General features: G+C 28.6%; 17 protein-coding genes across 20 annotated transcripts; 11 read left to right on the top strand and 6 right to left on the bottom strand.

The window, feature by feature from the left end:
* Positions 1-1,476: 1,476 nt before the first annotated feature.
* On the bottom strand, positions 1,477-6,683 carry LOC123304955 (GATA zinc finger domain-containing protein 8-like). Of its 2 annotated transcripts, none has more exons than XM_044886521.1 (4): positions 6,548-6,683; positions 4,679-5,050; positions 4,435-4,608; positions 1,477-1,995 (listed from the first exon to the last, which is right to left on the bottom strand). In XM_044886521.1, exons 1-4 carry the CDS (start codon positions 6,609-6,611, stop codon positions 1,508-1,510), a joined length of 1,098 nt encoding a protein of 365 aa, XP_044742456.1. In that variant the 5' UTR covers positions 6,612-6,683; the 3' UTR covers positions 1,477-1,507. The 2 variants fall into 2 exon arrangements, with proteins under 2 accessions (XP_044742456.1, XP_044742455.1); XM_044886520.1 differs by having other exon boundaries at positions 4,435-4,614.
* Positions 6,684-11,246: 4,563 nt separating this feature from the next.
* LOC123296982 (zinc finger protein 565-like) lies at positions 11,247-16,602 on the bottom strand. Its single transcript, XM_044878724.1, has 7 exons — positions 16,530-16,602; positions 16,278-16,404; positions 15,877-16,221; positions 15,609-15,815; positions 14,086-14,278; positions 13,244-13,411; positions 11,247-11,845 (listed from the first exon to the last, which is right to left on the bottom strand). Exons 1-7 carry the CDS (start codon positions 16,535-16,537, stop codon positions 11,547-11,549), a joined length of 1,347 nt encoding a protein of 448 aa, XP_044734659.1. The 5' UTR covers positions 16,538-16,602; the 3' UTR covers positions 11,247-11,546.
* Positions 16,603-17,811: 1,209 nt separating this feature from the next.
* Positions 17,812-18,785, top strand: LOC123291530 (gastrula zinc finger protein XlCGF71.1-like; the record flags this gene model as incomplete). The annotated part of the gene is made up of 1 exon (XM_044871848.1): positions 17,812-18,785. A coding segment is annotated over one exon (843 nt), but the record flags the coding sequence as incomplete, so codon positions are not given.
* Positions 18,786-20,626: 1,841 nt separating this feature from the next.
* Positions 20,627-21,969, top strand: LOC123291541 (gastrula zinc finger protein XlCGF52.1-like). The gene is made up of 3 exons (XM_044871860.1): positions 20,627-20,748; positions 20,962-21,208; positions 21,251-21,969. Exons 1-3 carry the CDS (start codon positions 20,627-20,629, stop codon positions 21,965-21,967), a joined length of 1,086 nt encoding a protein of 361 aa, XP_044727795.1. The 3' UTR covers positions 21,968-21,969.
* A 4,687-nt stretch (positions 21,970-26,656) lies between these two features.
* On the top strand, positions 26,657-27,981 carry LOC123291548 (oocyte zinc finger protein XlCOF6-like; the record flags this gene model as incomplete). The annotated part of the gene is made up of 2 exons (XM_044871872.1): positions 26,657-27,802; positions 27,973-27,981. Coding segments are annotated over 2 exons (1,155 nt in total), but the record flags the coding sequence as incomplete, so codon positions are not given.
* Positions 27,982-30,543: 2,562 nt separating this feature from the next.
* Positions 30,544-31,611, top strand: LOC123291559 (gastrula zinc finger protein XlCGF67.1-like). The gene is made up of 2 exons (XM_044871885.1): positions 30,544-30,666; positions 30,814-31,611. The coding sequence occupies exons 1-2, from the start codon at positions 30,544-30,546 to the stop codon at positions 31,420-31,422; spliced, it is 732 nt and encodes a 243-aa protein (XP_044727820.1). The 3' UTR covers positions 31,423-31,611.
* A 1,113-nt stretch (positions 31,612-32,724) lies between these two features.
* LOC123296990 lies at positions 32,725-35,573 on the top strand. Of its 2 annotated transcripts, none has more exons than XM_044878735.1 (3): positions 32,725-32,851; positions 34,150-34,399; positions 35,113-35,573. In XM_044878735.1, exons 1-3 carry the CDS (start codon positions 32,820-32,822, stop codon positions 35,431-35,433), a joined length of 603 nt encoding a protein of 200 aa, XP_044734670.1. In that variant the 5' UTR covers positions 32,725-32,819; the 3' UTR covers positions 35,434-35,573. The 2 variants fall into 2 exon arrangements, with proteins under 2 accessions (XP_044734670.1, XP_044734679.1); XM_044878744.1 differs by lacking the exon at positions 32,725-32,851 and adding an exon at positions 33,535-33,589.
* LOC123291562 lies at positions 35,434-36,692 on the top strand. The gene is made up of 2 exons (XM_044871899.1): positions 35,434-35,573; positions 36,388-36,692. The coding sequence occupies exons 1-2, from the start codon at positions 35,434-35,436 to the stop codon at positions 36,569-36,571; spliced, it is 324 nt and encodes a 107-aa protein (XP_044727834.1). The 3' UTR covers positions 36,572-36,692.
* A 2,340-nt stretch (positions 36,693-39,032) lies between these two features.
* Positions 39,033-40,452, bottom strand: LOC123305236 (zinc finger protein 501-like; the record flags this gene model as incomplete). Its single annotated transcript, XM_044886898.1, has 1 exon — positions 39,033-40,452. A coding segment is annotated over exon 1 (1,380 nt), but the record flags the coding sequence as incomplete, so codon positions are not given.
* A 31,198-nt stretch (positions 40,453-71,650) lies between these two features.
* LOC123305223 (sialin) lies at positions 71,651-94,874 on the top strand. Of its 2 annotated transcripts, XM_044886881.1 has the most exons (9): positions 71,651-71,754; positions 88,427-88,611; positions 88,685-88,927; positions 89,403-89,487; positions 91,086-91,306; positions 92,098-92,247; positions 92,315-92,603; positions 92,671-92,756; positions 93,451-94,874. In XM_044886881.1, the coding sequence occupies exons 1-9, from the start codon at positions 71,658-71,660 to the stop codon at positions 93,661-93,663; spliced, it is 1,569 nt and encodes a 522-aa protein (XP_044742816.1). In that variant the 5' UTR covers positions 71,651-71,657; the 3' UTR covers positions 93,664-94,874. The 2 variants fall into 2 exon arrangements, with proteins under 2 accessions (XP_044742816.1, XP_044742817.1); XM_044886882.1 differs by lacking the exon at positions 71,651-71,754 and having other exon boundaries at positions 88,570-88,611; positions 88,717-88,927.
* Positions 94,875-104,938: 10,064 nt separating this feature from the next.
* On the top strand, positions 104,939-108,895 carry LOC123305222 (leucine-rich repeat protein soc-2 homolog). Its single transcript, XM_044886880.1, has 2 exons — positions 104,939-105,282; positions 106,513-108,895. The coding sequence occupies exons 1-2, from the start codon at positions 105,097-105,099 to the stop codon at positions 108,067-108,069; spliced, it is 1,743 nt and encodes a 580-aa protein (XP_044742815.1). The 5' UTR covers positions 104,939-105,096; the 3' UTR covers positions 108,070-108,895.
* A 7,845-nt stretch (positions 108,896-116,740) lies between these two features.
* Positions 116,741-123,280, bottom strand: LOC123305224 (thioredoxin-2). The gene is made up of 3 exons (XM_044886883.1): positions 123,130-123,280; positions 122,348-122,494; positions 116,741-117,150 (listed from the first exon to the last, which is right to left on the bottom strand). Exons 1-3 carry the CDS (start codon positions 123,154-123,156, stop codon positions 116,998-117,000), a joined length of 327 nt encoding a protein of 108 aa, XP_044742818.1. The 5' UTR covers positions 123,157-123,280; the 3' UTR covers positions 116,741-116,997.
* A 3,517-nt stretch (positions 123,281-126,797) lies between these two features.
* LOC123291573 (transmembrane protein 53) lies at positions 126,798-131,971 on the top strand. The gene is made up of 5 exons (XM_044871911.1): positions 126,798-127,009; positions 129,819-130,026; positions 130,399-130,551; positions 130,615-130,743; positions 131,704-131,971. The coding sequence occupies exons 1-5, from the start codon at positions 126,798-126,800 to the stop codon at positions 131,893-131,895; spliced, it is 894 nt and encodes a 297-aa protein (XP_044727846.1). The 3' UTR covers positions 131,896-131,971.
* A 42,849-nt stretch (positions 131,972-174,820) lies between these two features.
* Positions 174,821-178,566, top strand: LOC123305331 (nuclear receptor subfamily 2 group E member 1). The gene is made up of 3 exons (XM_044887017.1): positions 174,821-174,895; positions 177,096-177,532; positions 177,841-178,566. The coding sequence occupies exons 1-3, from the start codon at positions 174,847-174,849 to the stop codon at positions 178,564-178,566; spliced, it is 1,212 nt and encodes a 403-aa protein (XP_044742952.1). The 5' UTR covers positions 174,821-174,846.
* A 36,631-nt stretch (positions 178,567-215,197) lies between these two features.
* Positions 215,198-217,384, bottom strand: LOC123291583. Its single transcript, XM_044871922.1, has 3 exons — positions 216,558-217,384; positions 215,658-216,379; positions 215,198-215,223 (listed from the first exon to the last, which is right to left on the bottom strand). The coding sequence occupies exons 1-3, from the start codon at positions 217,382-217,384 to the stop codon at positions 215,198-215,200; spliced, it is 1,575 nt and encodes a 524-aa protein (XP_044727857.1).
* A 4,185-nt stretch (positions 217,385-221,569) lies between these two features.
* On the top strand, positions 221,570-223,187 carry LOC123300095 (DNA-directed RNA polymerase II subunit RPB1-like). Its single transcript, XM_044882570.1, has 2 exons — positions 221,570-221,653; positions 222,381-223,187. The coding sequence occupies exons 1-2, from the start codon at positions 221,642-221,644 to the stop codon at positions 223,056-223,058; spliced, it is 690 nt and encodes a 229-aa protein (XP_044738505.1). The 5' UTR covers positions 221,570-221,641; the 3' UTR covers positions 223,059-223,187.
* A 15,717-nt stretch (positions 223,188-238,904) lies between these two features.
* Positions 238,905-243,213, bottom strand: LOC123305477. The gene is made up of 2 exons (XM_044887200.1): positions 243,087-243,213; positions 238,905-239,763 (listed from the first exon to the last, which is right to left on the bottom strand). The coding sequence occupies exons 1-2, from the start codon at positions 243,102-243,104 to the stop codon at positions 238,918-238,920; spliced, it is 864 nt and encodes a 287-aa protein (XP_044743135.1). The 5' UTR covers positions 243,105-243,213; the 3' UTR covers positions 238,905-238,917.
* Between the last annotated feature and the right edge of the window lie 7,816 nt (positions 243,214-251,029).

Below are 251,029 nucleotides of genomic sequence, written 5' to 3' on the forward strand. Positions count from 1 at the left end.
ACTGCTTTCATCAAGAGGTCAAAGCCATCCATTAATAAATTAATGGAAAATTTTAATCAATGAATTGTGTTGTGTTTATTAAACGAAAAAAAAGTTTGAAGCGCAGAATTTCGCTTTTAAATCTTTTAGTTAAACTAATATTTAGATTGGAATATAATAGCTGTGAAGTTTTTATTTGAGAGTAAAGAATATTTTGTCTACTGATTCTGTCATTCTCCAAGGAAATTTCAAACAAAACTTGGTTTTCTGCAACAAAGAATAAAAAATTGAATATGAATTTGTTGAAAAAAATATGCAAACAAAATCCATTTAAAAAAAAATGCAGTTAAGTCGATCTGTTTTAACTTGAGATACTACTGTATAAAAATTCAATGTATTTTCATTCTCCCTAAAAATGAGTGAATTCGATTACGATTTTCCATTCCGTTGTCATCGAAATATTTGAGTGGAAACTTTTTGAAAAATCAACATGTACACTCACTGTCAGAAAAAGTGCCACAGTAAAAACATTCTAAGCGTACGCATCATATGTTATGTTATAATAGTAACACTTAGAATGTATAGGATGATTCATTTTAATAGACCCACTCATTTTTCGTAAGAGATGCACTTTTTTAAAACCGTTTTATGGAGAAAAACGCCTAGATCGATTTAAATGGATCATTCTGTGTGATATGTACTGAAATAAGTTTGCCGATTCTATCCTACTTTATTACTTATCCTACTGAGGGCGTAGTATAAATTACAAATTGCTTGTATTGTACAATAATACCCTTCCATCTTTAACGATATTTTGTAAATATAAACTGCGACAGATGGACTTTAAAGTTTAAATTAAAATTTTTGAAACTTTATTTCGCGACTTACATAGTTTTTTAGCAAAGGTTTAGATCTTGCTTACCCCTTTCTGATAATACCATGTGTATATGTAATAAATATCAAGGTATACTAAGTTTAGTCCCAAGTTTGTAACGCTTAAAAATATTGATACTACCAACATAATTTTGGTATAGGTGTTAATAAAATCACCTAATTAGTCCATTTTCGATTTCTGTCTGTCTGCCCGTCTGTCATCACGATAACTCAGAAACGAAAAGAGATGTCAAGTTGAAATAGCGTGCTTAGGGCGTAAAAAGTGAGGTCGAGTTCGTAAATGAGCAACATAGGTCAGTTGGATCTTGTAAATAACTTTTGTTTGAAACATTTTTTCGTAAATATCAGTGTTTACCCGCGAGGGCGCAAATCAGGCTCAAATTGTATAGTATGTATTATATGGGAATATCAGTTGTGTATGTGTAATGTACATGGTATTTCAACAATTAACTCAGTCAATTGTTTGTTTTCACTTGTTCTAAGAGTTATCAGTAGGTATTAATAATAATTACTATAATGATTATAATGATCACAATAATTTTAATAATAAAAATATCTTTACAATAAAATATATTAATTAATTATTAAAATAATATATCTACAGTCAATTAATTTTAATTAGTAGGTATAATTACTAATTAAGTTTATCTAATTTGTCGTCAATGCCTTTGATTTTCTTTGGTTGATCTACAAACGACGTACGAAACGGTTGATCATGACTACGTCCAGTATGATCTCTGACACAATTACATATCAAACCTTCGCCAACAATTTGATGATTTTGAACCGGTACTGAACTTTCAGGATAATTAATATTCGTAAATAAATTACCAGGATAATGTTTTTCACTAGGTGGTTCTAACATACTACTAACATCATGAAAATGATGATTGGATGTGGGAGGTGACCGTGTTGGAATTACTGGATTGCTTATTGGATAAAACCATGAATTTGTGTTTAACACAATTGTTGGAAGTTTTGGATTGGTATTTTCATAGATTCGTTTATTAAAACCATTATAAAACCCTTTTGGATTTTGTGGGTTTGTATTAATATTACGTGATGTCCATACAGAATTTGGTGGTGGATTTTCTCCAAAATGACGGTTATTATATGTTGAATCTAAATATAAAAATTTGTATTCATAACTAGTTGATTCAATGTCATTCATAGTTGTGCTTGAAGGATTTGGTGTGATTAGTTCCATGTTAATAGGCTCTGGCGTAGTTGAATCTGGAATGTCTGTTGTGCAATTTGGTATTATGTGCTTAGTATTTTAAGACAAGAAGATGCGTTTAGACACATATGAAAAGTTTACGAAATGATTTCTTGATTTCTGAGAGTGTAAAGTTTATTGAATACCATGCAAAATAAAGCCACAATTTTATAATACCTAGCAATAATTTCTATAACATGCTTTCTAAACAATAGATCGTAAAGGTACCACTAAAGTATTAAACAGGAAGACATTGACAGAATCACGTTCTATAGGAAATAACCGAATGTATCAGCCAAACGAAAAATTAGAGTGCGGTTGAGAAGAGGTTATTCGTGGGATATTTTAAATTTAGAAAGCTTTGACTATATAAATAATTTAATACACCGACGGGAAGATAAAGTGAATTTATAAACACTCCTTTGTGGAAGAAAGTCAGTAGATCTAATTCAAACCCTTTTTTCTAAATTGACCACAGGCTTCAAGTTAGAACTCCTGATCGAGCTCTTCAATTTTGTCTAACATTTGTAAGGAGTATTATATATCGATAAAGTAGTCAGCAAATAAGACTACATGGAGAAATAAAATAAGTCTTTTCAATTTAGAATACATTTTTATTCACTAAAATAATCTTCATCGCCATGAAAACATGGAACGGAAAAATTTCTTGAGAGCATACGAAAATAATTCTGAAATAGTGCACAGCGATGAATCTGTTCTCCAAGTACAGGAGCTCAGCAATCCAAAGTTATTTAATTATTCAAGTGAGGCAATCGTAAGCAGTGTATATGTTACAGAAAAAGTTGATCTTCCAATAACTATGGCACGCCATTTTACTATTTAATATCCGAAAAAAAATGATCGTAATAATAATACATTATTATTATGTTATCATCATAATAATAATCATTTTCATTATGTACATAATTTTAATTCAATCATTTTTATTATGTACATAATTTTAATTCATATTAAATAGTAAAACGTCGTGTCATATATTTCCATTATGTACATAATTCTAATTCAATCATTTTTATTATGTACATAATTTTAATTCTCTATTTCCATTATGTACATAATTTTAATTCAATCATTTTTATTATGTACATAATTTTAATTCTCTATTTCCGTTATGTACATAATTTTAATTCAATCATTTTTTTTAAATCTAATTCAAATAAAATTAACTGATTTATTATTATGTATCATCATAATAATAATACATTATTATTATGATGATACATAATAATAACACATTTTTATTATGTTATCATCATAATTTTAATTCTCATCTCTCTTTTCTCATCTTATCTTATATCAATCTCTCTTTTACTAAGATTTATTTTACAAAATATAAAATATAAAATATAAAATTTCTGATTGAAAAAAAATAATTAATTAATTTTTTTCTCGATAAAAATTAGCCTATTAAATAGTAAAATGGCGTGCCATAAATAACAGTAGACTCTTTTAGGTAAAGTCAACTGTTTTTTTCAGTGCTGTTTTTTTCAGTGGAAGTTTATTAAAACCGAAAAATATTGAAATTTGATCAGCATGCATATGTACTAATCAGAGTTAACTATATAGCTAGGTAAACTGGTAAAATATATATACTCTCAATGTCTTGAGATAGTAAACTGACTTTTTGCAAGGAAACGGTTTACCAGCTAATAATAAACAAATAAGAAAGGCAAAACCTTTGATAATTTCATGTTAACATAATTTGGAGTAGAGGATTACCGTGAACAGAATATTATCGAAGTTTTTTTTTTATCTTTTGTCAGATATTCTGAGGATCGTTTAACGAACGTAAACTCGTAGATCAGTGAATGAACACAATCACAGGGAAGCACTATTAATTTTTCATCCACAAAAACTTGAAAATAATGCTAATTTTCGACTAAATTATCTTAACGTGAGACTCACGCTAGAGACACAATCATGTCCGTATATCTTTACCGTAAATGAATAATAAATAAGCTAATAGAAATATGGAAAAATCATTTTAAACTAAATTAATTTAGTTTAATCAACTTTTACTAAACCGGCAGGCATAGTTCACTCTTCCTAGGAAAAATGTATTTCTCATTTTCAATCAACTGTTACTGATGTTTTTAGTAAGAGTTTACCCTGCCTAGGAAGCGTCAACTCTTACTAACAATCGACTTTTTCTATAACATATACAAATTGAATGTATAGAACTGCCGATAATAATGATATAAATATTACTTTGATCATCAAACTTTTTTAAGCTTCAAAGCATAAAGCATGCAAACTATAAAAGCATATTGAACATTCAGAAAGACCAAAAATTAAAATCTAAAAAGTTTTTAAGTGTTACCTACCTGTATTAAATAAATTTCCTTGGATAGGAATAACAGGTACAAATCCAGAATTTCTTGAACCACTTCCTTTAACAATTGGTGTATTTGGAATATTTAATGGTATATTATGATTTGTATTTTGATTTAAACCGAAAGTTAGTCCTCCTTGGTTTTCTTGAAGAATTGGTACATCAGCTATTTCTTTAAAAACGTTGATCAAATTTGTAATAAAATCACACTATATGAGTTCGTGTTTAGTGCTTACCTGTAGAAGGCTTCAAATTTGAATTATTATTTCCATTTTTGTTATTGATTTTGGTTAATACTTTTACATTAACATCGGTCAAAACAACATCATCAGTGTCACCTTTTACTGAGACATTTTCACCATCCGGTTTACAAATTTCTCTTGTTGGATCACATTTAACTTCTATTTTATCTTTTTGATTATTTTCATTGAAAAAATCTTCGATCTCAAATCCACCCGGTTTGGAAATTTTTACACCACCATATTGTGGTTTGTGGGATAATGATATCGAAGCTTGGGTGCGCGATTGTTGTTGCTCATGTTTAACTTCAGAAACTGTTTCTGAATCATCATCGAAGTCCAATTTTGAAGAAATACCTACAGCACTTCCTGGCAAAAATCGAAAAATCAAATACATTTTTTGTTGTTATCTACTCTTAAATTTTGTTCTCTTATCGGAATTTTAAGAAATTCTAGTTGTTTACTAAAATAATTAGATCCCCGTTAGGTATATACTAACTGTTTTTACTGAGAAAGTTCTAATAATTTGAAAAAGGTTCTTTTTCACGGCAGCCACAAAATGTTCAATTTAGTGGCAGGTAATTGAATAAGAAGGAAAATAAATAATTTCCCAAACAAAATAGTTGGATTTAGCCAGTCATCCCGTTTTATCGGATGTTAGGAGATGTTAGACAAAATGATTTCTACACTTTGTCTGAATTTGTACAAAAAATCGTTATTGTTTAATTTTAAGCTTACCACTAAATTGAATATTGAATATCTTCCCGGTGCCTTGTTTATTATTAAGCAAGACGATGCACAGTGGAGCTTTTGACGCGAAAAATATAATTGCTTACCGTGCTATGTCGGACTATGACAGTTTTGCTACAATAACTTTAGCCTATATAGCCTCTAGCTCATTCCTTATGAAAAATATTCCATTCGCAGTTATCTTTTTCAAGGTGTGGTCAAAATGCATCTCTGATAAGTATATCAATTTCTATCACAATGTTAATATGCTATAATATTATAAACTACTATATTATATGCTATAATATTATAAAATACTTTTTAAAGACAAGCTTTTATTTATTGAAACGATATTTAAACTTTGAGAATGGGATTTTTCTTGTAAAAATTGCAAAGTTTTTAAGGTCGCCTTTAGCATAAATAGTTAAATATCTAAACACTATAAAGCCTTCAAACAAAAGTTGCTTAAAATGATTTACATACTGTGTAACTTTAATTGTAATAATTGGAAAATTCTTCACCGATTTCTCAGAAAACGGGAAAATATCCATAAAATTTTCATGAACATTTTCAATCTTTCAACAATTTTCCAATTCTAGATTTATTGGAAAATTATTTCCAATTAGGTTTTAACGTTGAGATATTTAGTAAGCTATTTATGCTAAAGAGAGATTTTTAGAAGATGCTGCGTGATTTTCTATAGGACTACCTACATATTTTTCCCAAACTTAACAATTTTTATAATCGCTATTTTTTTAAATCCTTTATTTTAAATACTTAATTATTACATTTTCTCAACAAGTGACTTTCTTTTTAATTATTTTTTATGGGGAATTCTCTAAGTTTACACAGCTTCTGTGGGAACGCATTTTTTAAATTTACTATTTTTGTGTTAAAAAAATAAAAAGTACAAAGTACTGTCTATTAAAATTATATTTATGCAGGTACTTATAATTTTTTTTCGTGGAAAAATTTTGTATAAGTTATGAAATAATAAAAATTGTTTTTTATCAACTGCACAAATTATCACTTAAAAACGATTTTCACTTGAAATGTATCAAAATATTTCGTTCACTAGCGTAATTTATAACAGTTATTATAAATTATTTTTATTGTTATAAGTATCAGTATATTTACCTGTAGGAATCACAACAATATTTACAAGTGTATAAACAAATAAAAATTGATAAATTACACGCATTATGAACTTAATGTAACATAAACAAGATAAAAACTATATATACAACAAATCAATTGAATAAATTTACTAAGATCTGCAGGATTATAAATAAAAATTAAGATTCAATCAAATCGAATTTATTTACCTTGGGTAGCAAACAATTTTTTGTATAGACCAGTCACTCGATTGTTTTAAATCAACTTTTACTTTTTAGAATTTTCTTATATTTCTTTTATTTATTTTTGCTGTATCTGAAATGATTTTTAATACAAAAATTCATTTACTTTTACAAAAAAAAAAAAAAAAAAAATTCACATTAAACACACATAACTTAGTTCAGAGGCTTAAGAAAATTCAAGCGAAGTCAAAGTGGAGTGTTTAAATGTTTTTTGTTAACTTAATTTTTCAAAAATCTATAAAAACATATCGCAAAATGAGCTTAATCCCTCGAAATAGATTAACGAAGACTTAAAAAAGGGGAAAAAAAGACGGGGGGAAGAGAAGTTTATGAAAAATTCAGTAACGAAGGGTCAAATAAAACATCTCTATTCATACATTTTGTCCACTGGACCCTTTTATCTTAAATCCACCACTGCACAAAATTCATTAGGATTTTTCTATATTTTCTAGAACTCACTTAAACAAAGTCAAAAGATTATACTTACATTATGTTCCAAATTAATGGGAACGCATAAATTTTCACGATTTAAAACTAACTGCTACTTATACACATACACATCCCTGTACAGTTTCTCTTTTATTTTCTTTAGTCTTTTAGTTTAGTTTACTATTTTCTATCCAACTACTTTTCCCAATGAATCCTTGGAGGAGATTTTAGAAACTTTGGAGGACATTTGAACTTCAGCATTAGGAACTTCGATACAGAATTTAAGCCTGATCCCTTCATTTAGCCCCCAAGGATGCATTTACAACAGAAAGCTTAACTCCAATGTCATTCCCACTTTCTTGACAACCTAACAAGAACTTGACCTGCCTGCGTTCTGAATTTTTCAATTTAATTATGCAGGACTATACAATCCACAGTATGATACATACCAACCAATTTCATAGAAAATTGAATATGTATACTTTATGGAAGGGTGTCCCATCTGATTCATAGAATTTAATTTTAAAATAAACCCTATAGTAATAATTATAAAATAATGACTTTTTTTTTAAATTTATAAATTAGAAGTGTGGAAGAAATCGAAATGATTTAGTTTTATCGAGGAGTATTCTAACTCTTTTGTTAAAATTATCGAAAATATTTTACCATAATTTCCTAACTGAAAATGTTATTGCTGAAACTGGCTTAGAAAACACCTTATAAAAGTTGCGAGCTGGTATAATTTGAATAGACATTCTACTTCATAAATCAATAAAAATTTTAATCTCTTGGTTATATTGCGCGGCTATATCATTAATTAAATACGCCAGTTTAAAAACAATTACCAAATTTTTGATCGGATACCCCTTAAATGTGTACGTATTCTTAAATGTGTACGAATTTTGTTTCCTGATAGAAAACCACCTAAAAAATGTTCTTTTAATGTAAGATTAATGATGGGATCGGGAAAACTTTTGTTCCTATGTCTATCTCATCTAATACTAGAATCCTATCTGCGCGCCATCCATCGAATTCTCAGGACGATTTGAAGCTGCCGTTATTGAAAACCAGAAGTTGTCCGGCCGCTTCTCTGGACAATTTCAACTTTAAAAAGAAGACTGCCTACTGCGTTATATAGTCTTCACTTCCCTTGTCCTCCCTCACTTTTGCTCCCGTTTGTTCTCAATTTCATCAGGTTTTAATTTTTGGTGCGGAACCCTAATTCTTTTAAAATAAAATACAGCTCATATTATTCGCTGGTATTTCTCGCAGCTTTATATTGGTGAAATAATGTTTAAAATCGGTCTAATAGTTTTTGAGTTTATTCATTACAAACCAAAAATCAAATCTTTCCTCTTTATAATATTAGAGTAGATAAGGCAGAAAATATTTATGGGTTACAATTTTATTTTATCCGCAGCGAATTTCAATGACACCCAGTACATATATTCATTATTATTATATTGTAAAAAAACACAATTCGTGTAAAGTAGGAATTAAATCACCTAAGAAGCGACAATAATTAGTTAAATTTTAAATAGTAATGATTAATATGACGTAACAAATCTAGGATATTTTAAGAGACACATTTCATACCAAGGTTAAAATAAATTACCTTTGCAAGACAAAATTGACCAATTTTAAATAATAGAATTAACTAATAATAACAAATTAGACGGATATGAGTTTACTAGGAAAGTTGTTTTCTTTGTTTCAAATACTTTTGAAGAATAATTTGAAATTCTGTTAGAAAAAAAGTTTCTTGTTTAAAATTTACAAAAAAAAAATTCGAATTGAACCTTTCTTTGAATTCGTTTAATTAATAATTATGATTAATGTAGAGTACAATTTTATTTGTATACAAATTGTAATTAAGTTTTTTTAATAAAATAGAATAGAACATTTTTTTAATACATTAAAAAAAAATCTTTGACGTACGGGGTGTTCCAAACCACCCGTCCAGGCTGATTATTCTGAATAGTTTTAAAAAAAAATTGAAACGAAAAAACACGTATCAAATATTTTTTGAAACTCTATCTAACCATACCAAAAACATCCTCCACCCTCAACCCCTGTTAGGGGTAGGGGGTGTAACTTGAAAAATCAAATGGAAACCCCTATTTTTTTCTGCAGATTTGGATTCTTCAGAAGAAAAGACAAACATTTTGTCTAAGAAATTTTTCCCGATTTTCGGTAGATCGAGCTACAATCGACAAAAATCGTTCTTTTAGATTTGGCATAAGAATTGCGCCGTTCAATTACAAAAATCAAAACGAAAAAGTAAAAAAAAATAAAAACACAAACACACAGAACCAAAACAAAAACAAAACAAAAGCAACACAAAAGTTAGAAATTCAACGAAAATAAAAGAGAAGCGAAAATGTCGAATTGCGGTAATTGAGGTAAACCACTAGACAATTGGGAGGATACTAAATAAAGCTCTTAGAAAGAATTAGATATGAATCATTTTAGATTTATTTTTTTTTCAGACTTTCCAAAATAAAAAAAAACATTTTTACAAAAATAATTTTTCTAAATCATAATAAAATATGAAAAACAAAACAGAATAGTCTTTTCTCCAAAAAAACAAAAACAAAATTGAAAATAACTATTCTCGACTCAAAAAACTTTTCTCGCCTTCACTTGAACTGCAATTCTAATGCCAAATCTAAAAGAACGATTTTTGTCGATTGTAGCGTAATCTACCGAAAATCGGGAAAAATTTCTTAGACAAAATGTTTGTCTTTTCTTCTGAAGAATTCAAATCTGCAGAAAAAAATAGGGGTTACCATTTGATTTTTTCAAGTTACACCCCCTACCCCTAACAGGGGTTGAGGGTGGAGGGGGTTTTTGGTATGGTTAGATAGAGTTTCAAAAAATATTTGATACGTGTTTTTTCGTTTCAATTTTTTGGAACCTGGACGGGTGGTTTGGAACACCCAGTATAGGACCCCCTACAAAGCGTAAGGAAATAGGTTCTTTAAATTCGAATTCTCTGAATTTGAGGTATGATGTCTGGACACTGTTTAGGTATAAATGAACGCAAAAATAAAAATTTGTAACGCAGGAGCTGCGTTACCTAATCGAATTCCCTCAGAGATAGAAAAAAGAACACATTTTTCTAAAAATCGAATATTGCATTTTCATTCCGAAAACTAAGTGTTCAGAGAAAAAAATCACAAGAGTATTTTTTACTATAAAAAAATAGAAAAATAATTTTATTTTGATAAAATTTAAAATTTTGTATTTTGCGGATCCCCCACCCCTTGTTTATGGGTCAATTTTTCTCATTAACAAACTTGCCGTTTCAAATACCAAAATCCTTCTTGATACCAAATTTTATTCAAATCAGACTTAAATTGCGACCACTAGAGACTTTACAGACACATAATAAACGTATAGATACATATGTAAATGTATGGTCATCTATGAGGTAGGATCGACGAACATTTGAAGAAATTTTTTCGAAATTCCACCATCAGTACAAAAGCAATAGCTCCATTTCCTTCGACAATTCGCTAATAAATTTATCAAACTTATTCAAAGGGCATTTCTTAAGGGAGGGGCTGTTTAAGAAATTGAAATAAGAATATTAAAAATTGTTAAAATGTCGATGTAAGTTAACATTACCTATTAAGAATTGTCTCTAATATATAAAATGAGCCCGTTTAAAAAAACGCGAAAACTGGAAACCAAAATGTGAGGTACATCTTTCCAATCAATTAGAGTATTCTAAGTAGATAGTGGCTTTAGAAGTTAATTGTCACTAATATTATAACTGTTCGTGTACCTTCTACCAACAAAATATTGTTTTAATAAAAACTTTTCGTTCATTTCTTCATTGGTTTAAAAAGTATAACAGCTCTTCTAGTGACGGAAAAAGCTACGGAGTCAATTTTTTTTTTGTGGGTTTTTTAGAAAGACAAAAAAATTTTTCACTGAGTAAGTTGTTATAAAACCTCAAAAATTAACTTCTTAATGATATTTATTCAAAGTTTCTTATTCTAGATATTATATAATGATTCCAAAATAAAAAAGCATGAAATTTATCAAAAAATAATTTTATTTTAAAATTTTGTATACAAAATAAATTTATGAACCGACGTTCATTTTCTGTGATAAATGCCGATGACAATGAATTTTATTTATTCTAAAATAAGCTAGCCATCATCTAAACTCATCGAAGTTTTTAAAGCCAATTATTGGCCTGCTCCACTTGATACTTTCATGTTCTCCATGCTTGAAATCTGTGAAGTGATTAACATCTCTTCTTTATCTTTTTTTGTTCGTATAGTTTGACGAAAAGCACAGAGAGAGCTTGAGATCATATACATTTTATAATGGAAGAATTACTGATTCTCAATATTTTCTAACTTTTCTTTTTCATTTTTAGTTTGTTTATGTAATTTCAGGTGTCTAGTTAAATGACTACGTTGTATATATTTCTTCTGGCAATATGTACATTCATGTGGTCGATCTCCAGTATGGATTAGTAGGTGATCGCGTAAATGCTCTTTTCGTATAAACGCTTTATTACATACAGTACATACATGATTTTTCTCTCCTCTATGACATTTGTAATGAACGCTTAAATGACTACGTGTAACAAATCGTTGAGAACAGATTGTACATTCGTGTGGCCGTTCGCCTAGAATAATAAATACGATTGTTATATGATTTACTCGAATAGGAATAGAATATGGATAGAGGAAATTAAAAAGTAAATATTGTTGGTGAATGGCAAACTAAGAACGCAGTTAAACTTGAAACAAACAAAAACTGCATGGAATGGAAACTTGGGGAAAGTTATGCAGTGACGATTCCAGAGTACGTATTTAAAGGGAGGGGGGCTTCATAAATGGTGGCAATTTCTAACAGATCTCTCAAAACTACTCTCCTAATCGTCAAATAGAAATCCGTGTTTCATAACTTACGGAAAATTAAAAAACTCATATAAACGTACTGTTATTATTGATAAATTATCTACGTAACATGCCAAATAAGATTTCGAGCATCCGCAGAAAAAAGTTCGATACCTTTGCGAGGTACCACAATTTGTGACCAAGAAACCGCTTATTCTTACATTTCCCTTTGTTTCTAGTGCGTTTTTTAATACATTTCAGAGGTTTTTTAATTTTGAATACATTTTCTACAAAATAATACCATGCCTGTAACGATAAGTAAATTCATTTTTTGAAATTATATTGATTACTAGAAAATAATAATAACTAATCAAGTGAAGTTTTGTAAAATAAGTGCAAATAATTAACGTATAGAAATTTTGATCACGCATTTCTAAAGAACCAAACCTTTATTGGCTTTATTTTCTTAGATGGTTTAAAGACTATACAAAATTTGAAGAAAATGATATAGCATCGGCCCCCCAATTCAATAAACTGCATATTCATAGGTATTATTGTTTGTGATAAGGATTTTTGAAAATTAGAACGTTAACTATAAGCAAACTATACACTTTGTTATACTGGGATGGTTTTATTTTGTGGAAAATTTATTCAAAATTGACAGACCTCTGACGTGTTTATATCAAAGAAGAGTCTAGAAAGGACTTACACAGAAAATGTGTATGAATTACTAGCCTCTTTTCCATACTTTATTTCCTATAGTCTGTCAAAATTAGTAACTTGACTCCTTGAGAGAAGTTTTTCTAAACTACAACAATATCCGCTAGTTGTAACGGACAAATTAAATATTTCCCTAGCCTTAACATCCAAAGGAGTGAGGTTGGTTTCACTTTTATATAAAACAGACGTTTATTTATGAAGAGGCTTCTAAGCTACAGGAAATGTTCCAGCAGTATTTTCAGCAAGCATTCTAACGAAGTTTGTAAATTAGACTAGGTTGAAATTGATGGAAAGTAAGCTTTAAATTAATACAAACTAATCTTTTACTCAATTGCGAAATTCTACAACAAAAATATAAATCTGTGAGCAATAATTTGTTCTTATGTAAAGCAATCCTGTATTTTTACTGAAAATATTTCGTCATTAATTTGCAAAATAATATAATATTTACCTAAATAACTTACCACTATGAAATCTCATATGTATATTTAAATTTCCAGAATGAATAAATCCCTTTTTACAAATTTCACATTTAAATGGAGTTTCACCAGTATGTGTACGCATATGATATTTTAATGTTATACTCTGTGTAAATGATTTTCCACAAACATTACATGTATGCGGCCTTTCACCTATAAAACGCAATTCTTTTTATTATAAATAACTGAATCGTACACACAGGCGAAATATCTGCCAAAACTTAAACAACACATAAACCTCCGTCAGTGAAAAATAATCTGAGAGATCCTTAGTAACCACTAAGTTAATTAATCTATCAGTATATTTTAGTTGACTTTGAAGTTTGTGAATCCTTTATAAAATATTACAACTCTAATTAATTTACAATTAAATTTCATTAAACACCCTAATATTTTGGTCAATATGGATACTAATTATTTTGTGCTCTCGCTTCTAAAACCATAAACATAAGTTAAAACTTCTCGGGAGTCCGAGTTTCGGAATAATAAATAGTATCGACTTTTATTAGCAGCATAAACAGCGTTTAAATTAGCCAAAAACTTTGATAATAGCCTTTTTTGACAATGGTCGCTATTTTTCCTATTCCTTTTTTTTTTTCTCAATATTTTTTGTTGGAAAATGATTCATATTTACGTGATCACTCTCTTTTTCCTCAGCATACATTCGCTTTTTAAGTAACAAAGGACGGCAAAGTCAAACTGAAAAAACATTATCCTTGTTGACCGCGGATCTTTTTAATGAATTACCAGTGAATTTAAAGTTTGAATTAGTTTTTATCAATATTTCGCCTATGCTTTTCTCATATTGTATTCTAATTTTAAAGTACCTGTATGTGTTCGTAAATGTGTCATTAAAGTACCATGTTGTATAAAATCTTTTGAACAAATTGTACATTTAAAAGGTCTTTCTCCTGTATGTGTACGCTTATGTATTGTAACATGTTCAACACGTGCAAAACATTTCCCACAAACGTCACAAGGAAATGGTTTTTCACCAGTATGTTTACGCATATGTAGAATCTGCAAAATTACTTCAATTAATAATATAAAAAGATGAAACACCAACTTCTGATCAATTCAAATTTACTATACATATTTTTTGTAGGCTGGGTTAAATTTTCTAAAGGTATCTCTGTGTCACAAAAAATAGTACTATATGTAATCCGTGCATTTTTTGTGACACGGAGGTACATTTATCTCATTTAATCCATTTTTTTGAAAATTTCTACTGAAATAAAGCAGAATTTATATTAAATTAGACGCCAATTAGAGCCTGGCCAAATTGGAAACTCATAACAAAGAATTTTCATTAATTCGAAAGCCTCAAATATATCGAAATAATTCTCATTTATTGAAATGATTATTACATTTATCTATACCACGGATCTAGTAATTATAGTAGGGATGTAGTGTAAAGTCGTACTTTAGACGAGGGTGGTGTATCACTCAGGGGGAAGCAATGTGCCAACTTTTGATTGGCTGCGGCTCTCATTTGCGGGAAATTCAAATAGAACGATAATATTTCGTGTGTTTTAGATTTTAATATTTCTACATCCATGGTTTTAAATTGCCTCAAGCAATATGCCTGCTTTTGGCTGCGGCTGTTCGCACTCTCAATTGCGGGAAAATTTAAATGGGTAGTGAATTCTGCGTGTGTTGTAGATTGGTCCGAGCAAAAAAATTTCATATTTTAAAAATTCTATAATACGTTGAAATTTAGTATTGAAAATTAATCGACGTATTTTACAGACATCCGTAAGCCTTCTTTTGAATTTCATTAGTTAACTTATAATAGTTGTAACACTAGGATTGAAGAATGAATATTCACTAAATTGAATAGAACATTGTTGCGTTTAGGTTACTTATATCGTTGAAAAAATTGTTTTAAAACAAGCATAAATACTTCACGTATTTATTTTTCTTTACAAATTTTAATTTTTTTTTTTGAATATAAGATTATTTATTTATGTTGTCCACAAACGTCAACCATATGTAAAACATGTTTCCATGCTTACAAACGAATCAAAAACACTTAAAGAAAGCTTTAAGCATACTTTTAGCATGCGCCTAGTTAAGAGCCAATAGAAAGTTGGTACAATGATATACTGCCTCTTCCCTGATATCCTGCCTGAGTGAGACTCACCCCACTCGGTTATACTCCATCCCTTTTAAAATATTCCTATATCCATGATCTATACCGTCATGTGTTGTTTAGAATTTAAAAAAAAAAAACATATTTTTGAGATATTCACACTAAATATTTTCGTCCTGTAAATATGTACTAAATGCGTATAGAAAATTTGAAGTCAGAGTGAATCCATTTTAAAAACTTCAAATAAAAGAAACTGACCAAATTAGTTCGACAACTCAATCTTTTACCACAAGTATCACATTGTTTGTTTTTTAATTGTTTCTTGGCTTCAATAGTTGTATTACCCAACGATTCATTTTCTACTCTTCTAACACGTACTTTCTTTCGTAATTTAGTTTTTCTTAAAATTCTTTTCGATAATTTACGTTCTAACAAAGATTGTTTTTCAAGCGTAGCAAATGTATCCTAAAAATTTATTTAAATGCATAAAGCGCTACAATCTTATAAGTTTTTATAAAACAATTACAATATCATTTTCCATATCCGAACATCTTGGGGAAAATTCTGGAGCTTCATTCTTAATGTCATTCTTAATGTATTTTTCATCAGTCTCGTTAAAATTTTTAACATTATCAGTCGTTCTAAGTTCAAATATACTCTCATTACTGGAATGTTTAGGTGAAAAGTCGATCTTAAAGCAATCCTCTTCAAAGTTTACAAGTTTCTTGTGTTCTTCATTCAATTCGCTTTTCAATTTTTCTTGAAGTTTTAAATCTGTGTCTTTGGCAAGTTGACGAAATTTATAGAATTTATTCACTTCATAAACACATTTTTGGCAAATTTTTTGTGGGAAACTGTCGTTTTCGGCAACCTAAATGTTTTAAATCTTTAATTTTTATTTACATAATTTACTAAAATTTATCTTACATGAATTGATGTGCACTCCATTACCATATCCGATAACGTCATAATTTTTTTCTTATTATATCCAAAGAGTGATCGTAAATCTTTAGAATTTAAACAAATTCGACAGCAATTTTCCACATTTATTTGGCTATACATTTTGGACAATAGTTAATTTTTTTAAATTAAATTTTTTTTTTTAAATTTTTAGGTTAATAATTATTATTTATGAAATTTTATACACAGACATCTTGAATTTAAAAATTAGATCCCTACCGTACCATCAACCGACAATCATGTCCTTTCTTTGACCTCTTATCACAGTGAAAGATAATGGATGTGTTGCGAAATATATATTTTGAACTAACTAGATACGACAAATTATAAACATTATCAAATTATTATTAAATCCGGACAAATAATTATTAATAATTCCAGACAGTTTCGGTAGTGTCAAATTAAAGGATAATCATCACCGACTGACATCTTCAAAAAGGTTCGTTTCCATAATACTACTAACACTTGCTTAAAACTAAAAACACTAAAAGCCACTGTGCGTGCACTTGTGAAAAGTGAACTAGTGGCTTTTTAAAAGTTGGTTTTATGCTTGTCGGTAGTACACATTTAAAATAGTGTAGCGCCACTTATTCATAAATTGATTGTGATCCATTCTGGTTTCCGTAATTATGATTAGGTGACATTTATTTTGTAATTTATCCAAGTATTTTGTAAGCTATCTGCTTTAAGTATTCTATTAGCAAAATTGCAGCATAATCTAAATCTCTAAAATATTCATAGAAGTTCATACATATTCATAGGACAAGGTTACTATATTAATACGGCATACCATAATTTACTACAATTTGGCGTCGGATAAATACGTCATTGCCACTGGCCAGTATAGTATACTGATATATATTTCGAAATATGTATATATCCATTATTGAAAAACAGGATGTCCCAGTTAAGTACATACAGAAATAATATTTAACATTACTTATTGTTAGATATTATTCCTCACTAACAGTGTGTGTGTGATTTGGTGAACTTACCCTAGAATGTTGACAAGTGTGGTAATATATACTTCAGTTACAAGTTACACAATATACAAGTAATACATATGACTTTTATAGTAACTGTTCAAGAGTGATGTTTCATTTTGTTAATTTTATAATATATGTATTTTTCTAATTTATGTTTAATGTTTGATTGAATAAATAATTACAACAAATCGATTTACATCAAAACTTATTTAAATTAAAATTAAAAAAACCAATTATAGGAAACAAACAGTTAGTTCTCTAAGCATTTTTTCTCTAGCTTAATATTTAAGTATGGAAAGATTTACGTTCCAAGTTCTAAAGTACAAAATTACTACAATTAAATTGTTCATGGAATTCCTACCAAAAATTTGCCATGAACTACTATATTGATGCCATCTATTGATGCATAAGTTAGCGAAGTAGGTATGTATGAGTATCCTCTTACATGTAGAGTTTTAAATGAAAAGTTATCTTCGAAAAAATATAAAACAATAAAATTTGAACATGAATTAAATACAGAAATTATTATAAAAGATGAATTATTTGATGGAAATGTTTTAGAACATGAATCAATTCAAAATGAAATCAAGAATATTTCATGTGACTTTTGTGATAAAAAGTTTGCTAATCAAAGCAGTTTAATTGTCCATAAACGAACTCATACTGGAGAAAAACCTTTTTCCTGTGAAATTTGTGGTAAATCATTTACTCTTCGAGCTAATTTAGAAAGACATAATCGGGCTCATACTGGAGAAAAACCTTTTTTCTGTGAAATTTGTAACAAATCATTTACTCAACAAAACGGTTTAGACTATCACATACGGACACATACTGGGGAAAAACCTTTTTCCTGTGAAATTTGTAATAAATCTTTTACTCTTCGAGGTAATTTAGAAATACATAAACGAACTCATACTGGGGAAAAACCTTTTTCCTGTGAAATTTGTGATAAATCATTTACTCTTCGATTTGATTTAGAAAGACATAAACGGGCTCATACTGGAGAAAAACCGTTTTCCTGTGTAATTTGTGGTAAATCATTTACTCTTCGAGCTAATTTAGAAAGACATAATCGGGCTCATACTGGAGAAAAACCTTTTTCATGGGAAATTTGTAATAAATCATTTACTAATCAAAACGGTTTAGACTATCACAAACGGACACATACTGGAGAAAAACCTTTTTCCTGTGAAATTTGTGATAAATCCTTTAATCTTCGATCTAATTTAGTTCAACATAAACGGACACATACTGGGGAAAAACCTTTTTCCTGTGAAATTTGTAATAAATCTTTTACTCTTCGAGGTAATTTAGAAAGACATAATCGGACTCATACTGGGGAAAAACCTTTTTCCTGAGAATTTTGTGACAAATCATTTAATCATAAAAGCGGCTTAGACTATCACAAACGGACACATACTGGAGAAAAACCTTTTTCCTGTGTAATTTGTGACAAATCATTCCCTCATCAAAGGGGTTTAGACTATCACAAACGGACTCATACTGGAGAAAAACCTTTTTCCTGTGAAATTTGTGATAAATCATTTAATCTTCGATCTAATTTAGTTCGACATAAACGGACTCATACCAGAAAAATTTAATTTCAAACATTTATTTTTGTTTTTTTCAAATTGCTTCACTTTAAAATGAAAATGTTGGGATATGGTGTAGAAATTTGAATTAAAACAAATTAATTAAGTTCCCTTAAAAATGAATTATCTAATTTTAATTTAAGTCAACATAAGAGATCAACGCTTACAAAGTTTCCTCAAAAGAATTTATTTATAATCTAATATTAAGGATTATGACACATTCGTAAAAAAAACGGTTTAAGTGATAAGCGGCATTATTTTTACAATTTTAATCCTGTATATTTTAAAACTGTTAGAAATAATAAACTCAACCCTCATTCGCTCACTTGCTCGCTCTTCTCAGTGTGCGCAGTGTATTTGTGTGCACTGTTGTGTAAACTTTGGAAAGCACCCTTATACAATAAGTGTGTGTGGAATGACAACCTAAGATGGAGGATAAAGAGTGTTGTTAGTTTCTTAGCATAGAATATATAACCTTACAGATTGTTGTTGGTTTCTTAGTCATAAGATGACTTATTTTCTTATACAATTTATTATTAATTAATCAAATGTTCTTTTCAACTTGAGAAAACAAAGTTATGTTATAATTTATGTAATTACATGTGTTCATTAAATACAATATTAAATAAAAAACTTGCGTCTTTATTTCACTAAAATTCAAATTACCATATTAAAAACTTTAAGCCTGCGCTTGCTAATGGATAAATATAATTCATGATTGTACAAGATATAAAGGTCTTTTCATGATGACATGACGCTTGAAGCTGAGTTTTAGAGTCAAATTAGGTCACGCGGGAAGTTTAGGCCGCGCTGTCATCTGGATGAAAGAAAAAACTTCAGCAACTTCAAGTCGTAAAAAGCTAAATAATATTTGGCTTTTTACGATTTGACACTGCTAAAGAATTTATTTTTTTCATCCAGATGACAGAACGATTTAAACTAACTTTTTATCATAGAAAAGTATATCCTATTTTTATTATCAGGATTAATTTTGAGAGTATTTAATAAATAAATTTAAATTATATATTTTTTAATGTTTTAATAAAACGAGAATAAAGATTTAATTTAAAAAAATAAAAAATGTATTTTCATTTGATTGCCATTTCCAAAGTATTTTTTTTGAACAATTGATAATAATATTCACCACCTATTGGGATCTGACATATGGGCGGGGCTAAAAAAACATGGCTGACATAAAGTGACAAATTTTAAAAATAACATAGCAATACATACTCTTTGTGCAATTTTTCAAGAAGAGAATGATTAATATTAATGAAAGATTTTTTGCTCGGACCAACCTACAACACACGCAGAATTCGCAGCCAATCAAAAGCAACCATGGATATAGAAATATTAAAATCTAAAACACACGAAATATTATCGTTCTATTTCAATTTCCCGCAAATGAGAGCCGCAGCCAATCAAAAGTAGGCACATTGCTTCCCCCTGAGTGATACACCTCCCTCGTCTAAAGTAGGACTTTATACTACATCCCTACTATAATTACTAGATCCGTGATATGAATCGAGCTATTTAGTATTATATGTCTATGATTCAAATGTTATCTTGAACATTGATAGACTGTCATAATTTGAGTGCATCGAATAATAAAATGGAAAATAATTTATTCAATGATATAAATAATCGTCTTTTAATCGATGAAGAAAACATTCAATTAAAAAAAGAATTGCATACTGAACTTATTATTAAAAACGAAATATTTGATGAAAGTGATTCAATGGAACATGATTCAATTAAAGAAGAATATGATTCAATGGAGGACCATGAAGCAATTAAGAAGAGGGAAATATTAGAAGAAAATGTTACAACAAAACACGAACGGATTGATTTAAATGAAAAGTTATCTTCGGAAAAATATAAAACAATAAAACTTGAACATGAATTAAATACAGAAATTATTATAAAAGATGAATTATTTGATGGAAATGTTTTAGAACATGAATCAATTCAAAATGAAATCAAGAATATTTCATGTGACGTTTGTGATAAAAAGTTTACTAATCAAAGCAGTTTAATTGTACATAAACGGACTCATACTGGAGAAAAATCTTTTTCCTGTGAAATTTGTGATAAATCCTTTAATCTTCGATCTAATTTAGTTCAACATAAACGGACTCATACTGGAGAAAAACCTTTTTTCTGTAAACTTTGTGATAAATCATTTGCTCGGAAAAACGGTTTAGACTATCACATACGGACACATACTGGAGAAAAACCTTTTTCCTGTGAAATTTGTGATAAATCATTTATTCTTCGATTTGATTTAGAAAGACATAAACGGACTCATACTGGAGAAAAACCTTTTTTCTGTGAACTTTGTGATAAATCATTTACTCGGAAAAACGGTTTAGACTATCACATACGGACACATACTGGAGAAAAACCTGTTTCCTGTGAAATTTGTGATAAATCATTTACTCTTCGATTTGTTTTAGAAAGACATAAACGGACTCATACTGGAGAAAAACCTTTTTCCTGTGAAATTTGTGATAAATCCTTTAATCTTCGATCTAATTTAGTTCAACATAAACGGACTCATACTGGAGAGAAACCTTTTTTCTGTGAACTTTGTGATAAATCATTTGCTCGGAAAAACGGTTTAGACTATCACATTCGGACACATACTGGACAAAAACCTTTTTCCTGTGAAATTTGTGATAAATCTTTTAATCTTCGATCTAATTTAGTTCAACATAAACGGACACATACTGGAGAAAAACCTTTTTCCTGTGAAATTTGTGATAAATCCTTTAATCTTCGAACTAATTTAGTTCAACATAAACGGACACATACTGGGGAAAAACCTTTTTCCTGTGAATTTTGTGACAAATCATTTAATCATAAAAGCGGCTTAGACTATCACAAACGGACACATACTGGAGAAAAACCTTTTTCCTGTGTAATTTGTGACAAATCATTCCCTCATCAAAGGGGTTTAGACTATCACAAACGGACTCATACTGGAGAAAAACCTTTTTCCTGTGAAATTTGTGATAAATCATTTAATCTTCGATCTAATTTAGTTCGACATAAACGGACTCATACCAGAAAAATTTAATTTCAAACATTTATTTTTGTTTTTTTCAAATTGCTTCACTTTAAAATGAAAATGTTGGGATATGGTGTAGAAATTTGAATTAAAACAAATTAATTAAGTTCCCTTAAAAATGAATTATCTAATTTTAATTTAAGTCAACATAAGAGATCAACGCTTACAAAGTTTCCTCAAAAGAATTTATTTATAATCTAATATTAAGGATTATGACACATTCGTAAAAAAAACGGTTTAAGTGATAAGCGGCATTATTTTTACAATTTTAATCCTGTAGCGCGATTCACAAACATTCGTGATAATTACCACAAAAATGATACTTATCATTTTTTGACGTTTGCACTAACGCCTTAGTGATTCACAAACACTCTATGTTAGTGAAAAAGACGTTAAATTTCTTATCGACTTTATTCACAGACTTCTATATGTATTAAAAAATTATTAAATAAAAGTTAGTTACTTTTTGTTACAAACCAACAAAAATTACTATAACTAAATTCACATGTAAATAAACTATTATGTCAAATACATACCTAATATAAAAATAATTTAATGGCAATTTTTTGAATATACTATTTTTATTTTTAATAATCATTTAATTTCGTGTTTTTGTGCGTGTGTGTGTTTTCTTTTATTAGTTTTAGTTAAGTTTTGAAATTAATTAGAAAAAAGAACATAATTTTCACCTACTCAACGAGGATGAAATAATTTAGAAAAGAATGTTGAATTAATATATATTGAAATGTACATATTTTTATTAATAAAGTTTTGAAATAAAATGAGGAATTTTTTTAATTTAGTTGTAACCTAAATACCGGTATTGTCATCGTCCTTTCAAAAACCTAATTTTACGAATCGATTATTTATATCTATCAATTAAAGTAAGAATATTTTGAAAATGAAATTTAATTTATAAACCACGAGTTAAACTTAAGACATCCGAAAACTTTTAACATTTAGGGCAATTTGAGTTTTTAGCTCGATGTATCTGTAAGTATTATATAATCATCAAAACAGAGGTAATCTAATTGGTTGTGGGTTGATTTAAAAAAAAAAAAAAACAATAATTGGAAAAATATGAATATTTATTATATTAAAAAATATTTTAAATATAATGCATCCTACATCTCTCCCATAATCAAACGATTTTGAACTGACACTGCCACATCATGAGGGTTGTTATACTATACCATCATCTTCGTCATTATCAATTAAAATGTACTCTGACTCTTATTATGGAAATCGAGGAGGTCCGCTGCAGCTTCTGTGTAAGCCATTGCTATAAAGATCAAAAAATTTATATCAAAGAAACTTTAAATATCAAAACTTTTTTAAATAAAACAATTAGTCTGCAAATATCATCTGCAAAAACCATCTTGCAAATATCAGTAACATTTTTTATAAACAATGCTTGAAATAACTTTAAGAAATTTTTTTGTTAATTTTGAGATAACAATATACATTGTTACTGAAATAACAATATCATTTTAAGAATACGAATAGAATATAACGAAAGAAAATTACTTACCTAAAATCTAACTATCAAATAAGAACACCACACAGCACAGAAATAAAATATAAATAAATAAAATCAATTAGTATGATTATGACATTTATTTTGTAATCAAATTTGACATTTGTTTAATTAAAATCTTGTCATTGCCCAAGCGACAGAGACGTTACATACTTACCACGAGAATAAAATTTGTTGTTAAGTTAACGCCTAGAGACGATAAGTATCACACCGCCACCGTCGGTAAAAAATGTTTGTGAATTGCATTTGACGATAAGTACCGCTTTTTGTGATAATTACCACGAAAACGATAGATATGAATGTTTGTGAATCGCCCTACTGTATATTTTAAAACTGTTAGAAATAATAAACTCAACCCTCATTCGCTCACTTGCTCGCTCTTCTCAGTGTGCGCAGTGTATTCGTGTGCACTGTTGTGTAAACTTTGGAAAGCACCCTTATACAATAAGTGTGTGTGGAATGACAACCTAAGATGGAGGATAAAGAGTGTTGTTAGTTTCTTAGTCATGAGATGACAGATTATTTTCTGATACAATTTATTATTAATTAATCAAATGTTCTGTTCAATTTGAGAATACAAAGTTATGTTATAATTTATGTAATTACATGTGTTCATTAAATACAATATTAAATACAAAACTTGCGTCTTTATTTCACTAAAATTATAATTACCATATTAAAAACTTTAAGCCTGCGCCTGCTCATGAATAAATATAATTCATGATTGTACAAGAAATAAAGCAGTGTTCCCAACTCTCAAAATTTTTTCTCCCTAGAGCTCCAACCAAAAACCCCTAAAATCCCTACCATTACGGCGAAATTCCCCTAAAAAAAACATTATTGTAAAATACCTTTTTGGAACTTTATTGAAGAACAAATACGGCTGCAATTCTATGGTAAACGATTATAAATGTTGAGTTTAATGTTTTAAATTTAATATTTTTTATCGTTATTTATTATAAACAGGACCAGGAGGTTAAAAATAACGTATTTTCTGTTTGAATTCAAAGTTAAACATTTAAGTGGTCATTCAACTAACTGCGAACATCCTAGCCCTTTCTATAAATTACAAAAATATAATAGAATAACTTTACCTTTCAAGTCTGAATCTGTTTCCCAAGCTTTAGAGTATTTTTGTATATATTTTTTCTTATCTGTAGTTTTAGACATTTTAATAAACAATAATGAATGACATTCCGCATAGATATGTTAATGTTCGTGGTAAACACCGGTAAACGCCATAATGACATTTGTGTTTTAATCAACTATTATATTCAACTCTTAGTAACAAGTCTACTACTAGATGTCACTAAGCCGCTATATCAAAAATAAATGTGATTAGCTAGATATAGTTAGTCCCGGGCTTATAACATCTCATCTTTATTTGTTTGATTTTTTAATCTAAAAAAGTGACTATTCGAAGTCGAAAAAAAAAATCCCTAAAAATACCCCTAAAAATATAACACCCCTAAAAAACCCCCTTCGACTTTTTTGACCCCTAAATTTAGGGGGATACCCCCTAAGTTGGTAACCCTGATATAAAGGTATCTTTTCATTATGACGCTTGAAAATGAGTTTTAGCGTCAAATTGGGTCACGCGGTCAGTTTAGGCCATGCTGCCATCTGGAAGAAAAAAAAAACTTTAGCAGCGTAAAGTCGTAAAAAGCTATTCGTTGTGTGCGTAGTCATGGTAGGGATAATAAAATCGATGCCAGCGCTTTAAGTGAAAAATTTTGGAGATAAAGTGGGCTGTTATGACTAATTTGCAATTATTTACATGTTAATGATATAGAAACTGTCAAATTAAAATGATTGAAAAACACTAATTAATTAAACTTAATGCATTAAAAATTGTGAAAATAAGAAATCAAATTGTACAAATATTATTTTTCAAATGTTAATTATCGTAATTATTTATTTAAATTTGTGAAACAAGAATATTAAATTTTAAATGTAAGTTTTCAATGCAATCCACACAATTATATATGCATCCATTAATTCTATAATTAAAGTAGTGTATCGTTGTCATGGAAACGAAATTCACGCTCGGAGCGAATATAATGTTTGGCTTTTTACGATTTGACGCTGCTAAAGAATTTATTTTTTTCATCCAGATGACAGAACGATTTAAACTAACTTTTTATCATAGAAAAGTATATCCTATTTTTAATATCAGGATTAATTTTGAGAGTATTTAATAAATAAATTTAAATTATATATTTTTTAATGTTTTAATAAAACGAGAATAAAGATTTAATTTTAAAAAAAATAATGTATTTTCATTTTATTGCCATTTCCAAAGTATTTTTTTTTGAACAATTGATAATAATATTCACCACCTATTGGGATCTGACATATGGGCGGGGCAAAAAAACATGGCTGACATAAAGTGACAAATTTTAAAAATAACATAGCAATACATACTCTTTGTGCAATTTTTCAAGAAGAGAATGATTAATATTAATGAAAGATTTTTTGCTCGGACCAATCTACAACACACGCAGAATTCGCTACCCATTTAAATTTGCCCGCAATTGAGAGTGCGAATAGCACTCCAATCAACAGCAGGCATATTGCTTGAGGCAATCTAAAACCATGGATATAGAAATATTAAAATCTAAAACACACGAAATATTATCGTTCTATTTCAATTTCCCGTAAATGAGAGCCGCAGCCAATCAAAAGTAGGCACATTGCTTTCCCCCCTGAGTGATAGACCTCCCTCGTCTAAAGTAGGACTTTATACTACATCCTTACTATAATTACTAGATCCGTGCCGTGATATGAATCGAGCTATTTAGTATTATATGTCTATGATTCAAATGTTATCTTGAACATTGATAGACTGTCATAATTTGAGTGCATCGAATAATAAAATGGAAAATAATTTATTTAATGATATAAATAATCGTCTTTTAATCGATGAAGAAAACATTCAATTAAAAAAAGAATTGCATACTGAATTTATTATTAAAAATGAAATATTTGATGAAAGTGATTCAATGGAACATGATTCAATTAAAGAAGAATATGATTCAATGGAGGACCATGAAGCAATTAAGAAGAGGGAAATATTAGAAGAAAATGTTACAACAAAACACGAACGGATTGATTTAAATGAAAAGTTATCTTCGGAAAAATATAAAACAATAAAACTTGAACATGAATTAAATACAGAAATTATTATAAAAGATGAATTATTTGATGGAAATGTTTTAGAACATGAATCAATTCAAAATGAAATCAAGAATATTTCATGTGACGTTTGTGATAAAAAGTTTACTAATCAAAGCAGTTTAATTGTACATAAACGGACTCATACTGGAGAAAAATCTTTTTCCTGTGAAATTTGTGATAAATCCTTTAATCTTCGATCTAATTTAGTTCAACATAAACGGACTCATACTGGAGAAAAACCTTTTTTCTGTGAACTTTGTGATAAAAAATTTACTAATCAAAGCAGTTTAATTGTCCATAAACGAACTCATACTGGAGAAAATCTTTTTCCCTGTGAAATTTGTGATAAATCATTTAATCTTCGATCGAATTTAGTTCGACATAAACGAACTCATACTGGAGAAAAACCATTTTCCTGTGAAGTTTGTAATAAATCATTTACTCAGCGATCTATATTAGAAACACATAAACGGACACATACTGGAGAAAAACCATTTTCCTGTGAAATTTGTGATAAATCATTTACTCTTCGATCGAATTTCGAAATACATAAACGGACTCATACTGGAGAAAAACCTTTTTCCTGTGACATTTGTAACAAATCATTTACTCAAAAAAACGGTTTAGACTATCACAAACGGACACATACTGGAGAAAAACCTTTTTTCTGTGAAATTTGTAACAAATCATTTAGACAAAAAAACGGTTTAGACTATCACATACGGACACATACTGGAGAAAAACCTTTTTCCTGTGAAATTTGTGATAAATCCTTTAATCTTCGATCTAATTTAGTTGAACATAAACGGACACATACTGGGGAAAAACCTTTTTCCTGTGAAATTTGTAATAAATCTTTTACTCTTCGAGGTAATTTAGAAACACATCATCGGACTCATACTGGGGAAAAACCTTTTTCCTGTGAAATTTGTGACAAATCATTTAATCATAAAAGCGGCTTAGACTATCACAAACGGACACATACTGGAGAAAAACCTTTTTCCTGTGTAATTTGTGACAAGTCATTCCCTCATCAAAGCGGTTTAGACTATCACAAATGGACTCATACTAGAGAAAAACCTTTTTCCTGTGAAATTTGTGATAAATCATTTAATTTTCGATCTAATTTAGTTCGACATAAACGGACTCATACCAGAAAAATTTAATTTCAAACATTTATTTTTGTTTTTTTCAAATTGCTTCACTTGAAAATGAAAATGTTGGGATATGGTGTAGAAATTTGAATTAAAACAAATTAATTAAGTTCCCTTAAAAATGAATTATCTAATTTTAATTTAAGTCAACATAAGAGATCAACGCTTACAAAGTTTCCTCAAAAGAATTAATTTATAATCTAATATTAAGGATTATGACACATTCGTAAAAAAAACGGTTTAAGTGATAAGCGGCATTATTTTTACAATTTTAATCCTGTATATTTGAAAATTGTTAGAAATAATAAACTCAACCCTCATTCGCTCACTTGCTCGCTCTTCTCAGTGTGCGCAGTGTATTTGTGTGCACTGTTGTGTAAACTTTGGAAAGCACCCTTATACAATAAGTGTGTGTGGAATGACAACCTAAGATGGAGGATAAAGAGTGTTGTTAGTTTCTTAGTCATGAGATGACAGATTATTTTCTAATACAATTTATTATTAATTAATCAAATGTTCTGTTCAACTTGAGAATACAAAGTTATGTTATAATTTATGTAATTACATGTGTTCATTAAATACAATATTAAATAAAGAACTTGCGTCTTTATTTCACTAAAATTCTAATTACCATATTAAAAACTTTAAGCCTGCGCCTGCTCATGAATAAATATAATTCATGATTGTACAAGATATAAAGCAGTGTTCCCAACTCTCAAAATTTTTTCTCCCTAGAGCTCCAACCAAAAACCCCTAAAATCCCTACAATTACGGCGAAATTCCCCTAAAAAAAACATTATTGTAAAATACCTTTTTGGAACTTTATTGAAGAACAAATACGGCTGCAATTCTATGGTAAACGATTATAAATGTTGAGTTTAATGTTTTAAATTTAATATTTTTTATCGTTATTTATTATAAACAGGACCAGGAGGTTAAAAATAACGTATTTTCTGTTTGAATTCAAAGTTAAACATTTAAGTGGTCATTCAACTAACTGCGAACATCCTAGTCCTTTCTATAAATTACAAAAATATAATAGAATAACTTTACCTTTCAAGTCTGAATCTGTTTCCCAAGCTTTAGAGTATTTTTGTTTATATTTTTTCTTATCTGTAGTTTTAGACATTTTAATAAACAATAATGAATGACATTCCGCATAGATATGTTAATGTTCGTGGTAAACACCGGTAAACGCCATAATGACATTTGTGTTTTATTTAACTCGCACTCGCTATATCAAAAATAAATGTGATTAGCTAGATATAGTTAGTCCCGGGCTTATAACATCTCATCTTTATTTGTTTGATTTTTTAATCTATAAAAGTGAATATTCGAAGTTGAAAAAAAAAATCCCTAAAAATACCCCTAAAAATATAACACCCCTAAAAAAACCCCCTTCGACTTTAAAACCCCCTAAGTTGGTAGCCCTGATAAAAAGATATCTTTTCATGATGACGCTTGAAAATGAGTTTTAGCGTCAAATTAGGTCATGCGGTCAGTTTAGGCCGTGCTGCCATCTGGGTGAAAAAGAAGCAGCGTCAAGTCGTAAAAAGCTAAATAATGTTTGGGTTTTTACGATTTGACGCTGCTAAAGAATTTATTTTTTTCATCCAGATGACAGAACGACCTAAACTAACTTTTTATCATAGAAAAGTATATCCTATTTTTGTTATCAGGATTAATTTTGAGAGTATTTAATAAATAAATTTAAATTATATATTTTTTAATGTTTTAATAAAACGAGAATAAAGATTTAATTTAAAAAAAAATAATGTATTTTCATTTGATTGCCATTTCCAAAGTATTTTTTTTGAACAATTGATAATAATATTCACCACCTATTGGGATCTGACATATGGGCGGAGCTAAAAAAACATGGCTGACATAAAGTGACAAATTTTAAAATTAACATAGCAATACATATTCTTTGTGCAATTTTTCAAGAAGATAATGATTAATATTAATGAAAGATTTTTTGCTCGGACCAATCTACAACACACGCAGAATTCGCTACCCATTTAAATTTGCCCGCAATTGAGAGTGCGAATAGCCGCAGCCAATCAACAGCAGGCACATTGCTTGAGGCAATCTAAAACCATGGATATAGAAATATTAAAATCTAAAACACACGAAATATTATCGTTCTATTTGAATTTCCCGCAAATGAGACCCGCAGCCAATCAAAAGTAGGCACATTGCTTCCCCCCTGAGTGATACACCTCCCTCGTCTAAAGTAGAACTTTATACTACATCCCTACTATAATTACTAGATCCGTGATATGAATCGAGCTATTTAGTATTATATGTCTATGATTCAAATGTTATCTTGAACATTGATAGACTGTCATAATTTGAGTGCATCGAATAAAAAAATGGAAAATAATTTATTCAATGATATAAATAATCGTCTTTTAATCGATGAAGAAAACATTCAATTAAAAAAAGAATTCCATACTGAACTTATTATTAAAAACGAAATATTTGATGAAAGTGATTCAATGGAACATGATTCAATTAAAGAAGAATATGATTCAATGGAGGACCATGAAGCAATTAAGAAGAGGGAAATATTAGAAGAAAATGTTACAACAAAACATGAACGGATTGATTTAAATGAAAAGTTTTCTTTGGAAAAATATAAAACAATAAAACTTGAACATGAATTAAATACAGAAATTATTATAAAAGATGAATTATTTGATGGAAATGATTCAATGGAACATGAATCAATTCAAGACGAATATGATTCAATGGAGGACCATGAAGCAATTAAGAAGAGGGAAATATTAGAAGAAAATGTTACAACAAAACATGAACGGATTGATTTAAATCAAGAGGTTTCATTGGAAAAATATAAAACAATAAAACTTGAACATGAATTAAATACAGAAATTATTATAAAAGATGAATTGTTTGATGGAAATGTTTTAGAACATGAATCAATTCAAAATGAAATCAAGAATATTTCATGTGACTTTTTAAAGTTTACTAAGCAAAGCAGTTTAATTGTCCATAAAAGAACTCATACTGGAAAAAAAGCTTTTTCTTGTGAACTTTGTGATAAATCATTTGCTCGGAAAAACGGTTTAGACTACCATAAACGGACTCATACTGGAGAAAATCTTTTTCCCTGTGAAATTTGTGATATATCATTTACGCTACGATCGAATTTAGTTCGACATAAACGAACTCATACTGGAGAAAAACCATTTTTCTGTGAAATTTGTGATAAATCATTTACTCAGCGATCTATATTAGAAACACATAAACGGACTCATACTGGAGAAAAACCATTTTCATGTGAAATTTGTAATAAATCATTTACTCTTCGATCGAATTTCGAAATACATAAACGGACTCATACTGGAGAAAAACCTTTTTCGTGTGCAATTTGTGATAAATCATTTACTCGGCGATCTATATTAGAAACACATAAACGGACTCATACTGGAGAAAAACCATTTTCATGTGAAATTTGTAATAAATCATTTACTCATCAAAACGGTTTAGACTATCATAAACGGGCACATACTGGAGAAAAACTTTTTTCTGTGAACTTTGTGATAAATCATTTGCTCGGAAAAACGGTTTAGACCACCATAAACGGACTCATACTGGAGAAAATCTTTTTCCCTGTGAAATTTGTGATAAATCATTTACTCGGCGATCTATATTAGAAATACATAAACGGACTCATACTGGTGAAAAACCATTTTCCTGTGAAATTTGTGATAAATCATTTACTCAGCGATCTATATTAGAAACACATAAACGGACTCATACTGGACAAAAACCATTTTCCTGTGAAGTTTGTGAAAAAAAATTTACTCAGAATAGCATTTTAATTCACCATAAACGAACTCATACCAGATAAATTTAGTAAAGAAAAGTGAACTATTAAAAAAAAAAAAAAATGGTGGGAATTATGTATTATTTGAATTATTTCTATTCAGTTTATCATTTTTTGTCTTGTAATAAATAAAATGACGTTTTTTTTTAAATAAAATAATAATTTATTGCAATATTTGAAACAAAATAGCATTTTCATTTTATTATTAACACATTTAAAATTATTATTTACTAGTTTGGTGTAAGTTAATAATAATTACAAATAAACACGACCTAAAGGTAATCAACACGATTTACAAGAATTAAACACTAAAATAAACTCAGTACATACCTTGGTAGAACTAGACAAGGTATGCTCTTTTGTAGGTAGGAGTAGGATGGGGACATTCTCTCACTCTCTTGCACGGTACCCAGCAGGCAGCGCCATATTGCTTATTTATTTATAGTGTAGGCGCTGAGTATGTTTTGTATACAATTACAGGTCCTACCGAACAAGGAGTGTTTTGTATCAACGTATTTTGATCCACTAAATCTGAATTTTCTTTTGAAAAGTGATATTCTATCTCTTACTTTTTAAAATCTAAATTGACTAGTAAAGACCCGTCAAGAGTTTGACCCATCAAACACTTCTACTTTTTTGCTGTTTAAACTATTTTTTGATTGGTTACACGCACTGGTCAATATATTTCGGAACGATTCACCAGTATGGCGCCGGTTTATGACGTCATCAGCACTGGCCAGTGCACTGGTGAATATTAGGGAGTACACCCAATATTTCATCGTTTCAAGGACATTTAAAAATTGAGGCAATAATTACATTTTTTTTTTTATTTTTTATCGTTTTATAGGCCTAATATTGTTTCATAATTTTATAATGTTTTTTAGGTCACTAAATAACTAATTTTTAAAATTTTTAAGTTTTAAAAAAATAGTTTGAATAAAATTTTAAGTATTTATTTACAAAAAGTAGATAACTTTAATAACGATGAAAGTGATTTACATGTTAATCCTAATTAATTTTAGTCTGATTTGTTGGTTTACTTGTGTGAATAGTGCAGACTTGCAGCGCTTAGAATTGAAGACTTTCAGTCAATATATTGATACTCTCAATGAAACACTTCAATATGGTGATCTGCAAGAAATGACGAAGCATCTAAAATACTTTGTGTTCAGGTGATTTTTTAACGAATTTGAGATAAATAGAAGTCAGTATTTTTAGCCTGATCTGAAAAGTTTTTTAATGTTAATATGAGATTGGACCCCGCACAAATTAAATGTAAATTGGGTCCCGGTCGATTTGGTTGAAATTGTGAAATGTTATAGATATCGATATTCTGATCAAAAGTTGTCATTGACTCAAAGTAGATCCTATGGACAGTTTCAGAGATATACGGGGAGAAAGTGTGTGATATTGGCTGTGTGCTTGAGTTACCGTTTCTGAGTCTCTGGTGTTAGTTAATGCCTTGAAATTATTTTGGGGTCAAGTTAAGGTCGTATCTATGTCAATCTAAAAAAGGCTTGTTATGCCAGTGAAAGTCTTGTCAAAAACCCAGAGTACTCGTACCAGAAACTCAGAAACGGTAACTCAAGCCTATAGCCAATATCACACACTTACTTTCCCCGTATATCTCAGAAATTATCCATAGGATCACTTTTGGCCAATAGCAACTTCTGATCAGAATGTCGAGAACTATAACATATCACAATTTCAGCCAAATCAAGCGAGACCCTAAAAGTTACAGACAGTTTTCAAAGTTCTTTTCAAAAGAGAAACGAAAACACACGACAAAAAAATGGTCGTAAAACATCGCTGTGACGTAATAATGTTAATTGAATAGTAATATGGTAATTAGAATTTTAGTGAAATAAAGATGCAAGTTCTTTATTTAATATTGTATTTAATGAACACATGTAATTACATAAATTATAACATAACTTTGTATTCTCAAATTGAACAGAACATTTGATTAATTAATAATAAATTGTATAAGAAAATAATATGTCATCTCATGACTAAGAAACTAACAACACTCTTTATCCTCCATCTTAGGTTATCATTCCATACACACTTATTGTATAAGGGTGCTTTCCAAAGTTTACACAACAGTGCACATAAATACACTGCACACACTGAGCAGAGCGAGCGAGTGAGCGAATTTATTATTTCTAACAAATAGTATACACTGTATACAATTATTAATTAACATTATGACGTTACACGACCTTTACGAATATTTTTTGTCGTGCGTTTTCGTTTCTCTTTCGAAAAGTTCTTTTAAAATTTCCTGTAACTTTAAAATTATTATGAAAAAATAAAAAATAAGAAACAGTTTTGTTATAAAACTTATAAATGATCTTTTTTTTTTATGTCGCTTTGTGTGTCGTCCTTTGAAAGCTGCAAATAAATTATATTCCCCAAAATTTTGTATGAAATTTAGCATGTCTAATTTAAATTATTTATTTGTTTTAAGGACGCCCGATGATGTTGTGATCATAAATGCAACAACGCCAGAAGAAATATTAAAAATCGATTTTTTTGATTATTCAAAAAAAACAATAATTTGTGTTGGAGGTATTCTATCATGGAATACAAGCACTATCGTAGATTATTATAAAATGATGGCTACAATCTATTTAAATTCAAAAAATTATAATTATATTATTTTATTTCATGATTATTATTGCTCGGTTCAGCCGCTAGCACCAACTTGCCCCCATTTAGTATGTATCTACTTATTTTTTTTTTTTCTAAAAGAGAAATTCCCATTAAAATTAAGGTCCAATGTTAAATTTGACAAAATTGCTATCAGAAAACAAAAATGCCTTGCTATAGAAGAAACGTAGCTCTTTTTGTTTACGGCTATTACAAAATTAAATGGAAAAGTTCTTGATCTTAAAAAAACCTATCGATTGACTTCTGGTAAGTCCGATTTGGATGCATGGGGGCCGAGAAAACTTGATAAAATGATAGAGCAGTTTTTCGGAGCTTAATTTCTTCATCTGTCTAGACTTCTTCGTTCATGATATTTTAGCAGCAAGTAAAATTTTTTAATTTTTGATGATGTATTGGTTAACTTAGCCATTGATTAGCCGTAAACAAAAAACGCTCTGTTTCTTGGCTTGTTTCCTTCTATAACAACGTATTTTTTGTTTTCTGATAGCAATTTGGGTAAAAAATTGAAAATCCGTGAAAATTTTTTCAGGTTTTAGCGATTATAACTCTAAAGGATTCGTTTTTGATGGTACCTAAATATTGTAGATTAAATTTGCTACAATATAAGACCATAACTATCTCTGTAGACCCAATAGTTTCCGAGATAAAGTCTTTCAAAGTTTATCATTTTTTCGAACTTCGCTATTTTTTGCATGATCCTTTTTGTTCAATCTAGGAAAAACTTGAGAAATTCTACAATTATTAATTATATTATTCGCAGATTGGTAAAGTGTTTGGACCTGGAATCGATAAACTTGTTTCGCTGGGTTTACCGGCGGAAAATTTAGAATTTGCGGGCCAATCAGCCGGAGCCCATATAGTTGCGTCCGTAATTGAAAATATGGTAACACCTGTAAAACTATTAATTGGATTCGATCCAGGAACTGGACTTACAGATTTTCGACGTGGTCTTGCTCAATTCACTATAGCTCTACGAAGTGATTCCACTAACAGTGGAAATATTAATTGGAATGCCGATTTAGAGTTGATAGTAAATGGTGGAATACGCTATCAACCGGGATGTGAAGAACTTGAGTCTTAAATGAGTTGCAGTCATTTATTCGTTGGGCCTGTTTGGAAGAGTATATTTAAAAATCAAGGTCAAGGATTATTTTATGGCGTTCGATGTAATGAAATTGAATGCGATTATAGTGATATTAAGGAGATTACTCCAGATTTAAGGTATTCTGAAAAATAATTCTTAATATCAACCGATATGAGGTGGTCTCAACCTCATCGCGAAATCAAATATGGCGAATGGGGCCACGAATGTGATACAACTATCGTACGGGGTTGAGTGGTGAAGTTGACACAACCACATGATTTTTTTGTATGAAACTAATATAATGTCTAACAAATTTCAAATATTGTTGTTTTGAAATGCAACATAGTTTTAAACAATCTTTTTTTGATTGGTTCTACCACTTATAAATATTATAACAAAATAGTGATGTGATTGGCACAATCACATGAGCAGATTTATTAGGTTTATTTAAAATAAAATTAGATTTCTTCGAGCCGCACTTGAAAAAGCGACCTATGGATGGATTATTATTGATTATAGTGTCTAAAGTCCATTTATTTCGACAATCTTCATGTAGTTGAGCCAATCACATATAGACTAAATATGACAGATATGTGTTCGTAGTAAACAAATAATATATTTAAAGCAAACGTTAAGATTTGTTCTTTTAATTCGTTTATTCGCTTCTTTACACGATTATATATTCCATCTAAGTACAATTTTATTTTCCCTCAAAATAAAATGCATGACTTTCAACTAAAATCAATCTCTTCTATAGAAGTAATGATTTTGTTTATTTAACTTCAATGATTTTGTATCAATGAAATCCTATTTTAAATTCAATCCTATTCTATTGTAAATATAAATATTTAGCTGTAGCTGTTAGCGACCAACTTCGGCTTGGGGTTATTATTAACTCGTCAATCATCTTAGTATAAATTATTCATTAATAATCTGGAATTTATCTTTCAGAGAAAAAGGAACGTATTATTTCAAAAGATCAGATTCATATCCATTTGGTTTAGGATTAGATGGAATCAAGAATATAACACCTACGAAAAATAGCACTTTCAATTTTGACTGGGAATTCGCTTCAATATTTATGAAGCATACTCAAGAATCTTGGCTTTCGCAACTCATATTTCACTTTGATTAATCGACTCAAGCATTCTTACACGATAAAGAGTGAATTTTTGATATACTTGGAATTTTGGCTACATATGGAAAAACTTTTTAATTAACGAAAATAAGTTAATCTTTATAAAAATCTCTGTTAAACCCCCTTCCCCTAAAATTTTCAGAATTGAATTAAACAGTCCAACTTCATATTTAAAAAAAATCAAGCTTTTTATTTAAAATTTCCTTGGTGCTCGTACATCATTCTTAAAAGCCTATAATTTTAAAAATTTGTTCCCGTCGCTTTTCCTCTGAATATTAGTAAGTACATAACATGTTGAAATAAAAAAAAGAGTGTGTGTACTTATGTACACGCGTTAGAAGTTATACTTCTTTCATTCAAAATTAATTATTCATATGAATACTATATTTCACAACCATCGACTTGAACTGGCTCAGGGATATAAGTACTATGTAGTGTATAGTATGAACACTCAGTACTGTAACTATATTCAGTGTTGAAAATATATTTTTTTATTATTTCAATTCTGTGGCTAACTTCATCATGTCGTTCGTGCGCGCGCAGCTCACAAATTCACTCTCATACAAACGCGCCAAAAGAAGTATAACTTCAAAAAAAAAAACTAAAAATAATAATTTTTAGTCAAAAATCCAAATATTTTTGGTATAAAACTCCCCGTTTTACTGTAACGCCATCTGTTGAATAATTGTGGGAACAAAAAATTTGAAAATCCTTTGGGATGGGAATTCTGTAAAATTCGTTCTTAGCGGACGTCTATGTCACGAAAGAGGTAAGCATGAAAAATTTGAAGTTAATCGGGCAAATAGTTTCGGAGATTTCGTGATGAGTCAATCAGTGGTAAATCGCGATAATAATCGATAATTTTCCATACTTACCTCTTTCGTACAACTTATAAATAATTTATAGCAGCTCGATCCGTGAGGAATTCCGCTCCCGTAGTTAAAAATAACAAACAATAAATATGGTAGAAAAGTGGACAAAAAAGTCAAAAGTTTTTAAATTAATATTAGGAGAACATGTATTTAAAATTTTAAAATAGTAATTACATATATGTCTGGCGTATTAGGAGAGCATCTATAACAACTAACATGTTTGCCTAATAAACTTATTATTTAAATTTATGGATATTTTTTCGTTCAAATTATTTGTCTGTTTTTTCCTAAGCAGTACATTTTAAGATTGTGAGTATATTTTCACCAATCCTAAACCAAATAAGCTTGAAAATAAAGGGAAAATCATGAAATTTGATAAAGGAATAAGAAAGAAAAGGGTAGGACAGACGGAAAGAAGAGAAGGATAGGTAAAAGACAATTAAAAATCAGAAAAAATCAATTCAATTTATTTAAATACTATTGTTTGTAAATAGTATGACGTTAAACTGAGCACATTCTCATCACCTTCGATTTGATTTTTCGACATTTAATCACATGACTTGCTTTCAAAAGTCTTTCATATTCAGTAAAATTACGATTACTCGGTTTTGTTTACCCCCAACAACAAATTTCATTAATATTAATCATTCTCTTCTTGAAAAATTGCATAAAGAATATGTATTGCTACGTTATTATTAAAATTTGTCACTTTATGTCAGCCATGTTTTTTTAGCCCCGCCCATATGTCAGATCCCAATAATTGTACCATGATATAAACAGTATCAGTAGTACCAACTTGACATTCGTATTAATTTCATATTACAGTGTGTGCAAGATTTTTTTATCATAAAACTTCAACTTCAAGAAAATCAAATAAATATAAATCAATTTTATTATCGCGCAATATTTATTCACTTTTTTCATAATATTCAACGGTTTTTATGACAATAAATGTTAGTATGACAATTATTATTAAAATTTGATTCGATGGAATTTCTATTCTTAAACCTCCATACATTTGGACCATTAAATACTTCGCCTCGCCCCAGCTTCCTCAAGTGTGCTTCCTCACGTTACTCCTTTAAATAAATTTTATACGTATTTTTATTTTACAATTTAGATTTATCTTCGTTATGAGTTCGTTTATGTTTGATTAAATTATTTTTCCGCGAAAATGTTTTATCACATATTTCACATTAAAATGGTTTTTCCCTGGTATGAATTCGTTTATGGGTAATTAAATTACTGTTCACCGTAAATGTTTTATCACATATTTCACATGAAAAAGGTTTTTGCCCAGTATGAATTCGTTCATGCCGAATTAAGTCGATTTTATTAATAAATGATTTATCACACATTTCACATGAATAAGATTTTTCACCTGTATGAGTTCGTTTATGTTTTATTAAATTACTTTTTTGAGCAAATATTTTATCACACATTTCACATGAATAAGGTTTTTCCCCGGTATGAATTCGTTTATGAAGAATTAAAACATTTTTATAAGTAAATGATTTCTCACACACTTCACATGAAAAACGTTTTTCACCTTTATGAATCCGTTTATGTTTTATTAAATTACTTTTTTGAGTAAATGTTTTATCACACATGTCACATGAAAAAGGTTTTTCACCAGTATGACTTCGTTCATGCCGAATTAAAGCTTGTTTTCTTTTAAATGATTTATCACACAATTCACATGAAAAAGGTTTTTCACTTGTATGAATTCGTTTATGGGCAGTTAAATTACTGTTCACCGTAAATGTTTTATCACATATTTCACATGAATAAGGTCTTTCTCCAGTATGAATTCGTTCATGATGAATTAAAAGGTTTTTATAATTAAATGATTTATCACACACTTCACATGAAAATGGTTGTTCCCTGGTATGAATTCGTTTATGTTGAACTAAGTTGTTTTTATAAGTAAATGATTTCTCACACACATTACATGAAAAACGTTTTTCACCACCTGTATGACTTTGTTTATGGGTAGTTAAATTACTGTTATGCGTAAATGTTTTATCACATATTTCACATGAATAAGGTTTTTCCCCAGTATGAATTCGTTCATGTCGAATTAAATCGATTTTTCTATTAAATGATTTATCACACAATTCACATGGAAAAGGTTTTTCACCTGTATGAGTTCGTTCATGTTGAATTAATAAAGAATTCCGCGCAAATGTTTTATCACACATTTCACATGAAAAAGGTTTTTCACCTGTATGAATTCGTTTATGGGAAGTTAAAGTACTGTTATGCGTAAATGTTTTATCACACATTTCACATGAATAAGGTTTTTCGCCTGTATGAATTCGTTCATGTACAATTAAATCGCTTTTTCTTTTAAATGATTTATCACACACTTCACACGAAAAACATTTTTCGCTGGTATGAATTCGTTTATGGGTAGTTAAATTACTGTTCACCGTAAATGTTTTATCACATATTTCACATGAATAAGGTTTTTCCCCGGTATGAATTCGTTCATGCCGAATTAAACTGTTTTTTCTATTAAATGATTTATCACACACTTCACATGAAAAACGTTTTTTATCAGTATGAGTTCGTTTATGGCTAGTTAAATGGTGTTTTTTATTAAAAGTTTTATCACACACTTCACATGTCAAAGATGTTTCTTCATTTTCAATATTATGAAATTCTAAATCATTTTCATTAAATATTTCATCTTTAATAATTAATTCAGTATTTAATTGTTGTTCAAGTTTAATTCGTTCATTCTCCATTTTAATATCAGTTTCTGCAAGTATTCCCTCTTCTTTAATTCCTTCATGTCCACCTTTGAATGGTTCTTTAAAATCTATTGAATCACTTTCACTCACATCAAATATTTCATTTTTAATAATCACTTCTGTATTTAATTCGTTTAATTTGTTTCTATTTATTTGTTCTTCACTGACAAATAAATCAGTATTAACGTTTTGAAATGTATTACTCGCCATTTTTAGAAGATTCTTAGATGTAACTGACTGATATAATAAAATGCAGTTCCGTATACTTAGCAGATAAAATTGTTATTTTTCACTCAAACTATTTCCATTCATTTGGGAATCGTTTGGGAATATAATTTTAGAATTTGGGAATTATTAGTTTTCCTGTAATTAATGATTCTTTTTTCAGCGTATAGTTAGCAGGTAGAAAATTAAATCCAATTAATATTATGTTATTTGAAAGGAAATCATTTGGGAATTACGATAAAAGCGGTTTCAGAGTTTGGGAATGTATAATTAATTAATAAGAGTAAGACCTATTTTTTAGTTTATTTATAGGTTATGTTATTTAACCGTACACCAAAGAGCATAGGATAGAGGAGAAGCAGCCCATATGATGAGCTAATGTAAAATCGTAGTATACGAGTTTCAGCGCCTCTACCGAGTCAGGCTTTCAAACTTAATAGTTAATAGTCACCCCCGCAAAGTAGTTAAACTTAATAGCCATACCCGCAAAGGCCTACAAACTTAATAGTTGATCGCCTCAGACTCCAGATGTCACTTATAATTATACTTCTGCTTCTTGTCTATCCTATTAGTCCAAGAGCCCGCTTCGGCCAGACGCACATCATTTCATAAAACCCTAAAGTTTATCTGCGCACGTCACCAACACAGGTAAGAACGATGAGCGACTATGTAGTTTAGGTAGTGGTTACCTTGGCAGGTAACAGGTAACAAAGGTGTAAAAAACAGCACCTCAATTACATTAAGACATAAAGCTCTATTTTTTTACATTTTCTTCAGAATAATATTTAAAATGACGTCATCCATTGCCAGACACTTAGTATAGTTTCAACCCCCTGCCAGACACCCCCAAACTCTAAAAAATTGTGATTACACTTACATTATAGTATAAAAGCTGAATTTTATATATGTTTCTTGGGGGGCTATGAAAAGAAGTTACCTCAGTAGCCGGACAGTTTTCAAGGTTTTTTCCATCTTGCCAGAGGCCTTGAGAGTCCGCCGTCGGTGTAGCAGCACCTCAAGTACATTAAGATATAAAGCTCTATTTTTTTACATTTTCTTCAGAATAATATTTAAAATGACGTCATCCATTGCCGGACACTTAGTATAGTTTCAACCCCCTGCCGGACACCCCCAAACTCTAAAAAATTGTGATTACACTTACATTATAGTATAAAAGCTGAATTTTATATATGTTTCTTGGGGGGCTATGAAAAGAAGTTACCCCAGTAGCCGGACAGTTTTCAAGGTTTTTTCCATCTTGCCAGAGGCCTTGAGAGTCCGCCGTCGGTGCGAGCGCGAGGCAATATATATTCAGGCGGGTTTAAGTGAGATGGTGAGTTTAATAAAAAAACAAATCTAAACAAGTGAAAACAAACAATTGACTGAGTTAAGTGTTGAAATACCATGTATAGTCAGTGTTGATTTCTTTATCACATTACACATACAAACATGTGACACATACATAACTGATAATCAAGTATAGTACATATTATAAAATTTTCGCCTAATTGGCGCCCTCACGGATAAACAGTGATGTTTACGAAAAAATGTTTCAAACAAAAGTTGTTTAATTTTTAATAAGGAACATTTTTTACTTTTAAACTTTTGTTCTATCTCTAACGGTTTACAAGACCCAATTGACCTATGATGCTCATTTACGAACTTGACCTCACTTTTTACGTCCTGAGTACCCTGTAAAAATTTCAACTCGATATCTTTTTTCGTTTTTGAGTTATCGTGTCCACAGACGGACGGACGGACGGACGGACAACCGGAAATGGACTAATAAGGTGATTTTATGAATACCTATGACAAAATTTTTTTCCTAACATCATTATTTTTAAGCGTTACAAACTTGGGACTAAACTTAATATACTATGTATATTTCATACATGGTATAAAAAGTAATCCATAAATTTTTCGAGTTTTGTTAAAATTTTTGAGAAATTCAAGTTTTGACTGTGTGAGGTAATAATATTGCTTATCGTATGAAATCCAATGAACAAATATTTTTATTATATTCATAGCCATATTATAGACAGTAAAAAAATTCTTATAATTATTACAGAGTTAAAAAAAATATTATTGTCAATATTTTCATAATCATCGTCACTACTACTCCGGTCCTTGATTGATGTCAATATCACCTTCTTCGTCAGTTTCTGTAAAAATTTAATCGAGTTAATACAATTATGAATAATAATAAAATCATGTACATAATATGATATAGTAATTACATACCTAATATAATTTCTAACGAATCACTGACATAATTTGGTAGCTGATCCCCTTCAAACCATTTGAAATGGTATTGGTTATTTTCTTGTACCCAACCATTATTTTCTGGCTTATATATGGTTGGACTCTTTAGGTGAGCATTGTTCCAAATACAACATATATGATTTGCTCGTAAAAATTGTTGTAACAGTTCGCTTTTACATGGTGGTAGATTGCTGGCGTCGAAATTCCGCAATTTTTTTCGATCAAAAGCTTCGTCCACATCAGAGACCGTATATGAATCAATGAACATTTGAAGGCGCGCAGCATCAACATCAATTATGCTACCGACATTGTATATGTTGCATATGAATTTCTGGACAATATTAAAAACGTTTCGTTGTCTCACCATCTCACTCAAACCCGCCTGAATATATATTGCCTCGCGCTCGCACCGACGGCGGACTCTCAAGGCCTCTAGCAAGATGTAAAAAACCTTGAAAACTGTCCGGCTACTGGGGTAACTTCTTTTCATAGCCCCCCAAGAAACATATATAAAATTCAGCTTTTATACTATAATGTAAGTGTAATCACAATTTTTTAGAGTTTGGGGGTGTCTGGCAGGGGGTTGAAACTATACTAAGTGTCTGGCAATGGATGACGTCATTTTAAATATTATTCTGAAGAAAATGTAAAAAAATAGAGCTTTATGTCTTAATGTAATTGAGGTGCTGTTTTTTACACCTTTGTTACCTGTTACCTGCCAAGGTAACCACTACCTAAACTACATAGTCGCTCATCGTTCTTACCTGTGTTGGTGACGTGCGCAGATAAACTTTAGGGTTTTATGAAATGATGTGCGTCTGGCCGAAGCGGGCTCTTGCTCTATATAGTCTTTGCCGTACACCTGAACCATTAATTGTTATATGGCAGTATGGCGCCAATATTTAAATACTACTGAATAATTTATTTTTTAATTTATGTAAATTTTAAGTTTTATTTTGCATAAAAACTGTTCTTATTCAATTGGGAATCGTTTGGGAAGATTTAGAAATATAATTTTATTAATTAGGACTGATAAGTTTTCATTTAATTAATTAGTTTTTCAAAGCGCCAAAAATTAAATTTTCACCATTTTTAAGTTATTTGATAATAATTTACCCGGAGACTAATCTAATTTATTAGGGAATTACATTTAACATGGTTTCATTATTTGAGACAGTATAATTAATTAATTATTTACATTTATTTTTTAGTTGATTTTTTATGGTTATATGAATGGCGGCAATATTCAAATGTTACTTCATGCATTGTACTTACTTTAAATTATCTTTGTTATCTTTATTAGGAGATCATTTGTAAAAACTAACATGTTTGCCTAATAATGTTTCGAGTATTATATGTCTTCTAGAGTATTAGGAGAGTATTATTATTTAAATTTATTTAAATTTAATAAGCGGTACATTTTTAAACTGTGAGTATATTTTTCGTCAACCCTAGACATAATAAGCTTGAAAATGAGGTGTAAATCATGGAATTTGATAAAGGAATACGAAAGATAAGGGTAGGATAGAAAAAAACTTGCTAGAGTTATAATAAATTAGATTAAACAAATAAGTATTATTTCCGTCAAAATAATTAAGTACATCAAATTTATTGGTTACCTTACATTGTAGACGAATCCACGTAAAACAATTGTGGCTTTATTCTTTGGCTGTATCAAGGAGATTATAGAGAATTGGACTATCAAGTACTTTTATTGGATATATTGTAAAATAATTCTTAACATTTTTGGGCGATTCTACATTTTATAAAAATTTAAGTACATCATTTTGAATTGTACAAAGCGGTAGGGGATGATAACATTTGTTTAGAAATGGATTCAAAAACTAGAAACTACAAGCTTTCAAATAAGATATATCGGAGATTCAGGTTCAATCATTTTTCGCAAAGAGGTATTTGAAATTTGGGTAAAGTTTGGAGTATTTAAAATTATCCTTTAATTGTTTTGTTGAGTATATGATCGATCAATTAATTATTTTTACTGCATACAATGTTGTGCAATCATTAGCAATAATCATATATAAATCATTAATCATACTTAAATGTGTAATGAAAGTTGAAGAACTCGTAATTAAATAAACTTTTATTAACATTTATTATAAATTATTGTTTCTGCTTTTTAATTTAAGGGAGTACTTAAGTTCTCAATTGCCTATCCTTAATCCTTAAGTAGGACAAATATTTCTTTTCTCGAGAGTGATTATTGACTGCTATGGTAAGAGATAATCTAGAAACTTGCATCTCTCTAGAATGTGAAATTTATGTCCAAACATAAATTCATTAGAGTTTAGCCAAGTGGTTATCCTTCATAAAATATGACCATATACCTAAACTTACCGTTTAATTTCAATCTTTAAAAACTGTCTTATGGACGGATAGCTTCAGTAGGTAATAAATATTAGATCACCAAAATGATAATTTTGTAAACGAAATAATCCATGGATATATCGAGTGGAAGGAAGGGCACCCACTCTTCCCAAACAAAAATTACCATTGATTTGGATAGTTAAGTATGTGACTATGTTAAATTATTCTGTTTTGCCCATGAAAAAAATCTATAAGCTCTGTAATCCTTTTTTAATTCAAAAGCTGAATACATTGCCCCCCTTAACATTATGTAGGTATGCTATATATTTATATTATTTTTATTATTAAATTAATTATTAACAAGTCTTATTCTATTATTATGTTTATTTATTTATTTATGGGATTATTTAACTAGTTATACTTGTAAATTAAGCCATTTTATGAATTTTAATTGATCAAAATAAACTTAAATGGATACAAAATATGGTAAAATTATTCAAAAAGTCAATGTGATATCTTTTAAATCGAACGCAAGTTATATGATTTATCTATCTATCAAGTCATATTTATTTATCTTTGCAAATAAATACATTACCAGAAACAATAAAAGGAACGCTTTCGAATAGCAAATTTGGTATGAAGAATTTTGGTTTGAATTTTCCAAAATAAAAAATATTTTTGTATTTTTTGATCAGTTTTTAGCATATAAGTACTCTTGTGGTTTTTTCTCTAGACGCTTAGTTTTTAAGAAAAATGTTTATTTTTTTTTGTTTCTGCAGGAATTCACTTAGCTAACGCAGCTTCTGGACCACGAATTGTTTTCTTTTAAATTTAGATTTAGAAAAAAAAAAATTTTTTAATTGGTTTTGGAGAAAGCTCGTGGCAAAATTCAAAAAAGTGATACTTATTCATTCTATTATCAAGCTTTTTACATTCGTCAAATTAGATGGTTCACTCAAAAAGAGAATTTTGGCATAAAAAGGAATATTGTCATGAATATGCCACAAACCGTAACATGTATCTACAAAAATTTGATAAAAGACTAAAAAATTAAAATAGAAATATATACATTTCAAGTTAGGTACAACAAGCTTTTATTGTACTGATAAGATAAAATAAATTTTTTCCCTGAATCACCTTTATGAACGCTAAATAAAAGCTTGAATAACGTTTAGGTAGTATATGGCTAGTCAAGAATAGCATACGTAGATATAGTTCTACAAAATTTAAGGAATTTTCGGCGTCTGAGCTAAAATATCATGAAAAATGTGTTACAAACTAATTTATTTGTATAACATACTCAGTTTTATTTTCACATTAAACCCTGAAAATAATTTTGAATTAATATCTATCGTTTATGTTCACATTTTAGAGACGTAGATAAAGTTTTGTACGATGTACGTGTGAGAACGCATTATTAACGTACTTCTACGATTGTCCAAATTTCGCAGGCATACGTTAATAATGCTGTTAACCCAACAGTATCGTAAAAATGCTTGCTATTTTAAAGCGTTCCTTTACTTGTTTCTGGGAGTGTATTATTACATAAATTAAATATTAGTTGTACTGTTTAAATATTTAATTTATAAATCATGTGATTTTAATTGAAATTATGTGAAATAATTTTATAAATTATATTAACTCCATAGTGGACGCAAAATATACCAAAAACTTTTGTTGCGAATATTATGCAGAAATTTTGAATATTAAACATGTATCTGAAATTATATTGAAGAAGTGTTTGCATTCAATTTCTGATAATAGTAAGATGTAAAAAAAACTTTAAACTACTAAACTACCTTCAAAAACAAGTGAAAACAAACAATTGACTGAGTTAATTGTTGAAATACCATGTATAGTCAGTGTTGATTTCTTTATCACATTACATATACCAACATGTGACACATACATAACTGATAATCAAGTATAGTACATATTATAAAATTTCCGCCCTAATTGTCGCACTAACGGGTAAACAGTGATGTTTACGAAAAAATGTTTCAAAGTAAAGTTGTTTAATTTTTGATAAGGAACATTTTTTACATTTAAACTTTTGTTCTATCTCTAACGGTTTACGAGATGGGTCCTACGGACCCAAGACCCAATTGACCTATGCTGCTCATTTACGAACTTGACCTCACTTTTTACGTCCTGAGTACGCTGTAAAAATTTCAGCTCGATATCTTTTTTCGTTTTTGAGTTATCGTGTCCACAGACGGATACACAAACAAATAATACAATCTTATAAGTGACGTATATGTTTGAAATAAACAATGTTGTTGCTATGCAAATAATTGATACTATGTGTTATATATATATATATATATAACATATCAATTATGTTCTGAACTAATTTGCGCTGTCACGGGTAAACAATAATCTTTACAAAAAAATGTTTCAAACAAAAGTTGTTTATTTTTTTGTAAGGAACATTTTTTACATTTAAACTTTTATTCTATCTCTAACGGTTTACAAGATGGGTACTACGGACCCATGACCCAATTGACCCATGTTGCTCATTTACGAACTTGACCTCACTTTTTACGTCCTAAGCACGCTGTAAAAATTTCAGCTTGATATCTCTTTTCGTTTTTGAGTAATCGTGACCACAGACGGACGGACGGACGGACGGACGGACAACCGGAAATGGATTAATTAGGTGATTTTATGAACACCTATACCAATTTTTTTTTTGTAGCATCAATATTTTTAGGCGTTACAAACTTGGGACTAAACTTATAATACTATGTATATTTCATATATACATGGTATAAAAAGTAGACAAGTTTTGTTAAAATACTTACTGGCTACTGTTTCGAAAATTTACTTAACTCCCGAGTAATATATAAAACAAAGACAAAATTGGTACAATCGAATATGTAACAGAAAACAGAATACATGAAAATGAAATAAACCGCTCACTTTTTGATAGATTTGGAATGTGTTTCTTTGCGCCAATATTTGTTTCTGTTCAGTGGTGGATTTACACTAGGGGCGGTCGGGGCTAGTGCTCAGGGCGGCAAATTTTCTAGGGCGGCAAAATTTGGAATGTGAGAAAATATTTTCTATACAATATATAATTAACTAATTCTTTTAAATAAACATTTTATTTTTCAAGAAATATAATTTATGCATTATGTATCAAATAAAAATTTTGTATATTATAATATAGGAAATTTAACTATTAAAATAGTTTAATTAATTTATTTCCATAAAGGTTTGCAAAAATAAAATTTGATATTTTTATTTTCTGTAATTGATAAATTAATATAGTTTTTTTAAAGAATTAAAAATATTTTCAAATTATGTATGTCTTTTTGATAACAGAAACTTTAATTGATCAATGAATTTTCCTAAAATTGGAGAGTTATCAAATCATACTAATTAATTTTAATTTAAAAGAACAGTAATAATAATATGTAATACATAATATATTTTCTGCAATTAATTAGTTATTCTTATTTAAAAAAAATAAGATATCAAAACTATTAAAATAAAATTTCAGTCATAGGGCGGCATTTTCTAAAGTGGCCGAAATTTAAATCCGGCCCTGTTTCTGTTTGTTAATAAATAATAAATATTAAATTATTAATTTATGAAATGGTCCAAAAAACAGTTAAAAATTAATAAATAGGTAACTTTTATTACGTAAATGTTATACATGTATAAGATTGTGTTTTTCATGGCTGAGTGATGGTCAAATAATCGAAAACTCTTATGCATGTATAGCATATACGTAATACAAGTTGCCTAGTTATTAACTATTTAAGTCAACTTTATATGAAGTCAACTTTAAACTTGACTTCAAGCAGTTTATAATAATAGATAATAATAGATACATTAATATGCAAGACATTTTTCATGAGTTTGGTTTGTGATAGAGTTATTAAATCTTATTAAATTTCAAATTTTATTTATTTAATATCTAATATCAATAGACTAAATTTTTTAAGACGGCTAAGGCGTCCGACATAATGAATACAACAATAAATACTTGAAATTAATCACAAAACTTTTATTAACAATTTTTTACACTTATACACAGAAATAAATCAGTTCAGAATCAGATAATAAGAAAACATACAAAACTTTTAAATGGCTGGATCTTGGATACTTCATTTCTTATTGAAATTAAGCAAGGATGAAGTCTATATGCCATCACGCCAGATATTAATTATTCTAATAATTAAAAAAATATATATATACATTCAAATCATTTTAAGTCTGTAGTTTTGATACGATTTAGTTTTATAATTAAATAAAGAGTTTAATTTAATTTTGCCAGGCAGAAATTCCGTTGGTTTATTGGTGCGCATTCCACGTTAAATAACTCAACCGATCTCAGCTGCGAGACGTAGGTACTTCATCCCTATCCTGCGTTTAATTAGGAAAGAATTTCAGTTTCAGGAATTTTAATAAAGAAGGAATTTAATTTTTAATTCTCTTTATTGTCACAATAATGAATTAACGTATTTTCATCATGATATTTGCAGTTTCTATGCCAAAACTATGATAAAACCCAGTTTTCGACATAATTTAACGAATCTTTTTCACAGACTAAGAATAGAGTTTTCTATTATATTCCCAAGTCTCAGAAATTATTCGGTTCAATTGGTTGGTAGCAGCCTGTTACGTGAAAAAACCGCCCTCGAATTTGTATGTAGCTAGTTGGTAGTAATTATATCGTATGAGATATATGCCAAGGTATACTAATGTTAGTCCCAAGTTTGTAATGCTTAGAAATATTGATGATGCGATCAAAGTTTTGAATAGGTGTTCATAAAATGACCTAATTAGTCTGTCCGTCCGCATGTCCATCTATCAGCACGATAACGTAAATGAGAAACATAGGTCAATTGGGTCTTGGCTTTGTAGAACCCATTTTGAAAGTCGTAAAATTTGATGTTTATTTTCTCTAAAATCATAAAAGATAGGGAGTTGAAAACTTGTAGGTGTAGCTCAAATAGCGGTCTTGTGAAAGAATTTTGGGAAAAAATTCTAGAAATTACTCTTAAAAATTTTCGAAAACAAAACAAATGGCGGCCAAAAGGGCGCCATAATTGTGTTGGTATTTTAAACTTTTCTAATTTATTAAACTCAATGGTTTGTTTTCGTTTGTTTTTCATTAATTTAAAAAAAAAGTTACTCTGCTTATGAAAGAGCGTTACAAAATTAGTCATTCATGCATGTCAGCTGGGGATCTGCTAAAATATAATAATTATGGATTATCTAAAAAAAATTGTAGATAATCTATAAAAATTTAATATCATCACAATTTTTAATTAACATGGATTAAAAATAATGTTTATAATAAAATACATTGTAAGCGGTAAAGCGATGACTCAATTTTAGAAAAACAATACATATTGTTTTGTTTGATTTTTCACACATTTGACACAATTTATGTAATTAGTCTAATTATTTGTGTTATGGATGGGCGCGTATCAATAGATTCGCGTGTTGATAAACAGATTAATGGGTATTAGAAAAAAATCCATGGCCGTTTTATCTTCATAAACATATTTGTTTAATTTTTAAGCATTTTCAGTTCTTTTAGATCTAGTTTATCTTGTTTGTACAAGAAAATCGTTTTAGCTACTTCATTTGGTTATAAACAAACACAAAATTAAAAAATAAAAAGGATGCGGGGAAATTTACCCAAAGTCCACTTTGGGTAAATTTTACACCTGAAACCATTTAGATATTTTTGAAATAACTGTTTCTACTGAATGCAAATATTGCAACACTCAAGACTAAAAAGTTATCAATTATTATTACAAATTACACACATAATAATAGGTACAGTTTGATTTTCTAACTTAACATATCCTCGAAGCTCGAAAAATATGTTTATCGATAAAAATGATTGGAAATTCGACCTTGGCTTTCACGTTCAATGAAAATTCTCTGGTTTAAAATTGCTAAGAGAAAAAATAGACTTAAAAAGTTTTTCGTTTTGGCAATCGCTTACTGTATACAGAAATTGAATGCAAGTCTTTACCCAAAATTATTCTTTCGAATATTTTCAGCGGAATTTAGTATTTTCACTGCAAAGATACAACTTGAAGACTATTTTACACATACTCAGAGATAAAGCATTTATGAATCTATTAAATTCTAAATATGTAGACTGAATGCACACTTCTTTCAACGAATATTCGACCCTTCGACGAAAGATCGTGGTCGAATATTCGATTTTCGGCTATAAGGCTATTTCACTTTATCCGTTTCATCACTAGGAGATTCCTCAAAACGTTTACATTCATAAAGTTTGTGAGTTTAATAATTATTCGGGATAAAAACAATAACTTTCGCTAATGGATTTAAAAATTGTTATATTAAGATATTTGCACAAGAGTATTAAAAAATCGCATATAAATCAGTTACATAATCTGACATTTTTCTCAAAATAATTTTTTATTATTCATATGCAAATTTGGTTAAATTAATGTTTAACCTTGAATTAAAGATTTTTATGATTCAAGAGGTCAAATCTAATTATTATTAATGGATTACGAAGAACTACACTTTAATCAAACGAAATCAAAAAAAAAAAATTGTTTTTGATTTGGCAGCTATATGCAAACATTTTTAAGACTGACAAATAAAATTAGGCTTTACAATGTTGATAGATTTTACAAGGTAAAGGCAATTTGGGCCTGTCCAGGATCTTTTGATACCTTGAATTGAAATACCTATCTAAAATCATTATAATATTTGAATAGCTTTATTCCTTTGCGTAGTAAGTATTTTAATAGCTCGCCAAAAAATGATACGCTGTGCCGAGTATCCTTGGAAGTCGTTCTTTACCTTATATAATACAAAATGTCGCTATCCTAAACATTTTCTCATAAAATACCTTAAAGCATTATTTATAAATTATATTAACTTACGATAGGTTCAAAAAACTATAAAGAGAAAGGACACCAAAGAGCGCAGAAAATATTGATTAATTTCCTAATCTTTTTTTCTTCATATACCATTTACCTTCATTTTTGTAAGAAAGTCAAAATTTGGAAATTTAGATTTCAAAAGATGTACAATTCGAAAATGCATGATACTTTTGCCTATCTGCCTACGTCGTACGTCGCACAATGAAATTATCGCTATGAATTATCGTTTTTTCATCCAGTTTTTTTCCCGAATCTGTACCTAAAAGATAAAGAAAAACTTGACTTGCAAATTTATTGAAAGCTTGGAGTTGTTGATTGATTGATTCAAATTTCGCACCATTTCTATTGAAGGGCTAAAAACCAACACCAAAAATGGTATATTTTTGATAACATTCCGAAATATTTCATGTTTCAATATTTTGAAGACTGACAAAGCTTTTTCTGAAACGAATAAAAGCAAAATTCGGTTTATTAGTTGTATTTTTCAACCGAACCCAACTCAATTCAATTCGGTAATATTAAGTGGGCTAAGCTATCTATTAAGAGCGCTAAACATTATTTTACTAAAACTTTAATTTTTAATTTTTCGTGAACAGGTCCATTGACAACAAAAACACAATTATATAATTTGAGATCGTGAATAATGAATTGACGGGCGCTTTAGGCTGTGCTGTAATGAATAAGTACAAAATATTATAATTAAATAAATAGACAAGAATATGGAATAGGTACAATTAATTTTTTTCAATTAAGGTAGTACGATGGCATGTGATGAGAATAGATGATTTCGTAGCGTTGAATTCCGTGTAAAATTTATTTATTTCAACTCAAATTAGTTAGAATGACTTCAAAATACAGTAGAATCTCGATAACTTAAACCTCGGTAACATAAAAACCTCTGTTACTTCAAAAAATACTATGTTCCCTTCCCACCAGAGCCCAAAACCTCTACAACTTAAAATACGCAACCTCTATAACTTAAATAAATAATCTCTGTATAGGCCCTCAGTAACTACATAGAAACAGGTATATACCTCTATATTAACTAGGGTACATAGAAACATGTACATACCTCTATATTAACCTTTACCTAACATACCTAGACACTTGATAACTTAAAACCTCTATAACTTAAAATATTTTGTGTTTCCCTTGGACTTTAACTTATCGAGATTCTACTGTATTAATTAATGATGTGCTAGTCTGTTTATTAAACGATCAGCCTTTTTTATTGACTCATTGTAGGAAAATTTGACTCATTGTTCGCGAAGTTCGCGAACTAAAAGCTGGTGTGAAAGTATTAATAGATGAATTGAATGACATAATCGACATTTTAGAGCGTTTTGCAGTATAAAAACAGTCAGTACGTCCGTCGCTGTGGATTACTTTGACTAAATTCTAAACAATTATCAATAATCAATCAAGCAAAATGTACCATCTCTAAATCTGTCAAATAAAATCACATGAGTAAGATAAGAGCAACAATACTGTTTGCTCTTTTTGGTAATTTTAGTAAGATGTCCACTAAAAATTTTTCTCTTATAATTCATATTATGTATCCTTCAGGTTCATACTGGACCTCCTCTGGCCTACTGGCTGGCGACGCCACTGGTATTATTTAGTGTCTTTTATAATATTTTTAATTTTGTCCGAGATGGTTAGATTAACTTGATATGAATCGACATTTCTATTAGAGAAATTATTAAATTTTATTCTATACTAGAAATCAATCCTTTAACGGTTACAGTGATTGAACTGCTTTAATAGAATAATTGTATAAATTTTTATAGTTTTTTATTCAAGGTTTTTTTTTTTTAAATTTTTTATTTATTTATCGGTTTTAATTACTGATTATATAACAAAAGTTGTTTGCAATTAGACAACAAAAAATTAAACAAGTATTAGTACACTCGCACTGAGACTCACACTCTCTATCATGTACCAAAAATATGATTCATCTACCTTAATTAATTAATATTTCCCGGCTTTTATTATGAGATTGAGATTTGATGGTTATTTGGATCATTCCGAAAGAACAAACAATATAGATGAATTATAGAGTTTAGAAAATAGTTGGGTTAAAAATAAGAATATATTTTACACAAATTCTTGTGAGTCTACATATAAAATTTTTTTTGCAGTTGTCTTTTAATTACTTTAATGTTAAAAATAACTTCATTTTTAGAGCATAGCACATTTGTACAAATCTTTGTATTCACCTAAAAATATCGGCTGTAATACACGATTCTAGGAAAGATTATTAAAATATAATTGACTAGTTGAAATCCGTTGAAAAATGAACGGTATACACTCAGACCTTTTCTTTTCTTTTTTTTGCAGAACTCTGAATATCTTTCTGCACTTTTGTAAAGCACTAAATGTATCCCTTTTTCTGTTATATATGCACTTTTGTAAAGCACTAAATGTATCCCTTTCGCTGCCAGCAACTCCCCCCTCCTTAAAATTTTCACAATTGATTTAGACTTTGTCCAACTTCATATAAAAAAATTCAAGCCTTTTATCCAAAATTGCCCAGGCGCTCGCACATCCTTAATAATTATGCTCCATATGCTGTCTAAAAGGCACTCGTAGGCAACATTCATTTTTATGTCTTTTGGAGCGTTGATTACGAATTTTTGTGTCCCCATATGTGTCTTCTGAATAGCGTTTTATGAAGTAAAGTTTAACTGATTATTTAAATTAGTACGATGGGTAAGAAATTATAATAATAATTTACATATCATGCACGAGTAAAAACGCATGCATATAAAAAAGAACAGTCGACTTCACTCATTGACATTGAAAATTACATTTTTAACAAAAGCTGCTAGTACACGGAGAAAATTTACTAGAAACAAATATTCTTTGTAACTTCTAATTAATTGGCATAATTAACTGAATCATACAAAAACCTAACTTATTTAAAGTTTAACAAATTTTATACAAAATTTTAATAGATAGATATTGTTCTGTGCAAACATCTTTTGTGCGAAAAATATCGTATATACAGTACAATATTAATAATCGGGACTCAATAAAAATCAGGGGTGTTTCAATTCCTAGATTTGTTCCAATTACTGGGGCTGTATGGAAAAATTCATTATAAATAAAATAAAGCATTGCAAAATCAGCATTGAAATGTATTAGAGATTAGACTGCTGATTTATTGTTGGAGGTTTTGAAAACAAAATAGCATCACAATAAAACATGTTTAATGCTGTATGTAAAGTCTCGTTTAAATATATATAGACTACAAGCTCATGCTAAAATTTTTCGGGTGAAATGACAAATCAGGAGCCATGTTGAAAAAGATGCTCCTATATGTAAAAGTAAGTTTAAGCACCATGGCGTCAGTTTTGCGCTGTACAGGTGAGTACAGGTGAGAATATGAATATCAAACCAGGATGAGACACCAAGAGGTGTGATATTCCTATTCTCACCTGTACCGCCCAAAACTTACGCGAAAAAAACCAAAAATTTATTTTTTCAACTTTGGGATAATTTTTGTATTTTATCTTTAAGTCTTACTGTAATTTGTTGGTAATGTTTTACATATTTATTTCCAACATTGTAAAAAATGTTTGTTATGTGTTATATGAATAAATTTAGCTACTAACGATGGTTGCGTTGCAATTGAAATATCGATATTAAGTGAAATGTAAGCCTGTTGTATGTTTTTTAACTATATTTTTTTAAATAGAATTTCTTCATATACAATTTTATTTCAAGTATCGAGGTAGTATTTATTTCTATATATTTTTCAATAGTAAATATTCGGATAAGAAATTCTCCGTGTAGAATAATTGATATAGATATTTTTTTCCCCACAGAATCATACATGAAATGTAAATAAAAATGATAAAATATGTATTTTAATGCAATATTGTAAAATATATTAAATTCGATTAAAATCCAACGATGATTGTTAATTTAGTTTACATTTAACATTGTCATGTGTCATGGATTCATGATGTCATGATTCAGAAGGTGTTTTTTCATAGTGATGATGATGAAGTAACCTTTACCAAAAACAACCAATCAACCCTCTACACACCACTCACATATGAAGTTAACATACACAACCTACAAACATTTCATTAACGCATGCTCTTCAAAAAATGATATGTATAAAATACCCCTTATTCAGTATTCACACATATCACAACACTAATACAAACAATCCTACACACGGTTTGTATGATTGTTTCCCTATTTACAATCGAACATTTTATAATAACACATTGGCTTCAAAGTTATGCAAGACTTAGTTAAACGAGTGCTAAATTATGACAGGGAAGAGTAGGGATTTAAAACGCCCCGGGACAAATCAAATTTGGTGGCTCCATGAAAATTCATATGTAGAGGATTTTTGAGACGAAAAATCGATCTAGTTAGGTTTAATTGTTAGAAAATTTCGTTTTATCCGTGTTTTCAGGAAAAAATGAAACACACTGCAAAATACGACTCTTCCTGAAATCTATTGATGTTTATCGTAGTTAACGAAATAAAGTACATTGGCGGGACCCTCAAATTGGTATTTGTGTGGAGACATTTTAAACGGTTTTTTATATTATTGATGAAATTTGTGTCTTTTTAATTCAAAAAATACCGAGCAAAGCTCGGTCATTCACGTGCTTTACATCTTATACTAACATGTAAAAACTATAATACCACTCTCCGATGTTTTTAACTCTGTTCTCGGTGAGAATAGTAGTTCACACTCGAGGTTATGTTATTGTTATAAATATTTAGTACCTGGATGACACAGCGCTGCTCGGCATTTTATTAGTTAAAAAGACACAAATTTTATCACTAAAATAAGAATCATTTAAAATGTCTCCACACAAATACCAATTTTAATGTCCCGGTAATGTACTTTATTACATTAACTACGATATACGTATATATCCCAACAGCTATTATCAACCAAAACTGAAAAAACCACACGGACTTCACACTATACAATGCATACGAAGCGAACCGCGTACAGTGTATATACTCGCCAATAGATATCAAAAGATTCGAAGACCCAATCGAAGAAACTAGAAAAGGGCCAATAGATGTCGAAGAGTCATACTTTACAGATGATTTTCCAAGTATTTCCTAAAAACACAGATAAAACGACGTTTTCTAAAAATTAGCTAGATCAATTTTTTGAAATCTGAAACTCAGATTGTTGATATATGCAAGAATTACTTTAAAATATATAAGATTTAACAAACTTTACTTCCTTTTATATGTGCTTAGATTTAGATACATATTTGACGTATATAAATTGAGAGGAAGTTTGAAGTAATTGATATAGCAAACGCTAGGGGCGCTAAATTTAAAATTAAACTACGGTATCGACAGCAAGTAATTTTGTGCGCCAAAATTTGCTGAAAAGACTGCCAAAGCATCATGGGAAAATTGGGCCCCTTCAGGGGATAAGGGGAAAATAAACTTAAACTATTAATATTATGATAACTGCAGTATAATATGTATTTATAGAAATATTTACGCTAATTAACTTTATGGACTGGGATAACATCAGTACTGAGTAGGGTCGGTGGGAGATAAAGTGTATTTTTTTCTCTTGTATTACGAGCACTAAATGAACTACTTTTTAAAAAACCATCAAATTTCATAAATTTTCTGACTCTTTTCTAAGGGTCATCTGATTGTTGTTTCTGCGGCCTTTTATATTCCGTTCAAAATCAAACTCATCCAATGATGAGGGTCAATAAATATTATTTTGTCTGGAATATTTTGCTATCATTTAATTAAAGCAATGATATAATCAAGAGAAAATAAGGACTACATCCAATGAAAAATGCACCCATATTGAATAAGTAATTTCATCATTTTCACGAAGGCATATGTCCGGTTAAAATTAGGCGATAGGCACAGTGAAGTAAAAAGTATTTTTAAGTTAATTATTAATTATTAAAAATTATTATTAAATTGTAATTAACATATTTAAAAGAAACCTTATTTTATAAGTTTACGTAAATATTTAGTTATTTTTACCTATATAAATTACATAAACTTTGATAGTTCACACTTATCATCAATAATTTAATATTTCTGTATTTATACTTTTAGCAAATTTGATTTATACAGGGTTCTTGACACTGGCCAAATTTAAAGGTTTCAAATACCCACGGTTTTACTGCGAACGTTTCAACAATTGAATCCGTTGGGAAACCATCGATCTTATCGATAGCAAGTTGATTCTTCTGACTGTTTATTTATAAGCTGACCATTGCATATTGAGAAAGAGAGAACACTGTCGAAACCCAGACCTCCAGTTTCAGCCAACGGACTTATCTGATAGCAGAAAATAATCTAGAGGAGAGTGCCGATGTATACATACCCTCAAGAAAGGACTGGGAAAAAAACTCGATGTAGTAAGTAATCGATAAACAGAAGCCTTAAATATACAACGATGCCTATGTAACTTCAACAGGAACTGATGTAGTTATATGCTCAGACGTACTTAACATTCAAAAATCTTTTAGACTTGAGGGTGGTTACAGTATACTAGGCGAATATTTGGACTAATCAGGAATGTCACAATCTACTCAAATATTCAGACTGCAATTAAATAAATGCGATTTGAAGTATTGGTGATAAGATCAAAGATAGTGATGAGTTTTCGAGATTTGCCATCCTGGACACTCGGCAGGAAAATCTGTTTTCGTTGGGTTTCCGACCAGAGAGAAGTGGTGGGAAGTAGACAAGTTTGCAAGGCTTTAAGCTAAAAAGGACCACATAGGATTTTCGACTCACCGCAGTCACCGATAAAATCGCTTAATGATAATACCGATGAAATTACAATGCAAAAACAAGGATGTATGTTCGAAACTTGTGACTCAAAAACGAGAACAGTAGAACAAACTACTGAACCATAAGAAGAACCTTGCATGAATAACTACTGGAGTGGTGTGCCTAATAACTATTGGAGTAATGTAACTACTCGAGTTACCACGGGAAAATTTGCCGTCGTACCTTAAGAAAAGGGGGAACACAAATGACCATCTCTGGGCGGAATGCGTCGAGGAAGAAGAAACCCCAGATATCTGCTGTGTCCATGCTCAGCACTGGAAAACGGCTTTCTAAAATATTAGGGCAAGGTTTTCTAAATGATCTAGAGAAAGCGTAGGAAATATACATTGAGAAAATAATGAGCGTTGGTAAGGATTTGGATTGTTTCAAAGCAAAGGCTTAAGAGAGGTTACCTAATTTCTCAGCCTTTCGAGTAAGTGTCGATACTGCCGATCAAACTCTCCAACCTAACCTAAGTTGCTTATTACTACATCGGTACCTGCATTAGAATGGTACTGATGTAGATAATGTAGATAAGCGATGTAAGTTTTTCTTAACACAGATTCATTCAATAAAAAACAATTAATAAAATTATAATATTGAATAGATAAAGAAAAAATTAAAATTAAATACCGATAAAAAAAATTAATTACTCATACTTAAAATGTAACCAATTAAAAAAATTATCATCTGCTTTATAAACGTGATTTCTGCAGAAATATTTGAATTCTTATTGTTTTTCCTGTATATAATGACTTAGTATTTTTCCAAAGACAATGTAAAAATTGGCCCAGGTCGGTACTGTTTTATAGAATTGATAAAGTAGGCGTTGCTTCAAATTTTTATTAATACACAAATAATGTTAAATTAAGGTAGTACCTACACGAAAGTGATATTCCAAGAATTTCTCAAAACTCAGAATATAAAATATTTAATTCATAATACACTTGCTGTTAAAATTAGAAGATGATTTACCATGCCATACATGAGATATTAGCAATTAAAAGTGACGCAATTTGTACGTGTACATGGGAGAAGTGTATAAAAATACACAAATTTACAAATATTATATTTATTTACCAATGAATGACGTCCACCATCTCTATGAAAAACTAATATAATGTAGAATACTATATTTAGAAAATATATAAATAAAAATAAAAATTATTTACCATATAGTTTCGATAAAAAACTTAAATAAATAACTCGTTTTAGCGATGATTTTTGTGGAAAAGATATGAAGACTAATGTTAAAGGCATATGTCATAGTGTGTGTGCTTATATGTATACTAGAATCAGTAGTGAGGAACTACAGTCTTGTGAAAATAATATATGGTATATGTATAATAGTCATAGCACAGTTAATGCACTGAATGATAGTATTAGTCCAAAACTTTTTGACTGGACGGTCGCGGAGGAACTACCTTAAGACATTAATTGATTTATTTATTTGAAACACTAATATTAAAAGCTAGAAGGCTATACATAAATTTTATGTAATAAAACTACAAAATATTAAACTTCTTTAAAACAGGGTGGTTCCAAATTAGAATCCAGGTAGCTTAGCAGTTTTAATTAAAAGGGCGATTGTATCATATTTTAATCGTTTTATTTAAATAAGGCACCAGACAATATTGATGCCAACGCGCTAATAAAATTCATATTTGTATAAACGTACAATATTTGTTTCCGGAAAGCATTCGTGAGTATAAAATACCTTTTGTGGTATAAAATACCGTTTAGCATCTCGAATTTAAACCAATATGTTTTAAGCAATTTTTTGACCAGCACAAATTGTTATATTTTTGTGCTAATTTATACGTGAACCTACTCAGAAAATTTTAAAGATGAGATAAAAACACGTAATTTTCAGGAATATGTTACCATAATAAACAATTTTATACCAAAAAAATGAAAAGAGAATCAAATTTGAAAAAAAAAAATGGTTCGGTTGAGGACCACTACCTTGAAAGAAACTTATCAAATTTCTATTCTTGATAAAACAAGTTTCCAAAAACCACACTGACCTAACATAAACAATCAAACAATTTTAATGATTTTGTCATTGAATAAATTTATTGTACTTTGAGGCAAATTTTATCATACAATTAACCGACTTTAAAAAAAGGAAGGTACTGTTTTTATGTCTCTCACTGACAAATCTATAGACCTATAGAACTTGTATGTATGATTTTTAAGTACAAAATTTTTTGGACAGTAAAAAGTAATCTTCTTAATAAAAGAAGTAGTGTAGTGGGACACACGGCTGGAACTATGTTCTTTGCGCTAAAAAATATGTATTATTGAATAATTAAAAGAATTTTTTTGCATCCGCGCTTGAATCTCCCATAAAAAATAATAATTCGAAGTGCGTATCAATGATACGGGGCCCCCGAGCTACAGAGGCCCCTTACATATGCAAGCAAAAATTAGTAAATGTTATCCACAATGTCACTTAAAGGGCCATTAATTAATTACGTAAGCATAGAAAAACTGAAATCGTCTTCAGCTATACATGTTTCAATAAATCAATTTACCGAAAAAAGGCAAGAAAAGTGTATATTTAATTTGAATTGTTTGGCTAGGTCAATTTCTAGGAGGAAGTGATAACTTTTAATCAATCAATAAATATTTATTTTAATTTAATGCAAGCAATTTTGTTTCTTTTGTGAGAAATCTTCACCCTTCATTTGGGCCCCCCAAATAATTTTGATACGGTGCCCCTCCAAGGCGAGCTACGCCACTGGTGATTTCCTAAACAAATTTACATACTATACATATTAAAATAATTTACATTTTACTTCCATGAGTACAATGAATGCAATTAATTAAATTAGTATTAATTAATTCATAATTCAATCACATATCTATCAATACAAAGAAAAACTATACATAAATTGCGTAGAAAAAAAAATATAATACATAATTTGTACTCAATTGGTGGTATTTTCCAATGGAAATATAAAAGAATACTTCTGTTTGTATATTTGTGTATTTTTCTTGTATGTCTTTTGTCTCATGTTTAATATCCTCTCGTTGTTTTAAAAGTGAAAAACAAAAAAAGTTGAAATAAATTGTATTAAATTTAATCAAAAATTAAGCTTTTCAAAATAATAAAATCAGATTATTTTATTAATTTCAACTGTAATTATAAAATTAAAAAATAATAATGGAGAGCTTATGAATCGAGTGAAAGAAAAATATAAAATATTCTGTAGAATTTGAAAATGCGAAAAATTTCTATTTGATGTACACAATTCTAGCAAATTTCACAGGTTTTCTCCAAAAATTAAAAAGGTTATTTTGATGTTCAAAGTTAGTTTCCAAACTTAAAACTTAGATAACAAAAAATAAAAAATTCCACTTGAAATTCCAAAAAAAATAATTTCTATTTGGAAAAAATTAATTTCTTAAAAATAATTTTCTCTGTCTACAAATTTTAAACCGAATTTTTATAAATAAATTGTTTGGTCAAAAAAAAAGTCTAAAAAACTATATCAAAATGCATTTACCATTGATTTCGTTGAAATGCATATACATATAAATGGTTTGTTGATTTTTCAACGGATTTTCTGTGTCGTACCATACTAATGTTGCACAATTAAATAAATTATCAATATTAATATTTAAACTTATAATTTTATTGCGGCTAAAAAAATGCCATTGATGTAATATTAATTAAGAACCTTGTTAGGTAGTCAGCAAATAATCAGAATTTGGAAACGTGATAAAGCAAAAATGCGGAAATCTTTTATTATTTTGCTACGAAAATTTTTTATAAAAAGATACCATTAAAAGAAAGCTATGAGGCCAGAACGGATTTTCTGCAAGTCATACAAGTTATACAAGCGAAAATAAATGCGATATTTTTTGCTATTTTGTAAAATTTCGAACGGATTTGAGTTTAGCTAATTTGATTTTGTTCTTTTTTTTTAGCTCCACAACTCTCTATTTTTTGTTTTTTATCAAAATCCTTTTTCCGTTTTTAATATTGAAAAACATCTGTTTATCGCAACTGTTCGATTTTTTACAAATTTCTTCACTCCGATACCTTTCCCAATTGGTATTTTAAAAACTACTATTTTTCTCCTAACTATCCCTTTGGAAAACGGAACGGGATTTTTATACTATGTATATATGAAATATTCTAAGGTATATTAAGTTTAGTCCCAAGTTTGTAACGGTTAAAAATATTGATGCTATGAACAAAATTTTGGTATAGGTGTTCATAAAATCACCTAATTAGTTCATTTCTGGTTGTCTGCCTATCTGTCGTCTGTCTGTCATGACGATTACTCAAAAACGAAAAGGAATATCAAGTTGAAAATTTTATAGCTTGCTGAGGACGTAAAAAGTGACGCCGAGTTGGTAAATGAGCAACATAGGTCAATTGGGTCTTGGGACCATAGGATCCATTGTGAACCGTTAGAGATAGAACTAAAGTTTAAATGTAAAAAATGTTTCTTATAAAAAATTAAACAACTTTTGTTTGAAACATTTTTTGGTAAACATCACTGTTTACCCGTGAGAGCGTATATTATACGCAAATTTTATTATTATATGGGTATATCAGTTATATGTGTATGACAAATTGACAAATATGTATGTGTAATGTGACAGAGTAATCAACACTATCTATACATGATATTTCAACAATTAACTCAGTCAATTGTTTGTTTTCACTTGTTTTTTTAAATCTGAGATATTTTCTTACGTATTTACTGCACTAACTCCATTTGTATATAGAAAATGTCATTGTTATATAGAAAATATCATTATTTAGGTGATATTGCATTTTTTTTTTTTTTTTTTTTTAATATAATCTATTATAACAATTCTGAGAAGACGAAGTGGAATTCGAAAACGAGCAAGTTTTTTGCTATCAGCAATTTTGCATATGCCATTATTCTATAAGCGTTATGCTTGGTAAGTGTAAGTTCTATAATGTCACAGGTTGATGCAAGTTTCGAAACGAAATATAAATATAAACAAGAGAAAAAAAGCTATTGACTTACTTAATTGATGAAATTCCATGTATAGACAGTGTTAATTACACTGTCCCATTACACATACATACATGTCACACATAAATAACTGATTTTCCCATATAATACATACTATACAATTTGCGCCTTCACGGGTAAACAGTGATGTTTACAAAGAAATGTTTCATATAAAAGTTTATTTTTTTATAAGAAACATTTTTACATTTAAACTTTTGACATGTTTACAAGATGGGTCAAATCCCATCGGATCCCATAGGATTTACACAAATCCTAATTGACCTATGTTGCTCATTTATGAACTTGATCTCACTTTTTGAGTTATCGTGTTAACAGACGTACAGATGGACAGACAAACATACAGACAGACAATCGAGAATGGACTAATTAGGTGATTTTATGAACACCACAATTTTGTTCGTAGCATCAACAGGCCTTTTATTGTGTAAAATTACCGAAAAAGGCTAAAAAACTTTCAAATAGCTATAAAAAATCCGAAATTTTTTTCTGGGCAAAGATAAACTTTTGTACTTTTTTTAAATATTTTTTACGTGTATTTTATGAAAATTTCTTTGTATGAAATATCTGATTTACCTAAAATTTTCTTCTTACTAGATAAATATATTTTAATTTTTTTTGTATTTCACAACTATAACAAATAAATATATTTGAAAACTAAATTAATGAATTTTTCCTTTAATTTATTATTGAAAGTACATTTTCAGGAGGTTTAAAACCCTTAATTGCAAATATAGCTCGCTGTGCTCTTCATCAATTTGAAACCATTTTCTCACTTCGCATCAAACTGAGATTTGGTACTAAAGGAAAAGATCTAAGTAATGATGACAAATGACTTTTTCAAATTATTTACTTTATTAATGATCTGTGAAACATGATAACAAATTAACATTAGAGAATGAATTTTACTGTTCACATTAATGGGACAATTGATTCAAAATAATGCAGTAATTTTCAATGGTTTTATTATGTAATAAGACGTAGGTATTAGTGATGTACCGAATCAGCAAAAATAAAGATGCGTGGAAACGAGTCATCAGAGACTTCGGAGTCAAGATCCGTGAATTCGAATACGGTTAGTTATAACTGCAAATTTCGTTTAATGCGTTCTTAACCTAAGTCAGACAGAAATAAAATAAAAAATTGAGATTTTTTTAAATATCTATCAATGGTTAAACAAGAACATTATTCCATAATAAAAAATGATCCAAATTGAGTTTCCTAAATTTAATTTTTTTAAATACTCTAAAAATGTTATATTATTTTAGTAGTACCTAATCGAATATTAAGTATACTTCATTTAATATGAAAAATGATGCGAGCCAAATGACCGTCTCTTCACCTTCGGCAGCAGTTTATTCGTTCGAAATAATTTTGTAAGACTTTCCACAAGTTTTGGGGGTTATTTCGGCTATAACTTAGTGGATTTTAGCATTTAGGAACTCCAACGTTGGATAGGTTTGTTGATATAGACGCGACTCTTCAAAAAACCCCACAAAAAGAATTCCAATGGAGTATTTTTGGTTTAACTAATGCTACGATGATACACACGCTTTACCCTATCTCTAATGCTTATAATTTCCTCGTCTTGAACTTTTGCACACTGAATTGTTCGCTTACTAACCCGATTAAATTGGCCATAATCTTCCCGTAAAGGTCTATACACAGTTCTTGCATAATTGTGTAAGCATATAATTTTTTTTCTTTAGAACAAATAAACATAGAAGACTTAAGATCACTCTTTATAATGAATTTCTCTCAAATTTACATTTTTTAAGTTAAATCATAATTGGAACATTAAACTGTGGATAGAATTAAGCATCCCACAAAATTTTTAATTTTAATAAGATCATGTGATGAAGTAACAAAACAAAATTATATGCAGTTATAATACAGACACTAAGTCATTTTTCGCAGTGTATTTATGAACATAAATTTGAAGTCTATTTACTTTCGAAGGTACAATTGATTTTATAATTCGCTGACTTTCATTTTTTCTTCTTCACAATATGCCGCCTGGCTGTGTAAAAAAATCAAACAGAACTGCATTGACTATAAATGAAAAAAGACGAACTATGTTAAGTGAGGTCATTGAATAGGTTTTTGAAAATCCTAACTAAAAAGTGTAAAATAAAAAAATAAATCATAAAAGTCAAGACATCCGACTGCTTTAAATTTTAACTGAAAGGAAAAAAACAAATCCTGTAGATTACATAGCCACTACAGTCGGGACCCATTTTTGGGAAGATTTGTCCCGGTTAACTACTGAACTTGTTTTTTTCTTTTTAGTTTAAATTTAACGCAATCGGGTTTTTTAATGTTTTAAATTTATTTTTTTATACAATTAGTACATCCGACATTAATTGTATACATGCAGATCCTTTCTTTATCAATATTTTATGTTATTGATTACATAAAATAATAAATTCATACTAAACAATTTTTTTTGAGTGAATATGAACATTGCTAAAAGTACAAAGGTCGGGTATTAATTATTATTTTTACATATTTAATATTTATTTTTATTATCGTTATAAAAATACACCATGTAAATGTTGCGATTATATAATTATAAAAGATATTATGATTAGTCACTTTTATAAACAGCTATTGGCTTAGTCTGATATTAATTATTGGGGGAGTAAATAAAAATAGAGTAGCAACTACAGATTTACCAAAGAAACATTTAAGTTAATATTAATACCTTGATTTGCATTTCTGTGACTATTCTGTAATATGAAAAAAAATTTTTTAGTTTTTTATTAAAATTTTTTTTATTGTAAAACATTGGAAAAACTACATTTTATGTTAGTCCGTTTTCAGCATAAACGAAGGAAATTGAATTAATCTCCAATTTTTAAATTTAAAATGTGGAAAAAATCCAGGGACATCGAGTGAATTGAGATATTTCGATGAAAAATTCACTAATCCGCTCTGGCCTATAATCGAGTCGTGTACGTCAATTCATGGACTATTTTTCGAGTTTTACAGCCACATACATACGGAAGCTAAATTTTTATATATAAAGATATATTTTATAATAAAAAATCTAGTTTTAAATATTAACCTTACCTCTGTATATAAGTGTCCATTATGTATGATCTCTTGTCTCTTGATATATTATAAATGTTTTGAAAGTAAGGATGTTTGTTTGTTTGTTTGTTACGCTTTCGCGCAAAAACTAACGAATGGATTTGAATGAAACTGTGCAACAATGTAGCTCATACATCAGAATAACACGTGAGCTATATAATTTATAAAGATATATTTAAAAAAAATTAAATTAATTTATTCTGACATTTTACTGCTATGATCATCATTTTAAACTATAAATTAAAGATTACTGTAAAAATTTATAATAGTAAATGTCAAACAAATCATGACCTTCTTTTCTGATACACTCAATGAATTATGACTATTTTACACTTACAAAACGAAAATTGTGCAAATATTTTAGTTGTGTAAAACAATTCCTTTATGTGTTATGGAAGGGTGATAAGTGAGAGCAAGAGAGGTGGTGACTTTAAAGCGGTGGTTTTTACTTTGAAGCCCAGTGAAGCGGGCGGGTATCAAGCTAGTGCATTTTCGTAAAGTTTAACGTGATATGTTTATGCAACAATTTTTCACTTAAAAAATGCATACAGTTTCACATTAAAGTACAGCGTCTCTAAAGTGCAGAACTAACCGCATTGAATATTTAAAAGCCATCATTTTATGTCAATTTATTTAACATTACGTAAAATCCTATTATATGGCCTTCGTGTTCTGTACTATTAATCTAAAAAATGAAGCCGGATAAAGGCCAGATGGTCGCAATTTTAAAGTACAATATAATTTTTTATGGAACCCGGTACAAAATGTGTGTATGAGTGTGTAAAACAGAATCATTGATTAGAAAGTTTGCTCTCCTACACGCGAGAAAATCATGAAATTTGTGAAAACAACCGTCCGTAGAACCCATCTTGTAAGCCGTTAGAGATAAAACCAAAGTTTAAATGTAAAAAATGTTGCTTATAATAAAATAAACAACTTTAATTTGAAACATTTTTTCGTTAACTTACCCGTGTTTATCCGTTAGGGCGCAAATCAGAACAAAACTTTGATGTCCATTTTCTCCAAAACTATAAAAGATAGGGAGTTGAAAACTTGCAGACAGCTTCATCTAGTCTTGTGAAAAATTTTCGAAAAATCAAGAAAATACCTTTGAAAATTTTTGAAAACAAAATAAAATGGCTGCCGAAAGGTGGTATAATTCATAATTGTGTTGGTTTTTTAAACTTTCCTCATTTATTAAAAATGTATGCACTTTCTATACAGGATATTTCAACAATTTATCAATTGTTTGTTTTCACTTGTTATAATTTAAAAGTAAAGAATTAAAATAACTAACATTTTATCTAGGATATTTTAACTTTAATATGGTAAATATTGTACAACCCTACACTGCAATTACCCAAGGAACATAAATAAAAATTTTTGAATTGTTGCAAATAATTTTTTGAATTGAATTGTGACACTAGACAGATTGTTGTGAAGCATATCATCAAAATTGTCGCCCTATTAGCTCAGTTGGTTAAGGCGTAACCAATTCCGTCCTCGGTATGCTTAGGGTAGCGGGTTCCATTCCTGCCGTAGCAACAAAATTAATTTAATTAATAGCTGTGATGGGCTGATGTAGTGCATGGTATATGCAGCATCTAAAATTGAGGAGCTGATAAATGAAATAACAGCGGAAAGGTAGTAAAACACATATATGGTATCACAATGGCCTCTATAGCCTAAGTGTGTCCTTCGTGGGGAGCCAATATAATTTAATCTAACCTTACCTATCATCAAAATTGCTCAGAATTACTTAATAATAGTTTTAAGTCGATACTACAATTGGAAGTGGTTAAAAGATGTGTGAGAGCTTTACGTTTGTTTACAAAGTAAATTGTTTAGTCAGTGCATAATATTTGCTGACTAGTGACTTGTTGTTTTGTTGAATGCAATTTAAATTATAAATTCTATTAAAAGCACTTTTCTTATTCGCTAAGTAATTAAATAAAAACTAATCACGTTTAAAAACTATCGGAATAACCACTTACTTAATGAGTTAGGCTAATCGAACCCACTGCTAAGGTCATAAGGCCAGCATAAGTTTTTGGAAATTTATTTGTTAGTTGACGACTTATGTATACATGATCCTTAGGTTAGTACGATAGGTTCGAGCGACTTCGCTTTAGAAAATATGTGCTTATTAGCTTATTAAATAATAAGCTTTTGAAGTTCGTCAACATATGAGTTGTTCTCAAAAACACAAGACCTTGCTCTCCATTTATATAAGAACTCTGCATGCCAAGTTTCATAACGTTTGTATAGGTAGTAATTTTTTAATTTATCGATACGCTAAAATTACTAACAATATTTTTATTTAGGTTATTTTAACTTGTATATACTAAAATATTGTATACTCAATGTCACAAAAAATGCTCGTTTTAAAACATTCTAAGTGTTACTATTATAACATAACATATGATGAGTACGCTTAGAATGGTTTTAACTGTGGCACTTTTTCTGACAGTGAGTGTACAATCCCACTCGACAAATTATCGACGCCTGTGAGGCATTTAAAACATTTTCAAAGCTCAGAACTCAAGAGCCATAACTTCATTAAAAACTGCTGAAGTTCCCCTATTTCAGAATTTTACTAAGCAATTTTTTAATAATTTCTTCCAAATATGAGGTAAGTTTTATTCTTCATTAGAATGAGTCGCCTAGGGCCGTAACGAGAGTACATAGCGCTGATGGCAAGTATTTAGGTTGCGCCTTATATATATAGGGATCATCTCTAACAATTTTGATGAAAATTTGTAAACTGATAGTATTCAACATAAGGTAAGGCAAAATGGGAGAGAGATGCCATAATCGTGTCATTTTACCTTAAAGAGTCTGTAAATTTAATTGATAAACTTTTTTAATTTATTCAAATGATAGAGCATCAAATTAAAGTATTAATTTCTCTCTACGTTTCCGAGCAAAACAAGGAACTCATTACTCGCCTAAATGATACTAGGGTATTTTGCAAAAGGAACTGATTAACCTCCAAAATCGAAATATTTTTGATAATAAATAAAGTAAATAATACAGAGTAATACAAACAAAATTGGATTAAAATTGTAATTATTATTAATATATTCGCAGTTCATTAAAGGTATTAAAAAGTACTATATTGGAAATTTTGATAAAAAAAGTATGTAATCCTACTAAATTTGGGTCATAATTTCCAAATTTGTGATCAAAATTAACCTAGCTCCAATAGGTTTCAAGAATGTGCAGTCCTGGTCCCGGAATTAAGCACATACGTGATAGCTAGCGAAAAATTGACACCACAGCTGAAAAGGATAACCCAAAAATAATGGGTTTCAAAAAAAATTCTAAAGATTGGATCAAATTTGCCTGTGTTATCAAAAAAATCGAATTTTTTAACTTTATGACGTCATCAAAATCAAAAAAATTTAATTTTCTCTATCACATCCAAATTTTATCCAATTTTGATAAACCAAGTATGTAATCCTACTAAATTTGTGTATTAAAAAAAAAGGATTTGTAAATATTTAATGTAATGAAAAACATGATGTTTTTCTGTTGGGATATTTTGGTTTTGGAATAATAATTGTGGTGGGATATTTTTCCTTTTGTCAAGGCATATTTTAGTCTTTAGATACATTGGTTAAGGATAGTTTTGCATTATATATTTTTGGTTTTCTCTGATTTTAGTCGTCACCGATAATATTAGTATAAATTATTGATTTAAAATACTGTGATTCGTATTGAAAGATCCTGTCTGCAATCAATTATTTAAAGTCACTGAAAATCAATCATTCTTCAGAGAGGGTATCCTTGTGTAAATACATGTAATGATATAAAACATAAATAAATAAAAATTGAAGTAATAATAATAAATTTGTTAAATTTATTAATTTATTGTAAACATTATATTTTGTATACATAACATATATGTTACCGTTGAAACTGGATACATTATAATAAAGTCTTAAAGCTTAGTATTATACTTCAATAAAACATCCATAATCCACTAGTACCTATCCTATGTGAACAGTTCAGTTGCAAGAATATGCTGTATATTTGTATATATGTGAGTCAAATACTGTAACAGTGTTAGTTAGCTGGCGAGCGCATGGTTTTTCGTTTTGATAGAAATTTTGCTTCCATGTGAAATGATATACAATAATGCATTTAATATTAGTTAAAATTTTCATAAAACAAAGCTATTAACCACAGCTTTTATTATTTTATATTAATGTTTATAACATTTTAGTTTTTATGTTTGTGTAAAAATAATATGAGTGCTAACAAATAAAATTGTTTATTTTATAACAAATAATTTATTTAAACCAACAATATAACATACAAAAAATAGCCAATTATTTTTATTTAAACTAAGATGGTGACGTAAAAAAAATTTTTGTTACCTTTTTATTTTAATAAAACCATACAAAAGCAAAACCTTCTTAAATTTTGTGTTAAATTTATTCCATTTCGTAAATTGTTTTTCGTAAAAAAATTTTAAAAATTTTTTTGCTGATTGTTTTAATTTAAAACATAAAGCTTAAAATTTCATCAGAATTAATTTCTATCAATAATAATATATTCGTCAAACATTAAATTATTCGACCAGCTGTTTTATCTTATAATCGATACTTTATTTAACAAGGCATTTAAAAAATTTATATGTTTATTTTAAAAAATATTTTTATTAAAAATTTATTAATATGTACCTTAATATACACAAAATTAACGCAGTTATGTTAATATAAAGAGTTTATTAGAAAAAAATAAGTATAAAAAATTGTTTTTTAATTTATAAAAAAGAATTATTTTAATTATATTTAATAATAATAATAAAAAATTGTTGAAAAATGATGGAGGAAAATAGTGTTTATGGTAATCCATTAGTATATAAAGTTGCTGATTCTGAAAAAAGCGTGGCGATTTGTTTGAGGGAGAGGTTATGTGGTAAGTTTTTTTTTGAGTGACTTATTAAATCAAATAATGTTTATTTATAAAACTAACTTGATGATGTTAATGAATTAAAAATATTTTTAGTAATTATAAAAAATTTACTTACATAATAACTACGATTTTATATTTAGTTATTAAAATGATTTTGACATTTAGTAAAAGTGTACCTAGTACAATACGGCTTAGTATTGGTTTATCGTGCTTATAGATCTGTTAGACTGTGTCATAGTGGCGTAGTCATTTGCAAAACTATTATATTTTTTTATATTGCCAGAACAAAGGCGTATTTTAAAATATTCTAAGAGGGGATTCGAGCTTTAAAATATGATAATTAATAGTGACGATTTTCTTATTAATAAAATTAAGCATTTTACTCTAAAGTCTAATCGTTTGGTTTCCATTTAAGTTTGGGTACTAAAAATGGTTTCCATTTAAGTTTGGGTACTCTTTATATTTATTTAATATATTCTAAAAATTTTTTTTTTATTATTAGCAAAAAATTACAAAATTGTATGTGTCAATTTTAAAATATACGTAAAATTTTATTGTATTATTTGGACTTACCAATTTTTATTTTAGGGCTAAATTAAGAATAAAGATGAAGCAAATGACTTTGTGATTAATTAAGCAAAAAACTTTTCTTTTTTCTCATGTTACGATGTTAAGACAAAATTAACCTAATTCCTTCAAAGAGCTATTTGTTAAATCTAATTTTAACGTATCTTAACTAAACTGTCTTTCAAAAAAATTCAGAAAAGTCACGGTTATCTGCATAAAGGAGAATATATTAGAATGTAACCCAAATAGGTCTACGTAGTTCATGAACTGTCCCTTTTAAGTTTTCTTTACTATTGTGTCATTAGTTGACAAAATCATTAAAGAAAGCTAAGAAACTTGAAATGGGTGTAAATTATAACTTATATTTTTAGATATTTTTCTTAGAAGTACGCACAATGATTTGGCTAGAAATTAAAATTTGTATAAATATTTAAAAATAGTGTTTAAGATTAAGTATTTAAAAAATTAGAATGCTAACCAATTACACTGTCAATAAAATCGGTTATTTAATAGAAACTATATTTTGCTTGTTATCATTGTAGTGTTAATTTGAAATTTCTTATGTTACAGAAGTAAGATTTTTTAATAATATTTTTGTGTATTTTGCAACATTGGTTTAATTTGTAATTTATACATTTTACATAATCTTACATTTTATTTTCCCACTAATCAGTATTTTTTCTTTGCTCATCATTTACCGTGAAGGTCAATGTTGTGAAGTATTAAAAGTGTTTATTATTTATTAGCTTTTTTGTAAAATTTAATTACATTTTTCAGTTTTAAACTTTGACCACTTATAATTTTACGCCCCAAAAATAGAAGAAAAAAAAATTTCATGAAATAGTTTTGCAAATAGCTTCGCCAGTATACCCGGTTCTAATAATGATGCACAAATGTGCTCGCCAAGTCAATAACATGTGGAAATTTCTCTATTACTGGTATACAAACTTTGTGTTTAGCATATATTTAATTTGAAATTGATTCCTGTTTCTGACAAAATAAATTTTGGTTTCGTAAAATTATGTTTTGGAGCAATTTTTAAAATTGCTATGTATTTGTATTATTGGAAACATTATATAATTTAAATTATGGTTTTAAACAATAATTATAATGTCTTGAATGATAAAAATGACACGCGTGTTTGTGGTTTTTTCCTACCACCTTGAGAAAATAAAGTAAATATATCTTCTACATTCTCTTAATTAATAACGCACAGTCATTTGATTTTTCAAATTCAAAACTTCAGAAAACCAAATTTTATCAATTTGTTGTTCATTAAAAATTCAGAGCATAATTCCTCTTCGCATATCGCCCCTCTTCGCACCATCGCATTTTTATAAATTGTGGAGTCATTTTTTATGAAGGAAAATTTACATTTGGCAATCCTGGAGTAAAATTATATTTATTTTTTTTTTTTTTTCACTTTGTTCTGACGGTTGGCTAAAAAAAACTTATGTGGACAAATTTCTCAAAAAAATGACATCTGTATTTTGTGAAAGTTCGCATTTGGAAATGATGATATCAAATTTGAATCTCCTCAAAATTTAAATTTAAAAAGTATACAAACCAATATTTTGGATGGACTGGTCATGACTTTCAATTATAGAGTGGACAAACGAAAATTTTGAGTGGGCAAAAATGGACAAACGAATCCAATCAGCATTTTGTGAAAATAGCATTATCAAATGCGAATTTTCATAAAATGCTGATTGGATTCGTTTGTCCAGCTTTTGTTTGTTTAATAAGAAAAACTTTCTGCCAAACAAAAATTTATAGAAATCATAATACAAACCTGACAATATAGGTTCGTATACTTGGAAACACGAACGGAATGAACAGAGACGACTATAGTTAGAGTATTGGCAATTGAAGAGAGATATCTATATTATCAAATTTATAAGCAGCACTTGCACACAATATATTATATATCTGCAGCTGCGTGGTATTGTAAAGCTTAAAATAACTCATGTTTTAACTACAAAGCATGTAATTGGTTTACATGTATGTACCGTACAATAAACCAAAACTTTTTTACAATACTGTAAGGAAAAAAACATCTTAAGGAATCTTCGCTACTATTATCACTTAGTGATATGCATTCAATGGAAAGCTTGACTATGTACAGTAAACTCCATCAGTATGAACGGGATGCATTGTATCTGAATGAAAGGAGGTTAATAGCAATTTTCAGATTTTATACTTTTAATAAGTGGGAAAACAAAAAAATAAATGGCGAAAGGATACGTGTGGTGTGTAGAGCCATTAAGTCAGTTGAGTATTTGCTAGAGAAGTATACGGGCAGCCCTGCCGAGTATCTTAAGTTATTTTATCCAGGCCAACCTTGAGAACTTCAAAGTGTGTTTTCGAGCCTAATAGTACAATTTAATTGATTCGAATTTATATTTTTGCTAAATATTCGCTCCGAGCGTGAATTTCGTTTCCATGACAACGATACACTACTTTAATTATAGAATTAATGGATGCATATATAATTGTGTGGATTGCATTGAAAACTTACATTTAAAATTTAATATTATTGTTTCACAAATTTAAATAAATAATTACGATAATTAACATTTGAAAAATAATATTTGTACAATTTGATTTCTTATTTTCACAATTTTTAATGCATTAAGTTTAATTAATTAGTGTTTTTCAATCATTTTAATTTGACAGTTTCTATATCATTAACATGTAAATAATTGCAAATTAGTCATAACAGCCCACTTTATCTCCAAAATTTTTCACTTAAAGCGCTGGCATCGATTTTATTATCCCTACCATGACTACGCACACAACGAATAAGTTATTTTAAAGCAGAATTAAAAGATCGAACCACTTAATTTTTATTTTTTATTAAAAGATCGAACCACTTAAACTAAGTATGTGCTTTTAAAACGTACTTTGTTTTTTTTCAAGGTTGGCCTCGGTAAAATAACTCAAGTATAGATGTGTTAATGAACCTAAACGTTAAATCTGCTAGCGATATATAACATAAAGAAAACAAATGTTGTTGAAAACATATGCTCTTGTCATTACGAAATATTCGATTTTTCGGACAATTATTTCCATTGTTGCTTTCTATTTTTGTTTTATTATTATTATTTTTTTTTTGTTATATTTGTTTGTTTGATTTTTTTTTCGAATTAATTTTTTTTTTGTTTCATCTTATTTTGTACACAAGTACGTCTAAATTATTGTTTTTATATCATGTATATCATATAGCACAGCGTGCGTGTCCGTAGAATAGTTAGATCGAAAATCGAAAATTTAATGTAATGTATATATATATATATATATATATATACATTACATTAACGTTTGTTTGATTAACGTTTCTCACAAAAAATTCCTAGGCCACCGGGATTTTTATTATTATTTTATCAGTCATAGTTATCTGAAAAAATGATGAATCATATAGGTTATCTTTTTCAATTGGATATTTCTATATCAAAAACTGTTTATACATGGTATTTAAACAATTGATGTAGTCGATTGTTTGATTTCTCTTGTTGATCTTGTAATATTTCAAATAAATAATAATTTCGCAAGTATTTCATTGAGTCATTGCTATGACTAACATTGAAATGGCAACAGCTACTGCGGCTAGAACAATTAGCTTGTTTATTGCATTAAAAAATGTAATTTTTTTCATAATCTGAATGTGGAGATGCAGCTCGCCTGCACTCGCCTGGATAAATAGAGTTGCCTTTGACTCGGGAACAAAAGGCTAGACATTCCAAGTATCACCTTCACATTCTCGTTCTTTGTGCTACTTCCCGAGAGTGTGGAGAAGACTTTAGTCTCTATATATGGAAGTTACGTCGCGTTCACACTTTTTTTTTTGCTTTACTTTAACTTGTTTTTATTGTAATCATTTTTTTTTTTTTTCAAGGTTGTGTTAATAGTGTGACCTTGATTGCTTTGTCATAACAAGTTTGAAATACAAAAAAAAAAATATGTTTCATCGCATTGCATAATTCTTGAAGGCTCCCCCATACCTTAATAACGTATCATTTTAAAATGTAAATATTACGATTACGCAACTAATCGGTCGAGAGTGCGAGAATTTATGAGAGCATTATTCTTTCGAAAATCCATAGACTAAAAGCTAAGCGTCATTTTTATTTAAAAATCCGTCTGCCAGTAAGTAAATGAACAGTTAGTTACCCACTTACCAACTAGTTTTAAGAAAGATAATTTAGCACCCTGTTTTGCTATGTGCGTTCATTGGGAAACAGTATGAAAATTTGAAATGAATAGAAAAGGGAAAAAAAATTTAAATTCTGAAAATTTAGATAATAATTATTAATGTGTAAAAGTTTGAAGTATAGTTATCGATATTATTTTTTATAAATATCGACTTATATTTTCCATTTAGTTTCATTTATAACCTTGCTTTTTGTCACTTTTTATACCCTGTATATATGTAAAATATATCAAGGTATATTAAGTTTAATCCCAAGTTTGTAACGCTTAAATATATTGATGCTACGAATAAAATTTTTGCATAGGTGTTCATAGAATCACCTAATTAGTCCATTTCCAGTTGTCTGTCTGTCTGGAAGCACGATAACTCAAAAATAGATGTCAAGCTGAAATTTTTATAGCGTGCTTAGGTTACTCAGGACTCAGGAATTAGGTTAGAACATTATATAATGTTCTAACCTAATTTGCGTCCTTTGTATGTATTATATGGGAATATCAGTTAGTAACACCACAGTCGTGTTAATATACATGACTGTCGCTATCTAAGAGTACTTTAGAGTACAGTGGTAAAGAAAGACTATCTTTCTTTACCACTGTCTATACATGGTATTTCAACAATAACCTCAGGTAATTGTTTGTTTTCATCTTTATTTTAACATAAGGGATTTTTCGAAAGATGCTATGCTTTTGAAAGCAATATAGTTTTGAAATTAGAGGAAATCAAAAGTTTTTTTGAGATAAATACAATAATTTACTAACAGGAAGTCATTTTGAGATAAATACAATAATTTACTAATAGTCAAAAGAAAGCCCTCCGGGATGTACAAACTCATAACCGTGTAGAGCCTTTATATGTATTTATTTGTTCTTTGTTTGAAAAATAAATGTTCAACAGACGATAGGGAGTTGTCATGTAAACAATCGGAAACTACCTTTAAACATAGTTTCATAATATTGAACGAATGTGAAAGAGAAAACAATTATTATATTTATAACGGAAATCAACCTTTTGAGATTTCAAAATAATTATAAATAGGTTGAAGATATCTTATCGTTTTACTATATGTATAAATAACAATCATTATTCGGGATTCTTCAAATTGTGCTCATGGAATCTTACATTTCAACAATTTAGATATATTAAAAGACTTTAAGGCTGACGCTTGACGATGAATTTGTGCGTCAAAGTTACGTGGTTAGTTTAGGCTGTACTGCCATAAAGCTAAACATAAAATATAATTTAGCTTCTTATTATTTGGATTGATTTTTACAGTATTGGCAAAATAAATTTATATTCAACTCTCGATTAGATAACAAAGGAATGAATTTAAAATTTCTTTGGTGTATATTTTCTTTTACACCACTATACAGAATGTTCGATTTACATCTAGGCATATAAATATCACGAGTATGATAGAGTACATGCGTTAAGCAATGCATCTAAGTAAGAGGTATTATAGGTGTTATATGAAATTGCAAAAGTAACTTGCATCGTGGCTTATCTGTTCTAGTTCATCTATTCAACTAAGAAACTCCCACTCTCCAAGGGTCTTACAACTATCTCAACGCATATCGAAGATTCAACACATGTATATAATAGCTCTCACTTAGATGCATTGCTTAACGCATGTATTCTGTTATACTCGTGATATTTATATGCCTAGATGTAAATCGAACATTCTGTATAACCATTTCATTGTATAACAGAGCACATACAATAGGCTTTTATGCTAAATTTGAAAAATTGGATTAGACGTTACATTAGTAACTGATTTACGCCAAGATAGCATTATTTAAAAAGAAATACTATTTACCTTATATATTTTCCATTTTCAAAAACCAATTCAAAGTTACTTCTAAAATAGTGTAGAGTGTGATGGCGTCTGGAATGGCATCAAACCGTGACATACAAGCATTTTTGTATATGCAAGTTTACAACTATTTGCAAATTTACATGTTTTTGTATTTGTAAGCTTAAATAGCCTTTCATAGTACCTTCAAAGTACATCTGATGTATAAACTTTAAAGAATTTATTATTTAAAAATAATAATAATCCTTATATTTTATAAAAATTAATTTTGTGTCTTTTTATCTACAAATTATGATTAATCATTTAAAAATTTTATCTAACCGATTTAATCTTAGTGAACAAAAGCCTATTCTTTTGTTGTTTAACTTTTTTGTTTTTATTTGCGCTTAACGAATTATTTTTTGGCACTGATAAACTCAAAATTGATAATCATATTCACCAGTTATTTTGGATATATGTAGTTGTTTATTTATTTATCCTTACCATGTGTTTTAATGAAAATGAGGTTGGGAAATTACTTTTAGTGTGTACATCTCGAGAGATCGACATTCGATATTAATAAACTTTTTTGTCACTTGTTTTTACAATTGGACACTGGCATTGAACATTTGTTGGACCTAGGTCGGACTCTAATTTGACGCTCAAAGCCAGCGCCGCGTCATCGTGAGGTTACATGTTTATAGTCAACTTCTTCTTCGAAAATTATCGAGGTATATACGATAATAGTTCTTCGAAAATTTTCGAGGTATATAGGAAATTCTAAATTTTTAATAAACGCAAATTTTCACAGATTTTTTGGATTATTTCAAACAGGAAGGTCATTTTCTTGTAAAATTTTCCTAAAACATTTAATTTTTGCAGAAAAATTCGCAAGGTTAAAAATTTTGGATTTTTGCGTAGATATTTCAACCGAACATAGCACACTGTGCTTTAACAACGTTCACTGCATAGGATTACTTCGCCCCTTTCACGTTGCGCATACAAAAGAATTTTTTTTTAAATATAGGCTATTGTAATTTAATAATTTTAATAATTCATTGTCACAAATTTTAACCTTCAAAACTTAATCTATAATAACAATAATAATAATGTGTGTGTAATAATATAGACTGTATTACTAATTATACCTGTGAACTTGGCACACCATACTTAAAATATAGAATTTTCTTTATTCCTTTCCCTAGAAACGTTTCCTCTCCCCCAATAATATACGATTTTTTTTTTTTTAAATCATGCAATATTGCACAAAACATTAGCATCTCAATAATGTATTAAAATTACCATAAACTGAATAATGGTAGAAAATTTTCTGATTTTTTGGAAACGTTGCGTTCGTCGCTCGAGATGGAAATTTGGATTCATCATATAGCCAACCAACATAATAAATAACTACCAGATTTAATGAGGTACACTCCGTTTCTGACAACAAGGTTACTTATTGTATTAAACATGCCAGTCAGCAACATAGTTGAAAGAGAGATAAGTTGTATTTGTTCCTGTCATATTTAAACAGGATAACCTAAGAATAGTTTACAAATATAACCACGATAATTGAACATATTTGCTTCGTTTTCAATATTGTGTTTATAAGATAACATACTTTTTTAACATAAATATTGATATTAAAAATACTAGAATGAATAGAGTTAGACAAGGTTACTCAAGGGTTGCTTAATTATCCAAGCTAAGTAATTCAACTAATTAATTTATTTCATTCATTTTATTAATAATTCATTTTAAGTTGACTAAATACATATTTATATATAAACTAGCTCAATATCCGCCTGCTTTACTGGGCTTAAAAGTAAAAATCATCTCGTAAAAATGCTTAAAAGTAATTTTTTTAAATGTTTTTTCATGTAATTTTACAATTGAAAACGGTTTTTCCAAAGTATAAATTCAAGCGCCAGTGATGTCAACACATCGTTTTTTAGCAACGCTACGGCATGGAAAAATGATAAAATAACATACAGAATGATAAATGGTTTGTTTCTAAACTTGCTTTCAATATATTATAATGTAATTTTCCATAGAAACAAGTTGAAAAATGTGAATTTAGCGTGATTCCAATTGGCTCACTGCCTCAACGGGTGTAAATACGTCACTACGTTTCTTTTTTTATTCAAAAATATAACTTTTTTTATTAATAATTAATAAAAAAACGGAATTATTAATTTTTAAAAAAAGTTACTTAAGTATACTTTAGATGAATTATTCTTAAGTTCTCTATTGTCTAATTATTTCCAATAAAAATTGCTAATTTTTTTTTTATACGGAACAAATTTTTCCTGCATCTTTGAAAGGTGCTTTTTGAAACCCTGTTTATATCTATAGATGCTATTTTATTTACTTTGCAGTAATAGCCGAACTAATTCGAGCAAACGAAGCACCAAAGATAAAACTTCAAAATTTGCTTTTCTGTATTGATATAATCATTCATGTTTTGTTATTAATAATAACTTATTATTTATTTATTCATAAATGATAATATTATTTGATGTTAAATAAATAATGAGAATACTTCAATATAATTATGTAAAAGTAAATGTCAAAGTTAAAAAGTTAGAATAGTTTATTGTAGGTAATATAAAAACTACACGTTTATATGTTAAAAAAAAAAGCTAATCAATAAATACTTCGAATTATATTTCTATATGTTATAGCTTTTGTTTATACAATTTGTTTTTTCGAGAAAAAAATATCGATTATGATAAGAAAAAATCTGAGATAAGCTAAATGGATTCGATACATTTCGATTGTAAAACTAGTGAAAGTAAAAAGTAACTAAATTTATTGTTTAAATACCTTGTATTTGTTTGGGTATCAGTGTTTGAACTATTTATAATTTATACAATTGTTAAATTACACAAAGAAAATAATATATGAGTCTTTATATATACTTACAAGGTGGTGCAAAAGCCACGGACACATTTAAAACTGAAATAACTTTCTACAATTGATTATAATTTAATTTTTTGACATCAGATGCTTAAAGTGTAAATCATCACTCTTTCTTTACATTTACACTTTAGTTTAGACCGTAACGTCTACGGTTTAGTTTAGACCGTAATAAATAAACGGATATTGCTTTTCATGACATAAATTATCGTAATAAAAATTACCATCTGACTAAAACTTGATGTCGTTAGCTAAGCAAGCTTAATGATAACGACGAGTGTCGTTAAATAGAAATAAAATCTTATTTTATATTAAGTTCTAAAATTTCTTCATTTTGGTATTTTCATATTTGGAATTCAAGAGGGCTACGAGGGTTTGTGCCCCTAAGAGAAATTGCGTTTAATAGTGCGATTCCCGGATAAAAGCTACGAAAATTTCTGATTTAAAATCATTTTAGATTATTTCCATGCTTTTTTAGCAATTCGTAAATTATAATTGCGTGACTTTTTGCCGTTGCTAATTTTATATTAAGTTCGATCTACAATATGTCGTATGTCGCAGATATTGTCAATTGATAAAAGTATCGTTCTACCCAGTTCATTTTTTACGTTAATGATTATAATGGAATTTTCTTATCATTGACTCTTAATACCGTCTTTATAATACAATCACTCTGTCTACATTTACGATATGGCGCCTTTACGGCAATAACATATATATAATGATAATTCGAATAGAAAACCATATGATTCGAAGGAATGTTTTGACGTCATCCTATTATTTAAAAAAAATCGTGAACGACAGAGCTCTTTTATTAAAGTCATATTTCCCCCTCATTTAATGTTTCTCCATATGAGATGCTTTTAACTCAAAATTCTTGTCTTTTGCTAAAACTAAGAAGTTTCTGCACATAATACTGCTGAGCAACATGATTTTGTTGTATAAAAAACGGGGAATGTCGCTCAGAGTTGCCACCCCCAAAACGCACATACGTGGCACTAACTCATCTTATATAACAATTTGTAACCCTTTAGCTTAGTTCGGAGAGGTTATGAAGGTGTAAAACCGCAAAATAATCATAATTTGATAGTCAAAAAAGGTAGGGGAGCTGGGAAGTTGATACTCCAAAAGGCACATTCTTGGCACTAACGAAAGTTATAAGCCAGTTTTCTACCTTCTAGCATCCTTGACACTTACCAAACGCCAGCCTACATACCAAAATTAATTTTTTTAACTCATTTTGGAAAAGCCTGTGCAAATGTCCATAACCAAAAAAAAAAAATCGAAAAAAGCGGTTTTTTCCCTGGGAGTTCTCTCCGTGTTCCTACGTACCAAATTTCAAGAGGCTACATTTGAAGATTCCTAAATGTAGTGATAATATTTGTGACAAGCCTAGTAGGTATCGTGGGTGGTTGTGAGGGGCGTTTCTAAAAAAGTTTTATTAAGGTTGACATTTAAGGTAGCTGTGCGAACAACAAAAATAGAACGTGGTTTCTACGGGATCGATATAAATGAAAATGTATAGTTTTGGGTTCTGTAGAAGTATATTTGGAGATCCATATTGTAAATTGATTTTGTGTGTTGTGGAATGATTAATGTACCTCTGCAATACATATTAAAGTATATCAAATTTTTCAGAAGAATTTACCTAGTGATATTTATATTGTATCGAACCTACAGAGCGAAACATTACTATATCTTGGGCATCTCCAAAACCACAAAAATTGTGTTCTTGGAGCAATGAAACGGATTTATAACATCCCCACCCTCTCACATTGGCCTTCGATACAGTGCATAAGTCTATATTTTCTGGGGAAACGTTACTAAAAATTTTATATATAAGACTGCATAAGTATGTCACATTATACCTTGTTCATCGAAAGGTTTTCTGCTTATCATTCTTCGAAGTATGAAGGTTAGCTGAGAGCAATGGAATGTCTTTCTTAGAGCTAAGCGTCTTACAACAGTAAGATTAAAAATATAATAGTAAAATAAAATACTTTAAACAGTGATTGTTTACAAGCAGTATTTTTAAGAATTTCTACTTAAAAAATATTTGGTACTTAACAAAATTCAAAAATTTTCTGAAGTGAAGGGCTCCTGCCCAAAGTTAGTGATGGGCTGGGTCTTGGTCTTTTTGTCAAAATGTGCAGAACATCAAGTGTTGGTCTAATTCTAAGCAGTACAAATTTTATGATTAAATGAAACTGCTAAATCATCATCTATCTAACATATATTACCATACTTTTGGAATTATCAAATAATGTATTTATCAATTCATTTGGTGCAGGTCCGAATTTAACGCCGCGCACTGAAATATTAACTTGTTTATATTTTGTGTATTCCGAAATATACATCAGAATAATAGCCAGTGTTAATAACGTCATGAATCCAACGTCATCCTGCCATATTGACGTAAAGGATAATTTAGCCGAGCGTGTATACACTAAAGTTTGTGGAATTTTTTTTTTTATATTATTAAAAATTTATAATAATGATATCTCAACAAATGAAACAATTTAACAATTAGGTTTGATAGAAAAAGAAATAACAATGGAGTCATTACCACTGGCCAGTAAACTGATGTATATTTCGGTATACACCCTTTATAATTCATTAAAATATTAAAATGAGTTTTCACACAATGATTTCATCATAAATGTAACAATATTGTCTATATGTTAAAATAAGTAATATGATTTACTACTACTTATAGACAATATTTTTATACCATGTATATATGAAATATACATAGTATATTAAGTTTAGTCCCAAATTTGTAACGCTTAAAAATAATGATGCTAGGAAAAAAATTTTGTCATAGGTGTTCATAAAAGCACCTAATTAGTCCATTTCCGGTTGTCCGTCTGTGGACACGATAACTCAAAAACGAAAAAAGATATCGAGCTGAAATTTTTACAGCGTACTCAGGACGTAAAAAGTGAGGTCAAGTTCGTAAATGAGCATCATAGGTCAATTGGGTCTTGGGTCCGTAAGACCCATCTTGTAAACCGTTAGAGATAAAACAAAAGTTTAAATGTAAAAAATGTTTCTTATCAAAAATTAAACAACTTTTGTTTGAAACATTTTTTCGTAAACATCACTGTTTACCCGTGAGGGAGCCAATTAGGCGGAAATTTTATAATATGTACTATAATTGATTATCAGTTATGTATGTGTCACATGTTTGTATGTGTAATGTGATAAAGAAATCAACACTAACTATGCATGGTATTTCAACAATTAACTCAGTCAATTGTTTGTTTTCACTTGTTACATTAAAGATGAAGTAAAATTGTGATAAAACTCATCTAGTTGATTAACCTCCAAAATCGAAATTTTGTTTGATATAAATTGAGTAGGTAAATAATACAGAGTAACACAAACCTAATTGGATTAACATTATAATTATTATTAATATATTCGCTGTTCATTAAAAGGTATCAAAGAGTACCATATTGGCAATTTAGATAAACCAAGTATGTAGTTCTACTGTATTTAGGTCATACTTTGTGATTAAAAGTTAACTTAACTCTAATAGGTCAATAATTTGGAGTCCTGGTCCCAGAATTAAGCATATAAAAGATAGCTAGTGATCACAGCTGAAAATCTGACAAGAATGAGCCAAAATTACTGGGTTTAAAAAAACTTCCAATAAGATCGGATCAAATTTCCCTGTTATAAAAAACATCGAATTTATTAACTTCATAACGTCATCAGAAAATCACATCCAAATTTTATCCAATTTTGATAAACTAAGTATGCAATCCTACTAAACTTGGGTCATACTTTTCAAATTTGTGATTAAAATTAGCCTAACTCTAATAGATTTTATGAATATGAGAGAGACAAAATTAGAGAGTTTCAAAAAAAATTCTAATAAGATCGGATCAAATTTGTCTGTGTTATCAAAAAAATCGTATTTTTTAACTTTATGACGTCATCAAAATCCAAAAAATTTAATTTTGCTCTATTACATCAAAATTTTATCCAATTTTGATAAACCAAGTATGTAATCCTACTAAATTTGGGTCATTGTTTTCAAATTTGCGATCAAAATTAACCTAGCTCTAATAGGTTTCAAGAATGTGCAGTCCTGGTTCCGGAATTGAGCACATACGTGATACCTAGATAAAAATTGACATAACAGCTGAAAAGAATGACCCAAATTTAGACTGTTTCAAAAAAAATTCCAATAAGATCGGATCAAATTTCCCTGTTATCAAAAAAAGTTGAATTTTTTTACTTTATGACGTCATCAGAATCCAAAAAGGCTTCTAATAGGTTTCAAAAACGTGGAGTCGTAGTCCCGAAATTAAGCACATAAGTGATCGCTAGCGAAAAATTGATATCACAGCTGAAAAGAATGACCCAAAATTAGTGAGTTTAAAAAAAATTCCAATTATATCAGATCAAATTTGCCTGTGTTATCAAAAAAATCGAATTTTTTAACTTTATGACTTTATGTAAATTAATGAGCGCCTTTTATATAATTCTTTACTAACTTTTTGTTTTACGTATAAAACATACTTTTTGTTTTGCCCCTCTTTTCCTTATGCGCCGGTGGTGGGTGCCTCCTTTCCCAAGCACTAGTTACGGTCCTAAGTGGGTTGACTACTAAATCAGAAAAATGTTTTTTTTAAACTAATATTACAATTAATTCTTGAAGAATAGCTTTTCGGGTTAATTGCATCAGAAAAATATTTATTTATTGGATTAACGATTTAATGTTCTGTATTTAGTATAAAAATGAGAACATAACAATAAATGTATGGGTGCATGACATTTCAATCATAGTTTTTGTTAATTTATCGCATAAATTTATTAAAATTGAAAAATTAAATTTTGTGGACAAGCTGATTAAAGTTTAAGAATAATACATATGAAGTTTTCATTTTTAAAATTTTAATTACCTCTCTAAACTTACTTCGAACTACGATTATACTATTTCTAAAACACGTGGTATTATTATTAAAACCTTGGTACCAGTTCTTAGTATTAAATATTATCATTTACATAATTCACATAATTATTAAGTAGTTATCCAGTATTGAAAGTTGCAATACATATAAGTATTCATTAAATTGAGTGACGGTGACTATTTAATTTGTAACTTATGTAACTTAAAACTTTATATACATTAAACCAGGCATCTTTTTTGTAACTTATGTCCGAAAGTTTGCTTAAATATTTCAGCTTTTCCATAATATAAAGAACGAAAGAGAAACATTTCACTGAATATTTCCTTTGAATTAAAACAAAATGTTGTTAGATCAAATCGCCTTACTTTAAGCTGCGTTATTCGTTGGTTGTTGAAGTGAGCTTACGCCATAGGTGGCACTTTTAACTTCACACTACAAAATTTAATTTTGATTTATTAATAAATACAGACAATCTTCCGTCCCCTTCTGTTATGGCTATAATAGCTCGTTTTGTAGTTTTTCAATTAAATATAAACAGGCAGTCGTAGGGACTGTCGATAGAAGTGAAAACGGAACTATTAAATTAAGACTAATTGAAATTATATGCAATTTTTTATGTTTTATTTATTAGTTACAATATCTGGATGACCGAACTTTGCTCGGTTATTCGCCAATAGATGTCAGCAAGAGTCATATTTTTCACTTTAGACTACTCAAACGCCTCCTTTTTGTTATGTTATAATTTGCATTGTATTTCATTAACTACGTTATACACCAATACATGTCTGATGAATTTTTCATGAAAAGACGGATAAAAGGACATTTCTGATAAATGAAACCTAGCTAGATCGACTTATCGCCCCAAAAAACCCCTACATACTCATTTTCATGAAAATCGTTGGAGCCATTTCCAAGATCGTTGATATATATATATATATATATATATATATATATATATATATATATATATATATATATATATATATATATATATACAAGAATTGCTCGTTTAAATATATAAGATATGATCCAGTACACACAAGTTGAACTTTCCACGTGGTCAATTTAACCTTACTTATGTAGATAACCACACTCTGATACTTAATGTACAACGCGTCACATTTACAATTACAGATGTAGTGATGTACTGCTACTATAACGTGTTGGTGACGTGAACTCACAAAATTATACCTGTCCAAAAAGCGTCCAACGCGCACATAATACAGTCAGAAATAGTCGATGTATTAGTGTATACGTGTACACAGGCTACTGCGCGTGCGCTAGTCTGGCTCCCCATAGCTATAGATATACTATTATCATTAGGGTGTCGGTGACGCCAACCGATGATTTTACCCTCTACCAAAACGCTCAACGCGCCTAAAGAAGTTTTCACTTCAAAAATACCTTCAACAAAGGTTGCAGATTTTGACAGGACATCATGTTCTGACATCAGATTAGATCTACTGCTCCAGGTTGCAATAATAGCCTATTTAGATCCTAAAAAATAAGAGATATAATAACACTTTAAATTAGCCTTTTTCCTGGGAAGATTAAAAATAAATCCTCTAGATGGCAGGATATATTTGTAGCCCCCCAAGTGTTGCCATCTAGCGGATCTTTTTTTAATCTTCAGAGAAAAAAGGCCTGGAATTATTAATTATTGTATTTCCGAATTTTATAATAACATGGTAATGTTTATAATTTGTCTTATGTAGTTAGTTAAAAATTTTTATCAGTATTATTTAAAAAAAATGCTTTAATTAGCTTTTTTCCTGGGAAGATTAAAAAAAGATCCGCTAGATAAAAATTAGGGGGGGTACAAATATATCCTGCCATCTAGAGGATCTTTTTTTAATCTTCCCTGAAAAAGGCTTATTAGAATGTTGATCCTCATAAAAAAACAAACATTTTTTCGCAAATCGTTAGCTTCGGAGGGTCAACTTTCTAATTTAAAGTGTTCTTCTTTCTCTTACCTTTTAGAATCTAAATGGACCATTAAGGCAACCCGGAGAACTACTCTACTTAATTACAAAACGAGCTCTGTTAAACCCGTAAACATTTGCATGTGGATTATTTGACATTGTAGATAAGCACTTAGAAACAATTTTAAGAAATTGAAATCCTAAGGAGGTGAAAAAAGTTATCTATTTGTTATTTTAGAAAAAAATTAGGATTCCGCACCGAAAACTTAATAACCATGAACAGACATTTGACCCTAAATAATCTTCTAAAAAAAAACCAACTCTAAAATTAAAAAATTTGTTTCAGGTAACATTCCAGCCCGTGTAGTATTATACTTTTTATCATGGTCTGGATTTTTAGTATCGTTTATGTTACGTACGGATATAAATTTGGCTATAGTGGCTATGGTTAAATTTCGTCCACCTACTGACAATGATACAAGTCCTGACACTTGTATTGATCCAGACTTAATCATCACAAATAATGGTTCTGTAAGTAACAAAGTTTTCATTAATTTATCTTTGAATATTTTCAAACATTTTTTGAAAATTTTCACAATATTAGCTACCAACTGATGGTGAATTTGATTGGTCTAGTAGTATACAATCTTCAATACTTGGATCATTTTATTGGGCGTATATAATATCACAAGTGATTGGTGGATTAGCTACTCAAAAATTGGGAACTAAACGTGTTTTTGGATATGCTCAATTATGTACAGCGTTTGGAAGTTTGTTAATGCCATTAGCAGCGGATACACATTATGGTGCCGTAATTGCTTTACGATTTCTACAAGGATTTGCTTCTGTAAGTATATAATAAAGAATAATATATATTTTATCTGGAAACTCTAAAAATTAGTCGAGGAAATAATGCATTTTACCCAGGAATCAACTCCTCGACAGTAGATTCTTATGGAAACCGGTGGAAAATGTTTTTCTGAGTGTACTCATTAAAATAAAATTCATGCGAACTTGCGCTTTTTTCGATTTACGCAAATAAAGTGAGATAGAAGTACTCTACTTCCGGACACCACATTCTCATTTAACATTTAAAAAAAATATTGAATGTTATATTTTGGACGATTCTATGAATTTTTGGGTCATTGACATTTTTTACCTAACCTCACAATTTCGATAAATAAGCATTTGACAAAAAAGCGAATTTTCATCGAAAAATATACATGAATTATTTATTATTACTTCAAAATTGCTATCGCAATGTATACTCCAAATAAAATTTCTTGAAAAATCATATTTCATTAACTTTGTTGTTTCTAAAGGGTTTAACTTGGCCAGCAATGTATGCTGTCGTAGGACATTGGATACCAACAGCAGAACGAAGCCGCTTCATGTCATCATTCCAAGGTAATAATTTTCACTTATTACACGTAATTCTAATTGAAATTGGTTCAAAATTTGGAAGCTTTGCATACATGTCACACTATAACAGTTTATTGCAATCACGCTACTATCATTACAAGATACTCATTTTATACTTCGGGGAGGGGGAGGGTTGTTCACTACATATTCGTTACACTCTTTTCGACCCAAGCGTTTTTTACATACACGTAAACCATATTTACACGGGTAAACTGACATCGTGTTAATTAGTCTTAAACTTCCACACACACACACAAAAGCTTTTCATAAAAATTTTTGGTATAAGGTCTCCCGTGTGGGGTCCCTGGTAGTTTCTCGAGGACTCAAAAAAGTGAAGTCCGCCTCTGCTTAAGTGTGCACCAAAATCAGCCTGCGGTCCACAAACTTTGGAAATGCGGCACTGGACTAGTATAAAGTTTCGATTTCCATATATAAATATTTAATGTACATAAATATTTATTTAAAATTTATTATTGAATAAATTGTTTGTATGTACTTTTCAATAAATGTTTTAATAATAATAAATACTTTATATTAAAACTTCGAACGTAATTATACACACGACAAATACAGGATGTCCCAAAATATAATGCCTAAACTAATTATTTTATATTAAATGAAAAATAGTTTTCGAAACTGAACTATACTACTCGAAACAAAATACGGCCCATCTGAATTTGATTGATTTTTTCATTCGCCTGTACCTGAATTTTAAAATAACCCATTTAATACAACTTAAACCAAAATTACTAGAAACATTTGCACGATTAAAAAAAAAAAACAATAAAATTTAGGTGGTCCTCATTTTGTTTTGAGTCACAAAAGTAACGCGACGACCCAAGAGCTTCAGAGAATAATTTTAAAAAAAATCTATTTAGTACCTATTAGTGTCCGACCGAAGCTTCGGCTTCGGCTTCGGTCACCTTCGGCCAAAAAAACCACCTTCAGTCAAACATTCGACTTCGGCCGAAGCTTTGGCCGAAGGTTCTTAGCAAACGTTGGAATTGAACGAATTGTTCTAAATGTTATTATTTTGAAATAAATTTCAAGGTAATGTTTTTAATCATCTTTAGATTGACTTCTAGATCAACTTCTCAAGATCATAACCTCTAAATCAAGTTCTAGAGATCAACTTTAATATTAAAGTTTTAAAATCATGTTTTTAAACGTTCGGCTTAAGCCGAAGGTTGTGGCGATAGCCGATTAATCGGCTTCGGTCAAAAATCGACCTTCGGTCGGACACTAGTACCTATGCATATAAGTGTGATTTTGAAATTACCATTGAAGGCCCTATGAAGATCACTTTCAAATGGCAACTCCCATATTTTGCTGTAAATTTGTGTAAAAGATAGGGAAACATATTTTATTCGAAACATTTTTTTCGAATACCAAATTTTATCTATAAAGTAACGGAACAAATAAAGGTCCAAACCGAAAAAGATCTTAAGTTGTTTAAAAAAAAATAATTCTTCGTTGGAAAGATCTTGGACCGCCCCGTTACTTTTGATACACAGGATATATTGAATTGAATTTAAAATATTAACTGAAATTTAATCCGAGATAAAAAATTTATTTTTTCACAGGATTTAGCATTGGTATTGGCTTAACATACCCATTATGTGGATTTTTGATTGCACACTTTGGATGGCGATCAGTATTTTATACCACAGGCAGTATAGGAATAGCATGGTGTTTTATTTGGTACATGTTAGCTTTTGATAGCCCTGAAACTCATCCAAGAATTTCAACAAGTGAACGACAATATATTGCTGATAATACAGTTCAAACTTTAGCATCTAGCCGAGTAATTGTTTATTATTTTTATTGAATTTTTATGGTAGCCACCACTACTAGGAAAAGCATGAAAATTTCTGTGAATGTTTATGTGCTTTTAAATTATTCTGAAAATTATTTCAGGGTATTTTCGTAATATGTATAAATATATTAAAGAAATCTTTGGCCACAGTGTAGAGAGCACGGTCACATTGTCGTCTTTTGCAAATTAGTACATTTACAAGTAAAATTATCTCACATTACTTCATTGCTCGTTTTCTCACATTAAATAAAAGTTGAGAGAACTCTTTCGTATAGAAGTAGAAAATAATTACATCTTAACTGTAGAAATGAAAGAATATGCCCCCTCTCTGTATCGAGACAGTTTAATATTTGAATGGCCTATGTGATGCGTCTGCTTCTGGAAATATCGAAATTGTTAACTAACATTCACAAAAAGAAGTGGTACATCCATCAATTATATAAACTAAGTTGTCAGAGAAATTTTTCAGCAAAGTCGTGGCCACCATGTATCAAATGATTTGAAAGTCCCCAAGACTGATTGTTATATCCAAAAAAATTTTAGTTAGTATCAACATTTTAACCCTAAGCTCTTGAAATAGTGAAGATATCTTAACTAGAATTGCTCTTTGCTTGCGCATCTACTGAATACATTGAATTGCTTTTCCATCCAACAGATTTGTCTGGGGTCTATTACTTGATACTAACTAAAAATTGTATGGCTCAATATCGGAGTCAATATCGGAACTTTCGAACTACCTTTCGTTCGTCATCTAATTCTAAATAAAGCTACTTTTTTAGAAACAAAAAGTACCTTGGAAAAAAATACTTACATCAATGCCTGCTTGGTCAATTGGTATTACAACATTTGGTCGAATATGGGTCCATTATACATTTATTATACCCGGTCCAAGTTACATGAAAAGTATCCTTGGATTTCATATACAGGAGGTAATTCGATACCTATAATTTAAATTGTTAATAAAAAAATTATAAAATTTCTCCTTTTTCATTTCAGAATGGAATACTATCAGGTGCTCCATTTATCTTATCCTATCTATCAAGCGTAGTATTTTGTTACATGGCTGATCAATTAGTGAATCGTAAATGGATGTCATTAAAGAATGTACGGAAATTATTTACAGCGCTCGCACAAGTAGTACCTGGAATCCTATGTGTCCTAATTGGTTATTTAGGTTGTGACGTAATCCCTGTTTTAATTGTATGGTTTATTGCTGTTACAATGATTACAGCCGCCTATGCAGGAGCAATGGCAAATATTGTAGATATCTCACCAAATTTTGCTGGTTAGTATTTTCAAATGTTGTTCGGAATCTAATATGTAAATTTTTTCTAATTTTGGACTTTTTACAGGACCAGTACTTGCATTCGCACAAACTATACATATGAGCGCTAGTTTTTTGTCACCTATTGCTGCAGGATATTGGACTAGCGATGGGGTATGCTTCTTAAAAATTATTTATTTTCAAATATAGTTGACAATTAAATGGTTTTTTTCGAAAAAATATCCTTTTCTAAATAAAATAAATTTTGAAATAATCAATAACAAATCAATAAAAACGAAAACTTTAATGCGAGTAGAGGATTTTCGCGAATAACTAATAAAAGAAGAAGTCGGCAATAGTGACAATCAAAGGACATTATATGCGAGTATACCAAGTGGGGAAAGGAAAGCTAACCTAAATTCAATACAAATGCATTCCTTCCTAAAGTTAACCAATCTAGCTGAATGCTATGAGCTTATGTTGTTCATCAGGCTGGAAAGCATTGTAAATCATTCAAGTTGCGGTATTATTGCCCATTAACTCACTCATTTTACAGATATAAAAAATATCTGCTTCAGGAAAGCTTTTGGCATTTTTTCAAGAAAGATATTCACTCGGTAATAAATGTAGTCACTAAACTCTTTATTGGTAGTGCTTTACTTCCTTTCACAACCAAGTCTAAAGCAAAAAGAGGGATTGAAGATATTTCTTTCATCTCTCACTCAACATTTACGTTTATGAGTTTATTCAGCTAAAACAATCTAGAACTTGAGATTTTAAGTAAATCGATTATAACTGTGTAGGCTCTTCAACTAAAAGACTGTAGGAGAAGACTAATTCAACAATTTAAATATTTTCATGTTTTTAGCACACATTGACAGCATGGCGAGGTATTTTCATAACTGCAGGCGTGGTAGCAGTAGCAACGTATCTCGTATACCAAATATTTGGTTCTGCTGAAGTACAACCATGGAATAATCCAGATGCATCAAGTGCAAATGATGCAGAAACAGCAAGTATGATGGATACCAATGATGAAAATAAACTCAAAGACGAAGAGAAAAACAATCCTACGGCATAAGTTATTTTGGAAAATAAAAAGTGCCATCAATTATTGTTTTTTCTTTTTTAATTTACATAAATTTTTATTATGTATTATTAATTAGTGATGAATATTTTTTCTTGGGCACAAAATATTTGCACTCAAAAAGATATAATACCTCTCGTGTTGTTTTAAGCGTTATAAAAATCACATGACATATTTTCATGACTTTTTTATGCTAATAGTTATTTCATTTTTTTTCTAATGAAACTTCATTTTCATTCACATTTTTATAAATATAGATTTTAGTATGCGATTCAGAAAGAAATAAGAGTTAATAATGGAGATGAAAGATTCCGTCGATATGAGTAGAGATATAATGTACTTATCTATATAAATATCATAAAAGTGTTTTTGCTGTTTTAAAAACAAAATATTCCATCCGCGTTGAAAATCTATTGGTATTTAACATTAAAAGTTGGTATTTTCTTTAATAAATTACAATATCAAACTTAAAAATATGTTTCCAAACTGAATTTACTGTATCCAGGTTTGGGATGTAGTGAAACAAGGGTCGAGCGGGTCGAGCTAAAAACGGAGTAAAAATGAAAACAAATATGACGGTAAATGGTAAAGAGATTTCTCTACAATTAAATACGCAACTGACATACTTTATATGCTTGTATCATACCGAAGAGTCGCGGTCGGTATATTACTTTCGTCTCTATCTTAACTCTTTGGAATAATGTAATCTTAAGAACATTTTGATCTGTTTATTTAGTTATTTAAGTATATTGTTAGACATATTTTATTTATTTCTTTTTAAAATTTTTTTCATTGTGTTGTGGAAAATAAATGAATGTTTTGACAGCGGATTCATGCTCTAAAGTTTGCGATTTCTTAGTTCTTCGTACTGATCACGAAGTGCTTAGTGATTTCTATTTCAGAAGTTACTTTTTTTATTCAAGAAAGATATATCAACGCAAATTATCATACGCAAAGTACACGCGTGGTTGTACGAACCTTTTCCCGAAGTAAATACAAAATTGCTCCTTTGAATATGGCTTTGTATGATTTATATTCTGGCGATACAACGATTAAGATAACAATTGCATTTGAGATTTGTCAAATGGACTAATGATTAAGTTGAAAATTTTCTTTTCCCATGCATGTATCATTTGGTTTTAATGCTGATGATAAAGCAACAATTATAAATGAAATCATATTGGCATAAGTACTACAGTAGAGCAAACCATTAGTATAGAAAACAAAATATTCAAATTTATAAATTTTCAGTATTATTAGTATTTTACATGTCCAGATTCTTGTTAATTTTGAGGTAAAAGTTCAAAAGCGATTGTTAAATTATACGTTGAATTTTGAATTTTCAAAGATTGTATTGATATAATTTTTAATTTTTTATAATTAGCATAAGAAATGTTGGAATATGGATTTATTTTTATAGTTTTTTGAAGAAAAAAAAATGTTATAGATATTTTTCATTTGTAAATTGTTAAAAAATTAATATTGTAAAAGAGTTTCTATTATCTAACTTCTAATTATTCAATAAGTTTTGAAAAGACTTTAGTATCTACTGGTGTTTGTAGGCTTAAAATAATTAAAAAAATTAATTTAAAAAAAACAAGTCTATTTCAATGTTGAATTTAGAAATTAAATAAATTCAGAAATTTATTAAAGAAATAATGTCTTTATAATTATTTTTGAAAGGTGTAACAATTGTTTAGCTTCAAATAATGATTTCTGCTGAATGCAGAATAAACTACTTTAAATCAGAAAATAATGACTTTTTATGTCTCATTTGACAAAATGTTTCTGAATATTCGTTAAGTTATTATTTGATTTTATTATGTTAAAAAAAAGGAGATTGTTACACTTTTTATAGCATATAATCATTTTCAAATCCTTCGAATTTCTAAATATTTAATTACCTTTTAGTACTAATGCCAGTTGATAAAATATTTTTGAATAATTTTTCAGCGTGATTTCTTGATGTATTTTAATCGTTTTCTGTTTCTAGAAATTTGTATAGAAGTTTTATTAAAACTTCTAGTAACTACCCACATTGTTTAATATGGTGTAAGAGATGGCAATGTCACTAAGAGGTGATTTTAAGACGGCTGGATTTTGGATATTTCTTTTCTTACTGGAATTAGATAAGGTGAAAACACGTCTGGTATTTACTAATACGAATTCTCGAAAAAAGCTGCAAAAATTGCTGATTTTAAAATCTTTTAAATTCAATTTTTTTTAAATCATTTTTATAACCCTCTAGCAATATAAATTATAATTGTCAGACAGCTATGCCACACCAGACCTTATTCCAATAATTTAAAAAAAAGTTTTTGTTGGGTTGTGTTTCTAGATTATCTTCATCCCATTTTAACTAACGCAAACTCTATCAGCGACGCGTATTTTATTCCCAACTAAGTTCAATAAGGAATGGAATATTCGCAATTCAGGCATCTAAAATAAACTCTCGAAAAGGACGTCAGCTCTCGTAGCCATACTCTCTTTGGTATAATTATATTTTCCAAAATTAAAAAAATATTTTATTATTATTCTCAGGTAAAAGATTCGATAGTTTTCAAATTAATAATTGTTTTATATTTAATATAATAATATATTTTTTCAAATATGTATAAAAAGTATTTAACTTTAAAAAATGCATTAATTATATTTAAATACAAGGAAACACCTCCATTGCTCCTCGATGTTAGCAGGAAATACTTTATTGTGAATTTTGACGAACGTTATGTTAAATGCCACTCCAAAAAATAATAAATAAATATCATTATTTAAAACTAATTTCGTTTTCGTTAGAACAGGGTGTATTGGTAACAAACTAAATGTTACTTAAATTCGATATGAAAAAGTTGATATATATTTAATAAAAAAAGTATCACACAAAATATATTTGCTGCTAATCTTGTTAAAGGAGACAATTTCTAGATATAAAAAATTCCATGACTTTAACTGGTTTATTCAGGAATGACCATTGAAAAATGCGATAACATGCCACACGGAGAATCATTTTTTACAAATCGCACATCACTCTGTACACTAAAAACCCATTCACGCTGTATACTGTTGTCCCAAATAAACCTTCTGGAGCACATAATATTACATTTTAATAGTATCATATATTTTTTACATTTTATTTAATATAATGGATTTTGGATTTTTGGAATGAGCCAGTTAGTTATATCGATAAATATACACAGAGTGCGATATAATGAATTACCCAATTTCGAACAGGCACGAATAAGCAATAAGATAGCGTAGAGTCGCGAAGGTAACGATTGTGAACTTGTTCTTGTTCAAGTTTATTTTCAAATCTCCGTCGAGAATTATTCTATCACGAAAACAACATGGCTAGTTGTAACTCAAGCGATTTCTGTTTCAATACAGAATTTATTCGATATTTACTGGATCGATCCTGGCCGATCTAAAACTCTTCGTATACCAGGACAGTCGTCGCCTTCTTTTCCTTTTGATACGTAGTTATGTTTTCGAAACGGGAGAATTTATTAGAAAGCCCCCTGTATTTGTGTTCCAATATTTTGATATATTATTGTATTATTTAGAAAAAAATATTAATTATTGTGAAGCAGAAATAGTTTAACATTCATGTAACGGTTTATAAACCTTAAGTATACACACCCTTTTTAACCAAGTGCCTTTAGTGCCATGACTGTCATTCGTCATGAAAATATATAAAACTGTGTAGATTCTTCATATGAAAACAATTTTCGTAATAGCTACAGTTTAGAATTTTTGAGAAATCAATCCTCAAATGTACTTTAATTTATTAACATAAAGTGGAATCGAGGACCACGTATTCAGCAGAATTGAGATAAATATTTGGGATAGGCGGTATAAGTTTTGTCTACAAAGACTATTTTACATAATGACGGATGTATAATGATTGAATTTCAAAAAAAGTCAGGGTTTTCTCTAACGTGGCTGGCTTCATGAACGAATTATTTTGAATAATCGCATTCTAAAAAGATTTTCAGAATCGTACATTCCAATAAAATATATATTCAAATAAATATGTTTGTATAGAGCTTAGAAATAATATTAAAATTAATATACTAATTTGTTTCAAATTCATAAATTCTATATGCCTTACAAATTATCACATACATGATGCTTAATTAACATCTAACATCGAAACTACCATATATCTATACAAATTTAGGTTTCAAAAATGATTGCAAGCCTCGATTTAAATGTTATTGAAGAAATAAATAAATATACTTACACTATCCCTCTCGTTCATAAATACAACAGCAAGTTATACCAAGTAAACCTTTTAAATTGTTTGTCTTGGTCAGAATCGATTAGTTGTTCACCTTTGAAAAACATCAGTTTGGACTACGCAGCCTGAGCACCTCTGTGGATATTGAATGAAACGGAAAACAGTACCGAAGCCATGATATCTTCTCACAGTCATCCTATGAAAAGATATCGAACAATGTGCTTATGGAGATGTTCATAAAAGTACGAATCGAGGCTTACAAAGCGATGGGGGTCGTGCAGAAAATCTTCGATATTGAAAATTAACATTTTGCTCATAAACGTGTCCAATTTCTGACGAACAATATATCTAACATAAATATTAAACATTATATCAGAAAATTACTAATCACACAAATTACTACTAGATATAAAATAATACCGAATATTTTATATAATTTTTTTACACGACCTCTTTGCTTTCAAATTGTTATTTAGCATCATGTTTGAATTATAAATACTAAATTCTATTTTAAAAGCTTCACAATTTGATTAAATGTATATATTTAGATTAATTAGACATCAAAAAAAATATTTAATCACTTTGATTTCTTATTTTATTAAAAATTGAATATAAAGTTTTGCTTACATTAAAACAAATAGCTAAAGTTTTAGATTTGAAATATTGCTTCAAAATAATTCGACAATATTTTGGATGAAAAGGAAATCGTTATAGTTTTTAAAACTTCCAAGTCCAAGGGGTACCTAATTTTAAAGCTGGAATAATCTACAAAATTTCAATCTTAACTTGTTATTGTTATTTCTGTGAAAGCCCCTTTTATTATCATTAACGTTTTTATTTTCCGAGTTTAGTTCATAACTAATTTATAGAAACATTGGGTGGTACGTTTTATGTCGTTTCTTGATTTCCTAGATAACTGGATCCTTAACCTTTAAATTAATATATTAATTTAATTTTCATAAAAGCAACAAACCATTTCATTCCAAATACAAAAGAAGTAATATAACACGAAAGCTTATAGCAAAGAAACATGTCCCGTATACGTTACACTTTTAATTCAAAGTAGTTAATCCAAAATTTATTACAGTAAACTTTTAAACATTTACCATTTTGCACAAACTACATTAATCCACAAACATAAACTTTTCAAAGTGTAAGCAAATCTTTAAAACTTTATATACACACAAAAACTATCTAAAGATATTGAACATTATATTAGAACTTAACCCAACATAATAACAGAGGTGAATCCCAAGAATCGATTGCTTTTAGGAGTTGTGACTCGTGACTGATTTTTAAAATTCAACAATTATTTTAGCAATAGAGTTGTAAATTAATATAGCGAATCTTGTAACCCTCTGTCATCATGTTCGATTTTGAAATATTTTCTATATAGGTCTTCATATATATTTTAACGTTACTGTGATAATGAATAAATGCACGTCCCTAGAAACATCCTAAAAAAACAGAATCCTGAGCCAAAATGCCATGTAAAAACAATTATATATAATCTGTATAAAAATAAACATATTTATAAATATGGTCCAAAATGGACAGATTTATCTGTAATTATAGAAATCATTCATACTCCAAGAAAATTAACAATTTGTTACTATTGTATTTTCTTTAAGTTCTGAAACGAGCACATTCTCAACGTAAAGTTGTACATTTTTAAGTTTTAAAATGAATTTTCGAGACCCGTACTCTCTCAGGATCTGGCAAAGTGTATAAAACCCTCTACAAGATTTTTAAGGCATTATTCCAGCTTTGTATACTTTTATAAAAATTCTCTACAAAATTCTCAACTATGAATATTTTTTAACAATATTTAACATATTACCGTAAAAAAAATTGCCTATTTTTAAAAATTTTTGGTAAAAGTTTCTCGGTATACACAAAATTTAGAGGTCTGGTTGAGGGGTTTACTGGAATTTAGTGGTTAAAATAATATTTGAACTACACTGCTCGTTTCAGAATTTAGAGTACCTACTCAAATGTCTAATTTGTTTGGAGTATCATTAATAAAATATTTATGTCAAGTTCTTCAGTAGTTTAAAAATAGTATCAAATTTTTTTCTAAATTCGTTAAAAATAATTATTCTAATTATACCCGATTTCTTTAAAATGAGTTAAAACAACTTCAACCCTGGCTATAGTTTTTGTTAATTGTTTTCTTTATAGTCCAATCTTGAGCTTTTACTTCTAACTAAATAAATTTTACTCTAAATACGAACATAAGCTGAAATTTGTGGAAGTTTGATAAGTAGAATGCAATAAAAAAAGTTTACATCTAAATTTTAGTTGTTACAAATTTCATTATATATCGCCGTTGTATCAAGGCATATCGCGCCTTAAATTGTCGAAAAATAACCAAAATGAGTTGTCGAATGTTCATATAAATTGAATTGAAAAATAAAAAAACATAAAATAAAATTACTTTGGGGAATATTTTACGAATCTGTCACATTTATTTTCTATGAGAAATCGGGTAAGAAATAATTCCTCTAAATTCCACATCATATTCGGTTTGGTCATACTTTTAAATTGAATATATTTTTCAAATATTAAAAATGCCTATTTTTGAAAAATTGTATATATACAAAATGAATTGACTATAATTAAATTAATAATTAATTATAATTAAAAAAATTAAAAATTCCCTGATAATTATCGATTATTCTTGATGAATTATGAAAATTAATAAAAAACAGGCAAGTTACTTATTTAAAACAAAAAGATTTATTATTACTAATTAATTGAATGTTAATTAAAGTTACGATTAAATTATTAAGTAAGTAGGGTCTGTTAAAGCGTTGCTCAGTAGAATGGAAAGCAAATTAATCAAGAAAAATGGTTATAGATTAGAAGATGCTGACCGTAATTACCTCAAAGTTTTTATTTTTGGGATAATTCTCCTTGAATAAATTAATGTTTATTAATTAAAAAGTCTTGTTATCAAAATTATTAGATTAGTTCGAATTTATGCAAATTCATATTCCATTCTTTATTTAGTTGATAAATCAAAATTTATTTTAAAAAAAGTATAAATTGTCAACCCAAAAACATTATTAATGTACCTATGATAATTATTACCTTTAAAATTTTGTGTGAAGATTGGTAAAAAACAGAAATTTCTCGCATTTTGCTTCGACAATAAAAATGATAACGAAATATGGGTTTGATGTATCCTCTAAGTCAAAATAAACGCAAAACTTAAACCATTCTAATTGTTATTATTATAACATTACATGCTATTCTGATTCATGTATAATGTTATAGTTATATAAAACTTAGAATGATTTAACACACGTGCATTTTTTGTGAAACAGAGGCTTATGTTTCGTTAAATTAAATTTGATCCGTATTAACAAAGGGCTTTATCCTCTTAAATCTTCTCAATAACGAATTGACTATAACTTATAACAAATTTAAACCGTCTCTGTCTACAAAAAACGTTAAATTTTGAGCAAATTTTGAATCTACAAATTAATAACTAAAGAATTTGTATCTCTATTTAAGGAGTTTTTCTGGACAGAAAGAGTCTACAGTTTTTAGAGCTTCAATTATAATGTTCTAGATTTTTATAGAAGTTGGAATTAACAATTTAAAAAAATAAGAAAATTATCAAACTTGTTATAGAGATTTAAGAGATATTTCACAATTTTAATGTTGATTGGTTAGGAACTACTCCAATTGATCAAATTAAAAATAGCGGAATAGTTATGTCTTAAACAAGGCGTATGCTAGAATTTTCTAAAAATTTATAAATTATTTTGAATAAAATTTCAAATATTATTTCTGTTCTGAAAAGACTTTTAAACGTTTCAGGCTTAGTTCTATTTTGCTGATTCATAAAACGAAAATTAACACATTATGAGACACAGAGGGTGCATTCTTAAGTGTAGTGAGAAAATCGTAAATCACTAAAGCAACTCGGAATAAATATCATGAATTTTAACCTCTTAAAATAACTCCAGATAAAAGTTATCGGAGATTTATTCTTAAATTATAATATGAGATTTTGTTAATCAGCAAAGTCATTCAGAATATGAATGATAAGAAATGCGTGTGAGAAAAGTGTTATTATGTACTTATAATTTGTATATTTAATAATTATGAAGAATGTCAAGTTACCATTTATGTTTTGTATTCTAACTTTATGATTAATTCTTTGAAATTGGTGAAAGCACAAACAACAACAAAAATAAGGTAATAAAAAGATGATTAAGTGAAATGCTTTTGATAATGTTTTATTTAAGAATACATAAATCCTATCCTATTCTTATCTTATACAGTGCCCGCATTTACAACTGTTGTGGCTCGTGGACGAATTTTTGGTGAAGGCCGAGTTAAGCAGCTTCACACTACCGCCTTTGTATATTTATCCGAGGTCCAACACGGATCCTTTCGACCTAAATTACACCAAAAATTTTTCTTCTTTGTTACACTTTTATTCCATTTTGTTATTCGCCGTCGCAACCAAATTAATTTAATTAATAGTTGTGATGGGCTGGTGTAGTGCATGGTATACGCATGAAGGAGTTGCACTCAGCCTCTGAAATTGAAGAGCTGATAAATGAAATTATCAGCGGAAAGCTGGTAAATGGGCTCTATAGGCTAATTTAAGTGTGTCCTTCGTGGACAGCCAATATAACCTAACTTAGCTATCTACTATTGGACTGCATTAATGATTCAAAAGCAGGCCCTGGTGGAAAAAATATTTGAAGAAAGAATAAGAAATTCTGAAAAAGTCTTAGGAACTTTGAATTTCTCAACGTTTTCGGACTAGTCTAATTCAGAGTTATTCAGAGTTCTTAATACTTTTTTAAAGTTTCTAAGACTTTTTCAGAGTTTCCTAAGACATATTATTTTTTCAAATATTTTTTCCACCAGGGGAGCCGTATTAACCATAACGAAACTGCCTAGGGGCCCCGCAGAAAGTCCTGAAATATGAAACAAGGAAATTCTTTTAGAAAATAAATAAAAAAAAGTTATGTAAACAATTAGGTATGATTTCAGTGTTCTTAATTTTGTTAAAGGACGTTTTAGAATTGCGAAAGAAATAATTTAGATTTGCACAAATCGGAAGTAGAACTGCATAATTTGTGTAGTACTTCATGTTAAAAACAAGTATCAATTATCTATAAGTATTAAATTGAGGTAAAACTTGTTTGGAGATTTTAAATATATAATTAAATAAATGAAAATCGACAAAAAACATTTTTCTAAATTTCAAAATTATATCTCGAAAATCGACCTCACACGGGAAATTCATATCAGAGTAATAGCAGTGTATATTTGAAAATTGAGGTCAATGTTAGATTTAATTCCAGAAAAAAGAGTACGTTATTTTGGGACTTTCAAAAGAATATTTTTTAATAAATAATAACTTTTTTTGGAGTGCTCCTATTATAACGATGTCAAAATAAAATATAAATTTGGTATCTGAATTTTTTCGGTATTATAATGATTTAAATTTTACACATTTTTCCCAATTATTTATAAATATACAAAATAAATATGTAGTTTTGAACGCAGTATCAAACGCGCACAGCATAGTACTATAATTTTATAAATAAAATTATTGTTGTACATGTTTTAAACCTGGTTACACAATGTGTAATTGGTGGGGTGGCAATCCAACCTAGTTTACCATATACTAGGTTTACGTTTATCGTATTCGTTGCATATAATACTGCCTTCATAAGTTTAAAAGCTCTTTCCCCAAAAAGCAATTTTACAGTAAATGAGAAATGCAAACTTCTTCATCAGCCTAAAATTTTTATTTTTCGAATGCTTTTGATGTGTAAAAGTTGTTTTGTCCAAAACTTTGAATCTTTTGAAGAAAAAATTGATTTAAAACTGGAATCAGATCTAATTTCAACATTGCTCATCACTGTATCAAATTTTTAGCTTATTCTAGTATCATAAAAGGGTGCATTTTTTTAGACATGTTTGAAAATTATAAAAAAAACCTTTGGAAAATGGTTGGATTAGGGCCTTATAAATTATCATGGCAGTCTAATACTATTTATTTAAAAATATAGACAATATTATTACACAAAAGATTATTATTGTGTGTAGCGGATTCGATACCCGCCGTCGCAACCAAATTAATTTAATTAATAGTTGTGATGGGCTGGTGTAGTGCATAAAGAGGTGCCACTCAGTCTCTGAAATTGAGGAGCTGATAAATGAAATTATCAGCGGAAAGGTTGTAAAACCATAGCCTAATTGTGTCCTTCGTGGACAGCCAATATAACCTAACCTAACTTTAAAAATTTGGTATTCAATTCAGTTATGCATGCAATGTTTATTTTCTCAAGAACAATTTACAGTTAAATTGAAGTGACTGCAACGATAAGAATAAATCTTTCGTTACTCTTCGTTCAAACGTTTTTTAACAAATTTTCATTTTCGATATTTTCGACACAATGGTAGTTTTCACCAAAAAAATGCAATAATTGTGTCTATATGCAACTTGAATCCAATATTACAGCTAATGGACTAATCCTATTCTAGCTGCCCAAAATCCTTAAGAATCCAAAAGTTAAAATAATATTTTCTTTTGATATTGATACATTATCCCCATTATTCGATTGGTCCTAATAAATTATGTCTCGTGTAATAGTCTAGTCTGACATTTGTGAGCAGAATCCACACTATACAAGTTTATTGTACGTAAAATTTTGAAGGGTGCGGTGCACTTGCGCATAAAGCCAAATAAAATCTATCAAAAGATGCAATGGCATATGACACTGACTTAATATAATGTGTAATAAATATAATTAAAATTCAAATGTTTTAATAAAACTATTTAATACTTTTTAAAGATTAAACCAGAGAATATTATTTAATTTATAATAAAATAATTTAATTAAATATGTGTTAATTAAACATGTGAAACTTGTTCAAAAAAATTTTTCTAAAATATATTTATATACATAGATGTGTTAAAATATTTAAATATTTATGATTTTAATAAACAATAAATTTTTCTAAAATAAACATTTTCTAAAATTATAAATCACATCATATTAAATAAAAGATAATTCAATATGATATATATAAATTTGTTGATTTAAGAATTCAGCAAGGGGGTAACAGGTGATATTTGATATTGGAGACAGGTGTTTTAATTCAAACTCTTGAACAAAAAAATGCTATCTTAAGATTGTTATTACACCGGTATGAGTCAGATGCCATCAGGAGGTAGTGGGATTCAATGTTACGGCGCCAGTATGCCAGAGGCTGCCGAAAATATCGCGCCCTTAACATTTCGTGGGGATAAATCTGAACGGGAATCATCCATTAAGGAGAAAAAGTTATCGACTGGTTCTCTGGGTGGAAGTAGTGATGGTGTTCGCCCTAAAATGGTAAATATTATGTTTACAAAATTATTTTTACCTCTTTAACCATACATAGGTCCAAGGATAATTATCCTACCTTCGTAATGATTGTTCTTACAGCAGCGCTCACTGTTTTATTTTCTATGGGATGATTTTTTGAACGCGTGAATTCGATGATGTTTTTTATTATTATAAAGACTCATATTTCCAGAGTTTTATGAGATTATTCACATCATAGAATAGAATTATTCGTATCAATTATATATTCTATGATTTCCTATGAAGCCAAACTTTCAGCAAATCTTTACGTTTTCTGATTTTTTATGCCAAATATAAATTTTTTTTTGATATTAGGCTTTGTGTGAACATGTGTATGGTACTATGGTAATCGATTGGAAACTCCATTTAGGAATTTTTGTAACACATTTGTATTTTTATTCTCATTTGAATTTTTAAAAGATAATGAATATTTCGATTCAAACCTTTAGTTACAGTGGTATATTAGCCGCATTTTATAAAAACATATTTCTTTGACTGCAATTCGTAACTACATATAATCGAATCTCTATTGGATGTTAATCAGCGCTTTTGTTCAAAACTTTGTTCAAAGTTTGAAAATAAAATCACATTGCAGTTTGAAAATGAAATAGTTCAAATTTTTTTTCTCTTTTCGTATACCTAATCTATCATATTCATATATTTGAATCGACCAATATTGCAAAAAAATGTTAATTTCGAAGTTATATTATATCGGCTATCTATTTGAATGATAATGTCTCTTGTCGCCAATCACCGTTTTTCAATCTCTTTAAGACGTTTTTGTATGGTTGGAATATTTTTGCTGTAAATAAAATTAACCGAATTCCGTACTGGATATGCCGATATTTTAATGTACGGTTAGTTTTAGACCAAACGCAAATCTCTAGTTGATCTATGAATCTTCGCCACTATTTAAAGGTTTTTCGAAATTTAGCTGATTTATTCCTCATTGAAAATCATTAAAACTCGAGGTAATAAATGATTTAACGGAAAGCAGTTAACTGCGATCTAACAAATGTATTGTGCATTTCCATTTTATATCCACCGAGCAAAGAATCAAGTTTTTTCTAATGTTTCCTTTATGAAAAGAATTATCAGATATCTCCCGAAGCTGATTTATTTTATTAAATAATTATTCTGATTATGAGTACTTTGCATTTGAAATTTTTTTTTAAATTTTAAAATATATTTAATCAATATATATTTTATGATTTTCAGGTAACAGTGAAACACCCGGAATCCAATAAACCGAAACCAACAGTGAAAAAGAACAAACCAATACAAGCTGATTTAGATGTAAGCAAAGAATTTATACGGTGTCGTGACGAAGGAATCACACGTTTAGATTTGAGTAAATCAAACATAACAAATTTACCAGCATCATTACGAGACTTAACCCACTTATCCGAATTGTATTTATATGGTAATAAATTATCATCATTACCACCAGAAATTGGATGTTTAACAAATTTAAAAACTTTAGCATTAAGTGAAAATTCGTTAACATGTTTACCGGATTCATTAGTGAATTTAAAACAAATTCGAGTACTCGATTTACGGCATAATAAATTAAACGACATACCAAACGTTGTTTATCGTTTAACATCGTTAACAACACTCTTTTTACGTTTTAATCGAATACGTATCGTTGGTGATGATATAAAAAATTTAACGAATTTAATAATGTTAAGTTTACGAGAGAATAAAATACGAGAACTACCCGCTGGTATTGGTAAATTAGTAAATTTAATTACATTTGATGTATCCCATAATCATTTAGAGCATTTGCCTGAAGAAATTGGTAATTGCGTGAATTTATCCACGTTAGATTTACCCCATAATGAGTTACTTGATATTCCGGATACAATTGGAAATTTAACATCGTTAACGCGACTTGGATTACGCTACAATCGTTTAACTGCTATCCCTGTTACACTTTGTAATTGTAAACATATGGATGAATTTAATGTGGAAGGAAATGCAATATCACAACTTCCTGAAGGATTATTAGCAAGTCTTGTGGAATTGACAACAATTACACTATCCAGAAATAATTTTTCGTCTTATCCATCTGGAGGACCCGCTCAGTTTACGAATGTACATACTATTAATTTAGAACATAATCAGATTGATAAAATCCCGTATGGAATATTTTCACGTGCGAAAAAATTAACCAAATTAAATATGAAAGAGAATTTATTAACTGCACTTCCCTTGGACATTGGAACTTGGACAAATATGGTTGAATTGAATTTGGGAACGAATCAACTATTAAAAGTTCCCGAAGATATTCAATGTTTACAAAGTTTAGAAGTATTAATTTTATCAAATAATTTACTCAAAAAAATACCTGCAAGTATTGGAAATTTACGTAAATTACGTGTTCTGGATTTGGAAGAGAATAAATTGGAATCGTTGCCAAATGAAATTGGATTTTTACGTGATTTACAACGTTTAATTGTGCAATCGAATCAGTTAACAGCGTTGCCACGTGCAATTGGTCATCTAACAAATTTGATTTATTTAAGTATCGGTGAAAATAATTTAACATATTTACCAGAGGAAATTGGTACGCTAGAGAATTTAGAATCATTATATATCAATGATAATCCATCATTATGCAATTTACCATTTGAGCTTGCGCTATGTGGTAATTTACAAATAATGAGTATTGAAAATTGTCCATTATCACAAATACCACCGGAAATAGTTAGTGGCGGGCCATCATTAGTTATACAGTATTTAAAAATGCAAGGACCTTATAGAGCAATGTGATATACAGTTGGAGCTTAATTTCCTTTTATATCATTTCACACAATGTTACTACTACCAATCACAGATATCTTTACTGATACAGTCAGTTTGCTAACATACGATTGCATTCGATTTTAGTCAGTTTAAGTAGTAATAGCTGACTGATGATATGCACTCTTTTATTAGCGATCTAGGTTTTGTAAAGAAATCTGTACTAAAAAGTAAATTCATCAATTAATTATTGAGTTTGTTCCATTTGCAATACTAAAAATTACTGAATGTGTAGGTTATATTAATTTAGCCTGAGCGGTTTATCCTCTCACAATTCGAAGTGATTAAATGATATCAATCAGAAACATATCGAATTAGATTAGACAACCTAATGAAACGTGATGGAAAAAATGGTAATATTGTCAACTGCAAACTTTTTAGGCCATTAGACAGAACTTTAACAACGTCAAAGTATGTCGTTCAAGGTCAAAGCTAAGTGAATATCTGAATCTTTCTAAATGATAAACAGAAAAATAAGTTTATTTTTGGTTAAAACTTTGATGTGAGCCAAATATTATGGCAAAAAATAACGTTAAACAGGTTCACATCATTAGTAAGATTTTATTTTAATTATTTTTATACCAGGTGCCCGTTTTAAATAATCCAGGTAAACAAATTTTTTAACGAAGGGCTTTTGGACAAAATGATACAAGTTAAAGTTACTCTACTCGGAAATTAATAATATCAAAGAGGCCTTAAATTTGACCTTAACTTCTAAGATCGTTCAAAAATCATCTGAAGTTTATAACCGATAAGAGATAGAGTAAACTTTAACTTAGAAAAGAACAAACTATTTTTATTGGAAACTTTTTCTACAACCTTATAATTTAATCAAAAATCGAAAGAAAAATTTACCGATGCTAGTTTTTTCTATACAATTTCCAACTAAAAATAATCAACTGAATAATCATTCAAATAATCAATAACAAAAATTTTCCAATGAAATTAGATGAGTTTTATGCCGTAAGAATAATTTTTAAGTTTTCCTCTATTTCTTATCAGTTCAGAGTTTGAGTTTGATTTTTAAACGACTTTACATTTCAAGGTCAAATTTACGATTTCTGTGAGATTCTCAAAGTACCCCTTCACTGAAAAAATTTTCAGCTGTATTGTTTAAAATAGGTATACTAACGCGAGTAAAGGATTTACAAATGGAGCAAATTTATTAGTATAAGCCAAAATATTTATACATAATTTTAACTAAACAGAATAACTATTACAAATGTCCCGAATTTCGTAAATATAAGGATTGATAAACTTATTACAGAATAATATTGATGAAATTAATACTTTAAGGCTAATTTCATGCTGTGGTGCCGATCTCAATACAGTGAATGTTGTAAGGGATAAGAAGTTGAGACAATCTTTTACGTATCAAGATTGACGCTTAAGTGTGAATCGAGCTAAATCGATATTAATTTTATCTAAATATATTGCTATATAAAAATTCGCTGATGGTTGTTTCAGAGGATGTTTTGAGTTTTTATTTATTTTTTATTTCGATTATTTAAAAATAAAAATATTGGAATAAAATATATAATGCAAGTTAATAACATTTTTTTTACTATCGCTAGTTTATGTTAGTTTTTCTAAACGTAACAACTTTTAAGAACAAGAATCCCGTTTTTAAATTTGTTTTATCTTTGATTCTATTAATTGGTTATTTCATTGCAGTAGGCTTTTATGCTAGAAAATAAAACTATTCAACTGAAAGGATCCTAAAATAAATGGAAAAGGATTTCAGTTAAATTGGGTTTGAATTTCACTTCCACTGAAGGAACTTCTGAATATGAGAAATAATTTTTTATTCGCCATTTTCAATAAAGATGATAATTTAATTATTATTTTCGCCTCATATTTAATGGGACAGTTTAAGCTATGAATTTTTAAATTCCTTATATTACAAATTAATTTCTTTATAAACCGAGATAATAAGGTATTTAGGTGCATGTAGCGAAGCGTTGGTCTTTATTCATGTGGAAATAAATAGGCGCGCACCAATTTATTAATTTTATGTGTGGTCAGTACTTAAAATTCATAATCTTGAAACAAATTTTTTTCCATTGATTGTGTAGAAATTTTGTGTGAAATATGGAAAAATTAGCTCCAGTAACAATTTTGATAACTCAGACATATTTGAGAAGCTCTTTTAATGCTTTGCGCTAATATTTAAAATTATTATTTTTTGTTTGTTTTAAAAACGATAACACTTTTAGAAAAAACAAAATGAATCACTTGATTTATTGTTATGTTTAGAAATTATTATAAATTGTTATATTCGTTTGATTTTCGACATCGTAGCCAAGTGGTAAATAGTTTTTTGTTTTTATTGTTAAAACCTTAGATGTGGTGAGAGTAAAAATTTCTTGATCTCTAGTGGAATTGAATTATATTTAATCAGGATCAAACGAACGTAACTTGACTAACAGTGTACATAATATTATTTTAAGTTTAAATTCCGAAAACACGTATTTTGGGCAATCAAATGATCTTGGTACGTTTAAAAATCACTATGAAAAGGTCCAGTCCACCTAAAACCATAACAGTTTTTGTTTTGTACTCTAAATTGACTGGTAGACGAAACATTTAGATCTCTGTCAGAAATTTGTAATGAGACGAAATTTCAGTAAGAACCATTCGTACTTACCCGGGATGATATGGTACTAACTATCGTTCTTTTATCATGGTCCGGCGGAAAACAGAAAAAAAAAATTTATTTACTAAAGTTTTAACCTTCGTTAAGTTTTTTAACGCCATACCCATGAAGCTTATAAGAAGGAGAACGATCGCTATAGAAAATATTGTCCCCGAAATATGGATAAAATAAGTGAGGCGCTGCGACCGCTAAGTAGTATCAATAAAAGCGCTAATTTGAAATGATATATCAATTTGTACATTATGCTAACAACAACAGCTAACTTCACAGATACTACTTCTTGATGACAGCGCGGCTGGTGGCTTAAAAATGAACTATAAATTCTACAAATTTTCAGGGACAGGTGCGCTAATGCTTTAGTACATAGCGATCTTTCTCCTTCTTTATAACCTTCATGGCCATACCTCACTGATGTTAAGCTTTCGATGAATAATTTCAATAGGCTATTGATAAAAAAATGTAAACTGACTGTACGCAGTCATGGTGTCTTCTAAGGTCTAATCTATACACATTAACCATTGTAAACACATACACACACATATATATCAAAAAAATATTTAATATACGAAGTGACACGAAAAAACAAAACTTTACGAAAATAGTAAAGATATACTTAAAAGCAGTGATAATATTTCATTTGACCTTGATAGACAAAGTATGATAGCTCACACATAGTTTACATTTTTTGTAATACTATTATTTATCCGCCGTAAAATACTCATGACTATTCCCAGTGATATTATCGTAAAATCTGCAGAAGTTATACGGTATACAGAACGTAAGAATCAGATGATAAGAAACCCCATTAAAGTGTAATATTTTTAATTTTCAACAAGCACAGGATATGCGCTAATTTGCCATATTTGTACAAAAGTTAATAAACGGCGTACTTTTTGAGAAAAAAACAAAAACTGAAATGTAAAATAATTGCCATGGTGTTACCACCATTTTTATTTCACTTAAGAAAACTTTGTATAAAAGCTTTTCTTAAGCGTCTCTAATTTAGAGTTTAAACCAGAGTATTTGAAAAGAACGGGATTTATTTCGAAACTGGTACCTCAAATATTTATATAGTGTGTCCCCGGATAGAGGTAACTATACTTGTAAATTTTCTTATTTTGCATTATAAAAAAAAAAGTCATTCTTTATAAGAAGTTTTGCTTATTCTGAAAAGTATGTAGGTATATTTAAAACTTCTTAACAATGTACAGAGTAGCCAAAAATTTGGAATCACTATTTTTATTTTTGGTAAACTACCCTTCTTTTTTATAAGTTGACGAAATGTTACTAAGAAAAGTTACTCGCAATTAAAAATTATGACTCTATACAAAATATCAAGAAGATCCGTGTACTTTAATTATAGCATCATTTTTTATTTGAACAAAAGCTTTAATTATAAAAAAACGTAAGAAAGGAAATAATAATAAATCAATTAACATGTACTATCCGAGAGTGTAATTTTTTGTGGACTAGTTTAGAAAATTAAAAAGAAAATTTATTTTCTCGGATGAACATTCAATAAGAATGAAATTGCTCAAGTTGGAAAGATCTTCTTGATATTTTGTATAGAGTCATAATTGTTAATTTCGAGTAACTTTTTTTAGTAAAATTTTGTCAACTTTTAAAAACGAAGGGTAGTTAACCAAAAAAAAAAAAAATAGTGATACCAAATTTTTGGCTACCCTATACATTATTTAGAAGTTTTAAATATTCCTACATACTTTTCATAATAAGCAAAACTTCTTATAAAGAATGACTTTTTTTCTTAAAATGCAAAATAAGAAAATTTACAAGTATAGTTACCTCTATCCGGGGACACACTGTATATTACTATTTATTAGTGACTTTAAACGTATCAAAAATTTTAAGAGCTTTTTTTGCTCAATGAAAGTTTTCGTTGCTTGAGTCTGACATAATAAATGTAAACACTAATTGTTTAAAAAAATCTTATTATTTCGATGTAAATTGTATTTTAATAGTGTAGTATAGATTTAAACAAAAAAATAATTGCAATAGAAAAATAAGTTATGAGAAATCTTATCAAATACAATTAGAAAATATTTTTTTGGTTTAAAAACCGTTGTAAGATTATTGGCATAACAGTCAAAATTATTTTTATATTTCTTTTAATCACGGATATGCTTTAATGCTCGATCGATATTGGAAAAAGATTTCATGATATTTGGGTTGAGAAGGTAAATTAAAAATATAAAGAAAGTTTGAGGGTTTATTCATTGAAGCTTATTACGAAGATTATTATTGTAAAGAGTTAGGAAGGTGAATTACTATTTGATAGCGTAATATTCACGAAAAATACCATTGAAACATATATAGCCTTATTGAAATTTGAAAAAACGATACCAAAATATATTGACATTTATAAATTTGGCGGACAATAGAGCTTTTCATACGATTCGATTTTGTTTTGTGATTAAAATAAATAGGTTTCGAATGACTGAATCGTAACATAAAATTATAAGGTCATCATGGATATCATCTAATAATTGGTATTGAAGAAATTCAAATTTCGAGAAAATAAGATCGAAGCAAACTGATTTGCCTAACTTTTTCAATATCATGAAAAGAGGCGTTATTCATTCGGTCTTTGCAAATTCTTATTTTTTAAGGCTTGTATATTTACTACAAAAATGTAAATATTCAGAAAATACAGTATTATGTAGACATCCATGGAATGCCATACAACTTTGTGGAACGAATGACTACAATCTTTAAATTTCTTCATATTCAATATTTCTAAGCGTTTCAAACTTAAGACTGTCCAGCTTACAGTCATTTAAGTTATATAAATTTGACCAAAATTTTTATCCAAAATATAAAATATTTTTATTTTAAACATCAGTACAATGAACTTCACATTGTCCCTACTCTTTTTTAAACCTTTGGAATTTCACGGCTATTATCATAATTAATTCACAATAAACAAATAAGCAAGTCATATCCGACAAACTTTCTAGTTTATTTTAGTATCAAAAAATGTTTCCTTCCTTCTGTGCAATCGAGTAAAAAGAAAATATCAAAAGGTAAGCCCTCATTAATTTCATCTAAAGTTTGATTTATTCTATCTTAGAATTTTTTTTAAATATATGAATCCATTTCGATCGACGGCTATTGGAGTAAAGAATGAACGAATTATAAATGTAAATCATTTTGATGAATTTCTTGTATTTAATCAAAATTTAATCAGCTCCGATGTTTATATTGAACATAGCCAACATAGACAGAAAATTTGCTTTTAAAGGCGGTAGCCTTTCATCATTAGAAATTTTGTCACTGAAAAGCATGCTTTCTGAAAGTTTTTTACCTGCGCCAAATTTCAGTATTCAAATAATTTAGCCCATTTTATTAACTAAGTTGGTTTTTCTTTCTTATTTCATCCTAAATTTACACTGTTTCAAAGATTTTAGAATATTTTTATTTAATAATAATTCTAAAGTGCACCAGACATCGGAAAATTGGTTCAATAAGTTCGGAGTCTAATATAAAATTGATGTAATATGCATAATACTAACGCATGCATAGTTTTAGGGCGGTACAGTGCGACAAGGATGTCGACTTCATCATTTGGCAATGTAGGATTATTATGATCATTTCAATCGAGCACAATGTAATATGAATTTTTTTTTTTTTTTTGAAAATATTTTGTCTAAAAAATTTAATTATAAAATATCAAATTACATAAATTATCAATTATAATCTAATATTTTTTAATCGGTTACTTGTAGTTTTTTTTTTAAATATATCCAATTATTACATCGCGCATCACTTTCTAAAGTTATTGTTGATCTAGATATTATATAAACATCTGTGATTGAAGGCGTAAACATTACGATTATGAAATATTTCAGGCGTATCGGGGACATGTGATCTGAGTGCCCAAAAAATTGATATTTTTTACCCCAAAATAATCTAAATTCTCCGCAGATTATTTTGATGTAAAAAAACTGTTTTTAACTATTTGAGTAGATACTTAAATCACTTGGCCACACCACACTAAATTCATTGAAATTCATCATTTTGTTTTAATGTGAAAAGTTAAATTTCAATTGTTTAATGTTTAGTAAATTTTATAAATTGTGTTAACTAAAGTTTAAAAAATTATGTTGCATCACTTACAAAAAAATAAGTGTCATATTATATTTTATAAAAAAAAAAACATTCTTATATGTAGAAAAAAAATTGTTCGTTTCAATAAAATTGTGAATTTGGTATTCGTTGTATGATTTTAGCTTGGCAGTAAGTTTTGGATTTTCAGATTTCAAGAGAAATAAACATTTTGACTATTCCTCCATTTTTAGCTAGTTAATAGGCATAAAAGTTTTTAAGTCACGCGGTGCCCGCATAAAATTTGTGTACATAACGTTGTATTTTTTTTCGTATCTGTAATCGCTGCCGAGAAAATCGTGATTAAAAAAAATACAATTTCACTTTTTGCATTATTTGAAATTTTGAGTGTTCGGACGAGTTAAATCTTAAAAAATTAATTTCTAAAAAAAGTATACAAACTACAGTGAAAAAAAAAGGGTTTGAAGGGGGATATTATATACTTTAATTTTGATATGATATTTTGGGGATATAATATACTTTTAATTTTATATTTTTAAATAATTAATTAATAAAACTTATTTTTTGTATACTCTTTAATCACGATTTTCTCGAAAACGCTAACTGATACGAAAAAAAAAAAATTCTAAGAGATTTTTTTTCAGCAAAATTGATTGAATTTTCTTTTCTCCCCTTGTAAAATTTTGATTTATATTACGGGTTTTAAGATACCTACGCACAAAAATATAGATTTTTGAGGTAAGGATTTTTATGTTTTTATAAAGTACTAATTTTTTCTAAAATACTATGAAAAAAAATTCTTTTCCAATTATTATCTGGTCTCTCTACTGCAATCAACTGTTTGAGCGGTGACTTTGAAGCTCTTTGGTTTTATTATTCAAAGATCTCATAACTGTTATAAATCTGAATTTACTTTAAATTGAAACCACGACGATGATATCGTTAAATAAGTGCATTCGTAACAACAATATCTAGGAACCTGACGGTTTGTTTATTAATAAGAGTTAATAATATTATTCGAAAATTGTGCCATTTCTAGAGGAGTGATGACTTTTAAAAATTAGTTACAAATTTTAGCAATAATAATATATATACCAGCCAAATTTTAAATTTCAGTTGCTTTTTTTACATTTAAAAAATTTTGCTCATGTCTACAGCTCCTTCAAAATAAGCTAGAGGGTTGAAAACAGTATGTAGATTAGGTTAGTGTCAAGCCTTTTGGAGGTGTCTCCTTCCCAGCTCCCTTCTTTTCCAACACCTATCCAAATTGAGCTGGAATGTTAAAAATCTGTATGTAAGTTAGTGCCAAGGATTTATCTTCTAATGGTGCCAACTTCTTTTGTCGAAAAATCATTAATTTTGGCACCTCCAAAGTTCCCCAAGTTAACCTAAGGGTTGAAAATTTATCTAAGATTAAAGAGAATTGAAAAAAATACACTCGAACCCGGATTTCTTGGATTCATGTCAAGCGCCCTAACAATTAGGATATTCGAGTGTATATCTAGAACTCGAATAGCACTTGGAAAGTATTGACTTTCCGAAACATGTTTCAATGACACGTTTTGCGTAGAATTGATCCTTCTAATGATTCCTGTTGTCAGGGGGCTCACATTCCCTGGACAAGACCCTTTTTTCACAAAGTTAACGTTTTTTCACCAAGTTTTCAAGAAGAACAGAAAGTTTTTTTTAACTTCTTTATGTAGGCTTTTAACAATGTAACCAAACAGTTTTTATAAAGATTCGTTGACTGCCCTAGATTCCGAGGTATAAATCTTACGGCTCTCCACTACGGATATTTTTGAAAAAATCTCACTCAGTTTTAAAGCATAATGCAATAAGGAGTAGATAAGAAACACTATTAGGTTTGTGTAATTTTATTTAAATTAAAAGATACAAACTGTAAATAAATTATTCTGTGTTGTATTATTTCGCCATTGTTTGTGGAATACAATTGAAGATAAAATATTGCAAAAAAGCGTAAAATATTTTTTAAATAATTACATGATTCCTTCATTTATCATTTCATTATAAAGAAAAGTTAAAAATAAAAAATCTTTTTTGTTTTTGTTGTTTTTTTTTTTTTTTTCAATTTGTTGTGTTTTTGTAAATAGAGGTTTAGCCATAATTTTTAAGTACTTGATTGTTAATTAACTACATTATTATGAAATATGTTTGTTTATTGTTAATTTCAATTTATCATAGTTTGCACCACTGAATGAATCCACTTGGGTCTTGTTTTTAATAAAAACAAATGTAGGCATAGAGGATATATTGTACGTTGCTGCTAAATCTTCGCATTCATCGACATCGACCTGTAACAGAAAAAAAAATTTTTATTAAAAGTTTGTAAGACATGTTTTAAGTGAGTACGCAAGGGATAGACTTTGTGCACGATCACAGTTCATTATGAAGTATTATTTTACGAAAGAGCGCGGCGATGTCTATAAAAGGGCATTTTGACACATATGACAGAGTGCGGAAAGTCACCCGACTGCCAATTTTATTGTTCGGTATAGTAAACCGTATCAAGAGGGAGAGTTTTTAAAGGAAGCATGGTTAGTATGCACGCCCTCACTTTTTAATGATTTCTATAATAAAGATAAGATAATTTAGCGAATCAAAGATACTCCTCTATCAAAAAACACAATAAAGGAAATAATATTAAAACGCTCTAATGTCTTCTCGAAACCAATGGCATTACTAAATCTACACGTTTAGCTGTTCGATACTGCGCAGGAAACGCCATTAACGAAGAATTATTAGCGATAACATCGATGCTAACAATTTCAAAGACCACAGATATTTGTATGGCTTTAAAAAATTCGCTTGCTGAAAAAGAAATTGATTTGAAAAAACTATATTTCCCAATCATCACGAAGTCAAAATTATTCGACGGTACGTCTATTACCTCAATAAACATTTCTTTAGAAAAAAATGGCACGTCGATACATAAAGGTTCGCCAAGTTTACTCAAATCGGTAATCATTTTTGAGTTGTTTAGGACAATATTATTAACCTATTATAGCTCACTCTCTTAGTCATACCATAGACCGACCACTGCTGGTTTTTTAAGATTTAAGTCTGCTTATGACTGGCATATTAACTGCTACAGTTTTCGAAGTTCACATAACTTCACGGGCGATTATCGGAGTTATCACGATAAACATTGCGACTTTTGCATCTTGACTATCCCTGTTTTAAAAGATAAATAACGTATAATGAAGCAAAATGAGGAAAAACAGACAAAAATAGTTATGTATGATAGACATATTGTTTAGCTGAAAATTCCCATTCAACAATCTTCGTTACATTTGTTAAATTTATTCTTTAAAGGAAAAATTATAAATTAATAATTAGATATTATCTTTTATGTAACCATTTGTAATTTTTCACCGACTTGAATTCAAATTGTAAAAAAACTAAACAAATTTTTATTACTTTTTATAAAATAGGGTAGTAATGTAGTATTAGAGTTAATATAGCAGCAGCAACATTACTAACACGATAGTGTTAAAAATGCGCAATGACAATAATTGATTCATATAACAATACACACATTATAGTCAAGGCTTACTAGGAAATAAAACTTATTAAAAATCGAATCATTCGTCCTTGATTGACCTACATCATTAATATTAAATTACTAGAAATAACTCATGTGAAAGTTAGATCTATTACACCACAATAAATAATAAAACATAGAAGTTTCAGCCTTGTACTTCCTAAGAATATTTGAATTCATCTTTATTAAGAATATTTCTTAACTAATAATTATGGAATTTTATTACCGACACAGTAGCTATCGGAATGGTGTAATATAAACTTTCCTAAATTTTTGCAAAACGAATATATTTTGTGACCAGTTAGAACGCCTGGAAAATTAGAAGAATGTTGTTAAGGTTATGTATAACAACTTTTTTCTCTGCGAAAATTTCCATAGCAAGAAAACAGGATGTCCGTCATACGACACCTTAAAAATTGCAATTGGGATTATGAATTTTTTTCACTTCAGGTGAAGAATTCTCCCTGTGTGTAAAGAAAAGTGAAATTGATTTTAAAAATCTTTAGAGGAACACAAAATGTGTACATTTAAAACTCCTAATTAAACAAAGAGGAAGATTCTTTAAAAGTGACGTCCTTGTTGAATATCGCCATAGAGATTACATATAAAAAAGCTGTTTTGCAAGAAAGAAACGGCCAACAATCTTTGAATGTTTATAACTACTTCGTTTTTCAATCAATTTATATTACAAATTTTGTTATGGTATCTAATCTACTTTTACCATTTTTATGCGTAATGTGACAAATTCTACGGATCTATATATCTTCTTATTTTATGATTGCTCTCAATATCTAGCAATTCTATACTTGCCGCCCTATTAAAACTTTTTTTTCCTGAAAGAATAGCCTTGATAAAAATTTTCGTGTAGGATAAAGTTTAAAGACACGACCTTGTAATTAGCCTCTCAAATTTCTAGCCGTCCTGAAATGGGTATCAAATATTAATTCAAGGTGGAAAATCAAGGGCGACAATGGCCATGAGATCTGAGATATTCTTTACTTTTTACCCTAGACGTGTAATATACTATTAAAAATTGAATTGAAAGGTTACTCAGATAAAATATATCTTTCTAAATGTTAAACTTTACACAAAAATGATCAGCCGCTAAATTGTAACAAAATTTGTTTTCTACAACTGATATTATTGTTACCTTGTAAATTGAAAAACAAATCAAATTGATTTTGATTAATATTAAGCGAGATAATATTAATAACATTACATTTCAATTCGATTGCTTTTGAAAATTTAGAAATGAAGTATGTAGATATAAAGTATTTTATTTTAACGATCATATTATAAAATACTGAATGATAATAATCGTAAGAGTACTGTATGATAATAATCGTAATAGTTGTAAGGTCAAGTAAGTGGCGGACGAACGGAGGAGGACCCCCTACATATGCACAGTCAACATGTCACCATGAACGGATGTAATCAATATATTTAAAAAAATATATTTCGTTATTTTTCTTTCATATAGAAATTTTAAAAACATAATTATATACTCTTATTTTATTTCTTTGATTATCCTTAATATAAAGAGGTCAAATATTATTATGTCAATTTTTCACCAAAGCATTGGTGGAATTGGTTATTTCCACATTCATAATGAACGATTTTAATTGACGAGGAAAATTATATTGTAATCATATCGAAAAATTCAAATTGAAATAAATTTCAAAACAATTCTTACATCTTCAAAAACTTTTGAAGGTCGAGGAGTATAATTTATAGTCTTACATCAAACGGATTAAAAAAGTTTATTACAAACATAAAAAGAATATTTTTGAGAAAATATTCTTTTTGAATATGAGACAAACAAACCCATGAATATGAGACAAACAAACGAACATTAAGTACCGTCCTTAAAGCAAATTTTGTCCTGAAAATTTGAGCTTTAAAGTATTTTAGACCAAAATTTTAAAATTAAAAAAATCTTCAAATAAACAGTACTTAATAGATATCAAGATACTCGAAATAAAACTGTACATGGAATTTTAATTAAAAAACATACAACAGACTTACATATCGCTAAATATCGATATTTCGATGGCAACGCTACCATTGTCAGTAGCTAAGTTTATGTACTTTCAATTTCTGTGTCACTTTCATCAGCTAAAGCTTACGATTTGAAAGTGACAACTAACAGTAAAAAATTATTAATGTGCCAATCAACAGTAAATAATTTAAAGCGAATTCAAGATAGCACTCTAGCACTTTAATCATTTCTATTGTTGCTAACTTTTTGTCTTCTTTACGTACCCAATAACTTTCAACATATAAAAGAAAATCGAAAAATTCGTTTTCCAAAATGTTAAAACCTCAATTTTCTGTGTTACCTAATAACTTTTTATCAATCCTCTACTAGGCCAGCAATAAGAATCATAAATCGCTTCACTATAAGCCCGCGGTTTATATTGTTAATGGCAGAATCCTTATATTTGTAAAATCACGTTCACTTAATTCTTAATTCTGGGATTTAAAAAATCGATCTTGTTAAATAAAATTAGTAGTAAATTATTAATAAAAATGAATCCAATACTTTATTGCAAATCATTATACAAATTTGCTTAGTAAGTTATTCATCAACTAACCTTGATTTTATGACTAATTATTCTTAACTAAACAAATTTTTCAGATGTTTTCTCAGACACAGTTGAAATGATACAGGTAAAAAAAAAAAATTGAGTGAAAAATAACTCGTCTATGGTTTTTATGCCCCAAAACGTTTTATTAACATGTGAACATTTTGATGACTATTTTTTATAGAACCGAAATCCTAGCAAAGCATACAATTTGGCTCAAGAGCCCAATCGCTATAAATAACTGAAAAAATTCAAAATTTTGTATTTCTAAAATTCTCCGACATAGTCTTTCTATGTGTAATACAACTTTTAAAATTATTAATTATTATTAGAGCCTTGTAGAATATTTAAACTTGGTACTTGAATCAACTTCCCAAGTGTGTAAATAATTCTGTAAACTCTAGGCTTACAAAATTTATTTTCTAAAACTTTAACAAAGGATCACAATTTATTTCAAATATTACCCAATAAATTTTATTTTTTATGTTTTTCCTTCTCCGATCTACTACGGAAGATTTAGCACTAAATGAAGATCAGTTAGATAATAAAACATGTTTACACATTCGTTTTAGTCGTAAAGTTTGACGCTTCCGTGTGTCTAGCCTTTGTTATTTGAAATTTTACATTGGTTCCAATCTAATTGATAACACTTCTTTAAATGGATTTTTCCAAAAATTAGGTTGTATTTTCTCGAATAGGGATACAGAACATGTTACTTTCTATTAAATGGGCACATTTCTTTCAGTCGATTAAACAGTAAATGTAAACGCATGCTAGTTGCAGTACTCCTGATCTCACGAAGTGATCAGGATATTATCAGGTGATAATAATTCAACTTTAAAAAAGGCGCGGTCAAATCGACGTGCCATTTTTCATGTACTTCTATCCTTGATTAATGTTAACTAACCTTAAATTTTTACGATCATGAAAAATACATTGATAATCATTTTTCTGTATTGTTCTAGAATACATGAGATAGATAATGCGATAGTGTAGCTATTGGCTAAAATAAGTGTAATTTTTTTTGTTATAAAGTTACATAAAAATTGGGTTTCCCTGTTGACCTATTTACAGATAAGAGGAAAATATATTTTAATTAATGAAAATTTCAAATATTTTCAGTAATAAAATTTTCAATATTCACAAATTTAATAAAATACATATTGAATAAATAATCCTAATATCATTTTTAAGTGGAATAATGATACTTAAATTCTTATGAAAAATGATTATTACGAATGACGCCATCGTCTATAATTAGAATTATGCAAGCGTTTATGTATTAATTAGTTGCTTAGATTATCTTGGTATGACAACTGTTAACCACAATAAATAAGAGATTATTTTCAAAATTAAACTTACTTTAATAATAACAATTTTTTCAGCTAATTCAGCACTTAATTCTTCTAATTTTGGTGCAATTAATTTGCATGGACCACACCATGTTGCGAAAAAGTCCACCACCACTAACTTTTCGCCGGCTTCTTCTAGTTTGGAGTTGAATTCAGACTATTAAAAAGAAAATACATTAATAATAATAAATACATTTCAAAATAAAAATAATACCATTTTTTAAGAAAAAATTATTATTTTTAGTAAACCCAAAACATAACATAAATGAAGCCTATTAAAAAAATTAACAATAACATGTTGCATACTCAATTTTATGATTCTTACTTATTGAAATGATAAAATAAAGTATACAAGAACCCATGATGAAAATTTCAAATTAAAAAATCAAAAAATAAACGTCAATTGAAAAGATTATTTGTAAAATTAGGTTCCGTTGCTACCGAAAAAATTTCTGTTTTTGAAATATAAGTGTACTGTGAAATTTAAAAGTACTTTCGCAGAACAGTAGAATAGATTCTTGTGTAATTCTTCTTCCTCAGGTGGTTTCGGCGCAGGAATTGGAAGAATCTCTCGGCTAGGTTTTCGGGGTGAAACTACTTTAGGTGACTTTTTACAACAACACAACAAAAACATGGTTAAATAATTTTAATTATTTTATAAATTCATGCGGTTTTACTTGAGCCATGTTCAAGGTTATTCATACAAAAATTTTAAAAACCCTAGTTACTTTTCAAAAGAAAAAAACTAACTACGTAAAATTTTTTACTTTATTTCTATGGTTTCAAACTCACTTGATCTTTCACGTGGATTGTGGCCATTTTAATTAAACTTTAATTAAAAACGGTTTTATTTTTAACGATCACAAAACGGTTTCAACTGCTGTAATGGAATGCACAGTTAAAATGAGGCCCAATAATAAAATGCATTTAAATATAAAAGATTTTATTTCTTTATTTAGTAGCGCTTTTAAATAATGTGATAGACAAGAATAAAGATATACCCCCTTAATCTATTAAAGTTGTACACTTGCGCAATTGTTGGATAAGTTTATGAAGAATTCCACTTACGTTTTCAAATTCCCAATGAACTTGACTATAGTCAAAACGATGATGAATATATATATTTTTGTTTTTATTCATCATTTAAAAAAAGTTTATAAGAAAAGACACGTCATTTTTTTCAATTCAAATGAAATCATATTTAATAAAGCGCCCTTTTTATTTAGGATTGAATAATTTATTAAATAATTGGCTTTTATAATATTTATTAATAATAATGTGACCATCAATATTTGTTTGCTCTATAAATATGAGTACTTAATTTACTCTAATACTATTTATTTAAAAACAACACCAAAATTATTTCTTTTATTTTTTAATTATTTCTACAAATATGTAAACTACATATAAATAAATTATAACTATTATCTATATAATAGCACACATTTATATTTAATTAGTTTTGGATTATTTTAATGAATAATAATAAATTAATTATTTGTAAAAACATCATGATTACACTTGCAGACCACAAAATTAGATCATAAACAGTTTTTGATACTTTTGTAAGTTTATGATTTCTTAAATTGATAATGAAATGTATAAGCAAATTATGATTTAATTTCATAATTATATAATTGGTAAGACGTCAAGTGGTGAGATTTTTATCGAATGAATTGTCGGTTTGATAAAATCTGCACCTAAAGTAGGTATGCAATTTGTAAACTATGTCGTTAGTTATTTATATTATATGAAGCAAGAAGAGTTCTTATGTATAAAATAAAGAGGGATTGTATATGTGTATACATGAACTCAGTCGGTCAGACTTATCACTTGAAGTTGTATATATGCAATACCAGTCACACACAGTAACACATAACCATAACATACCTTAACACACAGTACACATTCCCTCTTTGTTTCATACATAAGAACGTCCATAAAAACTCTTCTTACTTCATATATTTTATATTTTTTCGTGCGTATTTATGTAGTATGTTTGAACGAATTTCTCTTCCTATCAATTTGATGAATTTTAATGAAACATTTTTAACCTCGGCCAAAATAATAGATTTACTTTTGAGAGATAAATTACTACAGTGGTATTCAGCCTAAGCTCGTCAACACGTCAACTGATGAATCAGGATCATTACTTATCGGTATTATATACAAAAGAGCATTTTGGGACCTCTTCTATGCATGCGATACTTCTATACGAAAATCTTCAAAGTAATTCAATTTTGTTTATTCGGATAGCAATGAAAAGCAGTGAAAAAACATAAGACATAAACGGAACACTTAGCCAAATTAGCCAATCAGAAATAAGTAACGAAAGATAGTTTAGGTTAGGTTAGAGTGACTCTCCTGTGGTGAGACACGCTTAGAACAAAAGATCCGTTGTGATTACAAAAAAGGGTTGGCCCATCCCTAGCCACTACTCTATGAAGTATTTGGACTGTTTAAGAATAGCAGATGGCTCATGTGAGTTCATCTCCTCATGGCAAGAGTTGGACAGTGACACAGAAGAAGAGACATAGTTTCTTCCTCCTTAGTTATGAGCAAAATTAGTCTTGGTCTCGGTCTTGCAAATTTTTCAAGACCAAGACCAAGGCCAATATAGTTATCACTTCGGACTTTCGAAAGTCTTGTGCTACCTTTGAGCTCAGGAAGATCAAGCAAGTAAGTAACGAATATAAGTAAAAAAATTGTTCGCTTTTTTAAGCCTGTAAGTATATTAAAATATTTGGAAGATTTATCTTATAGTCAACCAGTCTTATACCTTATACATATAGTATATCTTACAGTCAATACCATAGTGCATAGCAATGTCTAATTGATACGACAACAATTTCATGCAATGATGAAATTTAACAACAAGAACAAGGATTTTGTCGACACTTAATCGAATCACAATTTTTCTTTGATCAGTCTTATTTCTATAACGTCCTATAACGTCTAAGTAATTATTTTTCAAAAGGGTTGGTTATAGGCACGGAAACTTGTAGTTGAAAAAGAAAGTGTTAATACTGTAGCGGCCACTAGCGGGCTTGATTATCAGATTGGAAATTGAGAACAAGAGCTCCGTGTCAAAATTTTAGGAATTATAAGGTTTAGGAATATTTAGGAGGAAATATTTAGGAATTATAAGGCTTAGGAATTGCATTATTTTTTTCTAATGTCAATGTATGCCAATCTTTGATACTAAGCGCAATTGATTAGCTAGTTTCAAAAATATTTTAACGAGAAAAGTGCATAATGCATCTATAGATCAGAGCTTAGTAATACTAAGGTTGGATATATTATGTCGATAAAATTACAGATTCTGACACGGACAAGATATTGGTCAGTTTTACCGAAAAATCTATTAGATTTATATTAATTTTTAATCATTTTATCCCTCTATTGCTCCACATAAACAAGTGCCATTATCTATTCCTCTACAGTAGTAGAGTCCAGGCAGTAAACAAAAAAATGTGGTATTATTATAAATAATATATTTACAATTTAAGGGAAATTATTTCCTTTATAAAATTAATTATACCTATATAAATATTTATCATGAACAAATATTGATTTAAACTTTTATTTTATATTACTTAAATAATATTTTATAAAAATGAATTTTTAATTCGAACACGGCTGAATTATGTAGATTATTTGTGGGAGTTGTATATTAGTTTTTCTAATAAAAAGTTTAATGAATCCTATTCAAACATTTTCTTTATCTAGATTACCATTTTTGAGAAAATGACTGCATATTGAAAAAATTAACTTCCGTGTTTAAAATATAAATAAACTTCGTTATTCATATTTTTGTCCCAAAACCCGTGAAATTATTTTCTTAAGATTAGCCCAGGCGTTTCCTTAGTATTTTGACCCATCGAGTTTTTATTTTAAACAGGTATTTTGTGTTTAAAACCCCAATAACACTTGTCTATTTCCTTGTGCCTCAATTTCCCCTTTATTAAAAAAATCAAATATGTTCTACGGAACGAAGGTTAAACTATTTTATTATTATTGGAATTTTTCTCTATTTTCACATATCCTGGCGCCCAATGGACGGTAAATTTGGCGTCTTTATGATGCGATAGCTATATATATGTCTGTACTAGTAAGGATTCATATTGTTTAAATTTATTGATTGCCTTAAATACATTTCCGAAAAAAAACACAAGATCGAATTGCTGTAACATTATTTAGGTCATTTAATTTTGAAACTCTATTAAAATATTCTAAGGGAAGAAGAATTGTATTGTGTCAAGGGCTGGTTTTTTACATAATAAAATCGATTTCCCTACAACAGCTACACCATATCGTTGTGAAAACAGTTCTCTTCATTTTCCATGCGTAACTCATTGTATGTATGTATGTATGCATGTATACGATACCGTATTGTGACTTTTACATTATCAAATTCTATATATTTTTTTTTTTAGGATAAATTAAATTAATTAATTAAAATGGCGTTTTGTTCACCATCATTAACTGATGGTGATTTAGAATTTTATATGAGATTACCGAATCCAAATTATAATTATAATCAACAATTAACTGATAGTGATTATGTATTTGTTGTAAATGAAACAAATTTACCGGTTGTATTGTTATTAGGATGGGCTGGTTGTCAAGATAAATATTTAGCGAAATATTCTGCAATATATGAAGATAAAGGGTAAGTGAATTTCTTGTTGATAAAAATTTGAGTCAAACCAAAGTTTCGGGTTACGTCACTTATACCTAAGAAACTATAGTTATATAGTAGAGCTGAAAAGGCGCAGGGGCAAAAATCAATTTGGGGGTCCATCCAAAAATCACTCGTTATAATAATATTGTGGAAATGCGAAGAAAAATAATAGTACTTTGTCTATAAAAAATTTCTTCATATTTTATACATAACTTGTAGAAACAGTCATAATACTCATGATATACTCGCGATATTTTACAAGCGCAGGTGAAATATAGCGGGTGGTATCTATTCTGATTTTCGGCAAATAAAAAAAATAAGTTCCTAGTTGAAGAACATATTGTAGAATAAAATAAATTAGGAAATAGTTTTTAAATTTTACCCATTGAATTTAAAACTCTTCGAAGTTGCTAACACTCTTCTCGAAATTGAATGGGATCGAATTTTAGAAATATTTATTTAACAAACTTTACTTATATCCTTATATGGGTAACAACTTAATTATGTGCTTAGATTTACTATAGCTGATCATTTGAGGTTTGGCTATAGTAGTTGTGTACATACACATACTGCGGTCAGTCAAGCGAACGATAAAACAGGGGTTAGATATATGCTATCGAAACCGAAAAAGTTTTATGTGCTACTAAAATGAATTTACTAAAGCTAAATATTGTTAAACAGTTTGTATATTGCATATAGAAAACAGTTATGACAGTCATGTAGTTAAATGTTAGAACAGGGCTGGTCAGTCAGCCCTTATTTATGAACAATAAATACATCAGATTCATTTATGATTTCCGTGGTATTTAAATGAATTTATTAAAGCTGAAAAATTGTTATACAGCTTGTATATTGTATATAGAAAACAGTTATGACAGTTATAAATTCATTTAAATGCTACGGAAATCATAAACGAATCTTATTATTTATTGTTCACAAATAAGGGCTGACTGACCACCCCTTTTCTAACATTTATCTGACTGACTGTCATAACCATAAGGTTATAAAGAAGGAGAACGATCGCAATAGAAAATATTGTCCCCAATATTTTGAAAAAATGAGTGAGGCGCTGGGATCGCTAAGTTGTATCATTAAATGCGGGCTGTTGTGCGCTAATATACTACTTACCGACGACAGCGCGGCTGGTGGCTGAAAATGAACTATAAATTCTACAAATTTTCAGGGACAGGTGCGCTAATGCTTTAGTACATAGCGATCGTTCTCCTTCTTTATAACCTTCATGGTCATAACTGTTATCTATATGCAATAGAGCTTTTCATTTTAAAATCACGATTCACTTTTGTTTCATACTAAATGATTTATAACCAATGTGATAAAATGAATAACAAATATCTTCTATCTTAGTCTTACTTATTGCTGTCAGTACGAAAAAAATAAACGCTGCACTTGCGCTTATGACATGATGAAAAGGCCTATAAACAAGCTGTATAACCATTTTCAGCTTTAGTAAATTCATTTTAGTACCACTTAAAACTTAACCGTTTCTTAACGTCACTAACCGTTAAGGTCCGTAACCGTCATTTAAAACTTAACCCTGCTCTATCGTTCGCTTCATGAAGGTTATAAGAAGGAGAACGATCGCTATAGAAAATATTGTCCCCGAAATATGGATAAAATAAGTGAGGCGCTGCGGCCGCTAAGTAGTATCAATAAAAGCGGGCTGTTGTGCGCTAATTTGAAATGATATATCAATTTGTACATTATGCAACTAACTTCATCTACTTGTACTCATAAACAGCTAACTTCGCAGATACTACTTCTTGATGACAGCGCGGCTGGTGGCTGAAAAATGAACTATAAATTCTACAAATTTTCAGGGACAGACGCGCTAATGCTTTAACACGTAGCGATCGTTCTCCTTCTTTATAGCCTTCCTTCATGGTTCGCTTGACTTATCACAGTATGTGTGTGTACACAACTACTATAACCAATCCTCAAACTATCAGCTTTAGTAAATTCACAATTCACAATCAAATTCTCTTTATACATGAATAATAATTAACATTTTAAAGATAATAAAACTAAATTCAGTTGTGGTTTGGTTTATAAAAAAATTATGATTTTTTTTTGTAAAACTTTCTATTATCATTTATTCGTGTAATTGTAGTGAATAATATATGTGATATGCTTTATTTTACCAGATAAAAAGTATACATTTCAATTTTTTTTAAACAAATATTTATTTTGAGGATTTGAAAGATGTAAACAAATTATTTATAAAGTAAATTATTTTATTTAAATAATATTTTTGATAAACTAATCACGTTTTACATGACTGTTAGGGCCTCGAAACCTTATCGGAAATTTACGCGGACATTAACGTCAGTAGGTACATTGTCAAATTTGTAAACCTACATTTATCAGTGCTGACTGTAATGTTGGGTGCATATACAGTGCAACCCGTGCGCAGGAATCATCCAGGAGAGAAGAAAACATCTTTTTTTTTCAACAGCGATTTTATTTTGCTGAACTTAGCCATTATTTTATTGTCACGACCATATCAATCAAATACAAATAGTTAAAAGCTCACTTTATTTTCTAAGCTACCAGCCCCACATTTTCAATTGAAGGGTTAAAAAAACCGAAAAAACTTGTTCTAATTATATCATCAGTTTAATCTATTGTTATATTTATACATATAGGCAACTTTATATACATAGAAGAAATGCGTAATATATAGGTTTAAAATAATTATGTTTTTTGGATATCATATTTTTTATATTTAACTGCAAATTTTCTATATACAATAATTTAAAATAAACTGTCTTGGTTGCAGATTGATAACAATACGTTATACGGCACCAATAAATTGTTTATTTTGGAAACGACATGAAATGAAAAATCTTGGTGAAAAACTGGTGAAATTATTATTGGAATTAAATTTTGAAAATCATCCAATAATTGTACATTTATTTTCAAATGGCGGTGCATTTTTGTATCAACATTTATCAATGGCTTTAAAGAAAACTGAAAAACCAGTTCAGGTAAATTAAAGAAAATGTCATAGACATTTAGGCTGGATTTGCATATTTATCTTTTTCTTGTTCGGCTTTATAACTAATATTCCTTTGCATGAGGGATATTTTAAGTTTTTTTGTTTAATCGAACTAGCAATAAAATAATTCAAAGGGTAAGATTGTTTGCCATTTTTTCAACGATAAACGATATAAGAAAATGAAAATAAAAAAAATAAAAAATTTCGGGGTCAAAATTTGTTGACCCGAAGTAAAGTCCATACTGACCTCTATCTTCTAAAAGTTTTTACTAGCTTGTGACTTTCTATAGACATCTGTGAACGAAACAACTAAATATTATTATTATTTGTAATATGTATTATACATTTATGCAATTTACAGATCACAGGTGTCATATTTGATTCCGCTCCTGGTGAGCGGCGAGTTCGAACTATGTTTAAAGCAATATCAGCTATTATTGGTGGAAATATTTTTTATAATATATCAATGTCTTTAATAATGACTATATTTATTTGTACTATATGGCTTTTTGAGGTAAGTGTATTTGAAACGCTATAAATTCTCTAATGTCCTCTAATTTTATTTTCATTGTTTCAGACAGTAACAATTAAATTTAACAGTGGAAAAACTTTACCATCAGATCCAATAGGAAATTTGAAAGATGAAACCTTTTTATGGCCTCAACATTTTATATATTCGAAAGCTGATGAATTAATACCATATACGGTATGTATTTTGCAGGCGCAAATTTTATGTAAGAGTAAATAATTCCATAGAATAATATAACCTGACGGAGTAAATTATCTGAAATGAATATAGATCAATTTTTGCGTATTATAAAATTCTTTTGGTCTATTAGTACAGATATTTCACAAATGCAGATTAATTAATACAGTTATTTCAGCAAACATGGACAAAATTTGATTAAACATGGGTATAATAAAATAAAAAATGTCCTTGTCTGAGCCTCCAAACTGAAACTTTGATTGAAAATATCTTCAAAAATATTCAAGCTTCAAAAAAGTTAAATGGGAGTTCTTCGAAGTTCTTAGACCCCTCCCTCCCTTCATGTAGCCTAACGTAGCTTTTCCTGCAACTCCTCTTTGATGGAACGTGTTTTTTATTACAATATTTTCTTTGCCCTGTTCAGTTGAGGATTAGTCATGTAGCCAAAGTAGCAAAAGTTATGTAGGTCCCTCGCAAAAGCGTTTCTAATGGAGGCCCCCGGTAGATTTACGAAGACTAAATAAAATAAAGGAGAAAAAGTGGACAAAGTGAAGAAAAGTGTAATCAGCCTACAACAACCGTAATTTTGTAAACCCTGTGAAATGAAATGCGGCTTTTTTTAAACGATAGTTTTTATTATAATTGACAGGAACATCATAATAACTATTGCCTTTTAAATTAAATCTCTGTCGATAACGGTATCGAAGGTCATCGTTAGATAGTAACAGATCATTATCTTATTCAAATAATTTTTATTTATATGCCTCGGACGGAATGTATAATTTAAAACAGATTTTTAATTTTTCTCCAATAAATACATTTGTTTGTAATTTATAGGCAACTTCATATACACTAAAGTAATAATCGTAGTATGTATAATACAACTTGGAAAGATTTTCAGGAATTTTTTTATTGTCACTTTTACTTATTCGTAGAATAATTATAATTTTTATTTTCTAGGATATTGAAAAATTTGCTGAAGAACGAAAAAAACGTGGTGTAGATGTGACGGAGCTATGTTTCGAAGACAGTCCACATGTAAAACATTTTAGTTGGTACAAAGAAGAATATACAAATAGTGTTATATCATTCTTGAAGAAATGTCTTTCATTAAAAAGTAATTTTTATAAAACCGCTGATACTAAGAAATAATCAAATCATTCATTTAAAAGCCCTAGTTAGCAAATTAATAATGTTTGTTTATTAATTTGATAACTCACAGATGTTTATACCTAACTGCTAAAGTGCTGACTTGATCGAGCATGATTTTGAATTTTGGTTCATTCGAAACTAATGATAGTAAATAATTTCTATTTGTACAACTTTATTATACTGTTAACCGAATCAAAGATGAAATAAGTGTTAAAATATTATTTCGAAGAATTATGAGAACTTAGGATATATTTTTTCAATAAAACTAATACCTACCTAAGTTTCGTGTAAACATCTATGGGATAACATAAAATAGTCATTATATTAGTTAAACTGAATTCAAAAGACAAAATTCTATCAAAGTATTCTTTTAATCTTAAAAAATTTTTGAGAAACAACAAAAATTCAATAAAGTGGTCTCTTCATAATTTTATATAGGTATACAATTTGTCAGTGGCAGTTTCTATGACTAAACTTTACATAAGGAGGTCTGGCCTGGAATTATTAATTATTGTATGTCCGGATTTAATGATAATATGATAATGTTTATAATTTGTCTGATGTAGTTAGTTAAAAATTTTTATTAGTATTATTTAAAAAAAATAATGCTTTAATTAGCCTTTTTACTCAGAAGATGAAAAAAGATCCGCTAGATGGCAACACTAGGGGATATAAATATATCCTGCCATCTAGAGGATCTTTTTTTTAATATTCAGAGGAAAAAGGCTAATACTCTAGGCTACTGTATCTAACATATTTTACACCTATCGGGCTTATGACAGACCAGTTGATTTTTAAATGTTTCAAATAACAGTTAAATTAGAATGGCACAATTTTATGCCTGTTTTACTAACTCACTCGTTAATAAATAATTTTATAGTTTTAAATTTTGCATTAACATGGCACAGGGTATAATCAGTTGGTGCAGTTCTTATAAACTTAATTTGGCTGTGGTTTATCTTCTGACTGCCAGAAGTGGATGAAAGGAAAATTGGGTACACGCATTGAAGTATTTATTGACTTGTCATTTAAATTTTATAATGAAAATTATTCCAAAAATCATAATATTATAGAAGATGAGGCAAAATAATCACTGATTTGAATTTGTCTCCACATAGCAGGGACTCGAAAGAGCGTTTGGATGGAATCCCATTCAAAAAAAAAAACGACGGGTTGCACTCTGGGAGTGCCGGCAGAAGTGAAAACTTGAATATTAACGTTGTGCATTTTTGATATTTTGGAATGGCCAGGGAATAATTTTGCACGAATTGCTTTAATTATCAGTATAAAAGTACTATCATTTATGTGGTAGAATACAATATTTATTTATTGCGCTATCGTACACAAACATGACAATTTCATGAACGAAAATTTTTTACCCATTACAAAAAAGTGCATAACGCCGCTAAAGAAGCCTTCACTTAAAAAAAAACCAAAACAAAAAAAAATTATTTTTAATAAAAAGGCAACCGCACACAGTGTTCCCAAGCGGTCACCCATCCAAGTACTGACTGTACCCAATGTTGCTTAACTTCAGTGATCGGACGAGAGCCGGTGTACTGACTTTGACATAGTCGTACTCTTTTTCGATCAGGCCACGTGTCCTGGCGCGAGTTTAACATTTTTTACCCATTACAAAAAAAGTGTACAACGCCGCTAAAGAAGTTTTCACTTCAAAAAACTCTTAAAATTTTGTTTCCCGTGGGTAATCAGAGACGTCATATGTTGGACTTGAGCGGGACGCCTGTTTGTCGTAAAGGCATGTTTTCAAATAATCTCTATCTTTGTTTTGGGCCAGAAATTGATTATAACTAGGTTTAGCATTTTCAGAGGAAGTGGCAATTTGGTTTCACGACGAGTTGTTAAGAAGGCGTTGCCTTTAAGATCACTCGAAGTCGTTGAAGTGGTGATATTGGCCTTTTAAGGGATCCTTAGATCCCGGTAAGAAAATATGACGCGACTTTTAACTTTTTTGACCGCAGCGTAGTTAAATTAATACTTTTTAAAGTCAATTCTTTTAATTCAGAATATCATGCGTTTACTCAATTTCGAAGAGGTTTGTCGTGATGAATTGTTAGTATAAATACTGAAGTACACTGAGCGACAAAGAAAGTGACTTAATAAATATAAACTATTTTTTAAGATTTCCTTCCTAATAAAATTTATACATTCTAAAATATTTTTTTAAATTGTTAATTTAATTATAAAAAATGCTTGTTATAACAATTTTTGTAAAATTTAATTTTTAATTATTAATTAATTAAATTAATTAAATAAAATAATAATAAATTTATTATTAAGGAGAAACTTGCATGAAACTTTCAATAGAGAAGTATGACTGATCATAGCTAATATATTTTTGCAAGAATACATGACGTACTTTTGGTCAAAGTAAAAAAATCAGGAATTTTTGGGAGTTCGGGGACTTTAATAGAAAAATGTGATGGCAAAATACAGCCTGCTATTTTGAATACTCAAAAAGAGATAGATCCTATTGTGGGTTGTGGAAATTTTGTCTATTCCAGAGCCTAAAAATGAGTTATGTTCGTAATTGTGGCTCAATGGCTCAAGTCAAAATACAGGGACAAATTTTTATGAGAACGTTATTTTTTATGCGGAAAAATGTCATTACGACTGCATAAAATTTCGTTTTGCTCAATACATAGGAACTATCTTTATTTTGAGTAACCAAAAGGCAGATTATAAAAAATTTAATCATCTAACTCATGTAATTGGATACGTGTGTGGAGTTATAAATATTTTTTCAAGGTGGTTTAACTTTTGGTTCGGTCAACAGCTTTATCATACAGATACCAGACCTGTTTGTTTGAAAATGGTGGCATTGATTTAGCTCTTGACCAACTCCATTTTTCATAAAGCTAATAGAAAAGTACTTTTGAATTATTGGATTTATTTGGAACGAACTTAATACAATAATATTTTATAATGACTTTAGAATATTAATGCAAGTTTTTCTGGGCCTAATAGAATCCATTTACTTTGATTGATTGATTTTTTTGCCATTGCACAAAAATATTTTCATTTTGCTATTGTTGTAGTGAAAGGATATTAATTTAAATTTGCATTGCAATATTTTGAAAACATTTTATTCTCGTTTTAGTGCAATTAAGCGCACAATAAACTAATCTCAATTTTTAATTTGCCACATAAGCAAACGTAGTTAACTATCGAAATAACTAATGATCATAAGTTGTTACTTTGCTGATGGAAATTCTTGGTCTCAGGCTATTATTAGGTTGTAATTTGTTTCCATATGTTTATGAACGAGATTTTGTAATCCCAACTTTGTTGTTGCTTGAGCAAGGAGTTAAATCAGCAATGTACCAATATCTTTTGATAAATTCTTAACATATTCAATAAAAATTTGTAATAAGTTAAAAAGGAATTATAATTTATCAACCTTTTCTACAAGATTATTCGCGACTTCAAACTTCTGACCTGACATTTTCTGATTGAATTATATGAACTCACGAGTGAGGCGATTACCCAAGAACATATAATTGGGTTTTCCAGCTATGCTAAGAGAATCTCGATCTAGCGTTTTTAATAAAAACCATTTCTATGGTTTTTTGTTTGTGTATTTTATACCATAGAGATCTTGAAATGGGAATTTTTCAATAGTCAAGAATGGGTATTTTTCTTTGTATTTTTCTATAGGTTGTAGATTTTTGGAGTCGTGGGTGCATCCCTTTTTTTTAGTTGTGAAAAAGTCTATAATATCAATTGATTTAAAATAGTAAAGATAGTAAGTAAATTTTAGGATCATAGATAGCCGAAATTTTCTGTCTATACGTATCCACTATTCGATAGTTAAATTTTGGAAATTAATGATCTGAACCTATCTTAAAATTAAATTATAGTGATTTTGGAGTTGATCTTAGCCGAACTCCGAATTAAAATCAATTTCACTTTTCTACAACTAAACAAATTGGCAGCAAGTATATACAGGTAGCTGGGACATTATAGTTTGCATAATTTACTGTGTACAGTCTCAGCTATTTGCATTTACAGAGCCAATGTTTGTGTATAGGGTGTCCCGAAACCATCGCATTAAATGAGCAGGTTGATAAGGAGGATGGAATTTTAAGAAGAATAATCTTTTGCAGCTTTGTATCCGAAGTATCAAGAACGATAGAGCTTCGTTAATTATCGTTTGTAAGTTTATTAATTTCTCGATTAATTAAATACACACTAGAAATTTTGCGAGACTTCCTTTTGGCAGGTCTACCAAACTTTCTCTCTACGACTTTTTTTCGGAAGTACTGAAATTACTTGTTTAAGCAGTTATTTTGGATAAAATACCCATAAATATATTCACAAAAATATCCCTTTTCTTTTAAAATTTCAACACTCTGTACCAAGAAGGCGCGTTTTCGGCTAAAAGTGCCATTAAAAAACGTTTTCTACCATTTGATGAAGTCCTGCTGTTATAACTTGGACCATCCTGTACATAAACTGCTCTTCTAAGCTCATAGTTTTGGGACACCTCATTATCATGCAATTTAAATTCTTAAAGAGTGTGAACTATTAATTTAAATAAGTTAAAAATTTTAATTTGGAATAATGAATAATGGTATTTAGAGGTATTGTTGAAAAATAATAATTTTTGTTTCATTTTTTGTAAATTATAATTAATTATATTCTTGATTAATTGTTTAACTTGTTAAGTTTTATTTTTGATAAAACATTTTTTAAACCTTTAAATACAAATATTTTAAAAGAAATATTCTATATAGTCTAGAAGTTGAATGTCATTTTTAATGAATTATATTTACCGTCTATTGGTTGGTAAACGGGCAGTTGGTGTTAAGACTTTTGATTACTCCTTAATAGGTAGAAAACTCAGCCATTTTCGAGATATTGGGCATTGGGCTACTGGAAAAGGTTTTTTTTTTTGATTAGAATCAATATTTGAAATGAGGGTGTTGAAATCTGTTACCAGATCAGGATAAATTTTCATATGAATCACTTACAGCAGCCCTTTTTTCAATTGATTTTATTGATAAAAAAGTTGGCAGGCTAACAGATTTAATGAAAATTTAATAAAATCTGGTAAAACTGGCAGAAAATTTTCTTTAACTTCTACAAGCACCCCAGAAACAAAGGCTTCGCCAAGAAATTTCCCCACTTACCAATCAGCGGGTAGAATTTCTGGAATAAAATGACGTTCATCTTCTAGAGTATTATTTTTGATTTATGATATTATTGTGTACATATTATGTGTATTAATAAATGCTACTTGTTAACTAGTAGTTAGAATAAAAATTAATTATTTTCATTGATTTATTTACTAAATTTATTTTAGTACAAACCTGATGTACCTGCATACCTTCTAGTGTTTTCCGAAACAACGTAACAAATAAGGGGATACCGTAATTTTTGGCTACTTGGCTACAAAGCCCCGTATCAAGTAGTCCCACATTACGAATTTCTTAAAATTTTGATAAATAAAAAAAAAAAATCAATTAACCTAGTACTCATTGACAACTTAATTTAAGTAAAAAAAAGTAAAATAAAAAAATTTATTGCGTCAATTTTAAATAAAAATTGAGAAGAAAAGTGTACACAACAACTGTCGTTTACTGGATTACTTCGAAGAAAATTCCGTAACATGTTGCTCGGGGCACTTTAAAAGTTTCTGCAATCTTTTTACGGCATATCTTTACAAAATTCAAATTCAAGATCATTTTTATTTTTTCGAGAAACTACCATTCTAGTGCTAGTACTTTTTATTGCATTCTTTTTCCGTTGCTTTCGAAAAAAGAGGATACCTACTTAATAATTTGATGCATTTTAAGAGAGAAACCAAATTTATATCATTTATGTATTGGTTATTGAGTATACTTTTTTAAATATTATATATTGGCGGGGAGCATAGTAAGTGGAGTAGGCAGCTAAATCGATCGTAGCGCTGTTATCTTATAAAATTTGAATCGATCATGCGTTTTATTTAAAATATGACTAACTTTCAATTGTTCAAATATAAATAGTAAGTACCAGTAAATGTTAAATTGAAATTATTGAAAAATAACAACCAATTAAACTTGTTGGATTAGAAATTGTGAAAATAAGAGACGCAATTGCATAAATACCTATTATTTTTTAAATTTAAATTAACATAATTACCGTTTTAGTTTTTACATTTATTAGAAAATAATAAATAATTTTCAATGTAATTTATATATACAAACCATAAACTTATATGTCCATTCATGCAATTATATTAATAAAGTAGTTTATGTTTACGATAGAAATAGCATGAAATAAAACTCATGCACGGTGCCAATAGTATAAAGTTGCTAAATTTTCTATCTAGGGCGCCAGCTCTTTTCTGTACGCAACGATGCTTATTTTCAAAAATACAGTCAAAGTTATAAACAAATTCTAATAAAACCATAGAAATTTCTACAATAATATTTATTAAAATATCATTTTATAAATAAAAAAAAATTTTATTTCTAAAGATCTCGACCAAAATGTGGCCAATTATTCCAGCTGGGATTTTAATTTATATATTTATACTTCTTTCAGTTCATGAAATGTATTATCAATCAAATTTTATTCCTATTAACAGAACTTATTACGGAAATCTGTCGACTCCTGGACCATCGAAACGTGTTGTATTTATTGTATTTGATCAATTAGATGCTGATATAATAGCTAATGAACGGCAAGGATTTGGAATTGCCAAGTTTTTAAGGTAAATTCTCAGACATTTACAGAATATCAAAAAATTATATAAAAAGTTTCTTCCAGAAATATTGCTAAAAATAAGAGTAATTTTATATCAGTTAATATTGCACATAATCAAATGGAAAGGTTGTTAAATATTCCTGCATTATTTAGTGGTGTTCAAGAAAATCCATTTTATTTAGTCTTGAACCGAAATAATCGAAAATTTGATACAATTATAGCAGAATCAAATTTTTCGGAAAGTATTGCACCACGATCAACATTAAGATCTTTTAAGAGAGGTAATAAAATATTTTAATAAAAATATTCATAGTTATACGATATCCCACTTGTCGATTGTATATCGGGATTTATTTTAATACTAGCGTCGCAGGGGTGAAACGAAACTTGGATGATTTTTAAGAAAAAGTGCTTAAACTGAACTATTACCCGAAATTTTAATTAGGATGTAATATACATATAATCCTTCTGGGAAAAATTATGTACATGATGGTGAAAATCGTCCAAAATCCGTTGTGTTGTTTAAAATGAGTTAGCGGATAAACAGGCAGACGCTAAGAGTGACTTCTTTGTATACATAGTATAGTAAGATTAAAATAGTCGGAAGAAGTGAAATGTTACAACCGAAGCTTGTTCGTGAATTTTTAAGCGGATTCTCTCTGTACATTGAGTACTTTCATACACAGCTAATTCACCTAAAAGAAAAAAGAACAACAGTTGCTAAATTAGTAGGGACAACGTGAGCTTTAAAAAATCACGGGGGGAGTTTTTGGTAACACCTAATGCTTCAAAGTTTCACTTCATAAAAATGGCATAAACAAGAGTATTTTATGTCTAATTTAAAAAAATTAAGATGAAAATTGAGGAAAGGCAAATGGATGACTTTGGCATTGCTTCTGCTACAGCATTATCTTTGTTCTGTGTGCTGAAATTGACAAATTCCGTGTAAATTTTTTTCCCGTAGGAGCATTTTTATCTTTTTCAAGTCCGTTTTTAGTATAGGTAATTGATTAAACCTTACTTATTGTCAGATGAGTAAGTTCTAACACCTACTTTTATTTCGAATTGTGAATAGTAAAAAAAGCTTGTTTTACACTAATTTTATTTTGACAGATAGAAGACATTTAGGTCTTGAAGCGGATCCGCCAGACTATTTTAATCATATAAATAAAGATATGTCTATGGAATACAATCATTATGTACTAAATGCATTTCGGACAGTTAACAATCGAAATTACCAGAATGTTAGCAAAGATCAATCGGGAATATTACAATTTATGGAATTTAAAGTGTCCAAAACTATGAAGAGGATTGGCGACGAATCATATAACGCTAGGTACGGAGACAATTGTGTACCCTTATGTTTCTCGTTCCTTTTTTTATTAGCATCATGCAAAAGACCATTTTTCTCTAAATTGTTGGAAAATTTGGTGGAATGTAGTTGTTATCATTACATTATATCTAGACTCCGAAAAATGAGGCAATATGATGTAAATGCGAATTTAATTTTGCAAATCCTACTTATAAACACGTTATCTGTTATCCAAATTAACGAGTCATTCTACTTAAAATGTTTATTTGCTAGTTTAAAACATTTATAACAAAATATCTGTACAATTTGAATTAAATCGATAAAAAATAGTTAAGTTTTTTAGCGGTCTCATGTAAAAAGCAGCATAAAAATATGAATTCTAAAAAAATAAATGAAGTTGACCTTCGTTTCACCTTGAAAATGGTATTCAAGGTCATTTATTGAATATCCATGTCCATGTAATGCATGTCTACGCCACTGTATCTCTGTAGCTCAGCTGTATCAATACTTTTGGAAAACTTTGAATATAAAATTTGCAATACATGAAAATTCACACATGTCTGAACAGTAATTTTTAAAAGTTACACAAATTACATTTTTTCTTTTCTAGCGAATATATAATTTTTTTTCTAGTGATTATGAAGGATTTGTTTTACATTTGGATCATATTTTAGCTCATATAAACGATTATGTTGAAATGTATCATGGTAAAGATAATTTTACAACATTTATTCTAACTAGCTATCACACATTTAAATATCGAAAACCTGAAATAATATATACAGCGCCATTATTAATTTGGGGTGCTGGTGTACACACAGTTACAAATTTCAGCGATCAACAAATAAGACAAATTGATATTCCCGTTTTAATATCAAGATTAATGGATATGCCAATACCCAAACAATCGACAGTAAGTTCTCCAAGCAAACTGGTAATTTTTCAGAATACTCGCTTCTCCCTGAATTTTTTGAAATTATCTTATTGAATCGAAAGATTTTGACCAAAACTGATGACGCAAATTATTTTAAGGATTGAAAAAATAACGTTGAGTTTTTCAGGTGTTGAGTTAACTTACTTTGTACCGCTTAGAAATATTGATGCTACTAACAAAATTTTGATATAGATATTGATAAAATCCACAAATTTCCGTTTTCGTTTCTACGTTAGCACGAATTGAAAGATATCAAGTTGAAATTTTTAAAGCATCTTATGATTTTAGAGGTTCTAAAAACCTTTAATCTTATAATTATAAAGGTTTCAGAAACAAACAAAAGAAATTCTAGAAAATTATGAAGATTTATTTTAGAACAAAAGCCTTTCGGCTGCCATAAAAATGATTGCGTCTTTGACTTTTATAATTTATTAAAATTTTATGCATACACTGATATTTAACGCTGTCTATGCATGGTATTTCAACAACTAACTCATTCAACTATACTACCTCCAATTACTTTAATTTAAATAAATATATATTATCTCTGTGATAAAATTCCAAGGCAATGCATATTTTCCTATAATACCACCGCCAATTATAGCTGAAGTCCAAAAACTCGCCATTTGCCCAAAATTCTCTCTGCTCAAAATTTGATCTATTTATCAAATTAGCTATCAATCAGACGTAAGAAAGACTGTTGTGTATTCAAAGTGGTAATATGGCATTTTGAGTTCTTTGAATATATGAATCAGTAAAAAAACCTTGTTGCTTTTGTTTTACATATTTAATTCCCGTCAGAACACATAATTTTATTTGTAGGGTATTTTACCATTGGAATTAATAAATCACAATATGTCATATTTAGCTGAAAGTATTTTCTTAAATGTGAAACAATTGTATGAATTATTTAAGACTAGACAAAATGTAAAACTAAATTATTTTCGATACATACCATATGAAAAGTTAACAAACACGACTATTAAAAGAACATTTCATGAAATTCAATCGTATATCAAGAGTAACAATTATAACGGAACGGTAATTTTTCATTATTTTATTATTTAATTCACAAATATTTTAAAGATTATTTATTTTCAGAAAATTCATAAAATATATTTTTAAAAAAATACAAAATAAGTTTTTTTCTTAAGTGGCAAACTTACAGCACTTAGTAATTAAAAGGCTAAGATAATTTGCAACTTTTTCTCTATATCGGTTGTAAAACATACACACTTAATTTTCATTTTAAATGTCTTGATTTTAAATGTCTTTTCATTTTAAATGTCTTGAAATGTCTTTGTAATCTGTATCTTTTTCAGATATCCAAATCAATAGAATTGATAAATGAAATTCTTGATGGACTTAAATATGTGACAAGTTATTACGATTTCAAATATTTTTTAGTCTGTATAATAATTTTAAGTTTATGGAGTTTAATTTTATTAATAACAATTTTAAAAAATGAATTTCGATCAATTGAAATTATTGAAGACAGTTTTAATGCACCTCAATTTCAAAGATATTTTAAATTAATGATCACGATATTGGGATTAACTATTTGTATTACAATCACATTTTTGCATACAATTGCAGGTGGGTTAAAATATATTAATAATTGAGAAAAATAACGAACAAGTTGAAAAGATAAAAGCTATTAGGTAATCTGTCAGTCTTGGATTACCTACTGACTGTCTCACAGTGGAGTATTTATACCAAATTTCCGGTCAAAATGTAATGAAAGGATTTTTATGCTTAAAATTGATTCATAGACTATTTAGATCAGGCATGGACAAATGTGACTCAGAGAAGTCCCTCAGACTTCTTTAACTAAATAACGAGTAAGACAGCGACAACCTAACCAGTGTCAGCCAAAAATACGAGTAAGACAGAGAGACAACATTTTTTTTTCTACCTATCTCATTACTATTAGAGAAACTGAGATAGGTAGAAGAGTCGTATACCCATCTCGCTTCTTCTTGTATGAGCAATGCGACTTGGTTAAAGAGACACGCAATAATGTTTATGGCACACAATAAAGTTATAACAATGGTGACTCTGACTTAAAATAACTCGCCCATGCCTGATTTAGATGCAAAAGTACCTTTTCAATAATAATAAAACAAATTTTTTAGTCATATTCGTCTTCAGACCCAATTATTTCATTTTCATAATTTTTTTAATTTTGCTTCTCAGCCACTTTTTTTCTCATTTATGCTTGCTTTTGTTTGCACGTAAGGTGATTTTGGAATTATAAGTTACAAAGTTTCACTGGAAACCTTCTTGTTCCTTTTTGGCACAAATTCGCGCAAGATTTTTTTCCATAAACAAATTAAAGAATACTTAAACTTTGCTTGGTTAGAAAAAAATTTTCCGCTACTGTATACTTTAACTCAAAACTTTTTAATATTCGATTATCTAAATAAAGCTTAACAATCTATAATATAAAGTCTTTATATTTATAAAGTGGATGATTAGGTAAGAGAACAAATTTTTTTTATTCAATTATGAACTAGTTTTCAAAGTTCAACAGGCTTCCCATACCCTCCACCATAAATTATCCAAGAAATTTACATGTTAATTTTAAGTTTGTTTTTTATTTTAGTTTCAAGTATGCCATGGTATTATTTTTTATTTTTTCTATTGCCTGAAATTTTATGTATCTATTTTTTATACGAGTGCCATATATTATTCAATGTAGCAACGCGAATGAGTGGATTTACTATTACACATATTTTAAAAGTAGAAGCAATAACGGTTATCTATTCACTTTATGTAACGTTACTGGTAAGTACTCAAAAATTTCCTTTTAATTTAAGGAAAATTTTGCTAAGTGTACTCATTGTAAAATTATGGTAGTAATATGTGGTAGTAATATATGCATGAAAAGTGAAAAAAAGTTATATCTTATTTTAGATCGAAGGAGCACAAGACGGTGAAAAAAATGTGTTTTCTGATTATCTAAAAAATTTGTAATGCATATTACAAATAGTGACATAATTAATAGTTTATATAAATTGATTTATGAATTTTGTTCCGAAAATTTCAAATGAAAGTTCGAATCAAATAACTTCGTCTTATTTACCAGAAATCGTCGTTGCCAGATATTTATTAAAAATTACAATATAAATATACCAGCTTTTCTCTCCTATCTTTTATGTATACAAAGCAGTGACTAAAACTTGTAATATGTATATATTTCTTTTTAGATTCTCTCAATGAACATGCGCGCACTATTATCTTTAGCCATAATACTCTTCGGTATTTGGATCTCATTTTCAACCAGGAATCCAGTTGTACCTATGAAAATATATTACAGTTGGATACTAAGTAGTATATTTCTATCGTTTTTTCCTATGCTGAATCCTATTTCTAAGGAAATTGAACATTCTGAAGCAAATGTATACAAGTAAGATCTTAATTTATGATTTGGAAATACTAACTTTAAGATCTAGTTTTAAAAATACCTCATTAGATGTCCTATCTTTTGGGCATCCAAATGAATCTTCTTCAAAATGAAGATTTATGACATTTGACATGTGTCGCAAGATGATTTTTAAGGAGTTTTACAAAAAAATATTTAAAAATGCCCCATAAGAACGCTTTCTAACTACTGAAAACATACCTGATCTGTTATAATTGAGTGAAAACTGTTATATTTTCCAAAAATTCAATTTATTTTCATTATATTTTATCGTTTCGTTCGTTTTGGATTGTTAAAATGGTTTCTTATAGGACATTACGGTATTCACTTAAGTACGTAAATCTTCGAGTCTTACGTGGCAGTTTATTATTTTTTCCATAAAGTTAAATTATAAGTTTTTCTAGGATTGTTGGAATTTTATTATGGGTAATTGCATATATCACGAATTTTTTTGAATATTTTTTGGGCGAACAATTTAAGTGTGGCTTAAATAAATCTAAATTAATTGGAGGACAAAAATTTTATGAAAATATGTTATATAAACTGCAATTTGGATATTTAATATTTGCTTCAATTGTATCGTGGATTAATCTAGCATTAATTAATGCTCAACATCGATCTGTTATGATAGCCTTAGCTTGGTATTCAGCTGGTAAATTGTTTTATTTTTCCATTCAATAAAGTGTAAATTAATGATCCATTTTCTTGAAATTTGTAAAAACTGTTATTAGGTAAACACTAGTGGTACAAGTGGGTACAAAGAGTTGTTAATGTCCATAACCAATAGGGTCAGCTAAATAAGTATTTAGGTCAAAATTCATAGATTTTATTTAAAATGTCAAGTTAAGACACAGTTTTGTAATAAATTGACACAGTTTTGACCTCAGCTAAGACACAGTTTTGTAATAACTTGAAATTGATTAATAAATGTTTATGAATTCAACTTGTACCTCCTGAAAGTGCTGAAATTCTCTTGGGAAAAAGGCTATTTGATAATAATTTTGGCATATATAACATCGGCTATTCGTTGTGTGCGTAGTCATGGTAGGGATAATAAAAACGATGCCAGCGCTTCCAGTGAAAATTTTGGCGATAAAGGCGGCTGTTACGACTAATTTGTAATTCTTTACATGTTAATGTTATAGAAAATGTCAAATTAAAATTATTGAAAAACACTTATTAATTAAACTTAATGCATAAAAAAATTGTGAAAATAAGAAATCAAATAACACACAAATGTTATTTTTCAAATCATAATTATTTATTTAAATTTGTGAGACAATAATATTATGTTTTCAATGTAAGTTATAAATGCAATCCATACAATTATATATGCATCCATACAATTCTATAATTAAAGTAGTGTATCGTTACCATGGAAACGCCTCCAATAAAACTCACGCACGATGCGAATAGGTATTACTATTATGGAACTTATACTATCAATTACATTATATTTTGTTTTCATTTAAGCTATTAGCCTTATAATGATATTGTTATCACCGATAAATATTAATTCAAGAGTAGTTTTTATTGCTACCGCTTTAGCCGTTCCATACTTAATGTTTACGGTTTCATATGAAGGAATCTTTTATTTTGTTTTTGTCTCAAATATTTTAATATGGTTGCAAATTGAAGAGCTTGATGAAAAATATGAAAATATAGAAAATTCAGCATTTGATTTAGGATCCCATCGAGATGCTCTAACATTAGAACTAATTGAAGCATTATGGCGATTACCCGTAAGTTTGATTTCAAGAAGCTCCAGTATCAAGCTGAAATAAATTTTATTCTGGTTTTTATAACGATAATTTAGACAATAAAAAGCTCTGAAAAAAAAACATTGAGAAGTGATGTATTTTTTTCCTTAATAAATCAAATAAAAATTATAATTCATTACACTTCTATTACACAGGATAAATAAAAAAAAAAAAAATAATATTTCAACTTGATAATTATTAATTTTATTAAATAAATCTGTCCACTGATGAATTTATGATTTTCTAGGAATATTTTGTCATGAGTACCACACCATTGAATCAAAATGTCAATGAATGCATTCGTCGCAGAGATGTTCGAAGAGCAGTATCATTTGTATCCTTTACTTTTTAAATATCTAAAAAGAATTTATCCCAAATAAAAAGAAACTTATGGGTAAATAATAGTTTGTGTATTATTTATCTAATCGCTACCGTAATGTAGTGATTAGGTATATCAACTAGAGAAATACATGAACCAAAATTTTGAGGATCCCTTTATTAAGTATTTTTAAAATTATCGCAATTGAAGCACAATAAATTTCACAAGTCAATGTGTTGAGGTGTCGATTGCAAACGCACAAATTTTTTACGTTTCTTCCCTGAAGAAACCAATTTTTACTCGAATGAGGTGAAATTTTCTACGTTTCCGCGTTTATACACGTGAAAATATTTTTTCCCATTTTTAGAACTGCCACAGAAGAGCTGCATCGAAAAATTATTTTTCTCCCCTCCGGGCGGAAAGTGATAGATTTCGTCCCGCTCTGCTAAATGAAGTCGCCGCTTTCCGCCTACGTTGGGTAGAAAATAGTACACACACCACGGGAGCAAGTAAAAAATGTCTCAGATCTCATGTTTGCCATCCTCGACTTTTCCCCGGGTGACTACGAACATGAGATCTGAGACATTCTTTACTTTTGCTCCCTAGATGTGTAATTTACTATTCCCATTTTCAAAACAGAGGCAGTATAGTTGATATGCAAGTGACAGAAGGATTGAAATAAGGTTCTAATTTTCTAAGGAAACTTAGCAATGCTATGCGTTTTAGAGGCATTTTGGAAGTAGCCAGCCTGTCGAAATATGGATGTGAATATCATGAGGCTCATTAAAAAATTGGCATAAGGTCTGAATGACCAAGTCAAATTAAGGGTCAGAAAATGGGAATCGAATTTTTCAGTATGTATCCACACAGCTGACTTAAAAATTGCTCCCGCTGAAATACCTTTCAGCTCTCACCGAGGCAAGAAAATGAGGGACTCTCATATCTCTATCTTAAGGATGTAGTAGTTTAAGCCATATAGATACTGTAGTTTTTGCTATATTCAGCTTTCCTTATCTAAAAAATATCAGGTTCATTATATTTTCGTTGGTTTTCTTAGTCTCACTTCTATCGACACTATGCGTAATTACAATCGAACATGGCTTCGTATATTTATAATATTTACAGAAAACACAAAACATTGGTCACCGATCATAGTGTGTTTATTAATTTTTAAATATTTAATACCAATATTATTTGTTTTTGTCATAATTCGAACAATTATATTTCAATCAAATACATCCGTATATCGAATATTTGCAATATTTTTAATAGTTGTCAATTCATTAATCTTAAAATTGATGTTTGATGTAATGACAGAAGATGACAAATTACAATACACTATTGCTGAGGCTACGGTATTTACAATTTTATTTCATATTGTTTGTAGTTCTGTTATTATTGTACCAATTTTGTATTTAATTGTATTTATGTTTACAAGTTTTCAGTTGAAATGAAATTATTTTATAATAAAAAATAATATATACTTATTTTTTAACGTAGTTTGTGTTTTTATGAAAAATTTTACTCGTATTTAATTAAGGGCAGTCGCCCTATTAGCTCAGTTGGTTAAAGCGTAACCAATTCCGTCCGCAGTATCACCACCGTCGCAACAAAATTAATTTGTGATAGGCTGGTGTAGTGCATGGTATATGCATGAAGGAGGTGCACTCAGCCTCTGAAATTGAGGAGCCGATAAATGAAATTATCAGCGGAAAGGTAGTAAAACACATATATGGTATCACAATGGGCTCTATAGTGTGTCTTTCGTGGACAGCCGATATAACCTAGCTTTACCTAAATTAAGGGCATATTATGATGAGTTCATTATCATTTCTCACATAAGAAGATAAGTAATAAACGGTTGCGTTTGTCTTCAAGGCAAATCAATATGACTTCGTTCATTTTACTCTTGAATGACTCGAATTACTCTTAAATGAATCTTGTGAATGTGCTCGATTGATCTTAGCAGGACATCTCAGATCCACAACGTAAAAACATTGTCAATGTTCAAACGACCATACCTTCCCTATAGCGTGATTGGATATTAGGACTGTGCAGTGTATGAGACAGTACAGAACTTCTCGTACCAACCAAAGCATACTTTAAGGAATATTTTTCGTATTTGTTATTAAACATCCAATTTGAACTTAGCCGCAGTGAATATATGGGGTGTGTATTGAAGATATTTCAATTACTAGAAATAAAAATTTTAGAAACTCTCGATACAAAATCAACAACTTTTGCCGTCACAGATCATATTCTTCCAAAAGCAAATGTTATAAACTCATTGAGTCATATTAAATAGGGTTCCTATCAGATCCCAGTTTATTGAATAAAAGTTAATATTTTCAAGTAACAGCGGAGGAAGTCAGGCCTGGAGTACCCCAAGGCAGGTCCGTAACTAGAGCGTGATGATAACACAGCCAAATTTGATCCAATTTTATTTGAATTTTTTTTGAAACCCACTAATTTTGGGTCATTTTTATCAGTTGTGACGTCTGTTTTTCGCTAGCTATCAGTTATGTGCTTAATTCCGGGACCCGGACCTCACATTCTTGAAACCAATTAGAGCTAGGTTAATTTTGATGACAAATTTGAAAAGTATGACTCAAATTTTGTAGGATTACTTGGTTTATCAAAATTGGATAAAATTTTTTGGATTCTGATGACGTCATAAAGTTAAAAAATTCAATTTTTTTGATAACACAGGCAAGCTTGATCTGATCTAATTGAATTTTTTTTTGAAACCCACTAATTTTGGGTCATTCTTTTAAGCTGTGATGCCAATTTTTCGCTTGCTATCACTTATGTGCTTAATTCACCAGGACTCCACATTCTTGAATCCTATTAGAGCTAGGTCTTTAATATTTAAATAAGGCGTCCACTAACTGTTTAGTTTAATATATTGGCAAATAAAAGCCAAAACCTTCAGAAAAATCTGACCATGTTAGACGCGATAAGCAATGTTATTCAGCTCGTAGATAACTTTGCTTCAAACTTCATACACGATGATCTCCCTTTCAATACATACATTTTTGTATTTTATAGGTTCTATTGAAATTTTATAAGATATTTTCAAAAAAAAAAAAATAAAAATAAAATTTCTTTAAGTCAGTTAAAAATGATTAAGTCATATAGTATCTAATATCCTATTCAAATTACCGGATAAGGCTGTATGAAATACTTCTTGACAACATAAAAAGAATATATTTTTAATAATAATAATATGTGAACATCTTTTATTGTCCAACATATGTGTAATTTGATAAAAATCAAGTAGGTGTGATTTTTCATTGAAAATTTCATCTTTGTATGTTTTGGGTTTGGGGACTGACATTATTATTTCAAGTACTCTATAGCATATTACTATTATTGATTTGAAAACTAAACAAAAAAAAACTTTTTATTGTTCTTTTTTACAATAAACTTCTATAAAATATCAAATTTTGTTCTTTTTTAATCTGAATAATGATTTTGAGAAATATCGATGCAGGTAGTACGAATGAAAACAGAGTTAATAATGAAGTATACGAAATTTTGTAAAAAAAAAAATATGAATGGACTTATGTGTAAATGGTAGTAAAACACCCATGCAATTATAATTTTTTAGCAAAAATATGGAATCGTTTTATTAGAAATTATATTATACGCAAAATAAACAAAAAGAGCAAATTTTTGGAACTTATAATTTGAAGTTGTATACAATCATTTTTAAAGAATTATGATTCGAAGTTATCTTTCTTAATAATTACAATTATTAAAAAAATGCGTGTGTTTTCAGCTTTATTTTAGAAATAAGGATTATTTTATCAAAAAAAATCTCAGGTTAAGACACATCTAAAGTGACTAGATAGTTGACCTGATAAAATGCAATTCCTTTGGCATTACCATGTAATCTTAAGGCGATCCAGTGCTCAAGAGTGTCAAAGAATGGCCCCACGAGCTACAACAAATTAATTTGCTAAATTCGGGTTACCAACTCAAAATTTCAGAAAATCTGGAGATCCTTACAATCCGGAGATATTAACTACAATATATAGATATTTTAAGAAAAGCTTATTTTTTTCTAGTTATGTACAATAATAAAACAAAATAATCATCAAATTAATTAATTTATTTTAGAAGTATAATTCTGAAATTCAGAGATGAATGAATAACCAAACAAAATTATGCCCAAAAACATTATCCCATCCCAAACCTTATCATTGTCATGTGTATAGTAAATTCAAATTCCTCTTGTCATCCTTTTAACAACAGTAAACTGTTTTCTGTTTAGATTCTAAACAGGTTGACACTCTGTATTTAAACTATTTTTAACATTTCAGAACATACCTTTCTTGTTAAAAGGCAAAAATAGTAAACCAAAGTTTAAGTCTTCCCAGCACTGATTTAGAGTCCAGGTCCCAACAACATACTATAGGTTCGGTATTAAACACATGTATTTGTCACAAACGGGATTTGAACCAGTAAATACAGCTTGATCAAATCATGTGTGGAGCCGAGGAAGTCAAGCTGCAATCTATTTGCCTTTATCAAGGCTTAGGCAAAGGTTATCAAACCCCGTCTTGATTTATAAGCCTTGCAGCTCAATTTTGATTCTATCGTTAATTTTGAAATTTCCTACTTGGGCGTAGTACTGGATGGTTGTGAAAAAAAATCAGTGAAAACGTACTAACACAAAGTTTTTGCAATGAGATTTCTAAGAGATTTTGAGTAAGTTGGTAAAATTGATTTAAAATTAAAATTTTTTCAAAGAAATCTTAAAGAAAATATTCTGTTTATTCCTCCAAGGAATATATTACAACAAAAGCTGCGAAGACCAACTACCAATTGCGTACAAATAAATAGAAGCTATTTTCAAACTTGCTCCTGATGAGGTGAAGTTCTTTTAATAAAATAAAAAAAACTTCTTATATTTCTTCGACTTGATGATTTTATAATCTATTTATATTTATATATTTGTGCTATTGTTATTTCATGAACAAAACAATTAATATAAAGAAAAATGCTTTAAAAAAAAACAAGTACTGAAAATATGAGAAGCACAGGTAGCAAGCAAACCAAGCTAACATAATACAGTCATCACTTTTATTAATAAGTATAATCAAATAAAAACATCTTAATATCATACTTGGGTTAAATATAATTGTTTTGAAAAAACCACACAAAACAATATTATTACAAAAGAAAAGAAAAATAAAAAATTTGAAGTATACTTTACGCGTACATCATGCTAGATGAAATGCCTAGGCTTTTGAAATAAAAATATAAAATAAAACATATAAAATTGTTTAAAAAAAAAACAAGGAATAAATAAATATTCAGAATATAGTATCACCACAGGAGATTTGTAATTCTAAAGTTACAAAAACCAGCATAATATAATATGTTAGTTTCTTTTCATCATCGAAAAATGGGGGCTTAATTTTTTTGAAATAATAAGTGTTCCAAAAATTGAATCGCAATCAAATTAAGACTCTTTAAACAAGACTAATGAAGGACTTTTCTTTTGTTATAATCTGAGTAGTCCTAGAATATTTTTCGTAAAATACCATTTTGCAATTATGACAAGGCAAAAATAAAGTTGAGTCAATTTTTGCTGCAAAAAATATTCACTATTAATTAATTATTACTGTTAGTATGAATGTAATTGAATCTAGTTTTTCTCGAATTGAATCAATGATCACTGTAGAAGTTTGATTTGTGTAGTTAAAGTTAACCGCTTTTGTTGATTTTTTATTTTTTTTTATTTTTTTTAAAACTAAAAACGCACGCTTAATGACAAAAAAGGTTTAAATAATTTTAATAACAGTGAAAATTTTGTTATTATAATGCATGGAGAGGTCGAAATTTGTTCAATAGTCTATTTACATGAATGAATTATCAAGAAAAAATCGTCCCACGCTTTACAATATTGAATTTATATATTAAAATTAAGACTATTTTGTACTTTTTCGCTCACGTTAATAAAGCGTGTTTTTTCAAAACTGTTTTATAAAAAAACTTGTATTGTGCTGCAAAATCCTTATAATTTTCTTAAATTCGTTAAATTTATTTGTTTTCTCAGCTAAACGATTGAAAATCAAAGAATTCTCGAATTTGGCAAGTTTGCAAACATGTTTTTACTTACTACTTTGCCAACGACTTTCTTTTTTAATATCCGGTAGTCTATTTAGATTACACCCTAATACTTCCCAATTAGATGAGCCCATTTCATATTTAGTTCAGTTTTTCTAAAATGGTTATCTAAAAAGTTTTGCAGATGCGAAGCGTAATAGATTTTGGATTTTAAGTTGAGATTGAATTTAAAAAAGACAGGATTTACTGAGAATTTTGGCCTGAAATAACGAGATCTTGTAAAAGTCAATCCTTGAAACATTTTAAAACTCAATCCTTTAAAATCCTTGGATTCATTCGCTTATATTAGAGATGTTATTAAAGTTCATTTTTAAGGTCATTTAGGCGATACTTTCTTATTTTAGAGCGTATTCGAAAAATTTTTATCAGCGTATTCGAATGTTTGAGATCTGTACATAAAAAAGTCAATGATTGTTTACAGTTTTGCTGAATGTATTCGTTGTTCGAAAAAAGTTGTATGGCTTGTTAAGAAGTTAGCCCTCGTTAGCCCTGGTCAATTTGATATTTCGTATTCTGGTTTTTAACGTAAAAAATTCAGTGAAACCAAAATAAAATTATCATCGAAGCGACTTTGATTTGCTTGGGATTTATTTAGTTGTATACTTTTGTAACACTTGGTAGTAATTGTGTAAATATAGAGTGTTTATCCAAAGAATTAATCGCAATTCAATCTTTTTCTTCATTACTTTGATGCAGTAAATACATACGTGTATGTTTCCAAGTAAAGATGAACACTTGACAGACGATTCTTTATCAACAAAGATGTAGCAAGAAGCAAACAACCAGCAGCGGAGAAGGGCGACGATGTTGAAAGAACAAAAAGCTTCCCACGTTTTCAATAGATTTTAATTCTAAAGTTTTGATTTATTTTTCTTATTATATTGTGAAGGAGTGTAATTGAATGCGTGGGGAACGAATAAAGGATGCAATTTCACTTGTAGCTTGTTAACCTTCGCTAACTTATAAATTATCAGCTAATTTACAAAAGTGTTTTTTTGTTAATGCAACTTTGTACGATTCCTTTTTTAAGAATTAAAAAGCCTTAAATGTACCCTATTTTTTTTCTTTTATGGTATTTGTATTGTTTTTAAAGGAGTCTTGATTGTAAAAGTTTTATGTCACCAAATCTACATTTTTGGAAATTAAGAAAAAGTTAAAACTGTTATACAATTTTGCTTTTAAGCTTCTAAATAACTAACGAGAGCATCCGAAATAGCAGGAAACCATTATAAAACCTTATTTGAAAATATTTTTGAAAAATTTCTGATCCAAACTGTAAAGATAAATAATGTATAGACAAAATGTGTTTTAGAATCGACATATCACCTGTAGTTAGAGGTACGAATTAATATCACCTTCACCCATCTGCTTACAGAAAGAAAGCTGTTTTTCTAAAGGACAATATCACTCCCTCACTTACCGATACAAATTCTAAGGCATTTCTTGACGTACCATTGGGTAAGTAGAATACCTCTATAAGTGAGACAAATTTGCAGGCCCCCTGATGTCCAACTTAACCAGGTTTCACTGTATACATTTTACACAAAAGCTAAGCATAATACAGCTCTTGTAAGAATGATTATATGAGTTTTAGAGTCCCAACTATAGTTTAACCGGCAGGACTCGGTCTACCCTTCAAATTCTTCTTCTTTTTAAATTTCTTGAAAAGTGTAAATATAATGTTTTTTAATAAATTTTTCTCAAATACGGCTGTATTAAACAATTTTTTCATAGCATCTCATTATAGAAACCTATAAGCGTCTTTTTATTATATTTTGGTAATATGTATAACGGTTCAGTTTTGCGTCTATGTAGCTAAGAGGATTAGCATTCAAAAACCTCGTTTTTATTTCCAGCAGGAAAATTTTTTTTTATGTCTTACCATATTTCTACTTTTTATTTACGTTCTTAGGTAGATATCTTCCTTTTTATAACAAAAATATTTCAGCCCTATTTAACATATTAGCGCAATAATTGTCCAACGTTAAGTTTAACCGTCATTTTGGTTGATTTCTCACTGATCGTGAGATAATTTTGACAATATATAATTGTTAAATATGACAAAATCAGGGTCTTAGCCAAATCAGGATATACAAGTGGGAAAAAAGGCACAAAATGATAATTAACGTTTATGAAAGATAAAAACTTGAATACTCATAAAATGTAATTCGATTCTCAAGTACCTTCTTAAAGAATAAACTGACGAGTAAGAATAGTTTTGTATTTGATATAAGAAAAGACGCCATTTCCTGTAGGCGTTAAATAGATATTGTGTATTTTATAAAAATATATTTGATGTTTCGAATGAAGTGAATCATAATAATAATAAAATATCAAAAGCAACCAGCAATGGATGGCTTTAATAAAAGGGCAACCGTTATAGCTATAGTATATACGTATTCTGTTTATGTGATTTTATTCAAAAGGTACTGCTCCGCCCTTACTAGTGTCGTTTTTATACAACTTGTTGCTTTGATTTATTGAAGTTTACTTTATTTAGGTACCATTTCTTTTACAAAAAAAATTATCACCCATAGTCCATAGTTCTTGTACATTTTGTAATATTTTCAGTTTGAAGATAATGGCGATTAATTTTGGAAAATATTTGTGCATTAAAATTTCTATATTTTGCTATAACTCTAGGTAGATACTTGAAAAGCTTTTCTTAGTTTTTTAACTGTATTTAAAATTTTAAACAAAAACCACGTTCATTTTGTGCGTGTACTTGCCCAAAAGTAATTCGCAATTCAAATTTAAAAATCTACAGAGCGCTCATTTACAGACAATATTGATTTACAGAAAATTTGTCTTTCTTCTAGCAAGTTGATGAGAAATTTTAGTTTTATATCAACTGTTTAGTTAGTGTCTATAGACAAGCCTTTTCCACTAGATACTTTGGGAAATTGCCAAGGGGAAGTGCCATTCTTTCCAGCCGTCTTTCCATTCTATGCTTTAAGTAGTATATGTACGATTCAATGATAAAATAATTGATTTTCAATTTTCGAAGTTTCTACCCCCAAACTTATGAAGCATTAATGCTATGTATCTTTTATTGGTTTTATATTATAATTTAGTCAGGTTTAATCGAACAGTGAAGGAAATTCGATTTACGAATTTTTAAAATGCATAAAATGGTCGAAATGCGGCAATGATATTGATTAATTATATGTAATTAGCACACTAATTAAATCAACAACATTATTAAGGGTCAACTAAATGCTAATATTTTGTATTTCGTGACAGAAATATGAGTTTTCTTGGGAATATCTATTTGTCTATACACTCTGACACAATGTTTTACAAAAACGAAGCCCCGTGTACCTCATGTATTAGGGCCGTAAAATGGTTAAAGACGGCCCTGTTTATTGATAAAATCGAAAACATATTTTATTATTTATCATTAATGTAACGAAAAAATGCTGGAACTGGAGGGCTGCGAAAGTTAACAATAAATGTAAACATAATACCTATCATTCTGTAGAATAAATACGGAGAAAATAAAAAGTGTATAGAAATATTTAAAATATTTAAAAATATGATTTATTTAATCTACAAAAAATTTGTACTCATATTTTTTTCAATACGTAAAAGCAAAATGTCACAATATTTAATAAAATTATTAACGAAAATATTTACAATATTTTTTAATTTTTATTCACAATATTAATTATTATTATCGAAACAAATTTTAAATATCGTATTTATTGTATGTATATTTAGTACACGTGAATCTAATTAACTTGATCACATTGAAATAATTTTTTTGAAAAAAAAATCAATTGTAGATTATCAACTACGTTAATTTTGAAAATATCTGGGCTAATTTTTTTCTTGAATATTAGTTTTCTGTAAAAATACGATTTTTTGTTAGATACTAAGCGATTATTATAAAATTTTAATAAGAAAGAAAAATGTTTTCGAAATAGAATTTAGAAGAACAAAGCGATGTAGAGTATAAAATCCTGAGAAGAAAGTTTCTCTTTTGCAGTTTTTGGATGCAGTTTACCTTTAAAGAGGAAGGAGTTCGTTTATTATTTATTTAGTAATTTTTGAGAATTTGTCAGTTAGTATTATGTTAGGCTAGCATGCTCACAAACTAACATTTATTCCATTTGGCTTGCACAAACTAATTTACAGAAAAAAAATTTGGGGTTAGTAACATATGTGCATACAGAAAATTTTTATGAGGCTGGAATATTTGCTCGAGCGTGTAAACGAGAACGGTTTCAACTTTTCAACTTAGTGGATTAGAAATTAACTGTATTTTTGTCTGTCAAGTGGATTTTCTTACATTTGCATCGTAGGAAACTCACGGGAACCTAACGTGTTGCAAACAGTCAGGTACGCAAACTTAGGCTTCTTGATCATAACTTGAAAAGTTGAATACTTACAACTAAATTACCATACTAGGTTGTTTAGGAAGTCTCGGGAAGAAGGACACTACTTGGTGCTTGAAGACATGGGTACAAGGACTTATCATGCAGGTAATCTAGTAGCTATAGTCTTAAAACTTGAGTGAGCCCTTGAGAAGCATTCTCACCACTTCCAAGATGTAAACAAGAAGTATTTGGCCATCCCCATTTTTTAAACATCTGTCCTGCATCTATCAAGTTAAAAAATTTATAAGCAGGCTATTTTGTTTACTCAGTCATTTACCGAATTATGTTAATCAAAACCTACCTTTCTACAGAAAAATTGCCTAAAACTACTTGAGCATGTAAACACTGAAAAAAGTTGTGTTCACAAATCGAATTGGGCAAAAAGCATAGGTGAGTAAACTTAGCATTCAGCATTAAAGTTATTTACGACAATTTATTTTCTTAAAACTTTTTCTATTGGCTTAGTGATATTACACAAAATGATCTAAGTTCAGGAGGGAAAATCCGGAATCCTGGATTTTAATTAGTTTGGTTGTTCTATGGTACCTATAGTAGAATATCCCAAAAGTTTCAAAGGATAAGAGGTGAACCGCTGACATAGTGGCTTTTAAGAAAAAGCTTTCACTCGTTTTTTGATTATATCTTCACAATCACTAATTCAACGATATTTTACTCAAATAAGAAATTAAAGTAGACAACCAAAATGCTCATGTCCATTTTCCTTGTAGGAATCACATTTTCAAAGCTACAGGCTTGAGAAATTTCATATTTATGTGAAACTTAGCTTTATTGCAGTTTTATCTAGAATCGACTGAGAAGTTGAATGTTATATTTTAATAATTGAAAATCATTTTTTAACTCCTCTTTAATTTTGGAAGATCTTAAGGTAGTACTTCGTTTTAATACCAATTATGAGCACTACAGGATATTGAGTTTTCACTGTGCTTAATTTACCAAAAAGCATACTTAATTACCATTAAAAGTGAGTAATTTCATTATATTTTTGTTTTATTTTTGCTTAGTTTTTCGTATCTATAAATCAACAAATCAGTGGTGTTGGCGAAAACTTGAGGTTTCTTCTCATCAGAAATTATTATAGATATGTTCACCTTTAACAAATTGTAGTGTACTACGGTATATGTATGTGTGCATACCTAGATTGCTATTATGAGCGTAAGTATCTTTTAAAAAAATTCCATGAGGCGGACAAAATTGAGAAGTTAAATTAAAAAATAATCTTAGGGATGATTCCTGAAATAATATTTTCAATAAACAATTCATAACAAATTATTATTTTTTGCTGTTGTTGTAATAACTCCTACAGGCATATTTCAATATTTTCATTAAAATATGTATGCTGTATATTTATTTATTAATATCATCTTTTTATGAATTCCATCCATATTGATATGTTGTTGTACATGTGAAGTATGAGGGTGTAATTTACAACCCCCCCTTGTCACCAACAAATATAATATATAATATAATAACCGTATGTATATTTATTATTAGCAAGTAAGCAATGTTGTCCAGAATATACTTACCCCTTAATCGAATGAGTTGTATATAATGTAGAACATACATTATTGTTTTGTTATTATGATTAGATCAAAATTTCCCACAGACATCTGTGCGTAGTATGTTCAATTAAATAATTAATATTACATGAAAAACTGACTGTTACTTCTGTTAACATTAAATATTAGCCAAAAAATTGTTCATGTTTTTTCAATTACTTATGAAAAACAAGTGAAAACAAACAAATAAATGAGTTATTTATTGAAATAACCTGTATAGAAAGTGATAAACTTTTGAAAATAATAAAATTAAGAAACAATCAACTTCTCAATTGATTTATGTTGCTCATTTAAAATAATTCAATAAAAATTTCAGCTTGATATCTTTCGTTTTTGTGTTATCTATCGTTTTTGAGTTATCACGTTTACAGACGGACGGACAACCGTAAAATGACTAATTAGGTGGCTTAATGAACACCTATATCAAAATTTTGTTCGTATCATTAATATTTCTAAGCGTTACAAACTTTCGACTAAAGTTGATATGCATTGATACACACTTCATATATACAGAATATAACCAGCCGTGGTGAAAATGGCCTTTGGGTGCAAAGTTTTCATTTAATCATGATAAAAGTTATAGACTTGAAAACACTAATAGAAAATTTTAAATCATTTGCTACTGTATGCCGATCCATTACTATGTTGAAGTATGGAATTGTTGATAAAAAACAGCGCAGGTCGTCGTTCCTGACGATTAAAAGAATTTGTTCGATGTTTTATTTTATTTACTACGTCCTTATCTTTTACCTTCTATAATTTATGATATATAGATCGGTATATTTGACATTTCCGAAACTAGTGAAAAACTACAAGCAGATTTCTATTTTATTAATGCAGATTTCTATGATAATTAATCTTGCATGCAATAACACATTATTTCCATTTAGATATGTTTCACTCTAATAAAGGTTTTAAAATAATGAATCATGAAAGCCAAGTATTCGTACCGTGCGTGAGTTTTTTTGGAGGCGTTTCCATGGTAACGATACACTACTTTAACTATAGAATTGTATAGATGCATATATAATTGTATGGATTGCATTTATCACTTACATTGAAAATTTAATATAATTGTCTCACAAATTTAAATAAATAATTATGATAATTAACATTTCAAAAACAATATTTGTGCAATTTGATTTCTTATTTTCACAATATTTCATGCATTAAGTTTAATTAATTAGTGTTTTACAATCATTTTAATTTGACATTTTCCATAACATTAACATTTAAAGAATTGCAAATTAGTCATAACAGCCTCCTTTAATGCCAAAATTTTTCACTGGAAGCACTAGCATCGATTTTATTGTCCCTACCATGACTACGCACAATAGCTAGACAAACATAGTAACTTTATCATTTTTTGGGTGAACTTTATCGGCGCTAGACTCCAAAAACGTATATCGCTAATTATTTTAGCATTTTATTATTTTCATCATAGATTTCAATTGTAGCTATACTTTATATACTAACATCTGTTTACAAGTTTCATGTGAAAGCATCATTTATAACACAAAATCCAATCTTCTATTTTTTCCCGCAAATCTGTTAAAATTTCGGTTTGATTTGTTTATTTGATTATTTTCGTTATAATTTTTTTTTTGTGACCCCCTCCGGAAAAAAATTCTGGAACCGCGCCTGAGTTAAATAAAGCGTGCTCAAAAACCGTGAATTGATTATGTTCTTATTATTTCATGATATTTATCATCGCTTGTTTCTTTATATTAATATTATTTTGATTTTAGAAAATATTCCATATTTCAATAAAAGCTTTTTTTTTAGCTTTTAAAGTATTATTTTTTATAAGTTACATAGGTAGGTTAACTGTTTTTATCTTGACTTCAAAAAATTTTTAATAAAAGTAAAAATTTCAGTCAAATAAATAAAATAGACCATTAAAGACTGGATTCTGAGAGACCAGGTGCTTTGATTCTTAACATTTTGTGCATGAATAAACATATGTCAATCAAAACATTCAACAAATTTGTACTAATATAGTATTAATACGAACAAATTTGTTTATTATCCCTTACAAATTTTATATTATTGTGTGTCTATCTGTGTGGACTTAAAAACTATAAATACTCCATTCAAGAATAATCCTTATATGTGTGCCCTTTTATATATACAATAAATGAAAAATATTCTGTTTAAAGTCGTTGCCTTTGTGCCTTTTGCGACTAAATATTGTACAAGGAATCATCCAGTTATTATAATAAGTAATTGCATGCATATAGCAAGGTATGGTACCTATATGAAGATATTTCTACGATAAATGATTTTCTACGCCCTTTTTTTGTGTTGATTTTATAAATATTATGTGTGCATTGTTGTCTTATCTGTTTATTTTTCCACTTGGGTAATTCATTCATAATTTTTCACCTCTATATACAATACATAACGTTTGCTTTCATTATATGTATACAGTCAAACTTGGGTAAGTGAGAACTGGATAAGTGAGAGTAATAGCCAGGACCCGTCATTTTAAGCTCCCAAAACCTCTATTAGCGAGAAACAGAAACCTCTGTGAGAGAGAGTCGTTTTTCCCTCATGGGCCTCCGTAAGTAAGCCTGCTACTTATCTATACCTCTATAAGCGACAGTCGAGCTTTATTTATTTATATTATTTAGGAGGAACATAATTTTATCATATTACATATTTACTACTCTATAAGCGAGAATGAGATTGTGCTCCCCTGAACTCTCGCTTATCCAGGTTTGACTGTATATTATAAAAACGAAAAACGATAAGACGATTTCATTAAAATAATTGTGATACCTATACTATCTAACGGTTTAAGCTTTTTCGATTCCAAAACGAAAGAGTTCCCAAAAAACTGAAATTTGTTTGTGCCAACTAATGAGTATTTAATACGCCTTCTGTATAGATTTCAAGTCAATTTCTGTACGATTTACAATCTATTAAATGCTTTTAAAAGTGTTACCATTATTTACATAAAAAACTTTTATCAATATTCCTCAGGTTTTAAGCATTCAAATTATACCAAAATTAAGAACTGTGCATAAAAATGAAAAACCCAAGTCAGTGTTTTTGATTTCTCCGAAACCGTACAGAGAATCGATATGAATTTTTCATAAAAGACGTATACAAGGATGATTTATTGATAAATAAAATTTCAAATTCTTTGGATCTTTTTCATTTTTTTGGTGTCGAAATAAGAAATTTCAATTTTCCAAATTCCACTTTTCGTTCCAAACAGTGCAGCTGTCAATATACTTTTGCGTACAGCTCCAAAACATAGTTTCTTGGCATAAAATAAAATTTCAATCAATATGATCAATTATTTCTAGGTGGAAACGAGTATCGAACGAAACGAAACGAGTAAAAAGAGCCTCCAAACATACACAAAATAAATTATACATAGTAATTGACGATCGAATCAATCGTCATATCATTTCCTTATATTTTAATCTTGGCGAGTCGAATAAAATATCTCCTGGTCCAATACGATCAATCTCATTTTTCAAAATTTGAAATTTTTGAAGTTTCGGATGACAGACAGTGGCAGTTTGAAATTTTTGAAGTGTCGGACTAAAGTCTAGTACCTATGTTGCAGAGTTTATTATATTTCTATTAAAATAAGAAAAAATATCTATTGTCACCTGAGGATAAGGGTTGATCAATTACAAATTTTCCGCGTCCATAACTTAGCTACTTAAAAAAGCAGCTCTCTTAATCACTTTTATTGTTTTTAGACTACCTTGAGATTATTATTTGACTTCTAATAAGAATTTTTGAGATTGAATGCAGAGTTAAACTTCAAGCTTGCGGTTTAATATATGGATATTGTGTGGCGTTCATATAAAAATTTTTTTCTTTCAAATTTTTTTCATACCTTGACATTCTTAAAGTATTCTGTCCTTGTCTAATGTGAACCAATTTTGTATATTATTTGCTACATATAAAGAGATTTATTTATGTATTCAGCTTAAGTACCGAATAATTATGATAGTTATTTCCAAAACAATATTTGACATTAAATTATACCTTATTTGAAACGGGACTTATTATTATTACCTTCAGAAAAATTGCACGAAAGCTAAATTTTTGTTTTTAGCTTTAATTTAATGGTTTGGTAAAAAGTTCTGCATATGGGTAAAACTGTTGAGAATTCTGCTTTTTGGAGGCAACAAATTTATATTAAAATGATCACCATACGTTTGAAATGGTATTAATCATATACAGTCAAAACCGGCTATATCGACATCGGTTGTTGGATATCGCCAATACTACACATGTACTACACACTTATAAAACATCATTATAATACTATTTAGACTCAAATAAACTTTATTTTGAGCCTTATTAACTTTATTTTGGATATTATTATTGATAATAGCGATTAATTGTCATTGGAAATAGTTAGCAATAACGACCAATTTTAGTACATATGCACATATTTATCATATCTACAAAAGTTGGTATATTATAGTATAATGTATACATATCGCTTAAGGAAGTTCGACCAAGAAAATTTTAAATAAAAAGCTTGTTGATTTTTTCTCTTTATCAATTCTGAAAATTTTAGGGGGGCAGGGTGTTTGCCCGATTATTTAAATAAATAAATGACTTCAAAAGTAGGCATATTTAACATTAGTTTTATGGTAAAACGATAGACGGATGATATGTTTTCATAGCTTTCTCCAAAACTAGTCGGTGGAAATTAAAAAAAACTAATTAAATTAAAGTTAAAACCTTAATAAATTATTGAAAAAAAAAAAAAAAAAAAAAAATCGGTTGTGCCCGACTAATTAAGGATGTATTATAAACACGGTAGTTGGGATACAAATTTAAAAAAATAAATTTTTTCCATTTTGATGGTAAATTATGCTATAACTTGACAATATTAGACGAAAAGTAGTAATAAAATTTTTCAATATCTAGAGTAATTTTCAAAATATCGAAAATTGAAAATTTTGTGAAATTATTGAGCTAAATATCGAAAAATTTTATTCTTATTTTTTAGTTTTTTTAATTAAAATAATTCCATAATTTTGGAAATAACAGTTAGTCATGTATAATATAATTGAAATCCATTAATATTTATCAATTATTATTTATATATTTAAAAAAAAAAGTAAATATTATTAAAATATTCATGATTCCCACGATTATTTAAAATTTTAATACTTTACTTGCAGCATCTGTATGATAAATAATGATGACCCTACCCTACACTACATTGTGTAAATTTTTATCCTGGATAAAATAAAAAAAATACATTTATTAGAAATGTAATGATACACGATGAATCATTGGGAATTTAAAACAATAAAAAGTAAGGAAGGTGTATCTATCACATGGCCATATGGTGATTTTTTTTTTTATTAGGAAGAGTGTTATGGAATGCCCAGTAAAACAAATTATATTACATATTTTATCACTAATCATCTGTTAAATAAAAAATATAACTATTCCCTTAAATATATATATCACGAAACAATTAAAATTACGATATATTTTTATCACATATGTCACTAAAAATGAGATTGTTGATGATGGGTAAAAATGTATTAGATAGGGAATCCGTGAGAATTTTTTATCCCTAATTAAACTTATTGGTTTCACCCATTATACATTTATTTATTTGAAACAACAGATTGTCTAAAATCAATCACAACTTAATTTCGATTAAACGTAATTACGAAAAAAGTTTTTCTTTATATGAATTTTTAGCACTTGCGCTTGAATGTTTATACAACGTTACCATTTTGTTGGTTGATGCAAATTCTGGTAACATTATTTTGGGGCTGGAGTAGGTTTGCTTAACGTACAAAATTTTCCGAAAGGTCGCCATAATTGTATTGGTTTTTTAAACTCTTCTAATTTATTAAAAATAATGTAAACACTGGCATTTAACACTTTCTATACAACAACTCAACAATTAACTCAATTGTTTGTTATCACTTGTTATACCATGCACATATGTTATATGCAAGGTATACTAAGTTTAGTCCCAAGTTTGTAACGCCTAAAAATATTGATGCTACACACAAAATTTTGGTATAGGTGTTCGTTCATAAAATCACCTAATTAGTCCATTTACGGTTGTCTGTCCGTCTGTCTATCAACACGATAAGTCAAAAACGAAAAGAGGTATCAAGCTAAAGTTTTATAGCGTGCTCAGAACGTAAAAAGTGAGGTCGAATTCGAAAATGAGCACCATGGGTTGTAAACCGCTAGCGACAGAACAAAAGTTTTAATGTAAAAAATGTTCCTTATAAAAAAATAAACAACTTTTATTTGAAACATTTTTCGTAAACAACTGTTTACCCGTGAGGGCGTAAATTGTATAGTATGAACCTATTATATGGGATTATCAGTTATGTATGTGTGACATGACTCAATCAATAGTGTGTTTTCACTTGTTTATTATTTAAATTCGAATTAAAAAGATGTAAAAATTGAAATTAAAATTTACTTCAATATAATATCATCGAACTATTATTTGTCTTCACCATTAGTATTTACAGATTTATCTACGTTTGAATTTTTTACAAAAAAATTTCTTTTTTCAACTTTGAACTTAAATCTTAGTAAATATTTAACTCAAAGAAAAATTTTCAGAAATTGTCATAAATAATGTTGTAAATGGAGTAGGTATTCTACAATATAATAAATATATTGCATATAATAATAATTTCAATCACTTATCAATAATACTGAACATAGATAGATAAATTTTCTTGCTTCATTTTTAAAATGCCTTCTTGGAAAAGTCTAACTTTGTTAATTATTAAAAGTTTAATTTTTTATTTCAAATCAAAGATTTATAGATAACTTGGGAAAATTTTAAAAAATTTACATAAATTTTATTTTTTGTACCATTCAAAATTTTTTTAAATAAGTACTTTACAGTTAATAATTATATATGCTTGCATGTATCTATAAAAGGAAATGTCTACGTGACCAGCGCCGGCACCAATTATTTTCAAGTAATATTACCGACCACTGGCTACACTAATTTTCCTTTTAACTAGATTAGTATTATACAATTCACATATTATTTATTGGACAACTACATACATTTTTTTGGTCATTGGTCATAGGGTTGCCAACCTTCCAGATTTGATCGGGAGGCTCCAGAAATCGTGACATCGTGTAGTTATTCCAGACTCCTAATATCGACATAAACGCTCCCGAGTTTAGTAAGAAAAAAGATAATTTGTTTCATGTTCTGAGCAACTTTTATAATTTTTTTTATTATTTTTATAAGAAGAATTTAAATTAAAAATATCCTATATAATTATGATTCGGTGATATAATTATATTAATTTTGCAATCTTCCGGGTTTTTGGATTATCTTCAAGCTTTCCGGGATCTTGAGGAGGGAGTCTAAATGTCTTGAAAAGCCTAGTGTTGAAATAAACACTGCTTTTGAAGCATTTTGAATTTTTTTTTTCGTTTATCTCTCATCCTTAGTTAGGGAAAAGATTTTTCTTAAACATTTCTAGTGTTCTTTCTAATTCTATATGACTATAAAATTTGTCTCTTACTCTAACTTTTCAATTACTGTTTAGGTACATTACGTACATACAAAATAATGGTTATATTTTTCCATAAAATAAACAGATAAATAAATATAGGTTAGAAAGTTAATATTACAAGCTTTTATTTAGTTTCACCTGTCCCGTTGTGTTCCTGTAATCAAATATTGCAAGTCAAATTTGATCCAATTTCCAGTTTCCGATTGAGGAAATGTTCCGATTTTCCCATCGCTTCCACCATATTTGATATATATGTATTTTTTTTGTCTTAAAAATTTTAATAAAAAATACTTTTTAAGGGACAAGCTTTTACTATACAAAAAAGTAGAAATTAAATCTCGTCATACCCGACTATTTACAAAGGGTTGAGGCGCTTTATATCAAGAATGAATCGAAAATAATTAAGCATGTGTAGTAAATGAGGCGTTCAAATTCATTTTTGATATTTTAAATTAAGCGCCTCAAGCTTTTAAAAATTTTTTTATTAAACTTTTTTAATTACCAGCGCCTTCACACAAGCACAGCATTTTGAAAGAATAAAAACTGCTACCATTACCACTAGTAAAGGATGGAATTGACGGCGCTGATATTTTTACTTAAAAATTAGTAATACTTGAAAATAATTGTTTTCGACTCTGGTTGCGTAGACATTTCCATCAGTAAAAGTATTTTTTTTTTTAAATACTGCATATTTTAATAAATTGGAGTACATAATATTTTTAAGGGGTGATGCGTGATATGGTAACCTAAAAATATTGAAGCAGATGACACTAAAAATCAACCCCTGTGTGTGTGATATTATTATCTTACCCTCTATGACAATACAATGTAATGACAGGATAAGGTTTTGATTTTATGAGATATTTAAAGTATTGTATATGTGAGGATTTTTAGGTATTCATTCTATTCGTTCCATTATTATGCGTTAGAAATAAATTTTTATATTATGGTTAATTGCATATATGAAACAAAATGGCTGTTTGTGCAATATAGTCATTCAATTTAATAGAACTAAGTATATATATTTCTTTCGACTTTTAAACTAGATTAAAAGGGTAGAAAATTAACAAATAAAAGCTGTAATGTTTTATAAGAATTTATAAGAAATATGGTAATTATCTGCTCCTAAATATAGAATAGTAATTATAGGCCACTCAAAATAACTGAAAAAAGGGATTTTATTTTAACTTATTCAAAGGCAAAAAAAAAAAACTAGCCAACGCGGTCTCAGAAGTGCTGGGATTGCGATAATTAACGCTGTATATACATACAAATTTTGACCAATATCTCGGAAACCATCAATTTTATGAACAAAAATTTCCAAGAAAAATGGTCGAAAATTTTTCTTTCTAGAAAAATGTACAGTCAAAAATTGTGATATTATCACCCATTTTCCCGAAAATCGAGAAAAAACGCCCAAACATATATGCTAATTAACAATATCTTGTAGAAATGTAAAATGTAGAAATGCTTATTTTCCTAGAAAAAACTTCTGACAAATTTTTTGAATACTGGCGTGTTTTGCGACAGTTGGGTAATAATAATAATCAAATATGGGTCGTTCTGGATAAGGTTGATCTGAGAAGTTGAGTTGAGAGAATACGGAGTTTAACAGATTTTTAGTGGCACGTGAATAGCCATATTACAATATGGGTGAAACAGCAAGATATCATTTTTTTTTCAAAATTACTTTGTACTTTTATATATTTTTTCCTAGCGCTTCCACCAAATTCTACTTTCATGTACACTTTTATTTAAAACAAGTATTTGGGCTGTTGATAAAGATAATTTGATGGTAAAGTAATAAAGGAAATTAAGGTTATGAACGTCTGTCGGATCAATAGAAATCGTATTTGAAATGTGGTATTTTTTAGTTTCTCATTTTTCGACAGCTTTTTGTTTTGTTTACCTACGTACATGTTAAAATGAAGTCATTGAAAACACATAGTGTTTCACGAGGCGAGGCGATTGGTATCACCTCGCGCCTCGCAGAAAATTCACTACCCTAGCTTCGCCTTGACCTCGGCCGAGATAGAATGTTGGCTAGCCGAGCCTCGAAAATTTTTACCATCTTTCACTTTGAAAATTTAAAAATTTTTACCATTTTAATTTTCATGAATGTTATGGTGTAATATGGAAAAAAAAATTATTAGAAAATAAATGGTTTAAAAACACAGAATATAAGTTACTTATTCTATAAATTTTGACTCCTGGAATGAAAATAGTAAATTTAAAAAAAAACTGCCTAACAAATTAAAAGTATTAAGCATAGTCGTGTATACGATGGTCGCATCTAGAATAAAACTCTTCTTTCTGTCTCATACTAAAATCATATTAAGTATATCTTGTTAAATATAAAATTATAAAAACAAAAAATAATTAAAAAATTTCTGGAGTATTTATAAATATTAATATCAGTCATAATTTATTTAGTATTTTCCATATAATTTTTAATAAATAAATATTTATCCTAAAATATTAAATAAAATTCAAGGCGAGGGTAGTCACCTCGGCCGAGGTGAGGTTTTTGAGACAATTTGCCTCACCTCGCGTCGGTTAGTAATCAGGCAAAAAAAATAGGAACCTCGAAGCCTCGGTGAAACACTAAAATCACAATACAACCAAACATTGTTTGTTAGTACTTTTTCGAAATATGTATTAAAAAACTTATGTACCTTTGGGGTAACCAACCACCATTTTTCAAGTTTATTTTGTAAGTTTATATTAAAATAAAAATATAAATGATACGAACAATTTCATTCATCATTTAAAAAAATGCACGTTTAATTTATGATTTAATTTATATTTCATAATTGTCATCATCTATCAATAGTTATATTAATAATTATTATTACTTCTGTTAAAAATAATAAAAATACAATTTATGATTTTAAAATATATAAAATTGTTAAATTTCAACAAGGGTAACATTTAGACAAGAATAGAAAATAATTCTGTTCTAACCAGGTATAATAATGTTCCTTCTTTCTTTAAATTTCTGATTACAAAAATAATTATTATATTTACAATATTTTCAAAAGGTATTATAATAATTTTTAACTTAAAAATAAACCACAAGTCTTCACCTGAAGAAAAAGGTTTGTATACTGTCACTTGAAGATCAATAAAAACAAATTAAGGTGAACTTAGTTAGAAGGTACACACAGTATGAAATATGTTTTATGATCTAAATAATTTTAATGTAATAATTTTATGATCTAAATTCTAAATAATAGTCAAATTTTTTAATTTTTGCACGAGCCCTTTTTATACAGGAAAAACATCATATAAAATTATAAAATACTAAAAATTTTGATATAGGTAGGTAAAGGTTATTTAAGAATTGATTCATAAATTTTTTGGAGACACCGGCTTTTATCAAAGTATTATTATTGTAAAAATTTTGGAATTTCCCAAAAAAATTTTTTTCATTTATTTTATATTCAAATTTCATTGAAGAAATTTTATTTTTGAAAAGTAAAAGCAATAAAACTTTTATTATTCATTTTTGTAAATATTCATTCATAAAAATCACAAACTTTTTGAATTAAATTTTGATTTGTATATATCAATGTCATTAAGTCCTTCTCCATTTTACCGACATTATCAATGGTTTTTAAAAGACGATATTTTTAAGCCATTGCATTTTAATTTTAAAGCTTTTTAAAAATTTTTTTCGCCATGGGTACCTATAAGTGATAAAAGTATATATACAATTTAGTCTAAAGATGACTAAGATGGGGAATATATTGTGACTTTCTCAAATATTACAAGAATCTGATACCCCAAGAAACGTGTAAGTTCACATGTTTTAGAATTTCATAAAAACACAAACAAATTTCCGCAGCTTTTCTTTGTGTTTAAAAACAAAAATTCGTTTATAATGTATACTTTTATTATTCCAACTAATCGACGGAGGCTCATTGTCAAATTTGACAAAATTGTTATCAGAAAATAAAAAAAAAAACGTTTTTTATTTACGGCTAATCAATGGCTAAATTAACCGAAAAAATTCGCAAAAATCTAAAAATTTAATAGGAAAGTTATAGACCAAACAAAAACTATCGATTGATGTCTGGTAAGTTTTGGATGCGTAGGTGCCGAGAAAACCTTAAAAAATAACTGAAAATAGTCGTCTTTCATTTGTTTATAACTTGTTTTTTTTTTTTTTTTTTTTTTTTTTTAAATTCACAATTCTTTATTTTTTTTAACAAAAAAATTTTGAAATTTTTCAAAATATCGCTTTTTTTGAAATGAAAAAAAAACACACATTTCGTAAAAACTTTCCTCTTGGTCGAGGGACTATGGTAAATGGTTTATGGGAGCTTAATCGGAGTTCTTCGTCTTGACTTCTTCGATCATGATATTTTAGTAGCAAAGGAAATTTTTTAATTTTTGATGCTGAGATCGGGCTTAAAAAAAGTAAAAAGTAAAACACGTAGGACTCTGAAACTTGCACACATAACTAATAAATACATACGTACTTTACATTAAAAAAAGTTTGTAATTGTTGCCTTTCATGAAACAACGGTTATGATTCCGTTAAATTGAATGTTTTTGCATCCCAAAAAATGTATTTTTTCTAGGCCCGATTTCGGCATCAAAAATAAAAAAAATTAAGCCCCAAAAAATCGCTGTACCATAATCTTTCGATCAAGAGGAAAATTTTAAGAAAAGTGTTACTATTTTCGAAAAAATATACTTTGATATAACGAAAAATTTTGAAGACACTGAAGATTCTCGGCATCTACGCATCCAAATCGAATTTATCAGGCGTTAATCGATTTAAAAAAAAAATAATCTGCTGACCTGTATTCAAAGAGTTGTTGAATTCTCTCGGTTTTACTGTATATTTTTAATTCATTTGTTTAATTTATAGACAAATGGCTTTTTTCATGAAACTTTATACAGGAGCATCTTTTAACCTTCAGTTCAAAATCTGTTTCAAAATTAACTTGCAAATTTATTCATTGATAGTTTTTTACAATTTTATAAACCATAATGCTTTGTAAATAATAATTTGTAAAAACAAGTCATTTTACGTTTTAAAATTTTATATTAAGAATTCTTTGATACAACTAAAATATCCGACTTTCTTCGATAAGGCAGATTTAAACCGAGTATGAAAATTTACTTCTGCTGAAGTTTGTTCATTAAAAACCTGTTTGAGACAAAAATGGCATAATTTTTACAACAGCATTTATAATTGTACACCCTAACAAAAATCAACCACACTTTTATCAGCAAGAACTTTATTTTCATTAAATACTTTATTATGAAAATTCAAGTTATCAAAGCAGACAGACAGCAGTGATCATACTAATTTGGTTAGGGGTAGATTTTTATTCTTTCAACACATTGATATATCATTCTAAACTGTACATCATCCATATTGATATCTCTGTTATAACTTTGATATATCTGCTGTTATAAAAACTACAAGCGGTTTATTATTACAGATAAATATCTAAGCTATAAAATAATTCTTATCAAAATTTTATTTGTAAAATATATCGAATTAGAATAATAAATGATATTGTTTGTGTGGTTTGTGATATACAATGAAAATGAATCTATTATATCTCTAATGATTGACTGATGGCTTAAAGCTAGGTTTTTAAGCCTATCATGATTGCACTCAAATCAAATGAAACTATTGTGATTTTTTATATAGTAGAGTGATACCAGCTGTATATACCATATATAAATATTCTAAAATCATTTGATAGATAAGTGTGTCTAAATGTTTTGAAATTGGTAAAATTTGTTCTTGTTTTTACTTTTCTCTGATAATTACGAATTTGCTTTAAGTAAGTGGAAATGTTGATAGTGGAAAGTTGTTTATATTGTACCAGTTCATAGATTTCCTGTAGCATATTCAAATTCAAATGGCGAATATTATTTATTAACTAGCGGACCGGAAAGACGTTGTCCTGTGGAAAGGTAACTCCAGTTCATTAATTCCTATACTATGCTTAGCTTGCCCGATAACTCCATCCCGCTTAACTCATCCCGCTAAAGTCATCCTGCTAACCTCCTCTTGCTAAACCCAAATTTTTCTCCTATCTATTGGACAGCCCACTGGCAGACCTTCGGCCTTTGGCCGGACTGGAGCTTTCGGCAGTGGAGCTCGTGGAGCTCTCATATAGCTCTAATAAATATCTATTTACAATAACTGAATTAATAGTAAATAATACCGGAATACAATTAAAAATACATAGTACTTAATAAGTTGTAATATAATGTTACATATGATTTCTATGCGCTCCCACCATTTAATGAAATTTAATTTTTTTGTTGCGGAACCCTTAAAATCAGTTGTAGTGGACCGAATGGTAAATCTAAACCATCATCGAATTCACTTGAACACACACAAAAATTTCATCGAAATCGGTACAGTGACTTACATCTACACACTCGAAATATATTTAATAGATAATTTTGGTTGAAGAGACGGGGAGGATTTTTCATCTAGGTTACCTAGGAAACTAAAACTTTTTCAATCGATTCAGCTTTCTATGAATTTTGAGAAAATGAAAAAATATTTTTATAATTGTCATTTTTTATTTTTTTTTCAGCCATAATTTGAAGTAAGTACAAAAAAATTTGCATATTATATCATTATAAATATCCTGATCAAATCAAACGCACGTATTGGGTTGACTACTAAATCAGAAGTGTGTCCTTTCTAAACTAATATTACAATTAATTCATACTGTAAAAACTTAAAGAAGGTATAAAATTAAATTATTTAAAGAATCAACGAAGTATTTGATAAAATTTTCAGAAATTTATCTACGACACCCACCGTTCAAACTGATTGATTTTTGCTTAACAACATTTTCAATATCGTTTACTTCTCTGCTTCACCCTATATATTATCAAAAATTATGTACGAATGTGACAAAATCGAATTTTTTTGAGTTATGTTAAATTGTTGTGCGAAATAGATACTCATTACTACTTGCGAAATGTATTTTGGGTTTTTAAACTTATTATTTTTGATATATCAAACATATGTCAAAATACATATTTGATATATCAAGAAAGGATGACAATATGATTCTCTTAACAATAACATAAATATATAGGTAGGTTGCTTTTATTAAATTGTGTAATTATTTAGTGAATCAAAATTTTTGATATGAATGAAAAAAGATAGAAACTTGAAACTCTATATAATTATACAAAAATAGTATATTTTAGAATTCGGTAGGTCTCAAGTTGTACAAGATGAGTTGAAATAGAAAACTCAGGTTAAAAAATGCATAATATTTTGACTTTGACATGAAAGTATAAAAAAATGCTTTTCTGTCGATCATTCATGAATGAGTTCTTCATATTTACATTACATTTATATTTGAAAAATATGTTTTATTTTAAACAAAAATTATTATAATTCATTTAATATAATTATTAATTATTAAGCTTTTATATAACTAGCAATGTATGTATGTTTGCCCGGGTGGAAGCTTGTAATTTTGAAGCAGTTACCCTCAACCAATTAGGCCTTAATTTCCCAAATAAATTTAGTTTAAATGAAAATGCATGGTAAGTTAAGTGACGTCCTGATTTTACCATCGCTTTCACCATATTTGATATACATACGGATATCTATTTAGTCTTAAATTAAAAAATTAAATTAAAAATAGTTTTTAAAACACAAGCTTTTATTGTGTTAAAAAGTAGAAAATCATTTTTTCTATGAGTCACTCATACATGACTATTCGCAAAAGCTTGAGACGCTCAATATAAATCTAAGTTGCAAGATACCACCCGAACAATCATAGTTACATTGAGGTGCTCTGAATCATTGTTGATATTTTATATTGAGCGCCTCAAGCGGATAGTCATGTATGAGGTACTCTTAGAAAAAATTATTTCCTACTTTTTAATACAATAAAAGCTAGCTAAAAAGTATTTTTTATTTAGATTTTTTCTAAACATAGATCTGGAAGTCATTCGATGTACATACATACATAACTTAAAAAATATTTTTCTTGAAATGCATCCCATCGTTTGGGAGTTACGGATAAAAAATTGAAACAGTCCAAAAAATTTTTGGAAACTTTCCTCATAATGGATAAATGAAGAGAATAAAACTTTTCCAGCTTTCCGTCAATTATTCAGTGTACAAACTACACGTAACCTGGCTCAAAAGAAATAAAATTTGTTAATAACATAAAGTAAATTTTTTTGTATAAATTCAAAAATAAGTTAAGAAGTGATTTAAAAAACATTAAATGTAATATTTCGTTACGTTATAAGTGGCAACTCAAAAAATAAATAAAGACAACACTAAAAAGTTAAATAAAGACAACATTATACAATATAATTTAATATACTACAAAAAAGAATCCCTTTTCAATATAATATACTATAGCTTTTTTCATTCATAAAAAGGTACCTTTTCGATTGTAAAGTAACTTATAAATATAACATTGCGACACCCCTAAATTATCATGGAAGGGATATTACCAACCCTAAATAATTTAGAGGGGGTAACGTATGAACCAATCAAATGGTAACGAAAAACTAAAAAGTCTAAAATTAACGCCGTCACCAAATTAATTGATATATGAAGTGAAAAAGTATATGCTTTTTTTTGACTCATAAACCAAAAAGTTTTCCAAACTTTAGATCACTTTTGGATTACAACTGATACAGTGAAGTTGATTAGTTTATCTTGTTTTATGAAACTTGTTTTTTTGAACAAGTGGTGTTTTAAATATTGCGTGTTTGGTTTCTAAGTGTAACGTGCTTTGAAAACTTTTGTTTGATTTTTTTATTTGTTCTTGTTTTTGGAAATTCTTTTCGGACGTTATGATAATGTTAAGTAATGCAAACACATCATCGATTCATCATCAAGATACGACAAATTTAATGCAAAATATGGATCCGAGAATGCAAATGAAAGTTTCACCTTCATCAAGTAAGTTGAGCTTAAGTTAATAATAACTTTAATATTCATATTGGGAATTGGTACAGTTTTAGACTTAAAACACAATAAAATTTTAATATTTGAATCAAATTCGAGAATAAAATATGCGGAAATGTGCCTATTCAATTGTTTTGAGTATGTCTATCTAATATGAATAATTTGTTGTTCATATTTTGCGTGAGTACCTATGACTCACGCCTGTATGAAGTCACACATTTAGTTTAGTGCTTCTAACTTTGTGTAGTTTGTGCTTCTAAGATATCCGAAAAATAGCAAAGCTTTTAATTTTACTTTTGCCAAAACATTAGCAAAGACATTTGAAATGGAATAAGGAACATGGTTTCAGTTTTGCATGTTTACTTTTAAGCTGAGGCTATGTGTACAGAAGCGGGTCTCTAGCTTAAATAGAATTTTTCCTATTTCTGGTGTCCCATTTTTGTACAGAAGGGCTAAAATATCAACTAATTCTTCTATAGTCGAAATTATCAACCCAACTGTAAGACAATAACCAATTCGTAATGAAAATACCCAGCTTGCAATATAATTTGGTTTAAAAAGAATTCACGCTGAAAACACGATTGTGTACGAATAGATTTATGTTTTTTTTTTTTTTTTAAACAAAAAGCGTTTACCTATTATAATTTTTAAACTCAGCGAAAACTTCGCCTGTTATATTTATAACAGTATGTTGAAAGTGAGAGAAGTTTTTATTTTTCGACTCCAGGCTAATTTTTCTAAATAAATTAACATAAAGATCAAATATACATTGAGTTTTTTTCTGCAAGTTTTGCCTATAAACATAAAAGATTGATTTTTTCACTTATTCCCACATAAAGTTTTTAAAATAATGATACTGCTTATCAACAAAAAAAAAATTGAAACAGATGTTAAATTTACTCTAATTTATTAATCAACCTGTTTGCATTGTATTAGAATTGTGGGAGAATTTATTATTTATAAACATTTATGTATGTGTATATATCAATTTGTCGAACCAAATGACGCTCTTATTTTCCGAAATGAATATATATAGAATTAAAATGTGCCATATGGGCTGAAATCTCAGCTTACCAATTTAGATGTTCATTTTATGTTAGCTTTTAGGGTAACAGTTTTCTCATATTTTTAATGACATGATGGGGGTAAACAATTTGTACGTCACAATTTGATACTTGTCTGGCTTAGGCCGAAAAAACCGCATAGATATACAAGTTTTGAATAAAAAATTGCCGGTGAATGAAAATGGTTTAGATATATTCGACGATGAACACGCGACGTCATTGGCAAACATTTCTCGAGTGACTAAATTCTGTCAAGCAAGCTTAGTCACTGGTGAGACAACAAAAAAAAAACCTTTTGACCGACAATCAAGAAAACATTTACAATTTTCAGAGTGAATTGCGACGGGCATCCTGTTTTATAGTATTAGACAGAGTTATATGCATTTGTTATTGGATAGTTTTTTGTTTTCTTCATGCAATAACAAAATAAAACATTCTTCACAATTTCCATGGCTCTGGCCAGGATAGAGCGTTTCACTTAAAAGCCCTACAAGAGAACTTTCTTAGATTAAAAGTTATGAGGCTTAGTACCTTGCTATAATTATTACACATACCAACTCTTAGAGATGATTGAGATTGATCTAATGAATATATCCCATGCTTCGCCAAAATAGAAAATCACTTTTTAACTTTTATCTCAGGCTCTATGTCTAAAGCACTGGATTATTATAGAAAATATTTGTTTTCATTATAGTCTTAAAAAGAATTTGATGCATGATCCTTCTACATAGATTTCCATAATATTAAGTATTTATGTCATTTATATATGTCATAACAATGGCAAGAAATGTATACCACAAATATCCACTTTATCAAAATCTCTGTGACTAGTTTTTGACAACCCTTAATTTGGCATTTCCCTTCCTTATACCTAGTAAAGAGCAATCAAAAACACTAACTATTTCCGGTTCTTTTGTAGGTACATAATTGAAATAAAAACATTACTTGAAAATAATATGACATTTAAATTCAAACCCCCAACTAAGTAATTAGACTATTGTTCATTTCTAAAAAAACTGTGGGCGGTAACTGCACTCTAAGCGATCCCTCTTTAAATCAGGATATATTATAACTCTCCTGGAAATGATCAATGTTATTCTCCATTCTTAAATTAAAATTTCTTGTTACAGGTCGTATATTGTATGATATTCCATGCAAAGTATGCAGAGATCATTCTTCTGGTAAACATTACGGTATTTTTGCTTGCGATGGATGCGCCGGTTTTTTTAAACGGTCAATACGTCGTAATCGACAATACGTTTGTAAAGCAAAATCAGAAGGAACATGTATTGTGGATAAAACTCATCGAAATCAATGCCGTGCGTGTCGTTTAGCTAAATGCCAAGAAGCGGGTATGAATAAAGAAGCTGTACAACATGAGCGTGGACCAAGAAATTCTACATTACGCCGCCAAATGGCATTATTTTTTAAGGATCCAAGTGAAATTGGTGCACATCATCATTCTCGATTACCACCAGGAATTATGCCACCACTAGATTTAAGTATTTCACAATCATCACCACCCCCACCAGCGCTTATTTCTCCACATGCATATATGTGCAATCCAGCGCATCTACCACGCGTAAGTATTTATTATTTTTACAAAGCTACATGAATTTCCCATTATTTAGTTTATTGTAAAGTATTATGTTTATACAAGATAAAGATATATCTATAAATATTTTCGAAAAGAAAAACTTAATCAAAATATTTCGTATCTTGGTGAAATCATGTTGACATATGGGGGTATGAAGTTTTATAAGTCACAATTCTGATTGAAGTAGACACATAAACATAATAGATAATTTTCAACCAATAATTTTGCTGCTGATTTAAGAGAGCATTTAATCTAAATTTTGATAATTTTATTTTCAGTTTCCACTTGGTTTGCCTATGGCACCTCCAGCAACAATGGCACCCGTTTTAAATCCTGAAACAGTATGCGAATCTGCGGCACGTTTATTATTTATGAATGTAAAATGGGCTAAAAGCGTTCCAGCATTCACTACACTCCCGTTATCAGATCAACTGTTACTCTTGGAAGAAAGCTGGAGTGAATTATTTGTCTTAGGAGCAGCACAATTTCTTATACCTTTGGAACTCGGACAATTGGTACATGCTTGCGGAGCCTTAAGTTGTACAGACACAGATCCAACCAAAACTTTGAAATTGTTACATGAAGTAAAATTGTTTCAAGATACTTTAGCACGATTTGCTGAAATGCGAGTAGATCCACATGAATTTGCATGTTTACGAGCGATTGTGTTATTTAAAACTTCGTTTGATGGACCTTCATCTTCTGGTATGTCACCAACTACGTCAGCGGATTCTACCTCCTCAACAACCACTGAACCAAAAGTATTATCAAGTATTACAAGCGTAGTTTCGTTGCAAGATCATACACAATTTACACTGAATAAATATATTTTAACAACGCAACCTGGACAACCATTACGTTTCGGAAAATTGTTACTCTTATTACCAGCTTTAAAATCTGTATCGAATAGTACAATTGTGGAGTTATTTTTTAAGAAAACAATTGGTGATATACCAATTGAGCGAATTATTTGTGATATGTATAAATCGAATAATGATGTATAACATTGAATGTTACGAAAAATTTCGATTAGCTTTTATATTTAACGGTTAGACTAGAAATTCAGTGTTGCTGGCATTAAAATAACAACTTCTATTTTTTTTTTAAATTTGAGAAATAATTGTAAAAGTTGAAATATATACATTCAGAATATACTGTGACTTCTTCGTAAAATTGTAATAAAAAATTTAGCAACCTAACTTTGCCAGGCACACTATTTTTTACAGAAAATTTTCTTCTGGCAATAAGTGCAATAGATAAAACTATATTATTACAATTTTTGGCAACTAGTTTCTAACATCGTAACTTTTTCATTTTCTTAAAATTACTAATTTTTGTACAAAGAAATATTAAAATTTGTTATTTCATACAGATCTTACGTATGTTAAAAATATTATATATAATTTTGCTTTGTCTATTTATTGAAAATTTACTCTAAAAACTATTGACAGAATTGTGAAAAATTTTCGTCGAAAAATTTCATTCTCTTAAACCGTTTTTAATTAACATTAAAATTCTTATTAATTATTATAGAAACTAATGATTTTTTTTTTAATTTTGTCAATAAATTTTAAAGAGTAAAACAATTATTTTAAAATAATTTCGTTCTAGAAATTAAAGTGATAGTAAATTTAAAAATTATTTCAATGTAAATTGTGTAAATATTTATTAAATGATTTTAGTTTAATTAATAAATGCACATAAATAATTCGATGTTGATGGGAAAAAAGAGGTATTGTACGAATTTCACAGGCAATTTTCTACTGCCGTAACATAAAACTGATTTGTTTGAACTAATCTCTTTTTATCGAACATCATCAAATTATTTTTAAATTAAGAATGCAATAATTTCGTTTTTAAGTTTGTTTGACATTATAAATAAAAGAAAAAATTTATTCATGTAAAAAATTATATTTAAAAAATACAGAATATACATTTTGATTTCAAATTTGCTTTTTGATTGTTTGTTTATCACTTTTCAGATACTTATCTCTTTACTTTATTAGTAGGTGCTTGTTAGAAATGCAAATTAAGATAAAATTAGAGAACATCGTCGATTTTCGCTGCTTGATATTCAAATTTCGGACAAAAATGGGTGTTCATAAATATGAAATCTGCTAGTAACAGATTTTCCTACAGTTTGAATATCTGATTTTAATGATTTTAATATTTAAATTTGGAGTCGATTAGTTTTAGGTTGAGATTCGCTGTTTACTTACGTGGTAAGTTCATATTGTGTTTACCCACAGCTTTACTGCGTGTTAAAAAAAAAATTAGTGTTTCAATAAACCCGTATTGATCAAGAGAACGTAGCTATTAAATTTTATTATATAGTAGTTGAGCAGATCTGTCTCACTACGCCTCATATAGAGACGAGGAATCTCATTAGTATTCTTGATAAAAAAATACAAAATGTAGCCAATTTTTAACACGCTTTTATTAGCTACGTTAGTATGAACGAAAATTTTGAACATGATTTTGACTCTTCTCAAAACATCGAATTAAATCAAAATTTAAGATATATATTTATTTGCGCTCCCACCATATTTTTACTGAAATTTTGATAAATTTTTATGATAAAATGATTTTTTTCAATTGAAAGGAATTATATTCTACCGTTTAGTTTAGCTAGTTATAAAAGCATTTTTTTTAGTTTTTTAAACTATGATTTATTTATTTTTTTTGTTTTTTTTTATTATTTAATTATTTACGTTTTCAGTAAAAATATTACCGACCAAAATAAGGAATTCTTTACGTAAATACGCCACAAACAACGTTGATTTCACTGTTCTCTTTTTGAGACACACAAACACACGAATAAAGAAAGATATGCACTAATAAACAAAATCACATTGAGAAATATTTTCTAAACACATGGTATTATTCTCTGAAGAAGAAAAGTCTAATAGCCCTTGATTCTTAGTAATGAAAAAAATTATGTCATATCTGCCTCTTCCTGCGAGGCTTTATTAAATTAGTACTTTTTTTGCTTTAATAAAAATATAAAAATAAAGTTTATGCGTTTACCATTCCCAAAAATGTAATGTGAAAGCAGTACATAGACTCATTTTTTTTGCCGTGCAAAAGTATTTTTGTATTTGGCATAAAATTATCCTCGTAAAAGAATAACAATAAAAACCGGTCACCAATTTTCCGAATAATTCTGTTTCATGCTCGCCATAATGCTTGCGTAACTGCGTACGTCTTTACATCTGGGCATTGGGCAATTTTTTAAACGCTTATAAGGCCCTAAGCCCGTTTATGTTACTTTTCTCTCTACTTTTAAAACTATTATTATACCTTATTTGTTATATGAATATCAGACCCCAAACTACTTGATTTTCCTGCCTTATACACCTATTTTTGATTCATTACTTTTTGACAGAAAATACCTGAATGTTTGGAAATTGATAAATTCATATTGACAGTGCGTGCTTTAAAAGAGTTAATTTTTAAGAAATCTGAAGATGATGCTAGCGAAAATTTTCTTGAAATCTCAAGACAATTTATCCGCTTTTAATGGGAAAAGTTTTTAAAACCGTATAAGTAATTTTTATGTAAAGAATTCACTTTTGGTCATCTCTTTTTTAAATATTGGGTCAAAAAAACTGCATGCGTAATCTTGTCACACATTCTTATAGGTAGATTAAAATCAACTGGTTGATCATTTTAACAGCAAAATGCAAAAATTGAAACATTTTGTTACAAAGAATTTAAAATAATCTGACCTATATATATATATATATATTTTCTTAAAAATATAATAAGAATTATTTGTTAATATTTATTGAAATAATTATCCTTTAAACTACATACAAAGTACACCTTTAAAAAAATATTTAACACCTATTAGCCAAAGCAACAACAAAAAAGTTTGAAGCAAAAACATTTTTTTTCGCTTGAGTACACATTTTAAATTGGAGAAAAGGAACTGTTTTGTAAATACTTATTCCTAGTGACATTTTGACAATCTTTTTATGAATTGGATTGTACAAATTCACCTATGTTAGTAAATTGGGCATGTTTTTTATGTAATAGAAACTATAACATTCACTCATGGTATTTACTCTTTCTCCCGCCCTGATAATATCGTTATCTTTCAATCAACATATTTGGAGGCTGTGATTATTTATATATAATTGTTGCAGTGATCGATTATTGCTAAATTTGAGTCCATATATGAAATCTGTGAAACGGCTCCCAGTAAATAGAAAAGTTTATTGATACCTATCGAATTTAATTTAAAAAAAACTCCACAAGAAAGTGGAACACGAAGTTCGTCGAGCCGTTATTTAGCTTGATTTAAATCCATACGCATAATATGATATTGTGTTTTAAACCATCGGGAAATCTACGGCATCTACCGTAGCTCCAAGACACTTGTTTTAAGCCTTCCATCTTGTCCCTTTCAAAGTTTTTAAGTGTTTAAACAGTGTGTAATACAAGATCAATGAGATCCATGGTTTCCGCTAACAACCAATTATCCTCAGTGAGTAGATTCCAAGACACCATTCAAGTTATTTTCATTTTCTCTCCACGATTCAGCATTAATATGTAAGAGCAACCTCTTACATTTTGGTTCTTTTGTCGGGAATCGAATCCGAGCCTTCCGGGTGTATTCCGAGCCAGGTATCAGCAGCTGCGTGAGAGCCAGATACAAGTGCTTCGTTTACTTCCCACCAAATATATAATAGTATGAGAAAAAAATAGACCAAAGATTAAAGAAAATTTATCAGCAGGTCATCGTTTTATAACAATAGTGTAAATAGTTAATCTATTAGTGAAGTTAAAACCCAGAAGGCGTTCTGTTATACATACAATTTGTCAAAGATTTACTTTTTTGTCATTACATGGAATAATATTATGTTAAAATATTTTTGTTAAGGTTTTCAACACAATGATAAGGTAGGTATTTATTAAATGTTGTATTGTTTGTCATATTATAATATGGAAGAAGATTCAATGAACATTAGATTTAGATGGATGAATAATTCCTTGATTAAAATATTAGAACAATTAAGAAAATGAATTACGAATATTTAGTGATGTAATTCTAATATTGTTAACTAGCTAGTAGATGAAGTACGCTTTCCTTAGCTTAGAATAAATGCTATAATTTTATTTTTTAAATCGTTTAAATTATTGATTAATTAGAATTAGTTGTCCGTAATTAATAATATCGTGATATTTCATATATAATTGACCATGATAGCAAATTTCACGCCAGAGGTCTTCAGTTATTCGTCTATTTTTAAAAAGAACATGAATATATGAATTTTTCCACTCTTTAGATTCATTTACAAATTACTTTATGAACAAACAAACAAAAAATTTAAAAGTCTGCTCTGCCATTTTTCTTCGTTCTATTAAAAGATAATTTGACAAAATTCAGTCATCTAAGGTAATGTTGTATAATGAAAGGACAATTCTGAAATTTGATAACTTTCCATTTTTATCTCATCTTAAACAAGGTGGGAAATTTGTGTTTTGATAACATGATGTAAGTAAGTTGTTGGTACTAACATATATATGACAAGTATTAAGTACCGGATTCTTATATACCAACACCGGATAGTAGTATTAAACTCCCATAATAGGCAATGTTGAAAGAAGTGTGACTTTCAATTGGTTCGTGTACCGAAAACACCATATATTTTTTATCTTGTATAACCTTTTGACTTCGCCTTTGATCTTCTAATTAAAGTAAATGAATAATAAAGCGAGAAGTTGTATTATTTGTTTTTTCCCAAAAAGTTTAAATTAGAGAAAGATCAAAAAATGGATTCTGTGATTAAAAAGTAAAACATAAAATTGGCTTACTTCTTCTATAACTTAGCTTGTGATAAATATTTAAGTTTTATGAATCTATAGTAACTGAGAAATTTCAAATTTTAATTTTAATACATTTCTTTAAATTTCTCTTTGCCATTGATCGGTTAAACCGAATATCTATGAGATCAAAGTTCTCATGATCATACTGTTATTTTAATGACTTTTACAAAACGTGAAGGCATCGTAATATATTTGATTTATAAATTCGGGGTAAATACAATAAGTTCTACCAGAAAATTGAAAATGAATTATGTTTAATATTTACGATTTAATCATGGAGTGTGCCGTCGATGATCAAACTTATGAACAACTTGATTTCGCGGGTTGTTGACTATATTTCAACATTTAGAAGATCCGGTTATAATATCATTCCTGCACTTGTTCCTGTTAATTGGTCCCAATTTACTTATTTAAATATTTAGATCATTATTAGATACTGAGATAAACAAAATAATAAAAGTTTACGAGAAACAAAACAAAGATTAAAATACCTTTGCTGTCGAATAATACTGAATGAATACACAGCTTAAGTAGAAGGCGGTAGCTGCTTAAAGAATAGAAGTCAAGGTACTTATCCAAATTTAAATAGGTACGTTTTGCTTAAAATTATCTATCTGTAGCTAGTTAGGGAGATTATCTTTTTCTTTTTATTATTATTTTCTATTCTGTTGTTATTATCATGAACAATACAGAAGCTACAGAAGAAGAAGATAGGAGAGAGATATTTTTGCATTTGATGTTATTTGTGATTCTTCTTAGAAAATATTTTTATCTTTTTAGTACATCTTCCGCTTTTGTGACTGTGTTGTTTGGTGCTTATCTACTTGCAAAAAGAAATGAGTGGATAATAATTTTTGCAGCTGCTTTATAAGGAGTTCTTCTTTTTGTTTGTTTGTAAAAGTAGTGCAAAATGTAAAAATTAGGTTAATCGGAATCTAAAAAGTTAATATTACCTTAAATATTTACAGTTAACAATCCTTTTTTCCCTAGACAATTTTCTACGTCTATGCACAATGATTATCGAATTTTACCCCCCTTTCTGATGTAATTAAATTTATAATTGAGAAAAAACCTATGTAGGAGTCTTCTGTAACGGACACATCTCTCTGTGAGCTGTTAATTATGCAAGTAATTAATAGTATGTATGGCCTACCATTCAAAAGCTTTTATTTAACTTGCAATGTATGTATGTATGTTACGGTGGATTCTTTGAACTCTTGAATTTTGAAGTAGATATCTTCAACCGATTGAGTTGAAATTTTGCATGCACATTTAGTTTGGATGACAATGCATGGTTAGGTTGCGCCGTTCTGATTTTCCCATCGCTTCCACCATATTTTATATAAATACATTTTTTTTGTCTTAAATTAAAAATTTTGTTAAAAAATACTTTTTAACGGACAAGCTTTTATTGTACTAAAAAGTAGAAATTAATTTTATCTATAAGTCACTCATATCCGACTATTTGTAAAAGCTTGAGGCACACAATATTAAGGATGAATCGAAAAGTAATTAGGCATGCGGAGTAGATGAGGAGTTCCGATTTATTTTTGATATTTTAAATTAACCGCCTCAAGCTTTTACAAATAGTCGGTTATGAGTGACTTATAGATAAAATTATTTTTTACTTTTTAGTAAAATAAAAGCTTGTCCCTTAAAAAGTTTTTTTATTATGATATATCATATATTAATGAGAGCTGTGCCGTTGCATTTACCATTACAACATAATTTGTATAAATTATTTATTCCGAGTAATAAATTATAACTTTGAAGACTGATTTATTATTTCGGGGATTTCTACATTTATTTCGGAAGAAGATTCATCCAACATATAGTAAATTGCTATAAGACCATGATTTTGACTGCACTCGAATGTTTGGTGATATTTGTTCCTATTGGATATTAATATCACAAATTTAAAAGATATTTTAAGCTGAAAGTTATTCTTTCACAGCTTCTATTTGTAAACATACATTTTTAAAAATAATAATTAAAGCTTGATACAATTTGGGTCCAAAAAAATACCTAAATTTTTTGCATTCATGTAACAAAAAATTTTTTTTATTTAGTGAAATTAAACGTTGAAAAGTACTTGCATTGAAATCTCCAAATCGGAAATACATAAAACATAATATAATAACGACTAAGTCGCTAATTTTTATAACATAATTTTACCGAAAATCCGGTTAAAATTTTATACAAAAGTATTGAAAAGCGATACCGCAAAAATTATGAATATAAATCCCACACAAAGATACCGCAATAATATTTTGAAGTACACTTCAAATTATGTAATTTTTTTTTAAAAATATTTCATAACTATAGGATTATTGATTATTTTCCAAATGAATTCATTTTAAGCCAAAAATTATTAAATGTAATTTTAAACCACTTTTAATAATAATTAATAATAGTAATAGTTTATTATTAATTTTTTTATAAATCTTTTGAAGTTTGAAGAGTTCCGCTTTCGTTTAACCATACAAAAAATATATCTTTTGAAATATACATAGTTACCTACTAAATTAAAAGCATAATAACTATTTGCAAATAAAATCCAGGATCTCAGGAAAATGTAATTGTAATTGATCGAGTAACTAATTTTTATGGCTTAATCACATGATAAAATAAATATTCTTTTCCTGCTGCTTGAAGATAAGGATGATAAAAATACATTAGGCAAAAACAAAAAATTGAGGCTTTAGTAGCGGCTCTTATGACGTAAGCAAAATGCAAAAACAATAGAAAGAGTAAAAAATGAGCTTCAGTTGTAAAAAAAAAAATATATACCCTTATTCGACACTTTCTGTAACTTTTTACGCATCTGGCAAATGACTGTCTTTTGACATATATATGGCAGACGAAATAAATCGCCGAAAAATTTGATTTTCATTACCTACGCTTAACACTTAAACCAATATTTTCCTTGTTGTTCAACTTAATTTTATCAATCTTTCAATAGGCAGCCACAAAGTATCATGCAATTTTTACTTCATTATGAACTCGAGGCCTGTTATGAGAATTTTGATATTGGTCCTCGGTATAGAACGATGAACGAAATAGAGGAATGGAGAAAAAGGGAGTATACAAAGATGGGGATTGAAAAACATTTGAGTTTCCGAGTAATAAAATGGAAATAGAAAATATTAACAATAAATTTTACAATTTAATTTTTAATTTTTTGAATTTTGTTTCGTTTATAACCTAGTTTAAGTACAAAGTAATATTGCTTCAAGTTTGAAATATAGCTTTAATTTGTTTAAAGAAGCTTATTGTATTTTATTTATTTAAATAATTAAAAAAAGAAACTTAAGAAAATTTTTGAAGTAAATGCACTGTAAAGCATCACATTTTTGTGAAACATTTAAAATCGAAAAAACTCTAAAAAACGGAATTTTCTGTTTAATTAAGTTAATATTTTAGACAGAAACAAATTAACAAATCGTATTGTTTATATAAAGACGTTCTTGAAATATTACCTTAAATATATAAAATAGATTTAAAATGCATTCTCATGATTCTAGAATTTTTTTGTAGAAGTTTTAATAATTACAAAAAAAGTTTACTTAGTAACATTTTATTTAAAGTACAATAAAATTGCAATACCGCATTTAAGTTACTTAAACAATACTTAAATCTCGACTTAAGTACCTTAATTCTTTTAATAAAAATGCAATACTTTGTAATCAAATAATGTTACAATATTTTCAAGTGATTTGTATATGACATTATTTTTTTTCATCAATAGATTAAATAAGTTGTTATGGAATGTAATCCCACGGGAACTGATATTCTCAGGATGCGGGCATTTTACGTATATATAAAATGTATATATATTTTGACTGTATATATAATACAACATAATATGTAACAAGTTCCGTTTTTATACATTTGAGTATAGACAGAATATAAAATGTACTTAAGAGATTTTTTTGCTACCTAGACTTTAAGAGGAATAAAGTATATTGTTTCGTCAATTTTTAAAGTGTTAATTTTTTATTTGATATCACAGCGGGATAATGTTTATTGGTTGGTTTATATCATGGGGTGATATCAACAATCTTCTTATTATTTGGGATTATCTTAAATGTACAAGATCACCTAGAAAAGTAATGACTTGGATTTTGTGCTTGTAAAAGAATGTACCTCATCATTTTCAGTTTTATTTAAAGAATTTTTATACGGAAGCTTTTAGTGAATGAAAACATCTTGCTACGAATTTGACCAACTCTTAGACAATTCACCTTTTAAAAAAGTTAATAAAAATATCTTGCTTCGTAAATTCGTAGGAGAATACATTTATCAAAAACCAAAACCAAGACAGTGGGAAAGTAGACATGCACCTCAATTATATTATAATATCCAAATAAAAAATACTTTACTACATAAATTTTTTTTTTTAACTTATAGGAATTATTTTCTACTTTTTAATTCAGCTAGCTACAAAAGTGTGTGGCATTAGTTTTTTAATCTATTATTTATTAATATTATGGGATGTTATCTGCGCTTCCACCAACAAAGATTTTATAGTTAACTGTTAATTCTAAAGATCCTGATCATGATAATCGGGCAAACTTATTAAATTATTGTATTGTCATCGATCCTTGATAAGTACAAGAAGTTTCAATTCAATCCTAAGTTTTAAAAAGGAAGAAAATCACGTACAAAGATTCCGTTACATAGGTACACAGACACATATATTAATAAAAGCGTGTTAAAAAGGTTAATAAATAAAGTATTTTTCTGTCAGATGTATTCTAGGAAAAAAATTTTGGTCCAAATATATGATATGGCAAGCAGGCGGGAGAAGAAGGGTTAGAAGTTTTTGACTTTTAGAATACAACAAAGAAAAAAGTATCCTTTAATAAGCTATTTTTAACTTTTTGTTTCAGACAACTGGAGACTAAGATACCGTAACGCTTCCTGAAAACTAGTTTTCTTTTATTTTTAACGCCAATATAGCAGTTTTTTGAGCTACATACGTAAAAAATTTAAATTCTTGAAACGTAATACTTTTTTTACAATAAGTTTTTTAGCTTGAGTATTTAAACAAATTAAAATCATTCTTGTCATCTTAATATATCACTTAAATATCGTTGAATAGCTCTTTTTTATAGAAAAATTTAAAGGCTTTAATGTTTAAAAAAATGAAAAAAGGCATAATTATAATGATTTTGTTCATTTTACAAAGTATAATTCATTTCAATTTTTTAACGATTTTACTTAGATGACCCTGTATGGAATAGGAAGGGATACAAAATAACTTGTGGTAAATAACTTATGGAGTGCAATCAAATGGAAAATTTTACAAATAAAATAATGTCGTTAATCGTAAGTGAATTAATATATTTTTTAAAATCGCTTTTTATATTATAGGTGCAAATTTTTTGAAAAGGAAAATTTTCTTTTATTTGTAATACATTCCCATTAATTCTTAGCGTGTATAGTTTTAATTTTAACGGAACGTACCCAAAAATATTTATTCTATAGGATTATGTTATAGGATTTGATGTTGAAAATAGTAAGCAAATAATTATGTTGTCTATTGTGGTAAATATCACCTATTTATTTCTTCATCTGTCAGAAAAAATACGTAAATAAATTTTTTGTAATATCAAGCTCGAAAAGAAATATATTTAAAAGTTTACAAATTTTTAATAGGACACATCCCTTTACCAACATCAACAGGCATTATTTCTGTAAACTTACAAGAAAATTTACCGGAAAATTTAACTATCAAACTATCATATCGGTCTGATTATGATATAAAAGTTTACGAATGAGAAGGAATAATTGATATATTAAAATCAGTGAATAATTTTAACCTTTTTATTTATCTAGTTCTCACGTGTTCACTAATTGAACCAAGCAAATATTAATGTTTTAAATAAAAAGAAAGTGCAGAAAATATTGTATCAAAGTATATCGTATCATTAAAAGTTTATTTCTTGAAAATTAAACAAAATATAGCTTTTACTGTTGTGAAAATTTATGTATATATACTGTATAAGAGACTGACTGACTGATCGATCAAAGCACAGCTAAAACTGCTCGGTCTAGATCCATGAAATTGTGCACATACGTTCCTTAATTAACGTAAGTGTGTACTAAGATGGAATTTTTGGAAGTTAATGTCCCAAAGAGTTCAAATGAGGGATGGAAATTTGTATGAAACTTGGCCAATATCGAAGTAAGATATGTAAAAAATGATGTATGTGCTCATGATTCCAAACAATAGTATATTATAAGAGTATTTTCGAAAAATTCATTCTTCAATGGGGTGAAAGTTTATATGAAACAATTTTATTTTTAAAATTATTAATGTAAAAATTGATATTAGTCTAATGGTTTGAGACCCCCGCTTGCGTAAGCGGGGTGAATAATAATAAAAATTAATTAATAACGATTTCCATTTTTTAAGGAACATAATTTGCACTTGAAAGTGTTTCTAAAACATTTAAAGGTATTTAAAAAATTTAAAATACATAAAAATAATAGTTGCAACATTTTTATACAAAAAATTCTTTAAACAATTGTTTAAAATAAAAAATTTTTATACATTGAAAATGTAATTTTTTTTTAAATATAAAACAATAAGACTTTAAAAATTCCACCCTGAACTAATAAAATCTGTCTGCAAAAATCCCCTCACTTTATATACATTTAATACAAATAGTTATTAAATAAAATAACAAAAATTATTAACATTTAATAACAATTATATTAATTGTTTTAGATTTACAAAAGAGTTACAATAGATTGTTACAGTGTTTGATCGGAGCCATGTAACGATGATTGTAACATTTTTAATAAGTGGTTGGTTGGTTCTCTTATAAATAATAAATTATTAATTGATCTTGGTCGTGGAAAGTAACCTTGTTGTTTTAATTGTTTAAAGGCAACAAACTATGAATAATATAATTTTTTGAATGTTTTGCATAAATAAGGGTGGTTTTTATTTTATATATATAGAATATAAATTATACACCTGGCCAACAAAGTTTTTAATAGATCGCTAATTTTTAAATTTTTAGTCATTACATTACTGCATTTTAGTGGGAAAGTAATCGGAAAATTTATCTGTGGTATTCTTATACAAATGAGGTTTTGTTAAAGGCCATAAACCATTTTTATATGTAATGGTTTTTATTTTAATTATTCATTTTTTATAGATTGTTAAATTTATTTCAGAAATGTCTGCAAACCCTTAAATGTAAAGATTTATTTAAAACATAATCAAAAAAAGCCAAAAAGGAAAATTTTTTTCTAATAGCAAAAGAAAACTATATTTACTTCCCGGTACAAACATTATTACTGCAAAAAAAACAGTTAATCTACTAAACTAATAAATTGAAAATCCAATGAAAGTTTTGTTTTGAAAGTTCAAAACAACAGCTGCCACAGGTCCAATGGATATAGAAGCGTTTGGGAAAAAAGTTTTTACAGTTATCGTACTTTTTATATACAGCATGTCCAAAAAATACTGAATCAAACAAAAACTATTTATTTCTTACAAAATTCTGAGACGAAATGTCCCTTAGCATTTTTCTTTAAGTTTTTCTGATATCAAGCGAGAAATTCTCAAAATTAAAAGCGATAATTAACGTGGTGTTAATCACTACTTGCTTAATTAGACTGTTTTTCTTAGAATTTAGTAAGAGATAGTGGCTGTTTTGTAAGAGATAGTTGCTGACGTAAACACTATCGAACAAGAAACCGCTTACAACAGGATATTTTTACCACGCTTTTTTTAGTTTGGCTTGTGTCTATGTATCGATTTAACGGAATCTTTTACGTGATTTTCACTCACTTCAAAAAGTCAGATTGAATTTAAACTTTGTACACGTGTATCAAGGACCGGTGGCAATACAATAATAAGTTAATAAATTATATTGATCAGGATCTTCAGGATTAACGATATTTCCATATGAGAAAACTCGTTAGTGTCTTATGCCACTTACTAAGACGTGTACTGAAGCATATATGAGTTATTCTTTGAAACAAGCATATGACTACTGGCAGGATAAACTAAGGGATGTATATTTCGAACCAAAAAAGAGTTATAGTTTGAAAAATTAAAATTCACGCTTTAATGATTGTTCGATCCAAAAAACTAATAAATAATAGTTTAAAGAACACGGAAGCTGAAGAATGCTGAACTAAAAAGTAGAAAATAATTTCTATAAGCTCAAAAAATATACATAGTAATTAAGAAAAAATCGTAAAAAAGCGTGGGTGCTTTTTAAGATATTTTATAATAAGATAAAATGATTTTTTTCTTAATCACTTTCAGCTAGTTAAAAAAGCGGGTTTCTTTTTAAAGTTTTTTATTTAACTATTATTTATTAAAATTCAAAACTTTCAACAAGGGAATTTATTTTTGATCTAGTTAAAGTTAGAGCTCAAATTTATAGCAATTATATCTTGTTTTCGTAATCCAAATATTTTTTTGCATAAATTCGAATTTACGATCGGTCACATTAATAATATACAAATATACCTATAGTTGAGAAGGGGTGATAAAAAAAGCACTTTATAGTCAATTATCTGAAGAAGTTTGGTGGTGTGAGGAAAGCAACCAATATGTGTGTATGTCGCCATAATAAAGACCCACTTGATGACGTACATAAACTATGATCGACTCGAGTATTAAAGAAACAACTTAACTATTCGATTTAAATATAAATGATGAACAGCTGGTGCGCTTGCATTGTGCATAACATTAATTTATTCAATCGTTTTTTTGGGTGTAATATTGCAAACAATAAATTTAGTTATTGTTATATTTTTATTAAATGACATACTATATTATATTAACAGTAACAATTTAGCGGGAATATATTTTAAGTACAAATTAATCCGATCGTTTTTATCTTATTGTTGTCTTTCATATAAAAGTGTTCGTTTGTTGGAGTATTTTACGCTGCTCGAATTTCATTTGTAAAATTAAAATCCAATCCAAATGATATCCACATGGGAAATATTTATTTGTTAGACTATTCTGGATCCAATGTTATTAATGCTTTCGCACCTTTAAGGTTGTCCCTTTTAAATTTTTAATAGAAGTGTCTGGGACCGGCTCTCTTAAAATGTATTGAAAAAACTTATCTTAAAAAATACACAAATACGTTAAAGTTAATTTTAAAATAAATTATTTTATCATCAATTTGACAGTTTCCTTTTTTGAAGTTGACAGTAATGAATCGAATTCTAGCGAAGGATACTACATTTTTCGTGGACTTACCTCACGAAAAATATTATTGAATATATATGAAATGTTTCTTAAACCAATTTTGTTAACGTAATTATTAAAGCTGATTCTAATTTTCAAAATTTTTTATCTATAACGGAACAAAAGGCATATTTCATTATCTCGTTTTATCTGATTATAAGATACCGATATCTATCAATACGAACGTAAAGTTATTATTTAAAACAATTAGACATAGATCTATTATTGTTTATTTTTGCTATAAAAATAAAATGTTAGACTTATAGTAGGTAACATTGATCTGTAAATATATAATTGTTGTGGATATTAGATCTTTTCATATTCGTTTGTATAATACAAATTATTCTTTTAAAATTTAGTCTAGCGTATGTATTTTTATCTAATACAAAAATTAGGTGTATTTAAAAAGAACAATATGGAATAACCGAATATACGCTTTGTATGTACTTAAATCTAAGAAATGTTTAATATTTATACAATTTAAAGTAAAATCTCTTTATAAAAAAACTCCTAATCAATTGCGTAAAAACTAGAATTTTTTATAAAACTAGTCAATTTACAACTCGCAGAACGACTTTGTATGCATAAGATACCATGTAAATTTAAATGCCACACTATTGGATCAATCGAATTTTTGCGACCGAATTCGTCATAAAAATCGGAGGAAAAACTTTTAAAATGGGATTAAACTGCTAAGATGGTATTACATGACAGGATGAAAAAATTTCGTTGGTATATTTTTTAAGACAGTTTTATTCCATTATTAAGCAAACATGCAAACAATTAAGTTTACAATGAGAAGTGATAAGTCGAAAATGGCTCATGTTAAAAACCCTCTAGGTTTCAGTAACAAAGATTACAGATAGAAATTATTAGATTCATTAGAAAACAAATATTATTTCATCCTCTAAAAAAGTAAATATGATAATTTTCCAATCTGGATAGTTAACTATCAATGGGTTTTGAGAATAAGAATCAGTCTGATTGCATACTCAACTTCTTGAATACTCAATATTATATCCACTTGACTTTCTTCACAACGCCTACATCATTCCCGATTTGAAGTTCATTTGTTTGAATATCATATCAACAGGTTTTCTTCACGGCGCTTACACCATTCAATATTTGAAATTTGTTCGTTTGTTTGACTGTGAACAAAAATTTAAAGAATCTTATTTCAAATATAAAATATGCATGTGTCTTACGAAGTTATTAACGTTTTACTGTAACTTATTATTTTAATTTTACGTAAAAATATTTGTTTTTTGCATGAGAGAGATATTGGTTTATTTTCGTTTGTGTGGTATAATTTCAACAACAAAAATCGGTTTCTTTTTAGAATTGAAATAATGAAAATAATGATAAAAGATTACATTTCATGTAATAACTTCTTGATTTTTCCCACACAAAGAACATAATTTTTGGGCTTTATCTTTGAATACTTTTGATATTTAGGATTTTTGTTGTATGCATCTAAGCAAGCATAAATATTACACAGATTATTATTATTCTTTATAAATAAAAGGATATACCGCGCTGTCAAATACTATTTAAATTAAAGTTATGCAGGTACTTTTTCATTTTGCATAATATTACTGCACTTGCATAATTTCAATCGAAGAATAAATTGTATCCGGCAGAAAAAAAAATCATCAAAGAAATCCATTTTCTTTAATTTGTTACACAAGCTACGGTTTAAAACTCATTTTTATTTATTACCAAACTTAAATTTATTGATTTTCCAAAAAAAACAGATATAACAAATCATAGAATTCTTAAGAATGTACGAGCACCAAGGCAATTTTAAATAAAATGCTTGATTTTTTTTATAAAATGTTTGACTAATTTTAATTCAATTCTGAAAGTTTTAGGTGGGGTGCGGGATTGCCCGATTATTTAAATAAATAGATGATTTCAAAAGAAGGCATATTTAACTTTAATTTATGGTAAAACGGGAGATGGATCATATATATGTTTTCATAGATTTCTCTAAAACTAGTCGGTGGAAATTAATAGAAAACGATTTAATTAATGTTAAAACCTTCATAAAGTATTGAAAAAAAAAATTCGTTATGCCCGACTAATTAAGTCTGTATGAGCACGGTAGTAGGGACACAAATTTAAAAAAATATTTATTTTCAATTTTGATGGTGAATTAAGTTATAATTTGGCAATATAAGACGAAAAGTAAGATCTGAAATAATATTCAAAATATCGAAAATTGAAATTATTTTTCGTCTACATTCATGAAGTTATAATAAAATTCATTATTAAAGTTGAAAATAAGGTACAAATAACTTCAACCTTAAATCTAAAATTGCCTTGGTGCTCGTATTACCTTAAGATTTATTAAATACCTTAAGATTTATTTAAATCGTTATAATATCTTTCAATAGTACATTACTACTATAGTTCATCTGGTTTCGAAGTTAAATGGTCAAGGAAATATTTATTTTATATTTGATCTTTTTAATCCCCGAACTAAAAAAGGGGTGTCATAAGTTTGACCGCTATGTGTGTGTGTTTGTCTGTCTGTGGCATCGCAGCGCTTGAACGGATAAACCGATTTTATTTTTTTGGTTTCCTTTGAAAGGTAATTTAACGGAGAGTGTTTTTAGCTATGTTTCAGGTGCGTGCTTAGATTTCCGTATACCTGAAAAAACTAAAAAATTGTCAATGATCTTTAAAATCGATTCAGTTTGGAGAGGCATGGAGTGGCATAATTTTAATATATAAATAATTACTATGGAAATGAATGGTCAAATAAATCTGGCTCAATTCATTTCGAAAAGTGAAATTGTAAAATAATAAGGTAATTCAAACAACAATTTAAAAGAACAAAGTCAACTTAAATATTTTAAATTCAATTAAAATATTTCCAAAAATTTGTCTCAAAAAATGATAGCTCTCTACATAAGTGTTATAAGTTTAAAGTATTCATTTGTGCGTTCGTGTGTTTCTCAGTGACATCGTAGCCCCTAAACGGTCGAATCGACTTGATTGAGAACATTTTGTAGCTAAGTTTCCAAAAATCGGCTTACGATGAATAAATTGCGTTTTTCGGGGATTTATTAAATTTTGTAAATTTCACTTGTCAATAAATTATGCAAAAATAAGAATTTCGGTAGGTTTTAATTCGAGGTGATTCAAATCTTGTCGTATGGTACTATACAGTTCTATAAAAGTATTATAGCTAAGGATAAAGCTTGAAATGTTTTAAAACAATGTTTTTTAATTGCTACAATAACATTCTATGAATAATTGCTACACGTATTTGAAAGAAGTAAACCTGGCCATTTCTTTGAACTAATATTCTTAAAACTATTGTTCCTATACTTGAATGAATAAATGCAGGTTTTAGTAGACTTAACGACTATATATAGTCTTTAAAATGTCCAACTGCTTGTGCTAAGCTTAAAACTGTAACAGTAGATTATAAATAATATGTATAATAACCTGTTACAAAAATTTATTAATTACTTAACGATGATCTTTTAATATTTGGAAGTGATTGGATATACCAATTGTGAATAGTTTTTAAAGTTTATGAATATTTAACTATATTCTTTACAAGATTGTGAAATAATAAGAGTCTTAAGTTGATCCGTTCAGTTACAAGTTAAAACTTATAATATTACTATTGAAATCACTGGTTTTCGTAATGGTACGATATACTTACATACAGAAAAAAAGAATATTAATAAAATAAGGCGAAAATTTCTAAAAAAAAACCAGTCCTGCTATACAGATTTACATTCAGTCTTACTATTATCTAAACTGAAAATATATATTTAGGACTTCATCGCTTCGTTCAAAATATATCGACTTGCCAAGTTAGAACTCTTCGTAGGAGAGAATAATAGTGAATGAGTTAAGTTTCCTATTTTACTCTACGGATCCTGCGTTATTGCAACCCAAATTAACAAGTTCCTCCCGTGCGGAGTTTGTCAGTGCCCGTATTACTAAAAACTGGCTAGAGAAAATATATAAGTAGATTATTCTATTTTACTTTATTTTTATTTATAGGCAATTTTATTACATATGATATACAAATTACATAATGAACAAAATTATATCTTAACATTATTTCTCTAACCTTTTTTTCTTGAGCGATAAATTTTTAGACCATGGGGGGTAAGCCATGGAATTGGATAAACGCATAAGTTCCTAAAAAATTGAACAGATTGAGATGAAACTTTGTAAGAGTCTTCTCTAAGCACAAGGGTTTCTCAGCGAAAAGAAAAACTGGAGAGAATTTATGTTTATACATTCTTAACTAGTTCGCAATATAGCGAAAGTAACTCCGAACTATTCAATGGTGGTCAAATAAACTAAAACATTATCAGAAAACTATTCAGGATTAACATTCAGAAATTTGTGATTACAGTATTATGTCATGACTGTAGAAAATACCACCTAATAAATCCACCCTTAAAATAAACGTTAGATACTGATTTTTTATTATACAACAACAAAAAAAAACGCCATTTTAATTCGTCTTCAGCCACAATGACACAAAATAATAAAAATTACAAATTAGATAGAGGTGGTGAATAAAAAAAGAATGAATTAAGCTGTATTAAAAATAAGATAATCGCGTTATGAGTGACGTATTAAGTTTGCAACGTATAACTGAATATATCTAATATTTTTAGGGCAAACGCCCGGTTAAAAAACTTTCAATCCATTTAAAGGGACTGAATAATAATAATAATAATAATATGGACCTTCTATTTATTTATACCACTAGTAAAAATATACTCTGAAGTCTATTAGAAGGGTATCACAATATATTTGGTGTAAATTGACATTTTTAATGACAGAAATGTGATTTCGATATTTTATTGTATAAATGGAGAACGTTTTTGGATAATTTTATTTATTTTTGTGATTTTCATTGAAAAAAAACCTCGAAATAATTGTTCAAGTGTTTGTATGTCAATAGAAATAAATATTTTTAGAAAAAGATAAAAATCTTTTTTTATATAAAAATGATAAGTGCTGTTTTTACTGTCTGATTTTGATGAAATAATTGTCCAGGCGTAATATGGATTAATGGATGGTGACCATTTTCAGAAACTAAATGACAAAATTGAAGATGTTTTAAATAAACAACAATGGATGCAAGAAAAAAATTATTAAAAACATATATAAACATTGTAAAAAACTTGATGAAGGATGCATTTCAATTTTCTTATATATACCACGACTGCCATTCTATATACATTATTAAAGTAATACCCCAATAGCCAGAGCAAAAAAAGTAGGGTCATAATGCAATTTATTGCAGAAATTTGTTTCATGTTGGAATATGTTCAGGGGTATTCTCCGAATGTAAAACCAACTTGGGGGAATGGAAGAGCGTTTGCTTCAGCCACTATCTTGGAAAAGACGTTTCATCAAATGTCTCGTGGACCGGGCTCGAATAATAGTAATAGTAAGGATCGTTTTTGTAGATAGTAATATTTCTATAATTTCTATTTAAAATTTTTTTCTGTATAGAGCACATACTCCAATAGCCAGAGCAAAAAAAGTAGTTTCATAATGCAAATTCTGTATAATGCAAGGGTTTTTATTTATATCGCTCGAATCTTTTTTTAATATGGTTATTACTAAATATAAGTATGGTTAACGGTTCACGGTATATTAAAACGGTACATTTGTTGTTTAAGAACTATAGGTCAATAACCGCGTATTTTTTTTCAGCGTATTTACTGCAGAATTTTTTTCTTGTTAGAATATGTCCAAGAGTATCCCAGAATGTATTCGCAAGTTGGTAGGGCAGGAAAGCCCAAGTGAACATCGTACGACAAAAATAGATGGGATCATTATCATAGAGAATTACATTTTCTATAACTTTTACATATCACTTTTTTCAGTATAATGCATTTGATGCTATCCAAAACGAGGCAGAAGACATAGATCTACAAGGCGATGAGTGTCTTCCTTTATCATCGAAAGAAATAAGACTTAAGTCGTATAATAACGGTCACGTTTTATATAAAAATGACTGTTTTAGTTTTTTTTTATTTCAATAAATATGGTTATCATATGAGCTAGTATACATTTTAATATGTTTGACGTATTTGTACGAATTTCACTGTGTCGGCTTTTAGTCACGTTCGGTTCGCTTAGTGTGCTTAACTGTATTTTTCAAGCAATGCCATTTTTAAAATACGAACTTCAAAGTATTCTTATTTTCGTATTTTTAAAGCTTGTAGGCTACCATCAACAACAAGCAAATTTATAGTGCAATCAATTTTTATTCTATTCAAACTTCTATTATCAGTCAAAAGAATGAATTAATAATATAATGATAAATGGAAATGGCAAAAGTTTGTATCGCTGTAGTCAATATTTAATACTGACTGAAATATTAGAAGTATAAAAATTTAAGTTTATTATTTTGAAGTTATATGAATAACAAAGATGAAAGTATATAGGAGATATTATTGTTGTCTAAAAGTCTAATGTGTTTATTGAGTTTTTGGGAATAATATATACAGCTGTATTATCAAGGATTAATATTTTACTGGAGTAGGGTAAACTATACATACGATTTTTTTAATATTATGTTTAAACATTGATTTTTAAAAGGACTGACAAATTGGCATTTGGTTTATATTTTGCCTGTGAGTGATGCTAAAAGTCTTTTAAAATCAGTATACAGGATAGTATTGAAGTAAAAGAAAACCTACAGCAAGTTGAAAATAAAACACAGTGTAGCTGGACTTCATGATAATCGAAATATTACGTTTGTAAAGTTTATTGGCTTATATTAATGTTTTAATTATAGACCGTGGGACGCCATGGGCTATGTTAATTGACCAATACCGAATTTTCCTCTACGATTTTAATAATTATTAAACAATAAAATATTTTGTCTGACAAGAATACTGCCCAGATTAGCTTGCCTACCACCTAGAAAACTTTTGCTGAATTTTTAAATAGTTATTAATATTATCATGTGGTCATAGTATCCGACAAATTCCCTGATGCGTTTTTTCAGAACGATAACTCAAATATGACGGCATCAAGCTCATGTGTAAACGCAGCACTTTCGTAGTGTAATTGAGGACGAAAAAATGAATATTTTCAAATACACCCCAGTGGGGTATCAAATAGAAGAACATGACATGTACATTAAAAAACTGTAAGTTATCTAAAGACCAGTTCAGCCGCCAGGGATAAGCTAGTTTACTATAAAATTTTGTTTTTTGGAGATAGAGCTTTTTGTGATATGATGGCAGACATGAATTAATTATGTGACTAACTTCACAATAAATTGCTTGGAGTTTTTAGACTTAACGAATATATTAAAATATCCACCGCAGATTTTAACAGAATATTTTACATAAAGAGCAGATAATATAACTTAATACAACTCTGTAAATATAATAAAGAGTCTTTAGTGATATATTATACATTGTTCAATCTAAAACTTACTGATCCATTTTAAAAGTTGAACAGGATTTAGTTTAATTTGATAGAGGGTTGTACAAAAATAATATAAATATAAAAATAATATAAAATTTTAATAAATAGTTTTCGCAACAGGTCACTTGCATGTTCAACAATTATAATTTCATTGTATGAAAAAGAAAGTAAATCGAATGGTTCCTCATTAAGTTTCCGAATCGGTTCCTTACGATTTCCATTGTAAAGTCTTTATAAAGAAAATTTTAAAAAGTAAACAAATAAAATAAAAGGAGAGAGAATTTACATTCGATATTTCGTCAAAGAATATTTTATGTTCAAAGAAATTGAAATTTTGATGATATTGATCTACCTAGAGGGTGAAGGAGATTTTCTCGGCCTCTCAAAGTAATTGAGGAGCTGGAATTATCAGCACAAAGGTGTAAAATTGTGAAACATATATGGTAGGCTCATTGCGACACAAATATGGTGCCACAACATGTCCGGTGAACTAAGTGTGTCCTTCGTGGACAGCCAATATATCCAAACGTAATCTATGATTTTCAAAGCTATTTAAAATTAACTTTTATTCACAACACATTAGTAAAGGAAATATTTATATTTAGAAATTGACCCCTTAAAATACCAAAAATTTTCGTAGGAAATATCGTGGGAAGATCAAATAAATTCGTTAGTTTATAGATATGCTAATCTGTAACAAAAATTAAGTTAATCGTGCTTATACAATGCATATATGAAATATACATAGTATATTAAGTTTAGTTCCAAGTTTGTAACGCTTAAAAATATTGATGTTACGAACAAAATTTTGGTATACGATATTTTAAAAAAGAAAAAAGATATCAGGCTGAAATTTTAACAGCACACTCAGTATGTAAAAAGTTAGGTCGAGTTCGTAAATGGGCAACATTGGTCAATTGGGTCTTGGGTCCGTAGGACCCATCTTGTAAACCGTTAGAGATAGAACAAAAATTTAAATGTAAAAAATATTCCTTATCAAAAAATAAACAACTTTTGTTTAAATATTTTTTTGTAAACATCACTGTTAACTCACGAGGGCACACATTAGATGCAAATTTTATAGTATGTATTAATATAGGATTATCAGTTATTATATGTATGTGTGACATGTATAAGTGTAATGTGATAGAGTAATCAACACTGTCTATATATACATGGTATTTCAACAAATAACTCAGTCAATTGTTTGTTTTCACTTGTTTTGTTTTAAAATACACGACGAAATATTGGCATTTAAAAATAAGTTCAGTTATCAAGAATCTAATGAGCTTACAATCGTCACACTTCGAGTACTTGTGGTACTTGTGGTACTTGCTTCGAGATAACTATTAGACAGATATTCGTAATTGAACTTTTTCGAATCGAAGTCGTAAACATAAACTTTATTCAGCCCTGATCATATAGTTTTTAATCATACTTTTTAATGTACTCTCTGTAGTTTCTATGTAGTGCATTAAAAAAAGATAGGTCATAATATGTTATTGTTCAATGTATATAATAAATAAATAAGTTATATCAAGGGGGGTTGCTATTAAATTGACAATAGTTTTTGTGTGTTGTATACAATTAATATAGCGTTTGGCTTCTTCACTGCTAAATATGATGTCAGTAGGTTTTGGTTAAGAGATCACACCCTAAGGGTATCAAAATTAATATATATAATACAGCAAACATTTAACCCGTCAAAACAGTATCTTGTACATGCTGGATAAATTATAATTACTAAAAATCAAACGAAAAAAATAAAGCTTGGACAATTGATGTGGAGATTATAATTTATTTTTTAAAATTAAAATTATACTATGAGAAAAATAGTTGAAAAACTGTCTTGTTTATTTGTGTATGCCCTAGAGATCGCTTACTACTGATACGTCTGTTTTCGATTTTGTACATATTTCCCGAATTAATCACTTTGAAGGTATTGATTGATATGTACTAAAATTTACGAAAAAATTTTTAAATAAAATTCAAATTTATTATAAAAGTTGTGTATAATACTCTACTTGTAATCTCCTTATTAATCACTGAACATTTTCAATGATATTGGCTGAATATTTTGATATTCTTCAAAAGTATTCAGCGATTAACAATTAAACAGAATACCGATGGTTTTTAAATTTAATTGTAGCATTTAAGACTTATTTTGGATTTAACACATTTAAATAAAAGTACATTTTCTTAGTTTTTTTAATTTAAAACTAATTAAATGATTTTATGAGGTGAAGCTAGCTCCCTATGATCAGTTCTTCTATTATTTACACATACAAAATAGGTAATATTTTTCCCATCGCTTCCACCAATATATTTTAAAATTCTATTATGACATTTGATATTTTGGAACTATAATATTGTATTGTCATTAAAATGCATGTACATATTAAAATTTTCAAATATCATAATATATATCTCAACCTAAGTTCTTCATATTACAGTAGTCTTAAAAAAACATTTTTGCATGCAACCCAGAAATACTCCAAAGCTCTAAAAAAGATCAATCAAATTTTTTTAATGTATTTCCTTGTACTGTTTATTTCTAATCTAAACTTGCATTTCAGTGCTTGCAGTATTTTTTTATAAATTAAAAGGGTTTAAAAAATATGTCAATACAATTATTTATTTGGTTCTTTATTATGGTGGATCGAAAATTTTAGAAGTATGTGGATCGAAGTATTTCGCTTTTCGATAACATTTTACAAAACCACTTGAAGACCAGTTGAAACTACCTGCAATTTTCAACTCCTTATCTTTTATAGTTTTGGAGAAAATGGACACCAAAGTTTTGTTTTAATTTGCGATTTTTTGAAACAGTGGTTTTTATGGAAAAATGTACCAAACAAAAGTTGTTTATTTTTTTATGAGGATTTTTTTTTACACTTTAACTTTTGTTCCGGTTCCAACCTCACCTTTTACGTCTTGAGCAAGCTATAAAAATTTCAGCTTCATATCTCTTTTCGTTTTTGAGTTATCATGTAGTTATCATGTACAAACAGATAGACAGACTGACCGATTAACCGGAAACGAACTCTTCATGTAATTTTAGGAACACCTATACCCAAATTTTGTTCGTAGCATCAATATTTTTAAGCGTTACAGGGTATACTTAGGCATGATGATATCAACATTTTCTGCTTTTGTTGGCTAGTTTCATAGTCCGTGCGGAAAAATTAATGAGCTATTCCTAATCTTAACATAATAAACTACAATTTCTATAAATGGAGACGGCTTTTTTTCCGTTAAGTATGTAGACGTTATAACTATATATGTATATTACGTCAGCCAGAAGAAGTGCAAGTTTATATAAAATTATAAACATAAAAAATAAGGAAGAAATTAAAATTGGCATACCTTCATAAATAATAATAATTATAATATTTTAAAGTACATGTTTCAATGTTGACAAAATCATTAAAATTATGATCCGTGCGTACAATTGTATTTAAAAAAAAACCAGTTTATATACGAGTATGACATCAAATCTAGATGAACGTTTATAATAAGATTGATATTTACCTGCTTCTGTTTTCACTTATTTAAATTTTATCAATACGGAAAAAGATTGGTGTTTAATTATTCATAAAAATGAAATTGAATCTTTTTAGTAAAATCAATTTTGTGCAATCATTAATTATATTTTAATGTTTTAATTAATGTAGATACATTTTTACTAAACTAGTTTTTGTTGATTTCATATCAAAGATACGTCAAAGTAGAGTGGATTACATTGAATTTACATACCGCGGTCACAATTTTATTGACTGCACAGCGAAGAATTGTAAGTGTTATAATTAACGATGTTTGTTAAATAAATAAAAATTGCAACTTATAATTATAAAATCAGAGAGTAATTATAGGTTCTTATATCGATCTAACATAGGTCCAGACTTTCGTCTCGCGTCAGTATTATCTAGCCGAAATACTTGCGCGCACATTTTATTTGAAATAAATATTTTGAATGTATATAAAGATTTTGCTATATTTTCAGTTTTTTTCGTTTTTAAGTTATCGTATCCACAGACAGACCGACAAACAGACGGACAGCCAAAAATGAACCAATTAGCTTGAACACTTTGTACACCTTTACAAATTTTTTGTTCGTAGCACCAATATTTTTAAGCGTTACAAACTTGGGACTAAACTTACTATACCTCGATGTATTTCATATAAAGGTTCATGTTATAAAAAGCTAGAAAAGCAGGGTATAAAAGAGTATCATTTACTTGCTAAAACAGAAACGTTCCTATAAAATACCATTTGAAATATACCATGCATCGAAGTCTCCGGGGTAATTATAGAAAATTTTTCATTCATATCTTATTTTAAAGAAAACAACGCTGCAATTAATTATTATATTTAAAGCCAGGCTTATCAGAATTTGCATTGTGTGCTGGTATTCCTCCTACCTTCATACAATTTCGCTTACAGTACTTATGTAGTTAGAATTATTCAAGTACCTGTTGTGACTTCGTCTGCTTTTGCCGGCAATTTATAGAGTAGGTATGAATAAGGTCCGTTATATCAATACAAAATATTTGAAATTCAGCAAATGATAAAAATTTGGCAATATTATGATATGAAGAATACGAATTTAATGAAAATAGATTATTAAAGTCGTTTTCTTTTGTGTCTACTAACCGTGAACTTGATCGAGATAAATTTAAAGCTTACTTCAGATTTAAAAAACTACGAAATTTTAGAATAATGTTAACCATATTCAGATAATGATAGGTAAATGGCAGCGATTCTAGGGATGAATTGAAGTTCCCTGATTTTTGCTATCAATAGTTTTAAAAGTTGAGAAATCTTAAGATAAGATTTTAAGGGAGCGAACTATCTTTGATAATTTAATATTTAAAAAATTCGACTTATGCTAAAGAAGCATGTCGCTTACGACGTTGTTCCGAGAGTGAGAGATGTATAATAAACAACATATTTTGATAGACTTCTTCTACAATTTTAATTTTTCAAACTTTAATTTCATTTTTTTTTAGTAGTATGAGTTGACGATATTGACTTAAATAAATCAGTCAAGAGATAAACAATGAATTTATAGTTCCACCAGAACAACTTTTTGTAAACATTCAATCAATAATATAAAGAATTTTTTGTTGCCCTTCTACAGATCATATCACTTTTAATGTTATTATTAAAAGTATTAGCAAGTAAAAATTTATAAATATATCCGGTATATGTATGCTTATTTCAAGGTTACTTAAACTGAAAACAATCATTAATACATTTACACATATATTGAACTTATTTATTCATTCTTGTTTAATTTATAGCATAATCATGTACTTGTCACCTCTATGTAGAAACTACTGACTCGGCGCTAGTATCTTATACATCTATCAAATAGATTCCAATATCACCATTTCACGAGATTAAGGTTTTAAGTTTTAACACAGAGATTTATTCTGGGCTCTATAATTTCTACCATTTATACTGCATTTTTGCCGGTTCAGGAATTGCGATTGCTACAACTATTCATTCCAGAAAAATACTGCCACAGTACAACAAAAATATTACCCTAAATGAATGAGAATAATTGGTATGGTTTGTTAGATAACGTTTTGCAATTTCTGAAAAATATTTATGTTAAGTTACCAGCATTGTTCCAGAAAGAGTTTTATACACAAAACCTTGTTTTATAATTATTTTAGAGATTAACAGTTTGTTACCCACGCAAAAGACCAAGTAACCAGTTTTTCCAACACAGATGTTAAGCTTATTTATTTTGGCCTTTGAGTGAAATCCACGTAGCCATTCTAACGAAATTATGCTGAAAAATTGTCACGTCTCAGCGCAAATAACATTTACATTGACTTGTTATGATTCAATCAGATACAGAATCTGAATCTGAAATCGCATATTATCCTGAATCTAGGCAGAGTCAGCAAACAATGAGTACTTTTCTCTAATGACTGGCAAGGTGATCAGTGAATTGCGTCACACGCGACTGTAATTTTAGTAGATTTCAATATGACGAGCTTGAATGACGAAACATTGTGCCCATAATCTAAAGCACACATAAGTGGTACCCATGTTACCACTAGTGTTAAGACGAAACAAAATAGAAAAAATAAAATCGGTTCATCTGTTTGGGCGCTATGATACTACAGGCAGGCAGACCCACACATATAGCGGTCAAATTTATAACCCTAACAATTAATTATTGCACTCGTTAAAAAGTCAACCGTTAATGATGACACCTATTGACACAGAGGTCATGTGAGATTGTTATCGAAGTATTTATTTGTATATTAATAATTTAAGTAATTATTTTTATAGATATAATTTTTTATGAATGTTTTTTTAGTTACTGAATTAATTTATAAAACAATATACATAAAATATGATTATGTCAATAACACGTGAAACTAACTCAATACAATGCATAGACCATAGACCTAAGCTACATATGTATTGTTAGTTAGTACAAAAACCTAAGTAATAATAATATAACATTTCAAAGAAGGTGTAGCGAGGTTATCAACTTACTTGGACATTCTGGGTCATCATTCGACCGTTTTAATACATTATTATGTATGTGTATTATTTCACAAGTTAACCGATTTATCAATCATAAGTTCCTGATTATTCAAATAAAACAAATATTTACATTTATTTTAATATTACTATAATAAATACCACTTTTGTAAGCAACCATTTATTTTAGCGTAATTTATTAAGGTATTTCGATACCGTAAAAATGAAAATGATACAATAAATTGAAAATTTTATTTATCAATTAATTATCCTTGTATTTATTGTGTGCGTAGTCATGGTAAGAATAATAAAAACGATGCCAGCGCTTTCAGTGAAAAATTTTGGCGATAAAGGAGGCTGTTATGATTAATTTGAAATTCTTTACATGTTAATGTTATAGAAAATATCAAATTAAAATTATTGAAAAACACGAATTAATTAAACTTAATGCATTAAAAATTGTGAAAATAAGAAATCAAATTGCACAAATATTATTTTTCAAATGTAAATTATCATAATTATTTATTTAAAAATGTAAGACAATAATATTAAATGTAAGTCATAAATGCAATCCATACAATTATATATGCATCCATACATTTCTCACGCTCGGTGTGAATACGCCTTTTATGAATATATATTAATTTATATCGATTCTCTGTACGGTTTATGAGAAATTAACTATCAAAGTCAGTTTTTTTAACAAAAAAATTTTTTTGTTAAAAAAACTAGTTTTTCAATTTTGTGCACAGTTTTTAATTTTGGTATGATTATAAAGCCAAAAACTTGTAGAATATTGATAACAATTTTTTAATGTAAATTGTAACATTTTTAAAAGCACTTGACTAAAACACCAACATTTATTACGACTTCTTCATATACCACCATGTAAAAAGAACTATTTTCAATAGTTAATTGATCGTAAACCGTACAGAGGATCGACTTGAAATTTAAACAGAAAGCGAAATAAATACTCATTGACACACAAATTTTCGGTTTTTTGGTAACACTTTCGTTTTGGTATCGAAACGCCTTAAGACAAAACGATAGTCAAGTTTGATTTTTTAAATGTAACTACCTATTTTTTGTAACAGACTCTTTCCCTCTAAAGAATTCAATTGTTTTAATAAACATCAATTTTTGATGCCTGATATTATGGTATTTTAAGGCAAAAAACTGTAGGAATAATAAAAGAACAAATTTTGTGGACCAAAATTATTTGTTTTTGGATAAACAAAGTTGTCCGTCAACCGAAAGGCATCCTCGGAAAGTAAAACTAGACGCTTTCTTTTCTTTCTTTCTGACCATAAAGACACCCGGCTTTTACCGCTTTTTGATATATCAATTTCCTTTTCGAAAAAAATTAGTTGGGACCTTTTTAAAAATCACCCTTATAGGTAAATATCAAAGAATTTATGTGCAATATTAAACTTATAAACGGTGTTGATTTTTTCATTACCAAAGAGAGATTACTAAAAATAGAATCCACATTAATTAGTAAATAATAAACGGTAAACAAAAAATATTGAATAACTAAAAACTAACGGTAAAACATCACGACTTTGTCTCTTTAATAAAATTAAATAATGTGTAGAATTGCATCGTAAATACAAGAAGATACTAATTAAATAATTACTCAATTTATAATATAAAAGAATGCAACAATTGCCAATATATAACATCAGTTTAAATAAACTACATATTATATGGTTTTAATTATTTACTATATAATATTAATGGTTTTAATTATTTCATAGTAAAATTGCTTGAAGCCAATCAAATAGTCGTTGTCTATATATTGACATTGAATTCTACAAGTAGCAACTACATAATAGATATATTTTAGTTATAATACAAAATTTCTATGCTGTCCATAAATAAACAAAAGTAAAAGTCTCTACTAATATTTTCAATCACATTTGTTATGCATGATTTTTTAAATCATACAGCCAAACTTCTTTAGTCTATAATCCTAAAGTCATTGTACACTTCTTTCTTTATCACCTTCGGAATCGTAGACATCCTTAAAGAAGCCTTTGACATCATTTATAAAAATAGTTTCAAGGTTGGGATAGTAATAAATGAAAGTAAATAATAAAAATTGAGCGAATGGATTTAATTATTTTAGCCTGACAGTTAAGAGTGAGAACGATGAAATCGAAAAATAATTATGAGTGGAAATAGAGCCTATTTTGCCAGATATGGATTCTTTAAATCTTAATAGTTGCCTAGGGCTACGAAGTTACAGTTATACAAAGCTCTCACCTTAAGTTTTTCCCAGAAGGGAAATCCCATTAGAACGGCAAAATTGTGACTGCTTAAGACATTTTGAAGAAGAAGATCAAATTAAGTTTTGCAAGAACAGAAAAAAGGAGAATACCTCGGAATAGTGAATGATGCTGAGAGGTTTGAAATCGGAAACTGGAAGACGGAGGCGAATCATAGGGATAGAAGGATAATCCAGGAGTTAATTAACTTTCAGTTCAAATTTGTGCCTTTTGAAATAATGTGGGAATTTTCCTTGTGATGCAGATTCAACCTTTTCTTCTCTGACTCAGTGGTCTCCACGCCGGTACTGTTCGGTAACATTCGATCATAATTCTTTGAGTGCCACCTAGCTATTTTTATTGAGATTTTTTATCTCTATATTTGTAACTTGCTAATTTTACTTTTCCAAAAATCTTTATATACCATTCAACCCGGTCGTATTTTACTTGAGAATCGTTAAACTCAATGTGTTATGAATTGGATAATTGTAAGCAGCCATTTATTTCAACTCAAATAAAATCGTAAGCCAGATCTTACAAGCTTAACAAGCTTTAGAGTTTTAGAAATGGTTCAATCCATTAAAGATATTCCAAGTTGATATAATGCGTATTTTAATTGTTTTTCCCAAAATCTGCTGGCTTTAATGAAACGAAAAATATTTTTCTCGAGAATGGAAATCGAACTGTTTACGTGTAATCCAAAATTTTTAGTAATATTTCTAATATAGTTTTACTGTAAATTAATTGTTATAATACTTAATTAAATTATAATGTAATACTTGTTATTAGATAATAATTAATAATAATGCAATATTACACGTAATTAAGTGTAACATATTTGTTATTAGAATTAAAGTGATGAGTTCCACTTTACTAAGTGAATTAAAGTAAATTACTGGATTGAAGTGAACGTATTTACTTGACTGTTGGTGCTCTAATAAAAAGGAATTATTACTTGAATCAATGATTTCAATACTTAAATCAAGAAAATAATTATTTGACCATCGCTTAATTTTCTTAAATCAAGATAATATCTAGTTGCTACAAGAAAATATTTACTTGATAAGATTTATGATAACGCCTTTTTTTTAAATGGCATCTAGGTGAAAAAGAGCCTAAATATGGGCAAATTCTGTTTTTGACATGTTTTAAAAATGAAAAGTTGGGAAGTGGTAAAATTTTTTACTAAAAAGTATGCCAGGGCTTGAAAGAAGGTAGTTTAAATATTGAAATGATATGAACAAAATTTCAGTGCGATGATAATTTCAAGAGATACAGGATTTTTAATCTAGAAGTGTCAATTTTGCTTAGAAAAGGAATGTCTTGCTCCAAGAAATGGTAAAAATGAAATATTGAGAATAAAAAATCGAGCAATAGATTTAAAAACTGGAAAATACAAGTTTTCAAAAGTTTTCAACAATAAAATTTGCCAGGAGCTAGTTACGGGTCCAAAGATCTTTTTTAAATATTAGACAACTTAACGTTGAAATCTATTTGTTTCAGAATTTAAACAAAATACACTAGTAATCCATTGACAATTGGCTTGGACTATAATTTGACGATTATTCAAAACAAGAAACAAAACTGCTCATTGCTCTTTTGTACATAAAATAAATTTGAAAACAATCAATAGAGTGACTAAAAGATATTACAAAAACACATAAAAATTAATGTGACTAAAGCATGATAGCCATTGTTTTTGGATCTTTTAACAGAGAAATTGCTAAAGACGTTATTTACTTCGCAAAATTTCATGAGAATAAAACAATATTTTATTTATAAAAGTTACGTAGACATCGCATGCAATAAAAGAATAAATTTAACCTTAATTGCTTATTTGTTTAATCAATTTTTTTATGAGATGAAGTTAGTTATTCACACTTAGGTCTCACAATCAATTACCTTTCATAAACACGAACACGCTACGTATGTATCACGAAAAAAGTGAGATTTTAATAAAGAAAACGGTATCCAAATTAGAATTCCAGGACAATTTTTTTTTAATTAAAATTATTATCTGATTTATTTGACGATTTATGTAACAATCTTAAATTATACTTGAGTGGTGTGCGTTGAATTTAAACATAAACTAACTTGATTTGCAGTGACTGTAATTATTGTAAGGAACCGCTTCATTATAAAAAAATTATTCTGTTTTCTGTCCGCAACTGGCAGGTGTGAATTGGAAAGATATGCATTGTAAAAGATCGAACGACCTTAAAGCAAGATGGTGTCAGAAGACAAAATCATAAGATTTTCTAAAGTCCAATAAAGCTTAAGGCTTGTCAAGCAAGGGCCATTCAAAACATGGGGAAGATTCGCCATGTTTCTGGTTACATATCTTATGAGTTATCTTCAAAACTTCGCTGACATCTTAACATTCTGTTTAAAGTTGAACGCCAAATAAATCTCTTTAATTCGATAAAATTATTTATTAGAAAAAAACAAAAGGGTTGAAAAACGTTAAATTCTGAAAAGTTGACCCAAATGAGGCATCATTAACACTAACAGAACAAATACGCAGAGTTTCAGACCTCTAGTTCAATTTGCGAAAATAAAATAGTTTGTACAGTTGTTCAAAGCCATAGAAACGTTGAAAAAAGTGGGTTTTCCTGCTAGTTTTTTTTCCTGCCCTTTGGTTCAGTGACCTGAAATAGAAGAATTGGATACTAAGAGGATTGAAGTTATAAAAGCGAGAGTTCCTGAAATATGTGGGAGGTCCCAGGAGATAATCGCTTTTTTCAAAGTTTTTATAGCTTTGAACATCTTTGCAGATATTTCTTTAATTCGAGCTGGAGGCTTGAAAATCGGTATGTAGGCTCTGTTAGAATCAAGAATGTGTTTTTCGGGGATTGGGGATGTCAATTTCTCCACCCTTTTCCCCCCTTCCTTCTATGTAAAAATATTTTTTTGCAGTTTATATTGCTTTTAACATCCGTACAGTCTCTCTAAAGTATTAATTAAGTAAATTTGGCAAGTGACAAGGCTGTATCTTTTGGTGGCATCAACTTCAAAGCCGCTTTCCTCTTTTTAATATGCAAATAATGTTTTTTTGCAGTTTTTATGGCTGCTAACCTCTGTAAAGCCTCTACAAATTGAGCAAGTTAGTGAAAATCGGTATATAGTTTGAGTTATTGTAAAGGATGTGCATTGTAAGAGTGTGAATTTTTAAAACCCTTTTCTCTCTTTTTCATACGAACAAATCATGTTTTCCCGTGGTAAAGCTCTAAACTCTTTCTAAATTGAGATAGAGGTTCAAATTAACACAGTGATTTTTCGTTTTTTTGCCACTCCGGGAGGTTACCAAATTAACAAAAGTGATTCTCCAGCCTTCCCTCCGAAGTTTTTATGGAGTTATTTCATTTTTGAAAAAACATAAAAAGCACAAAGTCTCATTTCAATAAAAATCATCTTATAATATGAATTTTGTAATCAGGGGGAAATATGACCTTAGCAACATAGCTAAAGCTTCTCTGCTACACACGAATTTTTTTAAATAGATTATCTTAAAATTATTTAGATTGTGCTTCTTTAATTTAACTAAAATTATAAGTTGTAAACTCTTTTTATTAAATCAATTCAAAAATTGTCAAACAATTTATTTTTATTTTGTTGTATTAAAAATTCATCAGTACTTCCTTTCTGGTAAGATAAATAAATATATACATCGACCACAATTTTAATTATAGGTAGCTTGTTTTACTTTAACAATATAATTCGCGTTGTTATACTTTTAATGTATTATTTAGCATTGACAATTTAATAATCCGGAAATAACAACTCCACCTTTTTTAGTAATATATCTCTTAATTATTTTCATCTTACATACAGGGTGTCGTGAAAGCATACCGTCATAATTGGGTATTTGATAAAACGAAAGTTCAGATTACTACTTAACCAGAACTTATTCTGAACAGTGTTCAGAATTCCACTTAACCAGCAATATCAGTCGAATTTTGCTAATTCATATTGATAATCTCTCGAAAAATGGCTCTCTTTCTGGCAAATAGGAGAATGCTCACGAAAACAGATCAAACAGAAAACACACTTTCATTGCCTTGCACTTGATTGTTGGATTTTTACAAAACAGAAGGTAGTCTTTTTTATTGATTGTTAATGTGTTATATAATGACGGACACAAATTCATAATTTTCTTCAATCTTCGAACTACCGCACCCGCCTGTCACTTTGTGAACCCTCTGTTACATTAATCACACATCTTAGGTAACACCGTCCCCTTAATACATTACGTAATTTATATAAGAGTTAAAGAAGAAAAGTGACAAAAGCGGGTGACTGATGAAGACCCTGGCAGACACAATCACGTTTGATGCCAAATTTTAATGTGATTCAAATAAGAGCTCGAGGATTTAATATAAAGTGAAAAGTTACATTCAGATATAAGCTTCTCTATTATCAATCATCACACGATCGTTAATGCTTTAGTTCCACAACACTAATATCGAAAAAACGCAGCAAATCTTCTTTGCATCTTTTCTAACAAGTTAAACTAAGTGATTACTTTTTTTTGCAGCATCCAATTCATAATGCAATGATTTTAGAATGTTTTATATATTAACAAATTCAATTTTCATATATGATTAACTTTTTTTTAAATTTTTATTTATAAAAATGAACGATTTCCATTTTTAACTTAAATACCAAAGTAAACTGGTTAATTTTGAAAAAACAAAAATAATATAAAAAATGTGTACTTTGAGCTAATTTAAAAATATATATAAAATACGATTTTTAATTTTTTGCATTATATAGGTGTGGTTTGATTAAGTTTATTGTTATTCTATTCTATATTAAGAAATGTTATCAAAACTACAAGAACTCAATATTATCTAAACTACAGGAATTCAATTTCAATAAGAAATAAATTTCCAAAATCTATTCATTAAATATTTAATATCCCGAAAAGCAATGATTTATTTTTTATTAAATTGAAACCTTTGCGGTTCTCTTTTGTCTATGTATCGTATTTCTGAAAAAAATTTGCATGAAATATTTTAATTTAATGGTTTTATCCATCTGGTTTTCTAGTATACTTACCTGTTGAAAATCTGTTCAGCGAAAAAACCTCTTGAAAAAGTTTGTTAAGCGTTATTCATAAAGACGAAATCATGGCTATTTGTCACACTATTAGTGGGATAACCATTATTAAGTGTATAATTACAATGATTTTGCATATCGAACAACTGATTACCAATCAAAGAAATAATCACTTTTATCATTATTTTAGAATGTACTTACATTCATAAAATATTATATTTCACAAGGTCTTTAAGCACGACATTTTGATTGCAACAGTTTACAAAAAAAATCAGAAAAAAGTTCATTTAAACTATTATTTACCCAGAAAAAAAAACCCTATTATAGTCGTGTAATAAGTTATAATAAAATATTAAAACTCACCAATATTACTTTTAATACAGTCATTTAAACAGTTTATTTCACAAAACCTCGAAAAAATAAACATTTAAGGGAGACGGGGTAACTTATTCTCGCTACGGAAAAATGTATATTACTACCAAAAAAAATGTATATTAAATGTTGTAAAATTGGCATGCCTTTTTTTATATTTGTAAAACCTGTTAAATTAATTCAATGTTCCTCGAAAGGGATCATTTTACCCAAATTGTAAAAATAGGTGAGTAAAATGATCCCATTGCGTTCTTACACGCAATCTGTGCAAGATACAAAAGTTATGAAGGATATCTTTGATGTAGAGAATTTAACGTTCTTTCAATTAATGTCTAACTTTGTTTGAACCTTGGATTTTTTCGAAGATTACAATGAAAGCTATTTGGTCAGAAGAAGTGAAAACTTTTTTTTTATCTTATGTTTCCCATCAAAAAGTATATGTTTCCCTTGTTTTCATTTTTCGGTGGTGAAACCCCAAGATGGTTGTACACTACTACTAGTATTTGTAGCTTTTAGTAGCGTACCACATTCTGTATCGTATAGTATATAGATACAAGAAGTAATATTAAATAAAATAAGCATAAATAAGTAATTGACATTTATAAGAATGAATTTCAGGGTGAAGGGAATTCATTTATCAAACATATACCTGATAAACTATATTCAAACATTCTTAAATGTCATACAGATTTAAGTAGGTACACTGAAATTAAAAAATATTTAAGTGACCTGAAATTTATTTAGAATCAGTGAAATTAGTTTAAAAGTCTTCAGAAAGCCTAACAGAAAGCTTCGTGACATCAAGAGTTAAAAATGATTTTATTTTTATTTCATTCCAAGGCAGCTTTGAACAGAAATTTCATATTCTTCTCGATTTTTATTACTTGAATGATGTTTGGAGTATATTATTCAATCGTATTTTATGACAAACTAATCGAGCCCCGTATAAGGACAGGCTAAAATAATATTTTTTAAATATATTAAAACAGTGAAAAATCATTGACATTCGTATAAAGTAGAGCTTTGTGGCTTAAATCAGCTCTTAAAGTAGAAAGAAAAATTAAAAAAGTTCGTACGCAGTGTATGTGATTCGTTTTCTTAGAACCGAATAGTAATAATTCGATTTGTACGTTTAATAGTTTGAAGGCATACTCGGTTCAATCGACCAAAATTTCTGCTAGTCAACCTGCCAATCATACTTTACTTATCAGCCAAGCTAAGCTATCTTAACCCTTAACTATCCAGAATGCTTTTGTGACGTAACTGACTAGTAGTGTCCAACAGACTCATTTTATAAATGTAAGGTATAATGAATGAAAAGAAAGTTATTTTGAATGAAAAAGACAGTATAATGTATTTCAGTAATGTATATGTACACTTATTTACTTACAGGTATTACAAATAATTTTTTTTTCTGAATGTTCGGAGCATACATTTCGATTGCATTTATCACAACACTGTTTTGAAGCCCTTGATAATTTCGAAGGGCAAATATAACAACGCTTCTTCCTTTTCGCAGCTGTTTCAGATGATTGAGCAGCTTCCTGATTTGGCCCTGCCACGTCTTGCATGGCTGCTAAGTGGTAACTTGATAGTCCTTTCATGCTTCGTCTCCGTATATGAGGTGTTACCAAATCGATTGCGATTTCACGTAAAAATCGTTTTCTTAGTGTATTTTTTTTTCGTGAGTTCCAATCAGGATGTATATTTTTCCATATAATAAGCGATGCAATGCCAACAACATCTATAATATTTTGAAAAAATGCCATTGGCCACCTATTTGTTTTACGCCGAACTGTATACTCATGAACCATCTGGTCCAGCGTATCGACATCTCCCTTGGTGGAGTTGTAGTACAAGTTTATTTCAGATTTGTTGTTTTTGTTCACATTTACTTCTTTTCCATGATGCATCGTAGACAAAAAAATTACAGCACGATTCTTTTTTGGTACATAAGAGACCAATGTCATATTTTTATAAAATCCAAATACATTAGACTCAATATCGCGGGTTTTCTTGGGTTGAAAATTTGGAGGTATACACGCCTTATTTTTTCTCAATGTTCCAACTATTGTAAGACCATTTTGTGCCAAAGATTTTGCGACATCAATACTCGTGAAATAATTATCAAAAGTAACATTTCTATTACTTCGGAAGTATGGTTCACATAACTGGTTGACTACATTGTAGGCTAAATTTTCCGCCCTGTTTTGTCCTTCTTTTCCGAGATATGGTATTCCAAATAGGGGGTAACTAGTTTTGCTGTCACAGATCCACCAAATTTTCATACCATACATTATCAGGTTTGCTGGGTAGGTACTGTTTGAATGATACGCGTCCTCGAAAAGTGACAAGCTGCTCGTCAATGGTTAGATTTTCTCCAGGCAAATAAAACTTTTTCAGGTTTTGGTTTACGTATTCCCATAATTCTCTAATAGGTGCAAGTTTATTTTTGGACTTTCTCAGGGACCTAGTATTTTTATCATCGAATCGTAAGTTTCGTAATAAAGAAGCAAATCTATTTTTTCCCATTGTAGCTCGAAATATTGGATTGCCAAAGATAGGATCCCAGTATTCTTTAAAATCCACACCTCCCTGTTTATTGATGCCGATAGTCAATAAAAGACCTAGAAATGCTTGCATTTCGATTTTGTCTGTTGATTTCCATCGATTTTGTAAAACTCTTAGCCCTTCAGTATTGGTATATTTTACTATTATTTCTAATACGTAATCGTCGAAAAAAAGGCTGAAACTGTCTATCGGATCTATTATAGCTTGCCCCGGAGGAAGAATCACTTTATGAATACCACCGCGAATTATGTTGTGTCGAGGCGTTCGTCTTTGCCTGTCAGGTTCTGATTTCCAAGTTGTTCCATCTCTTCCTTTATAAGTGTCAATTGAGACGTATTCTTGTAATGGTACATCATCAGTCTCACTCCATAATTGTTCATCATCGTTTTCAGATGCTGGTTCTGTCACATTACTGTCACTATCAGAACAGCTGTCAACAGAAAAATTCTCTTTATCACGATCGTTCTCACGCACAAAAAAATTTTCATCGTCACTTTCAACAAGGGCACGTTGAATTTCACTTTCTGTTAGTTGCCGTTTAGCCATATCTTAGAATAAAAACTAATCAGAACACGACTTCTTTATGACAATAATTTCTGATCACTATTGATACGTGATAAGATATAACAAAGACTACGATTATAACACAAACAAGTGTATGTTGTGTGCAAACAAGTAGCGTAAAAAAAATGAGTAAATAAAAAACAATCTAACTTCACACTCGAATCAAACTAAATGTTATTGTGTCTGTTGGACACTTCAGGATTGATGAAGTACTATTTTCGTTCATTAACCAAAAATAATAAACTATTCATGTTACAAATAATTTTATTGCACATTTAGATTCGTAAAACATTGGTGATAAATTAGATAAAAGGCCGATTCATAAAAACAAATACTTTGGTTTTTATGAAATCATAAACGCAAAATTGTGTCCGCAAGACACTTGTGGATAGTTAAGGGTTAATAATACTGTCAATAGTATTTTGCATGCTGTAATTTGTAGATTCATTCACTCATTTATCAAGAGCAAAATGCAAAAAGTTTTTTGCTACCTGAGGTGTAGACCTGGTTTCAGACATAACAGAAATTTCGAACGAATTTGTCAACTTTCATTGATTTATAATAACTAAGAAAATAAGTTTATGAAATTAAATATAATTTAAAAAACATATAAGAAAACACTCTTGTTTGTCTTGTTAACATTGATATTTTCAATTTTAATGTAAAATTTATCATTTTGAAACGTGGGGTGTACTCTACATTGATGATTGTAATTATTATGTTAAACAGATACCGGCCACTGCCCGCTTTATATAAATTTACACATTTTAGTTCAGATATTAATAAACCGTTTCTTACTTTGTTTTTAAACTATGTTATTTTAAATCGTACGACTAGAAAACATCGCACATAACCGTGACCTCTACGATTCAAATGCCTACTAGGTTTTTAATTTTCGTATTCCGTTACGATTTAAAAGAGATGATTCCGTTCTATTAAATAGTCGTTAATATCTACTTAATACGTCTGCATAATTCATAAACCTGGAAACACAGGGTGAAAAACGAATTTAAAATTTATAATACCAGTTCGTATCAAACACATCATAAAACAAATTTAAAATAATATGATAGTGTCAATTATTTTTATCAAGAGTATACAAAGATATATTGTAAAAGAACAAATTAATACACTTGCAACAACTATAATAAAATTTTGTTTATATTATATATGAAATTATGAATAATTGCATTTGTTTGGTTTTTGAATATTTACAAATCCATAATATTAAAATTACCTAGATATATTTACAATAATACGAAATATGTTTTAAAGTATTTTTAAATGTGTTATAATATAACGTATATAAATGTAATTTTGTAATTACTGAACCGGAAATATTCACAATATTTTACATATATAATTAGTTCCTATATATATATGTGATCTATTAAGCTAGCCGATAAGATATTTTCATTTTTTCCAGCTATTTATTATGTCACAATTATTAAAAGGGCGTTACCAAAAATTATTCTTTGTATGGCAACCTTACATATCCACATTTCTAAATAGAAAGTAATTTATGAAATTTGGCAGTTTAAAACAACCATTTTCCGACTTTGTCATTCTTGAAAAAAAATCAATTAACAATTTTTTTATTCTTTAATCAACGATTTTATATTTGTCTTATTGAAAACATAAATTTTTGTCATTTTAAAAACGATTTAAGAAAATTCATATAACATATTCATTTATTTAAAGTATTAGGAGTTACTTTAACACTGCCAGTTTCTATACCATCGTACGAGAAGTTATTTGCAAAATATAAAAAGTAATTCCGGACATATCTACTGCCGATAAAAGATGTTTAACAATTTTGGCAATTTTATCATCTGATTACAAATCACTAGAAGAATATCTCTAAATTTATTTCTTTGAAAATGATATAATTTTAACTCAAATATGTTTTAGTTTTTATATGCTGCGTATGTAATAAACAAATTTTTTTTGGTACGTGATATTTTTTGAAAACCAACATACAATTGTGTATATCTATACGATCCTAAAGGCCAAGACATAGTCTTCAATCATGGATTGAAATTCTCTTCAAACCATACAACTTTTGTTAAAGGGTTTAGGTTATGGAATATTTTCCTTAAGATTAGGAAAGTCTATGATCAGGATATTTGTTTTGGTTAACTTGATAGACCCGTGAATATGTATTTTAAAGTAGTTCAATTATGAAATTTATGCGTAAATTTACACACTCAAAAATGTCTTAACAAATGCCATTTTTAATTTAGCGTATAGCGTCGACCATAGGAGGTTATAAATCATCATAGATTTAAAATATGCTTCAACTGACAAGAAAAAATTGATTTTGGATATACAAATTATATCATATATACTGATCTCAAGGGTACAATCTTGTGGAAAATAGAAGGTACTGTTGAATTAAACATTGTTATTATTTATTTTGTTTTTCCTTTGATTTCTTCATATTTGTCTTTTAATATTGACTCGCTTAGCTAATTTGGTCATTTTTTAATATACATACACCTAATTTTTATTACTGTAGTACCTACGTGAAGATATGGGGAGAGTATAAGGTAAAAATTCTTTCAGGATTTTTCATTTACTTTAAAGCTTTTATTGAGCTAAAAAGGCAAATATAATCTCTCCAAAGTCGTCCATATTCAATATTTTTAATAACGTTTACAGTACGAATCATTGTATCAATTTATATCAAGAAATAGTGGAAGCGATGGGAAGAAGTAAGTAATTAAATTTCACTACACTTCCACCATATTTACACTTGTTTACATAACATCAATTGCATTAATTAGTACATTCAAAAAGCGAATTCATGCAAAGCTTGTAAAAAATATTATGCAATTCAAATTTAACCACAAGAAAATTATATTTTTCACGTCAATTAGCAAAATTTTAGCTTCGCTATGTATATACACTGACTGTGAGGCTTTTTTACAAATTTTTTTATAATTCATATTTGAAACTGTTTTTAAAATATAAGGTTTTACGAAACCAAAAATAACTAGCTCTTTTTTTAAAAAAATTAAAATTCTTAAGAGCTTAGATTTTAGATAAACTTATAAATTATGTATGTAATATTTCAAGAAAAATTAATGTGATAATAGCTCTTATTTTCAAATAAAATATTTTATTAAATATTTGATTTATCCTGTCCCAAATTTCGCATACTTTTTTTTGGCTAATTCAAGTATCCTGCACCGCTAATACATATAAGAAAGGCCCCGATAAAAAAATCATGACTCCGATAAAAGAAGGATTTTGAAATGTTGTACTTATTGTAAATGTTGGACTTCTTAATTAAGGTGACAACTTCCGGGGACCCATAGTTGCTAAGATACAAAGGATTTTAATATCGAAATTCGTGATGAAGTGGTTTTTTTTAAATCTATAATCACCAACTTTTGTTTAATTGTCTGACTCATTGGTGACTAATGAATTTTGATTTTTGGATTTATTTCCATAGATTAATTTCCAATATATGAAAATTTCAATTTAAAAACCCTTTCCTTTAATACTCTATAACTATATTTTTACCTCTCCTTGAAAATTGTAACCAAAATTGAATTTATCCGATTTTATCCTTATTGTAAAAGATGCCGTAGAAAGAAAACTGTGCTAAGTATTAATCAAAACTTGTGAATTTTGATTTTTAAAACTTTCATACTTTTTAAAAGTATGAGACCTCGAAAGTTTCACCTAGATCGAAAATATTCACCTAGATCGAAAATCTCTTTTCTTGCAAGGTATTTTCTATAAAAGTACTTGTTTATTGATTGATTTGTGGGCTAAAATGTAAATTAGCCAAAATATAATATAATTTCAAATATTTTAGAAGTTGTTATAGGTATTTACAAAACATTCATCCCTAATGATATAAAAATAATTTTTACCAGCTTTTGTGAATTCCATGAAAGGGATGATAGAATTTGAATCGTTTTAAAATTCAAACTATAGTGAAATAAATCATAGATGTAACAAAAATATAATAAACAATAAAACAATATATTTACACCTTATAACTGTATAAATACATACACGTTGATTGAAATTGTTACCTATGGGTGTAGGTAAGTAACATATGAAATAGGCCCGAAGTGGTGACTTCCATCTTCATGGTCATCATGAATTACCCCAAGGTTGGACAGTTTCATATAAAAGTTGATCCATATACTGATTAAAAGTCAGTTACAGTTTGCCTTTTCTACGGTAGACACACATACATATACAATAAAAATTAACTCCAATATGAACGCTTTTGTGAGTACTTTCACTTATTGTTTTAATTACAAATTTTATTCATTAATTATAAACTAATAACAACAATACCGCTAATACAATTTTGTTAGAGAAATTTGTTTTGGGAAAACCGAAAAATTCGGATTATTTAAAATAGTGCTTCAAACATTTGTGCATTTTTTTCCTGCTTGAACCAACGATTTAGAAAGGCCAAGGTTTGGCTCTGAAAAATTCGTTCTGAAAAACGAACCAAAATTATTATAATTTTCTTTTAGTTTGCTTTTATTCGTAGTAAAACTATTCAATTAATTTTAAAGCATTGAAAATAATTTTTTTTATCGTAAAAACTATTTCCTAGTTCAATAATATTATTTAAAAGTTTTTTTGATCTCTAATTTTACAAGGAATTAATATTTGAAGGAATCACTGAAGTTAATTTTATTTTGAAAATAATTATATAATTTCAGATAACTTTTCAACAATTTTAATTAAGTACTTATTAAGAATTTTATTAATTTAAACTATTCTTGAAATTTTGTATCTTACTTTTTAAGAATTTTCTGGACTATTTTGTTTAAATTTAACATATGATTTAATTTTCATTCAATTAACTATGCATTATTTTCGTTATTTTTTTTGTCTACAAAAACACAATTCCAGAAAACGTGACTAGCATTTAATGCGGAAGTAAAATAGATTAAATCAGACATAGGTGTGGTTCTAAATGTGGTTTATTATTTATCCGCAGGTATATTTGTTCGCTGTTTTTGTCGCTGTTGTGCAAGCACAACGTGGATACTCGAACGACCCTCAAAATGCTGCCATATTAAATGAAGAACGTTTCTTAAGTGTAAGTGGTGCTTTTGGTGCTGCCTACAAACAAGAAGATGGTGTACAATTCAAAGAAGAAAGTGATGAAAAAGGCAACCGTAAAGGAAGCTACAGTTATGTAGACCCTAATGGAGTAACTCGTACCGTACACTATACAGCCGGTGTAAACGGTTTCCAACCCGTTGGTGATCATTTACCAGTTGCACCACCAGCACCACCACAAGTTGCCCCACAACCACAATATCAACCACAACCACAATACCAACCACCACAATACCGTGCACCAGTTGCCCCATCAAACAGCCAATACGATGATGGATCATACAACCCAGCTTTATACGAAAATGAAAACTACAACCAACAACCAGCTGCTCCAGTATACCGTCCAGCTCCAGCTCCACAACCACAATACCAACCAGCTCCAGCACCACAACCACAATACCAACCTCAACCACAATACCAACCACAACCACAATACCAACCACAACCACAATACCAACCAACAACTCCACCATCCCATAGATTTAACTTCCCAGGTAAACTTTCCTTGAACCGTAGCCCAGACGGTTATGCATACAGTTTCAACAAAGCTTAAATTGTGATTGATATTTTAATTTTTAAGTAGGTATTAATAGCTTCATTCCATTTACACACAGACATGCCAAAAATCGTATATCAAATCGTAAATGGAATAAACCTATTGTAATAAATTCTTTTTTGTTTATTTTTTTATTTTTTCGTTTTGATTATCGTTTTGTTCCATTTTACGGAGCAAAACGGAAATTATTGTATCTCAAAAAAAAAAAAAAATTGTATATGTAAGTGTGTACTTAATTTATTTTGTAGTCAAAGAAAGTATTCCTACAATACTGTTTTGCCCTCTTACCTTTTTTTACTTGTTAATAAATTTTGAAAAAAAAAAAAAAAAAAATTATTAAAAAAAACTTTATTTTGTTTTATTTTTATTCCTATATCAAACTGTAAAAATAAGTGAGTTATTAATTAAATTAATATAGGGTAGTATGATAGGACACCCTGTATTTAGCTGTAAAATATTAATTATAACTGTAAATTTAAAAAACAATAATTTTATTAGATCATCAAGTACGGACAACATTAAAAAGTGGATGACCTTAGAAATTAATAATAAATACATGAATATGGGTGTATAAGGATTGTATAGAGGAAGTATTTGAAAAAGAATCCTTGAACCTTTATAGGATCTATGAAAACTTTTCACCAAAATTCAACTTAAATGATTTATGAGAATTTATTTAAAAACATGTTCCTTGATCTCTAAAGCAGGGCAATTGTAAAACATGTTATGTGAGAATTATAATATATTTAGTTCAACTGAGAATCAAATACTTTGATATTGATTCATTTGATTCATCTGAATAAAAACCATTCCTCTATTTTCCTAAACATGAAATCAACTTTCCTGATTGTGCATGCGCGCAAGAAGTGACAAGATTTATGGCTTTTGGGGATGAATTTTTTAATTTTCATAAAAGAAAGCTTTTATAGATTGACAACATTTATTAAAGAACTGTTTCATTTGATTCTATTCATTTCAAAGAACTTTGCTATTCCATTGCTATTTTAATTTGTTGACCGATTTCAAAAAAGGGCAAGATTCAACCGATGGTTTTTTTTTAATTAATGCCACGACCATCGATCAGATTTTGTTTTTTTTTTTATATAATGAATTATTTATATAATTTAACCAACAAAATTAAAGAATTACGTAATAAATAATTTTTAATTACATAGAATTGATCAGTACCTTTGTCCATACTTGACATACTTAATATCGATTGATAAAAGAACGTTATTTAACAAATAATATACTAGCTAGTCATAGTCTTGTAAAATTTTGTATTCAGATTCCTGAAATAATACAGTAAACTCTCAAAAGAAATAAATTTAGATTTAAGCCCTCTAATCTAAGTCTAAACCCTCTAAGCTCACAAATGAAATAAATTTAGATTGTAGCGGAGAAAAATTCTTTAAAACAATTAAATATTAATATTTTACTTACAAGGAGTAATTTTCAAGTAAAATAACTGAATGTAAGTGTACTATGATTTTGCTACTGAATCTTTTTATTAATAAAAATAATTGTAAATTATACATTTCATAAAGATATGTGGAACTTTTCATTATTAATGAATATTTGTAATAAAATTACAAGTAAATAATATTAGGTATTAAAAACTTATTATTTCCTATAAGTTAGTAATAACAATTACCTTGAGGATTGTATTTGTATAAAGTATAAATAACGATTATTTTATGTACCGCCTTTAAAAATAGTCATTCTGCTAGTATGCCTACGTAAAAATTATTGAATTGTCTTATGCCGTAGTTTTCTAAAACCTAAAAAACAAAAACAAGACCGAAACTGTAATGGCCATTATATTGCCAGTCTTCAAAAAGTTTGTATAAAGTTGCAGTTTTGTTTTATTCGACTCGAGTTTATGTTTTGTTTTTGTTTGTCCGTTTAGAGGAAAACTGGCATTAAGTATATGATTAGTGAATTTATTTTTAGTGAAGGACACCACCACTAAAATTATTACTGTATGAAGGTCATGTCAATTTTTTTTAAATCTATCTATTAAAACTAGGTAAAAATCCAATAATCTTGAAAAATTTTATTCGATTTTCTCAAAATATAGCTAAGCAAACTCGATTAAAAGCTTCGAAAATCCGCGTACAATGATATACGTATACGACTGATAGATATAAGCATATAAAAACGAAACTCGTTTTTTGACAATAAGATTAATAATTTTGACAGATAAACATTTTCTAGACTTTATTTAGGTACATTTAAGTACCTACATCACATATTTATTAACCGGTAAAATTTTCGGTTTTAGATGTTAAATCAATCGCTAAAACCATTACTATACTGTTAATATAGTAAATGCTTAATTAGCATTTGGGAACATGGGCGAAAATTTTTCTAAGACAGCTTTTATTATCAAAGATAAATTTTAAATCCAGAATTGTCAATTTTGCTTAGAAAGCTAATATCTTTCATTTTCCAAATAAACAAACTTTTGAGTGATTTTAATAGATTTTGTGTCAAATAATTTTTAAAATTTGTATACGCTTCTAAACTTTTTATCACATTTACTGATACAAATTTTTGAGCAATAGATTCTAAAACTATAAAGTACTAGTTTTCAAAAAAGATATTGAGGGATAGCTGTTCGAGATTTGTTTTAATTCTTTGGATGAATTTATTTCATTTTTTTTGTTGTTGCAAATTTTATCAACATCTCGAAAACAAAACGTGTAGCCATTTCTGTATCTACATTTTGGGGATAAATACTACAACCTCTTGAAGTCTCTCCATATTCTAATTTATAAAACATTTTGTATATTTAAATACTCGTTAGGAGTGTAAATACTAAATTTCAAGCATATTGAGCCCTGGGAAAAAAAAACTTTTATATTAAAGATACTCTCTTTTATTAAACCGACAAGTACTATAAACAATAGGGAGAAGAACGAATGTCTAAGTGGCCGTCAGTTCAATATTTGTCAATATATTATGGGTAAAATTATTTCTATCTGCAAAAACGGTACTGGAAGTGAAATTTTCGTTGATAAGCGTTTATAATTTACCCATAGAAAATTACAAAACTACCAAATGTTTTTATTAATATACTTGTTAACCTATACTATAATGACTTCAAAACTGCCTAACAAGTTGCCGAACGAATACAACTATCAAAAAAGTAAATAAGAATCATTTTTTATTTATTACTTATTGATAAATAACAAATCAATAAATAATTAGTTATACATAAAGATTATTAATCACAAAATATATTATATTACATATCTATTACAATATGGTTTATTAAAATTTCATAATACCTACTTACATATTAAACATCGATAGATAATCTATATATAAATATATTTACATTTGTAATTTGAAAGTAAAATTCATAATTAAAAATTTTGTTATAACTAATAAGTAAGAATTTATTATTTTTTTTAATAAAAATAATGCATCAAAAATGCAGTTTTTAGTTGTTTGTTTCTTGTGCTCTGAATAACAATTCATGCGTGTAACAATAATAATAACATTACATTAATATAGGTATACAAAAGTTATACTATGTTATAGTTCACGCAACCATTTAAATTGGACTCGTGTTTTATTTAATTTATTGTGTGGGTGGGTTTACTTAGCCTGGTGTGGTGTGTACAGGATGTTTAAGACGGATTAGTCAATTTTTGGCGAGCATTTGTACGTACAATGAACTGGTTTACAATATTATAAATGTATTAAAAAATAATATTTCGTGGAGTTATAAAAACAGTTATGGTATTTGAAAATGAAATGAGCTTGAGTAATTTTTTTTTTAATTTTATTCTTAAAAACTATAATTTTTTTCATAAAAACTATTGCTAGTCATTTCATTTAATTTAGTTTTCTAAAGGGATGTTTTTTTATTTTATTGATTTTCTGGCTAAAATAAGTGCAATAAAGTGTAAATTTCTCCAGTTCACTGATACATATTTTTTTTTTTAAATAAAAAATTTTTTTTAATTTCTAAAATATAAATTTTTTTCCCATTTTAACTTCTACAAGAACATACAGGATGGGCAGCGAAGTGTGTGATTTTGAAAACGCTGTAAAACAAAAATGACTCAATTATTCCAAATTGTTTTTTTTCCACTCAGGATGTGAATGGAGATGATGATGCGTTGAAGAAAAATATCTAAATTAATTTCTTTAGTAAATTAGAAATTGTATTTTAACTTTTTAACAAAATAAAACAAATTAAATAAGTTATAAATTGGTCGCATCTTGGAGCTTTCTACGTTCTCTTCTAATTTTACCTGAAAAGGAGGGTGTCAGGAAATAGAGCACCTGTACTGGGGCAACCAACCACCAACAGTTGAAGCACTAAAAGAACGGATCTGACAATGAGGGGTTCAATTATCCAGCGAAATGTGATGATTAAACTTCTACGCAATACTCTGTACGACGTCATCTAACAAAAAGAAATTGTTTTAATTTAGAAAAATAATTTTTATTCAATAGATGTGTGAACAAATTGTAATTATATTTGAAATTATAACTGCCAACTACGTATGAAAGTTCTTGCAAGTTAACGTATACTTTACAGACAACTTGCTTTCTATTACCTACTTCACCATTTCCAATTTCTGAAATGCAACACTCTGCCAAACTTATAACTTTTTAACATAATCTTCTGAAACACCCTGTAAATTATTTTTCTGATTGTGTAATGAAGGTTTAAAAATATGGAGTTTATTAACTATCGATTTTTTTAAAAATTATTTTTCTAAAATTTACTTTCAAAATGACGCATTTTTCTTTGATAACATAATATTTTAATAGTTAAATGAATTATAATATGTCAATTTGTTACAACCACTGTGCTTAAGGAAAAATTAATTAGTATGAAGTAAAGAGACATTGTATACAGCATAATCTGATATTTATTTCTCAAATAGACCTATTATAATTAACAGTTTTTAGATATATAAAATTGCATTATGCGTGGAGATCTGAATGCGTGGATAAAACACAAGCCTTCATTCATCTTTTATTTAATTTCTATAAAATATCTATTAGTCTATCTAATATTCTAAAAAAATGTAAAATACTTAAATTGATATGGGATGAAGATATGATGGAGGACATTTTAAATTCAAGATATAAAAACGAGCAATTTATATTTGAAGTAATATATCTTGCGTGTCTGCCGTCCTAAACTTTAATAATTTCAACTTTCAAAGTGTTGGCCAACGAACACTTATTTTTGTTTAGCACATTTAAATGTATTTAAAGAAATTAATGATATGATTTCTTAAAATTTCTGAGAACCATTTCTTAAAAACTTTTATATGCATCGTTTTTCCAATTGATCTACCACATGTTAAATATTTAAAACATATAGGCTAAATTAGTTACAGTAAAATATAACAAGTTGTCTACCATAGATATTTATATTTGACACAATGAATAATTCTTCGTTTTAGTTCTGTATATGAAATAAAGAAAATAAAGAAATCGCGAAAAATTTTGATCCGATCATCGAAAATATCCATTTTTACAATCTCGGATACCATTTTGACTAGCTTCTCAATGTTATCTGTATTCAGATTTTTATCTCACATAGCTTATACATACAACGGAAAATAAAAAACTTTCAAATAATTCTGGTACAACTTTAGCCGATGTCTATACAGTCAGACCTGTAAAAAGACGGGGGATCAATTTTGGAAAATTTGGATTTTGGATTTAATCAGTTTTTGGATCAGCACGTGTTATTTCTTATATATACATTGCAGGCACATAATGAAGTGAAACAAATGATTCTACCTACTTTAGAAATCACATTTTTTTAATAAAAAAATGTCCAATCTACATGTTTATTAAAAAAATGTGAACTTTAGATATTATATTTAAAGATTCTACCCCGTGCATTAGATTTTTTTTAAATACCTAAGACTAGCTTAAAATATTAAAAATATTATTTGAATTTACATATTTTACATGGAGAATTGTTTAAACATTTTTACTGGAAATGTACATTTTTCAGATTTTACTACGCCCTAGGACAAAAATTGATTTTAAATCTACATCCTAAAAATTGTGATAGCTTAATTATTATTTCATTGTAATGTATAGGCGATTTAAAAGTATAAAATTATTTTTAAGTGTAATGTAAAATTTAATGTAACCATACCTTTAGTGGGTTCTTATAATAGAAATATTGCTAACAGCTTTATTTAACGTATTGATTGCTAATAGCTTTTGATAAAATTAACTTCTTCTTAGATCTTCGTTCATCAGTATTGATGAGATTATTCTCAACCAGAGCATTTTTGTAATTTCTTTGTTTTGTATTAATTGTTTAGTCGTGTTAATTAATTAAGCGGATTAATTTTGCATAAATGGGTATGGAATTGGGTGGGTTTGGCACGTAATGCAATTAAAAACTTTTTTTATAAAGTTAAACCAGTTTTTATTTAAATATCATTTAAACAATGTGCTTATCGATTGTGTAAATTTAATTATAAATAATTAATTTAATTTAGTTATTAAAATGAAATAAAAATCCTCCTTAAGCTAGCTACTGGAATTTATTCATTCAATTATGAAAACTGGTATATCGTGGTCATTCATTCATGACAAAAAATTGATTTTATGAAAATGTATTCATATGTGAAATAGATATCGAAAATTTATGATATCGTAAAGTTTAAATTACAAAGTGCGTATATTTGCTTAAAGGGACATATCGGCTTGTTGAGTAGAAAAAAATGAAAACTTTTAGTTAAAATTAAAAAAATATATATAATACTAGCTTTTACCCACTGCTTCGCCCGCATTTTTGTCATTAAGTAATTGGCAAAGATCATTAAAAAGTAAATAATATAACATGAAGCAAACAGGGTGAAGGAGATACAAAAAATGGACAACTGTTCAACCAAGGTTATCAGACATATTTCTTACAAAAAATTAATTTGTTTTGAAACATATTAATTATTGCTTAAAAACATGGAAATAAATAAAGAGAAAATAGGATTAACACTAACCGTTTAACAAACAATTATTTTTTTTGGTTATATTATGTAAAAATGATTCTTTCTTTTAAATTAATTGTTTCAATGAATATGCCATAATCAAAAGTACACTTCTTCGATTGTTTTACACAGGTAAAAGTATATGCATTAAATTATCAGTTTCAATTTTTTTGTAAACACAAGAAGTATATCTGATAATCTTGGTGGAGCAGATGTCCATAAATTGTATCTCCTTCACCCTGTTTTATGAAATGACAAAACAATAATTATTTTATTTAAAATATACCTATAAAAATTATTGCGCATGTATTTCTGATGTATGAGCAATATTATTGTCAAGTTTCATTCAAATCCATTCAGTAGTTTTTGTATGAAAGCGTAACAAACAAACAAACATCCTTACTTTCAGATTTATAATATATAGGGATGTAATAAATACAATCTTTTTTATTATTCAACTAAAACAAAATCGATAAACTTGAGAACCAATTATCAGGGCAATATCATATACACGAATAACTTAAAAGCATGTTTTTTGTTCAAGTGATTCTAGTGTCCGACAAATTCCCTGCTGCGTCCGACAAATTCCCTGCACTCACGAAGTTTCGAGTATGTATTTATCATTTAAAAAACCCGTGGTGTCCTACGGTCTACAATTTTTATTAGTTTTTTTATTTTAACTTTTCCATGTACACTTATTAAAAATTTTTAAAGGTTTTGTCCAAATAAAGGGTAGTTCGTTTCCTTACAAAAACTTTTACTATCTCAAGGCAGGGAGAGTATACTTCACTTATAGGAATAGTTAACTCTGACTAGTACATGTTTATCAAATTTTAACACATTTTGGTTTAAATAAACTTTTAGTGCAAAGACCAATAACAATCGACTTTACCAAGAAAAAGTCAACTTTTATTGCAAGATCAACTTTTCCTGTTACACATATGCTAATGCACAAGTACTAAGATATGCGCAACTTAGTACCAACACATCAGTACAGGTACCAAGACACGCGTGAAGCCGCGGGTAGTAGTATGATTATAAGTGTATACTATTATAAATTAAATGATAAAATTAACTTTTAGTAAATTGAAGGTGTGTCCCTGCAATGTTTTCAAATAACACATTAAATCATTATATCATAACAGCGGTCATTCATTACATGTCTATTACAGCATAATATTATTTATTATGGAATGTATATTTATTTAAGAATAAAGTTATTATTATTAATAAAATTGACCATGAAATTAAAAACATTTTACTTAAGTATAATCACATGACAAACATTTCTTAAATTAATCGAATTAAATTGTTTTTACAATTAATTACCAAATATAGTAAAAAATTTATTTTATGTTTAATTTTGGACTGAATACTTCATATTATGGCTTCTTATAGTAGGTATGATTCCTTGTTAAGAAAAACAGCATACTCTTACTTATATAGAAGATATCACTTTGAATTGCAGACCATTTATTTAAATAAAAAAATTTCTTATTTATATTATAAGTAAAGATAAAGATTTTATTTAAAAATGTTCATAAATTAGTTTGGGTAAGGTTAGAGAGGCTGTCCTGGGGTGGGACACACTCAGACTATAGGGTCCTTCATAAAGTAACCTCTGTGAAATATGCATACGACTTTACAAAAATAAAATTTACAAAAATTTTAGACATTTCAAATTACCCGGAAATCATCACAATTGTTTTAAATCCAACTCAATGTATTTAGGGCTTCTAATGGGTCAATCGATAAAGATATTTAGGAATTACATGAGATATATATTATTATTATAAAGATAATAGGTTGTTTCAAAGAGCTGTCCGTAAATCTAGATAAATATGGCGGGAGCGCAAATAAATACATTTGAATAATAATATGTAATGTTATATATTAAGTACATGCGTTTCCAACATTTATTTTATGGGTTTTAATTTTTTTGAGCGGAACTCTCAAAAGCCATTTGTATAGTGAACCGAATTGTGAATCTAAAACATCGATATCCACTTGAACAAAGACAAAAAATTTCATCAAAATCGGTCCATCCGTTTATGAAGAGTTCAATTACAAACACACGCGATGACGGTGACGATGACGATTACACGAGTTTCATGATTTTTATTCACCCAAAAGTCGTCAACGTGCCAAAAGAAATTTTCACTTCAAAAAATTTTAATGCTTTTTTATTGTACTTTATTCAAAAAGTACGCATATTGTGTGATAAAAGCGCCACAAAATATAATTGAATTTTTGAACGGAAAAATGACCCGAGTAAAATATACCCGGTTTTATAAGTGCATTGAAAGCAAAAAAAAAAAACTTTTGTTTACGTTTTCTAAAGTTTTTTTATTTTTAAAGAAAAATCAATGTATTTTTATATTTTTCTGAATAAAATTAAATTTATTGCTTTTTCCGCCAATACCACTTCTTAGCTATATCCACAGCCCCTAATTATTAAAATTTTCAATTCTTCCTTTCAAAATCTTCGCACACTTGTAGATAGAATACCATGGAATCAGCCTAGTTATTATAAAAGCTAAATAAAATTTTTAGCTCCGCCACTAACATGTTCATAACAACACTAACATATCAAACTGATTAATTTGATAATAGATAAGCAAAAAATTAACATAAACTAATTGATATTGAATTACTGTACCCACACGATTATGAAATACTTTCACTTTAAACTTTAAGTCACATAACCATTATAAAATACAACATGACAATATAGATTAATTAGCACCAAATGCATGTAGATAATCTATTAAAAATGAAATTCTAAAAGATACGTGGAGTGCCTATAGATTTCGTCATACATATGGCTGACTATGAGTAAAGTCAAAGGTAATACTTGTTAACCACAAAAATTTAAATAAATTTCACTCACCTTATTAATATTCAAAATTCTATCACAATCTCATAGCATAATAATTAGGACTTATCTATTATTATTTCAACTAATAATATAATCTATGTTCATTATAAAAAAACAGATTTGTTTAGTTTGATTGTAAAAGTATAATGAAGTTAAAAATTTTATTTATTATAGAAACTAAACGTGATCATTTTTAATTTGTAATCAAAACGCAAGACAGCAGGCTGAGTAGGCAAGAGCTTATAGCGCTCAAGGCTCAAAACAAATTTGTTTGTCTTATGGAAATGAAAAAAAAAGAACGTTACTATATACACGGAGAAAAGTCTCGAAAATTTAACAAAACTTACCATATCTGTATATGAAAAAATAAATAAACGCTTTGTAAAGCATACCTTACATTTATCCAAACTTGGATATTGCACTTCGCATGGCTCTATGTAAATACACCAGCAACAAATTGTTCGAGTGAGAGCTTTTCTTGTTTAAAGCATTTGAAAAACTGTCTACGATTTACTTAAAAGAAAAGAAAAGAAAAGCTAAACGCAGCACTTTTATACAGAGTCAGAAATCAATTCATTGCCATCATAAAACAGATTATTAACAGATAATTTAATATCGATATTATTTATATGGTTTTTAAACTGTAAGTGGAATGAAAAATACTAAACAATTTTAATCGTATGTTCATATTCTTTTGTGTAGGCTGTGTTCATTTAGTGTTTTAAATGTGTTTAAGTTTTAAGGCATATTTTACCCCACCTTATGAGTTGTACATATTTTTGCTTCTCTTAGCTCTAAAATATACCCTAAGACTATTTCTTCAATACAGTATACCTTCCAATATTTCAATTCTGTAATTCATCAATATTTTGATATCACTGTACTTGTACATAAAATATTTCTTTGATTAAGAACAATCATCTCTAAAAACAATTGAAATGTATTTTATATGTCTTATTAGTTACATTTTTTGAGAATTAACCTCATTAGATGATTTTAAAAAATGTATATATAATATTGAGAGACTGCTGTGCCTTGAATTACAAAAAAAATATTTTTAAATATCACAATAAAGTGCGCTTTTCCCTAGAGCAAAATTATTTCCGAACACAACGTGTTTTTTGATCATTTAAATATTGAACACCTATCGATAAAAACTACACTTTTATTTTATTAATATGTACCTAATCCGTAGTACCAGACATGGGTGTCACCAAGTAAGGGAGCAGAGAGCATATTGAAGAAATATTTATAAATAAATGTAATCTTTCTCAAAAAATTATTAAGGTTGCTTTAACTAAATCCCAAAGAATCAGCAATAATGAACTAAGCAAAATTTGTCATTTATAAGTCTGTCGTATAAAGTCACGTGTGTTTTTCTATATAATTCATATTCTGTATCTTTTAGGTTGCTCACCTCTGACGGCGCTTATGGTACAAGTTATGGACCATGGGTCACTCTCGAATGTATCTGGAATTTCTCCCGTCCATTGTAGTTGGGGATTCCATTCAAATATTACGTAACGATCAATTAAAGATTCAACTACTTATTTCATAGACTCCGGCGCAGGAAAATCTGTCTTTTCAAACTGTTCTTTCTCAACGTTTTATGCTATATTTAAAACTGAAAATATGGCATAACCAATAATTCAAAAATAAACAGTATTTGGGTAGAATGTGATTTAAATGGATAGTAAGAGTGAAATTTCCTCTTTGCACTTAAAAATTTCATTTCTATTTTACTTGAAAAAAAGCTAATGCATAACCAATGCCTGCTTATTTTATAGTAAATAAACTTTGCCTTCAAATAGTTGCTGATTCATAAGAAGCAATATCTTTGACGAAGGTACAACCCTTTACTCTACAATATGTACACTCTTTTAAGACCTTGCATTGATTTACACAATATAATAATCAAAAAAGATTTCAAAATAATGATACACATTTACAAAATATTTATCATTATTATTTATTATTAAATTTATATTAGACGTTCATTAAAAATTAAATAGATAATTATTTATAAAAATAGGTAATTTATTTAAATTTGGTACAATTAGTAAGCAAGAATTAGGTAAGATTTTATGGGCATTTGCATTAAAAAATGAATTTCTTAGCTTAAGGTAGTACCAACATGAAATCACTTTTCGACAGATTTGGCCGAATTTTTTTTCTCGGGTTTATAATAGCTTTATTTATGAATTCCTAAAATTTCATAATTTTTGACCGTTTAGATCGCGAGATATTTAAAGACAAAGTTCGCGATTTTGAGGGTCATGTCCCATTTAAATCATGTAAAATGTCCGGTCTCTCCAACTATTTTTTATGATATTATTATATATTGAAGAAAAAGTAGAAAAAAATGTTTATACAATAAAATTCTAAAAAAAAAATTTAGAAATTAATTTTCACTTTCGAGATATTAATTTTGACGTAAATTGATCGAAATTGGGACGTTGGCATAATTATTTCCCATTTTAAACGGTCAAAATTTCTGAAACTTTGGGAATTAATAGTAAGCATTATTAAATTCTTAAATTTAATTTTTCGTTAAATTCTGTCGAAAAAAAAATTGTACCATTGCTTTAACATAGAAACTGCAAATACCATGCTGGTACTACCTTAATTAGATATAGGTTATCTTATTTCACTATTAGGCTCTTGATTAAAAAACAATACACTTAAGGTAGTGCGAGTGCTAAAGCAAGTTTAGACTAGTAGTTGAAGTTATTTGTACCTTATTTTCAACTTTATTGATGAATTTTATTATAACTTAATGAATGTAGACGAAAAATAAGAATAAAATTTTTCGATATCTGCCTTGGTTTTCGAAATATCAAAAGCTAAATAATTAAACAAAACTTTCCATATTCGATATTTTGAAAATTACTACAGATATTGAAAAATTGTATTCTGACATTTCGTCTCATATTGTCAATTGATAACATAATTCACCATCAAAATTGAATATTTATATTTTTATTAATTAGTATCCCCACTACCTTAATTAGTCGGACACAACGGGTTTTTTTTTGTTTTCAATAATTTATTAGGGTTTTTTGTTTTCAATTATTAATTAAGACTTGTTTTGGAGAACCGATTTGTTTTGGAGAAATCTGCGAACACATAAAATCCATCTACCGTTTTACCATAACCAATGTTAAATATGCCTACTTTTGAAGTCATTTATTTATTTAAATAATCGGGCAACTCGCCCTAAAATTTTCGGAATTGATCTAGACTTAGCCCGACTCCATAAAAAAAAAATCAAGTGTTTTATCCAAAATTTCCCTGCCGCTCGTGCATCCTTAACAAAATTATTTTCCAATTAAGCTCCCAATATTAACTATCAAAATAAGCATTCGTTGTGTTCCAAAACCAAATTTCAAAACACACAGCCTAATCTATTAAGTACTCCATTTTTGCATCGGATGAGGAAAACATAATAGAAAGAAAATTTTATTTTTTTAGTGTAAATAAATTACCATGAATAGTTTGACAACCTGCTTGTCCGCGTGTTCACACGATAAATAAAGTAATACCGGATCTTATTCACCTATCCAGGATATCCTAGTCTATTCTCTAATATAATATAAAATAGCCTTGACCAATCTTTTATTATATTATAATTAAAAAAGGTATGCTTTAAATGTATGCTTTATGCATAACCCATGAGACATATTTATTCGCGCTCATATATATATAGAGCAACCTTGAAATTCTGATACATATTATGTTAAATAATATGTAATTGGACTTTCGAATAGACATGTTATGCAATTCTTTATTAAAAAGCAGTAAATTTTATTGGAAAATATTTTCCCGTAAGATAATATTTCATTATTTTGTTCATTTAAGGATGTACGAGCGCCAGGGCAATTTTGGATATGAAGTTGGGCTAAGTCTAAATTAATTCAGAAAATTTTACTTCTAATTTAAATAAATAAATGACTTCAAAAGTAGGCTTAACTTAACATTGGTTTTATTGTAAAACGGTAGACGGATTATATGTTTTCATAGATTTCTTCAAAGCCGGTCAGTGGAAATTAAAAAAAACTATTTAAAAATTACAGTTTATTATTGGAAAAAAATCCTGTTTTGTCCGACTAATTAAGGATTTATGAGCACGGTAGTTGGGACACAAATTTAAAAATATATATTTTTTCAATTTTGATGGTGAATTATGTATAAACTTGACAGTATAAGACGAAAAGTAAGAATACAACTTTTCGATGTCAGAATTATTTTTCAAAATATCGAAAATTGAAAATTTTGGTTAATTATTTAGCTTTCGATATTTGTAAAACCAAGGCAGATATCGAAAAATTTTATTCTTATTTTTCGTATATATTCATGAAGTTAGAACAATATTCATTATCAAAGTTGAAAATAAGGTACAAATAATTTCAAACACAAGTCTAAACTTGCCTTGGCGCTTGAGCTACATTAATAACTTTTAAAGATCACTACTTGGTCTGAATGCCATTGTGAACAGATACCGCCTCATGACATAACGCGCTGTTCGAATTTTCTAAAACATTTGCTTTTTCAAATAAATCAAATTTGGCATGATCATTTTGATATTGAGATAAAATTATTTTTCATTAAACCCAAACTTACAGAAAAAAATTAAAATTAAGAAATATATTATCTTTTTAAGATGCTTTTATTAGTTTGAGCTGTATGTATGTATATGAATGCAGCGAAATCTTTCAGCGAAGTTTTCCCCAACTTTTTGTACCAACTCGTATCAAGGACCAATGACAATACAATAATATTAACTGTATTGTATAATTAGAGTCGTAGGTTACTCGATATCTGTTAATTGAACTAATTTTAAGAATAAATGTAGGTAGGTAGAACTTCCACGTTTTGAATTTTACATTTGGGTTAAATTTTTATTTTTTAATATTATACTGCGTGTTTAACTTCTGTGTTTTCTATTTTGGTGCAATAAAGCATGCATATTTTACATAATTTTACACTTAAGTAATCAACAACGAATACCAAAAATGTTTTCAATTAATTGTTCAATTTTAATTTCTGTTATCCAATTTATCGAATTATGTAGAGCTGAGTTTCTTCATAGATGTATTCTCTAGCCAAATTTTTTTTATGCAGGAGAAAGAAAAGTATGCGTTAACTTGATACAGTGATTGTTTGAAAAAATTTGAAGAAAAAAATTGTGTAAAATGACCATTTGTGAATAAATAATGCATTCTAGAAAAATGGTAATGGGTTAAAACGACTTTAGTTTGAAAATTTTTTTTAAAGCTCTTGATACTAAGGAAAAGATTTTTGAGATGTTCCAACCTCCGGGAGAATTATTTACCATCGTAATCAGCCTGCGATTTCCTTTAAGTTTGCATATTTTACCTAAAGTTAAGTGTCTCTGTAGTGAGAATTCTTGACCTGAAGTGATAAAAAAAAAATTTAGTCATCATGCCGATTCTTTCAATATTTTTATTACATCAAATAAAAAAACAGTCGAATGGAGACCTGTAAAAAAAGTCGTGGTTGACATTTTCAAGATATTTTGTTCGCCACATAAGTAAAAATCCTTAAATGAAATCATTATTTACTTTGGTCTGATTAGTTTTTCAAATTTAAAAAATACCTTATGTCAGGGATTGCGAACCAATGGTACTCCATTAATGACATACGACTACAATTTCAATTTTTTTTTTTTTTTGTACTAAGTTTAATGTTTTGAGTTGATAGTATGTGTTATTTAGTATTTTTATTTTTCCAATAATCAAGAAATCAAAATTATTTGACGGAGTGTCTATGGCCTCATTAAACTTTTCTTGGAAAAAATGGCACTTTGATACATAAAAGTTCGCCACCCCTGCCTCATGTAGTCTGACGTCTTTCATGAAGGATTTAAAATAAAAATAAAACATTCGTTTTAAATTAATTTAGTTAAATAAATATGTACAAAAACTTTTTAATAACTATAATAAAAACATATAAAAATTAAAAAATTTATCTAAAAATTAAAATTAAAGTATCGATTATCAAATACCGCACCATCGTCACCCTCTTCAGTAATGGGTGTTGCAATACGAGCTGGTGGAGGGGCTTTAAATTCTGGTGGAATTGGATTTTGAGCAATTTCACGTAAATTTGCATTTGGGTTAGTACTTGGTTGGAACAACAAAGGGGCTGGATTTGTAGCATATTGGATTGAATTTCCTGAATTCAAATTATTTGTTGTTTGGAATAATGATGGAGTATTTAAACCAGTATTTTGTGGTAAAAATTGAAATTGTTGAAATTGTGATGGACCAGCTTGTGTCACTTGACCTCCTACAAGTGCTGCGGGAGCTGGTAAATTATTTGGAAATTGTGCTGGTGTCGCATCTGTCAATTGATTATTATCTTCAGCTAAGGCATTTTGATAATTTTCTAATTGTTTTGCAGTATAAGCAGGTTGAGTATTTGCTGGAGCTTGTCGGAACAATTGACCTAAATATTTTGAACGCCCTATTTGTAATCCACGATAGCTGACACCAGGTTGTAAGACTTGAGCTTGAGGTTGTGGCACTGGCGCTGGGCGATAGGTAAAACCAGAATGTAAGACTTGTGGTCGTGATAATGGAGCAGCAGCAGGACCATTTTCTACTTGAAAACCATTTTGACCAGCGGTGTAACGTACAGTAACAGTTTTGCCATTTGGATCGACGTAACTATATTGTCCACGAATATTACCACTGTTATCCACCACTTCTTGGCGGCTTTGATCTCCAATATTGTAATTCGTTCCTTGTAATGAGTTATATTGCGCTTGAATTTGAGCAAATAGTAGCGTGGACGCTACTAATATCAACATATTCTGAAATTTAAACAAGATTTACTTTAGTTTTGGACGATTATTAGAAAAGTTGACTATAATTCTAAAAATTAGTTCGAAAAATCGCTCAAGATTCTGATGTGATAAATATATTGCCAATATTCCTTCAAAGAACAATTCAAACATACTCCAAAAGCCATCAGTGCAATTTATTTCAAGAAATGAAGAATTAATGATTTGCCAATTAAATTTGATCACCGTTTATATCAATGATAAAGAACACAAGTAAAGAAACTGAAGCAAAATTTGTTTAAACATCGATCGGATCTGTTTATACTTTCGGGCAACGCACAGACTTTCACTTATCAAGTAGTAAATGCGAATGATAATTATCGGAGTAGGCTTGGTTACTCGAAGGAATTCAATGTATGTTAGAATTCAGTTTTCCATAAACAAACTAATTTTAGGGTATAAAACAGAAATAAAGAAACTTCAAAAAAATTTTAAGGCTTCAGGCTTTAGAAACTGCGACATTTTTATTACTAAATATGCTTTCACCAAATTAAATTACAAATTAAATTGAACTGATAGTATAGTTTTAAGTATTGCTAGTAAAACTAAAACACACACCGTTCAGAAAGCTAGTAAATTACTAAGCCATAAAGCTGGACAAGAATCCCGGTGGAATAAAATAGAATGAGTTATATTTTTTAAAGTTTGTTTTTAATTGTTTATCGCGTGCAAGCAGTGCATAAACTGACGCATTTGTGTCCTAAGCAATCATACTAGTTTCTATTTCATATTCTCTTTCGGGCAGCACTGTCCGGGCCAACATAAGCCAGTGAAATAAGCCAAGCCAGTGCTATAAAATACTGGGTTACTGTACTGGCTTAAAACACTGGCTTGGTGTGTACGGGGTATTAGTGGTAAGGCTATTGCAAAAAGTATCAATCGTAAATTATTTTTTGTCAAAAGATTATTTTTGCCTTTGAAGATTATTTTTTCTTCTCTGTTATTATGCTTTAAAACTTAGCTTTTTGTGGCAAGGCTTTTGGAGCGATTTTACTCATATTACTATTTAAGTAATGCACTTTATAGCTCTGTGATATTTTTACAAAATTTTAACACACTGGGTTTTTTTTCTGGGCTATCGTACTTACGAACTAAACTAATAAAACCCTATATTGTATTTTAAATGTATTAGTTTAAAAAAGTTAGCCATAGGTATGCATACTATTCATGCGAGAAAAGCATGGTTATTTTCAGTTTTTTTTTAGGAAACATTTCTACAAACACAAAATATTTGAATTTACCTATGTAGGATATGAAAACAATTAACTATGGTAATTGTTACTTATCTTGTTTTAAATAATGAAAATATTTTACATATACTTGGTATGGATATATATAATTTATGATTTAGTTTCATGACATCAAGGTAAGCAATAATTTGAACGTGTACACAGTTCATTAAATAATATACGTGCAATCTTCACCTTATAAATAAATAGTTACGAAGTTGATTTATTGAGAATATAGACCATAAAATCCTCTTCGATATGAAATTACATAGAATTATTACGATTAAATAATTGTTATCTAATGATTTATTGATTTAAAATTTCTTTTTTGCAATTAATAAAGAATAGGTAATTAAATCAAGTACATTAATCATCATATTCAACAAACCGTGCATTTAAGATATTTTAATAAATAATAAAAATAATTTCATTGATTTCCTCTTCAATAAAAAAATTCATAAAATATTTTTAAAATAGAAAAAAACCAATCATGTCAAATTTTATCCACCCTATTTCTATGTTTAAAATAGCAAACAGCAAAATTTTTATCTATTGAAGTCAAAAAATGTTCTATAGCTGTACAACAATATTGATGAATTGTCCATTCTTTTTTTTAGTTAGTCTTTGACTTTAGGAAGAGAAGTTTCCTAATAAGTTTTCAATAACATGAGACCAAAATATTATTTTATTTCTAAAAATTCTGGAAAATATGGCGTTTTCTTTCACGACTTCCAGAAAGTTTTTTATTAGTGACATTACAAAAAAATACTTTTAAGACGCTCTTATCAGCTAGAATTGCATGTATATATAAATGCAACAGATTCTTTCAAGGACCGATGATAATACAATAATTTAATAATTTTATCCGAGTATCCTGAAGAGGATCACCGGGATGCGATAATCTTATCTTTTATTTTAAAATTATTATCTAAGGTGCCTTTGTATTTTCATGCGCAACTTTGTATCTAAAAAGCACACAATCTTTTAGTTTGCAAAACTAATAAATAAATTATAGTTTAAAAAACTCAAAAGCATGCTTTATTACATTAAAAAGGGGAAAATAATTTTAATCTTAATGTAAAATTCAAAGCTCCAATTTTTCAATACAGAAAATTTAAGAAATATCTTAAAAATTAATGCACGTATTCTACTAATCGACTTTGAATATATATACGTAGAATTATTATAAATATGACTGCTTTTCCAAATACTCTATCTCAAAAATAAGGAATTAACAGAATTATTCACAGAATAGGCAGGCAGTTACTAGCAGAATCACTTTGTCGGTATAATCGCGTAAGCCGTACGCTGTTAGATTTTATTACTTGAAAGGAATTTATAACTGAATGATTGAGGTATATTAAATCATACTACCATTACATTTGGGACATATAACGTACAAATACATTTTTTTAGATTACGAATTAGTCAGGTAAGTGCATACCAAATGAATATTTAAAAAATATAAAGCAGCATAAAAGCTTTCGTCTATGTATATATGGAGGATTTTGTGCCTCTAATGAACCCTAATACTCATACCAATGATTTTGGGCTGCTTTATATTTTCATAGAACTGGTTTGGCATACATGGCATATAAAGTTCAATTCGGTATTCGAAAATATTCGATTGTATGTAACGATTGTTTCCTGTTCCAAAGATACGATTTAATAAACATACTCCAATCAAGAATAAATTCCGTCCAAAATAAAAAAAATCCATCGGTGCATAAACGGCTCTTTCGACAGTAACTATTTTGTGGCGCATCAGATATTGTTTGATAAAATCACATGACAGCAAATCATCCCCGTAATTTACACTAGGACATATCACTTGTAAAAACATTCGAAAATAATTTTTTTGGTTTAACTAATTAAAAAATTTTATAAACACTTTAATAGACATATTAATTAACATTTAATAATATATTAATATAGTTTAAAAAAACTTTTTAATTAATCAAAAAAAAAAAATTAAAATTAATTACACAACACCGTGGTTGTAGGTACATTTGCCATTGAAAAACAAATTTTGTAATAGTAATTTCACTTGTAACTTTTACTCACCATAGCACTAGTACTCATGATTATAACCGTAATAACTTAAGTAATCACTTATACACACACGATCACGATTTAATTACTGAGGAGGACTATGTTGTTAATAATATGATGTTTGATCCAATGAAATGGCCAAAACACACTGGACAATCAGATGTATATCATGGTTACTTTTATATGTTACCCCACGCATTGTAATCATGTGTAAATGGTATACACAAAAAAAAAAATGTTAAATCAATCATTTTGTTTTTTTTATCTTACTTCTTTTAATGTGAAAGAAAAAAATATGTTAATTCAAGTCTAATTGCGGATCTACTTAAGCTCTTAAGACATAAATAAAGGCACAGACCATTGTTTTAATAATAATCTACCCGGTAAACTATAATTAAATTGATCGTTATTATTTTTTGCAATTTATAAAATACGTAGCTACTGTTTATTTTTAATTCCTGAAAATTTAATTTTGACCACAAGTATAAAACAAGAAAATCATTTCACGTCATATGACTCACCATCTCCAAATTTTGTCATTTTTGTCAGGTATTAGGCGATTAGGTTATAAGCGCATAGTGAAACGAAATTTTTATTCTTCTTTTTATCTGGCTTTTAGAGGATTGACAATAGTGGGTTTGCTAAAAGAGAAAATTGTTATTTAAATCGTTGCTCTATAGTGTCGAACTTCTAACTATTTGACTTTCGTGTTTTTCACGAGGTCCACACGAATAACTTTCCAGCATAATAAAAAGTTATAAAATATTTAAAAAATAAAAACTCGATTGACTCGATGAAATTATTTTCGGATCATATTGCCGTTAATACGTTTCGAACGGCACCTCAATGAAGTCGATATCATTTGTTGTCCGTGCGATATCGGTCTGGAAAAAATTTTTAAAAAATTTTGCCCGGCTCGATACGTTCTGCATAGTGTTATGAAATTCTTTTCGAATCATTTTGCCGTTAATATGCTTCGATCGGCAACTCAACGAAGTCGATAGCATTTTTTGTTCACGCGACGAAAAACATGTCTACGGACGTACGTACACACACACACACACACACACACACACACACACATACTTCTTCTCAAAATTAGTGTTAATGCCTTGTCCAAGCCATGAAACGTAAAGATATGTTGAAAATTTCGATTTCGAAAATCGACCCATTACAATAACTTCCTATTGTGGGAAGTTAAAAACTTGCCATATCATGTTTTTGTACACATTGTCTTGACAATAGCTTTCTCTTAATATATACGTCAGGCAAAAAAAATCCGTCGAAAATCATGAAAATCGAAAACTGGATTTACATAAATTCGACATTCCAGTAATGATTGAAACCTGCTTTTTCTTTATTACCAAACTTATCTTTAGCACTCCTACAAAAAGCGGCAAAAATAATAAAAGAAATTTCGCTTCATTATAAGCGCACGGTATAATTTTAAGACGCGATAAAATACTTAACTTAAAATAGAGGCTAAAAACAGCAATGTTGTAAAAGTTCAAAGCTTTTGTTTGGCTGTTGAAGGTTCCGCTTTTTCTAAACAGAAGGAATATCTGTGTTTTTTATTTTTAATTTGAAGGCTGCTCTAGTCTCGATTGTTCTTTGCTATGTTAACTGGTGAAAATTATTCACCTTATAATTAAATAACGTAGGTGGAAGCGCATATAAACGCATTGAATATATCCGTGTATGACAAAACTACATGAAACTAACGCTTCCACCATTATTATATAGGAGTAATGTGTATTTTAAATATAATAAATATCATATGAACAAAGAGCAATAACGATATCGGAAAAAGTCAAAAGGAATTTTAAAAGAAGAGGAAAGGATAAGGAAGGCTTTCAATTGCCATATGAGAAAAAAATTACATATCGAAAAACGCATGTTGCTCATTTTTAGGTAAAAATATTTTTAAGGAGGGTGACTCGCCATTAATAGAAAAAAATAAATTAGTAGATAATGCTCTGAATTTTTAGTATGTTATAGTTAACGAAATGTATTATTGTATAAAACAAAAATTTGGGTATCTTATCGATCAATTAAGAGAGGAATTAATTAATTAAAAATACACTAAATAACATAACCTGTTATGAGGATGGTTATGTTATTTATTGTATTTTTAATTAAGAATTATTCTCTTAATTGATCGACAAGGTACCCAAATTTTTGTTTTATATAATACTAGCTGACCCGGTGAACTTCGTATCACCTGCAACTTTTTTTTTTACAACTTTTGGTTCGTGATTATGTCAACCTTTAGACTCTAATTTATTTTTGTCAAAAATTAACACTGGTTGTATTATCTACGGTTAAAATGGTATTAGGTTATTAAATGAAACTTGTTTGTCATTTTAACATGTTTTATGTGTTTTATTAACACAACAAAATATAATCAACACATAACAAAACATAATAAATATATCTATTCAATTTAAAGCTTTTTGATAAACTACGTTTTTAGTTTGGTTTTTCGGAGCATAAATATATAAAGACCATGGCTTTCCTACACGTGAACACGCGACATATAGTTGTCCATGCGAGAAGCATGGAAATTCTAAATTAATCCCGCAAACTTCCAACGACTGGCCTTGCGATTTGTTTATGATCATCGCAAAGGCCAGGCGCACGGGTATGTTAATAAACATACACAATAAACACAAATAAAACAAAAGTAATAACAAACATTCTTCTTGAGTTTCTTCTTGAAATTTTTGGTTATGTTTTACAAACTGAATATAGATAAATAGTATAACTTCGCAGTATACTTGTACGCATCTTCCTATATATTGAACAATTTTGGTACACTCTTGCAACCTTGAGGATCAAGCGTAACAATAGCGATTCCGATACAAAACTAATAAATTTTGATTTCTTTAGTTTAATTTTTGGGTTTTTTTTAATTTAGTTTAGTTTAATTTTGAAAATCGGTCCAGCCGTTTTTGAGTTTTAGCGAGACTAACGCACAGCAATTTATTTTTATATATGCAGATCAATAAAATTAAAAAAAAAACCCAACCCAACCCAACCCAACCCACACCCACACCCACACCCACACCCACACCCACACCCACAACCACACCCACACCCACACCCACACCCACACTCAACCCAACCCAACCCAACTTAACCCAACCTAACCCAACCTAACCCAGCCTAACCCAGCCTAACCCAACCTAACCCAGCCTAACCCAGCCTAACCCAACCTAACCCAACCTAACCCAACCTAACCCAACCTAACCCAACCCAACCCAACCCAACCCAACCCAACCCAACCAAAAATTACAAAAATTGTGTTTTTTTGAATTTTTTATGATTTTTTCGATTTTTACAAATTGCAAAAGTGTAAAAAAAGTTTTTGTTTCCGATTTCGATAAAACTAAGTTTATAAGGTAATTTTGACCGGAAAATTACAAAAATCGTGTTTATTTGACCATTAAATGAGTAATTTTCGAGATATTTTATGAATCTGACTGTAGAGCCAACATTTTCATTCCGTTCAGTCTCTGAAATTATTCCGCATTGAATCTAATTATTCCGAAATTGTCCTTTTCATTTCAATTACGATTCATTACTGTTTCGGACACACAGTAATAAGTTGGACAAAGACCCAAGATATTTGTTATTCATTTTATTACATTAGTTTTTTAAGAAACTGTCCGAAACAAAAGGTAATCAATTTTTAAAATGAAAATACAAACATTTATAATTTATTGTAAGAGAACACTAAATTATAAAATGAATATTCTTAACAAAGATAGCTCTAAACACATATTAAATAGATATAGACAGTACAGATAACATTTAATAAATAAAGATCGACATATAAGATTTAAATGTAAGTAGGTTTGAACTATCCTTGTTTAATAAATAAATGGTATATGTACAGTTATCAAGTCCCACGGGAATGCTATCGAACGGGATAAAAAGTATCCTATGTCCTTCTCCTGGCTCTATACTACCTCCCTGCCAATTTTCAGCTAAATCGGTTCAGCCGTTCTTTACTTATAAGTAGTCTAACTAACACGACTTTGTTTTATGTATATAGATTATATTTCGTGAACTATAACATACTAAAAATTCGGATCTTTATCTACTAATTTATTTTTTCTATTATTGCCGAGGGAACTTCCTTAATATTATTTTTTCCATTTATTAAGTACAAATATTTTAAATATTATTATTTTTCCCCTTTTAAGGTAAAAATAATTTATCAGAGAAATTCCGAAGCCGAATTCGAATTCAGCATCCTAAAAAACTGTTCTATTAAATCAATGTGACAAAAAAAATCAAATTTTATCAACCAGAGTAATTTATGATGGCGTCAATTATTTTGGAGGGAAAATTGCTTTCCAGTGTAACATAACTTCGAATGTAAGGAAAAAGGATTTGTTTCCCATATTTAGGGTTCTCGAAAACATTATGTGATACAGAAAAAGTTGTTCAGTGAATTAGAGTCCAGTTAATAAAAATACGATTTATTTCAAAGCTAATGGATTTTTTTCATTTCAAAGCAAATTTTTTTGGAAGTGCCTGGAATCATTTTTTCTACAAAATTTGAGCTAATAATTTAACGTACATTAATTTAACGTACTCGAATTAAAAAAATACAATAGTTTATAATTTTCTAATTTATAGCGTGGTAAAAAATCGGATATCCGAAAAATATACATAATTGTCAACAGTCATGTGATCTTACTAAAATCGATTTTTTAAGTTACAATAAAGTAACATAACCTTCATCGCAGGAATCCAATTATGTCGAAACTATTGTTGTAATATTTTTGGTATTAAACTAAATAGTTAAACGCAAGTTACAAAAATGCAAAGAAACCTCTGTATCTATTGCCTATATGTATATTAGTGGAGCGCCGTAACATTTATACCTCGAAATCTAGGGACAGTCAATAAATCTTTATAAAAACAGTTCGACTGCATTGTTAAAAGATGACATAATTAAGTTACAAGTGAAATTTAAAAACATCTTAGAACACTATTAAAGTATGTTCCAAACTGAACCGATTTTGAAGATCATCGCCAATTTTTTAGTTTTTCCTACTACGATGCCACAGACAGACAGACACACAGACACACATGGCGGTCATTTAGTTCGGGGGTTAAAAAACAAAAATTTGTGCGATCTTGTGTCTGGGTTCCGTAAGACCCATCTTGTAAATCGAAATATAACAAAAGTTTGGATGTAAAAAATATACTTCATATAAAACTAAACAACTTTTGTTTGAAACTTTTTTTTGTCAATATTACAGTTTACTCGTGAGGGCACTAATTAAGTCAGACCATAAATTGTTCCAAAAGGCTAGCTAAGCTTATAGCTAGCTAAGCTTATATTTATAAGAAATATTTTTTTATATTTAAACTTTTGTACTATCTCTTACGGTTTATAAGATGGAGACCCAAGATCGCATAAATTTTTATACCATGAATATATGTAATATGCAAGGTATACTAAGTTTAGTCCCAAGTTTGTAACGCTTAAAGATATTCATGCTACGCACAAAATTTTGCTATAGGTGTTCATAGAATCACCTAATTAGTCCATTTCCGGTTGTCCGTCCGTCCGTCCGTCTGTTTACACGATAACAAAAAAACGAAAAAAGATATCCAGCTGAAATTACAGCGTACTCAGGACGTAAAAAGTGAGGTCGAGTTCGTAAATGAGCATCATAGGTCAATTGGGTCTTGGGTCCGTAGGACCCATCTTGTAAACCGTTAGAGATAGAACAGAAGTTTAAATATAAAAAATTTTCCTTTGTTTGAAACATTTTTTCGTAAGCATCTCTGTTTACCCGTGAGGGCGCCAATTAGGTAGAAGTTTTATAGTATGTACTATACTTGAATATCAGTTATGTATCTATGTGTTACATGCATTTATGTGTTAATTACTGTTATGTGATAAAGAAATCAACACTGATTATGCATGGTCTTTCAATAATTAACTCAGTCAATTGTTTGTTTTCACTTGTTTTTGTTTAACTTTTGTATGTCAGCTTATATCAATGCAGTCGAACAGCTTTTACTGGTATTAAACTTATTTGACTGGCCCCGAAGCCTCGCGCGATTCCAAAATTTTACGATTACCTTCTGTTATATAACATAAATTACGATTTATTTTGAAAGATTATTTTTTGGAATAGTTATAGAAGCATAAGACTAGGTAAAAATACTAAATGCAATTCTGGAATGCATAAGCTGCGAAAAAAGATTTACAATTTGGTGGGAGCGATGGGAAAAAATATATTTAAGTGGAAATTGCATTTATAAAGATAAATAATTATGGAAAAATTCTAAATTTTTTAAGTATATTTTCAAATTCGTATGGGTAATTTCATAATTACTTTTTAGAATATTAATCTCTCGAAAATTTAAGTTAAGGGATGTTGAGCACCTCGTATCATAGTTTTTTTAAACTAAAATTTATTCCGATTAAACATTTATTTGAAATCGAAAATTCCACACAAAAACAACACTTTTTAGAGCAAAGATTTGCATCCATTAATTGTAAAAGTAAAAATATTTTTCCAACAATGCAATTTATTTCGTTCTAAAGTACGATTTTGACACCAGACCGTTATAAATTTTTTTTAATGATATGAACATAGAGGTAAAAATTCAAATATAGATAATATTGAAACGTGAATATTGTCCGAATATTTTTTAAGTCACGACCGTCAAAAATTTGAAGAAAACGATGTTTGATGAATGTTTTATGTTAATTATAATAATTTAAGTATTTCAAGACAAATTATTGTTAAGAATAAAAAATTGCATAATTTATAACAATATTTTGAAGAAATTGTAAAATTTGCCTCTGGTATTAAAATACAAACATACCTATGATTATTATGACCCTACCCAATTTTTGGTATACAAATTATTTATTCATCACTTTGTCGCGAATGTTTTAATGCAATTTTTATAATCCCTTTTGCAAATCCTATTGAATCACATAGTACTTAGTTAATTCTTAAAATATATTATGAATCATGGTTAATATTCAAATATTAATTGGATTAAAGGTATTGGGCCAAGAAACGGAAGTACAGTAGAGTCTCACTAATCCGAACATTCCGTAGTTTGACACATCCAGTAATCTGTAATCTGACACAATTCTCGCGCGATTTCTATATCACTCTATACTCATTCAAAAATGCAATACACAACTATCCGGTATCGCCGGTTTTCAGTAGTGTACGATTAGTTGTATGATTTTCAATTTTTAACGTCCCAGTATAGGAAGTTATTTTAATGGGTTCGATTTTCGAAATCCAAATTTTCAACATTTCTTGACGTTTCATGGTCAGGACAAGGCATTAACACCAATTTTGAGAAGAAGTATGTGTGTGTGTGTGTGTGTACATACGTTCGTGGTCATTTTTTCTGATCAATATCGTACGAACAAAAAATTATATAGACTTCGTTGAGGTGTCGCATGAAGTGTATTAACGGCAATATGACCCTAAGTCGGTCGGCATCTCGACATTTTTATATTTTTTATTTCTTCATAATTCTTTATTATACGGGGAAGTTATTCGTGTGGACCTCAAGAGTCGCACCAGACCCTCCTCACGGCTTGTTTTATATGTATTAGTGCGACTAAAGGAAAATGTTGTTAATATGAATTCAATACTCTTGCAACATCAACTCAACACCCCATGATGGTACATGATTTTTGAACCATGATATAACACCCCTCCGATTGTACCTGAAAGGGATCCCTTCAAATTGTAATAGTTACAGTTACTCTAGGGAATAATAAAATGTATGCTTGCCTTTTTTCATGCCTTTTTTATTCGGCAGGTTTCCTTTTCTACTTAATTACTAAAAACACACTGCAATAAAACTGCAATTTCTCTACCATTCCAATTAAACTGCAATTTCTCTACCATTTAAAGGTTAAATATTATTAAAACTATTTTTAATTTAAA

The sequence above is a fragment of the Chrysoperla carnea genome, chromosome 1, assembly GCF_905475395.1.
Source record: "Chrysoperla carnea chromosome 1, inChrCarn1.1, whole genome shotgun sequence".
Taxonomy (NCBI): Eukaryota; Metazoa; Arthropoda; class Insecta; order Neuroptera; family Chrysopidae; genus Chrysoperla; species Chrysoperla carnea.

Bases quoted from the DNA above. Each gene is read 5' to 3' on its own strand.
- LOC123305331 (XM_044887017.1), top strand. From the start codon at position 174,847: ATGCAAAATATGGATCCGAGAATGCAAATGAAAGTTTCACCTTCATCA. The intron at 174,896-177,095 runs GTAAGTTGAGCT...TTCTTGTTACAG, and splicing joins GAAAGTTTCACCTTCATCAA to GTCGTATATTGTATGATATT. The intron at 177,533-177,840 runs GCGCATCTACCA...TTTTATTTTCAG, and splicing joins ATGCATATATGTGCAATCCA to TTTCCACTTGGTTTGCCTAT.
- LOC123291583 (XM_044871922.1), bottom strand. From the start codon at position 217,384: ATGGCTAAACGGCAACTAACAGAAAGTGAAATTCAACGTGCCCTTGTT. The intron at 216,380-216,557 runs GTATGAAAATTT...TTATTTCACGAG, and splicing joins AGCAAACCTGATAATGTATG to TATTGATGTCGCAAAATCTT. The intron at 215,224-215,657 runs GTAAGTAAATAA...ATATTATTTTAG, and splicing joins AAAAATTATTTGTAATACCT to CCTGTCCTTATACGGGGCTC.
- LOC123291541 (XM_044871860.1), top strand. From the start codon at position 20,627: ATGGAACATGATTCAATTAAAGAAGAATATGATTCAATGGAGGACCAT. The intron at 20,749-20,961 runs GTTATCTTCGGA...AGAAAAATCTTT, and splicing joins CGGATTGATTTAAATGAAAA to TTCCTGTGAAATTTGTGATA. The intron at 21,209-21,250 runs CCTTTTTTCTGT...TTTACTCGGAAA, and splicing joins GGACTCATACTGGAGAAAAA to AACGGTTTAGACTATCACAT.
- LOC123296990 (XM_044878735.1), top strand. From the start codon at position 32,820: ATGACGAAGCATCTAAAATACTTTGTGTTCAG. The intron at 32,852-34,149 runs GTGATTTTTTAA...ATTTGTTTTAAG, and splicing joins CTAAAATACTTTGTGTTCAG to GACGCCCGATGATGTTGTGA. The intron at 34,400-35,112 runs GTATGTATCTAC...TATTATTCGCAG, and splicing joins CACCAACTTGCCCCCATTTA to ATTGGTAAAGTGTTTGGACC.
- LOC123305222 (XM_044886880.1), top strand. From the start codon at position 105,097: ATGAGTCAGATGCCATCAGGAGGTAGTGGGATTCAATGTTACGGCGCC. The intron at 105,283-106,512 runs GTAAATATTATG...TATGATTTTCAG, and splicing joins ATGGTGTTCGCCCTAAAATG to GTAACAGTGAAACACCCGGA.
- LOC123305224 (XM_044886883.1), bottom strand. From the start codon at position 123,156: ATGGCCACAATCCACGTGAAAGATCAA. The intron at 122,495-123,129 runs GTGAGTTTGAAA...TCTTTTTAATAG, and splicing joins CAATCCACGTGAAAGATCAA to TCTGAATTCAACTCCAAACT. The intron at 117,151-122,347 runs GTAAGTTTAATT...TTTCTGTTACAG, and splicing joins AAAAAATTGTTATTATTAAA to GTCGATGTCGATGAATGCGA.
- LOC123291573 (XM_044871911.1), top strand. From the start codon at position 126,798: ATGGCGTTTTGTTCACCATCATTAACTGATGGTGATTTAGAATTTTAT. The intron at 127,010-129,818 runs GTAAGTGAATTT...TCTTGGTTGCAG, and splicing joins GCAATATATGAAGATAAAGG to ATTGATAACAATACGTTATA. The intron at 130,027-130,398 runs GTAAATTAAAGA...TGCAATTTACAG, and splicing joins AAACTGAAAAACCAGTTCAG to ATCACAGGTGTCATATTTGA.
- LOC123304955 (XM_044886520.1), bottom strand. From the start codon at position 6,611: ATGCGTGTAATTTATCAATTTTTATTTGTTTATACACTTGTAAATATT. The intron at 5,051-6,547 runs GTAAATATACTG...GATTTTTGCCAG, and splicing joins TATTGTTGTGATTCCTACAG to GAAGTGCTGTAGGTATTTCT. The intron at 1,996-4,434 runs GTAGGTAACACT...TTTTATATTTAG, and splicing joins AGGAAATTTATTTAATACAG to ATTCAACATATAATAACCGT.
- LOC123291562 (XM_044871899.1), top strand. From the start codon at position 35,434: ATGAGTTGCAGTCATTTATTCGTTGGGCCTGTTTGGAAGAGTATATTT. The intron at 35,574-36,387 runs GTATTCTGAAAA...TTTATCTTTCAG, and splicing joins GAGATTACTCCAGATTTAAG to AGAAAAAGGAACGTATTATT.
- LOC123305223 (XM_044886881.1), top strand. From the start codon at position 71,658: ATGATGGAGGAAAATAGTGTTTATGGTAATCCATTAGTATATAAAGTT. The intron at 91,307-92,097 runs GTAATTGTTTAT...CTACTTTTTTAG, and splicing joins AAACTTTAGCATCTAGCCGA to AAACAAAAAGTACCTTGGAA. The intron at 92,604-92,670 runs GTTAGTATTTTC...GACTTTTTACAG, and splicing joins TATCTCACCAAATTTTGCTG to GACCAGTACTTGCATTCGCA.
- LOC123291559 (XM_044871885.1), top strand. From the start codon at position 30,544: ATGGAACATGAATCAATTCAAGACGAATATGATTCAATGGAGGACCAT. The intron at 30,667-30,813 runs GTTTCATTGGAA...GACTTTTTAAAG, and splicing joins GGATTGATTTAAATCAAGAG to TTTACTAAGCAAAGCAGTTT.
- LOC123296982 (XM_044878724.1), bottom strand. The intron at 13,412-14,085 runs GTACTTTAAAAT...TGCGTTTTATAG, and splicing joins ACATTTACGAACACATACAG to GTGAAAGGCCGCATACATGT. The intron at 11,846-13,243 runs GTAAGTTATTTA...TTATTATTCTAG, and splicing joins ACATATGAGATTTCATAGTG to GCGAACGGCCACACGAATGT.